This window comes from Saccopteryx bilineata, chromosome 2 (genome assembly GCF_036850765.1).
Source record: "Saccopteryx bilineata isolate mSacBil1 chromosome 2, mSacBil1_pri_phased_curated, whole genome shotgun sequence".
NCBI classification, from domain to species: Eukaryota; Metazoa; Chordata; class Mammalia; order Chiroptera; family Emballonuridae; genus Saccopteryx; species Saccopteryx bilineata.
The window spans coordinates 130,055,546-130,278,807 of record NC_089491.1 but is presented as its reverse complement, the minus strand read 5'-3'; the positions used below and the strand labels follow the sequence as shown (position 1 = coordinate 130,278,807).

At 37.2% G+C, this 223,262-nt stretch overlaps 2 protein-coding genes and 1 non-coding gene across 3 annotated transcripts; 1 reads left to right on the top strand and 2 right to left on the bottom strand.

Moving 5' to 3' along the window:
* Positions 1-27,280: 27,280 nt before the first annotated feature.
* GLIPR1L1 (GLIPR1 like 1) lies at positions 27,281-58,839 on the bottom strand. The gene is made up of 3 exons (XM_066254383.1): positions 58,663-58,839; positions 30,913-31,158; positions 27,281-27,385 (listed from the first exon to the last, which is right to left on the bottom strand). The coding sequence occupies exons 1-3, from the start codon at positions 58,837-58,839 to the stop codon at positions 27,281-27,283; spliced, it is 528 nt and encodes a 175-aa protein (XP_066110480.1).
* A 7,160-nt stretch (positions 58,840-65,999) lies between these two features.
* Positions 66,000-180,023, top strand: LOC136324644 (calcyphosin-2-like). Its single transcript, XM_066257806.1, has 18 exons — positions 66,000-66,055; positions 69,384-69,493; positions 82,051-82,103; positions 83,649-83,694; positions 83,779-83,904; positions 96,506-96,682; positions 99,648-99,770; positions 103,940-104,007; positions 105,733-105,852; positions 158,089-158,163; positions 159,021-159,116; positions 159,208-159,301; positions 164,461-164,579; positions 165,605-165,681; positions 168,060-168,214; positions 172,072-172,191; positions 173,766-173,862; positions 179,138-180,023. The coding sequence occupies exons 2-18, from the start codon at positions 69,413-69,415 to the stop codon at positions 179,311-179,313; spliced, it is 1,803 nt and encodes a 600-aa protein (XP_066113903.1). The 5' UTR covers positions 66,000-66,055; positions 69,384-69,412; the 3' UTR covers positions 179,314-180,023.
* Positions 111,857-111,932, bottom strand: TRNAG-ACC (transfer RNA glycine (anticodon ACC)). Its single transcript has one exon. It is a non-coding gene; the product is annotated as a tRNA-Gly (tRNA).
* Positions 180,024-223,262: the final 43,239 nt, after the last annotated feature.

Genomic DNA, 223,262 nt, shown 5'->3' with positions numbered 1-223,262 from the left:
GAGTTATCCAGAGTTGACTTCTGATTCTAAATGATGTGCCATCGTTTATTGATTGGCATCGTTATTAATTGCTTAATAATGAACATGTGTGAGGAACCTTCTAATCATGCGAAGGTAAATGGTCACTCTTCTGTGATATTGACAGAAGAATTAATTAAAATTAATTAAATTAATTTTTTGTTTTCCACCCTTACCTGTCGAATTGGGAATTTAAGGCAGGAAGCACCCTTTATTTTCATCAGGGACAGAAAAATACCCTTTTAAAGTGGACTTCCTTGAGATTTTTCTCTCTGTGTTTTAATGAGCTTTTGTGGGTGATCACAAAATAAATGGAAGATTGGAAAGCTCAACATTTAGGGATTAAACTAAAGCTCATCAAATTCTCATAAGCCTGAAATATTTCCATATTTTCTGTCACCAGAACTTTATAGACAGCCTGGAATATCAGGAATAATCTTCTATGACGAATTGTCCAGTTCACAGTACATAAGAACTTATTTTTTGTTTTCATTCCTTCTTTCAGACAAAAATGACTAATGTCCTAGCAGATTTTGGCCTGTGCTTTTTACCTCCAAACATTTTGCTCTAGAACTTTTTTTGAAGAATCTAAGTTCTAGGAACAAAATAAAAGCAAATATTTGTTTGGGGATCCATTTGCACATAACATGTTGTGCTTGATAGTGTTAAGGAGATATTCAAAATCATTGACACTGGGCCCTGGCCTGTAACGCAATTGGTTAGAACATTGTCCCCATACGCCAAGGCTGTGGGTTCCATCCGCAGTCCTGGCACATAGGTGAGTCAACCAATGAATGTGTAGTAAGTGGAACAACAAATTGATGTTTCTCTTTCTCCCCCTTCCTCTCTCTCTAAAATCAATCAATAAATAAAAGGAAAACAAACAACAAAAATTATTGACACTGGCACAGAATTTTGCCACAAAGAAAACATTGTGACTGGTTGGCCAAAATATCTAAAAAGAAATGTGCTTTAAAAAATAGTTGAATGCACAATATATATGATTTTCATTTAAAAATCAATGCAAAATATCATTGATGAAGACAATATCAATTTAAACAACAGGATTCTTGGGTTTAAATTAGGGAGAGGCAAGTGAGGCACTCTCAGCATGGTGAAAGTGAAAAGTCAGATCTTGTTTTTATTTTAAAATTTGATTTTTTTTTACCATGGATGTTTTGACATTAATTTTGCCTTTAAAAAATATTACTTACCTTGTTTATTGACTTTTTTGGTATCCACCTTAAATTTTGCTCACCTCACAGCCCAACCCTGATTTTGCATTCCCTTAAATGTTTCTTCTTGCTTCTTTCCCACCCTCCCTCCCCATTTCTATTTTAACTTCTCATCAACTAGTCCCTTGTTGCCACAGAGTTTTCCTGATTGATTGTCATTAAAAATGACTGCAAAAATATATTGAAATAACTATTCTCTTATCAGGCAATTAGGAGCTTCCAGTTTACATCATGAATTATATTGCCAGGACTATCTCCCTGGACCTGAGTCTCTTCTTCCTTCTGGATTGGTTCCTTAGGACAAATTACAAAAATGGCATAAATAAAGGATGTGATATTTTAAATTTCTATGACCCATACCAATTGCTCTTCTAAGGGGTTGTGCCAAATTAAGCAAATACCAGCAGTGTATATATGTTCCCTTTTCACCACATTAGCCCTGGCGTGGATGTTTTTAATCACTTGATAAACTGGTAAATTATAAAATGGTACTTCATTTTAATGTTAATTTTTTTAAATAAATTTTTATTAATGGTAATGGGATGACATTAATAAATCAGGGTACATATATTCAAAGAAAACATGTCTAGGTTATTTTGTCATTAAATTATGTTGCGTACCCCTCGCCCAAAGTCAGATTGTCCTCCGCCACCCTCTATCTAGTTCTCTGTGCCCCTCCCCCTCCCCCTAACTCTCTCCCTCCCTCCCTCCCAAGTCCTCCCTCCCCCCACCCCTGGTAACCACCACACTCTTGTCCATGTCTCTTAGTCTCATTTTTATGTTCCACCAATGTATGGAATCATGTAGTTCTTGTTTTTTTCTGATTTACTTATTTCACTCCTTATAATGTTATCAAGATCCCACCATTTTGCTGTAAATGATCTGATGTCATCATTTCTTATGGCTGAGTAGTATTCCATAGTGTATATGTGCCACATCTTCTTTATCCAGTCTTCTATTGAAGGGCTTTTTGGTTGTTTCCATGTCTTGGCCACTGTGAACAGTGCTGCAATGAACATGGGGCTACATGTGTCTTCACGTATCAATGTTTCTGAGGTTTTGGGGTATATACCCAGTAGAGGGATTGCTGGGTCATAAGGTAGTTCTATTTGCAGTTTTTTGAGGAACCACCATACTTTCCTCCATAATGGTTGTACTACTTTACATTCCCACCAACAGTGAATGAGGGTTCCTTTTTCTCCACAGCCTCTCCAACATTTGCTATTACCCGTCTTGTTGATAATAGCTAATCTAACAGGGGTGAGGTGGTATCTCATTGTAGTTTTGATTTGCATTTCTCTAATAACTAATGAAGCTGAGCATCTTTTCATATATCTGTTGGCCATTTGTATCTCTTCCTGGGAGAAGTGTCTGTTCATGTCCTCTTCCCATTTTTTTATGGGATTGTTTGTTTGTTTGTTGTTGAGTTTTATGAGTTCTCTGTAAATTTTGGATATTAGGCCCTTATCTGAGCTGTTGTTTGAAAATATCATTTCCCATTTAGTTGGCTGTCTGTTTATTTTTATATCAGTTTATCTTGCTGAGCAAAAACTTTTTATTCTGATGTAGTCCCATTCATTTATCTTTGCCTTCACTTCTCTTGTCATTGGAGTCAAGTTCATAAAATGTTCTTTAAAACCCAGGTCCATGATTTTAGTACCTATGTCTTCTTCTATGTACTTTATTGTTTCAGGTCTTATATTTAGGTCTTTGATCCATTTTGAATTAATTTTAGTACACGGGGACAGGCTGTAGTCGAGTTTCATTCTTTTGCATGTGGCTTTCCAGTTTTCCCAACACCATTTGTTGAAGAGGCTCTTTTCTCCATTGTATGTTGTTGGCCCCTTTATCAAAGATTATTTGACCATATATATGTGGTTTTATTTCTGGGCTTTCTATTCTGTTCCATTGGTCTGAGTGTCTATTTTTCTGCCAATACCATGCTGTTTTGATTATCGTGGCCCTATAATATAGTTTAAAGTCAGGTATTGTAATGCCCCCAGCTTCATTCTTTTTCCTTAGGATTGTTTTGGTTATTCGGGGCTTTTTATAGTTCCATATAAATCTGATGATTTTTTGTTCCATTTCTTTAAAAAATCTCATAGGGATTTTGATGGGAATTGCATTAAATTTGTATATTGCTTTGGGTAATATGGCCATTTTGATTATATTTATTCTTCCTATCCAAGAACAAGTAATATTTTTCCATCTCATTGTATCTTTTTCGATTTCCCTTAACAATGCTTTGTAATTTTCATTATATAGGTCCTTTACATTCTTTGTTATGTTTATTCCTAGGTATTTTATTTTTTTTGTTGCAATCGTGAAGGAAATTATTTTTTTGAGTTCGTTTTCTAATATTTCATTGTTGGCATATAGAAAGGCTATGGACTTTTGTATGTTAATTTTGTATCCTGTGACCTTACTGTATTGGTTTATTGTTTCTAATAATCTTTTTGTGGAGTCCTTCGGGTTTTCGATGTATAGGATCATATCATCAGCAAAAAGTGATACCTTTACTTCTTCTTTTCCGATATGGATGCCTTTTATTTCTTTGTCTTGTCTGATTGCTCTGGCCAGAACTTCTAGCACCACGTTAAATAAGAGTGGAGAGAGTGGACAACCCTGTCTTGTTCCTGATTTAAGGTAGAAAGTCCTCAGTTTTATGCCGTTTAATAGGATGTTGGCTGATGGTTTATCATATATGGCCTTTATCATGTAGAGATATTTTCCTTCTATACCCATTTTGTTGAGAGTCTTAAACATAAAATTGTGTTGTATTTTATCAAAAGCCTTTTCTGCATCTATTGATAAGATTATGTGGTTTTTGTTCTTTGTTTTGTTGATATGGTGTATTACGTTAACCGTTTTGTGTATGTTGAACCATCCTTGAGATTCTGGGATGAATCCCACTTGATCATGATGTATTATTTTTTTAATATGTTGTTGTATTCGGTTTGCCAGTATTTTGTTTAGTATTTTAGCATCTGTATTCATTAGAGATATTGGTCTGTAGTTTTCTTTCTTTGTGCCATCCTTGCCAGGTTTTGGTATGAGGGTTATGTTGGCCTCATAAAATGTGTTTGGAAGTATTGCTTCTTCTTCAATTTTTTGGAAGACTTTGAGTAGAATAGGAACCAAGTCTTCTTTGAATGTTTGATAGAATTCACTAGTATAACCGTCTGGGCCTGGACTTTTATTTTTGGGGAGGTTTTTAATAGTTTTTTCTATTTCTTCTCTACTAATAGGTCTGTTTAGGCTTTCTGCTTCTTCATGACTCAGTCTAGGAAGGTTGTATTGTTCTAGGAATTTATCCATTTCTTCTAGATTGTTGTATTTGGTGGCATATAATTTTTCATAGTATTCTACAATAATTCTTTGTATATATATGATGTCTGTGGTGATCTCTCCTCTTTCATTTTGGATTTTATTTATTTGAGTCCTGTGCCTTTTTTCCTTGGTGAGTCTTGCCAAGGGTTTGTCAATTTTGTTGATCTTTTCAAAGAACAAGCTCCTTGTTTTATTGATTTTTTCTATAGTTTTTCTGTTCTCTATTTCATTTATTTCTGCTCTGATTTTTATTATCTCCTTTCTTCTGCTGGTTTTGGGTTGTCTTTGTTCTTCTTTTTCTAGTTCCTTAAGGTGTGAAGTTAAGTGGTTTACTTCGGCTCTCTCTTGTTTGTTCATATAGGCCTGAAGTGATATGAACTTTCCTCTTATTACTGCTTTTGCTGCATCCCAGAGATTCTGATATGTCGTATTTTCATTTTCATTTGTCTGTATATATCTTTTGATCTCTGCGCTTATTTCTTCTTTGACCCATTCATTTTTTAGAAGTATGTTGTTTAGTTTCCACATTTTTGTGGGTTTTCCCCCCTCTTTTTTGCAGTTGAATTCTAGTTTCAAGGCTTTATGATCAGAAAATATGCTTGGTACAATTTCAATTTTTCTAAATTTGCTGATATTGTCTTTGTGGCCCAACATATGGTCAATTCTTGAGAATGTTCCATGTACACTAGAGAAAAATGTATACTCTGTCGCTTTGGGATGAAGTGTCCTGTAGATGTCTATCATATCTAGGTGTTCTAGTATTTCGTTTAAGGCCACTATATCTTTATTGATTCTCTGTTTGGATGACAGATCTAGAGCCGTCAGCGGTGTATTGAGGTCTCCAAGTATGATTGTATTTTTGTTAGTTTTTGTTTTAAGGTCAATAAGTAGCTGTTTTATATATTTTGGTGCTCCTTGGTTTGGTGCATATATATTAAGGATTGTTATGTCTTCTTGATTCAACTTCCCCTTAATCATTATGAAATGACCATTTTTGTCTCTGAGTACTTTTTCTGTCTTGTAGTCAGCATTATTAGATATGAGTATTGCTACACCTGCTTTTTTTGGGGTGTTGTTTGCTTGGAGTATTGTTTTCCAGCCTTTCACCTTGAATTTGTTTTTATCCTTGTTGCTTAGATGTGTTTCTTGTAGGCAGCATATAGTTGGATTTTCTTTTTTAATCCATTCTGCTACTCTGTGTCTTTTTATTGGTAAGTTTAATCCATTTACATTTAGTGTAATTATTGACACTTGTGGGTTCCCTACTGCCATTTTATAAATTGCTTTCTGTTAGTTTTGTATCTAGTTTGATTCTTCTCTTTTGTTTTTCTATCATTTGTTTTTGTTTGTTTGTGTTCCATACTTCTTTCCTCTGTTGCTACCTTTTTTAAGTCAAGTGTTTTTGTGGTGGTTTTTTCAAGGGTGGTTACCATTAAGTAATGAAAAGGGTACCTACCATATTCATTGTAGTACCCTATCTTATAAGTATTTCTGCACTTCATCGTCCTTTGCTACTGTTAATCTCCATCCTCTCCCCCCTTTTTTTCCTTTGTTGTCACAGTTTAAGTTTGGTTTTATTGTGTTCTTGGTGGAGCTGTTACTTGTGGTGTTGTTTTCTTTTGTTCTTTGAATCTGGTTGGAAAACCCCCTTTAGTATTTCCTGGAGTGGGGGCTTTCTGTTGATAAATTCTCTCATCTTTTCTGTATTTGTGAATGTTTTTATATCTCCTTCATACTTGAAGGATAGCTTTGATGGGTATAGTATTCTTGGCTGAAAGTTCCTCTCTTTCAGAGCTTTAAATATTGGGGTCCACTCTCTTCTAGCTTGTAGAGTTTCTGCTGAGAAATCTGATGATAATCTAATAGGCCTTCCTTTATATGTTGTACTCTTCTTTTCCCTGGCTGCCTTGAGAATTTTTTCTTTGTCATTGGTTTGTGTCATCTTTATTATGATGTGCCTTGGAGTGGGTTTGTTGGGGTTAAGAAAACTTGGTGTTCTGTTTGCTTCTTGAATTTGAGGCTTTAGTTCCTTCCACAGGCTTGGGAAGTTCTCGTCTATTATTTGTTTGAGTATATTCTCCATTCCATTTTCTTTCTCTTCTCCCTCTGATATACCTATTATTCTTATGTTATTCTTTCTGATGGAGTCAGACAATTCCTGTAGGGCTTTTTCGTTTTTTATTATTTTTGAGTCTCTTTCTTCTTCTCTCTGTTGTGCCTCAAGTTGTTTGTCTTCTATTTCACTAATCCTATCCTCAATCTGGGCTGTTATGTTAGCTAAGCTTGTTACCTCATTTTTCAGCTCGTGAATTGAGTTTTTCATTTCTGTTTGATTTGTTTTAATAGTTTCAATTTCCTTGGTAATATATTCTTTGTGTTCATTGAGTTGTTTTCTGATCTCCCTATATTGCCTTTCTGTGTTTTCTTGTATATCTCTGAGTATTTTTAAGATTTCTATTTTAAATTCTCTGTCATTTAGCTCCAAGGCTTCCAATATGTTAAGTCTTTTCTCCATAGATTTTTCCACATCTATTTGTGTTATCTCTCTTTCTTTTGTACCCATAATATTTGATTTCCTCTTTCTTATTCACATCTGAGGGTGGTCTTGTTGATAGCACTAATTAGAATTAATAAAGAGTAAAAAGTAAAAAAAAAAAAAAAAAAAGGTAAAACACCCCACAAAAAAAAAAAAAACAGTAATAATTTATTATTTCCCCCTTTTTTTCTTTCTTCTCTTTCCCTCCTCTCCCCTCCTCAGGGAAATATCGTGCCTATAATGGAGGGCCTGATTTGGGGTGAAGAGTTCAAGAGGCAAAAAAAGGGAGTAGGGACCTACTAAATGCAAAAAAAATAAAATAAAATAAAAAGGAAGAAAATTTTAGACAAGCATAAGATGATTTGCTTGTAAGTGATGGTCAACTAAGAGATATAATGAGAGGGATAAGAGGGAACCAGAAAAAAGGACCAAAAAAAGAAAAATAGAGAAGAAAAAAATAAAAATAATAAGTAAAAATCTGTTGTATTAAGTGGAGCGAAGACTAAATACAATGGAGACCTTGGGTTGGGAGAACCCAAAATGCCACAAAAATAAACAAACAAGAAAAAAACAACAACAAAAGCAAAAAAGAAAAATAAAGCCAAAAAAAGCCTTGAGTCCCAAATTAACTGATTTATTCGTGATTGAGGATTAAATTGGAGGAAAGTAAAACGAGAAGAGAAAAAATGAATAGAAAGGAAAAAATAAGAAAAAGAGAAAAACGAAGGAAGAAATAAAAAAGGAAGAGAAAAAAACAAAATAAAGCAAATAAAAAAAAAAAACAAAAGAGGAGAGAGTGAGAGTTAAGTGTTTTGGAGTATAACCTTAAAGGAGGGTGAGGATGAAGAAGAGAAATAAAATGTAACACTTATGGGTAGTGTAGTTCAAGAAAAGGGAAGCATAAGATGGGCAGAGAATAGAAGGACCGAGGTGGAGGAAATAAAGGCAATAAGATAGAAGAAACAAACAACAACAACAAAAAAATTAGTGGAACAAGTTGTAAAGTCTGTGGATTTTTCTTGATTTTGAGAGGTTAACTTCTTCCTTTTTCTTTTCTCTCCCTCTTCCTGGTCGGTGACTCTGTACCCCAGGCTCTGCCCCTGTGTCACACTTAGGTAGGGATTTGCAGTTGATGGGATTCTATGGCAATGTCATATAATTGGCTTTAGTCTTGCTGGTAGTCAAGGCTTGTTGGCGTTTGCAGGGTCCAATTATGAGAGAGTTTGCTTTCCTGGAGTCTCTCTCCTAGTCCCCCCTTCCTGAATTAGCAGCCTGGTGATCCAGCTATAAGGCTGCAACTGCTTCTGCCTGGGGAGTAAGAGGCTCAAAGAGCTGGGAAATCCCCACTCTATCCCCACTCAGTGCAAGGCTTTGGGAAAGGCTCTAGCAGTCAGGGCCTCCAGTGTAATCAGGCGGGGGTGGGAGTCAATTGTTGTCAAGGTGACTGTTCAGCGCCTAGCATTCAGTTGGACCTCTGAACCCAGGCTTTCCACACTTTGTAGCCTGTTTTGGCTGGGAAGAAGAGGCACTAGTCTCTGCTTGCGACTAGTGTAGTATAGATCTTATTATCTGCCAAGTCCCTCTTGTTAGCGTTTATCCCTGAATATGAAGGCTCTATCAATCAGAAGTTGCCCCCGCCCCTTTAGCGAGAGGCACTAAAAAATATCACGCCTCTTGTCTTGGGTCGCTGAACTGAGAGAGATCTTATCAATTAGAACCGAGGGTGCGCAGATTTCATGGGTTAAGCTAATTTCAGTGATTGGGTCGCAGCTGTGCTCCCGAAGGTATTTTAGGCTGCCTGCGTGCGCCCCTCCCCCAACGCTTGATTGTTAGCTTGAATGGCTGGGTGAGGTGCCCCGCCCACGCAGAGAATCTCCCAAGTAGAAGACCACCCTGGTGTCTCTCCCGCTCGCCCTGCCGCTGGCGGCTGGATTGCACCAGGCGCAGGATAATGGGGCACCCTGGGTGTGCGGGCCAGTAGGGCGCTCTGGGCATGTGGAATGCCCAGGGCACGCGCGCGTATGGGGTGCTCCGGGCACCGGTGGCTGGCGACTCTCACTCGCAGTGCGCGGGCCGCTGGGAATATTAGCAGTGCTTGCTCTGCAACCGGACCGGGTGCGCGCCGGTGGCTGCTCGCTGCTCCCGAGTGTGGGCGGTGCTCGCTCTGCAACCGGACCGGGCACGCACCCGCGGCTGCTCATGGCTCCCGAGTGTGGGCTGACTCACCACAGGCGCACTCCCTCGCAGCTTGAATGAACGTCACTGCGGTAGCTTCCTCCACACCCTCGTCTCTCAGATTCAAGTGATAACAGTCCTTTCGCTTTCAGTTTGTGTGGAACTCCGGAATGCTCCGAGGATAAATTTTTCTGTTTCTAGTTGATAAATTTGTTGTGATTTAGGGGAGATCTGTCGGACGCGCTGCTCACAGCGCCATTTCCGTGACGTCCGACAACCTAATGTTAATTTTTAAATGCTGTTTTGATTGGCCATCTTTTAGTTCTTCCTTGTTCATTTTCTCTACTTTTATTATTGTAGGTGTTTCCTCTTCTGTTTATGTATTGTCTTACAGAAATATACTAGCTTTTAGTATGTTGCTGAAGGTAGTTATTTCCAAGCCAATTCCTAGGTTTTGAATTTAATCATAGAATTTGGGGATATTTGAGAATCTTATCTATAAACCCCCCCCCTTTATGATTAATTCTGGGATTTTTTTTCAAGATTGAAGATCAGTCTTCCTTCTGATAATTAATAAACATACAATAGACCTGGCCAATGAGTGGCACAGTAGATAGATAGAGCATCATCCCAGAGTACCAAGGTCACTGATTCCAGCCCCAGTCAGGGCATGTATTAGAAGCAATCAATGGGTGCACAAATAAGTGGAACAAGGAGTTGGTGCTTCTCTCTGTCTCTCCCTCCCTGCCTCTCAAAAAGAAGAATATTTTTTCTATAATGTATATATGTATAATCTATAAAATTAACTGAGAAAACCCTAAAGAAATCTTAATATTAGTTTCAGAAACTTTTTCAGATATACTACAACATATGTACTTAGCATTTTGGTTTTACAACTGTTTTGTTGATTTTCTTGTGTGTGTTGTTTTTGTTCTTAACTAAACAATGGACTTAATGAGGCTCTAAAAAATGACAAAATTAGTTATTTGTGGATATTTCCACATAGCTGTCCAGGGAGCAGTATCTTGTGTTATTTTCTCACATTTCTGGGAATATCATAAAACTTTATATGGGCCTCTTTACATTTACCAACTACCATCACTATGTGTTAAAATTGTATGTATGTGTGTGTGTGTGTGTGTGTGTGTGTGTGTATTGAATATATATATAATATTCCAGGTTGTTATCTTAAGAGTAAGCAACTAGATGACAAAATTTATGCCTGACTTCATATTTTAGTCTTCACAACACAATATTTTGCATACAATCAGTGCTCAATAAATAGTTTTTAGATGAATATTTTATATTATTGTATTACTATGAATAAAAGGCATGAGGTATCCTGACCTGTGGTGGTGCAGTGGATAAAGCATCAACATGCAACGCTGAGGTTGCCGGTTTGAAACCCTGGGCTTCCCTGGTCAAGGCACATATGGGAGTTGATGCGTCCTGCTCCTCCCTCTTCTCTCTCTTTCTCTCTCTTTTTCTCCTAATTAAAAATGAATAAAGTTTTAGAAAAAAATGGTTTCAAATTTCTAAGAAAGGGCACAGCACCATTAGAGAAATGAATAGAGGTGAAGAGGGACAAAACAACCCAAAAAACAAAGGTGGTCTCAAACTAACCAACAGTTTGCCTCTATCCCAATGTCAAAACCATTAATTTGAGAATAAATCTGGGAATATTTATATAAAATTTTGATTTCTTAATTTACATTACTTTTATATTCTTGAGATCAATATTTATTTAGTATGGTAATATGTATGCAACAAGTCCTAGAAATGGTCTCTAAAAGGAAAGCATTCTCCCAGACTATTTTAATAACTTTCAAATAATATGTAAATCTGAGTGCAGTTTAGGAAAATATGTTTAAATCTGGTAATTTGGCCTGATCTGTGGTGGCACAGTGGATAAAGCGTCGACCTGGAAATGCTGAGGTTGCCGGTTCGAAACCCTGGGCTTGCCTGGTCAAGGCACATATGGGAGTTGATGCTTCCAGCTCCTCCCCCCTTCTCTCTCTCTCTCTGTTTCTCTCTCCTCTCTCTCCCTCTCTGTCTCTCTCTCTCCTCTCTAAAAAAGTAAATAAATAAAATTTAAAAAAAATTTAAATCTGGTAATTCAATAATTAAGAATTTATAGCATTTACTTCAGAATTATTGAAAGGATCATGTCATTATATGTGAAGCACTTAGTGGTTGGTACATTGAAAACATTGCTGAGTGTAAGGTATTATTAAATTATACTATTAATAAATAACACCTCATTTTCATTTATATTGACTAAAACTGAAATCAATTTTTAACACTGAGCACTTTTCCAGACATATTTGCATTCTTAGTACAAAGTTAATGAATTATTTTTATGATAGTCCTTGTGTCCCACTGGCTACAAGCCATATTTCCAATGTGTGCAACCCCAGCTGAGTTCTTCCTGGTGGTTTTGAGTAGGAGGCACATAGCTTTCCTGAGGGAGAATGGGAGTTCCACTGGGAATGATGATTATGGGATTTGTTTGTTTCATTTGCAGAGTGTGTGAGTCTAGGTAGATTTAATTGCAGATTATATTACCTAGTTTTAACTAAGCCAAGCATCAAAAAATGATCATATGTCTTGAAAATTAGCTGAAAAAATATGGCAGATTATAGTTGTAAAGATACAAGTACAAGTAAACAATATCAATATTTTTTTTCAAGAGAGGAAGAGAGAGAGAGAGAGAGAAGCATCAACCTGTTATTCCACTTAGTTGTGCCATCAATTGCTTCTTCTCATAGGTGCTCTGATTAGAGCTGGAACTGGCACCCTTGGGTTTCAGCCAGCATGCTGGAGGGAAGTGGGAAGGTATAACGCCGGTGGCTGAGGCCAGGCAGGTTCACACTGGATTCAGACAGATGGTAGAAAAACTGCAGAGTTGAGCCATTCTGTTTAATAAAGTCTCACAATGGAGTACAAGCACACAGGCAGGGGAAACTGCCTCTCAGGCAAACAAACAGCCAAGTGGCCCTCACAGTGGCAGGCAGGCAATCTGCTATCTGCAATTCTCTGAGCGCAAGCACCCATAGCCTTATATAGGCCATACACACGTGGCTCTGCTAGATGCTTAAGCACTAATCAGGCAAAGAACTTGCAGCCAGTAAACTAGAGAGCAAGCCTAACACAGCTGCCCCACAGAAGAGTCCAGACAGGGACCCTAAGCTCAGCTAGTGACCTCAGCCCTTCAGGATGGCGCCACCTGCCAGAGACTATCAATCATTTGATTATTGTTTTCCTGACATAAACATCTCTTTCACACTTATTTTTAAATTCATTTTATGTTACCTTTTTTAGTTTTAATTTTTGTGTATTTTGAAATAGATATAATTCTATTATAAAAATATAATTACATTAAATTAATACTACATATATACTTTTGGTTCAAGTTTAGGATTACCAACTCCTGGTTTGTCAGTGAATGCCTTGGGCATATTGTGTTTTCCTATGTTCTGGGAAACTCCTCGGTCTCATACAAATCAGGACTTTTGGTCACTCTGCAATATTTTTTACTGACAGGGATGCATAATAAAAAAATATTACAGGGACTATAGTAAATCATCTCTTTCTCATCTTTTCCAAGTGTTAAGAATGGGATAAACCTGGCTCAGGTAAGCCTAACAAGTCTGATTACTTAACCTGCAAGCAAGTAGGCAATTTGTGGGAATTTCAAACATAGTCTCTAGGACAAAATGATCCCTAGAAAATTGCACTGCTCAAACCCTGAGTTAACTGTCCTCATTAATTTGAAAAGATCAAGCCTGGAGCAGTTTGTCTAGTAAATCCAAAGTGAGTGAAATAGTAGAGTTACTTATAGTACCTATTAAGAATAATATCTATTCAGAGTAAAAGAATTGCAAGTGATTCCAGGCCTCCCAAGATAACCTGTCAAGAGCCTGTTGTTATAATCACAAGGAATAGAAAAAACATATTCTTGGTCCAGAATTTTCTCTTCTTGCGCATGAAGGGAAACTTGCTAGTTAGGTGTAGTCCCTCTACCTGCCCAGCCTCTGCTCACAGATAAGCGTAGATATAGCACACTCAGCAAACAGACCCTATTTTCTGAGTGTATTGCTGCTGGTTGAGGCCAGGCAGGTTCGCATTGAATTCGGGCGGACCCCAGAGGAACTGCGGAACCAGAAAGCATCGGGCCATTACCCTTTTACTGGAGGCCTGCAAGGACAGGCAAGTGACTAAATAAAGGAAATCTTACCTTTTGTGACAGCATGAATAGACTTGTAGATTATTATTGTAAGTGAAATAAGCCAGGCAGAGAAAGACAAAAACCATATGATTTCACTTATATGTGGGATCTAATGAACACAATAGATAGATGAACAAAATAGAAACAGAGGCATGGACACATGAAACAGGTGGTCAGCTGTTAGAAGAAGAGAGGTGAAAGGACTTATTGAAAGAAAATAGAGGGATTAACCAAAAATTTATATACATAACACAGAGACACAGACAACAGTGTGACAACAAGCAGAGGGAAAGGGAGGGTGGACGTAGGGGAGGAGGGCAAAGGGGGGGAGGGTAAAGGAGGATGAAGAGAGACTTGACTTGGAGCAGAGGGTACATGATGCTGTGTGTAGACGGTGTTATTTTAAGTTGTACTTGAAACCTGTATGATTTGGCAAACCATGTCATCCCAATAAATTAAAAGTAAACATTTCTTAAAAGAGTGATTTTAATTCTCAGAACATACCTTTACTTTACTTATGAAACTCTAAAAATGTTATGATTTCCCTTTTTGTTTATCTATTCCCATCACATTTTCTCCCCTATTTATCTATCTCCCCAATTTATTCTATCAGTAATCTGCAGTTTGTTAGGAATTCATTTATTATTTTTTATTTATTCATTTTTTGAGTGCCTGTTGTATAGTGAGTGTTTCACAAATATGACAAAATATAACACAACATGCTGACACTTACCTCAATAATATTTTCTTTCTGAATAATGTTAATGGTATTATTAAAGGAAGGTACTGTCATATAAGAAAAACATCTACTATTTGCAAAGTTTAGTTCTTTAGTTCTACTATAACTAAAATGACAATTTGGAATATTAGAGACTGGGACTCTTGATCCATGTAATAAAAATTACAATAAAAAACCTTGCAAGATTATATTTCTTTACTGCTATTTTTTTCTATACCACAATACATCTTTTGAATGAAAACCAGAAATTAAATTTAGATAACAGACAAAAGTATAGAAGATTTAATAATTAAACTGATGAGGCTTACAGTTAGCCATAAACTATTTCTTTATTGTCATGTCTGAAAATTTTTCTTGTACATAAACAAAAAGTCAAAACATTCTCAGAAGAACATAAACCAGGCACAGTAGGTTAAGTGTCATCTGCTGAGGTGCTTTCCCCTTTGGTTTCCAATTTGGATATTCTGTCAATAAAATGCAATAGTTATGAGCTAAATTTAATTTCAAGGGAATGAAGTAATTAAATCAAAACTCAAATATTTTGATACATACTTTGATGTTTATCACGTTTTTTATTTCCTGAAATAGAAAAAAAAAGATTAAAAGCATTCACTTGCCTTTCTGGCTTTTAGAATATGGTAATCAATTTAGGAAACAAAATTTGGCTTTTTAACTTTAGAAAATGAAGGCTTCCTCTACAAATTCCATTGTACTTAAAAATCTGTATAATGTTCCCTACCAACAGTGTCATGGCCACAAATATTTCTAGAATTCCTTTTGCATTGAAAGCAAAAAAGCCAAATGTAGACAAAACTATATAACTTTTTTATTTGGCACTCTGCTAGCCTTCTTAAAATCCTTGAAAATGATAGTTCTTCATGTTGAATTTTGGGTATCCAGAGCCTTCCAGCAAATATCTCACTCATCTCTGTAGTGGCCCTTGCTCCAGATTTTGCTCTATGTCTTTCCTCTGTCAAAATTTTCTCCCCTATTTACCATTCTATCAGTAATCTGCAATTTGTTAGGAATTCATTTATTATTTTTTATTTATTCATTTTTTGAGTGCCTGTTGTATAGTGAGTGTTTCACAAATATGACAAAATATAACACAACATGCTGACACTTACCTCAATAATATTTTCTTTCTGAATAATGTTAATGGTATTATTAAAGGAAGGTACTGTCATATAAGAAAAACATCTACTATTTGCAAAGTTTAGTTCTTTAGTTCTACTATAACTAAAATGACAATTTGGAATATTAGAGACTGGGACTCTTGATCCATGTAATAAAAATTACAATAAAAAACCTTGCAAGATTATATTTCTTTACTGCTATTTTTTTCTATACCACAATACATCTTTTGAATGAAAACCAGAAATTAAATTTAGATAACAGACAAAAGTATAGAAGATTTAATAATTAAACTGATGAGGCTTACAGTTAGCCATAAACTATTTCTTTATTGTCATGTCTGAAAATTTTTCTTGTACATAAACAAAAAGTCAAAACATTCTCAGAAGAACATAAACCAGGCACAGTAGGTTAAGTGTCATCTGCTGAGGTGCTTTCCCCTTTGGTTTCCAATTTGGATATTCTGTCAATAAAATGCAATAGTTATGAGCTAAATTTAATTTCAAGGGAATGAAGTAATTAAATCAAAACTCAAATATTTTGATACATACTTTGATGTTTATCACGTTTTTTATATCCTGAAATAGAAAAAAAAAGATTAAAAGCATTCACTTGCCTTTCTGGCTTTTAGAATATGGTAATCAATTTAGGAAACAAAATTTGGCTTTTTAACTTTAGAAAATGAAGGCTTCCTCTACAAATTCCATTGTACTTAAAAATCTGTATAATGTTCCCTACCAACAGTGTCATGGCCACAAATATTTCTAGAATTCCTTTTGCATTGAAAGCAAAAAAGCCAAATGTAGACAAAACTATATAACTTTTTTATTTGGCACTCTGCTAGCCTTCTTAAAATCCTTGAAAATGATAGTTCTTCATGTTGAATTTTGGGTATCCAGAGCCTTCCAGCAAATATCTCACTCATCTCTGTAGTGGCCCTTGCTCCAGATTTTGCTCTATGTCTTTCCTCTGTCAAAATTTTCTCCCCTATTTACCATTCTATCAGTAATCTGCAATTTGTTAGGAATTCATTTATTATTTTTTATTTATTCATTTTTTGAATGCCTGTTGTATAGTGAGTGTTTCACAAATATGACAAAATATAACACAACATGCTGACACTTACCTCAATAATATTTTCTTTCTGAATAATGTTAATGGTATTATTAAAGGAAGGTACTGTCATATAAGAAAAACATCTACTATTTGCAAAGTTTAGTTCTTTAGTTCTACTATAACTAAAATGACAATTTGGAATATTAGAGACTGGGACTCTTGATCCATGTAATAAAAATTACAATAAAAAACCTTGCAAGATTATATTTCTTTACTGCTATTTTTTTCTATACCACAATACATCTTTTGAATGAAAACCAGAAATTAAATTTAGATAACAGACAAAAGTATAGAAGATTTAATAATTAAACTGATGAGGCTTACAGTTAGCCATAAACTATTTCTTTATTGTCATGTCTGAAAATTTTTCTTGTACATAAACAAAAAGTCAAAACATTCTCAGAAGAACATAAACCAGGCACAGTAGGTTAAGTGTCATCTGCTGAGGTGCTTTCCCCTTTGGTTTCCAATTTGGATATTCTGTCAATAAAATGCAATAGTTATGAGCTAAATTTAATTTCAAGGGAATGAAGTAATTAAATCAAAACTCAAATATTTTGATACATACTTCGATGTTTATCACGTTTTTTATTTCCTGAAATAGAAAAAAAAAGATTAAAAGCATTCACTTGCCTTTCTGGCTTTTAGAATATGGTAATCAATTTAGGAAACAAAATTTGGCTTTTTAACTTTAGAAAATGAAGGCTTCCTCTACAAATTCCATTGTACTTAAAAATCTGTATAATGTTCCCTACCAACAGTGTCATGGCCACAAATATTTCTAGAATTCCTTTTGCATTGAAAGCAAAAAAGCCAAATGTAGACAAAACTATATAACTTTTTTTATTTGGCACTCTGCTAGCCTTCTTAAAATCCTTGAAAATGATAGTTCTTCATGTTGAATTTTGGGTATCCAGAGCCTTCCAGCAAATATCTCACTCATCTCTGTAGTGGCCCTTGCTCCAGATTTTGCTCTATGTCTTTCCTCTGTCAAAATTTTCTCCCCTATTTACCATTCTATCAGTAATCTGCAATTTGTTAGGAATTCATTTTTTATTTTTTCATTTATTCATTTTTTTGAGTGCCTATTGTATAGTGAGCAGAGTGAGTGACCCTGTGCTCAAACCAGCGACCTTGGGCTTCAAGCCAGCAACCTTAGGCTTAACCCAGTGACCTTGGGCTTCAAGTCAGTGATAATGGGGTCATGTCTATGATCCCACACTCAAGCCAGCAATCCTGCACTCAAGCTGGTAAGCCCATGTTCAAGGCAATGACCTCTGGTCTTTGAAGCTGGGTCTTTAGCGTCCCAGGCCAACGCTCTATCCAATGTGCCACCACCTGGTCAGGCAATTAAAAACAATCTAAAACAAATATGCTAATGGTGAAATGTTGTCCTTAAAGTCAGGAATAAGGGTGTTCACTATTATAGCTTATGTCCAACATTGCACTGGAAGATTAACTGACTATTGATATTAGTAAAATAAATAACTGATATAAAGGTTAGGTGACAGAACAAACTTGCATTTTTTTATATGTAACATTAAGAAAATCCAAAAGTATTTACAAACTATTAATAAGAGAGTTATGTAAGATTCTTGGATGGTAGACTAATATGAAAATGATTGATATTTCTATAAATCAGCAAAAATAAAATAAAATTTAAAAATGTCATTTTAATAACAACAAATCCATGTTACTAAGGAATTTAATTTTACGCACAAGACCTTTACTGAGAAAATTTCATACTTAACTGAAAGATGTTTAAAAGCCCAAATAAACAATCTTTTTAATATAGTCAATGACATAAAGATGTTAATTCTTCTTAATCGAACATATAAATTCAGTGCAATGCCAATCAAAGTTACATCTTCTCTGGAATTGATAAGCTTATCATAACATTAAATTGCAAGAGTAAAGAGCCAAGACTAGCCAAATAATTTCTGAATAATGTGGAAAAGAAAGAAGTCGGGAGAACACCTCCTGCTAGGCCTCAAAGTTTATTGTAACCTTTGCAGCTTGGGCGACGCTGTCTTGGAGACCCTTGTCAATACCTGCTTATGTCTCAGGAATGGAGTCTACAGTTCTGTGACAGACAAAAGCTGTCATCAAGCACAGCTATAAAATACAAATAAAAGACAATAAAATGTTTAAGAGCATCGAGATTTAAAGCAACAAAGACTGGAGAAGATTTCAGAGCAGAAGAATATCCATGGAGAGATGAACTGATGTTATAAATGTTGCTTTTTCTTTAATTAAAAAAAAATTTTTTTAAAAAATTCTGGGCCCAAGTCTAGGGCTGAAAATATGGGCTTTGCTCTGGTAGAGACCCATTTTGGGGAAAAAGAGAAACCAGCAGAACTTTTGTTGGCTTTGCAAGGCTAGGGAGAGAAAATTAGGGAATTGAGAAGGTCAAGCTTCAGGCGAGCAGTAGAGGAGGAGGACATGGGCCCAGTGGATATCCATTTTGTACTCAGGCTATTTTAATTCGGGTGCCGTGAGGGGCAGGAAGCTAAAAACTTAGGCTGAAAATCTTCGGAAATGAAAGCAGTATTTTAAATAATTGTAGCACGCTAAAGCAATAAGAGACAGAAATTCAGAACACACCAAGAAAAGGCAACAGTGAACACACTAGTTTCTCAGGGAAAAGCCCTAGAAGTCTACACCTTTGGAACAAGGTAAACAGAGGTAGAACAAGATTTACATAAATTCTAACCCAACTTTGACTAAGTTATTTGTTTGGATTAAACTGAACAACCTCAAGTTCATCTGTTCAGCAGAGGACTACCTTTCTATAGTTTTGTTTTATATATTAGGTGTTTAAAAAACTTATTAGTCCTGCTCAGTGTTTCTGCAATGTACTATTAAACAGACCTCCAAAACATAATGGATTAAAATAATAACAATTTCTTATTTCTCACAGTTATTTGGATTGGCTGTCTGGCTCTACTATGCAATTTCTCTGCTATATGTTTGTTATCAGGATTCAAGGACAAGGCTGCATTTCACTGAAGTTCAGTTGGGGTTAAAACAGAGAGATGATATCTCCTTTTCTAGAGCCTTTCTCTAAGTGACCTCTCCATCAGGAGAGCATGGATTTCTCAGTATGCTGGGGAGCTTCCAAGAGAGCAAAAGCCAGAGCTGCCAGGTCTTTTAAAGGCTGGTTCCAAAACTGGCACAATACCAGGTCCCTTATTCAAAGAGAAACAAGCTCCACTCTTTGATAGGAGTAGACGGATGCATGTAGCGGAGGGGAAGAATTGTTAGTGGCTATCTCTAAAAGTAATGTACCACACCAAGAAAGACTTATTACCAAAATTAAGAGAAAACAAAACAATCTTGAAAGTAGAAACAGCCACAAGTGATTGGGATGCTGGAGTCTTTAGAAAGAGGCTGGAGTATTAAAGGTGGTGGAAATGGAGCTTGGTGTGTCGAACTGAAAATAACAAAGAATATGGTAGGAGAGAGAGGCAGCAGTCAGCTCATGCTTGGGCCTGGCAGCTTTGTGGTATAGAGTCAGATTTCTCTTCAGTAAGAAGCAACTGACGAATTTGAAGAAAAGGAATTTAATTTGATTTTCTTTGTGTAAAACATTTTGGAGTAGACTACAAACATAAGTGGGAGACTGTAGTACTTCAGGAGAGAAATGACAGTGGTTTGGATACTAGGGAGGAAGGAGAGGTGGAAAAAAAGAATGTATTGTTATCTTTATATGCCTTTGATTAGGAAACATAGTTGCCAAGTGGGACATAATGCTATACATGTATTTTTTAAATTGCATTAATGAAATCTGAAAGAAGAGGGACTATGTTATAATTCATTTTTTAATTGAAGTATATAACATGGATATACTTCATGTTATACTTCAATTAACAATTATACCTATCTCATGGAAAATTTGATGAATCATCATAAAGAGAATATTTCTAGATAACCTTTTGGAATCCTCTTGTAATTACTAACTCCTCTTTCCCCTGTAAAGGTAACCGCTAATCTGACTCTAAATGTAGATTAGTTTTGCCTAATTTTGGACTTCATGTAAATGGAATCTGTTAATACATTCTTTTTTTGTTGTGTCTGTGTCTTATTTTGTAGCATGACCCTTTTTAAAAATATTTATTTATTTATTTATTTTTACAGAGAGAGCAAATCAGAGAGAGGGATAGACAGGGACAGACAGACAGGAACAGAGAGATGAGAAGCATCTATCCTTAGTTTTTTGTTGCGCATTGCAACACCGTAGTTGTTTATTGATTGCTTTCTCATATGTGCCTTGACCACGGACTTTCAACAGACCGAGTAACCCCTTGCTTGAGCCAGTGACCTTGGGTCCAAGCTCGAGCTTTGCTCAAACCAGAGGAGCCGTGCTCAAGCTGGCGACCTCCAGGTCTCAAACCTGGGTCCTTTTGTTGTGCGTCTCAAACCTGGGTCCTCCGCATCCCAGTCCGACGCTCTATCCCCTGTGCCGCTGCCTGGTCAGGCTTTTTTTTTTTTTTTAAATTTCTAAATCATCTACCACTCTCACCCATTTCACTCTATCCTCAATCAGATAATTTATACACTTAGCCTGTAAAAGTATCTTTCTTTGTTTTAAGAACCAAAAGGCTGATGATGGAAGAAAAACATTAGTTTTAAATCACAATTAATTTGGACATTGATTAATGTATTACTTTTGAGTGAGTCACTATTTTAATAATAACTAATAAAAAGAGGAGGATGGAGGCAAATGGAAATAAACATTTTTACTATTAGTTCTTTGTAGTGCAGCAAATATATACCGTGTAGCAGCACACGGATCACAGTTATACCTCACTACTTTCTGTCCCTTAGCCTGAGAGGGAAAATAATCAGTGAAGAAAGGAGGGATCACCCGAGTTTAAATACACTGCTCACAAACATTAAGGGATATTTCAAAATGAATATGAAGCAATGAAATACGCCCTAATTTTTGTGAGTAGTATATGACATGACTTATATCATCATATAGTAGCGATCAAATCTTGTTCATAAATTATCTAAAAACTTTTAGAGAACTAAATTTGAAAATATAATGAATTTATGCACTTTGTTCTGTAGAATGTTGTGCTACAATTTTCTTTTTTTCATGCTTACGGCAGAGCTTGTTTTCACAAGTGTCTTCGTCTTCACACATAGAGCAGGGTGTTCCTGCAGTGTAAGGGGGCGACCCCAGATAATTTCCTCTGTAAAAAAGAGAAATATTGAGTAGCCAAATGGCTATTTGTTTCTTTAATTTTGTGCATTCATTTGTGTAAAATTTTTTGGTTGCTCATTTAGTCATGAATGTTGAAAGGAAAATAACTTTGTTTCAATTTTTAAAGATTTTATTTTATTGATTTTAGAGAGAGGAGAGAAAGGAAGAAAGAGAGAGAAATGGGGGAGGAGTGGGAAGCATCAACTCGTAGTTGTTGCTTCTCGTATATGTCTTTGACCAGGCAAGCTCAGGGTTTCAAGCCAGCAACCTCAGCATTCCAGGTTGACGCTTTTTCCACTGCACCACCACAGATAAGGCTTTAGTTTCAATTCTATGCTCATTTCTTTTGTGAAAAGAAACTTTAAAACTGTTATCTACAGAGTGGTCATAATTTATCACAGTTATATTCTTGAATATTCTATAAAACATAAATTAGATGTGAACCCAGTATAATTACGTATGTGACAGTCACAAAATTTTTTTGTTGTAAAACACTAAGATTATCTCTTTATTGTATAAATATAATAATCAAATTTTAAATTGCAAATAGAAATATAATCTTTATGGTTTAATTTAAAAATATGATAGATAACCATGGTTCTTATCTAGTTATGCTTGTTGATGTGCCAAAAAAAGGTACCATTTGGTCAACCATTAAGCAGATATTATACTTGCTTTTCTATAATATAAGCTGACACATCCTAACAAACCTGTTTTTCCCCCATCTCTGTGTCTGTGGAAGTCTTTAACACTTTAAAGTGTTACTTAGCATACACAACAAAAACACTAATAACAGTAACAGTATTTCGTTAAAGAATATGCCAGAATTCATTTATGTATTATATTTGGGTTGTTTCCATTTTAGATTATTACATAAAAGTTACTGTACACAAGTATCTTTTTATGGAATACATTTCCTTGAATCTAGGAGGGGAATAAATAGTTCATATGGTCAGTGCATATTTAACTTTTTAAGGAACTGTTACACTGTTTTTACAAAAAGAGTTTGGACATTTTATATTCTCACCAGCTGTGGTTGAAAATTCTAGTTCCTTCACATCTTCCTCTGGGTTTGAAATGGCTAGTCCTTGGCTATTCAAATTGTTATGTAGGAGTATTCATTGTGGTTTTAATTTGTATTTCCCTAATGATTAATGACATTGAGGTTTTTATTATTACTTATTTTTCACTTGCATATTCCCTTTATTAACCTTTTATCCATTTTTATTGTTTTAAGTATTCTTGGTATTGAATTGTGATGGTTCTTCCTATATTCTTGGTTTAAGTCCTATATTTGATATGTTTTGCAAAAACTTTCTTTTTATTTTATTTTATTTTATTTTTTGTATTTTTCTGAAGAGGGAAGCCAGGAGGCAGAGAGACGGGCCCTTGTATATGCCTGACTGGGATCCACCTGGCATGCCCACTAGGGGGTGATGTTCTGCCTATCTGGGGCATTGCTCTGTTGCAACCAGAGCCATTCTAGAGCCTGATGTGGAAGCCACAGAGCTATTCTCAGTGCCCAGGCCAACTTTGCTCCAATGGAGTCTTGGCTGTGTGAGGGGAAGAGAGAGACACAGAGAGAAGGAGATAAGCGCTTTGCCTGTGTGCCCTGACAGGGAATCGAACCTGAGACTTCCACATGCCGGGCCAACACTGTACCACTGAGCCAACCAGCCAGTATCTCTAGCTTATCTTTTCATTCTCTTACTAGTGTTTTGAATAGTTGTAATTTTTAATTTTAATGCAATACAACTTGACAATTTGTATTTTTATGGACCATGCTTTTTGGTGTGGTAGGTAAAAATTTTTGGCTATAGTTAAGGTCACAAAGCTTTCATCCATGTTTTCTTTTACAAGTTTTATATTTAGGTTTTATATATAGGACTAAGATCTGATTTTAGTTATTTTGTGGGCTGTATTTTGTGTTGATTCAAGTTTACTTTTGTAATTTGAAATGTCATATGGATTACATATTGTTTCAACATTTTTTGAAAAATCTCTTTTCCACTGTATTGCCTTTGTGCATCTATGAAAAATCAGTGGTCAACCATATGTGGGTTTACTTCTGGACTCCTTGTTCTGTTCCACTGATCTATTTGTCTAAATTTATGTCAAGATCACGATGTTGTGATTATTCTAGCTGTCATAATTCTTGAAAACAACGGTGTCAGTTCTTAAAATTTGTTCTTTTTCTTAGTTATTTTGGCTATTCTAAGTTCTTTGCCTTTCCATATGAATTTTAGAATCTCAGTTTGTCAGTTTTTTAAAAGATTTTTATTAACTGATTTGAGAGGGAGAGAGAGAAGTTGGGGAGGAGTGAGAAGCAGTTGCTTCTGTGTGCTTTGATCAGGCAAGCTCCAGGTCTTGAACCAGTGACCTCAGCATTCCAGGTTCATGTTTTATCCACTGTGCCACCACAGGTCAGGCCAGGTTTGTCAATTTTTACTATAAATGCCTGCCAGGGTATTTATTGGGATTGCACTGAATCTATAGATCGATTTAGTGAAAAGTTACATCTTAACAATATTGAGTCTTTTATTCTAATAACAAGATATGTCTCTATTTATTTGTGTATATGTTAATTTCTCTCATGATTATTATGCAATTTGCAGTGTATAGATCCTTTATAGCTTCTGCCAAATTTATCCCTAGATAATTGATGCTATTATAAATGGTACTGTCATTTTATTTCAACTTATGATTGTTTATTGCTAGTATATAGGCATGAAATTGAGTTTTGTATCTTGATCTTATATCCTGAAAAATTTCTAAACTTACTTATAGTTCTAGAAGACTTTTCATAGAGTCCATTAGATTTTCTGTATAGAGCTACAAACCAACAGGCAGCAAAGTATGGCCCATAGGCCAGATCTTGCCTATGGTTTGTCTTTGTGTAATTTGTGAGTGAAGATTTTTTTTTTTTGACAGACAGAGAGAGACAGAGGAGGGACAGATAAGGACAGACAGACAAGAAGGGAAAGAGATGAGAAGCATCCTTTCTTAGTTGTTCATTGATTGTTTTCTCATATGTGCCTTGACCGGGGGGCTATAGAAGATTGAGTGACCCCTAGCTCAAGCCATAGACCTTGGGCTCAAGCTGGTGAGCCTTGTTCAAACCAGATGAGACTGCACGTAAGCCGGCAACCTTGGGGTTTCAAACCTGGGTCCTCCACGTTCCAGTCTGACACTCTATCCACTGCACCACCAACAGGTCAGGCAAGAATCATTTTTAAAAAAAAAATATTTTTAAGGGGTTATTTACAACAATACCAAAACACAAAGATGAATATGTAATAGATGCATGTGTTTTGCAAAGCCTAACATTTTTACCACCTGTACTTTACAGAAAAGGTACTGTCTGGTACTTTACAGAAAAATTTTTACTGTTAGGCATAACATTACATGCAGGTTTTATTAGGTTTAAGAAATTTCCTTCTATTTGTAGTTGACAGAGAACTTTTTATCAGGAATAAATGTCCTTTTCTCAGTGTAGGGAGATGATTATTTGATCTTTATTTCTAGGTTGACTGATATAGTTAATTACAGGGACTGATTTTAGAATGTTAAACCAGGCCTATGTTCTTGGAATAAATTCCATTTGGACAAAGCATATTACACTTATACTATATTACTGGATTCAATTGCTAACTTTTGTTTAGAATATTTGTACCTGTGTTTGTAAGAGATACTATAGTGCTCTATAGTTATCTTTCCATTTTATTTCTCCTTTGTAATTTGTGTCTTTTGAGGAATTTGTTCACTTCATCCAAGTTGCTTCTTGATTAACCCCATTACTATTTTTATTTCTTTTTCTTTTTCTTTCTCCACAGAGATAGAGAGTCAAAGAGAGGGATAAATAGGGACAGACAGACAGGAATGCAGAGAGATAAGAAGCATCAATCATCAGTTTTTTGTTGCAACACCGTAGTTGTTCATTGATTGCTTTCTCATATGTGCCTTGACTGCAGGTTTTCAGCAGACTGAGTAACCCCTTGCTTGAGCCAGTGACCTTGGGCTCAAGCTGATGAGCTTTGCTCAAGCCAGATGAGCCTGCACTCAAGCTGGCGACCTCAGGGTCTCGAACCTGGGTCCTCCGCATCCCAGTCTGACACTCTATCCACTGTGCCACCTCCTGGTCAGGCCCCATTACTATTTTTAATGGTCTTCTTTATCTCTGGCAACATTCTTTGCTCTGAAATTCATATGATCTGCTATTAATATAGACACTGCAGCTTTATTTTGACTAATGTTAGAATAGTGTTTTCATCCTTTTACTTCTAATGTAGTTGTGTCTTTAAAGTATGATTTTTGTAGGCAGCATATAATTGGTTCTTGATTTTTTAAATCCAATTTCAATATCTATGCCCATTGAGTCTGTTGTTTCTGGTGGTGGTTGGGTGGATGGTGATGCTTTAACATGGTCTGAAGTTGTTCATTGTATGCTCTGGCTCTGGGGCCTCCTAGGAGGTACAGGTGAAGATCAGCCACTACCTGTGTGCTGCCTGGGGCCACTTGGCATGAGTTACAGAGTGATCTTCAGATGGATGCTACTTGTGCTGAGCTTAGAGGTGCCCAAGTGAGGCCAAACTGTATCCTAAGGCCAGCAGCTGCTAGTGCTGGGGATGGGACCACTTAGTAAGAGGTACGGGGCACACTGAGGCCAGATGCTACTTGTTTGAGAGATTTGGGGGAGATATGAAGCAATGGCCAAGATAGGCTATTTATATTAAAAAGCCACTGGAAACAGCTTGGTAGGCCTGAAAGTTGGGTGGGGCAGGGTCTCACCAGAGCAGGGCAAGCAGTGTGAGCCAAGTTCATGGCGTCTCCGATATGGTATCTACCTGCCAGCTCTTTGTTGCCTTTCAAGCTGCTGCCCTAGTGCTGGGGCTCAGAGGGAGTGAGTGTAAGTTCCTGCATCGGCCCTTTGAGAGGAACTGCCTGGGACTCCAGCAGCCCTCTTGTCACTCTCACCCTCAATCTCCGCTGGTTTTGTACAGCCGGAAGTTATGGGGACTTCTCTTCCTGGCATTGGAACCCTGGGATGGGGGGCCTGGTGTGGGGCTGGAATTTCTGGCTCCTCAAGTGGGACCTTTGCAGCCAAGAAATCCCTCCCAATTTTTATCTGCCACACCTGAGTGTGGAACCAATCAGTTCTGTGTCTCTGCCTCTCCTATCAGTCTCTATATGGCTTCTTTATAAATTTTCTAGTTGTAGCATTTCCATTTAGCTTGATTTCAGACAGCTCTGAATGATAGTTGTTTCTAATTTTAGTTGTAATTTTAATGTGGTTGTGGGAGGAATCAAGTACCATGTTTACCTATGACCCCATTTTGCACAGAAGTCCCACTTTCTATTTTTATCTGTTTCTTTTAATTAGCTTATAGAGGGAGACTTTATTTATTAAATGTATACCTGTCTTTTTAATATAAAACTATTGTTGTAAATAAGTCTTAATATTTATTTCAATATAAAATATTTATTTTTATATTAAAATATATTTAATATGTATTTTATATGTATATATTTTATATTGCAATACATAAAACAGCAAAATAACTTACGCAGGTCCATAGTCACATACAAATATTGAAGTTTCACGTCCGCCAAGGTCAGGACAAATTTTAATTGCACAACCAACTTTATATGTATCAGCCCAAACTACCTATAAGGAAAGGAATTTTTAAATAAAATATGCAAAATAACTCTATGCTACAGTGCACTATGGGAATAGCTATAATCTTAGACATTTAAGATGAATGAATATACATAAATTCTTATTGGCTATTTTTTCTTAATTTCTATTATTTCACTTAAAACAATTTTTTAAAAGGTTGTTTTCATGAAAGCTACTTAACTAGTTTTATTTCACTCATAGTTCTCATAAGTCAAAAGAATATATATACTATATAGCCAAAAGTAATAATTTTTTTCTAGCTTATTTATGAAATATTTTTATTTTTTCCATGGGTACATAATACAGACACTATTAAAATCACACTGTAATTGAAAATGATTATTTACATTTTAATGCTTTTTCTCTGAAAAATTTTACTAATTTATGATCACATTTAAAATTTTGTGGTCTTAACCACATTCTTACCTCTGTGAAATCACAAGAGACATAAGGATAGAGACTAAGAACATACTGAGTTTATTGCAAAAAATATGCCTGCCATATTGGTGCTGAATATTTTTGTTTCACTGTGAAGAACAGTAGTTACTCAAAACAATAAGATTTCTATGGAAAACTAGCCATGGCAGGTGTGTGGGGAAGATAAGAAGTAAAAAGGTTAGTACTTTGTGACAATGATGAAATGAAAATTTACTCTATTTCTCAAACTAACGAAGGGAAAATACTTTTTTACTCCATTTGAAAAACAAAATAACCAAGGAAAATTGATATAGATTTTGATAATACAAATGAATTTTCTGAACCCATTTATTTTATAATTCAGTTAACAACATGCATTGACATATTTTATATATTGACGTATTAGTCACTCTTTCCCAAGGCCTAGGATGAGCTGTAATCAACACTTTTGTTCTGAGCAGCAACAAAGTGCAATAAAAGCACACCGAACCGAAAAGAGTGGATTTTGCTTCAAGTCATATATATGTGTGGCTCTGGAGAGTGACACATCAATTCTGAACTAGTTTTTCATTTAATAAAATGAGATTAAGCTAAATCCTTAAATGACCCATTCCTTTGAATGTTTCTGGAAGTTAAACTATACAAATACACGTATCTATTTTTTCAAGAAATTCATGTTTAATGTTTTCATTAGTGAATAACTAAATTCATGAATTTTTATTTTAATATATCTAAACTGTGATTCTTTTTTTGCTTTTAGAATGGTAAAATTAAGTATTGACTATGTGTAGGTTTAAAATGTTTTGTTTTCATCAAAGGAACTAGATGTGACATTAATATAAACATTGGTTGTAAGTTACTTATGAATATCTTTAGATGGTAATTGTAAGAAATTTATAGCTTATTTTCTTTAGAACACTAAGGAAAATTAGACCGTTGAACCGATAAGAAAAATATACTTATTTCTAATTATGTAAACATATGTGTCAATTCACCAATGAGGAGTGAGCTCCCAGTTTAGCTGCAGTAATGCTAAGGGACAAAGGATATTTAAAAACATGTTATTTTTACCTTACAGTAAAAGAGGAGACAAAAGATTATATAAAGGCTGTGACTCAGCCTTGATGCCGTATTAGAAATATTGTATTCTGCTTGTTATTAGGACACCTGACATTTGATCCAATTTTCTCAATTTTTCTAGCAGTAGCCAAACCATAATCTTTGTATACATCTATTATGAGAAAGATTTCCAAATTTACAGCACCTGTTGTTGGACAAAGATTAAATACAACAAGAGCATAAAAATGCTAATTTCCTTGTTTAGTGTACCTCTGATAAAAGTGACATGATTTTAGATATTGTATGTTAATTCAATTTATACAGCACAGTAAGTTTGGAGAAGATAGCTCTTTCTTTTGCTTAAATGGGTCATCCTAGGAGTTCAGTGCCATGTCTACGGTTAGTTTGGCTAAAATTTCTCACCAAAAATTCTCACCTGAAACAACCAAAAGAATTGGAAAATTATAGGAAATAAAGTTTTTCATGATGCTGGACATATGACAACAAAGAATAATGCCCCCTGAAAGTTGGGGTGGGAGAAAGCTGTGAATTGTCTTAGCTTGTTGCTTTGAGAGTTCTAGGCCATGGCTGGTGGGATAGGGGTGGTGGGGAAACCAAGAAAAGCTTGTTGGATTCATATAGTTGAGAGACAAAGCTGAGAGTCTGAGGAGACCAAAGAGGCAGTATTTTAGGTAGTATACTACCTCAGTGGTGAGTATCTAATAGTGATGCCAGTATGGAGATCTGCAGGGGGTTCCTATCATCAATTCAGCAGAGTACTAATCAGAGCATGCATTTGAAGAAACAACCCTAGAACTGGGAAAAACCACCTATAAAACTACAGAAAAGAATACTGGGGCTTATACTGGGCCAAGATTAGGGCCTTTTCCATTAGCTGTACTGGCAAGTTTCATCATTTCTGGGCACTGGGTAGAGTATGCAGAAGACTTTTACCTTATTGGTAAGAGATAATTAGCCCAGGCTTAACATTGCTTTCGTTACATCTAAAATATTTTAAAAGCAGGAACCAAAAGAATTAAACAAATTCCAGGTAACTTATCTGTATCCCAGAGGAAAGTTCAAGAATATTTTAGGTATATAAATAAATCAAGCATGCAACAAGGCTAAATTTACAAATGTGGAAATATAATAAAACATACCCAATGTGATAAGAAGCAGAAATATTTGGCCCATAATGGAGAGGGAAAATCAATCTGTTGAAACTACCCCAGAACTAACATAGATGCTAGTATTAACAGAGAAAACATTAAAATAATTATTGTAACTATCTCATACGGTTAAAAAGCTAGATAGAAGATCAATATAGTTACTGATGATATAAAAAAGATAAAAGTAAACTTTTAGAGATGTAAACTTTAATATTTAAGATGAAAAATAAACTCTTTAATAGTAGATTATACATTAGAGAAGAAAAGATTAATGAATTAAAAGATAAAGCAATAAGACTATCTGAAATTAATCACAGAATGAAAAATAATTAAGAAAAACGAGAAGAGAGCGACAATCAACCACAGGAAAACTCAGATGGCCTTCTACATTGGTGATTGGACTCTGGGAAGAGAGAAGTGAGAGGTAGTGACAAAAATATTTAAAAAAAAATGTCAACATTTTTTAAAATTTGGTTTAAATTATAGACCAACAGTTCTAAGAAGCTCAGTAAACTGCAACACAAAATGTGAGGAAAACTTCTGTACATTCTGAAATTGCTTAAAACTTAGCATAAAACAAAAATATTCAAAGCCAAACAGAGAAAAAGGACATATTATGTACACAGGAATAAATGAAAGGTTGACAGTAGATATTTTATCAGAATTAATGCATTAAGATAATAGTGGAGTAACTTTTAGAGTTCAAAAATCAAAAGCTTCACAGAATTTTATGTCCAATAAAACTGTCTTCCAAATGAAGATGATTTTCCAGGATACACAAAAGAAACTTGGAAGAAAATGCTAAAAATCATATCTTGTGATTGAAATATGCATAAATAAGAACTAATCAATAAAATGTCAAATATTTACCTGTGTATAATGGCCACAAATTTTGGAACAATGTAGAGTACTATAATTATAATATTTAACTTCACTATACCAAAGACTAACTGCAGCTCTTGGTGTAAATATGCGTATTCCACCTTTCCAGATATTTTCTCCAACAAATTTATAAGTTGGATGACATCTATGTGGTCGTTTTATACAGCTGTTGTGGTCATATATGCACTTGTCTGCCCATGCTTTTGCAACCATCGCTAAACCTAAATCCCAACTCTGAAAGACAAAAAATAATTTAAATTGAATTGTGCATATTTGTTTGCATTAAAGTTATTCTAATGATTGTACTCAATTACATTTTGTTAAAATTTTTAATTTTAATATAGTTTGTCTTTGGCATTTATTATGTTTACTATTAGTCATGCTTCAGAAATACTCTCTAACCCACTTTCTAACCGTTCATTTTTGTATTTTTATACCCACCAGATGGCCTAGTAAAATAGAAACAGTCAACAAATATTTGAATGTGATTTAAATAAGTCAAAGTTCACAGTCTAGTAATTGAGAAGGTCATGCAAACATATCCTAAGTAAAGAATGAGTACCCATTTATAATTAAAAAGGGAAAATCTTCCCAACATACTAGAAATAGAATTTCCTTAGTTTGATTAAGAGTATTTATATATATACACATAATCCCACCCTACAGCAAGCATCAATACAAAATGGTGAGGCCCTGGCCAGTTGGCTCAGTGGTAAAGTGCTGGCTTGGCATGTAGATGGCCCGGGTTTGATTCCTGGTCAAGGCACATAGGAGAAGCAATTATCTCCTTCTCCATCCCACTCGTCTCTCTTCTCTCTCTCTCTGTCTGTTTCTATCTCTCTCTTCCCCTCTTGCAGCCATGGCTTAATTGGTTTGATCACATCAACCTGGGTACTGAGGATGGCTCTGCAGAGCCTTGTCTTTAGGTGCTAAAAATAGCTTGGTTGTGAGCATGGCCCCAGATGGGCAGAGCATCAGCCCCAGACAGAGGTTGCTGGGTGGATCCCCGTTGGGGCGCATACAGGAGTCTGTTTTACTATCTCCCCTCACCTCACTTGGAAAAAAAATACAAAATGGTGAAATATTAAAAGTTTTCACCCAAGATTGAGAATGAAACAAGATGTCACATTATTTCTACTTAAAATTGTATGAGAAGTGTGGTAGTATGAAATATGTGTGCTATGAATATATAAGACAAAAGATATACAATGTTTAATGATTGATTGGAATTTACTATTATTCAAAGATGACACCAATACATACTTAGAAAAGTCAAATGAGTGTACAAAGAAGTCTATAGGAACTTAGAGAAATTACCAAAGTTTCCAGATACCAGGAAAATATACAAAACTGTATTTCCACATATACTCTAGAAACAAATAGTATCAAAAATATGAAATACTTATAAATACAAAAAGCAGATGATATAAAAAAGAGCTCTTGCCTGACTGGTAGTGGCGCAGTGGATAGAGCATCAACCTGGGACACTGAGATTCCAGGTTCAAAACCCAGAGGTCACCAGTGAGCACAGGATCATCCATCCAACTTGAGTGCGAGCTCACCAGCCTGAACCTGGGGTTGCCAGCTTGAGCGTGGAATCATCGACATGATCATATGGTCGCTGCCTTGAGCAAGGGGTCACTGGCTCTGCCTGAGCCACCCCGTGCTTTTGCCAAGGGATCTATGAGAAGCAATCAGTGAGCAACTAAAGTGATGCAACTACAAGTTGATACTTCTCATCTCTCTTCCTTCCTGTCTCTCCCTCTCCCCTCACCAAAAAATATAAATAAATAAATCTCTAGACTGAAAAGTACAAAACATCACTAAGAGAAAATGTAAAATCTTAAATAAATGGAAAGATATATAATGTTCATGCACTGGAAGATTCAATATTGCAAAGAATATTTTTCTTACTACTTAATTTGCTTTTAATAAAAATCCAAGTAAAGTTTTTTTAATTGATTATAAAATTTATATGGTAATTCAAAGGACCAACAATAGCTAAAAAATGTTTAAAAAGTAAAGCAAAATGAGAAGACTTACTCTACCAGATATCAAGACATTATAAAGCTATGTAATAAGAATTATGGTATTAACACAAGGGCAGACAGCCCAATAGAACAGTGTGGAGTCCAGAAACAATTTTTGTCAGAAGGGACAATGTCTTAATGTAGCTATTATTGGCAAAATGATTTTTAAAAATATTTTCATTTTAAACTAATTGTAGATTTATAAGAGGTTACAAAAAATAGTAGACAGATCTTGTGTAAATGTCATGTAGTTTCTCTTTTTTTTTTTTTTTTTTTTAGCAATAGAGAGAGACAGAAAGAGGGACAGATAGGGACTGACAGACAAGAAGGAGAGAGATGAGAAGCATCAATTCTTTGTCATGGCACCTTAGTTGTTCATTGATTGCTTTCTCATATGTGCCCTGATGGGGGTGGGGGGTGGGGGGAGCTCCAGCTGGGCCCCTTGCTCAAGCCAGCAACTTTGGGCCTTAAGCCAGTGACCTTTGGGCTCAAGTCAGCAACCATGGGGTCATGTTTATGATCTCATGCTCAAGCCGGTGACCTCGCACTCCAGCCAGATGATCCTGCGCTCAAGCCAGTGGCCTCAGGGTTTTGAACTAGGGTCCTCTGCATCCCAGGCCTACACTCTAACAGCTCTACCACCTGGTCAGGCCCCAATTGGTTTTCATGTAAATGTAATACAGCATTAAAATGTCATTGGTACACTCAACAGACTATAAGATTTCAATAATATTACATGCATATATTTGAGTGTGGTTTTAATACATGTGTAAATTAAAATCTATGTAACTCTTCTATCACCACAATGATCCCCATGCTAACTTTTTTTTTTTTTTTTTTTTAAGCAAGAGAGAGAGAGAGACAGGGACAGACCGACAGGAAAAGAAAGAGATAAGAAACATCAACTCATAGCTTCAGCGCCTTAGTTGTTCATTGATTGCTTTCTCATATGTGCCTTGACTGGGGGTAGGGGGCTCCAGCTGAGCTAGTGACCATGATTTTATGTCTGTGATCCCATTCTTAAGCTGGTGACTCTGCACTCAAGCTGGTGAGCTTGCACTCAAGCCGGCAACCTTGGGCTTTCGAACTGGGGTCCTCAGCGTCCTAGGCTTAAGCTCTATCCACTGCATCACTGCCTGGTCAGGTTTCCCATGCTAACTCTTAAAAGTCATACTTATTCTGCCACCCTAGTCTTAACCCCTGGCACTCACTAATTTGTTCTTCATCTCTATAATTTTGTTACTTTATGAATTTTATATAAGTAGAATCCCACAATATGTAACTATTTTGGTACTGGCTTTTTGTTCATTCAGCATAATTCCCTTGAGACCCATCCACATTTTCATGTGTCATTAGTTTATTCCCCTTTATTGCTGAGGGAATGCAAGGGTATAGAAGTACTACTGTTTATTTAACATTCATCTATTGATGGGAATTTGGATGTTTACAAGTTTGGGCTAGTACAAATAAATTGCAGTGAACATGTGTGATCAGGTTTTTGTGCAGGATTTTCTTTTTGTAGGTAGGAAGAAATGGAAAAGGAAAAAGTGCCACAGAATGTGGTTGCTGGGTCTATGGTAAATGTACATTTAAGTTTTTTTTAGAACAAAGGTGTCAAACTATATTCTAGAATGATTGTACAGTTTTATATTCCTGCCAGCCAAGTATTACAAATATGGTTTCTCCACAGCCTTTCCAGTATTTGGTGTTGGTACTACCTTTTAATTTAGCTTTTTTAACTGGTATGTAGTTATATCACATTTTGTTGTTTTCTGTTATGGCTAAGGACAGTAAACCCATTTTCATGTGCTTATTTTTTATCTGTATATCCTGGTGATGAGATGCTCATTCAATCTTTTATTCAATTTATAATTGACTTTTTGTTTTACTGTTGAGTTTTTAGAATTCTTTATATATTCTAGATAGGGGTTCTTTCTGAGATAAGTAGTTTATAACTATATATTTGCCTAGTCTGTAGCTTGTCTTTTCATCTCTTAACAAGGTATTAAAGAACAAAAGTTTTTAATTTTGATGAGGTTCAATGTGCTTTTTCCTTTATAGCTTGTGGTTTTGGTGTCATGTCTAATTAAGGTTATTGACCTGTGGGTCCTAAGGCTTTTTCTCCACTTTTTCTTCTAAAAATTTTGTGGGTTTATGTTTTTTATTTAAATATGTGATTTTTTTTGTGTGTTACTTGTTGTTTAAGGATAAAGATTAAGTCAAAATTTACTTTTTTGTTTTTGTTTTTTGCTTATGGATGTCAAGTGTGTGTAGAATTGTTCATAGTATATACCTGCAGGGTCTTTAATGGTATCCCTGATTTATTCCTGATATTAGTAATTTGTGTCATTGTCTATTTTATTGGCCTTTTAAAATAATCAGCTTTTTATTCCATTTATTTTGTTCCAGCCTTTTTCTGTTTACAACTTCATTGATTTCTTCTCTTATTTATTATTTTCTTTCTTCTTCGTCTACTTTCCCTCTTTTTTTTTAAGGTAGAATTTAGATTATCCATTTAAGAGCTTTCCACTTTTCTAATGTAACTACTTAGTGCTTCACATTTGCCTCTCATCACTGCCTTACCTGCACTGTACATGTTTTAGTATGTTGTGTCATATGTGTGTGTGTATGTGTGTGTGTATATATATATATATGTATATATATAAAATTTAATTCTTCTTGAGACTTTCTCTCTGACAGATGTGTTTAATTTCAAAGTATTTAAAAGGTTTTTTGTTATTTTTCTTTAGATAACTTTTAATTGTGATCTGAGAACATACTTTCTATAATTTTAATTTTCTTAAATTAGTTGTGTTTTTATTTCTTAAATCAGAATATGGTCAATCTTAGATATTATTTCATAGGCACTTGATAAGATTATGTATTCTCTAATTGTTACGTGGAGTGTTCTATAAAAGTCAGATCCTAGTTGGTTGGTAATATTAAGTTCTTCTATATCATTGCTGATTTTCTGTCTGATTGTTGAGAGACGAGTGTTGAAATTTTGAAATGTGGTTGAAGATTTTTCTATTTCTTCTTTTTGATATATTAGCTTTCTTATATTTTAAAGGACTGTTGTATGGGGCATACAAAATGTTATTATAATTTCTTTTTGATGTATTTTACAAATTATTCTTTTAATACTTTTTATTTATTCGTTTTAGAAAGGAGAGAGAGAGGAAAATGAGAGAAATGAAGGGAGGAGCAGGAAGCATCAACTCCCATATATGCCTTGACCAGGCAAACCCAGGGTTTCGGGCCGGTGACCTCAGCGTTTCCAGGTCGACACTTTATCCTCTGCACCACCACAGGTCAGGCTTTTTGATGTATTTTAATTTATCATTATGCAATGCCATTCTGGGTCTTTAGTAATTTTCTTTATTCTGAATTCTATTTATCTGATATTAATAAAGCCACTCCGGCTTTATTTTGATTAATGTTTGCATGACATGTCTTTCTTCATTATTTTACTTTTAACATACCATGTTATTATATTTAAAGTGAGTTTTTAGGTTATAGTATTTTGTTGGCTAATGTTTATTTGTTTGTTTAACTTTTTGATAAGTTAGAGTATGAATCTACCATTTTATTTAATCTGTCTCTTTTATTCCTGTTTCACTTTACTGCCTTCCTGTGAGTTACTTGACCATTATTTAGAATTCCACTTTGATTCATCCATAGTATTTTTAGATATATATTTTTATATAGGTGTTTTAGTGCTGGCTATAAGTATTCATACTACTTGATATGTAACTAATCACAAACTACTAGTATCAGCATTTTACCAGTTTAAATAAAGTGTAGAAATATTGCAGGAGAACCCCTTATCTGTGGTTTTGCTTTCACTATTTCAGTTTCTTATGGTCAAATGCGGTCCAAAAGTATTAAATGAAAAATTCCAGAAATAAATAATTTGTAAGTTTTAAATTACATGGTGTCTGAATAGCTTCATGGAATCTTATGTCATCCCAACATGCAAATCATTTCTTTGTTCAGCATATCCTTACTGTGTATGCTACCTGCCCATAACTCAGTCACCATCTTGGTTATCAGACCTGCTGTTGCAGCATTGGAGTGCTTGTATTCAAGTAATTTACTTAATGGCCCCAAGTGCCAGTGTAGTCATGCTAGCAATTGACTATGCCAAAGAGATGTCATAAAATGCTCCCTTTAAGTTAAAAGAGATTGTGTGCTGAGATTGCTAAAACCTGTGAGAAGAATGAGTCTTCTATTTATGAAGTTATGAAGAAGGAATTATGACATTTTTGCTAATTTTTCTGCTGTATCTCAAATTGCAAAAATCATGGGCACACTATGTGATGAGTGCTTAGTTAGGGCATCACATTTTTGGGTGGAAGACATGAACAGAAAACTTGCGTGTGTGTGTGTCATGGTCAATACTATTCACAGATTCAAAACATAGAGTTTAGTATTATCCCTGGTTTTAGATGCCCCTGGAGGTCTTAAAATGTATCTCCCACAGATAAGGTGGGACCACTGTACTTCCATTTCCATTTAGATCCTTTTAACACTCATTCCACCAAAAATATAATTGTCTTAAATACATGTCTTAAAAAAATCTATGCTACCCAAAGGTATATCTAGATTTAATATAATATTATTAAAATACCAATGCCCTTTTTTCACAGAACTAAAAAAAATAATTCTAAAACTTATATGGAACCACAAAAGACCCAGAATAGCCACAGGTAATTTTGAGAAAGAATAATAAAATTGGAGGGTTGTGTTACCTGTTATCAAACTATACTACAAGGCTATAGTAGTCAAAAGAGCATGCCACGGGCATAAAAACAGACACATATATCAATGAAACAAAGTAGAGAGCCAATAAATAAACCCATGCATATGTGGTCAATTGATCTATGACAAAGGAGGCAATTTTACTGATTGCAAAATCAGTAAAATTTTACAGTCCAAAATTGGACTGATGAAACCAAAAGAATAAAAACAGACCACCTTCTTTAACCATATATAAGAATACATTCAAAATTGATGAAAGACTTAAATGTAAACTTTTTTTGTGAGAAAGAGAGAGAGAGAGAGAGAGAGAGAGAGAGAGAGAGAGACAGGAAGGCAGAGAGATGAGAAACATCAACTCATAATTGTGACACTTTCGTGGTTCATGGATAGCTTGTCATAGGTGCCTTGACCGGGGTATTCAGGCCAAGCCAGTGACCCCTTGCTCAAGCCAGTGAACTTTGGGCTCAAGCCAGCGACCATGAGATTACATTAATGAGCCTGCTCTCAAGCCAGCAACCTTGAAGTTTCAAACAAGGGACCTCAGTGTCCCAGGTCACTGCTCTATCCACTGTGGACAGGCTAAATGTAAAACCTGAAACCATAAAACTTAAAAAAGAAATTATGGGTAGTAAAGTCTCTAACATTTCTCTTACTAACAATTTTTTTCTGATATATTTCCTTGGATATGAAAAACAAAAGAAAAAAATAAACAAATGGAACCACATCGAACTAAAAAGTTTTTGCACAGCAAAGGGCACCATCAATAAAATAAAAAGATAACCTTTCCTACTGAATGGAAGAAGACATTCAACAATGATACTTCTGATAAGGGATTACTATAAAAAATTATAAAAATCCATACCACCTAACACCAAAAATAATCTAATTTAATAATTGGCAGAGGACCCGAATAGACACTTCTCCAAAGAGGAAATACAGCTAGTCAATAGACATATGAAAAGATACTCAACATCATTAATCATCAGAGAAATGCAAATTAAAACCACAATAAGCCTGAACAGGCGGTGGTGCAGTGGATAGAATGTTGGACTGGGATGCGGAGGATTCAGGTTTGAAACCCCGAGGTCACAGACTCAATCATGGGCTCACCTAGTTTGAGCATGGGCTCACCAGCTTGAGCATGGAATCATAGACATGATCCCATGGGTCGCTGGCTTGAAGCCCAAGGTCTCTGACTTGGGACCAAGGTTGCTGGCTTGAGCAAGGGGTCACTCACTCTGCTGTGGCACCCCGGGTCAAGGCACATATGAGAAAGCAATCAATGAACAACTAAGGTGCTGTGACAAAGAATTGATGCTTCTTATTTCTCTCCCTTCTTGTCTGTCTGTTCCTATCTGTCCTTCTCCCTGACTTTCTCTCTGTCTCTGTCAAAACAAAACAAAACAAAAAAACACCATAAGATACCACCTCACATCTGTCAGAATGGCTGTCATTAATAAACCTATAAACAAGTGTTGGTGAGGATGTGGAGAAAGGGAACCTTCAGGTATTGGTAGGAATGCAGACTGGCACAGCCACTATGAAAAACGGTATAGAGGTTCCTCAAAAAGTATAAAATACAACTACTTTATGACCCAGCATTTCCATTTCTGGGTATTTATCCAAAGAAATTAAAAACACTAATTAAAAAATATATGTGCACCCCCATCATAACTGCAGCATTATTTAGAATACCTAACCTGTGGAAGCAACCAAAATGTCCTTCAATGGACAACTGGATAAAGAAGAGGTTGTACATAAATACAATGTAATATTAGTTGGCCATTGAAAAGAATCAAGTTATACCATTTGCAGCTCATGAATGAACTTAGAGACTATCATACTAAATGAAATAAATCAGACAAAGACAAATACCATATGATTGCACTTATATATGAAATCTAAAGAACAACATAAATGAACAAACAAATCAGAGAAAATATATCTCAAATATATACATTTGTAAGAATCATGTCAATGTTATAATTTTTGCTTCAAATGTCAAACATGATTTGGAAAACATATGAGAATAGTTTATTATATTTACCCATATTTTTACTCTTTGCCTTTTTGTTTCTTCATTCCTGATGTTGCAGGAGTCCTTGTTTTATCATTATCTTACTGTTTGAAGATCTTTTCTTAGCTATTCTTTTAGAGTAAGTATGCTTATGACAAATTATCTTCATTCCTGAATATGAGTATGTCTTAACTTCACTTTCATTCCTGAAGTATAGTTTCTCTGGGTAGAATTCTTGGATGAATCTTTTTTTTTTTTTGAAACTGACATTGAAATTAAAATGGAAAATGTTTGCCACTTTCTTCTAGCACCCATTTGGATGAGAAATTTGATGACATGGAAATTGTTGTTCTCCTATTTAATTCATTGTTTCTCTACAGGTGCTTTTAAGATTTTTTTTCTTAAGTTTTATGAAGTTTGATTATGATGTATCTTGGCATGATTTTTTTTTATTTTTATTTTGTAGTGTGAGAGAGTCAGAGAGGGACACAGGGACAGAGAAAGAAGAGAGAGAGATGAGAAGCATCACTTGTAGTTGTGTCACCTTAGTTGTTCATTGATTGCTTTCTCATATGTGCCTTCACTGGGGGCTCCAGCTGAGGTAGTGACTCCTTGCTCAAACTAGTGATCTTGGGCCTAAGCCAGCAACCATGAGGTCATGTCTATGATGACATGCTCAAGCCAGTGACCCTGTGCTCACAAGCTGTTGAGCCTGCGCTCAAGCTGGAAACCTCAGGGTTTCAAACCTGGGTCCTTAGCATTTCAGGCTCTATCCACTGGTCAGGCATGAATTTCTGGTTTTCATTAAGATTTATTGTTCATATCTTTACCCAAAGTTTGGAAGTTTTCATTCACTATTTCTTAAAATATTTTTTCTGCCCATCTCCATCTTTCTCCATTACCTCTGGAACTCCAGTGACATGAATGTTAGATATTTTGTTATTATCTCATAGATCCTTGATGTTTGTTCACTTTTTCTTCAGCCCATTTTTCTGTTATTCAATTTAATAATTTCTATTTTTCTATTTTCAAGTTCACTTATTTTCCCCCCTTTGTCATATTTCTCTGTTGTTGAGCCCATCCATTGAGTTGTAAATTTTTATTAATTTTTTCAGTTGAAAAATTTTCATTTGAATTTTCTTTATAGCTTTCATTTCCTTGGTGAGACTTTCTATTTTTTTCATTTGTTTTTTTTTTTTTTTTTTTTTTACATGCGATTTCTTTTTTTTTTTTTTTTTTTTATAAATAAATTTTTATTTTAATGGGGTGACATCAATAAATCAGGGTACATACATTCAAAGAAAACATTTCCAGGTTATCTTGTTATTTAGTTCTGTTGCATACCCATCATCCGAAGAGAGATCGTCCTCTGCCACCCTCCATCCAGTTCTCTCTGTACCCCTCCCCCTTCCCTCTCCCTCCTTCCCTCCCCCCACCCCCCATAGCCAGCACACTCCTGTTCATGCCTCTTAGTCTCACTTTTATGTCCCACCAATGTAGGGAATCCTGCAGTTCCTGTTTTTTTCTGATTCACCCATTTCACCCCGCACAATGCTACCAAGACTCCACCATTCCGCTATAAGTGATCCGATGTCACCCTTTCTCCTAGCTGAATAATATACCATGGTGTATATGTGCCCCGTCTTCTTTATCCAGTCCTCTATTTTTTTTTACAGTGATTAACAGCCTTTAAGCAAACTCTTGGCCAATACAGCAAGAATCCATGAATGAGTAGTGTCCTTAACATGTTCCCCAAGTCCAAGTTGGCCCTATTACCATGCCAAATCCCCGAAAAATGCAACCCAACCACAGTTCAGTCTGTTAGGAGCCGCCACAGGGAGCAGGAGTCCAGGAAAGTTCCCCACAGGAAAAGTCCGCATGGCACTGGAATTGTTGTCACCATTCTATACTTTGCAGCTCATGTCCAAGTCCCAATGACCGCTGCTTCTAGCTGGTAATGATTCAGGCAGACTGGAAAAAACCATTTGCAGCATGCGTGGATATGGAGCTTCTGTTCTCCTCTGCCTGGAGAGTTGAGACCAGGTTGCTTTTCCCTGGAGCTCTGTGACTGTGGCCTGGTAAAGAGAACCTTGGGATACACTAAGCTGGGTGGCAAAGGTAAATTCATAATACAAGTTGGCATAAGGAGGAAAGAGAGCTCTAAATTAAGAGTAGGTCTCAGCCTGAAATATGAGTGGGGCATTGAGGTAGGAGGGATAAAGGAAACACTATATATTAAGCAAAGCAGCAGAAAATAGGACTATCAACACCCACAACAGAGATCTTTGAGGGAAGAATAAAAAACCTGACTATTCAGGCAAAACATAGTTAAGTGGCCCTTGTGCAAATGAGATCAGTTTACCTGCTTCTTGGAAGAAATACTCTAGGCTCGTCCACAGTGTCGTAGATGGGGCCGACAGCCCTGGGCACCTTCAGCCTTCAGTGACAAACCCCAGCTTTCTGGGCAAGGTTAGGTCATAGGTGGTTGGAGCAGGGCTGGAAGAGACTGAACCCTCCCTTAGAGGAGCGAGGGTGAAGCCCACCTTCCAGTGTCCCTGTTTCCTCACAGCAGAGGCGTGTAAGCCTGGCAGGCTTTAGCTCAATGACCTTCCTTTCCACTATTGAAGCAGGACCCAGATGGCATCCTATGAGACCCTTTTGGGTGTTGGAGCCTTTAAGGGTGTATCCTAAAAGCTGGTAGTTCCCCTGATCTCTATTGGGCTTTTTCTGCCTCTAGGTATCTTAAAAGCCATTCTCAGAAGATCTCGCTGAGGGGTTTGAGGATCCCCTTCCGCCTATATAAATCTTTTCCATATATCTGGAGCTATTTGGAAAAAAGACAAAACAGTGTTATTAGCTAGATCTAATAAAGAAGGTAGTAGTTTGCAGGCGAAAAAGATTTGGTGTCTCCTGTTCATCAGCATTCAAAAGAAATGTAAATTTTTTTTTTTTTTAAGTAAAAAGCATGATATGGTAGAACCGTCGGAGTCATTGGCCTGGTGTGCAGGATTCCCGGGTTCGATTCCCGGCCAGAGCACACAGGAGAAGCGCCCATCTACCTCTCCATTCCTCCCCCTCTCCTTCCGCCCGCAACCAAGGTTCCACTGGAGCAAATCCACCCTGGACCCTAAGGATGGCCCCATGGCCTCTGCCCCAGTCACCAGAATGGCTCCGGTTGCAACAGAGCAACATCCCAGATGGGCAGAGCATTCCCCCCGGTAGGCATGCCAGGTGGATCCCAGTCAGGCACATGCAGGAGTCTGTCTGACTGCCTCCCCATCCCCATCCTCAGAAATATACAAAAAATAAATAAATAAAAGAAAAATACTAAAAAAAAAAGGGGGGGGCATACCCTTGTGCTAAAGCACCAGGGAGCATGGAGTGAGCTTGAGTATATCCTATGAAACATGGAGATCTATGTTTCTATATAAGTCTTTGAAGAAGGAGGAACTGCTGAAATAGTTTATCAGCATTTGTCCCTAAGACAGCAGTCTTTATAGTGGGAACACCATACGTAAATATTTGCTGTCAGTCTATAGATTAAGGGGGGAATATGACAAATGCTGAAAAGCCATGATCTTTGTGCCCCTCCCCTCCCCAACCCCCTCCCTCTCCTCCCCCCACCCTATAACCCCCACACTGTTGTTTATGTCTCTGAGTCTCATCTTTATGTCCCACCTATGTGTGGAAACATATAGTTCTTAGTTTTTTCTGATTTACTTCTTTCACTCAGTATAATGTTATCAAGGCCCATCCATGTTGTTGTAAAAGATCCGATGTCATCATTTCTTGTGGCTGAGTAGTATTCCATAGTATATATATACCAAAGCTTTTTAATCCACTCGTCCTCTGATGGACACTTGGGCTGTTTCCAAATCTTTGCTATTGTGAAAAATGCTGCCATAAACATGGGGGTGCATTTCTTCTTTTCAAACAGTGCTATGGTGTTCTTGGGGTATATTCCTAACAGTGGTTTAGCTGGGTCAAAAGGCAGTTCGATTTTTAATTTCTTGAGGAATCTCCATATTGTTTTCCACAGTGGCTGCACCAGTCTGCATTCCCACCAGCAGTGCAGGAGGGTTCCCTTTTCTCCACATCCTCGCCAGCACTTATTCTGTGTTGTTTTATTGATGAGCGCCATTCTGACTGGTGTGAGGTGATATCTCATTGTGGTTTTAATTTGCATTTCTCTAATCATTAGTGATGTTGAACATTTTTTCATATGCCTATTGGCCATCTGTGTGTCCTCTTTGGAGAAGTGTCTATTCATTTCTTTTGCCCATTTTTGGATTGGATTGTTTGTTTTCCTGGTATTAAGTTTTACAAGTTCTTTATAAATTTTGGTTATTAACCCCTTATCAGACGCTATGTCAAATATATTCTCCCATTGTGTACTTTGTCTTTTTATTCTGTTCTTATTGTCTTTAGCTGTGCAGAAGCTTTTTAGTTTGATAAAGTCCCATTTGTTTATCCTGTCTTTTATTTCACTTGCCTGTGGAGACAAATCAGCAAATATATTGCTGCGACAGATGTCAGAGAGCTTACTGCCTATGTTTTCTTCTAAGATGATTATGGTTTCATGGCTTATATTCAAGTCTTTTATCCATTTTGAGTTTATTTTTGTGAGTGGTGTAAGTTGGTGGTCTAGCTTCATTTTTTTGCAGGTAGCTGTCCAGTTTTCCCAACACCATTTGTTGAAGAGTCTGTCTTTACTCCATTGTATTGTCTTACCCCCTTTGTCAAATACCAGTTGTCCATAGAGCTGTGGGTTTATTTCTGAGTTCTCTGTTCTGTTCCATTGATCTATGTGCCTGTTCTTATGCCAGTACCATGCTGTTTTGAGTACAATGGCCTTATAATATAACTTGATATCTGGAAGTGTGATACCTCCCGCTTTTTTCTTCCTTTTCAGGATTGCTGAAGCTATTCGTGTTCTTTTTTGGTTCCATATAAATTTTTGGAATATGTGTTCTATGTCTTTGAAGTAAGTCATTGGTATTTTCATTGGTATTGCATTGAATTTATAAATTGCTTTGGGTAATATAGACATTTTAATGATGTTTATTCTTCCTAACCATGAGCACGGAATATACCTCCACTTATTCGTATCTTCCCTGATTTCTTTTATCAATGTTTTATAATTTTCCGAGTACAAGTCTTTAATCTCCTTGGTTAGATTTATTCCTAGGTACTTTATTTTTTTGGTTGCAATGGTAAAGGGGATTGATTCCCTGATTTCTCTTTCTGAGAGTTCATTATTAGTGTATAAAAATGCCTCTGATTTCTGAGTATTGATTTTATATCCTGCCACCTTGCCAAATTCTTTTATCAGTTCTAGTAGTTTTTTGACTGAGACTTTAGGGTTTTCTATATACAATATCATGTCATCTGCAAATAATGATAGTTTTACTTCTTCTTTTCCAATTTGGATGCCTTTTATTTCTTTTTCTTGTCTGATTGCTGTGGCTAGGACTTCCAGAACTATGTTGAATAAGAGTGGTGAAAGGGGGCACCCCTGCCTTGTTCCTGATCTTAAGGGGATTGCTTTTAATTTTTGCCCATTGAGTATGATGTTGGCTGTGGGTTTGTCATAGATGGCCTTTATCATGTTGAGGTATGTTCCCTGTATTCCCACTTTGCTGAGAGTTTTGATCATGAATGGGTGCTAGACTTTATCAAATGCTTTTTCTGCATCTATTGAAATTATCATGTGGTTTTTCTCCTTTCTTTTGTTTATGTGATGAATCACATTGATTGATTTGCGAATATTGTACCAGCCTTGCCTCCCAAGAATAAATCCTACTTGATCATGGTGTATGATTTTTTCCATATATTGCTGGATCCGGTTTGCTAATATTTTGTTGAGGATTTTTGCATCTAAGTTCATCAGGGATATTGGCATATAATTTTCTTTTTTTGTGTTGTCTTTGCCTGGTTTTGGAATCAGAATTATGCTTGCCTCATAAAAGGAGTTTGGAAGTCTTCCTTCCTCTTGAATTTTTTGAAATAGCTTGAGAAGGATAGGAGTTAGTTCTTCTTTGAATATTTGGTAGAATTCACTTGTGAAGCCATCAGGCCCAGGACTTTTCTTTTTGGGAGTTTTTTGATAGCTGTTTCAATCTCATTTGTTGCAATTGGTCTGTTTAGGTTTTCTGATTCTTCCAGATTGATTTTTGGAAGATTATATGATTCAAGGAAATTGTCCATTTCTTCTAGGTTGTCTAGTTTTTTGGCGTACAGTTCTTCATAGTATTTTCTTACAATATTTTGTATTTCTGTTGTGTCAGTTGTTATTTCTCCACTCTCGTTTCTAATTTTATTTATTTGAGTCCTCTCTCTTTTTTTCTTGGTGAGTCTTGTTAAAGGTTCATCGATCTTGTTTACCTTTTCAAAGAACCAGCTCCTGGTTTCATTGATCCTCTGTATTGTTTCTTTAGCCTCTATGTCATTTATTTCTGCTCTGATCTTTATTATTTCCTTCCTTCTACTAGCTCTGGGCTTTACTTGCTGTTCTTTTTCTAATTCTTTTAGATGCAGGGTTAAGTTGTTTATTTGAGCTTTTTCTAGCTTCTTGAGGTATACCTGTAATGCTATAAACTTCCCTCTCAGGATTGCTTTTGCTGTGTCCCATAAATTTTGAGTTGATGTATGCTCATTATCGTTTGTTTCTAGGAATTTTTTAATTTCTTCTTTGATCTCAATGTTAACCCATTCATTGTTTAATAACGTGCTATTTAGTTTCCAAGTGTTTGAATGTTTTTCAATTTTTCTATTGTGGTTGATTTCTAGTTTAATGCCATTGTGATCAGAGAAAGTGCTCGATATGATTTCAATCTTCTTAAATTTGTTGAGCCCGCTTTTGTGCCCTAACATGTGGTCTATTCTAGAGAATGTACCATGAGCGCTTGAAACGAATGTATATTCTGCTGTTTTAGGGTGAAAGGTTCTGAAGATATCTATTAAATCGAGTTGATCTAATATGTCCTTTAAGTCTGCTGTTTCTTTGTTAATTTTCTTTCTTGAGGATCTGTCTAATGATGTTAATGGGGTATTGAAATCTCCTACTATTATAGTGTTGCTGTTGATCTCGCCCTTTAAGTCTATCAAAGTCTGCTTTATATATTTAGGTGCTCCTATATTAGGTGCGTAGATATTTATAATGGTTATATCTTCCTTTTGTATTGCTCCCTTTATCATTTTGTAGTGACCTTCTTTATCTCTAACTATGGTCTTTGTTTCAAAGTCCATTTTGTCTGATATAAGTATTGCTACCCCAGCTTTTTTTTCATTTCCATTTGCGTGAAATATTTTTTTCCATCCTTTTATCTTCAGTCTGTGTGCATCTTTTGATTTAACGTGTGTCTCTTGTAGACAGCATATGTATGGGTCCTGTTTTCTTATCCACGCAGCTACCCTATGTCTCTTGATCGGATCATTTAATCCATTAACATTTAAGGTTATTACTGATATGTAATTGTTTGTTGCCATTTTTTTTCTTTAAAACTGTTTTTCTCTTTTGCTATATTCTTTTTTTTCCTTTGATCTGTTTACAAGAGGTCCCTTAGCATTTCTTGCAGCCTTGGTTTGGTTGCAGTGAAATCCTTGAGTTTTTTTTGTCTGTAAAGCTTTTTATTTCTCCTTCTATTTTAAATGATAGCCTTGCTGGATAAAGTAGTCTTGGTTGTAGGTTCTTGTTCTGCATTACTTTGAATATTTCTTGCCATTCCCTTCTGGCCTCAAGTGTTTCTGTTGAGAAGTCAGAAGTCATCCTTATGGGGGCTCCTTTGTAGGTGATAGTCTTTTTTTCTCTAGCAGCTTTTAATATTTTCTCTTTATCATTTAGCTTTGGTAATTTAATTATGATGTGTCGTGGTGTTGGTTTCTTTGGGTTTCTCCTTAATGGAGTTCTCTGTGCTTCCTGAACATGTGAAATGTTTTCCTGCCTTAATTGGGGGAAGTTTTCTGCTATAATATGTTTGAACAAAGTCTCTATCCCTTGTTCTTTCTCTTCTTCTTCAGGAACCCCTATGATGCGGATGTTATTTCTCTTCATGTTGTCACAGAGCTCTCTTAGAGTTTCCTCCGACTTTTTGAGTCTCTTTTCTTTTTTCTGCTCTGCTTCCGTGCCTTTATTTATTGTGTCCTCTAACTCACTGATTCGATTCTCTGCTTCATCCATCCTGCTTTTAATTCCTTCCATTGTATTCTTTATTTCAGATATTGTATTTGTCATTTCTGTCTGATTCTTTTTTATTATTTCAATGTCCTTTTTTATATTTGTTATCTCTTTATTTAGGTTTTCGTAATGGCCATCTATGGTGGTTCTAATATCTTTGAGCATCCTAACAATCGTTATTTTAAACTCTGCATCTGGTAATTTGGTTATATCTGATTCACTTAGGTCCTTTTCTGGGGATTTCTCTTGGTTTATTTGTGTTGTATTTCTCTGCCTCCGCATTTTATCTTCTCGAGAGTGGCTGTGATCACGTGCTCGGGTGCACAAGGGTTGGTGGCCTTGGCCTTTGCGCCGCCCCTGTGTGTGATGTTATGCTCTGTCCTGAGGGCACTGGCAAGCACCTTTGCTCTGCTGCAGGTCTCCACCTGTTTCCGAGCTTTCGCCCTGCCTTTGCAGGATGATCCCACTCAAGGAACAGCTGCTAGCCTTGGCTCTACTGCCAGGCAGGGCTGCATGCTCAAGCTCAGCTTCGTAGTGGAACTCCGCCTCTTCTGGGCTTTTGGCTCCACCCTTGCGGGAGGAGCAGGCTACCAAGTCAGACCGCAAGCCTGGGTTGCATGGGTGGGGCAGGGATGTGCTCCTCTGCCCTTGCTCCGGGCTGGTTTCTACCCTTTCTGGGTTTCCCGCCCTTCTCCCGGAGGCTGGATTACAGGCTGCCGGCAGCTGAGCTTGGCCGCTTTTGCACGCCCCCTTCTCCCTAGCTGGGCAAGATTGAGCTCACACCTGAGCCCACTGGTGGCCAGCCGGCTTCTGCCCCTGCCAGCAGAACTGCGCTTTTGTCGCCCGCTGCCGCCCGCCCGCCCTCCGGGGAGCCCTCAGCCGCGTGGGTGGGTGCGTTGCAGCTCGAACCCTAAGACTCACTACTGTAGACCCGAAAGCTCCCTCCTTCTATGCGACTCTGCTCTGAATGCTGCGGGGGAGCTTGTTTGGCTGCTCTCCTGCTTCCCTTTGCTGGTATTGCGGTTTCCGGGGGAAATATTCACTTCAGCTTTGGGGAGTGACTCGTCCCAGGGGTTAGGGTGGCTATCTCCCAAAATGTTTTTCCCTATGCCTCCTAGATTGCACTCTCTTCCTGTTACTGTGGTTCTCTCCCCTCTCCCTCCATCTCCAGGAGCCCCGGGTGAGTGTTTGTGAGAGAGATGTTCTGCGTGGTCCCTTTAAGAAGGATCCTGGGTCTGAGAAATCAGACTCTCTCACAAACAGTATCCTGACTTGTTTCCAGCTAAATACTGTCCTTACGCTTCTTCTGGGCTCTGGGGCTGCAGGCTGGGGCTTTGTTCCTGGGGCTCAGGACCCTTCCCCCTCTGCTAAACTCACTTCCCGCCACGCGAGTCTCTCCCTGCTGCCGTTCGCTCCGAGAAGCTGGGCAGCCCTCTCCGCGTCTCCGCTTTTCCTACCAGTCTCTGTGTGGCTTCTTCAGCGTTCCTTGGTTGAAGAGTCCTTTTAGTTTAGTCCAAAGTTGGTTTTTCCAGCTGATAGTTCATAAAATTAGTTTGTAATCCACATTGGTTCTGGGAGGTAGATGCTGGTACGTCCGCCTACTCCAGCGCCATCTTGTCTCTTTTTTCATTTGTTTTAAGGATTCTTTATGATTGCTCTTTGAAGCATTTTTATGATGACTACTTTAAAATTCTTGTCAGATACTTCTAACATCAGTGTTATTTGGGTGTTGGTATCTGTTGTGTTTTTTTGTTTGTTTGTTTGTTCACATTGATATTTTTCTGGTTATTGGTATGAGTGATTTCTTCTTTTCCAAGAGAGAGGAGGGCAGATAGAGAGACAGACTCCCACATGTGCCCTGACCAGGATCCACCTGGCAACCCCCATCTGGGGCAGATGCTCTGCCATCTGGGGCCATGCTCACAACTCAGCTATCTTTGGCATTTGAGATGGAGGCTCCACAGAGCCATTTTCAGCACCCAGGGCCAGTGTGTTAGAACCAGTGGAACCATGGCTGCAGGAGGCAGGGGGAGGGAGGAGGGGAGAGTGAAAGAGAAAAGGGGGAGAAGGGGAGGAAGGGTGGAACAGCAGATGGTAGCTTCTCCTGTGTGCGCTGACTGGGAATCAAACCCAGGACATCCATACACCAGGCCAACACTCTACCACTGAACCAACTGGCCAGGGTTATGAGTCATTTTTAAATTATTAAATGTTATTTAATTGTTATTAAATGTTATTCTTAACATTTTGAGGTTTATGTTGACTCTATGTTTTAGTAGTGGTTCACTGACGTTGTTCCAATAGGGGGAAGTCCTGTTTCACTGGTTGGTGGGTGAAAGTCCAGCCTCCCCACTCTCTTATTAATTCTGCTGTGGTGAGATCCTTCTCACCACTGGAAGGAGATGGGTGTCCAGGCTCCCTCTTTGCATCTACCGACTTTATCTCACAGGAAGCTAAAATACCATGTTATCCCAGGTGGGGGTGAAAACCTATGCTCTTTACTCGGCCTCTGTTAACATTATATGTCACATGAGAAGATGGGGTACCCCATTACTTTGACATGGGGACAAATGTACTGACATGTCCTCCACTGATACCTTATTGGGGGTTGTAGTGAGGGCTATCTCATTACTACTGGGTGGTATGCTGAAATCCCGACTCTATGCTTGCATTCCTCTGGACCGTTTTAGCTGGAAGGAATGGGCAACTTATTACTTCCTGATGGAGTGCTAGAAATCTCTTCACTTGGCCTCTTCTCACAGCACTGTTCGAGTGGAGGTCAGAAGGTGTTTTATCACTGTCCTGCAAAGCTGCTTATCTAAGCTTTTCCCTTGGCCTGTGCTGTAAAGTTTGGGAAGTTTAATGTTTTTTCCTGTGCTGTTTGTCCAGAGTTAGGGTGGTTATTGTAAAAAAAAAAATGTTTTGCCTTACTGCCTTTTTCCTGGCTCTCTGGCAAGAGAGTACAGGATTTTCTTGAAGCTTTTATTTTCTGCATTTATTAAAATTTCTGGGTTTCAGGCATCTTTAATACTCCGTTTAGGATGCATAAGAGTCAAAGGGCAAATTCAGAGAATTCCCCTTGTGCCATTCCTTGAGTCTTAGAGTCTCTAATTAATGTCTGCTTTCTTCTTTCTCACTTTAAAAGTGTTCTTATAATTGCACTTTACTTAAATATAATACACAAGGTTTTTAGCTGTACTTAAAAGAAAAGATAAGGAAAACAGATTTACTCCATGTTCTTGAGAATATGATCCTTTAAGAGTTTTACTCATTGCATTTCTCATTCCTATTTCCAGAATACCAAAGAAGGCATTTCCATCATGTTGATGTACTCCCTGTAATTTTTTTAAAATTTTACAGAGAGAGAGAGACAGAGAGAAGGACAGATAGGAACAGATAGACAGGAAGGGAGAGAGATGAGAAGCATCAATTCTTCATGGCGGCACCTTAGTTGTTCACTGATTGCTTTCTCATATGTGCCTTGACCCAGGGGCTACAGCATACTGACCCCTTGCTCAAGCCAGTAACCTTGGGCTCAAGTTGCATTGTTTCCATATCTTGGTTGTTGTAAACAATGCTGCAGTGTACATGGGAATGCAGATATCTCTTCAAGATCCTGATTTAAATTTTTTGGATATATACTTAGAAGTAGGATTTTTGGGTTGTATGGTAGTTATGTTTTTAATATCTTGTGTAATCTCCATACTGTTTTTCATAGCTGCAGCATAATTTTACAGTCCCACCAACAGTGTACAATGGTTTTAATTTTTCTGTAAATTTGACAATATTTACTTTAAATTTTATTTTTTTTATTATTTACCTCCAGCATGCCATTTTCAATTAAGATCAACAATCTGAATATAAAAATCATATTAATTCAACAAAAATTTGAGAATAAGAAGACAGTAAAAGGATGCTGAAACCCTTATTTTAGAACAGCAAGAAAATCAGTAGTACCTTCTTATTCTTCACATTGGTAAGTATATTAGCCATTAAATCAGGGGTCAGGAACCTATGGCTTGCGAGCCAGATGTGGCTCTTTTGATGGCTGCATCTGGCTCACAGACAAATCTTTAATAAAAAACATAACATTAAAATTATAAAACATTTTCACGTATTACGATCCATTCATTTCCTACCGCTCATGTTCATGGTTGCGGGTGGCTGGAGCCAATCACAGCTGTCCTCTGGGACAACACCAAATTTTTATTGGATAATGTGTAACATACACAGGTCATTGTGAGGTCAGGAAGTAAACTTCTCTCCTTTTAATCAAGTAGTCAGCTAGCTAATTGCAGAAACCCTTTTGACGAAGAAGATGGTTAAAAGAAAAAAAGATGAGGAGTACCATACTTTTCAGCAGGAATGGACAGAGGAATTCACCTTTGTGGAGAGAGCAGGTTCTGCAGTGTGTCTAATATGCAATGATGAAATTGCATCAATGAAATGGTCAAATATAAAGCAGCACCTTGACACACACCATAATACATTTGCATTGAAATATCCAGCGGGGGACAGCAGGAAGAAAGCATGTCAAGAGCTACTGTGCAGAGTGCAAACTAGTCAACAGCAACTCCGTATTTGGACCCAACAAGGTGACTGGAATTTGGCTAGCTTTGCTGGTACTTCAGCAATTGTAAGAAATGGAAAGCCATTCATAGATGGGGAGTATGCCAAGATATTCATGCTTGATGTTGCCAATGAACTTTTGACGACTTTTCGGATAAAGACAAGATAATCAAACAAATAAAAGACATGCCTCTGTCAGCAAAAACTGTTCACAATCGTACCATCATGATGATGGCAAATCAAATCGAGGTAACACAAGTGAAGGACATAAATGCAGCACCATTCTTTTCTCTTACTTTGGATGAGTCAACAGACAAAAGCCATTTATCCCAGTTCAGTGTGATTGCAAGGTATGCTGTTGGTGACACACTACGTGAGAAAAGTCTTGCTGTTTTGCCTATGAAAGAGACAACAAGCAGGGAGGATTCATTCAAGTCTTTTACTGAGTTCACTAAAGAAAAAAAATCTACCGATGGATAAACTTATTTTGGTGTGTACTGATGGTGCTCTGTGCATGGTAGGGAAAAACAGAGGATTCGTAGCGCTTCTTCGTGAACATGAAGAGAGACCCATCCTAAGTTTTCACTGCATCTTACATCAGGAGGCACTTTGTGCTCAGATGTGTGGTGAGCAGCTTGGTGAGGTGATGTTGCTGGTCATTCGGGGGGTCAACTTTATTGTTGCCCGAGCTTTAAATGATCACCAGTTTAAAACACTGCTGGATGAAGTTGAGAATAATTATCCTGGTCTGCTTCTGCACAGCAATGTGTGTTGGTTGTCAAGAGGAAAGGTGCTCAGCCATTTTGCGGCTTGTCTGAGCGAAGTCCGGACTTTTCTTGAAATGAAAAACGTTGAGCATCCTGATTTAGCTAACACTAAGTGGCTCCTGAAGTTCTACTATCTCGTGGACATGACTGAACATCTGAACCAGCTCAATGTGAAAATGCAAGGCATTGGAAATACAGTCTTATCCATTCAACAGGCAGTGTTTGCATTTGAAAACAAGCTGGAACTCTTCATCACCAACAATGAAACAGGTTGTTTATTACACTTTGAAAAACTGGGAGAGTTTAAAGATGCATGCACAGCAAGTGACCCTGCTTAACATCTTGGTCTCCAGCAGCTAGTGAGTTTCACATCTAATCTCCTGCAGTCATTCAAAGCACGCTTTGGAGAATTTTGTGAGCACACTTGTCTTTTTAAGTTCATCACCCATCCTCACGAGTGTGCAGTGGACAGCGCTGACCTGAGTTACATCCCCAGTGTCTCTGTCAGAGATTTTGAGCTACAAGCTGCTGACCTAAAGGCCTTAGATATGTGGGTGAATAAGTTCAGGTCACTGAATGAAGATTTGCAAAGACTTGCATGACAGCAAGCAGAGTTGGCGAGCAAACACAATTGGGGAGAAATGAAAAGCTCCAACCTGTGGACCAGTTGATTTTCAAAATTTGGAATGCACTTCCCGTCACATACCACACACTGCAGCGTGTGAGTATTGCTGTACTGACAATGTTTGGCTCTACATATGCATGTGAGCAGTCTTTGTCACATCTAAAGAATGTTAAGACTAACCTATGATCACGTTTAATGGATGGAAGTCTCAACGCCTTCAGGAAGCTTAACCTCACCACGTATCAATCAGACTACAAAGCCATCAGCAAAACAATGGAGCACCAGAAGTCGCACTAATGGTAAGAAGTACTTTATTCATCATTGGTTAGCAACAGCATAACAACGTTATTAAAAAGAATTCAGCGAGTTATTGTACTTTAAAAATGTTGGTCTTACATAAAATGCACACATTTACTTGTATTTAGTGTTAAACATATTGTATGGCTCTCATGGAATTACATTTTAAAATATGTGGCGTTCATGGCTCTCTCAGCCAAAAAGGTTCCCTACCCCTGCATTAAATATTATTTGAATATCTCGTTATACTGCTTGTTCATAAACTAGTTGGGGTTGGGAAATCTCCCTTGTTTTAACAAGAAAGCTAAATTCTCTCTTTCTCTCTCTTTTTTTTTACAGAGACAGAGAGAGAGTCAGAGACAGGGACAGACAGGAGAGACAGGCAGAAACGGAGAGAGATGAGAAGCATCAATCATTAGTTTTTCGTTGCGCATTGTGACACCTTCGTTGTTCATTGATTGCTTTCTCATATGTACCTTGACCGCGGGCCTTCAGCAGACTGAGTAACCCCTAGCTCAAGCCAGTGTCCTTGGGTCCAAGATGGTGAGGTTTGCTCAAACCAGATGAGCCAGCGCTCAAACTGGTGACCTCGGGGTCTCGAACCTCGTTCCTCTGCATCCCAGTTCAACGCTCTATCCACTGCACCACCGCCCGGTCAGGCAAGAAACCTAAATTTTAATTTACCTTATCACAAACTTTGCAAATAAGAAAATTTATTTATTTAAATCTCTAATGGAGATATCAAGTCTTATTTCATACCAAAGACTAGCTTAGCCTGTTATGAAACAAATTGCTGGTAATAGAGTGCAGTCATGATAAAAAATCTAAACTCATATTACCTTGAGACCTAGGTATGGAAGATCTCTGCTCTGGGTATTGACTTTATAGGCCATTACATATGACACACACATTCACACAAATGCACACACACTAACATAGTGCATTATAAAACAAAAAATTCTCCTCATTCTAATCTTAGCATGGGTTCAGTGTGACCCATTGTATGCATCGTTTGTCACATGGTTTAAAAACAAAATGCATTTATAAATGGCAAATAAGTATGTGATAATTGTTGCTGATGACACTAAAGGCAGTGCTTTAGAGTATAAGAAAGATTTGAATTATGGAAGTTCTTAGGTAAGACAGAATATGATTTGACTTTGGGTGATGTGTACATAATGCAATCAACAGTTCAAATGTTATAGAGATGTTTCCCTGAAACCTATGTATTGTTATTGAAAGTGTTACACCATTAAATTGAATTTTTAAATTAAAAAAAAAAGAGAAAGGATTCACTTGTGAAATTGTTTTTTCTTTTTCATCAGAAAAGCAGTATTCTTGTATTATATACTATTGTTATCAGCACTACTGGTCTGCGTCCTCACTTGTCCATTTTGGTGTGAAGGGTGGCATTTTGCAATAGTCACAATTTCCATTACTAATAAGTAGGGAGCAATGCAGAGCTGATTGCCACCTAAGTGTAACATGGTCATCGGTTCTTTATGTTGGCTACTAGATGGGCACGAACACTGCAATGGCCACTAATTTTATCTTACAAAAATATATAAGAAGATATAATTAGACTTTCTAAAATTAAAAAAATATATTTAAAGTACCTAAATTGATATTCATCCATTGTAACTTTGTCTTTTAATTTAATAGACAGTTTTTATTATTTCTGAAAAATAAAAATTTAGTTAGTAATAACATCAATGAAAATGAGGTGAATTATTTTGATCAAATCCACAACTGAACAGGTTTGATGAAACCCCTGAAACTGCATATTCTTTACTCAATAGATATTTTTAAATAATATTTTTGGAAATTTTATTAATTTATTTTTAGAGAGAGAGGAGTGAGAGACAGAGGAATGAGCTGAAAGCATCAACTCCTGTATATCCCTTGACCAGGTAAGCCCAGGATTTCGATTTGGTGACCTCAGCATTCCAGGTTGATGCTTTTATCCACTGTGCCACCACAGGTTAGGCACAATAAAAATTTAATTCCTGAGCAAGGAATGAAACAGTATGTGGGCTTCCATGTTTATTCTTTTTCCAGTCTACAAATGATAATGGCAAGCCTGAATGAACCATGTGTTTAACAGTTAGCTGGAAAGCAGCAAGGAAATTTATGTCAAAGGCTGGTATGATGGCAATCCAAGTTGTTCAGGGCCAAATATTTAAAAAATATATGATCAATAATTAGAAGGCAGACCATGAGTCCATTGAACTTCAAAGTCAAAACAGAGATATAAAAACATTAATAGTGTTTGTCAGTGGTTCTGTAGGTTCAACAAGAGTTTATCTAAGAGTAGAAAATTGGCCAATTTGGAAGCACAAATAAGAGAGAATTAAGACATGTGGGCCTTTTGAGATATGGAAAAGAAACTGCCTTCTCTATAGCATGTATTTACACACATTTTGAAAGGGCTTTGAGAGACAAATGTCATAAAACTTTCATATAATTAAAAAAGCCTTAGGGCAAAGAGGAGATGAAATATGTGACACTAAGCAAATCCTCTTAATTGATTAAAAAGTGCCTCAGCAAATGGAACAGGTTAAAGATAAACCCACTTATCCCCAAACTCATGTTTCAAGGTAACTGGAATTAACTTGGGGGGACAAAAGCATCATGGTGAGAAAGCAAAGAAATATAGAGTTGAAAAATCTTCCCCAAATGTACTTTAGGTGTGGGTATTGGTATTTGGAACTGATAGAAGCATATAGCTGAAAGACCATTAGAGTTTTTGAGAGGGATGTAGTCTAAAGATATTGTAAAGCTGTTGTAAAAAAGCCTTTGAAAGCTACATACTTTAAATGACCTTTGGATTTTAACCTTCTGTGAGCAAAAAGCAGTCTGAGAAGGCAATGTAGCCCTTAATGATGGCCTATTTTTTACTGCCCAACTTAAATAAGGATAAGGAAGAACATTTTAGAGGGAGAAGATAGAGAGCACAGAACAATGAACAATGTTCAAAGAAATTCCTCCCATCTCTAGTAAAAGAAATTTTCTGACCTCCAGGTTAGCAGATCCTCATAATATCTACCTTAAAAATTTCAAAATTGCTTTGAACCACTGATTGCTATGTGGCTCTCATCCTTCTGCTTTCTGAAGAGAAATATTTGTTGTGGTTGTCTTGTCTTTGTGCTTGCATTGAGTATTGTTTATGTGGAGGACACACAAAGTCCCATGACCTTGAGTATCCATAACCAACCCTGTTAGAGATATTGTTAAATACCATGCAGTGATACTGGGCTCTGATTCAGAAACTGGACAGGATATTGGGTTTTATCCTTTGAAGGAGGCTTTGAATTAGTTCTATATATGGAAGGAAAGGAGTAAAACAATGCTTGATGACCACAAAAGCAGTCTGTGGTAGAAATATTTAAGGTGAGCATTCTAAGGTCATCAGATTAATTCTGGCCAGAGAAATGTAGGTGGGACTGACATATTTCACTACTAGATCTGATCATAAAATTTCTGTGCAGCTTTCTAGCTTTCTCAGTGAGGACTTTGAAGAACAGATCTTGACATGATGGAACCAAGATGTAAACAGTCTAAAGGCACTATATGGAGCACAGGTGATGTGGAGAGTCATGTAAATGTGATGTTAAACCTATGTTGTTTGAAGAATTATGCTAAGTGAAATAAGTCAGACAGTGAAAGACAAATACTGTATGATCTTACTTATATGTGGAAAATTGAAAAAACAAACTCATGATACAGAAAACAGATTGGTATTTGTCAGAGTCTGAGTGTTGGGGATAGGTGAAATGGTGAAGGTGGTCAAAATGTACAAATTTTTGGTTACAAGATGAACAAGTTTATGGCTGTAGAGTACAGCATTGTGAGTATAGTTAACTGTATTGTGTATTTAAAAGTCGCTAAGGGATTAGATCTTAAAAGTTCTTATCACAAGAAAAAAATGTAACTATGTGAGGTATTAGACTTTAACTAAACTTATTGTAATCATTTTGCAATTTACACAGATATCAAAACATGTTTTAACATATTTTAAACTAATACAATGTTATATATTAATAAAAGTAAAGCGAAATTAAAGCTTGTATGATTTTAGGTTTATGATTTGTTAATGCTTCATGGTCTATCTTTTCTGACATTTATAGAAATTTATTTGAGAAATCTAGTCTATTCTCAAGATATCAGTAAGACTATTTATATATAGACTATTTATATATATTTAAATATTTGAGTTTCTACTATATACCAAGCATTGTTCTTGGTGCTTGTAACTACAACTATCAAGAACAAAACAAAGCGATCTGCCTTTCTGGAATGAAGTCTAGGCAAAGAACAACAAGATTTCCTTTCTATCAGCACCCCGCAGGAGACAGTTCACCCTTATTAAAAAGTGTGACTTTTAAATGCATGCAGAAAGCTCAGAATGAATTCATGCAAATACATTAATAAAATTAATTGCCAAGATACCTTAGGATGAACCTGAGAAATAAGATCACAGCCCGGTTCTTTCTCACCATGTGTTTCATGTTGGCCGCGGGGGGGTCGACTTCCCTACGCAGTTCATTGTGAGCATCGACACATTTGTCTATGAAATTATGGTCTGTGATAGTGGGGACTTTGTAAGGCAATGTACTGGCTACCAGACAGAAACCTAAAGTCCATAAGCACCTTAATTTATTTATCAGAATCATGGCAGGATGTAAAAGATTCCCGAACTGCACGGACCAGTAACGGCTAGGCTAGGCTAGTCAGCCTTCCTGGTGCCTGGGGACCGTGCTCTCGAGCCCAGCGCAGGGATGCGCTGCACGCTGGGCCCCAACGGGCGGGGCCAGAATGGAGACGGAACTGGTTGCAGCAGTAGCCAGCCAGAAATCCCTGGTCCTCAGGAATCACTGCAAAGGGCACCTGGATTGTAATCTAGATTGTAATATGCAGGCAGCACCGTGTATGTAAAAGGGTGATATGTGTTAGATGCTGACAGTGGACCAGGCTTGTGCAAAATTCTCTGTTAGTTTCGTGGTTTCAGCTTCTTGTGTATAGCTTTTTATTATTTTAAATAAACTGTAACATTGTACTGCTGGTTTCCTCAGAGACTGGAAATAAAGCAAACATATGCTTGATGACATGGTGTGATTTAAATTATTTTGTCAAAAATTTAGTAATTCAATAATTTGCTTGTTTTCTTACCTGAAGAGAATGGCTGCCCAGAAAGATAAAAATAGACACATGGAAAAATGTAGCAAAGTACTTTCTCTGGACAAAATCTCTTCGTCGTCTTCTTTTTTTTTTTCCTTTTCCAAGTGAGAGGAGGGGTGACAGAGAGAAACTCCTGAATAGGCCCTGACAGGGACCCACTACCCAGCAAGCCCACTAGGGGGTGATGCTCTGCCCAACTGGGGTCATTGCTCCATTGCCAGACAATGGAGTCATATTTTTTAGCGCCTGAGGCAGAGGTCAGGAACCATCCTCAGTGCCCCCAGGCCAACTTGCTGGAACCAATGGAGCCATGACTGTGAGAGAGAAAGAGAAAAGGAGGAAGGGTAGAGAAGCAGATGATCGCTTCTCCTGAGTGCCCTGACTAGGAATCAAACCTGGGACAGCCATACTGCTCACTGTATTTGAAATCACAATTTTAACTCCTACCTCCACACACACCTAGTGTTCCCAAATTCCTTATGCCGCATTTACTTTTATCCATAGATATTTTCACCTTTTTAAAAATCATGCTACAGAATTTATTTATTATATTAATCCAGTGGTTCTCAAAGTGTGCGCCAGGATGCACTGGTATGCCCTAGAAGATTTCCAGGTGTGCGCTATGGCAGTGGTCCCCAGCTCCCGGACCGCGGACCTGTACTGATCCGTGGGCCATTTGGTACCAGTCTGCAGAGAAAGAATAAATAACTTACATTATTTCCATTTTATTTATATTTAAGTCTGAATGATGTTTTACTTTTAAAAAATGACCAGATTCCCTCTGTTACATCCGTCTAAGACTCACTCTTTTTTTTTTTTTTTTAATTTTTATTAATTTTAATGAGGTGACATCAATAAATCAGGATACAGCCTGACCAGGCGGTGGTGCAGTGGATTTAGCGTTGGACTGAGATGCCGAGGACCCAGGTTTGAGACCCTGAGGTCGCCAGCTTGAGTGCGGGCTCATCTGGCTTGAGCAAAATAAAAAATGCTCACCAGCTTGGACCCAAGGTTGCTGGCTCAAGCAAGGGGTTACTCGGTCTGCTGAAGGCCCACGGTCAAGGCATGTATGAGAAACAATCAATGAACAACTAAAGTGTCGCAACGAAAAACTGATGATTGATGCTTCTCATCTCTCTTCGTTCCTGTCGGTCTGTCCCTATCTATCCCTCTCTCTGACTCTCTCTCTGTCCCTGTAAAGAGATAATTACTTAGCCTTATGGGATTTTAATATTTTCCTTTTTTTTTACACCAACATAAATTCCAGATTAAGACTTAAATATGCAAAATAAAAAAGAATACAGAAAAAGAAGAATATTTCTAGGATATTATACTATTGCGTCCATTATCCTTATCTTCGTATTCCAATATTTAAATACTATTCTCAACAAAAAATCCAGAGTTATCCTGTAAATGTAAATCAGATCATATCACTCCTTTGCTCAAAATCTTCCAATTGCTGGCTTCCCAGGGCACTGAAAACAGAATCTCAAATATTCACAATAGCCTTCAAGGTCCCAAACAACAGGGCCTAACTCTGATCTCATCTTCCATTTCTCTCCCCTTCTTTTTCAGACATTCTGGCCCCATTTATGTTCATTGAAAAAATCCAGTTCTCCTGTCTCAGGGCATTAGCTATTGTTTCTTTTGGTTACAACTATTTTTTATAACCTCATTTATAATCTTTTTTAAATATTTGCTCAGATTATATCTTTTTAAAATACATGACAGTGGTATTTTATATTACCCATCATACACCTATCACTTTCTGTTGACCTTTTTTTTTTTTTTTTTTTCATTTTTCCAAAGCTGGAAACGGAGAGGCAGTCAGACAGACTCCCGCATGCGCCCGACCGGGATCCACCCGGCATGCCCACCAGGGGGCGATGCTCTGCCCCTCTGGGGCGTTGCTCTGTTGCATCCAGAGCCACTCTAGCGCCTGAGGCAGAGGCCACAGAGCCATCCCCAGCGCCCGGGCCATCTTTGCTCCAATGGAGCCTTGGCTGCGGGAGGGGAAGAGAGAGACAGACAGGAAGGCGAGGGGAGGGGTGGAGAGCCAAATGGGCGACTCTCCTGTGTGCCCTGGCCGGAATCGAACCCGGGACTTCTGCACGCCAGGCCGACGCTCTACCGCTGAGCCAACCAGCCAGGGCTCTGTTGACCTTTTAATACTTTGTATTTCTCCATAACCCTCCTTAAATTTTATAAGATAATTTACTTATTTATGTCATTATTCACTTTCCCTCAACTGAATGTAAGCCCTAGGAGGCAGGGATTGTTTATTATTATTATTATTTTTTTAATACTATATCCCCAGCATCTCAATAGAAGAATTTAATATTTGATGAACAGATTAATAAATGAATCTTTTGACATTTTAAACAAATGTTAACTCTTTTTTGAAATCCTCCAATTAGAACGACTCTCCTGTCATTATAGAACTTCATGTTACAATATCTAAACTTTGTTTTCCCCCTCTATTAGTCAGGGTTATCCAGAGAAACAGAAACAATGAAACATCTATCCATACACCCCCTTTACACGCACCCCGTCCCGACACACACACACACTCACACACACACCCCCTACACACACACACACACACACACACACACACACACACACACACACTGATTTTGAAAAAATTGGTTCGACCCCGGCCGGTTGGCTCAGCGGTAGAGCGTCGGCCTGGCGTGCGGGAGACCCGGGTTCCATTCCCGGCCAGGGCACGTAGAAGCGCCCATTTGCTTTTCCACCCCCCCTCCTTCCTCTCTGTCTCTCTCTTCCCCTCCCGCAGCCAAGGCTCCATTGGAGCAAAGATGGCCTGGGCGCTGGGGATGGCTCCTTGGCCTCTGCCCCAGGTGCTAGAGTGGCTCTGGTCTCGGCAGAGCGACGCCCCGGAGGGGCAGAGCATCGCCCCCTGGTGGGCAGAGCTTAGCCCCTGGTGGGCGTGCCCGGTGGATCCCTGTGGGGCGCATGCGGAGTCTATCTGTCTCTCCCCATTTCCAGCTTCAGAAAAATACAAAAAAATAAATAAAAAATTGGTTCACACAATTGTGGCAAGCCCAAAATCTATAAAGTAAGCTGACATGCTGAAGATTCATGTAAGAGTTGATGTTTCAGACTTGAGTCTGTAGCTAGAAAATTAGGCAGAATTTCTGCATTGCACTTTGGAGGTAGGATTCTGTTTTTGGAAAACTTCAGTTTTTGCTCCTAAGGTCGTTAACTGACTGGATGGTGACTACTCACACTGTGGAGAGTAATTTGATATATCAAAATCTATTGGTTTAAATTATAATCACATTAAAATTTTTCTGCATGAAACATCTAGACTTGTGTTTAAATAATTGCTCACCATTGTCTTACTAAGTTGACACATAAAATTAACTATCATGCCATCTTCCTCCTCTAAACACTTCATGTGCCAAAATATTTTATTCCTTTTTCTTTTCCCTTCAAACATTATACTCTATCAATGTATAAATCCTGTTAGCTCTGCTTTTAAAATATATCATGTGTCTAAATACTGCTTCCCATTCTTGGGACGGCCAGCAACATAATTAGAGTGATCATCCTCTCTTGGTAGAACAAAAACAGTAGTATCTTTCTACTCGGTTTCTCTGTACCTATTCTTGCTTCATTACAGTTTTTTTTCCATAGAAGAGCCAGGTTATTCCTTTTAAAACATAAGCCTCTATTTTTTCAAAACCTTCTAATGACTTCCTATCATATTATAAATCCACAGTCCTAGGTATGGCCTGCAAGGTACTAACAAACCTGGCTGTGGCTCATTTCTGGTTCCTGTCCTACATCCTTTCCTGGCTCACTCTGCTTCAGCCACATCCATCAGCTTGACAAGGATGCTCTCTCCTTAAGCCTTTTGCTCTTGCAGTTCCCTTTGCCTTCAGAATTTCCCCCAATAAAGCCATACCTGATCAAACCACGTTTCCTACCTGTCAGTGTCTATCCCGTAAACCGGTTGCTATCTGACATCCCATTATTTATTTATTTAATATTTGTCACCTCTGTTAGAGTGTTACCTTCACTGAAACACGGCTTAGTTTGTTTCCCCACTACATCAATAGCATTTAGATCAGCTACTGAACTCTTATGCCCTCAATAAAATTTGTTGAACGAGTCACGGAAGAAATGAGCAAGCACTCTTTGACTTTCAAATAATGTTGTATACAAAGCTTCTTTAGAAACTATCTTATTTTTTATATACACACTAGTGGCTCAGTAAATATTTTAGACTCAATTTAAAAGACAATACTAAATAGGCTTATATATTTTTACTTTTTATGGCATTGGCTATATACTTCCAGATAGTAGGTGTTCAATGGATATTTGTTGAGCTTCAAATGAAAATTACTTTGATACTAAAAATAATATGTAAACATATGGTTTATTTAATTTTATTTTGTAGATAGAGAAATTAATTGGCTGCAATAACAACAGGATTTGTATTTTATTTTATTTTTTAGCATGAGAAAGAGAGAAAGAGAGAGAGAGGGACAGAGAGGGGTATATGGATGGGAAGGGAGAGAGATGAGAAGCTTCAATTCTTTGTTGCAGCACCTTAGTTGTTCATTGATTGCTTTCCCATATGTGCCTCGCCTGGGGGGCTCCAGCTGAGCCAGTGACCCCTTGCTCAAGCCAGCAACATTGGGCTCAAGCCAGTAACTGTGGGGTCATGTCTCTGGTCCTACACTCAAGCCACCAACCCCATGCTCAAGCTGGTGAGTCTGAGCTCAAGTTGGCGACCTTGGGGTTTTGAACTTGGGTCCTCTGCCTCCCTGACTGACTCTCTATCCACTGCACTGTTGCCTGGTCAAGCCAGGACTTTTTTAAAGTAATGAATTGTATTGAAGATTGGCAAAAAAGTAAAATATATAATCAACACATAATTCAAGATTATTGCTTTTTATATAGATGTTTTAACACATATCTGAATTAGATAGATTTGTTTTATTTAGACCATGTTCCTAAGGGCTTAGCAAACTCTATTCAGATACTATTCTGAAGCAATTTAGGTGTACTAAGTCCAAGTGACTAGAATAGACGAGGATATTTTCTTTTCTTGAATAGCTGTGGCATGGGCAACATTAGTTGGGCACTAAAAATTTTAAGGTCTTTGATAAATTTTTAAAAGTTGAAGTTTAGTTTTTGTTTTATTATTTTTTCAGTATATTTTTGCTTTTTTTTCTGTGTGAGAAGAGTGGGTAGATAAATTTTATGTAGTACAAAGATGACACAAGAGTGATTATCTTATACCCATTGACTTCACTATTTTTTTTTCTTTTAATTGACAGCAGGGAGGTGGAAAGACAGACTTCTGGATGTGCCCGACTGTGATCTACCCAGCAAGCCCATTAGGAGGGAGTGCTCTGCCCATCTGGGGTGCTGCTCTGTCGCTCAGCAACTGAGCTATTTTAGCACCTGAGAGGAGGCCATGGTGCCATCCTCAGCACCAACTTGCTCAAATGAGCTATGGCTAGGGGAGGGGGAGAGTTAGGGAAAAAGAGAAGGGAAAGAGGTAGAGAAGCAGGTGGTTGCTTCTCTTATGTGCCCTGATCATAAATTGAACCCAAGACTTCCACATGCTGGATGGATGCTCCACCACTGAGCCAACCTGCCAGGGCCGACTTTACTATTTTTATGCTTTAAAAATGTATTTGTCTTTTTATTCCAAAACTGACTTCAACTGGAAATTTAAATACATATATTCTGAGGGGAGCTAATTTTGAAAAAGAAACTGCAGAGTAGAAAACAACTCGATTTTGTGGTTAAAGAATTGGATTAAGCTTGAAAAGATCTTAGTTCTAGTTTGAATATCTGACACTTGCCTGTGCAGTTTAGGAAAGATAGGCATCTTCAAATGGAATGAAACCTTAGAAATACCTCAAATCACACCATTCATTAAAAAAAATTTACTTAGAAATTATATTTAATGGGATGATATTGATCAACCCATTTCAGGTGAACATCTCTATGGCATTTAAACTGTTGATTGTGTGTGTGTCCATCACCCAAAGTCAAATCATTTTCCTTCATAGTATATTTGTCCCTCTTTACTCTCCTCCCCCCTGTAACCACTTCACTTTTTTCTATGTCTATGAGTCTCAGTTTTATATATAAAGATATATATTTGTCCCTCTTTACTCTCTTTCCCCCAACTCCCTCCCTACTTTATTTTTTTTATTGTGAGGAGTTGACAACCAAAAGGTTGTGTGCAGAGCAAAGGATAAAATGGAGGTTTCCTGATTCCTTGGCTGTTCTTATTATATCAATATTTTAATTTGTAATCATAGATATTATACAATATGTGTTCATGCATACTTGTGTATGTGTGCACACATATTTCAATTAGTATTTATTTCTGTCTATATATAATAAATACTATACTGCAATCTTGTCTTTTTAAATAATTGCAAGCTCCTCAAGAGCTTATTATTAAAATATTTTTCCTATCAAAACATCATTCTGGGAGATGACACCTGGTAGATGCTTTATAAAATATGTTGAATAGAATTCACTTAAAGGAAGAACTATGCAACCGCCATAAATCCGGGCCGGGTTTTGGCCCTCTCCCCACGCAGGAGAAGCACAGAGGAGTGAATCCACTCCAGCTCCTGCCCGGGGTTTAGAGGCGTCGCGGAGCTGGGCTAAGGCTGAGGTTTCAGTGGCTGCTAGTAGGAGTTTGATTTTACCGTGAGTGAGGGATTGACGGGGTCGCTTGCACTTTGCATCAGGACGGAAGAGAAATGGCCCACACAGCTTGGGAGCGGGAGGTAGCGTGGATGCAGATAAGGACTTGGGTTTCAGACCTTTTTTAATCCTGAAAGTGAGAGAAGGGTTGGAGCCCTAGGTGGAGGTGTCTGTTGCCAGGCAACCTGCAGACACAGGCCTGAGTTGCTGAAATCTTTGCTGGGAACTGCTCTTTTTCCAGCTTGTCCTTTCTGAAACTGTCTCAGGGGTTCTTGGTGGAATCGCTCCAGTTTATACCTTTACCGGCCCTCCCACTTTGAATCTGGTCTTTACCTAGCTTGTTGGATCAAGGCAGGTTAGGCGTTCCTTGTGTCCCACGGGTCCATTAATCCCAGATGGGAAGAAGGTGGAGCATTTGTTCTGGTACATTGCAAGTGCCATTGCTTTGAAGTATAGTCTCAATTTGGGGAGGGGGGGAGATGTAGGGGAATTACTCTGCCTTGTTGGAAATTAACAATGACCCAGGTTCAATTAAGATACCTGGGTCTGTTATCACGTGGGCCCCAAGGTAGGCCTACTGGGTCTCTGCCTGCATGGAACTTAAAATACTAGATATTATTTTCAAATCTCATTCTTCTCTCCTTGATTATGGGCTGCATTCAATCAGTTTATTCTTTGCTTTCCAATATGTTCTGATTTAGTATAAGCAATATTTTAGCCACTAATATCACTAACCAAGATAGGTGATGATAATTAGATTGGAAATAAACATCCTTAAAAAATAAGAAAAGTGGGAAGTGAGTTTAATTCATTTTGGTAGCGCTAAAGATAATATGTTGAGACTTACTGCATGCTAGCAATAACTTCTCATGAGTTATAGCAGTTTGGGTGAAGACAGAAGCCATTGAGGTAGACCTGGATATTTGAGGATATAAATTTTGTTGTTTTTATTATTGGCAAGTGAATTATAGTGATTTAAAGTGACCTATAGTTATTTCAAGTGGCTAGAGTAGTTACTAACGTATAAATAATTGTGTGACTGATGTGTTAAGAAAATCACTTAGCTGATTGTTCAACACCCTTGTTTCAACTTGGGTTTGCTGGCCACAACTCATCATGACAAATACTTATAGCTCTTGTGATGTGATCAAATGGAAACAACGCTTCCCCTCCACCTACCAAACCAGTAACAGCTTTAAAAAGCTGCTTTTTTGTGAAAATTATCTGTGAAAAACAAGCTATCTGCTAGTGCTATAGGAGTATTTTGAAATGTAATGATTTGTTATGTTTTCAGAATATGTCTATTGTTGGTTGGTAAGTTTACTTGACTTTACTCTGCTAGTATAATTCCAGGCTTAGGGCATGCAGCTTTTAGGAGAGGGGGCTATGGCAATGGAGTGAAGGGAATCATATAGATGCATTAATAAAGAACTGTTATATATTTCAGGTAAGAGGATTTCACTGGACATGAAATAAAACTATATTTTAATAACAATAATAATGTCTACCATGTATTGAATGTTAACCATGTTCCACATAATACTGGAGGGTGATAGGTGCTGAGATTAAACTCACTTTACATTTTAGGCTAAGGAAAATTAAGTTCTCACTCAAGCTTATGTTATGGGAAATTGTTAAAAATGAGGATTTTAATTCCTGGGTGGATAGCTCAGTTGGTTAGAGCAGTGGTCCCCAACCCCCAGGCTGTGGACCAGTACTGGTCCGTGGGCCATTTGGTACCAGTCCGCAGAGAAAGAATAAATAACTTACATTATTTCCATTTTATTTATATTTAAGTCTGAACGATGTTTTACTTTTAAAAAATGACCAGATTCCCTCTGTTACATCTGTCTAAGACTCACTCTTGACGCTTGTCTCGGTCACGTGATACATTTATCCGTCCCACCCTAAAGGCCAGTCCGTGAAAATATTTTCTGACATTAAACCGGTCCGTGGCCCAAAAAAGGTTGGGGACCGCTGGGTTAGAGTATCGTTCTGAAGTGCAGAAGTTGCTAGTTCGATTCCTGGTCAGGGCACATAGGGGATAGATCGATGTTCCTATTTCTCTCTCTCCCTTCCTGTCTTGCTGAAATCAATAAATAAATATTTTTTAAAAATAAAGATTTTAGTGTCAGTCTATCTGACTCCAAGCACTATGCCTTGCTATCTTTCCTTAAAAAATATATATAGTATATGCATATTTTATATAGTATATACCTATATACATAAATATTATATACCTATATGTACCAAATATGTCTATATCTATATTTATATATCTATATCCTATTAAACCCAAGTCTAACAGAGAAAGAAAGTATGAATGAACCATTAAACAAAAATGTATCCTTGTAACATAAAGCTGAAGTATAAAATAAAACATTTAGAATTTGGATGACTGAGGTATTCATATGATTTTTATTTTGTACATATTTGCAAGTTGATTATTTTCACATTCTTTTGTAAGCATTTTTACCTATCACCTCATAATTACTAGTTGAACCGTTCACTCCATTTTATTCTTTGTATTAGATAATATTGCTTGCTAAACAATATTTTCATCAGCCCACTGTGGCAAAATTAAAACTCATAAAGGTTTAGGAAAAGAGGAAAGAAAATAAGCCATCATTTTGTAGTAGAGAAGAGGTATATGCATTAGTTTTCTACTGCTACTGTAAAAAATTACCACAAACATAGTGGTTTAAGACAGTATAAATTCACTATTTTCCAGTTCTGGAGGCCAGAAGTACAAAATGAATTCTATGGGACTAGAATCAAGATGTCAGCAAGGCTGCTTTCTTCTGGAGGCTCTAAGGGAGAATCCAGTCCTTGTCTCTTTTAGCTTCCAGAGACTCTTGGTGTCCTCTGCCTCCATTTTCAAAGCCTGCAATAAGCACCTTTGCTCTATGACCTGTGCTTTCATTCTTACATCTTCCCTTTCCCACTCTGATCATCCTGTCTCCCTTTTATAGGACCCTGGTGATTTCACTGGAACAACCAATTAAACCAGGATAATCTCTACATCTCAAAATCTTTAACTTAATCACATCTGCAAAGTCCTTTTTTGTCATGTAAGGTAACATATTTGTGGGGTCTGATGATTAGGATATAGACACCTTTGGGGGCCCATTATTCACATTAGTATTTTCTTCATAAATGTTGCCTCAGTTGATGTAATTGCTCCACAAATAGTTAATTTTACTGAAAGAGTAAAAGTGATTGGCCACCTGACTTCATTGCTTGTCATATAATTATGTAGTTTGTATGATTTATTTAAAATTAGAGTAAGAATTATAATTATATATATATACGTATTTTATCTTTTTCAAAGTGTACTGCACAATCAGTACGTGAACTTGAATGGATTTAGAGGTTAAAGGAGTTTCCGCTTCTCCTAGAAGTCAAACTCAGCCATTCTCTGGAAGAAAGATGCCACTACACGTATGTGTGCTGTGTAATTACCGTCGTGTAATGTGAGTCAGTAAATGATTTTCTGACTCCTTTTTTCAGGTTTAATGTCTACTTATACTCACAAATATTTAGGATCAGTATTTCTCTGATTTAAAGAATTGAACCACTAAAGTTGAAGATAATCATTATTTGAAAACTGATCACTGCTTGAATATGTTTTATTTTAAAATATTAAGCTTATCATTACTATTTTCTCATTATTTTAAAAATTGTGGGAGGATGACATCAAAGTAATGGCGGGGTAGGAAGCGATACCGATAAATCTCCCCCAAAACTCAACAAGATCTTCAACCAGAAACAGAAAAACCTATACTTGGAGCCTCCAGATGCTTCGCAATACACCCAAAGGTATGGTTGAGTGAAAAATTGGCTAAATATATAACCAAACCCTAAAGGAAATAGGGAGTAAGAAATGCTCCGCCTTCCTCACTAACCTAAACAGGGCGGCTTTCTCTGGTAACTGTGAATATAGAAACTGAGGCGGGCAAAGGGGGTGAATAGATCCAGGCTGCGGCACAAACGGCCGAACCAGGCTGTGGCACGGAGATCCAAGCCGAGGAAAAACTGATCCTGGGGCAACCCGGGCAATACAAGCTAACACTCGCGCCAAACCCAAACAAAGAAAGACAAGCGGAGCGGCCATTTTACCCGGTCTCCTGGTCAGCGTGCGCGCAGTTAGTGGGCGAGAGATTTCTTCCTAGGCCCCGGGAGTGGGTGCCCGTGTTGCCCCACGGAGAGGCAGGGTCAGAGGCCTTTCTGTGGGCCGAGGGCAGAGTCTCTGGGCAGCCCCAGCACCCTGGGAAAGCCACGCACGGGAGGGAATGAGAACTAATTCCAATGGTGGAGATTTTCTGTGCTGGTGAGGGTTTCACTCAGAGGGAAATGCGGCCGGCCTCATATCCTGGTGTGCGCGCGCAGATAGGGAGTGAGCGATTCCTCCGAGTGCCTCGGCAGTGCGCGCCCGTGTTATCGCACAGAGGGGCAGAGTCAGGGGCCTTTGTGTGGGCCAAAGCGGAATCTTGGGCCGCCCCAGCGCCTTGCAAAAGCCGCACACGGGGACAGAGCGAGACTCAATTCCAACGCTGCAACTTTTCCCTGCGGTTGGGGGTTTCACTCAGAGCGTGAGACTGCTGGCCGGATATCCTGGTCGCAGACAGTGAGTGAGAGTTTCTTCCAAGCACCCCAGAAGTGGGCGCCCGCCTGTGTTACCGGACAGAGTGGCAGAGCCAGAGGTCTTTGAGTGGGTGGAAAGCCCGCCTGATTATGCTAGCAGCTCTGACTGACTGAGCCTTACCCAGAGCCCTGTGCTGAGTGGAAATAGAGTGGGGAGTTGCCAGCTCTTTGAGCCTCTTACTATCCAGGCAGAGGCAGCAGCAACCTCAGAGCTGGATTATCAGGCTACTAATTGAGGAAGGAAAGACTAGGAGAAAGGCCCCAGGAACACAGACTCTTTCACTGTCGGAGCCTATAAATGCTAATGAGCCTCGACTGCCAACGAGACTAAAGCACAATACATGACATTGCCATAGAGACTTATCAACTGCAAACCTCTACCTGAGAGTGCCAAAGGGGCAGAACCCGGGGTACAGAGTCACCGACCAGGAAGAGGGAGAGAAAAGAAAAAGCAAGAAGATAACCTCTCAAAATCAAGAATAATCTGCAGACTTTATAACCTATCCCATTTTATTATATTTGTTTGTATGTTTCTCTTATCTTCATTCTTGATACTTTTTTTCCTCCTCCAATTTGGCCGACTAACTCTCTGCTGGTCTTACTCTCTCCTCTCCTTGAACTACACTACCCATAAGTGTTACATCTCCCATTATCTTTTCTCTCCTCTTCCTTTCTCTCTATGAGGGTTGCACTCCAAAACCCTTAACTCTCTCTCTCTCTCTCCTTTCTTTTTTCTTCTTTTAGTGGTTCGCTCTTTTTTTCTCTCTCTCTCTTTCTTTTCTCCCTCTATATTAGTTTTTTCCTTTCTCCTTTACATCTCCCCTCATTCAAACCTCAATAACAAACAAATTATCTTATCTGGGACTCAAACTTATGTTTGTGGCATTTTGGGGGGTTTTTACTTCACCTTTTTAACTCACTAGCAGTGCTCCCATCCCTGGCTCTCCATATTATCTAGTTCTTGTTCCACTAAATACAATAGTAATTTTTTAATTTGTCCCCCCATTTTTCCGTTTTCCTCTTATTCCTCTCATCATAACTCTTAGACAACCAACACCTAAAAGCAAATCATTTTATTCTTGACCCAAATTTTTTCCTTATTTGTTTTTTGTGGGTCCATACGCTCTTTTTTTTTCTTTTTTCTTTTTTTTTTTTTTTTTGCCCCTTTATTACTTTTCCCCAATTCAGGCCCTCCATCACAGGCATTGTTTGTTATAATTCACAGTTCACCACAAGGTTTTCTCAAGAAAGAGGGGAGAGGAGAGGAGAGGAAAAAAGGAGGGGGGGAATAATTTCCTTTTTTAAAAATTTTTATTTTATTTTATTTTTCTTTATTTCATTATTAATTTTTTTTAAAAAAAACAACTCTTTTTTATTTTTTATTTTTTTATTATTTTTTTATTATTTTTTAACTTTTTATTCTTTATTAAATCTCATTAATACTATCAACAAAACCACCCTCAGATGCCATTAAGGAAGAGAAAATCTAATATGGATACAAAAGAAAGAGAGGTAACACAGCTAGAAGAGGAAAAATCTATGGAGAAAAAATTTATTATATTGGAAACCTTGGAGCTAAATGACAGAGAATTCAAGATAGAAATCCTAAAAATCCTCCGAGATACACAAGAAAACACAGAAAGGCAATTTAGGGAGCTCAGAAAACAACTCAATGACACAAAGAATATATGTCCAAGGAAATTGAAACTATAAAAACAAATCAAACAGAGATGAAAAACTCAATTCACGAGCTGAAAAACGAAGTAACAAGCTTAGCTAATAGAACAGGTCAGATAGAAGAGAGGATTATTGAAATAGAAGACAAGCAACTTGAGGCACAACAGAGAGAAGAAGAAAGAGACTCAAAAATTAAAAAAAATGAGATAGCCCTACAAGAATTATCTGACTCCATCAAAAAGAATTACATAAGAATAATAGGTATATCAGAGGGAGAAGAGAGAGAAAATGGAATGGAGAACATACTCAAACAAATAATAGATGAGAACTTCCCAAGCCTGTGGAAAGAACTAAAGCCTCAAGTTCAAGAAGCAAACAGAACTCCGAGTTTTCTTAACCCCAACAAACCTACTCCAAGGCATATCATAATGAAATTGACACAAACCAACAGCAAAGAAAAAATTCTCAAGGCAGCCAGGGAAAAGAAGAATACAACATATAAAGGAAGGCCCATTAGATTATCATCAGATTTCTCAGCAGAAACTCTACAAGCTAGAAGAGAGTGGACCCCAATATTTAAAGTCCTGAAAGAGAGGAACTTTCAGCCACGAATACTATACCCATCAAAGCTATCCTTCAAATATGAAGGAGAAATAAAAACATTCACAGATACAGAAAAGATGAGGGAATTTATCATCAGAAAACCCCCACTCCAGGAATTATTAAAGGGGGTTCTTCAATCAGATACAAAGAACAAAAAAAAAAACAGAGCCACAAGTAAAAGCTCCAAGAAGAACACAATAAAACCAAATTTAAACTGTGACAACAACAAAAAGAAAGAGGGGGAGAAGATGGAGATTAACAGTAGCAAAGGACGATGGAGTGCAAAAGTACTCACAAAATAGTTCGCTACAATGAACAGGGTAGGGACCCTTTTCATTACTCAAAGGTAACCACCATTGAAAAAACCACCACAGAAGCACATGAGATAAAAAAGATAGCAACAGAGGAAAGATGTATGGAATACAACCAAATAAGAAAAAAAGATAGAAAAACGAAAGAGAAGGATCAAACAAGACACAAAACTAACAGAAAGCAAGATATAAAATGGCAATAGGGAACTCACAAGTATCAATAATTACACTAAATGTAAATGGATTAAACTCACCAATAAAAAGACACAGAGTAGCAGAATGGATTAAAAAAGAAAATCCAACGGTATGCTGCCTACAGGAAACTCATCTAAGTAACAAGGATAAAAACAAATTCAAAGTGAAAGGCTGGAAAACAATACTCCAAGCAAATAACATCCAAAAAAAAGGAGGTGTAGCAATACTCATATCGGATAATGCTGACTACAAGACAGGAAAAGTACTCAGAGACAAAAATGGCCATTTCATAATGGCTAAGGGGACACTGAATCAAGAAGACATAACAATTCTTAATATATATGCACCAAACCAAGGAGCACCAAGATATATAAGACAGCTACTTATTGAACTTAAAACAAAAACTGACAAAAATACAATCATACTTGGAGACCTCAATACATTGCTGATGGCTCTAGATCGGTCATCCAAACAGAGAATCAATAAAGACATAGTGGCCTTAAACAAAACACTAGAGCACCTGGATATGATAGACATCTACAGGACATTTTATCCCAAAGTGACTGAGTATACATTTTTCTCCAGTGTACATGGATCATTCTCAAGAATTGACCATATGTTGGGTCACAAAAACAACATCAGAAAATTCAGAAAAATTGAAGTTGTACCAAGCATATTTTCTGATCATAAAGCCTTGAAACTAGAATTCAACTGCAAAAAAGAGAAAAAAAATCCCACAAAAATGTGGAAACTAAACAACATACTTTTAAAAAATGAATGGGTCAAAGAAGAAATAAGTGCAGAGATCAAAAGATATATACAGACTAATGAAAATGACAATACGACATATCAGAATCTATGGGATGCAGCAAAAGCAGTGATAAGAGGGAAGTTCATATCACTTCAGGCATATATGAACAAACAAGAGAGAGCCCAAGTGAACCACTTAACTTCCCACCTTAAGGAACTAGAAGAAGAAGAACAAAGACAACCCAAAAACAGCCGAAGAAAGGAGATAATAAAAATCAGAGCAGAAATAAATGAATTAGAGAACAGAAAAACTATAGAAAAAATTAATGGAACAAGGAGCTGGTTCTTTGAAAAGATCAACAAAATTGACAAACCCTTGGCAAGACTTACCATGGAAAAAAGAGAAAGAACTCATATAAACAAAATCCAAAATGAAAAAGGAGAAATCACCACGGACACCGTAGATATACAAAGAATTATTGTAGAATACTATGAAAAACTTTATGCCACTAAATTCAACAACCTAGAAGAAATGGATAAATTCCTAGAGAAATACAACCTTCCTAGACTGAGTCAAGAAGAAGCAGAAAGCCTAAACAGACCTATCAGTAGAGAAGAAATAGAAAAAACCATTAAAAACCTCCCCAAAAATAAAAGTCCAGGCCCTGACGGCTTTATCAGCAAATTTTATCAAACATTCAAAGAAGACTTGGTTCCTATTCTACTCAAAGTCTTCCAAAAAATTGAAGAAGAAGCAATACTTCTAAACACATTTTATGAGGCCAACATAACCCTCATACCAAAACCAGGCAAGGATGGCACAAAAAAAGAAAACTACAGACCAATATCTCTAATGAATACAGATGCTAAAATACTAAACAAAATACTAGCAAATCAAATACAACAACATATTAAAAAAATAATACATCATGATCAAGTGGGATTCATCCCAGAATCTCAAGGATGGTTCAACATACGTAAAACAGTTAACGTAATACACCATATCAACAAAACAAAGAACAAAAACCACATGATCTTATCAATAGACGCAGAAAAGGCTTTTGATAAAATAAAACACAATTTTATGTTTAAGACACTCAACAAAATGGGTATAGAAGGAAAATATTTCAACATGATAAAGGCCATATATGATAAACCATCAGCTAACATCATATTAAATGGCACTAAACTGAAGGCTTTCCCCCTTAAATCAGGAACAAGACAGGGTTGTCCACTCTCTCCACTCTTATTTAATGTGGTACTAGAGGTTCTAGCCAGAGCAATCAGACAAGACAAAGAAATAAAAGGCACCCATATCGGAAAAGAAGAAGTAAAGGTATCACTTTTTGCAGATGATATGATCCTATACATCGAAAACCCCAAAGAATCCACAAAAACACTACTAGAAACAATCAGCCAATACAGTAAGGTCGCAGGATACAAAATTAACATACAGAAGTCAATAGCCTTTCTATATGCCAACAATGAAACAACTGAGAACGAACTCAAAAGAATAATCCCGTTCACGATTGCAACAAAAAAAATAAAATACTTAGGAATAAACATAACGAAGAATGTAAAGGACTTATATAATGAAAAGTATAAACCATTGTTAAGGGAAATCGAAAAAGATATAATGAGATGGAAGAATATACCTTGTTCTTGGCTAGGAAGAGTAAATATAATCAAGATGGCTATATTACCCAAAGCAATATACAAATTTAATGCAATTCCCATCAAACTTCCAATGACGTTTTTTAAAGAAATAGAGCAAAAAATCATCAGATTTATATGGAACTATAAAAAACCCCGAATAGCCAAAGCAATCCTAAAGAAAAAGAATGAAGCTGGGGGCATTACAATACCTGACTTCAAACTATATTATAGGGCCATGACAATCAAAACAGCATGGTATTGGCAGAAAAATAGACACTCAGACCAATGGAACAGAATAGAAAGTCCAGAAATAAAACCACATATATATAGTCAAATAATTTTTGATAAAGGGGCCAACAACACACAATGGAGAAAAGAAAGCCTCTTCAATAAATGGTGCTGGGAAAACTGGAAAGCCACATGCAAAAGAATCAAACTTGACTACAGTCTCTCCCCCTGTACAAAAATTAACTCAAAATGGATCAAAGATCTAAACATAAGACCTGAAACAATTAAGTACATAGAAGAAGACATAGGTACTCAACTCATGGACCTGGGTTTTAAAGAGCATTTTATGAATTTGACTCCACAGGCAAGAGAAGTAAAGGCAAAAATTAATGAATGGGACTACATCAGACTAAGAAGTTTTTGCTCAGCAAGAGAAACTGATAACAAAATAAACAGAAAGCTAACTAAATGGGAAATGATATTTTCAAACAACAGCTCAGATAAGGGCCTAATATCCAAAATATACAAAGAACTCATAAAACTCAACAACAAACAAACAAACAATCCGATAAAAACATGGGAAGAGGATATGAATAGACACTTCTCCCAGGAAGAAATACAAATGGCCAACAGATATATGAAAAGATGCTCATCTTCTTTAGCTATTAGAGAAATGCAAATCAAAACGGCAATGAGATACCACCTCACACCTGTTCGATTAGCTGTTATTAGCAAGACAGGTAATAGCAAATGTTGGAGAGGCTGTGGAGAAAAAGGAACCCTCATCCACTGTTGGTGGGAATGTAAAGTAGTACAACCATTATGGAAGAAAGTATGGTGGTTCCTCAAAAAACTGAAAATAGAACTACCTTATGACCCAGCAATCCCTCTACTGGGTATATATCCCAAAAACTCAGAAACATTGATACGTAAAGACACATGCAGCCCCATGTTTATTGCAGCATTGTTCACAGTGGCCAGGACATGGAAACAACCAAAAAGCCCATCAATAGATGACTGGATAAAGAAGATGTGGCACATATACACTATGGAATACTACTCAGCCATAAGAAATGATGACATCGGAACATTTACAGCAAAATGGTGGGATCTTGATAACATGATACGAAGCGAAATAAGTAAAGCAGAAAAAACCACGAACTGTATTATTCCATACGTAGGTGGGACATAATAGTGAAACTAAGAGACATTGATAAGAGTGTGGTGGTTATGGGGGGGGAGGGGGGAATGGGAGAGGGAAAGGGGGTGGGGAGGGGCACAAAGAAAACAAGATAGAAGGTCACAGAGGACAATCTGACTTTGGGTGGTGGGTATGCAACATAATTGAACGACAAGATAACCTGGACTTGTTATCTTTGAATATATGTATCCTGATTTATTGATGTCACCCCATTAAAAAAATAAAATTATTGTAAAAAAAATTGTGCATATCTGTAGAAAATATAAAAAATAAAAATAGAAAAAACAAGAATACTGTATATCAATATACATTTTGTGTTAACTAGGTAAAAAGAGAATCTGGGCTTTTATTTTTAGGACTTTTATTCTTCTCAACTTTGATAATATTACTGTTGTGTATATCATTGATTAGGTAAGTACAAGTTTAAAGCTACTTTCCTCCTGTATACACCACATAATTGAGTATATATAAAGTTTAGTTTAGAAATACATAAAAGTGATGTAGATTTCCTTGCCATTCTTATTTCAATTCTTGAATACCTAGTTGTAGGGCTGGTAGTTGTGGCCACCATCACAGCTGCGGCCAGGCCCATGCAGGTTCACATTAGATTCGGATAGATCGTAGAGAAATAATGGAGCCAGGAAATGGTGGGCCATTTTCTTTATTTCTAGCCTTGCCCTCGGCCCGCAAGTAAAAACAAACACACGGGCACCAAAACCCCTTCACACATTCTCCGGTACCACAACCAGGAGAATCTTTTCTGAGTTTTCCTAGATCAACGGCCCCACCAGTCTCACTCAGTGCCCTCTGCATGCCTTCATCTTGGCGGCCTCTTCCTCTGCAACCACGTGATCTCTCTCCCTGCAACAACGTGGTCTCCTCCATAATGGCCTCCTAGCTCCTCCTTTAAAACTTTTGGCATGAAAGCCCCTCCTCCAGCACACATTAGCATAACCAAACCCCTTCCCAAGCAGAAAGGCAATTAATGGTATCACCTGGGCAACAGCCATTGATGTGGGTAGCACCATTTTTAACAATAAAAGTGAGCAAAACTAGAAAATACAGATTTTACAAACTTAATGCCCAACACTAGTGCTTATCAGTGATCATGATAAATGATACCACTTAATTCCTACAATAAATGTTGGAGGTAGGATTTATTTTTACCTGCTTTTAAATATAAAAGAACATGCCCGCAGAGATAAGTAACTTGTCAGGATTTTGAACTCTAGTTCTGACTTCAAGGTCTGTGTTCTCTACTGTGTTCAGCCATTTCTCTTATTATAAGGTGGTGTTTGGGAGTCAAATAGTTCACAATATTGTGTTAAATAAAGTATTAACATAAATGAAGTATTTGGAAATTTGAAACAAAGCAGTCCTCGTTAGTCAAAATATCATGTAAAGTATTACAGTCTTTCCCACTGATTATTTGCTTATCATATTAAGCATATCATATTATCAACTTTTATCTAGTTGCTAGAAAAAGCTCAATGTTTAAGTTCTTTGGAAAAAAAAGATTTCTAAAATTACCTATTTTTTTCCCCCAATAATATCTTCCTTTAATCTTAATGCCTTGATCTCTCTACTAGAAAGGCCTAGTTCTGGTGATGAATTTAGGGGACCAGGTCATGCTTATCTCAGAACTCTTGTTCTTTAGGAAAAAAATAATCCCAGATATCCAGGTTATTGTTTCTTAGAGTTTATCAGCAAAGTATTGCTATTGTAGTTTTCAGCTACCATTGCTGGAGTGTTCTAAAGTTAGAATTAAAAGTGAGAAATAATGCATAAGCTTTTTTCAAAGAAGTGATACTTATAATGCTTTAAGTATCCTTACAAAAATTAACTGATAAATTTATTAGAATATAAAATATGTTGTTCATCCTCACTAATAATCAAGGGAATGAAAATGAACATAAGGGTATACCTTTGTGCCTCTATTAAATTAGGAAGCAAATGTAATATTGAGAGTACTCAGAACTAAAGTTAGTACACCGTAAGTTGGAACCACATTTTTGAAAATGTGATTGGCAGTGTATAATAAACTATAGTAGCATTTGAAAAATATTAGATAAAGTGTGACCCAACTTTTAGATAGAATATTATATAGGCATAAAAATAATTTTAAGTAATAACAGAAATAGCTTACAATTAAAGGTGAAAAAGATAGTATATATACTATTATAAATTTGTCAAAACCTATGTAAAATGTACAACACAAAGAGTGAAATCTAATGTAATCTATGAACTTTTGGTGATAATGATATGTTGGTGCAGTTTCCTCAACTGTAACAAATGTACTGCTCTGGTGGTGGAGGCTATGCAACGTATGGTGTCAGCAGGTAAATGGGGAATCTCTGTAACTTACACTCAATTTTCCTGTGAACCTAAAGCTGTTCTGAAAATAAATTGTATTAAAAGAAAAAGACAGGACACAAAATAGCCCAATTTTTAAAATAAAGGACTAGGTACTAAATATTTTTGGCTTTAAGGGCTGTGGAGTTGCAGCTATTCAACTCTGCAGTTGTATTGGGAACACAGACAATTTGTAAATAAATGAACATTGCTGTATTCTCATAAAACTTTGTTTACAAAAACAGAGCTGGGCCATAGTTTGCTGACTCCTGGCCTTAGGTATTTATGAGTTATAATTTACCTTTAATCTGGATTGGCTGGCACAATTTTGTATTCTGAATTGGTTTAAGAATTTATAAAGCATAATTTATCTTATTCTGCACTGGCCAGCACCAATATGTTTTGTACAAAAGAAATATAACTTCCATTTTAAAAATATTTATGTCCTAATTGGTGGTGACATAGTGAATAGAGTATCAACTTGGGATGCTGATGTCCCAGGTTCAAAACCCAAGGTCACTGGCTTGAGCACAGTGGGAGTGGGATCACCGACATGATCCCATGATTACTGGCTTAAGCCCAAAAGTCACTGGCTTAAAGCGCAAAGTTGCTGGCTTGAGCCCAAGGTTGCTGGCTTGAGCAAGGGGTCACTGGCTTGGCTGGAATGCCCTGGGTCAAGGCCCATAGTGAAGCAATCAATGAACAACTAAAGTGTGGCAACTATGAGTTGATGCTTCTTATCTCTCTCCCTTCCTGTCTGTCTGGCTCTCGCTCTCTCTCTCTCTCTCTCTCTAAAAAAAAAAAAAAAAAAGACATATATATGTTTGTCCTTATGGCTTCAGAAAACTGTCTACATGTCCATTAAAGAACTTTCTGGGGAATAATGATGATCATGACTATGATAACAACAGCTATATTCTATTTAGATATTTTTACTAAAGTTAGATGATGTCATGATTTTTCCTAAGTACAATCAAGAAAATCTTTGGCCTGACCAGGCAGTGTCGCAGTGGATAGAGCATCAACCTGGGATGCTGGGGACCCCCAGGTTTGAAACCTGGAGGTCTCCAACTTGAGCTCAGGCTCATCAGGCTTGAGCGTGGGCTCACCATCTTGAGTGTGGTGTTCCTGGCTCAAGCATAGGATCATAGACATGATCCCATGGTCTCTGGCTTGAGCCCAGGGTTGCTGGCTGGAGCAAGGGGTCACTGGCTCAGCTGGAGCCCTCCAGTCAAGGCACATACAAGAAAGCAATCAATGAACAACTAACATGCTACAACTATGAGTTCATGCTTCTCATCTGTCTCCCTTTCTGCCTGTCTATCCCTCTCTCTCTGTCTGTCACTTGCTAAAAAAAATCTTTGATGTGTAATAAAAATGTGCTATTTTAAGCTGATATATTTAATTTTAACATATTAAAATTAATTAAATATAATTAAAATATATATTTCATTTTGTTGTATTATATATTAAACATATTTCCATTTAAATAATCATCTTGTGATTTATATTTCTCCATATGTAACTATTTATTAGGATAGTACTTAAAACGATGGCATATTGAAGTTGATACAGAGCCAAATTTGTTTTATGGGCAGAATGATGAAGCTCAGTCTTGTATATAATCTCTGTTCTTGCTATCAGAATCACAAAAATGACCAATTAGGTGACATTTCAGAATAAGCTGTGCTGATGGGTGAATTATTTCCCGTTTTTATTAACTTGAACTTTCCCTAAGACTCGTACACAATTCTTACTCCATAGTGGCTAAGCTCACTGTACTTTTCTGGGCTTTACACAAATTTTTGGCAATAGGTAGAACATTTACAAACATACACATGCATATATTTGTCTCTTCTTGCTTAAATTCTTCATTATTTCCCCATTACCTCTAGGACAAGCTCCAACTTCCTTCACTTTTATGTTTATAATGTAACAGGTCTGGCCATTACCTCCTCACACTGGATTTCAACCCTGTCCAGCTGCTAGCTCTTGCCATTGTTCCTCTTGGCTGAAGCAGTTTTCTCGCTTCTCTCTTCATTTGGCTAAGTCCTACTCACCCCTCAGAGCTCCATTTAGACTAGGTTGGCTACACACACTGTGTGTAGCTGCTCAGTCATAGCATTTATTTTTCACATTACTGTTTGAGTGAATGTCTTCCCCAGCAGCCGGAGCACTGTATCGGTAGGAATGATTTATGTTGCTTATCATCCTATCTCTGTGTCTCAAACACAGTTGGGAGGAGCTTAATAAATGTTCCTTGTATAAAATTTACTGAGAAAAGTTATAACTGGCATTATTTCATTGACTAATTGCTTATATTTTAAAGTATAATTGAAGGGTATATACAAACTGACTTTATTATTATTTTTTCATTAAAGCAAGGATGGACTTCTAAATCATGGGCAATCCAGAATGCTCCTTGCCTTCCTGTGTAAGTCACGTTTTTTCACATTTGAACTGTTTATGGGCAAATATTTATTAAGAAAAAAAAAGAAGGCAAAATGATCTATATAGCTATGATTCTGAACCACAGAAAAATTTGTATGCATGTGGATGGCCTAAACTTACCATGCCAAAATTTAAGTAGCTCTTGTATAGGATGGTAGGACTAAGGGTAATAGTTCTTTTGTTTTTTATTCTATTTAATATTGTTCTTATATTCCTGAAATAGTTTAAATATTGCTTTATTTAGAAAATTCAGCTAAGTACATTTAAAAAGAATATATAAAATCTTGCATTTTATAACTAGGATAGTCAAAATGAATTTGATGGGAACACTATCTGTACTTTTATTTTGAAGACTATGACAATTTTATCAATCTTATTAAAATTTTATTTTGAACTGGAATACATTAACTTGTTTTACACTTTATATTTTTTCCTTTTAAAATCTGGAAGTATATCTTTTTATATTTTTTCAAGTATTTTACACTACAAGGCTTCTTGGAAAATAGAAATTTAAAACTTAATTATTAGGCTGAACCACATAAAATTAGCAAGTATCAGAATTTGTAACAGCAGTCAGTGGTGTGCTGGTAAATGTTTTTAGCAACTGGTTTTTCGAAACTGTACTATAAGTTTAGTATAAATTTTAATTGTTAATTATAAATAATCTTAAGTATATTTTAAGTTGATTATAAATTTTACTGATATGTAGCAATTTACAAATAAAATATATAAACTCTTTATTGTAAATTTCATATAGCCAATTGACTGTCACAGAAAGATATCTTCTTTGTTTTTTGCTGAATTTTTATATCTGTAACCAACTTGTGGTTGTAATTGATGAACCAGTATAGTTCCAACATGAATGTTGGTTGATAGTTTCATTTTTCATAGGGTGATGTGAATGTTGTTGTTTTTTTACTGAATCAAGTGATGTTTAGAATAGTGGGACAATATTTCTGGTTTTTGTTATTCACAGTGTGATAGTTAAGACACAATACACTTTTAACTTTAATCTGCATTATCAGCATTTTCTCCGCCACTTTTTAAAGTCTTGGAAGTCAACAAAGTAATAAATCAGGTCCTGATTCATAGCATTTGCCAATTTCTGTGTAAATAATCCTACTGTGGTTGATTTCAAGCCATCTATGTAATACCACTAGACACAGAGTTGGAAAGAGATGTATACCATTATATATATTATGACACAGATAGATATAAATCTCTAAGACAAAATAATAGTGAAGTATAGTAAAATCATTAAGAAGTAATGACTTTTGAGTATTTATTACCTTTGTTTTGTTTTTTAATATAGCTTATTTGTAAGTTTATATAATTTTATTTTTAATAATGTGTTAACAAGCTCAAGAATTATTGAATATTTAACAAAAACTAGCACAGCTTGATAGGCATCAGTACACCACTGGCTTCAGCATATCTTTTTATATAAGATGCAGTATACAATATATGATTTGCAACTATTTAATTCTTATTTTTAAAAGTTATAAGCAACCTAGATTATTTCTTTCAGGGTCCCTCCACTTGACTTGGGAAGCCTTGTTGACTCTGATGATGAGGTAATTTTTACTTAGTATTTAATATAACATTTGAACACAATATTACAAAATGCATATATTAAGTATCATTTAATTTTATTTTAGGATGATGTTTCATATGTTCCAATTAGTGTATCACCTATTCGTTTTGACCCACCAAATTCATCTTCTGCTCTTGATTTGGTCATACCATGTCAAATACCATATATTCAACATCATCTAAATGAATTGGTTAGTATTTATTTCTTATTACCAACACTCTGTTATAGTATGCATTTTAGCATTGTATTTAATCCAGAAATTTTGTTTAATTTGGTTTAAGTATTTTACATATTAACATCTCAAACAATAATGTTAGTGAAATAATCTTTCTTTCTTTTACTTTTGTTTTTCACATAGGAAAGGTATTATTAAAGTGCCTTATAAAATTTGTAAAGTAGCCTGACCAGTGGTTGTGTAGTGGACAGAGCATCAGTCTGGGATGCTGAAGTGCCAGGTTTGAAACTCTGAGGTCACTGGCTTGAGTACAGGCTCACCAGCTTGAGTGTGGGGTCGCTGGCTTGAGCTTGAGCGTGGGATCACTGACATCTCTCTCCCTTCCTGTCTCTGTCTCTCTCACTCTAAAATAAAGAAATTAAAAAAATGGTAAAGTATAAGTTTATTCTAAAAGGGAATCCAGGACTTTAAAAATAATGGCAGAATATTAGATCAGATCTTGCTAGTGTAACTACGTAAAATTTGTTTCTTAAAAGTTGACTTACTTTTTAGGTTACTAGTATATTAGGGAATAAATAAGTGTACTAATTCCAAGGTATCTTCTTGGGACATATTTATACTTCACACAATATTTTGTGTTTTAGTTCACATTATGAACACAAGTTCTGACCAGTGTTCTCTGAGTAGGGCTTGCTTTTCTGTCTTTGTTAGTCATTCTCATGGAACTGGCTCTATTCATGTTCTCCTCAGTCTCATTTTGGATAAATTGTACCAATAATACCCTAGTCTGTATCATGTTATAGTTTTTATCCTGAATCTTTTCCTTCTCCTCCTTTGGATTAGACTTGGATATTATCAACAGTTTTCAAGAGTTGTACTGGCTTTATACTCCTTTTGAAATGGCTATCTTTGTCTTGGACAATCTATCTGCCATAGTGTTTGCTTAACACTTCTTTTTTTTTTTTTAACTTGGTCTTTTATAATTTTTAAATTAATTTTTAGAATTGCTTATGTTAACATGGATTCAAGTGTCCCACTCAATATAACACCCTCACTGCCCAACAGCATGCCCCCATTTATACCCCTTTTGCCCCCCACCCCCTGACTTCCTCCCTGCCTTCCCTCTGAGATTTGCTGTTCTGTTATCTGTATCTCTGTGTTATGTATATATAATTTCACTAATCGCTTCACCATCTCTGATCCCATCCCCTCATCCTCCTTCCCTCTGTCAGCTGTCTATCTGCTTCCCATGACCCTGCCTCTGCCTCTATTCCATTCCTCAGTTCATCGTGTTCATTAGATTCTACATATAAGTGAGATCATATGATATTTGTCTTTCTCTTCCTGGCTTGTTTCACGTAGCAGGCCCATCCATGCCATCACAAGAGGTAAGATTTCCTTCTTTTTCTTGGCCATGTATTCCATTGTGTATATGTACCAGAGCTTTTTTATCCATTCATCCACTGATGGACACTTGAGCTGTTTCCAGATCTTGGCTATTGTAAACAATGCTTTAGTAAACATGGAGGTGCTTATCTTCTTTTGAATTGATCTTTTGAGATTCTTAGGATATATTCCTAAAAGTAGGATAGCTGGGTCAAAAGGCAGTTCCATTTTTAATTTCTGAGGAAATGCCATACTGTTTTCCAGAGTGGCTGCACCAGTCTGCATTCCCACCAGCAGCTCAAGAGAGTTTCTTTTTCTCCACACCCTCACCAGCACTTATTGTTTGTTGAGTTGTTAATGAGAGCCATTCTGACAGGTGTGAGGTGGTATCTCATTGTGGTTTTAATTTGCATTTCTCTGATGATTAGTGACATTGAACATTTTTTCATATGCCTATTGGCCATCTGTTTGTCCTCTTTGGAGAAGTGTCTATTCAGGTCCTTTGCCCATTTTTAAAATTGGATTGTTTACCTTCCTGGTGTTGAGTTTTAGAAGTTCTTTATAAATTTTGGCTATTAACCCCTTATCAGATGTATCGGCAAATGTGTTCTCCCATTGTATTGTGTTGTCTTTTTATTTTGTTAATGATGTCTTTTGCTGTGCAAAGCATTTTAGTTTGATATAATCCCATTTGTTTATTTTGTCCTTTATTTCACTTGCCTGTGGAGATATATGAACAAAAATATTGCTATGAGAGATATCAGAAAGTTTACTGTCTACGTTTTCTTCCAAGAGTTTTATGGTTTTGTGACTTACATTTAAGTCTTTTATCCATTTTGAGTTTATTTTTGTGAATGGTGTAAGTTGGTGGTCTAGTTTCATTTTTTTGCATGTACCTCTCCAATTTTCCCAACACCATTTATTAAAGGGATTGTCTTTATGCCATTGTATGCTCTTGCTTCCTTTGTCAAGTATCAATTAACCATAAAGGCATAGGTTTATTTCTGGCTTCTCTGTTCAGTTCCATTGATCTATATGCCTGTTCTTATGGCAGTACCAAGCTGTTTTGATTACAATGGCCTTGTAGTATAACTTGATATCAGGAAGTGTGATACCTCCCACTTTGCTCCTCATTTTCAAGATTGCTGAGTCTATTCAGGTTATTTTTTGGTTCCATGTAAATTTTTGGAACATTTTTTCTAGATCTGTGAAGCATGCCATTGGTATTTTAATAGGAATTGCACTGAATCTATAGATTGCTTTGGGTAGTTTAGACATTTTAATGATGTTTATTCTTCTTACCTATGAACATGGTATATGCTTCCACTTGTTTGTATCTTCTTTGATTTATTTTTTCAATGTCTTATAATTTTATGAGTATAAGTCTTTTACCTCCTTGGTTAAATTTACTCCTAGGTACAATAGTTTGTTGTTGTTTATTTTGTTGCAATAGTGAGTGAGGAGGATTGTTTCCCTAATTTCTCTTTCTGACAGTTTACTGTTGGTATATAAAAATGCCACTGATTTCTGAATATTGATTTTATATTCTGCCACCTTGCCGAATTCATTTATCAGGTCTAGAAGTTTTTTGACTGAGATTTTAGGGTTTTCTATATACAGTATTATGTCATCAGCAAATAATGTCAGTTTTACTTCTTCTTTTTCCAATTTGGATACCCTTTATTTCTTCCTGCTTAACACTTCTTTTAGATTTCTCTTATCCACTGGCTCTACTATCTCTCTCTCAGTGAAGTGAGGCACGGAACCAAATAGTACCAGAAGAAAGACTATCTTAAAACTCTAGATATGGCAATCTGTGCTTCTCAGTATTAGTGATCTGTAATTCTTATGATTATTCTAAAAGAAATGATTGACATGGAGTTTTTTTTTCTGGGGCAAGAAGATAAGGTCTACCTAAAACTCCTAAAACAAGAGAAAAGTTCATTGTCATCTCAAGTTATTTTAGAATCAGGGCTGATTTTCTTCTTTTTTTTTTTATTCTAAACACCTTTATTGGAGAGTTATAACACAGACTTAGCATATTAAAGGCCTGAGAGTCCTTTGATTTTTTTAAAAAAGAAAAGAAATTCTTTAACTTTCTTGAATGGTTAAATTCTCACAGGGAAAACCTTTTCTTTTCTTTTTTCTTTAGTACCACTGTTAATATCTTCCTCAATAGTTTTCTTATAATATCAGTTCAAAAAGTACTGCCTAAATTATTTTTTTTTCATTTAGAAAATCCTTTTTTAAAATTTTATTTAGACAGTTAATTTTAATGGGTGACATTGATCAATTAGAATACATAGATTCAGAGAAAACATCTCCAGATCATTTTGACATTTGATTATGTTGTATACCCATCACCCAAAGTCAGATTGCTCTCCGTCACCTTTTATTTGGTTTTCTTTATGCCCCTCCCCCTGGTAACCACTGCACTCTTATCTATGTCTATGAGTCTCAATTTTGTGTCCTACCTTTGTATGGAATCATACAGTTCTTAGTTTTTTCTGATTTACTTATTTCACTCAGTATAATGTTATCAAGGTTCATCCATGTTGTTGTAAATGATCCGATGTCATCATTTCTTATTGCTGAGTAGTATTCCATAGTATATATGTGCCACATCTTCTTTATCCAGTCCTCTATTGAAGGGCTTTTTGGTTGTTTCCATGTCCTGGCCACTGTGAACAATGCTGCAATGAACATGGGGCTGCATGTGTCTTTACGTACCAATGTCTCTGAGTTTAGGGAGTATATACCCAATAGAGAAATTACTGGGTCATATGGTAATTCTTTTCTAAATTTTTTGATTAACCACCTTACTCTCTTTCATAATGGTTGTACTACTTTACATTCCCACCAACAGTGAATGAGGGTTCCTTTTTCTCCACAGCCTCTCCAACACCTGTTGTCACCTATCCTGTTGATAATAGCTAATCTAACAGGTGTGAGGTGGTATCTCATTGTAGTTTTGATGTGCATTTCTCTAATAGTTAGTAAAGATGAGCATCTTTTCATAAAACTATTGGCCATTTGTATTTCTTCCTGAGAGAAGTGTCTGTTCATGTCCTCTTCCCATATTTTTATTAGATTGTTTACTTGTTTGTTGTTGAGTTTTGTGAGTTATTTGTATATTTTGGATATTAGGCCCTTATCTGAGCTGTTGTTTGAAAATATCATCTCCCATTTAGTTGTATGTCTGTTTGTTTTGTTGTCAGTTTCTTTTGCTGTGCAAAGCTTCTTAGTCTGATGTAGTCCCATTCATTTACCTTTGCCTTCATTTCCCTTGCCTTTGGAGTCAAATTCATAAAATGTTCTTTATGGCCAAGGTCAATGAATTTAGTACCTATGTTTTCCTCTATGTAATTTATTGTCTCACATCTTTTTTTTTTTTTTTTTTTGTATTTTTCCGAAGCTGGAAACAGGGAGGCAGTCAGACAGACTCCCACATATGCCCGACTGGGATCCATCCGGCATGCCCACCAGGGGGCGATGCTCTGCCCATCTTGTGGTGCCGCTCTGCCACAGTCAGAGCCATTCTAGCGCCTGAGGCAGAGGCCACAGAGCCATCCTCAGCGCCCGGGCAAACTTTGCTCCAGTGGAGCCTTGGCTGCGGGAGGGGAATAGAGAGACAGAGAGGAAGGAGAGGGGAAGGGGTAGAGAAGCAGATGGGTGCCTCTCCTGTGTGCCCTGGCCAGGAATCAAACCTGGGACTCCTGCACGCCAGGCCGACACTCTACCACTGAGCCAACCGGCCCGGGCCTTGTTTCTCATCTTATATTTAGGTCTTTGATCCATTTTGAATTAATTTTAGTACAAGGGGACAAACTGTAGTCGAGTTTCATTCTTTTGCATGTGGATCTCCAGTTTTCAATAAAAGCACCATTTATTGAAGAGGCTTTCTTTTCTCCATTGTGTGTTTTTGGCTCCTTTATCAAAGATGATTTGACCATATATATGTGGTTTTATTTCTGGGCTCTCAATTCTGTTTCATTGGTCTGAGTGTCTATTTTTCTGCCAATACCATGCTGTTTTGATTATTGTGATTCTATAATATAATTTGAAGTCAGGTATTGTAATGCCCCCAGCTTTGTTCTTTTTCATTAGGATTACTTTGGTTCTTCGGGGCTTTTTAGAGTTTCATATAAACCTGATGATTTTTTGTTCCCTTTCTTTAAAAAATGACATTGGATCTTGATAGAAATTGCTTTGAAATTGTATATTCTTTTGGGTAATATGGTCATTTTAACTATATTTATTCTTCCTATCCAAGAACAAGAAATATTTTTCCATTTCATTGTATCTTTTTTCGATTTTCCTTAACAATGCTTTGTAGTTTTCATTATATAGGTCCTTTACATTCTTTGTTATATTTATTCCTAGGTATTTTGTTTTTGTTGCAACTGAAAAGGGATTTTTTTTAAAGATCATTTTCTGAAGTTTCATTGTTGGCATATAAAAAGGCAATAGACTTCTGTATATTAATTTTGTATCCTGCGACCTTTCTGTATTTATTTGTTGTTTCTAATAGTCTTTTTGTGGAGTCTTTGCGGTTTTTGATGTACAGGATTCTATCATCTGCAAAAAGTGAATATGGGAGTGGGGAGATGCATTCGGGAGATACTAGAATCTTTGCAAACACAATAAATTTAAAAAAAAGTGAAATTTTATTTCTTCTTTCCCAATATGAATACCTTTTATTTCTTTCTCTTGTCTGATTGCTCTGGCTAGAACTTCCAGCACTACATTGAATAAGAGTGGAGAGAGTGGGCAGCCTTGTCTTCTTCCTGATTTTAGAGGAAAAGTTTTCAGTTTTTTGCCATTTAATATGATGTTAGCTGATGGTTTGTCATAAATGGCCTTTGTTATGTTGAGATATTTTCCTTCTATACCCATTTTGTTGAGTGTTTTAAACATAAAATGATGTATTTTATCTAATGCCTTTTCTGCATCTATTGATAGGATCATATGGTTTTTGTTCTTTGTTTTGTTGACATGGTGTATTATGTTAACTGTTTTACTTACGTTGAACCATCCTTGTGATTCTGAGATGAATCCCACTTGATCATGATGAATTATTTTTTAAATGTGTTGTATTTTATTTGCTAGTATTTTGTTTAGGATTTTAGCATCTGTATTCATTAGAGATGTTGGTCTGTAGTTTTCTTTTTTTGTGTTGTCCTTGCCAAGTTTCAGTATGAGGGTTATATTGGCCTCATAAAATGTGTTTAGAAGTATTGCTTCTTCTTCAATATTTTGGAAGACTTTGAGTAGAATAGGAACCAAATCTTCTTTGAATGCTTGATAAAATTCACTAGTATAACCGTCTGGCCCTGGACTTTTATTTTTTGGGAGGTTTTTGTTAGTTGTTTCTGTTTTCTCCCTTCTAATGGGTCTGTTTAGGCTATCTACTTCTTTGTGACTCAGTTTAGAAATATTGTATTGTTCTAGGAATTTATCCATTTCTTCTAAATTGTTAAATTAGGTGGCATATAGTTTTTCATAGTATTCTATGATAATTCTTTGTATAACTATGATATCTGTAGTGATTTCTCCTCTTTCATTTTGGATTTTGTTTATATGAGTCCTTTCTCTTTTTTCCTTAGTGAGTCTTGCCAAGGGTCTGTCAATTTTGTTGCTCTTTTTAAAGAACCAGCTCCTTGTTTTATTGATTTTTCTATGTTTTCCTGTTTGCTATTTCACTTATTTCTACTCTGATTTTTATTATTTCTTTTCTTCTTCTGGTTTTGGGTTGCATTTGTTTTTCTTTTTCTAGTTCCCTAAGATGTGATGTTAAGTTGTTTACTTGGGCTCTCTCTTGTTTATTCATATAAGCCTGTAGTGATATGAACTTCCCTCTTATTACTGCTTTTGCTGTATCCCAGAGGTTCTGATATGTTGTGTTGTCATTTTCATTTGTCTGTATATATCTTCTGATCTCTGCTTTTATTTCTTCTTTGACTCACTCATTTTTTGGAAGTATATTGTTAAATTTCCACATTTTTGTGTGTTTGTTTACTTTTTTACAGTTGAATTCTAGTTTCAAAGCTTTGTGGTCAGAGAATATACTTGGTATTATTTCAATCTTTCTGAATTTGTTGATGATAGTTTTGTGGCCCAACATATGGTCAATTCTTGAGAATGTTCCACACTGGAGAGAAATGTATACTCTGGCATTTGTCCTGTAGATGTGTATCATATCCAATTGTTCTCGTGTTTCATTTAAGGCCATATTTCTTTATTGATTTTCTGTTTTCATGAACGATCTAGTGCCATCAGCAGTGTATTGAGGTCTCCAAGTATGATTGTATTTTTGTCAGTTTTTATTTTTAGATCAGTTAGTAGATGTCTTATATACTTTGGTGCTCCTTGGTTTGGTGCATATATATTAAGAAATGTTATATCTTCTTGATTCAATGTCCCCTTTATCATTATGAAATTACCATCTTTGTCTCTAATTACCTTTGTTGTCTTGTAGTCAGCTATGGTAATATGAGTGTAGCTACACCTGCTTTTCTTTGGATATTATTTTCTTGGAGAATTGTTTTCCAATCTTTCACTTTGAATCTGTTTTTATCCTTGTAGCTTAGATGTGTTTCTAGAAGGCAGCATACTCTTGGATTTTTCTTTATCCACTTTGCTACTCTGTGTTTTTTTATTGGTGAGTTTAATCCATTTACACTTAATGTAATTACTGACACTTGAGGGTGTCCTATTGCCATTTTATATATTGAGTTCTGATAGCTCTGTATCTTTTTTGGTTCTTCTTTTTTGTTTTTCTGTCATTTGTTTTTGTTTGGTTCTATTCCATACTTCTTTTCTCTGTTTCTTGATTTTGTAAGCCATGTGTTTATGTAGTGGTTTTTTCAGGGGTGGTTACCATTAGGTAATAAAAAGGATATCTTTATTATATGTGGCTTAAGTGTCTGTTGCCTATAGCTTATTGGTTTCTTGCGTAACTGTACTAGCATATGGGGTGAAGTTGCCATGGCGGAACGCTAATTGAGCGGGTCAGGGGGAAGGTGAACATTTGTTTGCATTGGCAATCATCTGTTTTACATAAAAACTACGTCTTAACATAATTTCTTTTAAGAATGCCTCCTAGAAAATACAGCACTGAATAGGAGAGAAAAAGAGCTAAAGCTGCAAAAAAATGGCTTTCTTGACAAAAAGAAACCACTGAGTTAAAAATTCTGATGTAGACAAACTAAATGATGATGTCTTAAATATCATAGAAGGGAATGACACGACATATTTAAGTGTTGATTCCATTGTAGCTGATAATAAAGCGAGTGCCAACAACTTTCCAACGGAATTTTTAAATAGTCTGTCGCCTTCTGGCATGACACCTCACAAATTGAGGTTAAAGATTGGAGCAATTATTATGCTGTTAACAAATCTTAACACCAGAAGGGGTCTTTGCAATGGTACAAGATTAGAAGTTCTCCAATTGCAAAATAATGTCATAATAGCTAAGTCTTTGGCTCCTCTAAAGGTGAAATACATGTCATTCCAAGAATTGATTTGGCTCCATCTCAAACAGGGTTGCCGTTTCAATTGAGACGTAGACAATTTCCTGTAAAACATGCCTTTGCTATGACCATCAACATGTCTCAGGGCCAAACGCTTAAGCATGTTGGCATTTTTTTACCTGAGCCTGCATTTGCACAAGGTCAACTTTATGTTGCCTGTTCAAGAGTTCGTGAAAGAACGGACGTAAAATTAAAAATAAATGATGGTCCTCTGCAAGGCGAGATTAAAAATGATGGAAAGATCTACACAAGAAATGTTGTGTACAAAGAGATCTTTGACATGTGAATTAACATTTTATTATTTTAAATCACCTTTATTTATTGAGCTAGCAGTGGCTCTTAAGAAATGTACTGCCAGTGGTTTCCTGCACTGCACTCTACTTTAAGCAATTAAGCAAGTAGAAGGGGGAAACCCCGTGGGGCACTAAGCAAAGAGGCGTCCTCGCCGCCTGCCCTGGGTAATTCAGTTTGAATTAGCAGACACCTTTGCACAAATCATTTTAATTACAATTTATAATATCTAGAACAGCGGTCATTTTGTATGACCGCCGGGCTTTCTAGTATATCATATTCATTGTAGTACATTATCTCATGTGTGCTTCTGCACTCCATCATCCTTTGCTACTGTTAATATTTGTCCTCTTCCCTTTTTTGTTTTTGTTGTCACAGATTAATCTTGTTTTTATTGTGAGCTTCTTGGAGTTTTTACTTGTGATTTTGTTTTGTTCTATTCTTTGTATCTGGTTGGATAACCCCTTTATTATTTCCAGAATTGAGGGTTTTCTGGTGATAAATTCCCTTATCTTTTCTATATCTGTGAATGTTTTTATTTCCCCTTCATATTGAAGGATAGCTTTGATAGATATAGAATTCTTGGCTGGAAGTTCCTCTCTTTCATTCTTTAAATATTGGGATCCACTCTTTTCTGGCTTATAGAGTTTCTGCTTAGAAATCTGATGATAGTCTAATGGGCCTTCCTTTATATGTTGTATTCTTCTTTCCCCTTGCTGCCTTGAGGATTTTATTTTTTTCATTGCTTTGTGATAATTTTATTATGATATGCCTTGGAGTAGGTCTGTTTGGGTTAAGGTAACTTGTTTTTCTGTTTGCTTCTTGGATTCGAGGCGCTAATTCCTAAGTTCCCATCGATTATTTGTTTGAGTATGTTCTCCATTCCATTTTCTCTCTCTTCTCTTTCCAATATACCTATTATTCTTATGTTGCTCTTTCTGATGGAGTCAGACAATTCCTGTAGGGCTTTCTCATTTTTTTAAAAAAAATTTTGAGTCTCTCTCTTCTTCTCTCTGTAGTATCTCTAGTTCCCTGTCTTCTATGTCACTAATTCTCTCCTCTGTCTGGCCTGTTCTATTAGCTAAGCTTGTTACCTCATTTTTTAATTTGTGTATTGAGTTTTTCATCTCTGTTTAGTTCCTTTTTATAGTTTCAATTTCCTTGGTAAAGTATTCTTTTTGTTCATTGAATTTTTTTTTGAGCTCTCTAAATTGCTTTTCCGTGCTTTCTTGTATTTCTCTGAGTATTTTTAGGACTTCAATTTGTAATTCTCTGTCATTTAACTCCAAGGTTTCTGAGCAATTGAAATTTTTTTCTAGAGATTTTTCATCATCTATCTGAGCTACATCTCTGTCTTTTGTATCCATGATATTTGATTTCTTTTTTGTTAATGGCATTTGAGAGTGATATTATTAATAACGCTAATAAGAGATAATTAAAAAATAAAATAAAAATTGAAAAGATACAGTGAAAAAACGAAAATTCTATAGTGATAAGTAGAATCAAAATTGCAGAGAACAAGGAGCAGGAACTGAGGAAGATGACAAAAGAGATAAAAGATGAAATAAAAAACATGCAAAATGCCACAAAGGAAAATATGAATCCAAAATATAACAATTTGTTGATAAATGAGGATCAAGTGAGAAAAAGAAAAAGAAAAAAAATGATAAAGGTTTTTGAAATGAAACTCTTAAAATAACAAGAGTTAAAAATGTAACAACTATGGATAATGAAGTTCAAAAGGAAAAAGAAAGAATAAAAAGGAAAGAAGATACAAGATACAATTACTAAAATAAAAAAAACAAAAAAGTTATAAAAATGTAATTTTTTTTCTAGTTTTGAGAAGTAGCTTCTTTCTTTCTTTCAGCAGGTGGTGCTGTACTACAGGTTTTGCCCCTGTGGGGCTCTTTGGCATAGGTTTGCTGTTGTCTCGCTTGGAGGCTCTGACAATGGGAGACTCAGTTTTCCCAGTGCCTCTCCCCACCTATCTCCCACCTGAGATAGCAGCCTGGGGACTTAGCTATGAGGTTCACCCCAGCCACTGCTTGAAGAGCAAGAGGCTCTAAGAGCAACCAGGACCTTCCTCCAGTATCGCTCAAAGCACTGTTCTGGGTAAGGCTGTGCTAAACAGAGCCGCCAGCATGAGCAGGCAGGGCTGGGAGCTGATTGCTGATTTAGCGCCTTTCTAAGGGTCGGCAGACAGGTCTAGACCGTCTCAGCGTGTGCTGTGGGCTGGGAGCAGATTGCAGATCAAGTGCTTTTCTAAGGGCCCCGGGTTTGTCTAGTACACCTCAGCGCTCTGTGGTTCTAATCTCCACAGGCTTCTCCCTTGTGCACTGTTTGGTAACCTGCAGCAAACCATGTGCACGCCCAGCCCCCAGAACTTCAGCAGTGTACACAGAGGCTTGCACTGGCCCACTTAGGCGGACAGGGCCTGTGATCTCTGTCAGAGGGAGGAATGCAGGCCCATAGAGGTGCCCTGCCTGGACAGTCCAGGGATCTTGCCTTTGTGCACGTCCCATGCTGGTGGTGGATCTTGGAATGCACAAAGACACCGGCAACAGTCCACTAAGATGCCTATCGCTGGTAATCTCGGGCTAAGCCCTCAAGCCTGCATGGACATGCTTGTGCACACCCACACCCACGCCAGTGGCACCAGGTGGAACCACTCCCACACTGCCCGTGATCGTGGAGCCGGGTGTGCACAAAGCTGCTGGTGCCAGCTCCAGTTGCCATGAGCATCCTATACTGGAAACCTTTGTCAGTGCCTGCCGCCTGTGTGTATCCCTCGACCGTGGTCTTAGGCAGAGCTAGTGTGGTCTTTCTTCTGCTTGATTGTCCACCCTAACCCAGCTTCTTCCCTCTGCCTCAGACCCTCTGCTTCACTGGGCTTCAGATGAAAGCGCTCCTTCCTCAGATCAGTGAGGAAAGTGAAAAACCCTGTTCTCAGTCTTATTTCCTTCAGAGTGGATTACATATTCAGCCACCTTTTCACCCAGTCATACCTTTGTCTGGTGTGTATGTGTTTCAGGTGCTCCTGAGATTTTTTTCTTTGTCTTTAGTTGTTGAATTTGTTGAAATTTCAAGGAGCAATATCCGGAGCACCCCTCACGGTGCTATTTCTCTGACGTTACTCCTCAGGGTTGATTTTTCACTGGGAAACAAGGTACAGGCTTACTGGCATAGAAGGCCAGCGCCCATTTGAGCAGTTCTGTCTGCTCCGATTGCTCAGCGATGCTGTACAGCTAAATGTCTTAACTAACACTTCTGTTTGGAACACAGATATAACTGTTTGCTTCTTAGGGATAAATGCTAAGGTAAATGATAAACCTGTTAATGTTAATAAGAGAAATTAATAATAATTTTGTTTTTCCTCATGTATAGCATATGTTTTCTTTGTGTTTTAGGAGCAGGACATTATACCTGAAGATTTACCAGAACCAACGGACAAATATAAACTAAAATATCAGCAATACAAAACTGAAATGAAAGAGGGATATAAACAGTATAGTCAGAGAAATGCAGAGAAGACCAAATCAAATCTCATGCATCAACTGTCTCCAAAAAATGAGATAGATGACAAGGTAGTATATGAGGCTTTATGAAATTATAATGAAATTTTAAAAAGGAATATATGTATTATCAAAACATCTTTTTGTCTGATATGTCTTGCTGTTAATGATAATAAGTGTGCCCAGGACCATTTTAAGTATTTTACTTAGTTAATTAGTTTATTCCTCACAATAACCCTAAAGGGTTGGAAAGAAGACAATATCATACAGTATGGCTGTTTCTGATGTCACTCTCAAACTCTGTTTGTCTTCCAGTCTAAATATTAAGGTATAAAAGTGGTTTCAAACTTTATAGTGACCTTGTTTTATTCTAAAACTATCATTACTCCATGATTGTCTTCTTCATTTTAGGAGATTTTTTTTTTTTTTTTTGTATTTTTCTGAAGCTGGAAATGGGGAGAGACAGTCAGACAGACTCCCGCATGCACCCGACCGGGATCCACCCGGCACCTCCACCAGGGGCGACGCTCTGCCCACCAAGGGGCCATGCTCTGCCCCTCCGGGGCGTTGCTCTGCCGCGACCAGAGCCACTCTAGCGCCTGGGGCAGAGGCCAAGGAGCCATCCCCAGCGCCCGGGCCATCTTTGCTCCAGTGGAGCCTTGGCTGTGGGAGGGGAAGAGAGAAACAGAGAGGAAGGAGGGGATGTGGGTGGAGAAGCAAATGAGCGCTTCTCCTATGTGCCCTGTACGGAAATCAAACCCGGGTCCCCCGCACGCCAGGCCGACGCTCTACCTCTGAGCCAACCGGCCAGGGCCGGAAATTTTTTTAACATCATGAATTGCTGAAATTGTTATGTTTTCATTTAATATTAATTAGGTGTAAATTCAATAAGCGCAAAGTAAACATAACACATTTAATGGCTTTCCAGAAGCATACAAATGAGGTTAATGTTGAATTTTGGAGAGAAATGTTTGGAAACACAGTTTATGATACAACTAGCCATAAAGAGAACAGTTGTATACAAATTCTTAATTCACTTAACTTTTTGTAAGAAAATGTATTTTCAGGGAAGTTTGATGTTTGTAGTTGCTTAGCATTTTTCTATAGTTAATGTTTCAAAGGAGAAATGCAACCCCATGTTTATGGTAGCATTTTCACAATGGCGAAGATCTGGAAACAGCCCAAGTGTCCGTCAATGGATGAGTGGATAAAAAAGCCCTGGTACATATATACAATGGAATACCATGGGGCCATGAAAAAGAAGGAAATCTTACCTTTTGCGACAGCATGGATGGACATGGAAACTATTATGTTAAGTGAAATAAGCCAGGCAGAAAATGAAAAATATCATATGACCTCAATCATTTGAAAAATCCAATGAACAATGTGAACTGAGGAACGGAATTGAGGCAGAGGAGAGATCAAAGGGACCAGAGGAAAAGAGGACAGAGGGAAAGGGGATGACAGGATGGGATACACCTGAAGGGGAGGGGGAGGGCCCTATGGGAAGGGGAACAGGGGAGATGTTGAGGGGAATATGGGGGAGGGACGATGCATTCGGGGCAACACTGGAATCTATATAAACAAAATAAATTAAAATCAATGAAAAGAATAATACTTACAAAAAATTAATTTATAAGTATATGTGGCATATCAACTAATTTCTCTAATCCATGTAGGAATTAGCTAGTACTAAATCACAGTGTTTAGCTGGAAGCATAATGAACAAGAGTTATGGGATTTTTAGGTCTCCTCATCTTAAAACAAAATTCCCAGATCCAAACAATGCACACAAATATAATAATCTAGTGTCTAAGTAGGCAGGGAAATTTCACAGATTTTTCCCATCTAATGAAAAGCCAGATTCTGGGTAGATTTTGAAAGTAAGTCTGAGAATATTTGCTAATGGATTAGTTGTAGCCTTGAGAGAAAGGGAAGGGGAAGAACGATGCTAAGGCTTTTGGCTTGAGTGATTAAAAGGGTGGAAGACCACAGGGAAGGCAGGTTTGAGGAGGTTAAATTTGAGATACCAAGTGGAAATGTCACTGTTTTTCTTTTGTAAAGTTTGAAAACAACCAGAAACAAAACAAAATGCTATTTTTATGTTTGAAAGAAAATCTGACAAACATATTAGCAGATAAATAAATAAAAGTATATAATATCCTCATAAATTAATTTCCAACAGTTACTACTTCAACAAGATTCATTATTGGTTCATTGAATAAATGTTCATCGGGTGCTCACTGTGTGTGGTCCTGCTCTGGCACCAGGGATAGTGCGAGGTTCCTGCCCTCATGGAACTTATAGCAGGAGGGGCAGGCAACAAGTCATAAGTAAATATATAATAAAATTTCATGTAGCAATCCAAGGTCCTGAAGACAGAATAGGGTATGAAGATAGACTTTTCAGGAAAGATCTAAAGTAGGAACAAACTCTAAGGGAAACTCTTGAACTCTATTAAATTTTTGTCAGTTGCTATCCTACTGGAACACTTTTGTTGTTGTTAAGCACATCTTATATTCAGAGAAAAATTTAGTGTTCATCTTTTTAGGACCCCAAAGGATTTTTACCTCAACAGATGCACCCCATGTTTTAGTATTTTACCTTTAAATTTAATTTTATAAAGGAGTGGGCATGCCCACATTTATTAACTTTACAAAAACTTAAATGGACGATAATCGTTATAATAGTTACTACTGTTTATTTAATACTCACTGGATGTCAGGTACTTTTTCAAGTGTTGGACATGTGTTATCTCATTTAATCTTCTGTGTGTGTTTGTGAAGTAGTTGCTATTATTAATTACCATTTTAATTCTAATCTCCATGAGTAAACCAAGGCATGCACAGAAATGTCATATACCTAGAAAGTGGAAGAGCTGGGTTCAGACAGATGATCTGATCGTCAGAGCCTGTACTGGTAACTCCTACACATGTAACCAATGACACAATCGGGAGTTCTTTAATCCTTATTTTTGTTAGAAACAAATTTTATTAAGAGTATGTGCATGAGAGTAATTTATTGCTTTCATGTACAGTGTGTACGAGAGGAAGAAACAATCACGGATTACCTTACAACTCTGGATAGGAAAGCCCTCTTACAGCAGTGTTATGCAGACAATCCTTACCATGCGCAACACAGTACAAGAAAATCTAACGCTGTAAGTTATCAGTATGTTTACTTATTTGATAAACCAGTAAGATAATTTTCCCTGCAAGATTTAACAGACTTACGTTTCAACAAATAATTTCAACAATTTAATCTGGACTGAGATAAACATTTATTAATGTACAAACTGAGTCCTCATTTTTATAAATGATTGATGTTTCGTATATTTACTGTAGAGAAATTGTCCTGAATCTTTGAAAGTTTGTAAAAAAGATTTTTTTATAGTGTTCTAAATGTTAATTGGCTGCTATTTATGTCAGTGGGCTTATTTGGCATTGACACCTTGCCCAAAGGAGTCTGGTTATTTTTTTTTTTCAAAGTCAAAAGCTAAGAAAACTAGAGAAATTCAGAGCAGTTAAAGAAAAAGACAGGAATAAAATAAATGCTCTTTGGGAAAAAGGGAACAAAATTTTAGACTTCCAATATTAATTACATTATATTTTCTACAACATCAATAATACCCTGGCCTGTTGGTTCAGTGGTAGAGTGTTGGCCTGGCATGTGGATGTCTCGGGTTCTATTCCTGGTAAGGGCACACAGGAGAAGTGACTATCTGCTACTTCACCCTTCCTACTCCCCCTTACTCTCTCTCTCTCTCTCTTCCCCTCTTGCAGCCATGGCTCAATTGATTTGAGCGCATTGGCCCCCTGGGTGCTAAAGATGGATGGTTCCATGTTGTCTCTGCTCAGGTGCTAAATATAGCTTGGTTATAAGAATGGCCCCAGATGGGTAGAGCATTGGCCCCAGACAGGGGTAGCTGAGTGGGATCCTGGTCGGGGCACATGTAGGACTCTGTCTCTGTATCTTCTCTTTTTTCACTTGGAAAAGAAGAAAAAAATCAATTATATTTTTTGATGAATGTTACTTAGACTAGTTCTGGTACAAATAGATAATTACACCATTTCTTTTTTTTTAGCGTTAAAATAAAAATTTATTTTTTCTTCAATAGAAGTACTTTATTTAATATTATGTTTATTTTAAAATTAAATTTATTGTGGTAATATTGTTAATAAAATTATATAGATTTCAAGTGTGCAAGTTTATGATATAGCATCTGTATATTGCATTGTGTGCCCACTACTCATCAGACCAAACTGCTTGAAGTTGGAGTATACTGGCAACCCCAGATACTCTCAGTGATTAAATTTTAGGCACATCTGCAATGGATTGAGGGACTACCAGTGTGCATTAGATCAAAAATTGGGAAAACTCTTTAGATTAAATAATAATAAAGCAATATGGATTTAGCCAGTAATATTTTCATTATCTCTGAAGGAATATTTAATGTATAGCTTATTTTGGTCACATCCATTCACAATTATTATCTTCTGAATTGACAGCAAAATGTGTAATCAATCTTGACTGGTGGACTAATTTTCTGTGGATGTCCTAAGTTACTAACTTATTATAGTTCTTTTAGTAAAACCTCAAGCACTTTATTTTTCTATGCCTATTATTTAGATATGTATGTTTAATAGAATAAAGAGTATGAGTAGGACCATTCTAAAAACAAAGAAGCTACTTTATAAGGTAAAACTGTCTCAGATAAGGTTTTTTGATATATGTTTAAAGTTATACTTGAAATTCATGTCACCGCTATTTAAGGTCCACCAGGTATTGTTCTTTGTATATTCAAAACTATCTAGGTGTTAGTGGATTTGTTTTCCTTACAATTACTTTATTAGTGGCAATGTATCTAAATTCACTATCAAGAACATTCCACTTGATTGTGGTAGCTCTTTATTTATCTGTATTTTTCAAGGAAATGTTTATGTAGGTAGACTTTGCATCAAAAATTAATATTTATTTTTAAAACGTAGGTGACATTCTTTTTTATTTTCTTTTTCTTTCTTTTTTTTAGAGAGAGAGAGAGAGGGATAAACAGATACAGACAGACAGGAAGGGAGAGAAATGAGAAGTATCAACTCATAGTTGTGGCACCTCAGTTGTTCATTGATTGCTTCCTCCTATGTGCCTTGACCAGGGGGCTCCAGCTGAGCCAGTGACCCCTTGGTAAAGCTAGTGATATTAGGCTTGAAGCCAGTCAGTCATGTCTCTGATCCCACGCTCAAGCCATTGACCCCGTTCTCAAGCTGATGAGCCCACACTCAAGCCAGCAACCTCAGGATTTCGAACTTGGGTCCTCAGTGTTCCAGGCCGATGCTCTATCCATTGCATCACTGCCTGGTCAGGCATAGCTGGCAATTTTTAAATTTGATGTTAACTATCTACCTGGATAACAGAAGCAGTGAGTTTGTAGTTTTTATGTTTATATCTTCTAGTTTGCTTGTCATTTTTCATGTTGTCAGCTTCTTTGCACCCCTGTGACTTTTGTTTCTAATCTGCTTTATGTTTACACAGACTTCTAAATCAATGTGCCTGAGGGTGGTTCTAACCTTTGCTACAAACTCTTACCCACCATAAATGTCAGCAGTTAAGGTGTGCTTTCTGTATTGACTCTGTATTTATTAATCTCACCTCTTTTGCCTGCTTCTGGGTTTTACATCTATATTCTGGCTGATCCTTTTTGTATAAAATTTCATGTTTCAGTCAGTGTACTTTCTGAGCCAGCCTTTGATATAAAATGTACCTTTCTTTACCTATAAATTCCAGAGATTTTTTTTTAAGTTCCTAAAAATTTATCAAACATCATTATTTTTAATAATTTTATTTTTTTAATGGGGCGACATCAATAAATCAGGATACATATATTCAAAGATAACAAGTCCAGGTTATCTTGTCGTTCAATTATGTTGCATACCCATCACCCAAAGTCAGATTGTCCTCTGTCACCTTCTATCTAGTTTTCTTTGTGCCCCTCCCCCTCCCCCTTTCCCTCTCCCTTTCTCCCCTCCCCCTGTAACCACCACACTCTTATCAATGTCTCTTAGTTTCACTTTTATGTCCCACCTATGTATGGAATAATGCAGTTCCTGGTTTTTTCTGATTTACTTATTTCACTTCGTATCATGTCAAACATCATTTTTAAAGTGTCACAAGCTTAAGAACACAAGATGCAGTTATATATTAAATAATATGAAGTCTATATGGGACATATTTGCATGTGTAAAATATACATCTTAAATTTCTACCTACCAAAAATCTAAATTCAATTATAGACTAACATTCAAATGATGGTACCCATCTTTACTAGATTTCTTAGGAGTTTCCACTTTTTGTTTTTATAGTATGCCTTTTGTTATTCTTATTTGAATTTTATGTCAGTTTCAAATAAAGTAGTGTTTCTAAAGTTACAAAGCCTCATCTTAAGCAAGATTACCTTACTTGACTTCATTTATTGGAATGATCAATGGGGATGGATGACAGTAATTTACATTTTAAAAATAGAACACGCTTTATTTGGCTTCTTAATTTTTTAACCTCTTATTTACCCCTCAAAAGAAACATTTTAGTGACTATAGTTATGCAAAAATCTAATTGGAATTGATTGATTTTAAATCAGCTTGATGTGACCTAAAATGCAGTAAAAATACTATTGGAAAAGGAAAAAGTTTGAAGATAGTTTAGTTAAAACACTAATTGAGAAAACTTGATTAAGGATTATTAATGGATTACAAGTATAGAAAATATTTTTATAATTTTTTTTATTATTATTAAGTGAGAGGCAGGGAGGCAGAGACAGACTACCATATGCACCTTGACTAGGATCTACCCGGCAAGCCCCAACTAGGTGATGTTCTGCCTGGCTGGGCCGCAGCTTCATTGCTCAGTAACTGAGGTATTTTAGCACCAAAGGCCGAGGTCTTGGAGCCATCCTCAGTGCCTGGGGCCAACTTTACTCGAACCATATGAGCCATGGCTGCAGGAGAGAAAGAGAGAGAGATGGGAGTGGGGGTGGGAAAGGGTAGAGAAGCAGATGGTCACTTCTCCTGTGTGCACTGACTGAAGTTGAACCTGGGACTTCCACATGCTGGGCCAACACTCTACCGCTAAGCCAACTGGCCAGGGCATATTGTTACCATTTTAATGATGGGAGGCTTTTGGTTTTTTGTTTTATGAATTTCTGATACAGGGTTGAATGATTCTAATTTAGTTTCAGCTTTATGTACTGTGAGTGGTTTATGTTTTAGGACTCTTGGGTTAACTATACTATTATTCTGCTTTATGGACAGTGACATTTTCTTTATTTTCTCTTCTCAGGAAACTGTGGCTGCTGAGAAGAAGAAACAGACTGTCACAGAGCAAGTGATGATAGACCACCTGTCTAGGTGAGAGTTAGTCACTGCTAATAGAAATCCATTTAGAAAGTTTTCGTTAAATTTCTTTATTCCTGATGACCCATATCCTTCATCAATCAACAAGTTGCTAACTCAGACATTCCCAGACTTTCTCTGCTCAATGAAATGCACTCATTGTGTTTTAGTACTTTTTCACAGTACTCCTAGTCCAGTAGAAATACCCATCAGTTCCATTTATTAAATATTTATGTCTAAACAACTTAATGAGTATTTATATCCTAACAATTTAATGGCTTTTTGAAAAGAAAAAAACCACACATAAATGAAAAAAAAATTTTTTTATGGAGTACTATGTGGCCATAAAAAAGAAGGAAATCTTATCTTTTGTGACAGCATGGATAGACTTGGAGATTATTATGCTAAGTGAAATAAGCCAGTCAGAGAAAGACAAATACCATATGATCTCACTTATTTATAGAATCTAATAAACACAATAAACTGATAAACAAAATAGAAGCAGAGGCATGGACACATGAAACAGATGGACAGGTGTCTGAGGGGTGAAGGGTGAGGGGATTGGATGAGAGAAGTGAAGGGATTAGCTAATATATACATACTAAAATATATGTTAAAATAAAAGATATGTTATTTATATGTGTTATATATACATATTGGAATGACATGGTTTACATATACATATAAACACATGACACATATATATATATATGACACATAGATACAGACAACAGGGTGGCAACAGCAAAGGGGAAAAAATGATGGGGGAGAGATAAGGGGAGGAAGGAAAATGGGATGGGGGAGACTTTGCTTGCAGTGGAGTGTACATGATGCTGTGTGTAGATGGTGTTATATTGAGTTGTACACTTGAAACCTCTATGGTTTGGTAAACCATGTAATTCCAATAAATTAAAAATAAATTAAAAATAACCATAGTTACTTACTAATGGGATGCATACACCATTTTGGGCATTGCACAGTCTTTGAAACCTTAGAACTGTTAAAGACTCTCACGTTTTGGTTTTTATCACAGGATTGTAGAGAGCCCAGCTTTGCAAAGATGAGATATCATTGAAGAAATGTATCTTACTGAAACAATGAATTACTTTGAGTCAGTAGTTCATGTTGTGTCCAATAAATATCAAATACTGTGTTTTCCTAAAAAATTAAAAATATTCTTCAGTGTCCCTGGGAGTTCTGTGGGCATCCTAAAGTGACTTGGTGTGCAATTTGGGAACTATGGGACTAACCATAGAAATTGTAAAATGTAATCTAAATTTAATAATTCTTAGAAAACTATGGAAAGTTTTAGCACCCTCTGTGCTAAATTGCATGACAAGATGTAACTATTGCAAGATTTCAGAAGAGCCTGGACTATTCTAAGATGTCTTTCTGGAAGAAGTGAGACAAGTTTAGCTTTGAATTGTTTCATTAGGTGTTGGAGAGAAAGAATGATGTTCTATGTGCATGTTTTTCAGTAAATTATTTGAAATAATTAATTATACTTAAACACTTCAATGTATCTCCTTCCATTATCTTATGAAGTCACCTTATTAATGTTTCTACCCCCACCATGCTGCCACAAGTTGATTATTCATCTACTATCTGACAACTATATAATTCTGATAGCAGTGTAAATTTTCATTCACATATGGGCTTTTTCAACTGCTCACAAATAAGTGAATGCTAGCACAATGGACGATCCCATTGACTTGTCAAACTTTGTGTTTTGCTGTATAGGGCTGTAATCAGTGATCCAGAACAAAATTCAACCACTGAGAAACAAGAAAGTTCTTGTATCTGTCCAGATTCAAACACAGAGCCTTTTCGATTTAGGAAACGAACACTGCATGAAACAAAGTAAGAAGAGTTTACTTGTATAAAAAGAGGATGTAGTATTTATATATGTACTTTTAAAAATGTTATTTTGTGTCCAACTGAAAAGAATTGGCTTTTTTCTATTTTAAAGAAAATGGATTTTTGGACTTTAGATTCTAGTCCTTCCACTTTAAGTTATTGGACTCAAGTTGATCCTCCAGGTTTTCTATTTGTAATGTAAGGATGACAGCCACAACCTTGGGAAATAATATTTTTCTCCTCCTGTATAAAATATATGATACTGTAACTGAGACATTGGAATGAACACAATATAAATTGGATGAATTTCATTGATATATAATACATTCAAAGTTAGTGTTATTTAAAAGTTATTATTTTAGCCTTGGGCAGTTGGCTCAATGGTAGGGCATTGGCCCAGCATGTGGAAGTCCCAGGTTCAATTCCAGGTCAGAGCTCACAGGAAAAGCGACCATCTGCTTCTCCAATCCTTCCCCCATCTCTCTTTCTCTTTTTCCTCCCTTCTCATCCTTCACTCTTGGATTGAATGGTCAGAGCAATTTGGCCTGAGGTACTGAGGATGGGCCATGGCTTCACCTCAGGCACTGAAATGGCTCAGTTCTGAGCAATAGAGCAACATCCCAGATGGGCAGAGCATTGCCCCCTAGTGGGCTTGCTGGGTCATTCTCGGTCGGAGCACATGCAGGAGTCTGTCTCTCTGCCTTCCTGCCTCTCACTTAATAAAATAAAAAAAATAAATAAAAATTATTATTTCATTTTGTGGCTTATATAATCTTTAGATTGGTATAGACTTCCACAGTCCTCTGGTGTATTTCACTTAAATTTTTCAAAAACATCACTGACTATTGATATCTAGCCTCTGCTGTCATAGACATAGAAAATTTACCAGTTCCTTCAGTAATTCCTTTATATTTTTACACAGCTGTAATTGTTGGGCTGTTACTGTCTTAAACTTTTATCTTTTTGTTTTATTCTTATTTTCTGGAAGCTTTAGTTTTCATAATTTTAAATATTTGAATGTATCATGTATTAATTTCCTATTGCTGCTGTAACAAATGACCACAAACGGTATTTTAAAGCAACACCAGTTTATTCTCTTATACTGTAGTTCTAGAGGTCAGAAATGTAAGATCAGGATCTTGACAAGATGCATTTCTTCTGGGGCTTCAGGGGAAAACCTGTGTCCAGTGCCTTTTTTATCTTTAAGGGCTGCCTTAGAGGCTCGTGGCCTCTTCTTTAATCTTCCACGCCAGCAATGGCTGGTCAAGTCTTCCTCATGTTATCTCACCCTGACACTCTTGTCTTACATATACCTCTACTTTTCTCTTATAATGACCTGTGTGATTCATGTGTATGTGCAAATAATTTTTGACAAAGGACCCAGAAACATTCAATGGAGAAAAAAAGCCTCTTTAATAAATGGTGCTGGGAAAATTGTAAAGCCACATGCAAAAAGATTAAACTCGACTACAGTTTGTTCCCATGTACACAAATTAATTCAGAATGGATCCAAGACCTAAATATAAGATCTGAAACAATAAATTGTGTAGAAGAAAACATAAATACTGAACTTATGGATCTTGGTTTTTGGGAAGAGGTTATCAATTAGATGCCAAAGGCCAGGGAAGTAAAGGCAAAAATAAATGAACGGGACACTATTAAACTAAAAAGCTTTTGTATAACAATGAAACAGACAACAAAATGAAAAGAGAAGCAACCAAATAGAAGATGTTTGCAAATAACAGTTCCAATAATAAGTTAATATCCAAAGTATATAAAGGACTCATACAACGCAACACCAAACAAACAAACTATCCAATTAAAAAATGGGAAGAGGACATGAACAGACACTTCTCCCAAGAAGACATACCAAATGGCCAACAGATGTATGAAAAGATGCTCAACTTCACTAGCTGTTAGGGAAACGGAAATCAAAACTACAATGAGAGACCACCTCACACCTATTAGAATGGCTATTATCAACATGACAAGTACCAGTACCCCAAACTCCACCCTTTGTGGTATCTCCCAGTTACTATCTACTTTCTCTGCCACAGGGCTTGGTCTCTCTCTTCTGATATCATGGATTTTAATTGCCTGGTGATGGATGCACTTAGATGAAATCACAAAATTTAGACTCTGTATCCGGCTTCTTTTGTTCAACATTATGTTGATGCATTTTATCCATGTTATTTTATGTACAATAGTTATCCTTTATTTTCATTGGTGTACAGTATTTCATTGTATAAATATACCACATTTTATTTATAAACAGATGGTAGTGGACATTTGGCTCTTTATGAGTAATGCTGCCATGAAATTTTATGCTTGCTTTTTGATGAACATCTGTACTCACTTCTGCTCAGTTCATATTTAGAAGTGGAATTGCTGGACTATTTAGTATGCATATGTTCAGCTTTAAAACATATCGCAAGTAGTTTTCCAAAGTGGTCATTTTAATTAGCACTGTCATCAGTAGCAGGAGAGGGTGCTACTTGAACCATATATTTGCCCATGCTTGGTATTGTCTATATTTTTTATTTTAGTTCTTATGGGGATGTATTTGTAATTTTAATTTACATTTCACTGGATATTAATGGAATCTAGCACTTTTACATATATATATTGGTCATCTAAATATATTCTTATGTGAACTTCCCTGCGAGTCTTTTCGGTCACCATTTTCATATTGATTGTAGAACTTGTTTATAATTCTAGTTATAATTCTCTTTTAGTTATACCATATTCCCCATGTACAGGACACACCCTTTTTTGAAAAATTTGGGGTCTATAAACTGGGTGCATCTTATACAGTGGTTGTAGATATTTTTACTTGCATTTCTCTCTTTTTCACACGATTAGAAGTTGTATGAATTTTATGATGAATAAAACTTGAGTTCAATAACTTTATGTAATATCATATTAAGGTGACCAATCATCCTCCTTTAGGGAGGACAGTCCTTCTTTTGTAAGTTCCATCCTCCCTCGAAAAGTGTCCTCCTACATGTCCTCCTTTTTGGTATTGGAAGACTAATCTGTAAATGTCCGTATTTGATTGATGCAGAGTCAATCCATCGTGTGTGATGTGACATATTTGTATCTAAATGAGTACTTTTTTCTTACAATTATTTCTAAAAATTAATAAGCATGTAAACATAATTACAATATAAAATATTACAAATGTTTTTATTATGCATTTATCATATTATAGTATATTATTATTGCAATGAATAAAATGTTTCTGTTATTTACGATATTGTTTTCTTCCATTTATTTTTGTCCTCCTTTTCATTGTAAAAAGTTAGTCACCTTAGTAATATATTTTTTTTTCAAATTTCAGGCCCCAAAATTAAGGTGCATCTTATACATGGGGAAATACAGTATTTGTTGTACATACATTTTCCTACTCTGTGGTGACCCTTACTTTCTTTTGGTCAGAGCACTTAATTTCAGTGTAGACCAGTTTGCCATTCTTTCCATTTGTTGTTAGTTTCCTTTTTATCTTCTTTAAGAAATCTCCTACCACAAACTCATTATCTCTCCAATTTATGCCCTTTATGTCATATATCAAGTTGTTAAAAATGCATGGTAGTTTTCTAGGCCTTTTCGTTAGTCTCATATGTCTGTAACATATTCTTGCACCTATAGTATTCTATCTGAATTAATATTGCTTTATATTAAATACTTGTAGCTTGTTTAGCTTCAACAAGGTCTTTAATAGAAATTTTTGATTTAGCTATCTAGTTCTATGAAAAATTCTACAGAAATATTGATTAAAATTATTGAATTTATGGATTTCATCCCCTCTCTCCCTTACTCATTATTCCCAGAGAAGGAGGAAAAAATTCTACCCTTACAGTATAGTGCAATCCTTCCTCTTGTCTTTCCCTTAGGGGTCAGCTGTTTGCAGAAGTACACATTCTCTCCAATGCATTAAGCTTTTCAACTTCTTCCCCAGTGGAAATGAGTGGGTTAGTCTGTATAATTCTAGTGTCAAGGACTTAGCTTTTTGTTGCTGCATTCCTAAGCCATGGATGCCAAAGGCTTTATCAATAATAAATTTCATATTTTGGTCTTGATTTGCTTAATTCTTATTTCTCTATTGATCAAAAACTGGGTAGATTATTGGTGCTGTTCATCAGGTACCTAAATCCAAAACATGGAACTTTCCATTTATGATATAAATACCTATTTACTTTTATATTTTCAAAGAGACTCTAGACTCCTTGAAGCATTATTTCAACCTATTGCTGTTAAACTGAATTCTGTTCACCTTTGAGAAGCAGTATAATGGAATGGTTATGAGCAAGATGATTTTTTCTAGCTTTGCCGTGTACTAATTGTATGACTGTGTAAAATTTATTTGTGAAATGGGGATAATAATACTTCATGAAGTTATAGCAAGCATTAAATGAACTGATACACATTAAAGGGATTTTAATAACTAGTGTTATTAGTAACTATTATTAGTGCTGTTATTTTCTCAGCATTTAGAGTTGTGTATGGCAGATAATGGGCATTTGATAATCACATTAATACTAATGGATTACATTGAACTGAGACAACCGAGCTTTTATGGCTCTATTCGATGTTCACAAACTCATTTGGTTCACTCACTCATGTTGGCTGTATCTTGTTTACCTTTCATAGAGACCTAGATTTTACAGAGGTATAACATTTCAAGATACCATTCCCCCATGCACTTACTTACTATTTACATTATTGCAATGTTATTGAACCTGCAGGGAATACCATAAGGCTATTTAGAAAGGTGGGCAAAGATATATCACTGCATCTTCAGATTTCTTAGCATAAAGGAGATTGTAGTGGTAAAGTGCCATGATTTGTGCATTTGGGTTATGCTTCTTATTATTAAATAGAAATTTAAGAATAGCAGCCTTTGTGAGATCATTCAGTGTTGTCTGAAGGTCATATAAATTAAGTAACTGATCTGAGTTCTCATAACTGGACCAATTTCAAGCTAAAACCTCATCCAACACTCTTTTCCACTCTTCTGTTATTTTGGTAAGGAATGTTTTGAGCTACTCCTAACTGAAAACCAAACTGATAGTAGCTTAAACAAGTCAAGATTTATTTTCCATATACAGCTAGCTGCTTGCAGGTTGTTGTTGGTTTTAGTTCAGTGGCTCAGAGATGGCACAGCTCTGGGCTGGCTTCCTTGAGATTTTATTGGCCTTTCTGACATGGTTGCTTGATGGCTGTAGAAGCTGCTAGCATCATAGGCTTGCCTTGTACACAGGTGGGATTTTGCCATGTCACTTTGTTATCAGGACAAATGAAAGTCTTTCTTGGAAGTTTATTGACAGAATTGAGTCTCTCAGTCACCTAAAAAGTCCAAAAAACCAAATTCTATGGTGGAAGGGAAGCAAGGAGAGTAAGGCTAGAAATGCTTGTGAGGTTAGCACTGTAGCAATGCCAGTCACAAATGTGCTATCTTTGTTTGGTATTGACTTTTATAAGCACTGTGATACTATACATTCTATCATAAGAGTTATTTATGTTTTGCATTCTCTATTTTAGGGTTATTTTATATGCATCTGCTACAATTAGCATTCTGGAAAAAAAGAGGTTTATAATTTCATTTTAATGCACTCTGTGCATTTCAAAATACTAAGAACTTTTTTGTACTTTTATTGTTTATGTCAAATGAATATAACTTTAAAAATTGTCAACAAATGTGTTTTTTTTTTTTTTTTTCTTGCATTTTTCTGAAGCTGGAAACAGGGAGAGACAGTCAGATAGACTCCCGCATGTGCCTGACCGGGATCCACCCGGCACGCCCACCAGGGGGCGATGCTCTGTTCATCCTGCGCATTGCCATGTTGCGACCAGAGCCACTCTAGCGCCTGAGGCAGAGGCCAAGGAGCCATCCCCAGCGCCCGGGCCATTTTTCCTCCAGTGGAGCCTTGGCTGCGGGAGGAGAAGAGAGAAACAGAGAGGAAGGCGCGGCGGAGGGGTGGAGAAGCAAATGGGTGTTTCTTCTGTGTGCCCTGGCCGGGAATCCAACCCGGGTCCTCCGCACGGTAGGCCGACGCTCTACCGCTGAGCCAACCGGCCAGTGCCACAAATGTATTTCTTAACAGGATAAGAACGCATTCTACATTCACTGAAAATATGCTTTCTCATAAAGTGCAGTTTGATGGTAGGATCATATCAAAGTAGTTATGATTTGTTTTAACTTTTTAATCTTTTGATTATAAATTGTACTCTATTTTCAAATAGAAATAACAGTAATGACATTAAACTTGTCAGAAACAAGTGAAAATGTAAATTTAGAAGAAACATTTTTACGTAATGTATATCAGTTAATTTGTTACAAAAATTTTAAGAAGTATGAACTTAAAAGTATTTTAATTAGAAGTTATTTAAAATATGACCTTAAAATGACTTTCAAAAATAAATGTAGAAGTGAGTTTTAAAAAGGTATACATTACTACTAGAAGATTCTAAAACACGTAAAACTTAACTGTTATGTAAGCTGCTTTATATAATTTCATGGTAATTAATGGCTTAAGCTAACAGTAGATTATTGATAGATACAAGATAACCAAGTAAATTATACTAAAATCTTTTTTCTGTTCTATAAACTTCCAATAAAACATAATGCTATTTGATATTTTTTCTGTATACTAATGGTAAAGTGTTTTTTTTTAAACTGTCACGTTTGTTTAATGATTTGAATCTATCTTGGACAAAGGACAATAACTGTACATCCTTGAGAGTGCTTTCTTGCAAGCTCAACATATTTTAAATATCTTTCAGTTTATCTTAAAAGTCTATATCAAATTAGTAATCTATGTATTCACACTCATAGCAGTGTATGATAAGTTTCCCCGAACATATCTGACTTAAATCGACACGTTAGCAAGCTGGGGCATGCTTTCCCTGTGGCTTCCCATAATGCTTGCTCATTGTCAAACATTCAAGGGAGTTCATATTATTCCTCTGATTTGATGATTTTAGCTTATTATTTTAATTAAAAACTATCCTATATAAAAATCTTTGATATTATTCTCTTTATCTAGAAATGGACATGATGCTTGCAGAGAACTGCTTGGGTTCTTTTTTATTCATGACCAGTCGCTTACAATTTATGAATATCGGCAATTTGGGAAAAATAGGTATGCCTGCCATAAAACACTGTTACAACTCTCAGGATGATTACTTCTGAGAGAAGGGAATAATTTTAAATTTTTGTCATTTAACTTCTAGAACAAATGTACTTCTTTTTATTCAAAAAAACATTTATACTCATCAACGTGGATGAATAAAAGGAAAACGATACCAACTTGGTGATTTTTATATTGTAAGTTAAGTGTGTGCAGACAAATATTTTCGTTCCAGATGTCAGATTTTGTGGGATCCTGTAGGGCTGGAGGAGAATGGTTTCTCATCGTCAGTTGATTTTCTCTCTTTCCTGGGCAGGTGCATTTATTATTTGTATGAATGGCTAATAGCTAATGTTTCCCTGGATGCTCTGCTTCTCACGTTCAGACCCTGGGGGTTTGAATCTAAGTCTAACATTTATTTCCTGTAATACCATCTTCTGCCCCTAATCAAATTTACAATATAAGCCCAGGAGGGATTGTCTGTTGTTATTTTAAAAGGCTTTACAGGGCTGTGGTCTTCTGTTAGGCACTACTTCAATACAACTAGGGGTAATGCTCCACCTAAAATAGTCTCTTATCTTCTAAGGATGCATGGCTTTTTTTTACACAGAAGGATAGTTGACTTCTGGAGCTGTAATATATTTGATAGGTAGCTTATCCTTGTGATTTTCCCACCTGATGCAACTCCAAGCATATGGTGTGACAAAAGATTTTTCTAGAATGGGTTGATCATAGATACTGTTACAATTTGTATTGTGCTCTTACATTTTAAATCATTATATTCGCATGTTATTTCATGATTAAAGTGCAGCACTATCCACAGTGATCCTTCATGTAAAAAAATATATGCATATTCATAGGCTAAGCATTGGAGAGAGAACCATTACCTGCTATTGTTGAGTTTAGTCTGATTGGAAACATTGTCAAATAGGAAGGGAAATGATTCAGCTTTGTGGGATCAAAGTAGCTTCCTGAAGAAAGTGCCATCTAAACTTCACCTACATTCCCACCAGCAGTGCAGGAAGGTTCCCTTTTCTTCACATCCTTGCCATCACTTATTCTGTGTTGTTTTGTTGATGAGTACCATTCTGACTGGTGTGAGGTGATATCTAATTGTGATTTTAATTTGCATTTCTCTAATGATTAGTGATGTTGAGGATTTTTTCATATGCCAATTGGCCATCTGTATATCCTTTATGGAGAAGTGTCTATTCATTTCTTTATCCCATTTTTGATTGGATTGTTTGTCTTCCTGGTGTTGAGTTTTACATGTTCTTTTGGTTTTTTTTTCTTTTTTTATATAAATAAATTTTTATTTTAATGGGGTGATATCAATAAATCAGGGTACATATATTCAAAGAAAACATTTCCAGGTTATCTTGTCATTTAGTTCTGTTGCATACCCATCACCCAAAGAGAGATCGTCCTCCTTCACCCTCTATCCAGTTTTCTTTTTACCCCTGCCCCTCCCCTTCCCCCTCTTCTCCCTTCCCTCCCCCCACCCCCCGTAACCACCACACTCCTGTCCATGTCTCTTAGTCTTGCTTTTATGTCCCACCAATGTATGGACTCCTGCAGTTCTTGTTTTTTTCTGATTCGCTTATGTCACTCCGCATAATGTTATCAAGGTTCCACCATTCTACTGTAAGTTATCCGATGTCATCGTTTCTTCTAGCTGAATAGTATACCATGGTGTATATGTGCCCCATCTTCTTTAACAGTCGTCTATTTTTTTTTTACAGTGATTAAAAGCCTTTAAGCAAACTCTTGGCCAATACAGCAAGAATCCATAAAAGAGTAGTGTCCTTAACATGTTCACCAAGTCCAAATTGGCCCCATCACCATGCCAAATCCCTGAAAAATGCAACCCAACCCCAGTTCAGTCTGTTAGGAACTGTCACAGGGAGCAGGAGTCCAGGAAAAGTCCACACAGGAAAAGTCCGCATGGCACTGGAGTTGTTGTCACCATTCTATACTTTGCAGCTCATGTCCAAGTCCCAATGACTGATGCTTCTAGCTGGTAATGATTCAGGTAGACTGGAAAAGCCATTTGCAGCATGCGTGGATATGGAGCTTCGAGTTTTACAAGTTCTTTATAAATTTTGGTTATTAAACCCTTATCAGACGTGTTGTCAAATATATTCTCCCATTTTGTAGTTTGTTCTTTTATTCTGTTCTTATTGTCTTGAGCTGAGCAAAAGCTCTTTAGTTTGATAGTCCCATTTTTTTTATCCTGTCTATTATTTCAGTTGTCCATAGAGATAAATCGGCAAATATATTGCTACAAGAGATGTCAGAGAGCTTACTGCCTATGTTTTCTTCTAAGATGCTTATGGTTTTAGAACTTACATTTAAGTCTTTTATCGATTTTGAGTTTATTTTTGTAACTGGTGTATTTTGGTGGTCTAGTTTCATTTGTTTTGCAGGTAGATGTCTAATTTTCCCAACACCATTTATTAAAGAGGCTGACTTTATTCCATTGTCGCTCTTACCTCCTTTGTCAAATATCAGTTGTCCATAAAGCTGTCGGTTTATTTCTGGGTTCTGGATATCAGGAAGTGTGATCCTCCTACTTTATTCTTTCTTATCAAGATTGCTGAAGGTGTTTGTGTTCTTTTTTGGTTCCATATATATTTTTGGAATATGTGCTTCATATCTTTGAAGTATGTCATTGGTATTTTAATTGGTATTGCATTGAATTTATAAATTGCTTTGGGTAATATAGTCATTTTAATGATGTTTATTCTTCCTAACCATGAGCACAGAAGATGCTTCCACTTTTGTGTATCTTTCTTGATCTTTTATCAATATTTTATAATTTTCCAAGTCCAAGTCCTTAATCTCCTTGGTTAAATTTTCTCCTACGTACTTCATTTTTTTGGTTGCAATAGTGAAAGGGATCATTTCCTTAATTTCTCTGACAGTTCATTGTTGGTGTATAAAAATGCCTCTGATTTCTGAGTATTAATTTTATACCTTGCCACCTTGCTGAGTTCATTTATCAAGTCCAGTAGTTTTTTGACTGAGATGTTAGTGTTTTCTATATACAATATCATATCATCTGCAAATAATGATAGTTTTATTTCTTCTTTTTCAACTTGAATGTCTTTTATTTCTTCTTCTTGTTTGATTGCTGTGGCTAGGACTTCCAGAATTATGTTGAATAAGAGAGGTGAAAGGGGGCACCCCTGCCTTGTTCCTGATCTTAAGCAGATTGCTTTTAAAATTTGCCCATTGAGTATGATAGATGGCCTTTATTATGTTAAGGTATGTTCCCTGTATTCCCACTTTGCTGAGAGTTTTGATTATGAATGGGTGCTGGATTTTAAATGCTTTTTCTGCACCTATTGAAATTATCAAGTGGTTTTTCTCCTTCTTTTTGTTTATGGGATGAATCACATTGATTGATTTGTGAATATTGTACCAGCCTCCCCAGGATGAATCCCACTTGATCATGGTGTATGATTTTTTTCATATATTGCTGGATCCAGTTTGCTAATATTTTGTTAAGGATTTTAGCATCTATATTCATCAAAGATATTGGCCTATAATTTTTTGTGTGTGTGTATTGTCTTTGCCTGGTTTTGGAATCAGAATTATGCTCACCTCAAAAAAGGAGCTTGGGGCCCTGGCCGGTTGGCTCAGCGGTAGATCGTCGGCCTGGCGTGCAGGGGACCTGGTATTGATTCCCGGCCAGGGCACATAGGAGAAGCGCCCATTTGCTTCTCAACCCCCCCCCCCCCTCCTTCCTCCCTGTCTCTCTCTTCCCCTTCCGCAGCCAAGGCTCCATTGGAGCAAAGATGGCCCGGGTGCTGGGGATGGCTCCTTGGCCTCTGCCCCAGGTGCTAGAGTTGCTCTGGTCGCAGCAGAGCGACGCCCTGGAGGGGCAGAGCATCGCCCCCTGGTGGCCAGAGCGTCAACCCTGGTGGGCATGTCGGGTGGATCCCGTGCGGGCGCATATGGGAGTCTGTCTGACTGTCTCTCCCCGTTTCGAGCTTCGAAAAAATACAAAAAAAACCCAAACAAACAAAAACAAAACAAAAACAAAAACAAACAAAAAAGGAGCTTGGAAGTCTTCCTTCCTCTTGAATTTTTTGAAATAGCTTGAGAAGGATAGGAGTTAGTTCTTCTTTGAATATTTGGTAGAATTCACTTGTGAAGTCATCATCCCAGTACTTTTCTTTCTCATCCCAGTCTGATACTCTGTCCACTGTGCCACTGCCTGGTCAGGCCCAGTACTTTTCTTTGTTGGGAGTTTTTAGATAACTGTTTCTATCTAATTTTTGTAATTGGTTTGTTTAGATTTTTTGATTCTTCCAGATTGATTTTTGGAAGATTGTATGTTTCAAAGAATTTGTCCATTTCTAGATTTGTCCAACTAGGTTGTCTAGTTTTTTAGCATACAGTTCTTCATAGTATTTTTTTTTTACAAAATTTTGTATTTCTGTTGTGTCAGTTGTTATTTCTCCACTCTCATTTCTAATTTTATTTATTTGAGTCCTCTTTCTTTTATTTTTGGTGATTCTAGTTAAAGGTTCATCAATCTTTTTTACCTTTTCAAAGAACCAGCTTCTGGTTTCATTGATCCTCTGTATTGTTTCCTCAGCCTCTATGTCATTTACTTCTGCTCTGATCTTTATTATTTCCTTCCTTCTACTACATCTGGGCTTTACTTGCTGTCCTTTTCTAGTTCTTTTAGATGCAGGGTTAAGTTGTTTATTTGAGCTTTTTCTAGCTTCTGAAAGTATGCCGGTAATGCTATGAACTTTTCTCTCAGGACTGCTTTTGCTGTGTCCCATAAATTTTGAGTTGTTGTATGCTCATTATCATTCGTTACTAGGAATTTTTTTATTTCTTCTTTGATCTCATTGTTAATCCATTCATTATTTAACACCCTGCTATTTAGTTTCCATGTGTTTGAGAGTTTTTCTGTTGTGGTTGATTACCAGTTTCATGCTATTGTGATCAGAGAACATGGTTGATATGATTTCATCTTGTTAAATTTGTGAGACCGCTTATGTGCCCTAACATGTGGTCTATCCTAGAGAATGTACCATGAGCATTTGAAAAGAATGTATGTTCTGCTGCTTTAGGGTGAAAGGTTCTGAAGATACCTATTAAATCCAATTAGTCTAGTGAAGCGGTTGGGAACATATGTCTCGCAAGCCAGATGTGGCACTTTTGATGGCTGCATATGGCTTGCATACATCTCTTCAATAAAAACAAAATAACGTTAAAAATAAAAACATTCTCAAGTATTACAATCCATTCATTTCCTACCGCTCATGTTCATGGTTGCCGGTGGCTGGAGCCAATCACAGTTGTCTTTCAGGACAACACCCCATTTTTATTGGATAATGTGTAACATATTCAGGTCATTGTGAGGGCAGGAAGTAAACTTTCCTCCTTTTAATCAAGTAGTTAGCTAGCTAATTGCAGAAACCTTTGACAAAGAAGATGGCTAAATGAAAAAATGATGAGGAGTATCGTACTTTCAAGCAGGAATGGACAGAGGAATTTGCCTTTGTGGAGAGAGCAGGTTTTGTAGTGTGTCTAATATGCAATGATAAAATTGCATCGATGAATGTCAAATACAAAGTGTTTGCATTAGAAAACAAGCTGGAACTCTTTTTTTTTTTTTTTTCTGAAGCTGGAAACAGGGAGAGACAGTCAGACAGACTCCCGCATGCGCCCGACCGGGATCCACCCGGCACGCCCACCATGGGGCGACCTCTGCCCACCAGGGGGCGATGTTCTGCCCATCCTGGGTGTCGCCATGTTGCGACCAGAGCCACTCCAAGCTGAAACTCTTCATCGCTAACATTGAAACAGGTCATTTACTACATGCTGAAAACTGGGAGAGTTTAAAGATCCATGCACAGCATGTGACCCTGCTCAACATCTTGATCTCCAGCAGCTAGGGTGCTTCACATCTAATCTCCTGCAGTCATTCAAAGCATGCTTTTGTGAATTTGGTGAGCACACTGGTCTTTTAAAGTTCATCACTCATCCATACGAGTGTGCAGTGTATAGTGCCAAACTGAGTTACATTCCCAGTGTCTCCATCTGAAATTTTGAGCTACAAGTGGCTGACCTGAAGGCCTCAGACATGTGGGTGAATAGTTCAAGTCACTGAATGAAGATTTGGAAAGACTTGTATGACAGCAAGCAGAGTTGGCGAGCAAACACAAGTGCGGAGAAATGAAAAAATTTCAACCCGCAGACCAACTGATTGTCAAAACTTGGAATGCACTTCCTGTCACAAACCACACTGCAGCATGTGAGTATTGCTGTACTGACAATGTTTGGCTCTCCATATACACGTCAGCAAACTTTCTCAGCTCTAAAAGTTAAGACCAACCTACGATCACGTTTAACAAATGGAAGTTACAACACCTGCATGAAGCTTAACCTCACCACATATTAACCAGACTACAAATTCATCAACAAAACCATGCAGCACAAGAAGTTGCATTAATGGTAAGAAGTACTTTATCCGCCCTGGCTTGTTGGCACAGCAGTAGAGCGTCGGCCTGGCATGCAAGAGTCCCTGGTTCGATTCCCAGCCAGGGCACACAGGAGAGGCGCCCATCTGCTTCTCCACCCCTCCCCCTCTCCTTCCTCTCTGTCTCTCTCTTCCCCTCCCACAGCCGAGGCTCCATTGGAGCAAAGATAGCCCGGGCGCTGGGGATAGCTCTGTGGCCTCTGCCTCAGGTGCTAGAATGGCTCTGGATGCAACAGAGCGACGCCCCAGAGGGGCAGAACATCGCTCCCTAGTGGACATGCCGGGTTGATCCCGGTAGGGCGCATGCGGGAGTCTGTCTGACTGCCTCCCCATTTCCAGCTTTGGAAATAGGAAAAAAAAAAAAAAAAAAAAAAAAAAGAAAAGTACTTTATTTATCATTGGTTAGCAACAGCATAACGTTATTAAAAAGAATTCAGAGACTTACTGTACTTTATAAGGGTTAGTCTTACGCCCTGGCCGGTTGGCTCAGCGGTAGAGCGTCGGCCTAGCGTGCGGAGGACCCGGGTTCGATTCCCGGCCAGGGCACACAGGAGAAGCGCCCATTTGCTTCTCCACCCCTCCGCCGCGCTTTACTCTCTGTCTCTCTCTTCCCCTCCCGCAGCCAAGGCACCATTGGAGCAAAGATGGCCCGGGCGCTGGGCATGGCTCTGTGGCCTCTGCCTCAGGCGCTAGAGTGGCTCTGGTCGCCAACATGGCGACGCCCAGGATGGGCAGAGCATCGCCCCCTGGTGGGCAGAGCATCGCCCCATGGTGGGCGTGCCGGGTGGATCCCGGTCGGGCGCATGCGGGAGTCTGTCTGACTGTCTCTCCCTGTTTCCAGCTTCAGAAAAATGAAAAAAAAAAAAAGGGTTAGTCTTACATAAAATGGACACATTTACTTGTATTTAGTGTTAAACATATTGTATGGCCCTCACAGAATTACAATTTAAAATATGCGGTGTTCATAGCTCTCTCAGCCAAAAAGGTTTCTGACACATGATCTAGTGTGTCCTTTAACTCTGCTGTTACTTTGATGATTTTCTTTCTTGAGGATCTATGTAGTGATGTAAGTGTCTGATTGAAATTTTCTACTATTATAGTATTGCTGTTGATCGCGCCCTTTATATCCATCAAAGTCTGCTTTATATATTTAGGTGCTCCTATATTAGGTACATAGATATTTATAATGCTTATATCTTCTTGTTGGAGTGCTCCCTTTATCATTATGTAGTGGCCTTCTTTATCTCTTACTATACCTTTGTTTTAAAGTCCATTTTGTCTGATACAAGTATTGATATCCAGCTTTTTTTTCATTTCAATTTGCATGAAATATATTTTTCATGCTTTTACCTTCAGTCTATGTGCATATTTTGTTTAAGGTTTGTCTCTTTAGACAGCTTATGTATGGGTCCTGTTTTCTTATCCATGCAGCTTCCCTATGTCTTTTGATTGGATCATTTAATCCATTTACATTTCAGGTTATTATTGATATGTGGTTGATTATTGCCATTTTATTCTTTAAAGCTGTATTCCTTTTTTGCTATATTCTTTTCCCACTTTGATCTTTTTACAACAGGCCACTTAATATTTCCTGCAGCATTGGTTTCATTGTAATGAATTCCTTGAGGTTTTTTTTTCTGGGAATCTTTATTTTCTCCTTCAATATTAAACAATAGCTTTGCTAGATAAAGTAGTCTTGGTTGTAGGATCTTGTTCTGCATTACTTTGAATATTTCTTTGCATTCCTTTCTGGCCAAAAGTGTTTCTGTTGAGAAGTCAGATGTCATCCTTATGGGGGCTCATTTGGAGGTGATAGCCTTTCTTTCTCTAGCAGCTTTTAATAATTTCTCTTTATCACTTAGCTTTGGTATTTTAATTATGATGTGTCTTGGTGTAGATTTCTATGGGTTTCTCTTTAATAGAGTTTTCTGTGCTTCTTGAACTTGTGCGACTTTTTCCTGTATTAATTTAGGGAAGTTTTCAGCTATAATATAATTGAACAAAGCCTCTATCCCTTGTTCTTTCTCTTCTTCTTGAGGAACCTCTATGATGCAGATATTATTTCTCTTTATGTTGTCACAGAGCTCTCTTAGAGTTTCCTCAGAATTTTTGAGTCTCTTTCCTTTTTTCTGCTCTGCTTCCATGAATTTGTTCAATTTGTCCTCCAACTCACTGATTCGATCCTCAGCTTCATCTATCCTGTTTTTAATTCCTTTCATTGTGGTCTTCATATCTTATATTGTATTTGTCATCTCTGACTGATTCCTCTTTAATATTTCAATGTCCTTTTATACTTGTTATTTCTTTATTTAGGTATTCCTAATGACCATCCATTGTTGTTCTAAGATCCTTAAGCATCCTAACACTCATTATTTTAAACTCTGCATCTGGAAGTTTGGTTATTTCCATATCACTCAGTTCATTTCTTGGAGGTTTCTTTTGTGGTTTAATTTGTATTGCACTTCTTTATCTTCTCATTATGTTTGTGTGTTTGGGTGTGTTTGCAGAGCTGGTTGAGTCTAGGCTTGGTGTTGTCTGCCTCCAATTTTCAGTTATGTTATTTCTAAGTCTTCTTGGGTTGGTATCAGCTGTTATTTGTAATCCACTGATGGATATGGCTTTTCTAGTAGAACCGTTTTTGAAGTCTTGATTTGTTTGTTTTCTTCTCAGTTTTCTTAACATGGTGGTAGTCTTGTTTACTGATCTCAGCAGGGGGCTCATTTGAAACTGTATCAGGGAATGTGGTGGGTGTAACCTGAGACTTTGAAGGTCTGACCTTCCAGTTACTCTTTCCGGGTGTGGGGTGTTTTCTCAGCTTCAGTAGGGGGAAGTGTATCTCAGATCTCCATGAAGACCTGAGTTACTGCTCCTTCTCCCCACTTCTTGTTTTTAGTTGTGTCTTATTGCACTGACTGTGGCTGGAGAGATGTCTGGAGATGGGTCACCCAGAACCACATTAGACTTGTAATGTGTGGAAGGATCAACCCCTTCCCCAGCTATGGCCACATACAGCACTGAATGAATCAGCTTTTCAGGTCATCCAATGCATTCCTCTATGGCTCACCATGTGTCTCCTTCTGCCCTCTTTGTTTTTGAAAGACTAGCCACCCTTCAACACACCTTATACCCAGGTCCCCAGGCAAGTGGCTGTGAGCGATATTTTCTGCTCTTTTCCTTGGATTGAGAGCCCTTCTGGGCACTCAGCCTAACCCCACCACCATATTAATGTAAGCAGGGGATACCCACCACTGCTCAGAGCTTTCTACCAGGCTTGGTGTGGCTTCCTGTTTTCTCCTTGGTTTTGGAGAGCTGTTCTTATAGTCCAGAGTTAGTTTTTCATGCCTATTGTTCCTAAATTAATTTGTAATCCAGTTTGGTGGTGTGAGCTGAGAGTCTGTGCATCTGCCTACTCCACTGCCATCTTCTGGTCTCCATTATTGGTTGGTTTTAAAAAGCATCAGTTGTCCATATAGAGATAACACTTTAGGATTCTTACCTGTAAGTTATAATATTATGTGGTCACTGGTTGTAAGCTAGGCTGAAGTTATAAAAGCAAATGGATAAGATTGACTGCAGAAATATAAATATCTGAGCAATTCACCTCAGCATGGGGTGGTCTGGTAGAAATCTAGGTGCCCTCTTTAAGGACCCGTGCATAATATCTTGTTCACCAACACATATCTGAAGCTCCACAGAAAGGACAGCAGTCCAGAATAGACTGGAGTTATATACAGTGAAGGCCAGAGGGACAACTGCCAAGGACCCTGTGCTGTCTCCATTTCCCACACTGCCCTAAGAGACCATAATTCCTGGTGCAAACACTCCCCTCCATCCATATGACATCAGCCTGGGAACTGCACTAGGCCCACCCTCCTGTTCCTATAGCCCAGGGGTCTCCAAACTTTTACACAGGGGGCCAGTTTACTATCTCTCAGGCCATTGGAGGGCTGCCACATACAGTACTCTTCACACTGACCACCCATGAAAGAGGTGCCACTTCTGGAAGTGTGGTGGGGGCTGGATAAATGGCCTCAAGTGGCCGCATGCAGCCCATGGACCGTAGTTTGGGGACACCTGCTTTAGACCACCATGCCATGCTCTAGCCCTGGGGAGTAGTCTGTCACGAGTATCCATCTTATGCCTGTGGTGCAGAGATTCTTAAAGGGTTCCTTGAATTAGTTTGGAAAAATTAAGGGGGTGTCAGAAATGCACAGAGAGAGACTGAGTTGTTGTCTCCAGGCCCGGGACAGGTTCCCCTTACATGCCTGACACCCCCATTCCTGTGCACAGCCCTCCCTTCACATGAGCAAACCTTAATCTATTGTAACCTGAGTACTCCACTTGCCTCACTGTCATTATTCCATGAGAACCTCTCCACCAAAAAGTTCAGCGGGCCCCAAGAAGCTAGCAATTGGCAGCGGGACTTAGTGTACCTTGAGACCTTTGCTGAGTGTCCTCAGTCCCAGCACTTGTGCGGAGTTTAAACCTGTGCACACCACTGGTGAATAGCCCTCACCTTTACCTGGTACCTTACTGAGAACCTACTCATGCAACTCAGGTACCACCACAGGCTCTTTTAGGGACTGAAACAAAATGTCAGTTGGCTAACAGAGGCTGAATTCATGGTGCCTTGAACCTTTGGCTGAGTTGCTGCCAGTGTCAGTATTTTTGAAAGCTAAACTCGGAATGCAGCCTGGCCTTTTCACATGTGTACAGGTCTAGCAGAGGCAGCCAGAAATGTTGATTGCTTCGTAGCTTCAAATGGGTAGCCGGGGATTAGTCTTTGGAGACAATAGCTGACATTGCCCTATGCCAGAGTTTCTCCCAAGAGACCCCAGAACTTCCTATTGGCAGTCTTCAGACCATATCTGAACATGACTCAATTAGGTCCACAAGAAGCATACCCAAAGGAACATCTTGGCAGGCACCAGACTCTGTTGGGCCTCATTTGTGAGGTCAACCCGAGAACAAAAGCTCAAATGTCTTGATTGGGATCAATCCTCATAGTCAACTTGCCAGGGGGGTCGATCCCACCCATTATTGTGTGAACAGAAATCAAGACTTAACTACAATATTAAGGATCACATTACACAGTCACAGAGCACCCTGTTCTCTACTCTGAGATGATGTGCACACTTGCTAAATGGCATTATTTTTTTTTCTTGTCTGGTCTCTATTCTACTTGGGATTTTCCCTTCAAAAGACAAAATTGGTAATTCAGATAAAATTATTTTTTAAATGTATGAGAGTATATCCAAAAAGGAACCTATTAGTATAATATTTCTTTGGTAAGAAGCATCCAGAATAGGTAAAGGAGCAGAGACAGAAAGCACATGAGAGGTGCCAGGGGCAGGAGTGGGACTGAGTATTTTTGGTGCAGAGTTTCCATCCTGGGTGATGGAATATTCTGCAATGAGATAGTGCTGTGTTTGCACAGATTGGTGAAGGTATTTCACACTCAGGAATGGCCCAACTTAAAATCTAAATGGTCACTTTTATTTTTTACTTAGAGGGAATCACACTATGGAAAAAAAAGGAAAAGACAAAGAACAAAACAAATAAAACCAGAACAATTCAGGAGAAAATTAATAAAATGAAAAAATAAATGACGCAAAGGAGAAAATAAAAAAAGAACAATAAAAGAAGACTTTCAAAGGGCAGTGGGGAAATAAATTCTTCTGATGTGTCAGAGACAGCTGATTGGAAAACAACTGGCTCCTGAGCTGTCCCTGAGGTGTTGTTCAGGGGCAGCACCCATTGTGTGGGGGAGCCGGGACAGGTTTAATGGAGGCTTCTTCACGCAGCGGTCTTCCTGCCTCAGTGTGGTCAGGAGGCACAGCGGAGGCTGGTCTCAGCTCCATCGCTGCTTCTGTAGGGGCGGCAGAAAGTAGCTCAGCCTCTGAATTTGGGTGCCTGGCCAGGCCTGGGTCGGCCTCCAGAGCAAGGTCAGCCTCTAGAGCAAGGTTGGCCTCCAGAGCTGGGTCGGGCTCCAGGGCTGGGTCGGCCTCCAGAGCAACGTCGGCCTCCAGAGCAGGGTCGCCCTCCAAAACAGGGTTGGCCTCCAGGGCTGGATCGGCCTCCATGGTGGGTCTGCTTCCTGCACTGGGTCGGCCTCCAGAGCAAGGTCGGCCTCCACAACAGGGTTGGCCTCCTGGGCTGAGTCAGCCTCCTGCGCTGGGTCGGCCTCTTGGTCTCGGTCGGCCTCCACAACTGGGTCGGCCTCCAGGGCTGATTCGGCCTCTAGGTCTCGGTCGGCCTCCAGGGTTGGGTCGGCCTCCTGGGCTGGCTCGGCCTCCAGGACTCGATCTGCCTCTAGGGCTGGGGCGGCCTCCAGGGCAGAGTCGGCCTCCGGGTCTGCCTGTGTAGCTGGCTCCTCCAGATGTCCTTCAGGTGGAGCAGGAGCCGGCTCTGCCTCCTGGGCTGGTGCTGGATCTGTTAGAGGAGAAAAGATCCGTGTGCTGGCATTTCCATGTTTTTTCCTAAGACAGAATACAGCCACAGGCCAAAACCCACCACAGGATATCCTCCCCGCAGGCTGCCCAGCACCAAAATTACGCCTCCAGGCCCTCTAGCCATGACCACTAACCCAGCCCTGTGCTAGCCTCCAGCCCACATTCCTAGCGTCTTCAGGTTTCGTGGGTGTGGAAGGATGAGTCTGCTCAACGTGGTAAGAGAAAAGGAGAGTCCTGTCAGGTCAGTTGGAGTTTATTGTGTCTGAGGGTGCCAGATGAGGCCATGGTCAACGACATTTCCCATATCCGGTCAGAAATGGACAGCCAAGCAGAGGTATCAGTCATTGAGGTGGGGACTCACCAGGCTCTCCCTGCATAAAAGACAAGCCCATGATGATGGGTGAAACAGGAGAGAGAACAGTGGAGAACTCTCTGTGGATGCCAGTTTTCTATCCAGTTTTAATATAAGCCACCGACTTAAAGATGGTATTTTCACATATCTGATAAAGAACTGGTTTACAAATATATAATAAAAAACTCTTAATGCTCAACAGTAAGGAAACAAACAACTGAATTCAAATATGGGCATCAGGTTTGAACAGATACTTGGCCACAGTAGTCACAGAGAGGGGAGCAGATGCAAGATGGAAGTGGGGTTGGTGGAACTTACACTCAATCATTTCTAGGTCATAAACCAGAACTTTTCCCTCCTTTCCTTAATAAATTTTATTTTGATAATTTGAAAATTAATATCAAGGTCAAAACTAAAGGCAATGTAAAAATTTTAAATATATTCTTCTTATAAAGTAGGGATTATAATCTCTAGAACTTCCCTTGGGAATGGAAGCCCAAAGGACAAAGGAGAATGCAACACCGTCATCACGCTACTCAGTCAATCAGAAGAGATGTTTCTAGAGGTAAATGGGGCATGAAGAAAGGGCGAGAGAACAATCACCCTGAATAATCAATGGACGACTGGCTGATCAAAGGTCTTATAAACCAGGTTACAAAAGAAGCCACATCTAGACTGGTAGGTAGGAGAAGATTTGAAAAGCCCTGGCCTCACTATCTCCCTCACACGGTCATAAAGAATCCACAGAAATCTCTTGGCTGAAGGTACCCCCAGAGAAGTGAGGGGTCTTGATCTAATGCCGGGCTCTTCATCATGTGGCACCAGAGGCGAGAAGAGGCATACACTTACCAGTGGCTATAAAAGTTAGGGAGGGATTTTGTCTGCCAAGGAGAGATGTTTTGAAAATGCCATAGTCGCCCTGGCTGGTTGGCTCAGCGGTAGAGCGTCGGCCTAGCGTGCGGAGGACCCGGGTTCGATTCCTGGCCAGGGCACACAGGAGAAGCGCCCATTTGCTTCTCCACCACTCTGCCTCGCTTTCCTCCCTGTCTCTCTCTTCCCCTCCCGCAGCCAAGGCTCCATTGGAGCAAAGATGGCCCGGCGCTGGGGATGGCTCTGTGGCCTCTGCCTCAGGTGCTAGAGTGGCTCTGGTCGCAACATGGCGACGCCCAGGATGGGCAGAGCATCGCCCCCTGGTGGGCAGAGCGTCGCCCCTGGTGGGCGTGCCGGGTGGATCCCGGTCGGGCGCATGCGGGAGTCTGTCTGACTGTCTCTCCCTGTTTCCAGCTTCAGAAAAATGAAAAAAAAAAAAAAAAAAAGTAAATGCCATAGTGGCAGATTCATAATATGCTCTAGGAGCCAAGCATAAAATGATCCATGTTTATCCAACTCTAATTACAGTATTTAAGAGAGAGAAAAATGCTAGGATGCTTGATTCCTAAAATTTAAAAAACATATTGCACCATAAAACTGTCTTTAAAATCTCAGAAAGAAAAAAATATTCATTGAAAAGCAAATCAGATAAGAAGTCTGGTTTTATGCTCAGTTGAGTGACACCAGTTGCTTTGCCAGTTTGCTAAATCTTAATATGTTGTCAAGCTTTGGTCCATATATTTTTTCTTTTTTCTGGTTCTGTTTCCCTCTGCCACTTTGTGCTTCTGTTTTTCTGTGTGTGTCTAGCTATCATAAATGAACATAACTTTGCTATTTCTTAAATGTGTAAATGGAGAGCATAAAGTCTTTGTTGGATGTCACACTTGAGCTGCTTTCCACTATTTACAGAATATGGGGCTGATTTTCATATGAAGCCATGGAAATTGAGCGAGTTAGACTGCACAATGTAATGTCCATGTAGGCTACTCCTTCATGGAAAGCCATTGACAAATTTTATGGCCTCAGATCCAGAAATAAACACCATTCGGTGTCTGTATAGCCAGGTCATTAAGTGCTATGATTTGTATTTCTTCAAGAGATTCCTTAAAGTCAGTGCCTTGTGTTGGCAGCAGCCTAGAAGAAGTTTTTTTTTTTCTACTTTTTTAAAAAATTCTTCAGTTCATTGGCCAATAAAGTGTGTGCAAGGCACAATACCTTTCAATAGGTATAAAAGACAAGAGTGGGACCTTAGGTCTTCACCAAGTCACTGGGAGATGCTATGTATGTAAAGCACACTAACATCAATTTATTAATAAGGTTTGTTGAAACAACTTTCTTCCTTGATGAGGTTGCTTATCTGTGCTCTGGATCTCTGAGCTAAAATAATCTATGTAGTTTTAAAACTCTAACAGTTTTTAAGAAGGTTCTTTAAAGTAGAACCTTATAAAGATAACAAAAAATATATAATGATAATGATTCAATCACCATTCTGAAATATGGATTTTAGCTGTTTTACCAAGGATTTCCCCTAAGCAAGCAAACACATTTATAAGAAAATATATTTACAAAAATTACATTCAGTGGAGAGACTAGAAGTCGCTGGAGTAGGCGGACGTACCAACATCTACCTCCCAGAACCGAAGTGGATTACAAACTAATTTTAAGAACTATCATCTGGAAAATCCAAGTTTGGACTAAACTAAGAGGACTCTTCAACCAAGGAACACTGAAGAAGCCACACCGAGATTGATAGGAAAAGCGAAAACGTGGAGAGGGCTGCCCAGCTCCCCAGAGCAAACGGCAGCAGGGAGAGACTCACATGGCGGGAAGTGAGTTTAGCAGAGGGGGAAGGGTCCTGAGCTCCAGGAACAAAGCCCCAGCCTGCAGCCCCAGAGCCCAGAAGAGGCGTAAGTACAGTATTTAGCTGGAAACAAGTCAGGATAGTGTTTGTGAGAAAGAGTCTTATTTCTCAGACCGAGGATCCTTCTTAAAGGGACCGCACAGAACATCTCTCTCACAACCACTCACCTGGGGCTCCGCAGGACAAGGAGAGAGGAGAGGACCAGAGTAACAGGAAGAGGATGTAATCTAGGAGGCACAGGGAGAAACATTTTGGGAGATAGCCACCCTAACCCCTGGGACGAGTCATTCCCCAAAGCTGAAGTGAATATTTCCCCCGGAAACAGGAATACCAGCAAAGGGAAGCAGGAGAGCAGCCAAACAAGCTCCCCCGTGGCACTCAGAGCAGAGTCGCATAGAAGGAGGGAGCTTTTGGGTCTACAGTAGTGAGTCTTAGGGTTCGAGCTGCAAGGCACCCACCCACTCGGCTGAGGGTTCGATGGAGGGTGGGCGGCAGCAGGAGACAAAAGCGCGGTTCTGCTGGCAGTGGCGGAAGCCAGCTGGCCATCACTGGGCTCAGGTGTGACCTCAATCTTGCCCGGCTGGGTATAAGGGGGCATGCAAAAGCGGTCAAGCTCAGCTTCCGGCAGCCTGTAATCTAGCCTGCGGCAGAAGGGTGGGATCCCCGAAAGGGTGAAGACCAGCCCCTGAGCAAGGGCACAGGAGCACAGCCTTGCCCCGCCCATGCAACGCAGGCTTGTGGTCTGACTTGGTACCCGGCTCCTCCCTCGGGGGTGGATCCAAAAGCCCAGAAGAGGTGGAGTTCCGTTACTGAGCTGAGCTTGGACACGCAGTCCTGCCTGGCGGTAGAGCCAAGGCTAGCAGCCGTTCCTCAAGCAGGCTCCTCCTACAAGGCCAGGGTGAAAGCCCAGAAACTGGCAGAGACCCACAGCTGAGCAAAGGTGCTCGCCAGTGCCCTCTGGACCGAGCATAACATCACATATGGGGGCAGGGCTAAGGCCAAGGCCACCAACGCGTGTGCACCTGAGCGCGTGATCAAGCCACTCCTGTGAAGAGAAAATGCGGAGGCAGAGAAATACAACACAAATAAACCGAGAGAAATCCCCAGAAAAGGACCTAAGTGAATCAGATATAACCAAATTACCAGATGCAGAGTTTAAAATAACGACTGTTAGAATGCTCAAAGACATTAGAACAACCATAGATGGCCATTACAAAAACCTAAATAAAAAGATAACAAATATAAAAAAGGACATTGAAATAATAAAAAAGAATCAGTCAGAAATGACAAATACAATATCTGAAATAAAGAATACAATGGAAGGAATTAAAAGCAGGATGGATGAAGCAGAGAATCGAATCAGTGAGTTAGAGGACACGATAAATAAAGGCATGGAAGCAGAGCAGAAAAAAGAAAAGAGACTCAAAAAGTCTGAGGAAACTCTAAGAGAGCTCTGTGACAACATGAAGAAAATAACATCCGCATCATATGGGTTCCTGAAGAAGAAGAGAAAGAACAAGGGATAGAGACTTTGTTCAAACATATCATAGCCGAAAACTTCCCCCAATTAAGGCAGAAAAACATTTTACATGTTTAGGAAGCACAGAGAACTCCATTAAGGAGAAACCCAAAGAAACCAACACCAAGACACACCATAATTAAAATACCAAAGCTAAATGATAAAGAGAAAATATTAAAAGCTGCGAGAGAAAAAAAGACTATCACCTACAAAGGAGCCCCCATAAGGATGACTTCTGACTTCTCAACAGAAACACATGAGGCCAGAAGGGAATGGCAAGAAATATTCAAAGTAATGCAGAACAAGCACCTACAAACAAGACTACTTTATCCAGCAAGGCTATCATTTAAAATTGAAGGAGAAATAAAAAGCTTTACAGACAAAAAAAAACTCAAGGAATTCACTGCAACCAAACAAAGGCTGCAAGAAATGCTAAGGGACCTGTTGTAAACAGATCAAAGGAAAAAAAGAATATAGCAGAAGAGGAATACAGTTTTAAAGGAAAAAATGGCAATAAACAATTACATATCAGTAATAACCTTAAATGTTAATGGATTAAATGATCCAATCAAGAGACATAGGGTAGCTGCGTGGATAAGAAAACAGGACCCATACATATGCTGTCTACAAGAGACACACATTAAATCAAAAGATGCACACAGACTGAAGATAAAAGGATGGAAAAAAATATTTCACGCAAATGGAAATGAAAAAAAAAAGCTGGGGTAGCAATACTTATATCAGACAAAATGGACTTTAAAACAAAGATCATAGTTAGAGATAAAGAAGGTCACTACATAATGATAAAGGGAGTAATACAAAAGGAAGATATAACCATTATAAATATCTACGCACCTAATATAGGAGCACCTAAATATATAAAGCAGACTTTGATGGACTTAAAGGGTGAGATCAACAGCAATACTATAATAGTAGGGGATTTCAATACCCCATTAACATCATTAGATAGATCCTCAAGAAAGAAAATTGCCTGACCTGTGGTGCCGCAGTGGATAAAGCTTCGACCTGGAAATGCTGAGGTCGCCAGTTCGAAACCCTGGGCTTGCCTAGTCAAGGCACGTATGGGAGTTGATGCTTCCAGCTCCTCCCCCCGTCTCTCACTCTGTCTCTCTCTTTCCTCTCTAAAATGAATAAATAAAATAAAATTAAAAAAAATAAATAAATACATTTTTAAAAAAAAGAGAAAGAAAATTAACAAAGAAACAGCACACTTAAAGGACATATTAGATCAACTTGATTTAATAGATATCTTCAGAACCTTTCACCCTAAAACAGCAGAATATACATTCTTTTCAAGCGCTCATGGTACATTCTCTAGAATAGACCACATGTTAGGGCACAAAAGCGGGCTCAACAAATTTAAGAAGATTGAAATCATATCGAGCACTTTCTCTGATCACAATGGCATTAAACTAGAAATCAACCACAATAGAAAAATCGAAAAACACTCAAACACTTGGAAACTAAATAGCATGTTATTAAATAACGAATGAGTTAACATTGAGATCAAAGAAGAAATTTAAAAATTCCTAGAAACAAACGATAATGAGCATACATCAACTCAAAATTTATGGGACACAGCAAAAGCAGTCCTGAGAGGGAAGTTTGTAGCTTTAGAGGCATACCTCAAGAAACTAGAAAAAGCTCAAATAAACAACTTAACCCTGCATCTAAAAAACTAGAAAAAGAACAGCAAGTAAAGCCCAGAGCTAGTAGAAGAATGGAAATAATAAAGATCAGAGCAGAAATAAATGACATAGAGGCTAAAGAAACAATACAGAGGATCAATGAAACCAGGAGCTGGTTCTTTGAAAAGGTAAACAACATCGATGAATCTTTAATGAGATTCACCAAGAAAAAAAGAGAGGACTCAAATAAATAAAATTAGAAATGAGAGTGGAGAAATAACAACTGACACAACAGAAATACAAAATATTGTAAGAAAATACTATGAAGAACTGTACACCAAAAAACTAGACAACCTAGATGAAATGGACAAATTCCTTGAATCATATAATCTTCCAAAAATCAATCTGGAAGAATCAGAAAACCTAAATAGACCAATTAGAACAAACGAGATTGAAACAGCTATCAAAAAACTCCCAAAAAAGAAAAGTCCTGGGCCTGATGGCTTCACAAGTGAATTCTACCAAATATTCAAAGAAGAACTAACTCCTATCCTTCTCAAGCTATTTCAAAAAATTCAAGAGGAAGGAAGAATTCCAAACTCCTTTTATGAGGCGAGCATAATTCTGATTACAAAACCAGGCAAAGACAACACACAAAAAAAGAAAATTATAGGCCAATATCCCTGATGAATTTAGCTGCAAAAATCCTCAACAAAATATTAGCAAACCGGATCCAGCAATATATGAAAAAAATCATACACCATGATCAAGTGGGATTTATTCTGGGGAGGCAAGGCTGGTACAGTATTTGCAAATGAATCAATGTGATTCATCACATACACAAAAGAAAGGAGAAAAACCACATGATAATTTCAATAGATGCAGAAAAAGCATTTGATAAAGTCCAGCACCCATTCATGATCAAAACTCTCAGCAAAGTGGGAATACAGGGAACATACCTCAACATGATAAAGGCCATCTATGAGAAAACCACAGCCAACATCATACTCAATGGGCAAAAATTAAAAGCAATCCCCTTAAGAACAGGAACAAGGCAGGGGTGCCCCCTTTCACCACTTTTATTCAACATAGTTCTGGAAGTCCTAGCCACAGCAATCAGACAAGAAAAAGAAATAAAAGGCATCCAAATTGGAAAAGAAGAAGTAAAACTACCATTATTTGCAGATGATATGATATTGTATATAGAAAACCCTAAAGTCTCAGTCAAAAAACTACTAGACCTGATAAATGAATTCGGCAAGGTGGCAGGATATAAAATCAATAGTCAGAAATCAGAGGCATTTTTATACACTAATAATGAACTGTCAGAAAATCAAGGAATCAATCCCCTTTACCATGCAACCAAAAAAATAAAGTACCTGGGAATAAATCTAACCAAGGAGCTTAAAGACTTGTACTCAGAAAATTATAAAACATTGATAAAAGAAATTAGGGAAGATACGAATAAGTAGAAGCATATACCATGCTCATGGTTAGGAAGAATAAACATCATTAAAATGTCTATATTACCCAAAGCAATTTATAAATTCAATGCAATACCGATTAAAATACCAATGACTGACTTCAAAGATATAGAACACATATTCCAAAAATTTATATGGAACAAAAAGAGAACACGAATAGCCTCAGCAATCTTGAAAAGGAAGAATAAAGCGGGAGGTATCACACTTCCGGATATCAAGTTATATTATAAGGCCATTGTACTCAAAACAGCATGGTACTGGCATAAGAACAGGCACATAGATCAATGGAACAGAACAGAGAACCCAGAAATAAACCCCCAGCTCTATGGACAACTGATATTTGACAAAGGAGGTAAGGAAATACAATGGAGTAAAGATAGCCTCTTCAACAAATGGTGTTGGGAAAATTGGACAGCTACCTGCAAAAAAATGAAACTAGACCACCAACTTACACCACTCACAAAAATAAACTCAAAATGGATAAAAGACTTAAATGTAAGCCGTGAAACCATAAGCATCTTAGAAGAAAACATAGGCAGTAAGCTCTCTGACATCTATCGTAGCAATATATTTGCTGATTTATCTCCAGAGGCAAGTGAAATAAAAGACAGGATAAACAAATGGGACTTTATCAAACTAAAAAGCTTCTGCACAGCTAAAGACAATAAGAACAGAATAAAAAGACAAACTACACAATGGGAGAATATACTTGACATCGCATCTTATAAGGGGTTAATAACTAAAATTTATAAAGAACTTGTAAAACTTAATACCAGGAAGACAAACAATCCAATCCAAAAATGGGCAAAAGAAATGAATAGACACTTCTCCAAAGATACACAGATGGCCAATAGGCATATGAAAAAATGGGCAACATCACTAATGATTAGAGAAATACAAATTAAAACCACAATGAGATATCACCTCACACCAGTCAGAATGGCGCTCATCTATAAAACAACACAGAATAAGTGCTGGTGAGCATGTGAAGAAAAGGGAACCCTCCTGCACTGCTGGTGGGAATGCAGACTGGTGCAGCCACTGTGGAAAACAGTATGGAGATTCCTCAAGAAATTAAAAATCGAACTGCCTTTTGACCCAGCTATACCACTGTTAGGAATATACCCCAAGAACACCATAGTACTGTTTGAAAAGAAGAAATGCACCCCACACGTTTATGGCAGCATTGTTCACAATAGCAAAGATCTGGAAACAGCGCAAGTGTCCATCAGAGGACGAGTGGATTAAAAAGCTTTGGTATATATATATACTATGGAATACTACTCAGCCATAAGAAATGATGACATAGGATCTTTTACAACAACATGGATGGGCCTTGATAACATTATACTGAGCGAAGAAGTAAATCAGAAAAAACTAAGAACTCTATGATTTCATACATAGGTGAGACATAAAGATGAGACTCAGAGACATGGACAACAGTGTTGGGGTTACAGGGTGAGGGGAGGAGAGGGAGGGGGTTGGGGGAGGGGAGGGGCACAAATATCATGGCTTTTCAGCATTTGCCATATTCCCCCCTTAATGTATAGACAGACAGCAAATATTTACTTATGGTGTTTCCACTATAAAGACTGCTGTCTTAGGGACAAATGCTTATGAACTATTTCAGCAGTTCCTCCTTCTTCAAAGACTTAAATGTCAACATAGAGCTCCATGTTTCATAGGACATACTCAAGCTCACTCCATGCTCCCTGGAGCTTTATCACAAGGGATTGCCCCCCCCCCTTTTCTTTTCTATTCTTTTTTTTTTCTGTTTTCCTTATTCTGTTGTATTTTTCCTTTTATTTATTTATTTTTTCTATTTTTCTGAAGATGGAATGGGGAGGCAGTCAGACAGACTCCTGCACGCGCCTGACCAGGATCCACCTGGCATGCCTACCAGGGGGGAATGCTTTGCCCATCTAGGGTGTTGCTCTGTTGCAACCAGAGCCATTCTAGCGACTGAGGCAGAGGCCATGGGGCCATCCTTAGTGCCCGAGGTGGCTTTGCTCTGGTGGAGCCTTGGCTTCGGGAGGGGAAGAGAGAGACAGAGAGGAAGGAGAGGGGGAGGGGTGGAGAAGTAGATGGACGCTTCTTCTGTGTGCTCTGACTGGGAATCGAACCTGGGAATCCTGCACACCAGGACAATGCTCTACCACTGAGGCAACCGGCCAGGGTCTAGCAATGCCCTTGTTGATCAAACTACCCAAAAGAAAATTATATGGAGCAACCATGACAGACCGAGCAAGTCAGTCTCATACTATTCATCACCAGAACACTGCAGCCCGGTGTAAACAGTTTCAACTTTCTCGGGAAGCAGCAGGGCAGATTTGGAAATCCTGTCCAAGGGGTCCTATACTGCCCCTTCATTTGGAGTTAACCCTCAAGGACCCCTACCAGGACAACTTTGGCAGATGGATGTTACTCATATACCTTCATTTGGCAAACAGTCGTATGTCCACATTACAGTGGATACATATTCTGGATCTATAGTAACCTCTGTCAGAACAGGAGAGGCTGCTAAGCATGTTATAGCTCATTGTCTGTATGCATTGTTCTATTACTGGATTTCCTAAACTGGCTAAACTGAAAATGCTCCTGCATATGGAGCAAAAGCATTTACTGAATTTTGTCATGCTTAGAATCTTTAAAGTTAAGGTATTATTAAAGTGTACTCAGCACACATTTTAAGGTCAATTAAAAAATTTTTTTAAAGGGGTAGTCATATCCTGGAACTCCTACAGGTCTACCATATCATGCTTTTTACTTAAAAAAAAAATTTACATTTCTTTTGAATGCTGATGAACAGGAGACACCAAATCTTTTTCGCCTGCATACTACTACCCTCTTTATTAGATCCAGCTAATAACACTGTTTTGTCTTTTTCCAAATAGCTCCAGATATATGGAAAAGATTTATATAGGCGGATGGGGATCCTCAAACCCCTCAGCGAGATCTTCTGAGCATGGCTTTTAAGATACCTAGAGGCAGAAAAAGCCCAATAGAGATCAGGGGAACTACCAGCTTTTAGGATACACACTTAAAGGCTCCAATGCCCCAGAGGGGTCTCATAGGATGCCATCTGGGTCCTGCTTCAATAGTGGAAAGGAAGTTCATTGAGCTAAAGCCTGCCAGGCTTACATGCCTCTGCTGTGAGGAAACAGGGACACTGGAAGGTAGGCTTCCCCCTTGCTCCTCTAAGGGATGGTTCAGTCTCTTCCAGCCCTGCTCCAGCCACCTATGACCTAACCTTGCCCAGAATGCTGGAGTTTGCCACTGAAGGCTGAAGGTGCCCAGGGCCATCGGCCCCATCTACGACACTGTGGACGAGCCTAGGGTATTTCTTCCAGGAAGCAGGTAAACTGATCTCATTTGCACAAGGGCCACTTAACTATGTCTTGCCTGAATAGTCAGGTTTTTTATTCTTCCCTCAAAGATCTCTGTTGTGGGTGTTGATAGTCCTATTTTCTGCTGCTTTGTTTAATATATAGTGTTTCCTTTATTCCTCCTACCTCAATGCCCCACTCATATTTCAGGCTGGGATCTACTCCTAAATTAGACCTCTCTTCCCCCCTTTTGCCAACTTCTATTATGAATCTACCTTTGCCACCCAGCTTAGTGTATCCCAAGGTTCTCTTTACCATGCCACAGTCGCAGAGCTCCAGGGAAAAGCAACCTGGTCTCATCTCTCCAGGCAGAGGAGAACAGAAGCTCCATATCCACACATGCTGCAAATGGCTTTTCCAGTCTACCTGAATCATTACCAGCTAGAAGCAGCAGTCATTGGGACATGGACATGAGCTGCAAAGTATAGAATGGTGACAACAACTCCAGTGCCATGCGGACATTTCCTGGATGTGGACTTTTCCTGCACTCCTGCTCCCTGTGACAGTTCCTAACAGACTGAACTGTGGTTGGGTTGCATTTTTCAGGGATTTGGCATGGTGATGGGGCCAACTTGGACTTGGTGAACATATTAAGGACACTACTCCTTTATGGATTCTTGCTGTATTGGCCAAGAGTTTGCTTAAAGGCTTTTAATCACTATAAAAAAAATATAGAAGACTGGATAAAGAAGATGGGGCACATATACACCATGGTATACTATTCAGCTAGAAGAAATGATGCCATCGGATCACTTACAGCAGAATGGTGGAACCTTAATAACATTATGCAGAGTGAAATAAGTGAATCAGAAAAAAACAAGAACTGCAGGATTCCATACATTGGTGGGACATAAAAGCGAGATTAAGAGACATAGACAGGAGTGTGGTGGTTACAGGGGGTGGGGGAAGGGAGGGAGGGAGAAGGGTAGGAGGAGGGGGAGAGTTACAAAGAAAACAAGATAGAGGGTGACGGAGGTAGATCTCTCTTTGGGTGATGGCTATGCAACAGAACTAAATGACAAGATAACCTGGAAATGTTTTCTTTGAATATATGTACCCTGATTTATTCATGTCACCTCATTAAAATAAAAAATTATTTTTAAAAAATTACATTCAGTGAGGTAAGCCCCAGCTAAATATTGGTTAAACCCATCTTCAGTTAAATATGGGCCCTCCTTCACCTCGTTGAGTCTATCATTGTTTCAGCTGGCTTTATTCCAGAGCTGATCCTTAGATTGGTTCTGGAAATCTTAACTGATGCATTTGGGCTTCCTTTAAATACACTTGCCTGTAATGTGTAGCACTTAAATATTAGCACCTCAGGAGAGTAGATCACACATAGTTTATTTAAAAGCCCTTCAGCTCTCTTGTGGCAATAACCAAACACAGGCTGCTACATTGTTGCGTGTGTCTGTTGTTTGCTACAAATCATAATATCAAATAGCATTATTCACACCAAGGAGCACCCTAAAAGCAATTTACTCTGATGAACCTTAACTATTAACAAAAGCAGCTCTGGCTCTGGCTGTTGTGCTAAAACATAGCCTGGGCTAGGAATAAGAGAATCATAGAACTAGAGGAGCTCAAACTCTAATGGTGTTTCTGGGGTATAATTATAGCAGGTAAGCATGTATAAGTCATCTTTAACATTTTCAGGACAATCAATATTTGTACTTCTCAAGAACCCTTAAAAATGAATACAATAGAGATTCTAGTAATTGCAATAGCCACAGAAATGACAAGTCTGCATAAATGCTTAACACAGCAATAATATCAGGGAAGGTAAATTTCTGGACTCCTTGAAATTATAATATTGAACTGAAAGTGAGATGATTTTAACAAAATGACAACTAAAGACACAAATACCAGAAAAACTAGACATGTGGCTGTTACTATGAAAGTGCAAAAAAGCAACAGAATTATAGGCTCCCTCCCCCTTCCCTGCCTCTACACTTTAAATAAAAGATGAAAGTCAAAATTGCACATTGTTTGTATGGCAACACAATTGATCAGAGAAATTCCTAATTGTCAGTTTCTCTATGTTTGTTTTACAATCAGATATCCCAACGCCTACAGCCAAAAGACTAAAAGAAGAGGTCTGAAAGTATGCTCAGTAGGTGAAGTGGCATCAGGGTCTGAGGTTATAGAGCTTTGAAATCAGTATCAGTCAATTGTGAAACAAGAATCTTGTCATGTATGACATGGTAGGTAAGATATCATACCTTTTTAAACTGAGTTGTGATATCACAGTAGAAGCCTCCACCTATGTCATTTTATAAAAGATATCAAATTCTAAGTTGCGAAAGAAAATGTGGTTTTTTGGTTTTTTTTGTTTTGTTTTGTTTTTGTATTTTTCCGAAGTTGGAAACAGGGAGGCAGTCAGAGAGACTCCCGTAATGTGCCCGACCGGGATCCACCCGGCATGCCCACCAAGGGGCGATGCTCTGCCCATCTGGGGCGTCGCTTTGTTGCAACCAGAGCCATTCTAGAGCCTGAGGCAGAGGCCATAGAGCCATCCTCAGCGCCCCGGCCATCTTTACTCCAATGGAGCCTTGGCTGTGGGAGGGGAAGAGACAGAGAGGAAGGAGAGGGGGTGGGGTGGAGAAGCACAAGGGTGCTTCTCCTGTGTGCCCTGGCCGGGAATTGAACCCAGAACTCCTGCATGCCAGGCCGATGGTCTACCACTGAGCCAACCAGCCAGGGCTTGAAAACATTTTATTTTTTATTTAATTAATTGTGCTTACATAGATTCTAGGGTCACCCCGAATACCTCCCCTCTCCCTCCTATTTCCCTCAACATCTCTCTTGCCCCCCTTCCTACAGTGCCCTCCCCCTTCCCTTCAGGTTTATCCCATCCTACCATCCCCTTTCACTTTGTTCTCTTTTGCTCTGGTCCCTTTGATCCCTCCTCTGTCTCAATTCCATTCCTCAGTTCTCATTATTTCTTGGATTCCTCAAATGAGTAAGGTCATATGATATTTTCCTTTCTCTTCCTGGCTTATTTCACTCAACATAATAGTTTCCAGGTCCCTCCATATTGTAGCAAAAGTTAATATTTCCTTCTATTTCATAGCTCCATAGTATTCCATTGTATATATGTACCAATGCTTTTTAATCCACTCGCCATGTGACAGACACTTGGGCTGTTTCTAGATCTTCGCTATTGTGAACAATGCTGCCATAAACATAGGGGTGCATTTTTTTTTTCAGTTGATGATATGGTGTCCTTGGGATATATTCCTATAAGTGGGATGGCTGGGTCAAAGGACAGTTCCATTTCAAGTTTTTTGAGGAATCTCCATACTGTTTTCCACAGTGGCTGCACGAGTCTGCATTCCCACCAGCAGTGCAGGAGGATTCCCCTTACTCCACATTCTCGCCAGCACTTATTTTGGGTTGTTTTGTTGATGAGCGCCATTCTGACTGGTTTGAAGTGGTATCTCCTTGTGATTTTAATTTGCATATCTCTAATGATTAATAAATTTTAACATTTTTTAATTTGTCTATTATCCATCTGTATGTCTTCTTTGGAGAAGTGTCTATTCATTTCTTGTGCCCATTTTTGATTGGATTGTTTGTCTTCCTGGTGTTAAGTTTTACAAGTTCTTTATAAATTTTGCTTATTAATCTTTTATCAGATGTATTGTTGAATGTGTTCTCCCATTGTGTGGTTTGTCTTTTTATTCTGTTCATATTGTCCTTAGCTGTGCAAAAGCTTTTTAGTTTGATATAGTCCCATTAGTTTATCCTGTCTTTTCTTTCATTTGCCTATGAAGATAATTCAGCAAAGATATTGCTGTGATAGATGTCAATGAGCTTACTGCCTAAGTTTTCTTCTACGATACTTATGGTTTCATGATTTACATTTAAGTCCTTTATCCATTTTGAGTTTATTTTTGTGCATAGTGTAAGTTGGTGGTCTAGTTTCATTTTTTTGCAGGTAGCTGTTCAGTTTTCTCAACACCGTTTGTTAAAGAGACTGTCTTTACTCCACTGTATGCTCTTACCTCCTTTTTCAAATATCAGTTGTCCATAAAGATGTGGGTTTATTTCTGGGTTCTCTGTTCTGTTCCATTGATCTGTATGTCTGTTCTTATGCCAATACCAAGCTGTTTTGAGTACAATGACCTTGTAGTATAACTTGATATCAGGATGTGTAATACCTTCCACTCTATTCTTCTTTTTCAGGATTGCTGAGGCTATCTATTTGTGTTCTTCTTTGGTTCCATATACATTTTTGTAATATGTATTCTATATCTTTGAAGTATGTCATTGGTATTTTAATTGGTATTGCATTGAATTTATAAATTGCTTTGGGTAATATAGATATTTTAATTATGTTTATTCTTCCTAACCATGAGCATGCTATATGCCTCCACTTGTTTGTGTCTTCCTTGATTTCTTTTGTCAATGTTTTATAATTTTCTGAGTACAAGTCTTTAACCTCCTTGGTTAAATTTAATCCTAGGTACTATATTTTTTCTGGTTGCAATAATGAAGGTGATTTTTTCCTTAATTTCTCTTTCTGACAGCTTATTGTTGGTGTATGAAAATGCCTCTGATTTCTGAGTATTAATTTCATATCCTGTCACCTTGCTGAATTCATTTATCAGGTTCAGTAGTTTTTTGACTGAGACTTTAGGGTTTTCTATATACAATATCATATCATCTGCAAATAATGATAGTTTTACTTCTTCTTTTCCATTTAGAAGCCTTTTATTTCTTCTTGTCTGATTGCTGTGGCTGAGACTTCCAGAACTATGCTGAATAAGTGTGGTGAAAGGGGACACCCCTGCCTTGTTCCTGATCTTAAGCAGATTGCTTTTCATTTTTGCCCATTGAGTATGATGTTGGCTGCGAGTTTGTCATAGATGGCCTTTATCATGTTGAGGTATGTTCCCTGTATTCCCACTTTGCTGAGTTTTGATAATGAATGGGTGCTGGATTTTATCAAATGATTTTTCTGCATCTATTGAAATTATCATGTGGGTTTTCCTCATTCTTTTTGTTTATGTGATGAATCACATCGATTGACTTGCAAATATTGTACCAGCCTGGCCTCCCCAGAATAAATCCCACTTGATCATAGTGTATGGTTTTTTTTCATATATCGCAGGATCCGGTTTGCTAATATTTTGTTGAGGATTTTAGCATCTAAATTTATCAGGCATATTAGCCTATAATTTTCTTTCTTTGTGTTGTCTTTGCCTGGTTTTGGAATAAGAATTTTACTTGTCTCATAAAAGGAACTTGGAAGTGTTCCTTCCTCCTGAATTTTTTGAAATAGCTTGAGAAGGATAGGAGTTAGTTCTTCTTTGAATGTTTGGTAGAATTCACCAGTGAAGCCATGAGGCCAAGGGGATTTGATTTTTGGGAGCTTTTTGATAACTGTTTTTGATCTCTTTTGTTGTAATCGGTCTGCTTAGGTTTTCTGATTCTTCCAAATTGATTTTTGGAAGATAATATGTTCCAAGGAATTTGTCCATTTCACCTAGGTTGTTTAATTTTTTGGCATACAGTTCTTCATAGTATTTTCTGACAATATTTTGTATTTCTATTGTGTCAGTTGTTATTTCTCCATTCTCATTTCTAATTTTATTTATTTGAATCCTCCTCTTCTTTCTTGGTTTGTCTTGTTAAAGGTTTATCAATCTTGTTTACTCTTTCAAAGAACTAGCTCTTGGTTTCATTGATTCTCTGTATTGTTCTTTTTCTAGTTTTTTTAGATGAAGGGTTAGGTTGTTTATTTGAGCTTTTTCAAGCTTTTTAAGAAATGCCTGTAGTGCTATGAACTTCCCTCTCAGGACTGCTTTTGCTGTGTCCCATAAATTTTGAGTTGTTGTGTGCTCGTTGTCATTTGTTTCTAGGAATTTTTTGATTTCTTCTTTGATGTCATTGTTAACCCATTCGTAATTTAATAACATGCGATTTAGTTTCCATGTGTTTGAGTAGTTTTCAGTTTTTCTTTTGTGGTTGATTTCTAGTTTCACACCATTGTGATCAGAGAAAATGCTTGATATAATTTTAATCTTCTTAAATTTGTTGAGACTGCTTTTGTATCCTAACTGTGGTCTATCTTAGAGAATGTACCATGAACACTGAAAAGAATGTATATTCTGCTGCCTTAGGGTGAAAGATTCAAAAGATATTTATTAAATCAAGTTGATCTAGTGTGTCTGTTAAGTCTTCTGTTTCTTTGTTAATTTTCTTTCTTGAGGATCTATCTAGTGATGTTAGTGGGATATTGAAATCTCCTACTATTATAGTATTGCTTTTGATATCACACTTTATATCCATCAAAGTCTGCTTTATATATTTAGGTGCTCCTATACTAGGTACGTAGATATGTATGATGGCTATATCTTCTGTTGGATTGCTCCCTTTATTATTATGTAGTGACCTTCTTTATCTCTTACTATAGTCTTTGTTTTAAAGTCCATTTTCTCTGATATAAGTATTGATATCCCAGCACTTTTTAAATTCATTTGCATGAAATATTTTTTTCCATCCTTTTACCTTCAATCTATGTGTGTCTTTTGTTTTAAGGTGTGTCTCTTGTAGTCAGCATATGTAGGGGTCCTGTTTTCTAATCGAAGCAGCTACCCTATGTGTTTTGATTGGATCATTTAATCCATTTACATTTAAGGTTTTATTGATATGTAGTTGATTATTACCATTTTATTTTATTTCATTTTATTTTATTTTAATAATTTTATTTTTTTAATGGGGTGACATCAATAAATCAGGATACGTATATTCAAATATAACATGTCCAAGTTATCTTGTCGTTCAATTATGTTGCATACCCATCACCCAAAGTCAGATTGTCCTCTGTCACCTTCTATCTAGTTTTCTTTGTGCCCCTCCCCCTCCCCCTTTCCCTCTCCCTCTCCCACCTCCCCCTGTAACCACCACACTCTTATCAATGTCTCTTAGTCTCACTTTTATGTCCCACCTATGTATGGAATAATGCAGTTCCTGGTTTTTTCTGATTTACTTATTTCACTTCGTATAATTTATCAAGATCCCACCATTTTGCTGTAAATGATCTGATGTCATCATTTCTTATGGCTGAGTAGTATTCCATAGTGTATATGTGCCACAGGTTCTTTATCCAGCCATCTATTGATGGGCTTTTTGGTTGTTTCCATGTCCTGGCCACTGTGAACAATGCTGCAATGAAGATGGGGCTGCATGTGTCTTTACGTATCAATGTTTCTGAGTTTTTGGGGTATATACCCAGTAGAGGGATTGCTGGGTCATACGGTAGTTCTATTTTCAGTTTTTTGAGGAACCACCATACTTTCTTCCATAATGGTTGTACTACTTTACATTCCCACCAACAGTGTATGAGGATTCCTTTTTCTCCACAGCCTCTCCAACATTTGCTATTACCTGTTTTGTTAATAATAGCTAATCGAACAGGTGTGAGGTGGTATCTCATTGCCGTTTTGATTTGCATTTCTCTAATAACTAAAGAAGATGAGCATCTTTTCATATATCTGTTGGCCATTTGTATTTCTTCCTGGGAGAAGTGTCTGTTCATGTCCTCTTCCCATTTTTTTTATTGGATTGTTTGTTTGTTTGTTGTTGATTTTTATGAGTTCTTTGTATATTTTGGATATTAGGCCCTTATCTGAGCTGTTGTTTGAAAATATCATTTCCCATTTAGTTGGCTGTCTATTTTGTTATCAGTTTCTCTTGCTGAGCAAAAACTTTTTAGTCTGATATAGTCCCATTCATTAATTTTTGCCTTCACTTCTCTTGCGTTTGGAGTCAAATTCATTAAATGCTCTTTAAAACCCAGGTCCATGAGTTGAGTACCTATGTCTTCTTCTATGTACTTAATTGTTTCAGGTCTTATGTTTAGATCTTTGATCCATTTTGAGTTAATTTTAGTACAGGGGGACAAACGGTAGTCGAGTTTCATTCTTTATTTATTGATTTTTTTAGAGAGAGAGGAGTGAGAGAGACAGAGAGAGAGAGAAGGGGGCGGGGCAGGAAGCTTCGACTCCCATATGTGCCTTTACTGGGCAAGCCCAAGGTTGAGTTTCATTCTTTTGCATCTGGCTCTCCAGTTTTCCCAGCACCATTTATTGAAGAGGCTTTCTTTTCTCCATTGTGTGTTGTTGGCCCCTTTATCAAAAATTATTTGACTATATATATGTGGTTTTATTTCTGGGTTTTCTATTCTGTTCCATTGGTCTGAGTGTCTATTTTTCTGCCAATACCATGCTGTTTTGATTGTTGTGGCCCTATAATAGAGTTTGAAGTCAGGTATTGTAATGCCCCCAGCTTCATTCTTTTTCTTTAGGATTGCTTTGGCTATTTGGGGTTTTTTATAGTTCCATATAAATCTGATGATTTTTTGCTCCATTTCTTTAAAAAATGTCATTGGAATTTTGATGGGAATTGCATTAAATTTGTATATTGCTTTAGGTAATATGGCCATCTTTGTTATATTTATTCTTCCTAACAAGAACAAGGAATATTCTTCCATTTCATTATATCTTTTTCGATTTCCCTTAACAATGGTTTATAGTTTTCATTATATAAGTCCTTTACATTCTTTGTTATGTTTATTCCAAGGTATTTTATTTTTTTTGTTGCAATTGTGAAGGGGATTATTCTTTTGAGTTTGTTCTCAAATGTTTCATTGTTGGCATATAGAAAGGCTATGGACTTTTGTATGTTAATTTTGTATCCTGCGACCTTACTGTATTGGCTGATTGTTTCTAGTAGTCTTTTTGTGGATTCTTTGGGGTTTTCAATGTATAGGATCATATCATCTGCAAAAAGTGATACCTTTACTTCTTCTTTTCTGATATGGGTGCCTTTTATTTCTTTGTCTTGTCTGATTGCTCTGGCTAGAACTTCTAGTAGCACATTAAATAAATAAGAGTGGAGAGAGTGGACAACCCTGTCTTGTTCCTGATTTAAGGGGGAAAGCCTTCAATTTTGTGCCATTTAATATGATGTTAGCTGATGGTTTATCATACATGGCCCTTATCATGTTGAGATATTCTCCTTCTATACCCTTTGTTGAGAATCTTAAACATAAAATTTTGTTGTATTTTATCAAAAGCCTTTTCTGCCTCTATTGATAAGATCATGTGGTTTTTGTTCTTTGTTTTGTTGATATGGTGTATTATGTTAACTGTTTTACGTATGTTGAACCATCTTTGAGATTCTGGGATGAATCCCACTTGATCATGATGTATTATTTTTTTAATATGTTGTTGTATTTGATTTGCTAGTATTTTGTTTAGTATTTTAGCATCTGTATTCATTAGAGATATCGTTCTGTAGTTTTCTTTTATTGTGCCATCCTTGCCTGGTTTTGGTATGAGGGTTATGTTGGCCTCATAAAATGTGTTTGGAAGTATTGCTTCTTCTTCAATTTTTTGGAAGACTTTGAGTAGAATAGGAACCAAGTCTTCTTTGAATGTTTGATAAAATTCACTGGTATAGCCGTCTGGGCCTGGACTTTTGTTTTTGGGGAGGTTTTTAATGGTTTTTTCTATTTCTTCTCTACTAATACGTCTGTTTAGGCTTTCTGCTTCTTCTTGACTCAGTGTAGGAAGGTTGTATTGTTCTAGGAATTTATCCATTTCTTCTAGGTTGTTGAATTTAGTGGCATGAAGTTGTTCATAGTATTCTACAATAATTCTTTGTATATCTACAGTGTCTGTGGTGATTTCTCCTCTTTCATTTTAGATTTTGTTATATGAGTTCTTTCTCTCTTTTCCTTGGTAAGTCTTGCCAAGGGTTTGTCAATTTTGTTTATCTTTTCAAAGAACCAGCTCCTTGTTGTATTAATTTTTTCTATAGTTTTTCTGTTCTCTATTTCATTTATTTCTGCTCTAATTTTTATTATCTCCTTTCTTCGGCTGGTTTTGTGTTGTCTTTGTTCTTCTTTTTCTAGCTCCTTAAGGTGTGAAGTTAAGTGGTTCACTTGGGCTGTCTCTTGTTTGTTCATATATGCCTGAAGTGATATGAACTTCCCTCTTATCACTGCATTTGCTGCATCCCATAGTTTCTGATATGTCGTATTAGAAGGAAGCGGAAAGAAAAGATTATGGGAGATGTAACACTAATGGGTAGTGTAGTTCAAGGAGAGGAGAGAGTAAGACTGGCAGAGAGTTAAACGACCAAATTGGAGGAGGAAAAAAAAATCAAAATGAAGATAAGAGAAACAAACAAACAAATATAATAAAATAGGATAGGTTATAAAGTCTGCAGATTTTTCTTGATTTTGAGAGGTGATCTTCTTGCTTTTTCTTTTCTCGCCCTCTTCCTGGTCTGTGTCTCTCTACCCCGGGTTCTGCCCCTTTGGCACGCTCAGGTAGAGGTTTGCAGTTGATAAGTCTCTATGGCCATGCCATGTATTGTGTTTCAGTCTCGTTGGCAGTCGAGGCTCATTAGCATTTATAGGCTCTGACAGTGAGAGAGTCCGTGTTCGTGGAGCCTCTCTCCTAGTCTTTCCTTCCTCAATTAGTAGCCTGATAATCCAGCTATTGGATTGCTGCTGCCTCTGCCTGGATAGTAAGAGGCTCAATTAGCTGGAAACTCCCCACTCTATTCGCACTCAGCACAGGGCTCTGGGTAAGGCTCAGTCAGTCAGAGCTGCTAGCATAATCAGGCGGGGCTTCCACCCACTCAAAGACCTCTGGCTCTGCCACTCTGTCCAGTAACATGGGTGGGCGCCCACTCCTGGGGTGCTTTGAGGAAACTCTCGCTCACTATCTGCGCGCGCAGACCAGGATATCAGGCCGGAAGTCTCACACTCTGAGTGAAACCCTGCCTGCATGGAAAAGTTCCAGCGTTGGAATTGGCTCTCACTCCCTCCCTGTTTGTGGCTTTTTCAGAGCGCTGGGGTGGCCTGGAGATTCTGCTTTTGGCCCACAAAAAGGCCCTTGATTCTGTCCCTCTGTGGGATAACACGGACTCCCACTACCAAGGTGGTGGGAGGAATCTCTTGCCCACCCTCCGTGCACACCGACCAGGATATCAGGCTGGCCACATTACCCTCTGAGTGAAACCCCCACCTGCACAGAAAAGTTGCAGCATTGGAATTGGATCTCCCTCCCTCCCCGTGCACGGCTTTTCAGGGCGCTGGAGCAGCCTGGAGATTTCTATTTCGGCCCACACAAAGGCCCCTGACTCTGCCTCTCAGTAGGGTAACACGAGCACCCACTGCTGAGGCACTCAGAGGAATCTCTCTTCCACTATCTGCGTGCGCCGACCAGGAGATCGGGAAAATGGCTGCCCCACTTGCCTTTCTTTGTCTGCGTTTGGCGCGAGTGTTAGCTTGTATTGACTGGGTTGCCACAGGCACAGTTTTTCCTCAGCTTGGATCTCTGTGCCACAGCCTGGTTCGGCCGTTTGTGCCACGCCTGGATCTATTCACCCCCTTTGCCACCTCAGTTTCTATATTCTCAGTTCCCAGTGAAAGCAGCCCTATTTAGGTTAGTGAGGAAAGCGGAGCATTTCTTACTCCCTCTTTCCTTCGGGGTTTGATAGTATATTTAGCCAATTTTTTGCTCGACCATACCTTCTGGAGGCTCCAAGGATAGGAATTTTTGTTTCTGGTTGAAGATCTTGTTGAGTTTTGGGGGAGATCTATCGGTATCACTTCCTACCGCGCCATTACACTGACGTCATGATTATTACCATTTTATTCTTTAAAGCTGTATTCCTCTTTTGGTATATTCTTTCCCCACTTTGAACTGTTTATAACAGGTCGCTTAACATTTCCTGCAGCACTTATTTGGTTGTAATGAATTTCTTGAGTTTCTTTTTGTTTGGAAAGCTTTTTATTTCTCCTTCAATTTTAAATGATAGCCTTGCTGGATAAAGTAGTCTTGGTTGTAGGGTCTTGTTCTGCATTACTTTGAATATTTATTGTCATTCCCTTCTGGCCACATGTTTTTCTGTTGAGAAGTCAGATGTCATCCTTATGGGGACTCCTTTGTAGGTGATAACCTTTTATTTTTCTAGCAGCTTTTAATATTTTCTCTTTATAGCTTAGCTTTGGTATTTTAATTATGATGTTTCTTGGTGTAGGTCTTTTTGGGTTTCTCTTTAGTGGAGTTCTGTGTGCTTCTTGAACTTGTGAGGCCCTTTCTTGCATTAGTTTTGGGAAATTTTCAGCTATGTTTTGATTGACTAAAGTTTCTATCCCTTGTTCTTTCTCTTCTTGTTCAGGAACCTCTATGATGCAAATGTTATTCCTCTTCATGTTGTCACAGAGTTCTCTCAGAGTTTCCTTAGACTTTTTGATTCTCTTTTTTTTCTGTTCTGCTTTTGTGCCTTTGTTCATCTTTTCTCCAACTTGCTGATCGATCCTCAGCTTCATCCATTCTGTTTTTAATTTATTCCATTGTGGTCTTCATTTCTGATATTGTATTTGTCACCTCCAACTGATTCTTTTCTAATATTTCAATGTCCTTTTTTATACATGCTATCTCTTTATTTAGGTGTTTGTAATGACCATCCATTGTTGTTTAAGATCCCTAAGCATCTTAACAATCATTATTCTAAACTCTGCATCTAGCAGTTTGGTTATTTCCATATCACTCAGTTCCTTTTACGGAGATTTCTCTGTGATTTCATTTGGATTGCACCTCTCTGTCTTCTCATTATGTCTGTGTGTTTGGGTGTGTTGTTTGTAGGGCTGGTTGAGTCTAGGTTTGGTGTTATCTGCCTCCAATTTTCAGTTGTGTTATTCAAGGTCGCAAAAGAGAACTTACTATTGAAAGTGAGAATGCAGTGTACCAGCAGGGCCACGGAAAGAAAAGAGGGAATGGTCACAAGGGATAATATGCAGATATAGTTTTCAGGAAGCTGAATAGAGTTCTGCACCTGGAGCCCACTTAAACAAAATTCTTCATTCAGATATACTGCAAAAATCTATAACCCAGGAGTATTTAACATTTTACAATTAAAAATACTATTGAGAAGTAAGTGCTGCAACATGCTGAAAATTTGAGATTTCTAAATTGTTTCTTAAGAAAGAAGATGATATATTTCCAAGCTTGATCTTTCAATAGCTGTACTGAAGAAAATTTGAGACTTAAATCACAAGTTTCTTTCCTTTCTCTTTAAGTACGAACAGGTTTTCAGCCAGGAATTTAGGACACATCCTAATCTTGACATAGAGGATTATAAACTTTGTTGAGGTTGTCTGCAGCATGAGCCAGGATTATGATTTGGTTCACATGGGTTTTTCTTTATGTCATAAAAAGACATCAAAATTTGTGATAGCTTTTCTCTCACTTTTCTTTCTTTTTTTCTCCCTTCCTCCCTCCCTGTCTTCCTCCCTCTCTTCATTCCTTATTCCCTTCCTTCCTTTGTTCCACTTTGCCTTTCTCCCTTTCTCTCTCCCTCTTTTCCTTTCTTTCCTTTCTTCTTTTTCCTCTTATTTTTTGTATGTGTGTGTGAGTCTGTTTATTTTTCTAAAATGAACAGCAGGACTGCAGATACAGACTCCCACATGCACCCTATCAGGATCCACCTGGCATTCACACCATGGGGTGATGCTTGGCCCCTCTGGAGTATTGCTCCATTGTGACTGAAACCATTCTAGCACCTGAGTTGGAGGCCATGGTCCTGTGCTCAGTGCCTGGACCACTGTGCTCCAGTGGAGCCTTGGCTCTGGGAGGGGAAGAGAGAGGCAGAGAGAAAGGAGAAGAGGAATGGTGGAGAAGCAAATGGGCTCTTCTCCTGTGTGCCCTGCCTGGGAATTGAACCTGGGAGTTTTACATGCTGGGCCAATGTTCTATCACCTAGCCAACCAGCCAGGACCTCCTTTTCTCTCTTTTTTTTTTTTTTTTTACATAACACATGACAAAATAAATTCTCAAGTTCCTACAATATATGATCATCCCTTAGTAGAATGTGAAATGTTTCAGGGAACATACGAACTTTCCTCCCACACATTTTTATTGAGCACCTATTTATATTTGTTCCCAAGATATACAGAAGGCAGGGCTGCCACCCCACTAGACCCAGTGGACAGAGCAAGGAGCCAAAGAGGATTACTCTACAAGTTTATAATCTAATGAAATTTCCTTTGCTCTGTTTTGGACTTGCTCAAGATCTGTGACCATTTTCTTCATTCTGATTATTTCTTTTAAAATGGCGATGTCTATTCTGTGATTATTTCACTACTGCCTTTTGGAAGCACATAATCCATCTTGTTTCATAGGTTCATGGTTGAAGAATTTTGCCTTATGATGAATCATAACTCATCTCACCCATGTCTCATTTAGATGATATTTAGATGAGACTGTGGACTAAGAATTTATGCTGGAATGAGTTAAGATTTTTGGGACTGTTAGGAAAGGAGTGAATCTGTCTCATTTAGATGATATTTAGATGAGACTGTGGACTAAGAATTTATGCTGGAATGAGTTAAGATTTTTGGGACTGTTAGGAAAGGAGTGAATCTATTTTCCATGTGAGAAGAAAATAAATTTGAGGGATAAGAAGGTAGAACATTGTAGACTGAATTACACCCTCCAAATTCATATGTTGAATTCCTACCTCGCAAAGGTCTTCAGCTTGAGGATAGAGATTTTAAAGAGGTAATTAAGATTAAATGAGATATTACAAGGGTGGGGTCTTAAACCAGTGTGACTGGTATCCGTATAAGACAGGGGTCGGAAACCTTTTTGGCTGAGAGAGCCATGAACGCCACACATTTTATTTTTATTTTTTATTTATTCATTTTTTTTTTTTTAGAGAGGAGAGAGAGAGAGAGACAGAGGAGAGAGAGAGAGAAGGGGGGAGGAGCTGGAAGCATCAACTCCCATATGTGCCTTGACCAGGCAAGCCCAGGGTTTCGAACCGGCAACCTCAGCATTTCCAGGTTAACACTTTATCCACTGCGCCACCACAGGTCAGGCCGAACGCCACACATTTTAAAATGTAATTCCATGAGAGCCATACAATATGCTTAACACTAAATACAACTAAATATGTGCATTTTATGTAAGCCCAACAGTTTTAAAGTATAATGAGTCCCTGAATTATTTTTTTTAATTATTTTATTTATTTATTCATTTTTAGAGAAGAGAGAGAGAGAGAGACAGAGAGTGATAGAGAGGAGAGAGAGACAGAGAGAGAGAGAGAAGGGGGGAGGAGCTGAAAGCATCAACTCCCATATGTGCCTTGACCAGGCAAGCCCAGGGTTTCGAACCGGTGACCTCAGCATTTCCAGGTTGACGCTTTATCCACTGCGCCACCACAGGTCAGGCGTCTGAATTCTTTTTAATAAAGTTGTTATGCTGTTGCTAACCAATGATGAATAAAGTACTTCTTACCATTATTGTGACTTCTGGTGCTGCATGGTTTTGCTGATGGCTTTGTAGTCTGGTTGATATATGGTGAGGTTAAGCTTCATGCAGGCATTAAGACTTCTATCTGTTAAATGTGATCGTAGCTAGGTCTTAACGTTCCTTAGATGAGAGAAAGACTGCACACATGCTCACGTACAGCCAAACATTGTCAGTACAGCAATACTCACACGCTGCAGAGTGTGGTAATGTGACAGGAAACATGTTCCAAGTTTTGACAATCAGCTGGTCCAAGGATTGAAGATTTTTCATTTCTCCCCACTTGTGTTTGCTCGCCAAGTAAAAAAATTAAAAATTATTATTTTACTTTGTGGCTTATATAATCTTTAGATTGGTATAGACTTTCATAGTCCTCTGGTATATTTCACTTAAATTTTTCAAAAACATCACTGACTATTGATATCTAGCCTCTGGTGTAATAGACAGAAAATTTACCAGTTCCTTCAGTAATTCCTTTATATTTTTAGACAGCTGTAATTGTTGGGCTGTTACTGTCTTAAACTTTTATCTTTTTGTTTTATTCTTATTTTCTGGAAGCTTTAGTTTTCATAATTTTAAATATTTGAATGTATCATGTATTAATTTCCTATTGCTGCTGTAACAAATGACCACAAACGGTATTTTAAAGCAACACCAGTTTATTCTCTTATACTGTAGTTCTAGAGGTCAGAAATGTAAGATCAGGATCTTGACAAGATGCGTTTCTTCCGGGGCTTCAGGGAAAAACCTGTGTCCAGTGCCTCTTTTATCTTTAAGGGCTGCCTTAGAGGCTCGTGGCCTCTTCTTTAATCTCCACGCCAGCAATGGCTGGTCAAGTTTTCCTCATGTTATCTCACTCTGACGCTCTTGTCTTACATATACCTCTACTTTTCTCTTATAAAGACCTGTGTGATTCATGTGTATGTGCAAATAATTTTTGACAAAGGACCCAGAAACATTCAATGGAGAAAAAAAGCCTCTTTAATAAATGGTACTGGGAATATTGTAAAGCCACATGCAAAAAGATGAAACTTGACTACAGTTTGTTCCCATGTACATAAATTAATTCAGAATGGATCCAAGACCTAAATATAAGATCTGAAACAATAAATTGTGTAGAAGAAAACATAAATACTGAACTTATGGATCTTGGTTTTAGGGAAGAGGTTATCAATTAGATGCCAAAGACCAGGGAAGTAAAGGCAAAAATAAATGAACGGGACACTATTAAACTAAAAAGCTTTTGTATAACAATGAAACAGACAACAAAATGAAAACACAAGCAACCAAATGGAAGATGTTTGCAAATAACAGTTCCAATAATAAGTTAATATCCAAAGTATATAAAGAACTCATACAATGCAACACCAAACAAACAAACTATCCAATTAAAAAATGGGAAGAGGACATGAACAGACACTTCTCCCAAGAAGACATACCAAATGGCCAACAGGTGTATGAAAAGATGTTCAACTTCACTAGCTATTAGGGAAACGGAAATCAAAACTACAATGAGAGACCACCTCACACCTGTTAGAATGGCTATTATCAACATGACAAGTACCAGTACCCCAACCTCCACCCTTTGTGGTATCTCCCAGTTACTATCTACTTTCTCTGCCACAGGGGCTTGGTCTCTCTCTTCTGATATCATGGATTTTAATTGCCTGGTGATGGATGCACTTAGATGAAATCACAAAATTTAGACTCTGTATCTGGCTTCTTTTGTTCAACATTATGTTGATGCATTTTATCCATGCTATTATATGTAGTTATCCTTTATTTTCATTGGTGTACAGTATTTCATTGTATAAATATACCACATTTTATTTATAAACAGATGGTAGTGGACATTTGGCTCTTTATGAGTAATGCTGCCATGAAATTTTGTGCTTGCTTTTTGATGAACATCTGTACTCACTTCTGCTCAGTTCATATTTAGGAGTGGAATTGCTGGACTATTTAGTATGCATATGTTCAGCTTTAAAACATATCGCAGGTAGTTTTCCAAAGTGGTCATTTTAATTAGCACTGTCAACAGTAGCAGGAGAGGTTGCTACTTGAACCATATATTTGCCCATGCTTGGTATTGTCTATATTTTTTATTTTAGTTCTTATGGGGATGTATTTGTAATTTTAATTTACATTTCACTGGATATTAATGGAATCTAGCACTTTTACATTTGTATATTGGTCATCTAAATATATTCTTATGTGAACTTTCCTGCGAGTCTTTTCGGTCACCATTTTCATATTGATTGTAGAACTTGTTTATAATTCTAGTTATAATTCTCTTTTAGTTATACCATATTCCCCATGTACAGGACACACCCTTTTTCAAAAAATTTGGGGTCTATAAATAGGGTGTGTCTTATACAGTGGTTGTAGATGTTTTTACTTGCATTTCTCTCTTTTTCACACGGATTAGAAGTTGTATGAATATTGTGATGAATAAAACTTGAGTTCAATAACTTTATGTAATATCATATTGAGGTGACCAATTATCCTCCTTTAGGGAGGACAGTCCTTCTTTTGTAAGTTCCATCCTCCCTCGAAAAGTGTCCTCCTACATGTCCTCCTTTTTGGTATTGGAAGACTAATCTGTAAATGTCTGTATTTGATCGATGCAGAGTCAATCCATCGTGTGTGATGTGACATATTTGTATCTAAATGAGTACTTTTTTCTTACAATTATTGTTAAAAATTAATAGGCATGTAAACATAATTATAATATAAAATATTACAAATGTTTTTATTATGCATTTATCATATTATAGTATATTATTGTTGCAATGAATAAAATTTTTCTATTATTTACAATATCATTTTCTTCCATTTATTTTTGTCCTCCTTTTCATTGTAAAAAGTTAGTCACCTTAGTAATATATTTTTTTCAAATTTCAGGCCCCCAAATTAAGGTGCATCTTATACATGGGGAAATATGGTATTTGTTGTACATACATTTTCCTACTCTGTGGTGAGCCTTACTTTCTTTTGGTCAGAGCACTTAATTTCAGTGTAGACCAGTTTGCTATTCTTTCCATTTGTTGTTAGTTTCCTTTTTATCTTCTTTAAGAAATCTCCTACCGGCCCTGGCCGGTTGGCTCAGTGGTAGATCGTCAGCCTGGCGTGTGGGGGACCCGGGTTCGATTCCTGGTCAGGGCACATAGGAGAAGTGCCCATTTGCTTCTCCAACCCCGCCCCTCCTTCCTCCCTGTCTCTCTCTTCCCCACCCGCAGCCAAGGCTCCATTGGAGCAAAGATGGCCCGGGCGCTGGGGATGGCTCCTTGGACTCTGCCCCAGGCGCTAGAGTGGCTCTGGTCACGGCAGAGCGATGCCCAGGAGGGGCAGAGAGCATCGCCCCCTGGTGGGCAGAGCGTAGCCCCTGGTGGGTGTGCCAGGTGGATCCCGGTCGGGCGCATGCGGGAGTCTGTATGACTGTCTCCCCGTTTTGAGCTTCAGAAGGTTACAAAAAAAAAAAAAAAAAATCTCCTACCACAAACTCATTATCTCTCCAATTTATGCCCTTTATGTCATATAGCAAGGTGTTAAAAATGCATGGTAGGTTTCTCGGCCTTTTCGTTAGTCTCATATGTCTGTAACATATTCTTGCACCAATAGTATTGTATCTGAATTAGTATTGCTTTATATTAAATACTTGTAGCTTGTTTAGTTTCAACAAGGTCTTTAATAGAAATTTTTGATTTAGCTAGTCTAGTTCTATGAAAAATTCTACAGGAACATTGATTAAAATTGTTGAATTTATGGATTTCATCCCCTCTCTCCCTTACTCATTATTCCCAGAGAAAGAGGGAAAAAACCTACCTGTACAGTATAGTGCAACCCTTCCTCTTGTCTTTCCCTTAGGGGTCAGCTGTTTGCAGAAGTACACATTCTCTCCAATGCATTAAGCTTTTCAACTTCTTCCCCAGTGGAAATGAGTGGGTTAGTCTGTATAATTCTAGTGTCAAGGACTTAGCTTTTTGTTGCTGCATTCCTAAGCCATGAATGCCAAAGGCTTTATCAATAATAAATTTCATATTTTGGTCTTGATTTGCTTAATTCTTATTTCTCTATTAGTCAAAAACTGGGTAGATTATTGGTGCTGCTCATCAGATACCTAAATCCAAAACATGGAACTTTCCACTTATGATATAAATGCCTATTTACTTTTATATTTTCAAAGAGACTCTAGACTCCTTGAAGCATTACTTCAACCTATTGCTGTTAAACTGAATTCTGTTCACCTTTGAGAAGCAGTATAATGGAATGGTTATGAGCAAGATGATTTTTTCTAGCTTTGCCGTGTACTAATTGTATGACTGTGTAAAATTTATTTGTGAAATGGGGATAATAATACTTCATGAAGTTATAGCAAGCATTAAATGAACTGATACATATTAAAGGGATTTTAATAACTAGTGTTATTAGTAACTCTTATTAGTGCTGTTATTTTCTCAGCATTTAGAGTTGTGTATGGCAGATAATGGGCATTTGATTCACATTAATACTAATGGATTACATTGAACTGAGACAACCGAGCTTTTATGGCTCTATTCGATGTTCACAAACTCATTTGGTTCACTCACTCATGTTGGCTGTATCTTGTTTACCTTTCATAGAGACCTAGATTTCACAGAGGTATATCATTTCAAGATACTATTCCCCCATGCACTTACTTACTATTTACATTATTGCAATGTTATTGAACCTGCAGGGAATACCATAAGGCTATTTAGAAAGGTGGGCAAAGATATATCACTGAGTCTTCAGATTTCTTAGCATAAAGGAGATTGTAGTGGTAAAGTGCCATGATTTGTGCATTTGGGTTATGCTTCTTATTATTAAATAGAAATTTAAGAATAGCAGCCTTTGTGAGATCATTCAGTGTTGTCTGAATGTCATATAAATTAAGTAACTGATCTGAGTTCTTATAACTGGACCAATTTCAAGCTAAAACTCATCCAACACTCTTTTCCACTCTTCTGTTATTTTGATAAGGAATGTTTTGAGCTACTCCTAACTGAAAACCAAACTGATAGTAGCTTAAGCAAGTCAAGATTTATTTTCCATATACAGCTAGCTGCTTGCAGGTTGTTGTTGGTTTTAGTTCAGTGGCTCAGAGATGGCACAGCTCTGGGCTGGCTTCCTCAAGATTTCATTGGCCTTTCTGACATGGTTGCTTGATGGCTATAGAAGCTTCTAGCATCATAGCCTTGCCTTGTACACAGGTGGGATTTTGCCATGTCACTTTGTTATCAGGACAAATCAAAGTCTTTCTTGGAAGTTTATTGACAGAACTGAGTCTCTCAGTCACCTAAGAAGGCCAAAAAACCAAATTCTATGGTGGAAGGGAAGCAAGGAGAGTAAGGCTAGAAATGCTTGTGGGGTTAGCACTATAGCAGTGCCAGTCACAAATGTGCTATCTTTGTTCGGTATTGACTTTTATAAGCACTATTATACTATACATTCTATCATAAGAGTTATTTAAGTTTTGCATACTATATTTTAGGGTTATTTTGTATGCATCTGCTACAATTAGCAGTCTGAAAAAAAGAGGTTTATAATTTCAGTTTAATGCACTTTAATGCACTCTGTGCATTGCAAAGTATTAAGAACTTTTTTATACTTTTATTGTTTATGTCAAATGAATATAACTTTAAAAAATTGTCAACAAATGTGTTTCTTAACAGGATAAGAACGCATTCTACATTCACTGAAAATATGCTTTCTCATAAAGTGCAGTTTGATGGTAGGATCATATCAAGGTAGTTATGATTTGTTTTAACTTTTTAATCTTATGATTATAAAATGTAGTCTATTTTCAAATAGAAATAACAGTAACGAGATTAGTTAAATTTGTCAGAAACAAGTGAAAAAATAAATTTAGAAGAAACATTTTTAGGTAATGTATATCAGTTAATTTGTTACAAAAATTTTAAGGAATATGAATTTAATTTAATTAGAAGTTATTTAAAATATGACTTTAAAATGACTTTCAAAAAAATGTAGAAGTGAGTTTTAAAAATGTATATATTACTACTAGAAGATTCTAAAACTCTTAAAACTTAACTGTTATGTAAGCTGCTTTATATAATTTCATGGTAATAGCTTAAACTAACAGTAGATTATTGATAGATACAAGATGACAAAGTAAATGATACTACAATCTATTTTCTGTTTTATAAACTTCCAATAAAACATAATGCTATTTGATATTTTTTCTGTACACTAATGGTAAAGTTTTTTTTTAAACTGTCACGTTTGTTTAATGATTTGAATCTATCTTGGACAAAGGATAATAACTGTACGTCCTTGAGAGTGCTTTCTTGCAAGCTCAACATATTTTAAATATCTTTCACTTTATCTTAAAAGTCTATATCAAATTAGTATTCTATGTAGTCACACTCATAGCGGTGTATGATAAGTTTCCCCGTACAAATCTGACTTAAATAGACACGTTAGCAAGCAGGGGCATGCTTTCCCTGTGGCTTCCCATAACGCTTGCTCATTGTCAAACACTCAAGGGAGTTCATATTATTCCTCTGATTTGATGATTTTAGCTTATTATTTTAATTAAAAACTATCCTATATAAAAATCTTTGATATTATTCTCTTTATCTAGAAATGGACATGATGCTTGCAGAGAACTGCTTGGGTTCTTTTTTATTCATGACCAGTCGCTTACAATTTATGAATATCGGCAATTTGGGAAAAATAGGTATGCCTGCCATAAAACACTGTTACAACTCTCAGGATGATTACTTCTGAGAGAAGGGAATAATTTTAAATTTTTGTCATTTAACTTCTAGAACAAATGTGCTTCCTTTTATTCAAAAAGACATTTATACTCATCAGCGTGGACGAAGAAAAGGAAAACGATACCAACTTGGTGATTTTTATATTGTAAGTTAAGTGTGTGCAGACAAATGTTTTCATTCCAGATGTCAGATTTTGTGGGATCCTGTAGGGCTGGAGGAGAATGGTTTCTCATCTTCAGTTGATTTTCTCTCTTTTCTGGGCAGGTGCATTTATTTGTATGAATGACTTATTAATGTTTCCCTGGATGCTCTGCCTTTCACTTTCAGACCCTAGGGGTTTGAATCTAAGTCTAACATTTATTTCCTGTATTACCATCTTCTTCCCCTAATCAAATTTACAATATAAGCCCAGGAGGGATTGTCTGTTGTTATTTTTAAAGGCGTTACAGGGCTGTGGTCTTCTGTAAGGCGCTACTTCAATACAACTAGGGGTAATGCTCCACCTAAAATAGTTTCTTATCTTCTGAGGATGCATGGCTTTTTTTACACAGAATGATAGTTGACTTCTGGAGCTGTAATATATTTGATAGGTAACTTATCCTTGTGATTTTCCCACCTGATGCAACCACAAGCATATGGTGTGACAAAAAATTTTTCTAGAATGGTTGATCATAGATAATGTTACAATTTGTATCGTTCTTTTACATTTTAAATCATTATATTCACATGTTATTTCATGATTAAAGTGCAGCACTATCCACAGTGATCATTCATGTAAAAAATATATGCATATTCATAGGCTAAGCATTGGAGTGAGAACCATTGCCTGCTATTGTTGAGTTCAGTCTGATTGGAAACATTGTCAAATAGGAAGGGAAATGTTTCAGCTTTGTGGGATCAAAGTACCTTCCTGAAGAAAGTGCCATCTAAACTTCACCTACATTCCCACCAGCAGTGCAGGAGGGTTCCCTTTTCTCCACATGGCAAGCATTTAATCTGTGTTGTTTTGTTGATGAGCGCCATTCTGACTGGTGTGAGGTGATATGGCATTGTGGTTTTAATTTGCATTTCTCTAATGATTAGTGATGTTGAGGATTTTTTCATATGCCTATTGGCCATCTGTATGTCCTCTTTGGAGAAGCGTCTATTCATTTTTTTTGCCCATTTTTTGATTGGATTATTTGTCTTCCTGGTGTTGAGTTTTACAAGTTCTTTATAAATTTTGATTATTAACCCCTTATCAGACATATTATCAAATATATTCTCCCATTGTGTATTTTGTCTTTTTATTCTGTTCTTATTGTCTTTAGCTGCACAAAAACTTTTTAGTTTGATATAGTCCCATTTGTTTATCCTATCTTTTATTCCAGTTGTCTGTAGAGATAAATCGGCAATTATATTGCTGCAAGAGATGTCAGAGAGCTTACTGCCTATGTTTTCTTCTAAGATGCTTATGGTTTTACGGCTTACATTTAAGTCTTTTATCCATTTTGAGTTTATTTTTTGTGAATGGTATAAATTGGTGGTCTAGTTTCCTTATTTTGCAGGTAGCTGTCCAATTTTCCCAACACCATTTGTTGAAGAGGCTGTCTTTACTCCATTGTATGCTTTTACCTCCTTCGTCAAATATCAGTTGTCCATAAAGGTGTAAGTTTATTTCTGGGTCCTCTGTTCTGTTCCATTGATATATATGCCTGTTCTTATGCCAGTACCAGGCTGTTTTGAGTACCATGGCCTTGTAGTATAACTTGATATCCAGAAGTGTGATACCTCCCACTTTATTCTTCGTTTTCAAGATTGCTGAGGCTATTCGTGTTCTCTTTTAGTTCCATATAAATTTTTGGAATATGTGTTCTATATCTTTGAAGTATGTCTGGTGGAAATGCAGAATGGTGCAACCACTGTGGAAAACAGTATGGAGAGTCCTCAAAAAATTAAAAATCAAACTGCCTTTTGACCCAGCTATCCCACTTTTAGGAATATACCCCAAGAACACCATAGCACTGTTTCAAAAGGAGAAATGCACTCCCATGTTTATGGCAGCATTGTTCACAATAGCAAAGATCTGGAAACAACCCAAGTGTCCATCAGTGGATGAGTGGACTAAAAAGCTTTGGTACATATATACTATGGAATACTACTCAGCCATAAGAAATTATGACATCAGATCATTTGCAACAACATAGATGGACCTTGATAACATTATACTGAGCGAAATAAGTAAATTTGAAAAAACTAAGAACTATATGATTCCATACATAAGTGGGACATAAAAATGAGACTCAGAGACATGAACAAGAGTGTGGTGGTTACGGGTGGGGGGATAGAGGGAGGTGGTTGGGGGATAGGAGGGGCACAAAGAAAACCAGTTAGAAGGTGATGGAAGACAATTGGACTTTGGGTGATGGGAATGCAGCATAATCAGATGTCAAAATAACCTAGAGATTTTTCTCTGAACATATGTACCCTGATTTATCAATGTCACCCCATTAAAATTAATAATAAAAATAAATAAATAAATAAACTTCACCTAGAGGGGTTAGTTAGGTGAGTTAGAGGATAAGAAAGGGTAGGGAAAGTCTCTCTGAAGTATAAAGTTCATGGTTGGTGTTGTCAAGAATGAGTCAGGGCTTATTAAGAGCAGCCTCTGTTAAAGAGTTACCTAAATTGTGTTGGGGAGTCATTGAAAGATAAGGTGTGGATGGAATGGAGAGAGGTGACATTGGGTTTGTGATTTAGATAGATTTCCTGGTTACAATATGGAAAATATATTAAAGACTGTGTATGAAGAACCAGATTGAATTGAAGCATATAAATTTAAGAAGGAGGCAATTTCAATTAGGCAAAGAGGCTGTGTCTGTGAAGCTACTTAGAAATGTAAAATAATCTTCAGGAGGTAGAGTCAATGAGATGTAGTTACTATTAAGTGAGAAATTGGGGTGAGGACAAACTTTACATCTTAAAATTAGGTTAAATAAAATATAGATATATCACTCAAGTCTGCCTATTGTGATCTGGAGAAAAAGAACTTTTTCTCCCATTTCACCACCTGCAGAAAGGATACACAGTGCTTATCTCACACTGAAATTACCTCCAGCTCTGAGTGCTGTCTCCAATAATTTAGTATAGTTTGTGGCTTATTCTTACTTTTCCTGTTCCATGTCACCTGAAGCAGATGTGGAACTCAGCTCCCTGTTATGATTTTCATGAAAGAAAGAAACAAAGAAAAGAAGGAGGGGGGATGGTGGGAATCTGTATGCAAACCATGTATATAATGCTCTGTGTGTGTGGCAGACATTTTGAAAGGGACATGGAGGAAGATTACAGCAGTGCCAGCAACTTACAATTTATTATTAGACATTTTTATTCTTAGAAATATGGTCCTTGATTATGTCCCATGGTAAAGGCCCACCTCTTCATTTTTTTACTCCTTCCATCATGTCCTCTTCTCTACAATATTCCATTTCTTTATGCAGAAATATTCTATCTTCTCTTTTTTTTAGGTGTATGTGTTTCTTCTGCTTTCCAGATATTACTCTGGAACTTATCTTTTCTATATTATCCAATAATATTTTTTCTAAACACTTCCTGTAAGAAATTTTAGTGCCAACTATTAAGATAATACTCAAACAAACGTGTACACATGGCCATAGACACACACGCATAAGTGTACCTACATATGTTCATTCATGTGCATGGACATACAGCTTTGGATGCACCGCCACAGACTGCACAGATGTACCTTTATGTACTCATGTGTATACAGGGGTCCTCAGGTTATGACCATCTTGACATACGATGTTTTGAGTTTACAATGCTCACTCCCATAACAACTTTAAAAAATTGAGATGTGAGTGTTTTGGCTTATATGTTTAGTGTTGACTTATACGTGGGTGAACTACAATAATGTTTGTGTATATGGAAGAATATGCAGTAACGCAGCATAGAGTGAGGGAGTTGGTGTCCCCACTACACTTACCTATGCCATTTTGGGCTGTTAAAAGTGCAAGTGTTCTGTTTGTGTTGCTTTGGCGACTTTTTTGGCCTTTATCATATAGCTCCTACACTGTGTTAGGGTAGGTAAGTGACTTAGGCTAGGGTGTGTTTCAACTTACACCAAAATTTGGGTTACATCACTGTGTTAGGAAAGGAACCTGAGGACTCCCTGTATACACACATTTATTTTATGTACATTCTTACATGTGAAACCCTGCTACACAATTCACAGTCTCTTCAATTACTTACCATTATAATTTGAAAAGAATTTGTGTATGTTTCAAATAAAGGAGAAAGCACTTATAGTTACAAGTTTTCTTAAGTAAATATTTCAAAAAAAAAGGAGAGGAGAGAAATCTCTCCTATTATTTTCAAGCAAGAAAATTAAACTTCTTATTTTAAATTTGTGACTGTTCTCATTTGAGCATATTTATTTGAGTGACTCAGAAGTTAAAATAATAAAAATTTTCTAAGTAGATTAAAGATTTTTGATAGGAATATTTTTATTGAAGCCTTTATGCTCTAATTAGTTTAAAACTAAGTTGTTTTTTTCTTCTACAGAGACACAGAGAGAGAGAGAGAGGAATAGATAGGAACAGACAGACAGGAATGGAGAGAAATGAGAAGCATCAATCATCAGTTTCTCGTTGTGGCATTTTAGTTGTTCATTGATTGCTTTCTGACATGTGCCTTGACCATGGAGCTACAGCAGACCCAGTAACCCCTTGCCCAAGCCAGCGACCTTGGGTCCAAGCTGGTGAGCTTTTTGCTCAAACCAGATGAGCCTGTGCTCAAGCTTACGACCTTGGGGTCTCGAACCTGGGTCCTCTGCATCCGTCTGATGTTCTATCCACTGCACCACCACCTGGTCAGGCAAAACTAAGTTTTATGTTTATGTACTATTATCAAAAAAACAGGTGAAAGATTGTGATTGATCTATCATAGTTCATGAATTTGAATGCATATTTCTGTGGATCAATAGCTTAATTTAGAAATGTTATTTTGATTTTAATAATTTATCTAAGATTCTTATGAAAATAGAGTTCTTATATTAATTTTTTACATGGATTATTAAATAGAAGATTATTCTAATTCAGAGGTTGATTGGGAGATTAGTTCCCTTATTTTTCCATATTGTTAGCTGAAGCCTGTGTGCTTTCTGGATGGTCTCTAAAATGCTTTTTAAAAATCATTAGAAAAGTATACCATGCCACATAATCCAATTGAATTTTTAAAATTAGTATTAGTTGTATTTTATTTCTTATAGACTTTCTAAGCTTTAAATAGTTCATCTGTTGATTTTTTTAGGGTGCAAACTTGACATTTTCAAGTTCTGATCATCCCAGACTTCCAGAAAGCATAAAAGAAAATACATTATTTATACTTCGGATCACAAATATTGATCAGAGAGCTTTGGATTCTCTCAGGTAAGTCAAACTTACATTTGTCATTTCGAAGATAAAGTGAAAACATTTTATCATTTATGAAAACATTTTTATCTTAAAATTATTCCATCCCAAAGCATTTTGACTTTATTTAGGTTTATATATTTTAAAACAAGGCATAGCTATATTTGTCTCTTTTATGTGCTGTCTTACATTTCATATGTGGGAACAGTTATAATCAAGTAAAGAATTAAAGTGTCCCATTTTATGTTAAAGCTAACTTTATTACTTTTGCCTCTGCTATAACATTTTTATTTTATAAAATATTAACAGCAATAAAATTTAAAAAATTAGATATAGTACAATAGTAATAATTTTCCCCACATTTTAGTATGGGCTTTTTAGCATTAAAAAAATGTTTTAGGTCTTATATGTTAATATGCATAATGAGAAAATAATGCTATGAATTTAAAATACTTTTAAGTGAATTTGAGTTTTACCATAATTATATTTTATATATTCTATTATTCTTGTTGAGTATATCTTAGTGGGAAATATATGCTATGCTTACAAGTGTTTCTTGGTGATAAATATAATTCAGAATGATATTAATTGGTGTACTATATGTGCATTACAGGCCATATCCTTCAAACTGGCTATAAGAAGTTAGTTTTACTATGTCATTTTACTATATTGCTCAAAGTGAATGCATTTTTTTTTTTTTGCTTTCTAAAATAACATTTTTACATTTTATACTTTGTAAGGTAAAACTGCTTTTAAATTTAGTAGTTTTAATTATTTTAAAAGAACATGACATAGCTACAAAAATGAATGTAATGCTTAAAGGTGGTTCTTAGAAGGTTTTAAGGATGTTAGCCCTTGATTTAGCATATTTAATCCTCCTGGGATTAAATCAGCAGGCAGAAAGTGGGACTTGATTAATTTTTAGGCATTCTTCCAACTGCTGAGAGTTTCATTGGGTCTACAGCAGGAAAGAGCTTAGAGTTTGCATATTCTGGGTTACAAAGCAGAATAAATTTTTATCACTGTGAGCATGTCAGTTGCAGATCTGATCCTATAGAACATGAGGGTGATATAACCAGTCAAGAAGCCAATGATAGGCTGGTCTTCAAAGCCATTCAAGGTAGGTATCATTTTACTATACTCTCAATTATTTTAAATATTTAACAATTTTCTTTGTAAGTAGTAAAGCAGTATTTTTCAAATATTTTGCAGTCTTATGCCACTTTTTTATATTTATTTGCTTATCTTTTATAAGTTAATTGTATACATAGAAGTATTTATTTGTTTAAAAATATTTTTACAATTCTCTTTATGATCCTGTCTAATTGAATAACTAGTGTAGTATGGGTTTTATTCATGAACAGAATTAAATGTAACTGATTTTCTAATATAATACTTGTTTTATGCTTAAGATGATATCTAAAAAGATTTATAGTAGCCTAGCATATACATATAAAGATACAAGGCTGGGAGCCAGATCCATTTGATTCTGTCATTCAATGAACATATGAGCTTGTAAATCTCTTAATCACTAAAATGGGGAAAAGAGTTTTTAAATTAATTTCTCATAGTGGTTATGTATGTAGGCTCTGGACACTAAAATGTTACAAATTTTGTTTTTAGTCTAATCTTCTAACTACTGGGTATATTACGCTCAGACAAATCTTTCATTGAATTTAATAGTCTAGAAGTAATAGACAAAAATCAACATATGATTTATTTACTTTGATAAATTCTGATTTATCATTTAAAGATGATTAAGGAGTAAGAGGAATAAAAACATTTAAAAGTTGTCTGTGATTGGTTTTAGAAGTCTCAAATATTCTTTGTTTTTTTGTTTTTTTTTTGTATTTTTCCAAAGTTAGAAGCAGGGAGGCAGTCAGACAGACTCCCACATGCACCTGGCTCCACCTGGCATGGCCACCAGGGGGCGATGCTCTGCTGATCTGGGTGTTGTTCTGTTGCCACTGGAGTCATTCTAGTGCTTGAGGCAGAGGCCATGCAGCCATCCTCAGTGCCTCGGGACCAACTTTGCTCCAATGGAGCCCTGGCTGAGGGAGGGGAAGAGAGAGGCAGAGAGTAAGGAAAGGGGGAAGGGTGGAGAAGCAGATGGGAGTTTCTCCTGTGTGCCCTGACAGGGAATCAAACCCAGGACTTCCACATGCCCGACCGACACTCGACTGCTGAGCCAATCGTCCAGGGCTCAAATATTTTTTATGCAGTGGTGGAATTCAAATAATTTAACAACCAGTTCTTGTCCCTAATGACCATTTTAAGTGTAAAAAAAATGATATACCAAAAGGTAGTTTATTATTTCATACATTTAATACTTAAATGAGAACAATAAAAGAGGTCCAAAAAACCTATAACATATTATATTATGTTATAAGAAAGAGTTTTAGATATTAATGAGACAATATTAACTAATACTTGACAAAAACCCCACCAAACTTATTTAAGATATATATTTCCATGTTGCTTCTTGATTGGCACCCTCACCTGCAATTTTTTTCTCCTAAAAATGGAATGAACATTACTATGGGTGCTTAGAATACACTTTTGCGCAGATGAACTTTAAAAAAGAGTAAGGAATGTAAATTTGTGATTTCCACATTGGGCAGCTGTCCCGGTGCCCACCTTAGAGAGAACCCTGATTACAAGTGCCATATTAACAACCAGTTTGCCCAACTCAACAAAAATTAGGTATTGGTTCTGCTGAACTGGTGAGAAGGGGCTGAATCCCACCACTGTCTTAATGCCATTGTTAGTAAATTGCTTATTCTATCATGATCTAAACAATCTTTGTCATTATTGTATCTAGTGACATTTACTTTCTCTAATGTATTGTATTTAGTAAATATTTTAATAAAGTTCCTTACATGTTCTTAAGATGGCACAAACTACAGTAAGTGAAATTACTGACCTACAAAGAGAATGCTAGAGGCTCAAGAACATAATCTCTTATGAATTCCTGGAAGAAAGGGAGATTTCAAATATATCAGTATAGCATAACACTCCAAAACCTTGATGTTATTTCACATATAAGTTATAATTTGGAAATTGCAAACTATTTTAGACATTTTGAACTGATGATTTTTGAGTGGGTTGCCTGGTTCAATTTTTAAAATTCATTTGGTAACAGCAAAGAAAGACAAAAGAGATGAAAAATGCAGGATTGTTAGATGAAGAGGATGCCTAGAAAATAAAATGTTATTTGTAACATTTAGGTTATTTTTTGCTGATAAAGAGTAACATTACTTTGCTATATTTAAAATACAACACTTTTACCGCACAGTGGTGCTATAGTTCTGGTATAACCTTCTTTATTAAAAGGATTCCATTTTCCAAAGTTTTTTTTTTAATCAGTTATACATATATTTGTTTGACATTTTTTAAATCAGTTACATCAACTTTAATTTTCTTACATGAGAGACAATTGTAATTTGATGCATTTGTGAATAAGAACTATTAGTTTCTATCTCTCCTCTTCCTAAACAGATGAGCTAAAAGAACAGCTACATAAAAGAGGTGTTCGTATTTTGACAGGATTGAGAAAATATTTTCAACAAGTAGACAAGGAAGGAAATGGACTTTTAGACAAAGCAGATTTTAAGCAAGCTCTGAAAGTGTTTCACTTAGAAGTGTCTGAAAAGGTATGTACCACAGCTCCTTCACTGCAGTGAATGGTTTATTATTCTTAGGTGATAGTCTTCACTTCTCTACTGAAATGCTGAGTAGTTCATTTGTCTCCTTTTTTATGTCCTGTTGTTAGTATTAAGCCATCACCTATTGTTTAAAATATTTTTTTAATTTTATTTTTAGAAAGAGAGAGAGACAGACAGGAACAAACAGGAAGGGAGAGAGATGAGAAGTATCAACTTGTTGTGGTACTTCAGTTTTTCATTGATTGCTTTCTCATATGTGCCTTGACCGGGGGGGGGGGGGGGGGCTACAGCACAGCCAGTGACCCCTTGCTTAAGCCAGCGATCTTTGGGCTCAAGCCAGCGACCAAGGGGTCATGTCTATGATCCTATGCTCAAGTCTGTGACCCCGCACTCAAGCTGGTGAGCCTGTGCTCAAGCCGGATTAGCTGCACCCACGCCAGCCATGTTGGGGTTTAGAACATGAGTCCTCAGCATTCCAGGCCAATATTCATTCACTGCACCACCACCTGGTTAGGCAGTCCTGGTGAATTATAAAATTTTAACATTCATTTCTTTAACATAAATATTAAGAGTATATTAACCAGTCATTGTCCTAAGCTCTGAGAAGATATACTCTATACTCTAAGGCAGTGGTCCCCAACCTTTTTTGGGCCACGGACCGGTTTAATGTCAGAAAATATTTTCACAGACCGGCCTTTAGGGTGGGACCGATAAATGTATCACATGACCGAGACAAGCGTCCAGAGTGAGTCTTAGACAATTGTAACAGAGGGAATCTGGTCATTTTTTAAAAATAAAACATTGTTCAAACTTAAATATAAAAAAATGGAAATAATGTAAGTTATTTATTCTTTCTCTGCGGACCGGTACCAAATGGCCCACAGACCGGTACTGGTCTGCAGACAGGGGTTGGAGACCACTGCTCTAAGGTCTTCATAGTAAAATGATGCAAAGATATAAGTGATTACAAAAAAATGATATGTGTTAATCAGAGAATGCTTTTAGAATGTATGGGATAAACTTAAACCAGGGAAGGAGAGGGAGGATCACAGAAGGATTCCTAGAGGCCGATATACCAAGTTGAATTTTAAAGATGAGGAATTAGACATGAGGGGAGGAGTGTAGGTCAGACAATAGATCGTTCACAGAAAGGAGAAGCACATGTGATGGCATGGAGGGGAGGGGGAGTGTGGTGTGTCCAGGAATTCTTTCCTTCACTCCCTTCCTCCAGAGCCTTCACACATACTATTCTCTCTATTGTGAGTAAATTTCCTCTAAATGGCTGGATTTTTTCCCCATTAAGGCCTCAGCTTTCTCTACTGAGATTACTGCCTTGAAACTTCTGTCTATAGGAGCACTCCATCTGATTTCTGGTCCTCTCTCTACCATTTTATTTTCTTTATGCCACCTTGTAAGTATTGTCTGGCTGTGCTTGCGAGTAGACTGTAAACTCCATCAGGGCAAGGATGAGGGTCCTTCTAGTTTCTTGTTCTACTTCTAACACTTTCAGTAGAACCTGGCATATGGCAAGTGCTGGGTAAATACACAATGCATTAGTTTAAATGGATAGATACTTGGAAGGAAGAAAAGAGAAGAATAAAGAGAATTAAGCTTAGGAGGGACTATTACATTAAGACTTGCATGCCATGCTAAGAAGTTTGGGTTTCTTTCTAAAAGTATATGAATTTGAAACAAATATACCCCAAGAGTTTCAGATAAAAAAATCCCCTTCATTGTTCTCTTTTGCTTCAAATGATCTTGTCAGAAGGTATATTGTATTTTGTGGAGGGAACATGGGAAATTGAATTGATGAGATATACGTCAAGCCGTAGCCTTACCACTTGAACTGTGTCATCTAGAGTAGATCTTTTCACATTTTGAATCGACAGGTTCTGCCTGGGAAGTCTAGAAATAATACCTATAGTCAGAGTGTTTGAGCTTTGAAGTTCAAGTGAGAAAATTACATGGGAGTATTCCTTATTGACTATAACATTTGTACCAATATGATAATGTATATTATTGTTGTGGTGAACCTGTCTTTTGTTGTTTTTGCAACATTTAATCTATGGCCCTGCTTGATGACACAGGCTGTGGATTATCTAACTTGACCTCTTCTTTTAGTAAAACAAAACAAACAAACAAACAAACAAGAGACAGAACAGCAATAGAAAATTAGAAAGCCTCAGTGTCTTTATCCACAATTACACAGGTAATCAATAACTAAGATAAAACTATAACCCAGATAACCTAGGCTGATCTAGTACTCTTCCTGCCATCACCACAATACTTCCCTTTTTGGTTGATTTGCTAAATTTTTATAATTATACTCAGGAATAAAAGCAAAAAAATTATATAAGGCCTCTAACATGAAAACATATTATGAAAATATTCGTAAGCTTCCTTTTGTGTGTGTGTGTATACTATATATATATAAATATACTATATTTATTAAAGCACAATATATATATTATTAATAATATATATATTATTTTTTAAAATAACATATCTTGTTTTCCCCCCTGATGCCACTGGAGACAGAGCGTATAATGATAAGCAAAATTAAGTGGCTATAAAATAGGAATGTAGGAATCACTAACTTGGATCTAATTGTGGAAATACTTTATAGTAAGGCACAGTTGTTCTCCCTGATAGGAAATTAAAAAAAAAATTGGTATGCATTCTAAATAGTTTAATTTCTCTAGAGATACTATCATTGAATTAAACTCAGTGTTTTTTCAACTAATTATCATTTTTCATTCTGTACCATATCTTTAAAAGTGTTATATAAATTTGTTGCCACTTTTTGGTAAACTATTCAATCCTTGAAAATTATTTCTTTTAAGCCTCAATCATTGTCTTTTAATTCTAGTATTCCATGAGTTGGATAAACAAATTCATCTTTTCCTGTCCAAATTACTTATGATTTTAAAGGTCAAGCTCATTTTCACACTCAAAAGCTCATTTTACAGGCACTTAAAGTCTGTCTCATGTATAGGTTATTAAGACAGACCTAAAATGTATGGGTTGTTGAGAACTCGGGAGTGGGAGGAAGCAGAGCATCTTAAGGTTTAGTTTTTCTTGCTAAAGCTTTCTTTGAAAAGTTCTGAGGAAGTAGAAGAGAATATTTTTGAGTACATATTATTCGTCAATCACCTTGTCAGATGTTTTATTTTAGAGTCTCATTTCAAGCTAACAACTCTACTCAAACATTAAGAATATAGTTACTTGAGTGTAAGAAAATCTCATGCTGTATTTTTTTTTTTTAGGAACTCTCGAAATAGAACATTCTATTAAATAGTGCATTTATTAAAGCAGTAAGTGCCAATGGTAAAATGAACAAACTGCCATAGGAGATTTCCTCAAAATAATACCTTTTGGTGAAATTCTGAGGTAATATTAGAGCCACTCGAATACTATGCTTCATTCTTTCAAGCATGAAGACTAACAGAAATTTAGTTAGTGGTCCTAATGCTATTGGAGGCATTCCAGAACCTGAAGTGAGTTTTTAATTGTCACAGATAATAAGTAAAAATTATTAAATGTTCAAATCCAATTAACTGGTAAGCAGTTTTTATTTTTGTATAGAAAGGAACTGGGTTTAAAAAATAATTTGTGTCTATTGAGACCTCTAAACAGTTATTATCTTTATAGAACTGAACACCACAGAGTTTCCTTAAATAGCATTCTGAGTGCCTTTGATTGGATTTATATATAATTTTTTTTTGTATTTCCTTAAGTCCTCTACCTTGTTTAGGACTACAAAAGATATAACAAAATACTATTATCTTATAGTCATATACAACTTAAAGATGTAAGAGTGGTTGGTCTCTGTGTGTTATTTCTAGCATTTTGAGTCTTCATGGCTAATTCTGAATGACAGTGGCAATGGCACGGTTGATTATGGAGAATTCACACGTGCCATGATTGGTGAAATGAATGAATATAGGAAATCATTTGTTCGAAAGGTAACTTTATTATTTTTTAAATAATTACTTTTAATAGATTGTTAAGTTCCTTATTGTAAAACTTAATGTATTACTATTGAAAATGTTTTAAATCCCTTTACCTGTAATATATTTTGGTTTTTAGTAAAACACAAGCAACACATACATACAAATACAGGTTTCCCAGGATAAAGCTAAATAATTAATGCACATGTTTTAGGAAAATATCACAGAAAGAAAATAAAATCTGAATCAAATTTTGGTTCAAAAATTACTAGTTCCATAAATTGCTAGCTCCATAAATAACTAGCTATGTGACTATATGTGTTTTTAAATATCTCAAACCTCAATTCCTTATCTCACAGAGTTGATGTAAGGTTTGAATAAGATAATACATATAAAATTCTTCATGTTGTGGCTCTCCATAGGCAAGGTTCAATACATGTTACCTTAGGTTGACTAAGATGGTTCTCTGGATTTTATAATTTGCATGATAAATGTTAAAATAAAGATTGAAATAATCATGTTAAATTTTAATTAAGAACAGAAGCCCCGAATTTATGGGAAACTAAATATTACTCCAGTTCTCCAGTTTTGGTAGCCAGTTTTAGAACATACTTTTGAGCAATGTAGTTTTCTCTCTCTTTTGTTCATGTACCTAATATAAAATGTTTATGTATGTATTACTGAAACAAAGCTATTGTGTATAAAGTAGCATAGACAATTGCATCAAGTATCAATCTCAGATAGAAAAAATATCAAAATCTCTACTGGCTAAAGACACAATAAAAACCTTACGCCAAACAAATTATAAAGGGATTCCTGGAACTGTTTCTCAACCTATAGCACTGAGATTTTCCCCATGTAGAGCTGTGTAGTGATAACCTCATTAGAGTCTTACTGACTAATCAGAGTGGCTCCATTCTGACCAATCAAGAGAGTGCTTTTTGGACCAATTGAACTTGAGGATTAGGAGCTGTCATTTGCATGAGGATGAACCAAGTAGGATCCAGGGTCACAGATTTCTTTCTTTATAAGTCAGCTTTCATCTGGTTTAGGGAGTCCACTTTCCCTTTCCCTTGAAGACTGAAGACTGTGTTTCCCCAGTTGGAGCTGAAACACTGAAGACATGTCCTCAGACCAGAATAGAGCAAAGCAGGCAGACTGGACTAGAGCAAAGCAGAGCAGACCAGAGAGGAACAGAGCTTTGTGAGAGGGGCCTCATTGGAGGGCTGCTTCACCCAAGAACCACCTTGTAGCCATGCTGTTGCACAGCCTGCTGTTTCATAACTGAACTGTAACATTACTGAACTATTTCATAGCAATACTGTATCATGGCTGAGCTGTTCACACTAGGTAATTTTCTTCTTCAGTGTACCCCAAATTTGGGATTCCTATTGGCATTGAGTCGGTGCCAACGACCATTGCTTGACACCTAATATTTTGTTCCAATACTTTTCATGATGCTTCCTTCATATACTTAGTATTTTTAAACTGTCTTGTTTAGAGCTTATAAATAACTACTGCAGAATAAAAAAATCAAGTTTGCATATCTAACGATTTTATAGGAAAAATGACATTTTTTCATTATTTAGGCCTTTATGAAACTGGATTTCAACAAAACTGGCAGTGTGTCTATTATAGACATAAGAAAATGTTATTGTGCAAAGAAGCATCCTCAAGTAATTTCAGGTAATTATTATGAGTTGAAATGCATTACATTTCTAAAATGTTAGTTAATAAAATATCTTCAAAAATTTTTAATTTATAATGTAGACCTGAGGCAATTAAGGGAGGAATAAACATATATTTTTTAAACTAAAAAAGTGAGAACTATTCGAGTTTTATTTAAAAATTCTTAGATCTATTGTCTATACTTTTCTTTCCTATTGAGATAGTGAGGAATTGAAGTTAAAAAAAACAGAATAGAGGTAGAGAACAGGTAATAACATGTGCAAGTTCTCTAGGTTATTGAATGTGCTTAAATTTGAGGATTTAAGGCAGAATTAGAGAATGTCTTTCTCTAGGGGTAGTGTTATACATATAATGAACATACATATGTCTATGAAAATTTGAGGATATAGAAAACGTCTCAGAATAATTCTAGAGAGTCGTTACCTACTACAGTTCTTCTGACTTAAATTTTTTACACAATTGATTTTTCAATGTTTTTATTATATTGAAAACATTCGGCTATAGTAACTTCCCTCTTTACATTACAGTTCCCTCTATAGAGGTAGCAATTACTATTACTTAATATGTATATATATTTCAGTTCTTAATGGATTTTCATAGCTGTTTATGTACTATAAATAGCTAACAATTTTCAAAGTTCTTTTATGAACAGTTCATTAAACCTACTACTATGCAGTTTTTAAACTCAACAGTATCTTTTAGAGCTCTTTTTGTGTTAATTCACATAAAGCTACTTATTTTTATCTACTGCATATTCTTTTTTATTTGTATTTTTCCGAAGTGAGAAGTGGGGTGGAGTGGGGGCAGACAGACAGACTGCCACATGCACCTGACCCGGATCCACCTGTCATGCCCACCAGGGGGCAATGCTTGGCCCCTCTGGGGTGTTGCTCTGCTGCAATCGGAGCCATTCTAGCACCTGAGGCAGAGGCCATGGAGCCATCCTCAGCGCCCAGGCCAACCTTGCTCCAGTGGAGCCTTGGCTGCGGGAGGGGAAGAGAGAGATAGAAAGGAGAGAGGGAGGGGTGGAGAAGCAGACGGGTGCTTCTCCTGTGTGTACTGGCCGGGTATCAAACCCGAGATATCCACATGCTGGACCAATGCTCTACCACTGAGCCAACCGGCCAGGGCTTGCATATTATTCTTTTTAAAAGTAAATATACTACCGCTGATCATGCACTGGTGCAGTGTATAGAGCATCAACCTGGGACGCAAAGGGCCAAGGTTCAAAACTCCAAGATCAGTAGCTTGAGTATGGGCTCATCTGGCTTTAGCACTGGGTCACTGGTTTGATCATGAGATCATAGATATGACCCCATGGTAGCTGCCTTGAGCTCAAAGGACACTGGCTTGAAGCCCAAAATCCATGGCTTGAGCAAGGGGTCACTGACTCAGCTGGAATCCCCACCTCCAACCCCATCAAGGCGTATATCAGAAAGCAATTAATGAACAACTAAGATGGTGCAATGAAGAATTGATTCTTCTCATCTCTCTCTCTCTCTGTCTGTCTGTCCTTCTCTCTTGCTAATATATATTATACACAGTATATATCTACACATACTACAATTTATATGACTAGTCTCCTATTGGAAGACTTTTAATTTTTATTTATTGATATGCTACCAATAAAAGAATGATTATGCTTATCTGTCATTCCTTTGGCCTATTTTCTTAAGGTAACAAGACTTAGGATATCTGCATTTTAAGTTTTAATTGATATTTCAAAATTACTTTGTAAGATGGCTATACCAGATTATACTGTCATTATTTGGAAAACTCATTTTACTTCAGATTTTGGCCAATCTAATAGGCTAAAAATTTGCATTTCCCTGGTTACTAGGGAGGTTAAACATATTTTTGTGTATTTATTGACCATTTGTAATTATATTTAATGAATAATTTTTAATTCATAATTTTGATTATATACTGCTAAATACTATAGAATATTATTCTAGAATTTTCCTTTTTTAATATTAAAAATATACATTGTAATTATTTTGTTTATTATGTTATTAACCCTTATAAATAGTTTATTATTTTTAATTGTGAAGTGAAGAAAAAACAGAAAATGTTCTGAAGATTAAAGCTAATAATCACCACTGGCTTCCCAATATTTAGTAATATATTTCAGGTCATAATAACCTAATTTGTTTATCAGTGACTTTAAATAAACTACAGTTGCCATAAGAGAATTTCTTTTCTTTCTTTTTTCTTTTTTTATTCTGTGAGAGGAGAGGAGGCAGAGACAGACTCCTGCATACTCCCCAACCGAGATGCATCTGGCAAGCCCATGATGGTGTGATACTCTGCCCATCTGGGACATTGCTCAGTTTCGCATCAACTGAGCTCCTCTTAGTGCCTGAGGCAGGGGACATGGAGCCATCACACCTGGGGCCACTTTGCTCCAATTGAGCCATGGCTGCAAGAGAGAGAGAGAGAGAGAGAGAAAGAGGAGGAAGAGTAGAGAAACAGATGGACTCTTCTCCTGTGTGCCCTGTCGAACCTGGGAATCCACACATTGGGCCAACACTATACCATTGAGCCAACCGGCCAGAGCCCATAGAGAATTTCTATTATTAGTTAGTTAGTTATATATAGTATATCTTTCCCTTAAAACCCATCTCATTCTCTGCTTTTTTTCCTTTAATTAGTCATAAGAAAGATAAGAACAAGATAGTTTATTTATTTCAAAATTAGGTGATTTCAACATCCTGTATTTTTTCTTTGTGTTGTCTCCTCTAATAACCTTAATGAAGTTGCTTAAGTAGCTTTAGTTTTGTAATGTGTCATTGAATTGTTGGTGAGGGTTTTGTTTTATTGTTGGGCAAACTTGTTAGAAATTACATACCTTGTCTTTTCATTCACATTAAAGAAGATAAGCTAGCAAACTAAACAATCTTTAAAAGGGGAAAGTCTGTTACTGTTTTTGTCTTTTTTAGTCCACCCTTTTTAAAATCTATCATTATAGCCTGACCAGGCAGTGGCACTGTAGATAAAGCAACAGACTGGGATGCAGAGGACCCAGGTTTGAAACCCTGAAGTAGCCATCTTGAGCGCAGGCTGACTGGCTTGAGCATGGGGTGGCTGGCTTGAGCATGGGATCCTAGATATGACCTCATAGTCACTGGCTTGAGCCCAAAGGTAGCTGGCTGGAAGCCCAAAGTCGCTGGCTTGAGCCCAAGGTTGCTGGCTTGAGCAATGGGTCACTTGCTCTGCTGTACCCCTCCAGTCAGGCCACATATGAGAAAGCAGTAAATGAATAAATAAGGTACTGTAATGAAGAATTGATGCTTCTCATCTCTCTCCCTTCCTGTCTGTCTGTCCCTATCTGTCCCTCTCTCCATCACTGTCACACACAAAAAAAAATAAATAAAATCTATCATTACAAGTTGTAATTTTTAGGATATAGATTATTTACCATTTAAATTAATTTAAAATTAAGGCTTTTAGATCAGGTATAATTTAACTAACAAAATATTTTCTTTTTACTTTGTTTAAATAAATATTTTTAAAAAGTATTTTCAGCTTTAATAGAAATTTTACGCTTTTAGTTTAATAGATTTGGAATTTATCAAGTGTTTTTCTGTGTAATAGTATTAGAAATCTAATATTTTTATTAACAAGAAAGGTCAGTTACAAATGATAGAAAGTTGACATTACCTGGGTGGGGGATGCAAAGGAGTTATGAAATTCTTGAATATTTGAAACAAATTTAAATTAAAAATGTTGTTTTTTAGAAAAGATAGTGTGAAAAGTTATCTATTCAAAAATATGGATGGTAAGCAGAGAGGGAAAAGTCTCTGCCAACAGGTACATATTTTTACATGGATTAGATCTTGATTAATTTTTATCCTTGATTAACAATCACAAATTCACTTTATTGTTTTATATTGCCATCTCTATAGAGCATAATGTTTAGTCCTTATTTATTTAACCTTTCTTTTAAAAGTCACTGTTTTCTACTTCGCACATGTTTTTAAAAGACAGCAAGTATTTTGCTCTTCAGCAGATTTTATTCTTTTAGTCTGAAAGCCACTTTCGAATAAATTGTTAAGACCATTAGAGAACCTCTGGTATTTGAAAAAGAGCCAACTCTTACCATAATATTGTGTATACTGTTAGACAAACAATTAAGGTGGTATTCCAATTTAAGTTTGTTATTTTAAAATGCAATATGACTTTAAAATGATTTATGCCAACTGTCCTTAAATATAAAAGATAAAATGATTTATAGTCACATAGATTTTTCTAACTCTTTTTCTGTCTTTGTATATGGGCCTCTGTTTATTTTCTTGGAGTATTATCTGACCATCTTTGGCTTCCTTTCATCTCTTAATTCCTCTTTTCTTATTAAAAAATTAATGAATGTCTCTTTTCCTGTTCTATTTTAAGATCCTAAAAGTGGATCAGTGCAAGGAGGGTCAGGAGTGAAGGGTGTGGCAAATTAGTAAGAAAAGGTCTATGATGAAGTATCTACATTCTGGTGGTCAGTGAAAGCTTCCCAAGAAAATAGTATTTAAATTGAGATGGATCTTTCTCTTTAACTGACCAAAATATGATCAAGTTACTTATTTGAAAAGTTTATTATTCTCTTTCTGGATTAAAAATTCAAATGAATTTTAAAAAGGATGAATCGGAGATTTTATGTTGTGTCTTTAAATAACAAACTAAAGAATTATCATTTTGTTTACATATGTGATTCTCAATAGCATATTCCTATAGGATAAAGTCAATTTTATTTATAATAACCCAATCGAAATAGCCTACTTAATGTCAGAGATTAAAACAATGATCTAATCAAGTGTAAGGTCTCCCAGCAAACATTTCATAGGCCTCTAATCTTGTATTTCCAGTAATATTTTCTAGCTGCAGTTATGAGTAACTGATTCATAGAATAACTAATGTCGATATGTCTTTCATGTATTGCATCACTATATTAACAGACTGGAAATCTTTTAAATTCTTTGCTTTTTTCTTTCCTTATTTCTAATAGGAATGAAACTGAATCCTTTAAAACATTAAGAAATATAAGAATAACTATTATTTTTCTATACATATAATATGCACCCTACCAGAAGTTTAAAAGATGTCTTAAATGTGAGTTAATCTCATTACCATTAAATTCTAGTTCATGCAAGTTTCAATAGATTGGAGGGTAGTTTGACATAAGATTTCAAATTGTTGATCAGGTCTTACAAGGTGATGAAACATTGCTTTACTATCATCAGTCATTTTTTTGTACTTTTATAACCCATTTTTCTGTATTTTTCAGGCCATTCCACAGAGGAAGAAATCAAATTATATTTTCTAGAAACATTAAAAGAAGTCTGCAGCAAGTCTGATGAAGTGTCATATGGTGAATTTGAAGATTACTATGAAGGCCTAAGTATAGAAATAGTAGAGGATGAAGATTTTGTGGCTATCTTACGTACACCATGGGGGATTTAGTTTTCTAAAATTGACCGTAGGCATTTTTTAGGAGAGATGTGGTCAATGAATGTAAAGTATTATTAAACACTGGAATATATATTTTCTAGCACTCTATTCCGGTTTTTTTTTTTCCTCAGAAAAGTTGAGTCTGAAAAGAAAAATATTCAGAAAGACAAATGTAAGGATAAGTGTATGTTTACCTGCAGGTATGAGTGTTCACCTGTCTATAAAGTTTGAAAAGATGGGTTTTTGATTTATTACTTATCTTGAATATATGCCAGAGGAATTTTTTTATCAGCCTTCATAGGAAAGTAACATCTGTATTAAACTATCTGAGGTCATCTGTTGTAGTAACCAAGTTTTTTGTCCATTGTTTTATTTTGTTTGTTTGTTTCTGTGTTTTTTGGGTTTTTTTTTTTTTTTTTTTTGCTATATTTGTTAAAATAAAATTGCTACCATTCTCAATATGATAAATTGGAATTGGGCTCAAAGCTTATTAGACTTAAATAGTTTAACTTGTTTTAAACATATAAAAATGTTAAAGGAGTTAAAAGATTTGCAAGAGAAATTTTCAGTGCAGTGTGATTATGAATGTTTTCTGTAACAAATATTTTGAATGATGGAGACCTATCCCTAAAATGCTTATTTAACACAGACTTGTGAATTCTTGTCTTCTAAAGTATATGTTGTTGTTTGTTCAATAAAGTACAATGTAATTATGCCAGTGATCAGTTCTATTTGTCTTTTTTTTTTATTTTAAACTATTTTAAACTAGGAGAGAACCTGAAGATGGCAGCGGAGTAGGCAGATGCACAGACTCCCAGCTCACACCACCGAACTGGATTATAAACTATTTTAAACTACAATCCTTATTACCTGCACAGAATCATTATTTAGTTAGAAATAGTACAAAATGGGAGACACAAGGTATTTTCTTAGAATATTAAATAAGTATCTTAAAAAGTGCATTATCACATATATGGACTAAAGAATAATTTAATAATTCTTAACCAAAATGTAAAAAGATATTTTGTGTCCTAAGATGAATGTAAGTTATTTTAAACATCTTTATTTTGTATATAAACAACTGAAACATTTTCTTCTAAATAGATATTATCTAATGATTAGACATAGTGAATAATTGTTTTCTAAATTCTTCATTTCTGTTTAGAAATACAAAGAGAAAACATATAGAATTTTGTAAGTTCATAACATTAATTTTTATATTAATATAAATTAGAAAAAATAATGTTGAACAAAATAAGTGGTTAAAAATGAAAATATATACTTTGCAGAATATAACTTTTGACATATAACTTGATTCATCCGTACCTTGGCAGCATTATAAAAAATGTGATGTATGTGAACTAAATAAATTTAAAGTAGTACCTATTCAGAATTTGAGGAGGTACCAAAACTCATTACTAAATATTAGAAAGAAAATATGTATAATCATTTTAGTGCTGTTTTCACTAGCTAAATTTTTTATTCCTTGAATTTTTTTTCAGTTACGTTATTGTAATTAAAACCATGTGCTGAAAGAAATTTTGGCAGGTATAAATCCTTAACACTGTTTCAGTCACATTCTTTTACTTGGAAACACTTATCTGACTAGAGTCATCTCAAACCCTATAAATTGCTGTCATGTTAAAATGATTAATAATACTTTGGGTACATAGTATTCATGTAGTATTTTTTATTTGATAAAGTTGTATTCAGTTCTCCTTAACAAATATATTCTTACTATTGTTTTATCATATTTCTTGTGAATATAATAAAAGAATGTACAGGCCAGCATATTATAAAAAAAGGGGGATTATTCTGGGATTGATATATTTATACGAGAGCACACTTTTAAATAAGTGTTCACCCTCTTGTTATAAATAGTCATATGTGATTATCTGTACAAAGTTAATTTCTTATTTTACACAGTGATTTCCAAGTAGAGTTAGAAAATACATATTCAATGTTATTTGAGTTATTTTGTTAAACTATAATTGATGGCACAATAACTCATTCTGCCTTTGCCTCACTGTCTGTATTCTTATTTGACTTTTTATAGTAAAATCTATTACTTAGTATTCAGTTCAATAAAAGTATCTAATAGATGTTATATCTTTCAAACGTCCAAAACATAATGGACTTTTGAAATTCTATTCTTCTTTTTATAAATTTTTATTAATGTTAAATGGGTGACATCAATAAATCAGGGTACATATATTCAAAGAAAACATGTTCATATTATCTTGTCAATTATGTTGCATACCCATCACCCAAAGTCAGATCGTCCTCCCTCACCTTTTATCTAGTTTTCTTTGTGCCCCTCCCCCTACCCCTCCCCATCTCCTCCTTCCCTCCCACGCCCCCCCTCCCCCCAACCCCCGGTAACCACCACACTCTTGTCCATGTCTCTTAGTCTTCTTTTTATGTCCCACCAATGTACGGAATCATGTAGTTCTTGGTTTTTTCTGATTTACTAATTTCACTCCATATAGTGTTATCAAGATCCCACCATTTTGTTGTAAATGATCCGATGTCATCATTTCTTATGGCTGAGTAATATCCCATAGTGTATATGTGCCACATCTTCTTTATCCGGTCTTCTATTGAAGGGCTTTTTGGTTGTTTCCATGTCTTGGCCACTGTGAACAATGCTGCAATGAACATGGAGCTACATGTGTCTTTACATACCAATGTTTTTGAGTTATGGGGGTATATACCCAGTAGAGGGATTGCTGGGTCATAAGGTAGTTCTATTCTTAATTTTTTGAGGAACCACCATACTTTCTTCCATAATGGTTGCACTACTTTACAATCCCACCAACAGTGAATGAGGGTTCCTTTTTCTCCACAGCCTCTCCAGCATTTGCTATTACCTGTCTTGTTGATAATAGCTAATCTAACAGGGGTGAGGTGGTATCGCATTGTAGTTTTGATTTGCATTTCTCTAATAACTAATGAAGATGAGCATCTCTTCATATATCTGTTGGCCATTTGTATTTCTTTCTGGGAGAAGTGTCTGTTCATGTCCTCTTCCCATTTTTATTGGATTGCTTGTTTGTTTGTTTGTTTGTTGTTGAGTTTTATAAGTTCTTTGTAAATTTTGGATATTAGGCCCTTATCTGAGCTGTTGTTTGAAAATATCATTTCCCATTTAGTTGGCTTTCTGTTTATTATCAGTTTCTCTTGCTGAGCAAAAACTTTTTAGTCTGATGTAGTCCCATTCATTTATCTTTGCCTTCACTTCTCTTGCCTGTGGAGTCAAATTCATGAAATGCTCTTTAAAACCCAGGTCCATGAGTTTAGTACCTATGTCTTCTTCTATGTACTTTATTGTTTCAGGTCTTATATTTAGGTCTTTGATCCATTTTGAATTAATTTTCATACAAGGGGACAAGCTGAAGTGGAGTTTCATTCTTTTGCATGTGGCTTTCCAGTTTTCCCAGCATCATTTATTGAAGAGACTTTCGTTTCTCCATTGTGTGTAGTTGGCCCTTTTCTCAAAAATTATTTGACCATATATATGTGGTTTTATTTCTGGACTTTCTATTCTGTTCCATTGGTCTGAGTGTCTATTTTTCTGCCAATACCATGCTGTTTTGATTGTTGTGGCCCTATAATATAGTTTGAAGTCAGGTATTGTAATGCCCCCAGCCTCATTCTTTTTCCTTAGGATTGCTTTGGCTAATCGGGGTTTTTTTAGAGTTCCATATAAACCTGATGATTTTTTGTTCCATTTCTTTAAAGAATGTCATAGGAATTTTGATGGGAATTGCATTAAATTTATATATTGCATTGGGTAATATGGCCATTTTTATTATATTTATTCTTCCTATCCACGAAAAAGGAATATTTTTCCGTCTCATTATACCTTTTTTGATTTCCCTTAACAATGCTTTGTAGTTTTCGTTATATAGGTCCTTTATATTCTTTGTTATGTTTATTTCAAGGTATTTTATTTTTTTTGTTGCAATCGTGAAGGGGATTATTTTTTTGAGTTCTTTCTCTAATATTTCATTGTTGGCATATAGAAAGGCTATGGACTTTTGTATGTTAATTTTGTATCCTGCAACCTTACTGTATTGGTTTATTGTTTCTAGTAATCTTTTTGTGGAGTCTTTGGGGTTTTCGAAGTATAGGATCATATCATCTGCAAAAAGTAATACCTTTACTTCTTCTTTTCCGATATGGATGCCTTTTATTTCTTTCTCTTGTCTGATTGCGCTGGCCAGAACTTCTAGCACTATGTTAAATAAGAGTGGAGAGACTGGACAACCCTGTCTTGTTCATGATTTAAGGTGGAAAGTCCTCAGTTTTATGCCATTTAATATGATGTTGGCTGATGGTTTATCATATATGGCCTTTATCATGTTGTGATATTTTCCTTCTATACCCATTTTGTTCAGTGTCTTAAACATAAAGTTGTGTTGTATTTTACTGAATGCCTTTTCTGCATCTATTGATAAGATCATGTGGTTTTTGTTCTTTGTTTTTTTGATATGGTGTATTACGTTAACTGTTTTACGTATGTTGAACCATCCTTGAGATTGTGGGATGAATCCCACTTGATCATGATGTATTATTTTTTTAATATATTGTTGTATTCTATTTGCCAGTATTTTGTTTAGTATTTTAGCATCTGTATTCATTAGAGATATTGGTCTGTAGTTTTCTTTTTTTGTGCCGTCTTTGCCAGGTTTCATTATGAGGGTTATGTTGGCCTCATAAAATGTGTTTGGACGTATTGCTTCTTCTTCAATTTTTTGGAAGACTTTCTGTAGAATAGGAACCAAGGCTTCTTTGAATGTTTGATAGAATTCACTAGTATAGCCGTCTGGGCCTGGACTTTTATTTTTGGGGAGGTTTTTAATGGTTTTTTCTATTTCTTCTCTACTGATAGGTCTGTTTAGGCTTTCTGCTTCTTCTTGACTCAGTCTAGGAAGGTTGTATTGTTCTAGGAATTTATCCATTTCTTCTAGGTTGTTGAATTTAGTGGCATAAAGTTTTTCATAGTATTCTACAATAATTCTTTGTATATCTACGATGTCCGTGGTGATTTCTCCTCTTTCATTTTGGATTTTGTTTATGTGAGTTCTTTCTCTTTTTTCCTTGGTAAGTCTTGCCAAGGGTTTGTCAATTTTGTTGATCTTTTCAAAGAACCAGCTCCTTGTTCTATTAACTTTTTTCTATAGTTTTTCTGTTCTCTATTTCATTTATTTCTGCTTTTATTATCTCCTTTCTTTGGCTGGTTTTGGGTTGTTTTTGTTCTTCTCTTTCCAGTTCCTTAAGGTGTGAAGTTAAGTGGTTCACTTGGGCTCTCTCTTGTTTGTTCATATAGGCCTGAAATGATATGAACTTTCCCCTTATCACTGCTGTTGCTGTATCCCAGAGATTCTGATATGTCGTATTGTCATTTTCATTAGTCTGTATATATCTTTTGATCTCTGCACTTATTTCTTCTTTGACCCATTCATTTTTTTAAGAATATGTTGTTTAGTTTCCACATTTTTGTGGGGTTTTTTTCCTCTTTTTTGCAGTTGAATTCTAGTTTCAAGGCTTTATGATCAGAAAATATGCTAGGTACAATTTCAATTTTTCTGAATTTGCTGATGTTATTTTTATGGCCCAACATATGGTCAATTCTTGGGAATGTTCCATGTATACTAGAGAATAATGTATACTCTTTCACTTTGGGATGAAGTGTCCTGTAGATGTGTATCATATCCAGGTTCTCTAGTGCTTTTGTTTAAGGGCACTATATCTTTATTGATTTTCTGTTTGGATGACTGATCTAGAGCCATCAGCGGTGTATTGAGGTCTCCAAGTATGATTGTATTTTTGTCAGTTTTTGTTTTAAGGTCAATAAGTAGCTGTCTTATACATTTTGGTGCTCCTTGGTTTGGTGCATATATATTAAGCATTATTATGTCTTCTTGATTCAGTGTCCTTTTAATCATTATGAAATGACATTTTTGTCTCTGAGTACTTATGTTGTCTTATAGTCAACATTATTAGATATGAGTATTGCTACGCCTGCTTTTTTTTAATGTTATTTGCTTGGAGTATTGTTTTTCAGCCTTTCACTTTGAATTTGTTTTTATCCTTGTTGCTTAGATGTGTTTCTTGTAGGCAGCATATAGTTGGATTTTCTTTTTTAATCCATTCTGCTACTCTGTCTCTTTTTATTGGTGAGTTTAATCCATTTACGTTTAGTGTAATTATTGACACTTGTGGATTCCCTATTGCCATTTTATAAATTGCTTTCTGTTAGTTTTGTATCTTGCTTGATTCTTCTCTTTTGTTTTTCTATCATTTGTTTTTGTTTGTTTGTATTCCATACTTCTTTCCTCTGTTGCTACCTTTTTTAAGTCATGTGCTTCTGTGTTGGTTTTTTCAAGGGTGGTTACCATTAAGTAATGAAAAGGGTACCTACCATATTCATTGTAGTACCATATCTTGTGAGTGTTTCTGCACTTCATCGTCTTTTGCTACTGTTAATATCTGTCCTCTCCCCCCCCTTTTTTTGCTTTTGTTGTCATAGTTTAAATTTGGTTTTATTTTTTTCTTGGTGGAGTTTTTACTTGTGCTTTTGTTTTGTTCTTTGGATCTAGTTGGAAAACCCCCTTTAGTATTTCCTGGAGTGGGGGTTTTCTGATGATACATTCCCTCATATTTTCTGTATTTGTGAATGTTTTTATTTCTCCTTCGTACTTGAAGGATAACTTTGATGGGTATAGTATTCTTGGCTGAAAGTTTCTCTCATTCAGGACTTTAAATATTGGCGTCCACTCTCTTCTAGCTTGTAGAGTTTCTGCTGAGAAATCTGATGATAATCTAATGGGCCTTCCTTTATATGTTGTATTCTTCTTTTCCCTGGCTGCCTTGAGAATTTTTTCTTTGTCGTTGGTTTGTGCCATTTTCATTATGATGTGCCTTGGAGTAGGTTTGTTGTAGTTAAGAAAAATCAGTGTTCTGTTTGCTTCTTGAATTTGAGGCTTTAGTTCTTTCCACTATCTTGGGAAGTTCTCGTCTATTATTTGTTTGAATAAATTCTCCATTCCATTTTCTCTCTCTTCTCCCTCTGATATACCTATTATTCTTATGTTATTCTTTAAGATGGAGTCAGACAGTTCTTGTAGGACTTTCTCATTTTTTAAAATTTTTTAGTCTCTCTCTTCTCTCTGTTGTGCCTCAAGTTGCTTGTCTTCTATGTCACTAATCCTACCTTCTATCTGGCCTGTTTTATTAGCTAAGCTTGTTACCTCATTTTTCAGTTCATGAATTGAGTTTTTCATCTCTGTTTGATTTGTTTTTACAGTTTCAATTTCCTTGGTAATATATTCTTTGTGTTCATTGAGTTGTTTTCTGAGCTCCCTATATTGCCTTTCTGTGTTTTCTTGTATATCTCTGAGTATTTTTAGGATTTCTATTTAAATTCTCTGTCAGCTCCAAGGTTTCCAATATATTAAATTTTTTCTCCATAGATTTTTCCACATCTATCTGTGTTACTTCTCTTTCTTTTGTATCCATGATATTTGATTTCCTTTTTCTTAATGGCATCTGAGTGTGGTCTTGTTGATAGCACTTCGCCTTCAGGGTGTGAAACTCTCGGATGCTCCAAGGATAGATTTTTCTGTCTCTGGTTGTTGAAATTGTTGAAATTTTGGGGAGATTTTTCAGTCCGTGTCCTCACAGCGCCATTTCTATGACATCACTCTGAAATTCTATTCTTAATCACCTTCAACTAAAACATTTATTGATTAACTTTAAAATATTAAGTTAAATGTTGTAATGATGTTACAAGAATTTTATAGTTAAATGTTGTATAGTTCTCTAGATCTTTAAAGGCAGTTACTTGTTTTGGTATAGAATTGCTTTCTCAGTTACCAATACTGTTTATTGAATTCAATATACTGATTTGTTTGATTCTTTCTATTCTTATTAATAAAGGTGTATATAATTTTTAAGAAACATTTACATTTTATCAGAAAACAAGGAATATTCTTAGTAAATTTTACTTATATTTAATTAGGAAAAATATAACTTTGCATGATGGAGAAACTATAGTATAGATAAAAGTATATGTTCCTGTTTTAAAGTTTATAGTATATAAACTTTACTTAGTGAAGTGACTGCACATGGAAAATCACTTAAAATAATTCATAATTTTGATACAAATATGAAACACATTTTATTAGTTACTTTGAATTTCTAGTCAGTCTAATATTTTGTCAGTTACTGCAAGAAAAAAGTTGTACAAAATAAGCTATGCTTACTGCAGAAGTAACATGCATTTGTGGGGTTATAATTATAGTCCTTGCATGAATAACATGTACTGTGAAAAAGTATAATCACTATTAGGTTGACCAGTGAGGGCATAATGAATTCATCTATAGTGCATGTGCTTAAAGAAGTGGAAGGAACTGAGCCTATATAACTCAAGCCAAGCAAGAGGAAAGAGAAACCAGTGGGTTGACAGGGATGTATTATTATCTGAGAGTGAGAAGAAACTCCTGTCATAGCCTTCCATTTTTATTTTATGGTGATATGAACTTCTAAGAAAATTTTAATTGTTGGATGGTTTCTTATATAAAGAAAAATGCTCCATATTAGAGCCACTGTTCGTTTGATTATTCATTCATTTTCAGTCATTTATACTTATTGTGTCACACTGCCCATACAATTGCCTAAGGCTATGAGATATTCTAGAACTTTTTCATACATATAGCCCAATCATGCTCAAATCCTGACTTATTTCCTTTGAATCTATCCCCTTTGCTGTTCTCAATGCTTATGCCTTTGCTTAAGCTCTTACCACTTCTCATGTGTGTTAACCTCTCATCAACTCTGCCTCCTCCCAATCCTACTTCAGTCTGCCCTACACACTGCTATCGGAGTGATCTTTCTACAGTGTACATTATTTCCATGATTACAATTCTCCCATGGTTTCTTCTGTCTTTCAGAAAAGTTCAAACTGCTTACCTGAGCACATAAAACCTAAATGATTTCATTTCCCTAAGTTTGTCTTCCTGTACTCTGCTCTGCTAGCCTTTCACGCACAGGGGTGGTTGGAACTCCCAAAGACAAACTGCTGGGATATCACTGAGCTTACCGAACAGGTTGTATAATCTCTGCGTGCCTCCTTGCTAAGACACACTTGTTTAATAAACATCTGCATGTTTGGGAGAGTTTGATCTGAAATGTATTTCCTTATAACTGAGTAGTGAGTTTAGGAGAAGCCGTTACCACAAAGATTTGAGTGTGGATCAGTTAACTACCATATAGAGCCTAGTACTTATGCACATAATTACTCCTAATTTAGTTGTCAGTTCACAGCTGCAGTTCTCTGTCAGACACTGCAGTGGTCCTCACAGACCCCAAAATGGTGTGGTACAGTGCCTAAAGTAGAATATTCAAACTCCCCTCGTACACAATTAGTATAACACACATGTAGATTAGGCACAGAGGAACATGGAAGGACTGTTCGTATCATCTCAGAGAAGTAATAATTCACCACTCTGAAAACATATGCTTTATAAAGTATTATTGAGATGGAAAAGCATTCTACATAAAGACTGAAATGGCAAAGATTTTGAAGATTAAATTGTATAGATTGTGCATATGTATTAATCGAAACACATTTTCAGATTTCTCTCTTTAATAACACACATATCAGCTGATTTGTATCATTTTTGGATAGCCAGCAAGGTAAAGTTATTTGGAAGGATTTGAGTTATAAAATTACCTATCTGGTGACAAATTTTATTCAGTGAGAAACCAAGGTCCTTGTTGTGTTAAGTATTCTTTATATTAAGTTAGAATGGAATTTCTGAGCCGTGGCTGGATGAGTGTAGATATAAATGAAAAGGTTCTCACCTCTGCAGCTGTGCGATCAGTTTCCTGAGATTTTCAGATGCAGATGATGAGAAAGCCAGTATGAAATAAAGACTGCAATTCAATTATGTGTCATTTACGAAAGCTGCATACTTATCTAGTAGTTGAAGAGGCTCTTACTGAGGAAATTTTAAGAAAATACAGGTTGTCAAGGAAAAGTAATTTTGAGAAAGTATTCAGATGACCACTCCATCAAGAAAAAGGATGTACTTGTAGTAATATTTTAATATGGGTGATGTTGTAGAAAGAGCATAAGCTTTAAAGTCACTGAATGCTGATTTCAAACTTGTGCTCGGCTACAAATTAGCTCTGTGACCTTGGGAAGCTGCTTAGTGTCATCGAGTCTCTACTTCTTTATCTGAAGGTTGATATGAGGATTGAATATGGAATGGATATACCAAGATTTAGATGTACATAGATATATATCTAGGTATGTAGTACTTACCATGTGTAGCAGACAAATGTAATTCAGTATGCATTTATCTCTTTTGTTTTAATGAAAAGTTTTAAAAAACTTAATTAAAAATTAATGAAAATTTTTCCTTAATTTTTTCTTGATTAATCTCAAATGGCAATCACAAGAGCCATTCTTTTAAAGAGACATAATTTAATGAGTAGGAATAATTTGTATGTCACTATTTCCTCCTGAATCTAATTAACTTATTATCAATTCTCTTCCTTCATTAGAGCCCGTGAAGGAAACTCAAAGTCTTGTATTAAGGATAGAAACTCTATTCCTTCAAGTATGTAGCAAAGTGACAGGTTAAAAAGGTGGTTAGTAACAAAATTTATTGTTACTGAAATTAATTGGAAGATGATACACGTGGAAGACTAATTTTATATCTGTACAGATTTTGGACAACATTGCTAATATTTTTTGGTGTACAAACCAAAACAATGGATGGCCCTAAATCCTGTGTGATATTGTTTTCCAAACATGGCTGCAACAGTATCTCTCTTGCCATATAGTGCTCTTACATAGGGAACTTGACTTCACATGGAGAGGTGGGGCCCCTCTGCTTGAATCTGGGTGACTTGTTACTTGTCTGTAACAATAGATTGTGGCTGTAGTGATGCCATGTTATATCTCAGACTAGTTTGTTGGAATTATTGAACCGCCAAATAAGAAGTCAGACTCTGTGGGGCTGCCAAACTGGAGAGGCTTCGTGCAATGCACTGCTTAATAGCAAACATGAACTGCAAGCGGGCAGCTAGTACCAGTTATCTACCATGTGAATGTGTCATCTTGGGTTGATCACAGCCCCAGCCATCACTATAGTCATATAACAGAACCCAAGTGAGAAGCACCCAGCTAACTGCTTTCATACTCTTTTTTGCTTTTAATTTTTTTATTTATTCATTTTAGAGAGGCGAGAGAGTGAGAGAGTGAGACAGAGAGAGAGAGAGAGAAAGTGGGGAGGAGCACAGAACATCAACTCCCATATGTGCCTTGACAGAAAAGTGCAGGGTTCTGAAACGGCGATCTCAGCATTCGAGGTCGACGCTTTATCCACTGCGTCACCACAGGTCAGGCCTCTTTTTTGCTTTTAAATTTCCGATTTACTAAGGTGTAATTGACCCACAAATTTGTATTGACCATTCATTCTTTTTTATAGTATATATGTGTTACTAGACTAGAGCGAATAGTTTGTTCACAAGCCATTTGGAGATTTCATTTTGGGTTTTCCTGTAATCCTTTAGTTCAGGGGTCAGGAACCTATGGCTCGCAAGCCAGATGTGGCTTTTTTGATGGCTGCATCTGGCTCATAGACAAATCTTTAATTAAAAAAATAATAACGTTAAAAATATAAAACATTCTCATGTATTACAGTCCATTCATTTCCTACCACTCATGTTCATGGTTGTGGGTGGCTAGAGCCAATCACTGCTGTCCTCCAGGACAACACTAAATTTTTATAAGATAATACGTAACATACACGAGATGTTGTCAGGTCAGGAAGTAAACTTCTCTCCTTTTAATCAAGTAGTCAGCTAGCTAATTGCAGAAACCCTTTTGACGAAGAAAATGGCTAAAAGAAAAAGAGATGAGGAGTATTGTACTTTTCAGCAGGAATGGACAGAGGAATTTGCCTTTGTGGAGAGAGCAGGTTCTGCAGTGTGTCTAATATGCAATGATAAAATTGCATCGATGAAATGGACAAATATAAAATGGCAGTTCGACACATGTCACACTACATTTGCATCGAAATATCCAGCAGGAGACAGCAGGAAGAAAGCATGTCAAGAGCTACTGTGCACAGTGCAAGCTAGTCAGCAGCAACTCCGTGTTTGGACCCAACAAGGTGACTGGAATTCAGCTAGCTTTGCTGGTATTTTAGCAATTGTGAGAAATGGAAAGCCATTCATAGATAGGGAGTATGCCAAAATATTCATGCTTGATGTTGCCAATGAACTTTTTGATGACTTTTAGGATAAAAACAAGATAATCAAATGAATAAAAGACATGCCTCTGTCGGCAAGAACTGTTTACAATCATACCATCATGATGGCAAATCAAATTGAGGCAACACAAGTGAAGGACAGAAATGCAGCACCATTCTTTGCTCTCGCTTTGGATGAGTCAACAGATGTAAGCCATTTATGCCAATTCAGTGTGATTGCAAGGTGTGCTGTTGGTGACACACTACGTGAGGAAAGTCTTACTGTTTTGCCTATGAAAGAGACAACAAGAGGGGAGGATTTATTCAAGTCTTTCACTGAGTTCACCAAAGAAAAAAATCTACGGATGGATAAACTTATTTCGGTGTGTACTTATGGTGCTCCGTGCATGGTGGGGAAAAACAGAGGATTTGTAGCGCTTCTTCGTGAACATGAAAAGAGACCCATCCTAAGTTTTCACTGCATCCTACATCAGGAGGCGCTTTGTGCTCAGATGTGTGGTGAGCAGCTTGGTGAGGTAATGTCGCTGGTCATTTGGGTGGTCAACTTTATTGTTGCCCGAGCTTTAAATGATCTCCAGTTTAAAACACTACTGGATGAAGTTGGAAATAATTATCCTGGTTTGCTTCTGCACAGCAATGTGCATTGGTTGTCAAGAGGGAAGGTGCTCAGCTGTTTCGCAGCTTGTCTGAGCAAAATCCGGACTTTTCTTGAAATGAAAAACATCGAGCATCCTGAGTTAGCTAACACTGAGTGGCTCCTGAAGTTCTACTATCTTTTTTTTTTTTTTTTTTTTTTTTTTGTATTTTTCTGAAGCTGGAAACAGGGAGAGACAGTCAGACAAACTCCAGCATGCGCCCGACTGGGAACCACCCGGCATGTACACCAGGGGGCGGTGCTCTGCCCACCAGGGGGCGATGCTCTGCCGCTCCGGGGCATCGCTCTGTTGTGACCAGAGCTACTCTAGCGCCTGGGGCAGAGGCCAAGGAGCCATCCCCAGCGCCCGGGCCATCTTTGCTCCAATAGAGTCTCAGCTATGGTAGGGGAAGAGAGAGACAGAGAAGAAGGAGAAGGGGAGGGGTGGAGAAGCAGATGGGCGCTTCTCCTGTGTGCCCTGGCAGGGAATCGAACCTGGGACTCCTGCACATCAGGCCGATGCTCTACCACTGAGCCAACCGGCCAGGGCCTGAAATTGTACTATCTTGTGGACATAACTGAACAGCTAAACCAGCTCAATGTGAAAATGCAAGGCATTGGAAATACAGTGTTTGCATTTGAAAACAAGCTGGAACTCTTCATCACCAACATTGAAACAGGTCGTTTACTACACTTTGAAAAACTGGGAGAGTTTAAAAATGCATGCACAGCAAGTGACCCTGCTCAATACCTTGATCTCCAGCAGCTAGCGGGTTTCACATCTAATCTCCTGCAGTTATTCAAAGCGCATTTTGGAGAATTTAGTGAGCGCACTTGTCTTTTTAAGTTCATCACCCATCCACATGAGTGTGCAGTGGACAGCGCCTACCTGAGTTACATCCCCGGTGTCTCCATCAGAAATTTTGAGCTAGAAGCTGCTGACCTGAAGGCCTCAGACATGTGGATGAATAAGTTCAAGTCACTGAATGTAGATTTGCAAAGACTTGCACGACAGCAAGCAGAGTTGGCGAGCAAGCACAAGTGAGGAGAAATGAAAAAACTTCAACCCACTATTGTCAAAACTTGGAATGCGTGACTGACCAGGCGGTGGTGCAGTGGATAGAGCATCGGACTGGGATGCAGAGGACCCAGGTTTGAGATCCTGAGGTCGCCAGCTTGAGCGCAGGTTTATCTGGTTTGAGTAAAAGCTCACCAGCTTGGATCCAAGGTCGCTGGGTTGAGCAAGGGGTTACTCTGCTGAAGGCCCACAGTCAAGGCACATATGAGAAAGCAATCAGTGAACAACTAAGGTGCCACAACAAAGAATTGATGCTTCTCATCTTTGTCCCTCCTGTCTGTCTCTATCTATCCCTCTCTCTGACATTCCTCTCTGTCTTTGTAAAAACAAAACAAAACGAAACAAATCAAAAAACTTGGAACGCACTTCCTGTCACGTACCACACACTGCAGCATTTGAGTATTGCTGTACTGACAATGTTTGGCTCTACACATGCATGTGAGCAGTCTTTCTCACATCTAAAGGATGTTAAGACCAACCTACAATCACATTTAAAGGATGGAAGTCTCAACGCCTGCATGAAACTTAACCTCACCACATATCAACCAGACTACAAAGCCATCAGCAAAAGCATGCAGCACCAGAAGTAGCATTAATGGTAAGAAGTACTTTATTCATCATTGGTTAGCAACAGCATAACAACATTATTAAAAAGAGACTTATTGTACTTTAAAAGTGTTAGTCTTACATAAAATGCACACATTTACTTGTATTTAGTGTTAAACATATTGTATGGCTCTCACGGAATTACATTTTAAAATATGTGGCGTTCATGGCTCTGTCAGCCAAAAAGGTTCCCGACCTCTGAGTTAGTTATTGGTTTTCTAAGTCAATACTCTGCTGTTCTCTGAAGAAATATACATTAGTATACAAGATGTTGGGAGTTGGCCTACCTTAGAATGTCCTGTGGCCTGCATGCCGTGAGGTCCACTTGGGAGCAGAGCAGTGTTCAGTCACCTGCTTTCTCTTTAAGAAACACTTTTGAGGATGTTCTCCACTCTCCTTGGCAGTCTGAAGCTCTCTGAAATTTGGTTTCCTGATAGTAATTTGTTTACTTTCCTCCTACTTTTGAAGTTTCCAGATTCTTTATTTTTTCTTGAACTTTACAGCTGTTATTATGACATATCACAGTACTGACTTTTGCTAATCAGACATTTTCTATCTTCTCTGTTTCTCACCTTTATTACTTTTAATTTCATAATTTATTATAATGTTGATTATCAATTTTCCTCATTAATTAGATTTTTATATGAATATATTTTCATATTTTATTTTAATGTTATAATAGTCATATCTATATCCTCATATAAAATTTTGCTTTTCATGTTTTACTTGAATCTCTCTATCTTCTATTTTATCAATATAAATGGCATGTTTATATATCATTATATTCTTTTATTATATTAAAGATCTTTTTCACTGAGGTCAGATTACTGTTTCCTTATTTTTCTCTTTTACTTGCAAACTCTCCTCTCTCAACCTCAACTTAGGACCTAACAATTGTTTCTCTTGAGCCAGCTTTTCCTTAGAATTCAATTAGAAGAAGTTTTCTTTCAGAATATGTGTGTATGTTCACACACACACACACACACACACACAACAGAAACATCTGCTTTGTACACTTTCTGTTTCAGTATTGTTTTCCAAGGAAATTATTAACTTTAATTTTTTCATTAAGAGTCTCAGTAGTAATCCTTATGGTTGGACAATTCTGAAGCAGTAGATAAACACTAATCTTAATTGAAAGTTTTTAGCTTAATTATTTTATACTCTTAAGCTCATGGTTCTTTTTCTTTGTTCTTTCCCTCAACAAATATATACTGAGAATTTACTAAATGTCAGGCATAGTGCTAAGCACTGATATTATACAAATGAACCACAGAGTCCTTACCCTCATGTGAACAACTGTCTAATGTGGGAAAAAAACTATCTTATAAAATTATAAGCCAAAGTATAAAATATAAAGACCTATTAAAGCCCCAGCAATGTGATAATGGTGGTTTATCAGTGAAAAATGCTTATAAGAATTGAAGCCAGAGGTGTTTCTTAAAGGATGAGGAGGACTTAGCTAGTGAATAATAGGCATGGAGATGGGAGAAGTGTGGAGGAGAAAAGTGTTCTAGAGGGGCCCCACTGGGCAAATGCACAGTGTGTGTGTTGTATGGGTGGGCGCACACGTGTGTGTACATACATGCTCATGTAGAGTTCAGTTTTTGCTGAATGCTGACTCATCTGTCAAGGAGTGGAAGAAGCCAAGAAGGTCCTGGTTGGAGTAGGTTGTGGAAAGCCTTTGTATGTCATGTAAAGAAATCTGAATTTTGTGCTGAAGGTGAGTGGTTTTTAATTTTTTTACTATGTACCACTTTGACAGCACTGGAACCTCTCCAGAATGACAGAGAGAGGTTTGAACATGTTCTTAGATTAAAAGGCTTCCAACTGGTTATAAATTCAAGTTAATATCCTTTGCTCCAAATGCTAGAAAATGACAAAGCAGTAATTAAATTAACTACTGACCATAAAATATTTTTGTGTGTGTGTATTTAAATAAAGAATAAAATGAAAATTTTAACAATGACATTGTGTGGAAAAAGATTGTGAAAGACGGTGTGTAGCCCTGGCTGGTTGGCTAAGTAGTAGAGAATCAGCCTGGTGTGTGGATATCTTGGGCTCGATTCCAGTCAAGGCACATAGAAGAAGTACCCATCTGCTTTTCCACCCTACTCATCTCGTTTCTTTCTCTTTCTCTCTTCCCCTCTTGTAGCCATAGCTCGATTGGAGCAAGTTGGCTCCATGCGGTGAGGATGGCTCCATGGTCTTCACCTCAGGTGCTAAGAAGAGCTCCATTGGTGAGCAACAGAGCAATGCCCCAGATTGGCAGAGCATCACCTCCTAGTTGACTTGCCAGGTGGATTCCAATCAGGTGTATAAGAGAGTCTGTCTCTATCTTCCCTCCTCTCACTAAATAAACAAAAACAAAAGCCCCCCCCCAAAAAAATAGAAAAATGCTGTAACATAGAATTACAAATACTGTTAAATTTTCTTAAAAAATATAGTTAAGTGTTCATGTCCAAATTTTAGTGGAAATCACCAAAAATAAAAATATAGTGTGCAGCTTTGAAATCATCATAGAGAAAGCAAACATAACAATATCAAGCAAAAGATAAGTAAGGAAAGAATCTAAGAAAATCTTTGATTAAATAGGAACCAAAAAATAGAATTGTAGTAAAATCCTAATATATCATAATCATAATAAATTCAGTTTAGCTAATTTCACCAGGCAGATTTTATCACATTGGATAAGAAGAATACAAATTTTATTTTATTCTATTTTATATATTTTTTATCATATTTTATTTTTAAAGTGAGTGGAGGGACAATAGAGAGGCAGACTCCTGCATGAGCCTCAGTCAGGACCCATCCAGTAACCCTTGTCTGGAGACAATGCTTGAATCAACTGAGCTATCCTCAGCACCTGGGGCCAATGCTTAAATCAACAGAGCCACTGGCCGTGGAAGGGCAAGAGCAACAGAAAGGGGAGAGGGAAGAGGAAAGAAGCAGATGGTTGCTTCTCATGTGTGCTCTGACCAGGGACCAAAACTGGGACATTCGTACTCTAAGCTGACAGGATGCAGGCTTCCCCAAACTATGGCCTGTGGGCCGCATGTGGCCCCCTGAGGCCATTTATCCGGCCCCCGCCGCACTTCCGGAAGGGGCACCTCTTTCATTGGTGGTCAGTGAGAGGAGCACTGTATGTGGCCACCCTCCAACGGTCTGAGGGACAGTGAACTGGCCCCCTGTGTAAAAAGTTTGGGGACCCCTGCCTATCCACTGAGCCAACTAACCAGGGCCAAGAATACAAATTTTAGACACATGTTACTTATAACAAACATCTAAATTAAATAATTACCTAAATTAAACTACACAGAAATTAATGAAATATAAACCATTTAAAATAGGACTAAAAGAAAAGTTGATCTAGCTAAATTAATACCAGACAATACAGAATGTAAGGCAAAAAAAAGACTTATGAAGATATAACAAGGGTACTACTTAAGAAAAATAAGAATAAAAAAATAAAAGGGAAGGCAATTAAAAATAGAAAAAATATTTTAAAATTAGGAGGTTCTGACCAAGTGGGAGATAGCTAGGTAGGTAGGACAAGTTGTGGTACATATAGATGAACTTTAAAATTCTTAGACAAAGAGTGAGGGTGTTTGAGAATGGATGTAACCCACTTGTTGGTCAGTGTCTCCAGCTATGGTTGGAGACATAGGGTTAGAAAGTAGGAAGGGGCGTTTTTCACTTATGTCCAGTTGTTGTTAGTCACCCATATATTCAAAAAACTTTAATCTCACTTTGAAGCTATCTCACGTTATTCTGGTAGTCCTGAAACTGGTACCTCACATGCTCGTAGAACCCATTTTACCGGCTGCATCAGCTGTGCTGTGTTTGCGTGTTAAGGAAAAAGGTTCTAATCTTAGTACTGGGTCAGCTACCTACATTTCGGACAATGTGGTTCACACTTTTCTTTGTGGGTTTGTTGAGAGCAAAACTAGGAACTTCAACTACACAATAAGCAGTAGGAGGCTGATTACTCTGAAAGATTACTGCAGTTACTTAGACAAAACTATAAAATAATCAGCCAAGATGACTTCCTCTAGTGTGGCTCTTGAGGCTTTCCTCATTTGTATTCTATACTCCAGGGTTCCCCAAACTATGGCCCGTGGGCCGCATGCAGCCCCCTGAGGCCATTTATCCAGCCCCCACCACACTTCCAGAAGGGGCACCTCTTTCATTGTGGTCTGTTGCCGGAGTCCAGCCCCGGGGGGAATCCAGGGGTCCCACAGGAAGAGATGGTGTCGGCACGAATCGAGTGAGAGAGCCGAATTCTTTTCTTTCTCTTTATTCTCTTGTTAGCATTTACTGCCAGGCATCTCTCTCAATTGCTCATCTAGCTTTCCTTTTATGCACACACACTAAGTGACAATCACATGGTATTCAGAATACATTGATTAATCATTGTTTTTGTTTCACTATGGTTACATTTTCTAGGTAACAGTTAATTCATTTCTATAAACTATAAATCAGGTGGTAAGTCATTCAAAGTACAATTATACAATAACTTGAACAGCAATAACAATATTGATACAAACTTCCAAAAGGTCAATACTGATTAATAACTCTACCTTGTCTAGGATACTATTGTCTAGTCAAATTTTATTTATTTACCATATTCATACACTAATTAAGTTCTAACTTTGCCTGACCAGGTGGTGGCGCAGTGGATAGAGCGTCGGACTGGGATGCAGAAGGACCCAGGTTCGAGAACCCGAGGTCGCCAGCTTGAGCGCGGGCTCATCTGGCTTGAGCAAAGAGCTCACCAGCTTGGACCCAAGGTCGCTGGCTCCAGCAGGGGGTTACTCGGTCTGCTGAAGGCCCATGGTCAAGGCACATGTGAGAAAGCAATCAACGAACAACTAAGAAGTCGCAACACGCAACGAGAAACTGATGATTGATGCTTCTCATCTCTCTCCGTTCCTGTCTGTCTGTCTTTATCTATCCCTTTCTCTGACTCTCTCTCCGTCTCTGTAAAAAAAAAAAAAAAAAAAAAAAAAAGAAGAGTAAGTTCTAACTTTACTTTTCTCAGAGTGTTCCACCACCTGCAGGTCAGGTATGCAAGAAGAATGGAAAGTTTCTTTATTCTTTACTCTACCACATGAAAAGGCTAGGGAGGTAAAGTGATGAATTAAGTGAAGGCTGAAAGGTGCTCTGTGTATAGTTACTGTTTCCTACCTAGTCATAAGTCACAATCTATTCTTTCTAACATAATTAATAAGAAGAAATTCTCCTACAAACTTAACCCTTTACGAGGGATATCATAGCCAGCCTCTTATGTCTATGAGCCCAGTTCAAGGGGCTTACAGGCTTTTCTGTGGAACTCACACCCTTTGTCTCATTTCCAAAGAAATTACTACGAATCTACAGGGAAAGCACGGTACTATTATCCCTGTGCCATAAATGATAGCACACACCCAGAAAAGGGGGGATATAAGGCCAGATTAATTCAGAAAGGTCAAAAGGCAGAAGTATCATTGTGCCTTTCCTTTGCGGTGACTTTGTCAACCCGCAGCTGTTAGTCTTCACTGCGGTGACTTTATTAACCAGCAGTCATTGGTCTTATTCTGCTATGACTTTGTCAACCAGCAGTTGCGGATCTTCTTCTGTTGTGACCTTGTTAGCCAGCACTAGTGGATCGGCTCCCGACAGTCGGTGAGAGGAACACAAGATGTGCCGGCGCCGCAAAGCATGGTGGCGGCACTTATGTACAGTACTACTTCCAGTGACGCGGGACGCACACGTCACGGCTCCGGAAGCGCGTCATATCACTTGCTACAGCTAGCAGTGACAAATATGGAACCGGATATTGACCATCTCATTAGCCGAAAGCAGGCCCATAGTTCCCATTGAAATACTGGTTAGTTTGTTGATTTAAATTTACTTGTTCTTTATTTTAAATATTGTATTTGTTCCCGTTTTGTTTTTTTAATTTAAAATAAGATATGCACACTGCACACAGGGATTTGTTCATGGGTTTTTTTTTATAGTCCAGCCCTCTGACGGTCTGAGGGACAGTGAACTGGCCCCCTGTGTAAAAAGTTTGGGGACCCCTGCTATACTCCCTTCTCTTTGTCATAGAACACTGGGTTGTCAGCGGCATAGACTCCTTCTACTGAAGGCAGACATGGGAGGAAGTTATAAGGCTGGGGAGCACATCTGAAGGTGGAAAATGAATGTTAGATCAAATTTAAATCTGGGGAAAGATGAAAAAAATCTATCACTTTCAATGACATCCAGGCATTTGCTCACTAAATGGTACAAGCATGAGATAGGACCTCTCCTCCAAATGCCTAGGGTGGGGTTGAAGTCAAGCTGCTGGGCAGATTTCAGGAATGAGGGTAAATCCAGGTCAGTGTCAGTCATTTGCTACATTTGTTTCAATTCAGGTGACAGATTGTAGTGTCCTAGTCTAAGGTGGTTTCACTGGGTTAGAATGATAGTTACTAGGTGATTTAAATTGTGTTTATACATTGAAGATTGAAAAATAAAGATATTCTAATACTACAAATGATACATGGCTTTACATATTGCTCTGACTATATGTACACTTATGATGTTGTTCAATGTTTTACAAATGTCAACAGCTAACTACTGAGTCCTTCTAGTTAAACTTGACAGTTTGTCCTTATCCATCAGCTTTTCCTCCAAAAACTTTATTAAAATATCAGTGAGGAATGAAAAAGCTATTCTCCACGAGAACAAAGAGAACTTGAGACATAGTGGATGAATGATTTCAAAAAATGTTTACACAACAAACTGATGGAGATTTACTAGACTTAGCAGACTAGAAGAAACAGGAATCCAGCGCTTGCGGGAGCCGGGGTATTTATAAGAATTGATCTAATTTGCCTTCCAGACTGTCCACAACATGGAGTGAGGTGTGATTGGCAACATGATTCGTTGAAAATCCATATACCAATTGGTTAAACGTCTCAGGTCTCTGGCATTTCCCTGAGTATTTGAAAAACTACCCTCCTGATATCTATCTAGATAGCAACAGACTCAGTCTGGAGAAACTGAGCCAAGGAGCCCTGGGATTCAGAAATAAAAGATTCAGGATAAAGTAAGGGTGAGTATAGGAGCTAAGAATGGTAGAATTGTGTAAAAAATCTACATATTGAGATGCAGGACCAGCACGCAGGCTGATTTTCTTGCCTTGATCCCAGAATCCCAGACAGCCAGGCTCATAACCTCCCCACTAACACACACCAATGCACTTCTTCCAGTAAGCTTCAGATCTGAACATATTAAGAGACGGCCAGCAATCGCTAGACATTTAAAAAAAGATAACCTGGGAGACTTAGACAAACGCAAACAGGAACAAATAAAACCAACCAATGAAATTGAAGAAACAAAAAAGTGAGTATCATCAAAAATAAAAATAAAAAATGCTTATGAAACAAAAATGTGCTCCTGTGAAAAAATAAAAATCCAAGAACCATGTTTAATTTTGGAAATTAAAATTATGATGAGCAAAAAGAAGTTTGCTTCAGCCTCTGCTGCTGGCATGGCCTGGCCCCAAAGTCTGCTGGGAAACCAGAGGTCTGCAAGACAGGTGCTGCGGGCAGAAGGGGTGGAGGGGTGGGCATGGGCAGTGGCATGGAGCCGGGCTCTGAGGCTCAGGAGGAGTTGGCAGGGGCAGTGGCAGGTCTGATGCCCACTGGGGACACTGCTGACCAGGTGGGCGCCTGAACCATGAAGGAGTCTGTCCTATTCCTCTGTGCTCAGCTCTCACTAGGCCAGCTGCTGGATCCCCACCTAGGGAGGCATCTGGGTGCACAGGTCTCGGCAGTTCAGAGTGAGTGCAGAGACCTGAGTTGTTGAAACTGGACTCTGAATACAAACACAAATTCTAACCCCAAGAACAAAAGGGCTCAGCTTGATGAAGGCTATCTTTGAGATCAAGAACATTTGTGTTGAGACAAAGGAATGTCAAAATCTAAGGAATGTAAACAATTTCTTTTTTGGGGGGAGAGGGGGTCTTGCACATGAACTTATATCCTGACTACCAACATTTTGGACAGATCCTTGGTTTTTATGAAAGTGAACCCTACATTTTTCTTTTCTCTTTTTCTTTTTTTTCTTTTTGCATCGGAGTCTGTTATTTTTGATGGCCTCCAGAAGAGCTGAGGCAGGATGGGATGTCTCCTGCACGCACTCCCGTGGTAGGGCAGTCCACATTGGCCAGTGTACATGCACTGCTTCTGACGGGAAACGAAAGGAAACATTCGTCCAGAAAAAAATCTGAACAATGACATGAAACAAGCTGCTATCTTATACATTTGTTTTTGCTTAGATAACACATTATATTTTATATTTAATAAGAAAGAGAAGCAGAAGAAGTCTTCGGTGGGAAAAAAGGCTGCAGCTTACAAGAAACCAGCAGCTGAGAAGAAGCCCGCAGGGGGAAAAAAGTCCCTGAAATTTGTTTATTCCATAAAGGTCAAATCACACTGGACAGCTAATTTTGAATAAAAAGCTTATCAAGGGCAGAAAAAAACAAAAACAAAAAGCCCAGTGAGAAAGATTGAGCCCGTATAAACAGAAGCTCAGCGGAAGGCACAAAATTTTCTACTAGTCTTTTCAAAAGCAAAGCCATCTGCATTAGCTTTGTGCCTTCTCTGTCGGGAAGTAGAAACGTAATTCATTAACCTTTTGGAAATTCTCCTGCTTGTTATAAAGAGTTCAAAGACTTATAACCCTGAGTTCCACAGGAGGGAGGTAGTTTCTAAATGACTGGCTGAAGTTTTCTCTTGAATGTTGCAAAAAGTTGATTTGAATTGTTTCTACCTGCAGAAACCCAGACCCCTCCCTCAAGACAGCAACTATAGTGTTCCAGAGTTGTCAATAATACCAGCCGGTAGCTGTCGTGATGAAAGTGAGGACTCTGAAGATGTGAGTTGTAGAGAATGAAGTCTTAGCAGCTCTCTCTCCGACACAGTGATCAAAGATGTTCTTTTTAACTTGAGGGTGGCACAGTCTCTGTGCTGTTTTAGAAATGTAATAGTATTGTGTCAGAATTTAAAATGTGTGTACGTTTATAAACAAAAAAGGAGGAAATAGGTAGTATTTTTCTCTAGTTCCCATTTAGGCAGAATACATAGACTGGAACGCCTGTTGTTTATAATTATTCAGACCAGATTGGGTCTGTTCCTATATTCGAAGTTATCCAATGAGGTAGGGACTCTGAAATTACTGGAAATAGTCTAAATGTTGGCACTCTCTTTTTCTCTGAGTAAAAATGATCTTTAGCTATTTGTTCATATAGATAATAGATTTTGTGGGATGTAGGAAATTGCAGGTGAGAGCCTTTGTTTTGTTGATGAATGTAAAATAGGAGATGGAAATTTGCTGAGAATAAGACTAGAGTCTGAGTGGAGAGTTAGGGGTGTGATGCAGGATTTGGATGGGCTTTGAGGAAAATGTTGGAGGAAACTAGTCAAGGACAAGTAAGGATACTGATCTGAGGTCCTAGCCAAGGTTGGAAGCCATAAACTTAGAGTAGTGTAAAATCAAATAATTAGGGAATTTTATACAACATTCATAATTACCAAAATGTAGAAACAAGGTCAGAGAAGGCATGGGTAATGTGAAAGATCTAGGGAGTTTGAAAGTAAGATGTGAGCTTTTGTCTACATGAACACTGAAATCTCTTAGAATTGTGGCAGAAAAAGTCTGTGAGCCAAGTCTGAAAGTCTACATCAAATGAAGTAAATTTAACAAGGATGAGACAAGATAAAGAGCCTTCAAAAGAGGATGGAGTTGATAGGCAGATGGAAGAGTGAAGGTCTGAAAGCAGAACTGGAGGAATAATGGAATGTCACCTCTACTCTCTCTCAAGGAACACACTTTCTTGAGGACATGGGAAAAGAACAGCTTCCAGTAGAGAGGCGAACGGGAGTGCTGAAAGCCACAATTACTCAAGGTGCAGCTTCCTCTAGTATCCATTTCTCTGCATGCTGAACAATTTCATATATCTTAGATGAACACATACTCAGATATATTTTGAAATAGGATGAAAATTTTATGTACTGTTTTGCCACTGTTCTCTTGGTGGAAATACTTTATAGTTACCTAAGAGGTAAGGGGAGGTGAAGAGATACTGAAAGAAAGGTGGGATACAGGTCAGATCATTACCCACAGAGAAGGGTCTTGCCTGGTGATAGATAGAGGAGTCACGGTGGTTGGGTTGCTCAATAGAGAGAAAGGTCAAGAAGAGGAGTCTGAAGCAGTCATGGTGCAGGAGCCCTGAAAAAGAAAAGAGGAGAGAGTTGAGGATGTTGACATTTTTCAGTGATTAAGAAAAATACGAATGAGGATTATTCACAGGTGTGACCCCTGAAAAAAGAAGACACCTATTAAGAAGGGCTCCTGGGGCTAACTGGGCTCAAATTAAAAACAAAACACAGACCCAGCAGTCATTTCTGTACAGGGAGCTCTCATGCAAACTACACTTCAGGCATGAGACCGTGCTGAACTCCCTGTCTTCACAGTGGACCTCTGAGCCAGCCCTTCTAAAGGAGTCGCTGGAACCCTATCTCCACCAGTAGGACTGAGGCTTTTCCATTCAGTTGAAACTGCACAGCTCCAACCAACCAGAATGAGTGGCTCTATTCTTCATTGTTAAAATTTAATTTTGTTTATGATTTATTCTGTTTTGGGAGGACTTTAGTTGGTATAAAAAGTATCTGTTCGTTTTTCCTTTGGCTTTAGTTTTATTTGGAAAATATTATTACCAATATTATAATTTCTTGTACTACTTAGGCAGTATTACTTAACCTGGAATTTGCACACACACACACACACACACACACACATCCATTTTATTTTTTTTAAATGTAAACCCATTTGTTCAAACTCTACTAACTGAATAGTCCTTATTTTCATTTTTTTTTTCTTGCAATGCTCTTTTCACCATAAATTAAGTTAAAATATACACAGCCATAGTTTGCCTGCAATTCTGAAAGTCTAGGGTCTCAGCAGGAGTCATTCCCATCAGCACCATCAGAGATCCTTAAAGGGTCTTATCTTCAACTCTAGACCCCTCCCAGTCACAATTCATGTGCAGGCCTGCTGGCAATGAACATTTCAGGAGATTGATAATTTGCCTGACAAAAATTTAAAATAATCATCTTAAAGAAATGCAAGAGAACATAGATAAATAAAAAAAAATGAGGAAAATATTGCAGGAACAAAATGAGTGATTTAATAATGAAATAGAAAGAATAAAAAAGAACCAAACAGAAATCCTAAGGTGGGATATACAATGATAGAACAGAGAAATTCGGAGAGCTTCGATTACAGACTTGATTATGCAGACGAACCAGTGAACTCTTATGCAGATCATTTGGAATTAGTCCATTAAAGGAACAGAAAGCAAAAGGAATGGAAAAGAAAGAAAATTTATACTAATTAAGTCAATAAACATATGCATCATGGAAGTCTCAACAGGAAACAGAGAGAAAAGAAACTGAAGATTATTGGAATGACTAATAGCTAAAAACTCCCCAAATTTAGGGAAGACCTAGACATCCAGGTACAGAAAGTTTAAAGAACCTCAAGCAAGATCAACCCAAAGAAGATCACTCTGAGACATAATCAAAATGTTAAAGCCAAAGACAAGGAGAGAATTTTGACAATAGCAAAAGAAAAACAACTCATTAAACACAAGGAACCCCCAGAAAGGTATGTGATTTCCTGTACGAATATGCTATGAAAACATACCGAGTTCGGATGACAATTAGAGACAGTGAGATGCCCAGGGGTGAAAGCCCTGAGTGGAAGAGAGTCCAGGAGCCTCTCTGACCCTGCTGGAAAAGTGCATGCTGGAAACAGCTACACAGCACGATAAGACTCAATAACAGAAAATGTTTAGGCTCTCAGAACAGAAATTAGGAGTCAGCATATTCCTTGTCCTGTATTTCACCACCTGAAAACTTCTTCCATCTGTTTTCTTGAGTTATTTGTACTGGCTAATAAATATCTGAGTAAGGCTGGGGACGGGGCTTCAGTCCTTTGTTCTGCTGACCAGGGCTGTTTCTCCCCTTGGCCCCTCAGAGCATTTCATCTGGTCTCTGAGTAGTTCATTGTTGCAACGACAATTTCTCGGCAGAAACATTTCAGGCAAGGACACTGAGAGACCTCATAATGTGAAGTGAGATCATATATATATGAGTTAGTATTGCAAGTATGATATTATATACACATGTTATATAATTATGTCAGCTGAGGGATCCCAGAAGCAATTATAACCAAGTAACATTGAGCATACCCAGATCATGGTTTCAAATACCATTCTCAAATAAACTCCTCCCTCCCCCCCCAAAAAAACCCCCGGTCTGTTGGGGGAAATGATTCATTTTAGGAGTAGAGCATAAAATTCTTCAGATAGCCTGGAGCATCTTGTAGAACCAGAAAATACCACAGAAAGTAAGGACTTAAGCAGTGCTTAAAAACAAAACAAAACAATCCTCACAATAAGGTAACTCCTAATGGCCAGAAAAAGTCAAGGAACAAAATAAATAAATATTAGATTATAACTCAAACCATAAAATAAACATCCATGAGTCCTACAGATATAAATAAATGACTGACTAAATACATAAAAGGGGAGAATAAGCCAATCTTTCAAGCAGAATATTCCAAGTAACTTGTGTAGATATTCTGTCCTCAAATAGCTGGGACATAATTCCCCACTTCTTAAAAGTGAGCTGCATATGGTGACTTCCAAAGAATGCAGTATGAAAATGGAAGAGAAAGAATAATTTTACTGTGCAAAAATCTAAGAAATACTGCCTCAGCCCAGTGATTAAGGTTAATATCAACAGCAATAAACTATTCTAAACTAAAACATTTATTTTAAAAATCTGTTGTAGAAGTAAATTTGTTTGTTCTTCCCCCATGGTAAAATGTTTTATTTGATCTCTAATTCTGTTCTGCATGCCATTTAGATAGTAGCCTAAAATAGAAAGTCACCAAAATGAACTCTTACTAATGTAGTTTGTAACTGAATAGCTCGAGAGCAAAAGATCAATGGGGGAAAGAGTGTCCTTGTAATATTACAGTCAGAGACCCTGCAGAAAACCACAAAATTCTTGGAATGAGGCCCTGAGTTTACTTTTTTGGTGAGCACAAAACTGATTTTATTCACATGAAAGATAATGAATCACTACTTTATCATGTGATGTGGCGTTGGACACATAATAAACACATATTATCTCTAGACTGTCCTTAATCTCTATTCCTCTTATATAGTCATTTAATTTAAGGCTGCCATACAGTCTAACTGAACCATGACCAGCTAATAGTTCTCAATCTTTTCTTAGAGGTTCCTTTAAAAGACCTTGCCTATAACCATGAACTAAATTTCCCTGACCTGGACGCTTGAAATACTGAGATGAATAACACATAGGTGCTTCTCATCCTGATAGAGGTTACAGTACTGTGAGAAAGACAAATATTAAACAAGTAATTATATGGACAACTAATCAATTATAAGGGTGATAAGTGCTATGAAAGAACTAACGATATAACAAGGGAATCTGTGTGGAGGAAGGTGTGTCAGGAAGGGATCCATAATGAAATACTGTTGAGTCTGAGGCATGAGGATGAATTGAGTTAGCTAGATTAAAGCTGCAGTGTTTAAGAAAGTGTCACAGGAAAGTGAGAGTTTTACAGGCAGAGAGAAGAGCATTGAAAATGTTTTGTGTGGGAAAACCCAGTGAAGGATATCATATTGGATGAACTGAAAATTGAGGATTGAGTCATTCGTTTAACACAAATGAATTAAGTTTCCTGTGCTAGATTTTTGGAAGAGAGGGAGTCCTCTGTGGTTGGAACATGGAGAGCAATGAGAAGGAAAAATATGTTGCTAGGAAATCACTTGTCATTAGTAAATTACTATTTCCTAATAAGTACAACTTCAATAAATTCCAATATAACCAGTTCTAAAACTGTTATTCAGATAAAACAGTCTTCAGGATTTTTCACTTTGCTCTTTTCTTTTTTGAAAATTAGAGACATTAGACTCTCTTTAGGCTTCAGTATCCTGTATCCCCCAGAACTTCTCACAAAGATTAATGCCCATCGTACATCCTCCAGCCAACTCCTTTGCAAATTATTTTATTACTCTTGGGAATGTTACTGTCTCCTTAAGTATTGCATGTTTTTGTTTTTTTTTTTGTTTTTTGTTTGTTTGCTTGTTTGAGAGAGAGAGAGAGAGAGAGAGAGAGAGAGAGAGAAAGAGATGAGAAGCATCAACTCGTAGTTGTGGCATCTTAGTTGTTTCTTGATTGCTTCTAATAAGTGTCTTGATCGGGGGGCTGCAGCTGAGCCAATGAACCCTTGCCAAGCCAGTGACCTTAGGCTTTAAGCCAGCAACCTATGGGCTGAAGCCAGTTGTCTATGATCTCACGCTCAAGCTGGTGACCTTAAGCCAGGTGAGGTGAAGCTAAAGCCTGCGACCTCCAGGTTTTGAACCTGGGTCCTTAGCTTCCCTTGTCAGTGCTCTATCCACTGTTCCACCACCTGGTCAGATTTTATGTTCTGGGTTTTACACGGTTTCCTTTGTGTTGTGTTTATTCTATTCTTTGAATATAGACATCCATCTTGCAGAATACAAATGCAAAATATAGTTGTTTTATTTTCTTCAATATTTCCTAAAGCTGCCCTTTCCAAAAAGAGATTAGAAAAAAGTTTTACTTATCTTTAATGTTTTTGCAATTTTGAATGCACTGCGAACAAAACTTCCTGAAAATCTTCTTAAGTGCTAGTATTTTATCACTGTCAATACTTATGCTTTTTAAATTGAGTGTATCAGAAAGCTTTCTTTAGGCCCTGGCGAGTTGGCTCAGTGCTAGAATATTGGCCTGGTGTGTGCATATCCTGGGTTCAATTCCTGGTCAAGGCACATAGGAGAAGCACCCATCTGCTCTCCAACCCTCCCCCTCTCACTTCTCTCTCCTCTCTCTCTCTCTCTCTCTCTCTCTCTCTTCACCTCCCCTCTTGTAGCCATGGCTTGATTAGAGCAAGATGGCCCCAGGTGCTGAGGATAGGTCCATGGCCTATGCCTCAGGTGCTAAAAAATGGCTCCAATTGCAATGGAGCAGGGGTCCCAGATGGGCAGAGCATCACCTCCTGGTGGGCTTGCTGGGTGGATCCTGGTTAGGGCATATGCAGGAGTCTGTCTCTGCTTCTTTTTCTCTCACTAAAAAAATAAAATAAAATAAAATAAAAAAATAAATTAATTAATTAAAAAAAGAAAGCTTTCTTTATGAAAATATCAGTCTTATTGTTTTTGCCCCCCATTTTTTTCTCCTCACTCTCTTTTCCATAATCATGTAAGAATTTTGAGGACTATTTTGTGGTTTCCCTCTCAGGTTCCTGTGGCCTGAGTCCATTTCCACTATGTTTTTAAACAAACTAATAAATGTTCCCTTCAAAAACTTTAAGAATGTTGTCTGAATGGGCGCCAAATTTTCTTCTGTTGTTATTTTAAAATCTTAAGGTAACATTGTTTTCTATCTCTAAGGTTCTTGTCACTTTTATATTACCAACCTATTTTTCCTTTTGGTCATGAATAAGTAGTAGTTGCTTCACTAATTTCTAAGAGGTAGAAATGTCAGTAGAAACAATCTAGTTACTGATTTGACAGCCCAGGGAACTCTTACAAGTTCAGTGTCTTGAAAGCATTTTTTGTATTAGAAACATTATGGGTACAATGGGGAGAATTATTATGACAGTTCACTTAGCTATCATATAGCACCATAACTCATATTGCATTCTATTTTTAAAAAGTTATAGGACAAAGGTGAGCTGTTCTTACTATAAGCCACAGAGTTCTACGTGATCCAGATGTTGTGTTTCTCTCCAACTTCAATTCATACTAATCTGCTCACATATCTTGGCCATGATCTGCTAACGCAATAAGCTTTTTCCTTCCTTGAGTCATTTGTGTATTTACTCCCTCTGCTTCTTTGCTTGGACACTTTTCCCAACACTTTGCAAAGGCAGTTCTTTCTTAATTTTTAAATTTCAGCTTAACATGTACTTTTTATTTTTTCAGAGACAGAGGGAGAGTCAGAGAGAGGGATAGACAAGGACAGACAGACAGGAATGGAGAGAGACGAGAAGCATCAGCCAGTTTTTCATTGTGACACCTTAGTCGTTCATTGATTGCTTTCTCATATGTGCCTTGACCATGGGCCTTCATCAGACTGAGTAACCCCTTGCTCGAGCCAGCGACCTTGGGTCCAAGCTGGTGAACTTTGCATAAACCAGATGAGCCCCGCGCTCAAGCTGGCGACTTGGGGTCTTGAACCTGGTTCCTCCGCATCCCAGTTCGATGTTCTATCCACTGTGCCACCACCCGGTCAGGCTTAACATGTACTTTTTGAGAACAACCTGCTCTTTATTCCCATCAAACCACTTATTATAATCTGAATTTGTTATACTTATTTATGTGTTTGCTTATTATATTACACGAATGAGAAAGTAAATGTAGTAGAAAATTTGTTTTTTCATTATTGGATAATAAATCCTCAATAAATAATATTTAAATAGGCAAATAAAAGTCACCATGAAATATATTCTTTAAAAAAATCTGAGTAATTAAGATTGTTGATCAGTTCTTTGTTGTACATAATTAATAAATCAGAATAGCCAATTTATACTTTTATTGAGTAACTTTTAGGACTCTGGAAATAGCAGGCAAAAAAATGCGGGCCATCTAGAACATTATATGAACAAAATATGAAAATAAAATTGCTTAAAGGCATAAGAAATTAACAGGTTAGTGAAGAATTATGAGGCAAATATTCAGGAATAGAGAGAAGCTCAGAGAGGAGATCCTGACTCTTGGGGCAGCACTTCACTTGGGGGCATCTGCCACTTCTGAGAAAGGGGTGTCTGTGGATGTGAGGTGAGCAGAGCATTAAACATCCTTAAAGGACAGTAGGGAAAAATTGGTATCCAGATTTTATCAAGAATAAATAGTATTGGCAAATCTTCTAACTTTAGGTTAAATTATGAAAGACTACCCTAGAAAGAAATTGAAGTGTAAGTAGAAAAACCCTTTAGGAACTTGAATGTTTATCTAGGAAAGAAAATTCTATTAAAATGTATGTATATATATATATATAAGAAACCACCCTGGCATGTGAATGTTCCCTTATACTGTCAATCTCATAATTTTATAATTTTCATAATTTCTGGACTGTAGTAGTACTTCAGGTAAAAGACAAGCATTTAAAATATAGACCTTATAGCTGTTGTGGGTCAGGGCTGGATGAAGGGAGTGGAAGAATTGAGCAAAAAAAAAAAAAAAAAAAAAGACCAAATAAATAAACATTATTAGTAATAAATATTTATTGGTATCTTGGTTTACAACCTTGAGAAACTGAGTCTTTACTCCCACTCCCTACCCCTCTCCTTCATGCGCATGAAGGGCAAAAAGAGATAATAGAAAGGTAGGACACTTCAGGTAGTTAGGTGGCAGGTTTTCCAAGCAAGAGAATATGGATATGAAGCTTGTCTTGGGCAGCAGACACAAGAGAAGAGATCTCTGCACGCTCCAACCCAACAGAACCTTAAAAGTTTATTATAGAGACTGTCACTGGGTTCAGACACATACACAGTGCAGGTGGCCTCAACAATGCATTGTTTTCTCAAGGCTTTGAACTTAAAAAAAGGTTCCTACTCTAAGAATGGATTGGTAAAATATACATTTTATGGACAAGGAAGGAGGTGAGAAGCCGTCCATTGTCTGGGTCAACCAAATATGCTGTTAATGACCTCTTCCCACACTGTAACAATCTCTATGCCCATCTTTTATTTCTGTTAATTATTTTAAAAAATGTTTTTCCATTTTTAGTTCTATTAATGTTTAGTTAAAAATCACTTTATTATTATTTAGTGGTTTCTTAGGAGATTCAATATACAACTTTGAATTATATATAAATTAGTACATTTTTACCATATGTGAAACGTCCAAAAGAGAGTAGAACATATAAATTCTATATGTTCCCCATATTTTATGTTTTTTTAATTCAATATACATTTTAGATAACACATAATATTATTATTATTAGTTTATAAAATCAACATTCCTTTGGGTTTAGTAACATAACTTATTCTTCTCATAGCCCAATATTTATTCTTCTCTTCCCATGTTTTCATCTGGTACCAGTTTATTATGCCCAAATAACATTTTTTGTTATAGCTTTCAGGTGGATCTGCTATTGACAAATTCTCTCAAGCTTATGTGTACAGGTGTGTAAAAACATATTTCTTCCACCTTTATTTTTGGAGGATATTTTTGTTATATGCATAGTTCTGGGTTGGCAGTCTTATTTTTTTTTCAATACTTGGCAATTGTTCTATTTTATTTTTATAGCATCCATTACTTCTGTTTGTAATTCATCTGTTAGTATTATTATGAGTCATTTGACGGGACTCTGTCATTTTTTGGCTACATTTAAATATTTTCTTTACTTTTGTTCTTTAGCAATTAAAATTTATGCTAATGTGCCAAGGTATACTCATTATTTTATTAATCCTTGAGATATAGGAGTACTTCTTGACTTCCTGGCTTAGAATCTTTTTTTTCTTTTCTTTTTTTTAGTTTTGGATTATTGTCAAACAGTATATATTCACATATTGCTTCTGTGGAATTATTTTTTTCTTCAGTGATTTTTGACATTCATATTAGACCATGTATAGTGTCCCATAGATCTCTCATATTCTTCATTTTTTCTGTATGTGTTTTAGTCTTGTTATTTTCTAGTAATTGGCTGAACTTCTACTTCACTAATTATTTACCATCTGTATCTATTGTTCCATTACTCTAATGTAGTAATTTTTTAATTTCAGTTGCTATATATTTCATTTCTAGAATTTCATTATTGTATTAGTTGCTGTAACAACTAATACAATAATTAATTCAGACAAAGATTATCAATGGAATCTTGGGGAAAAGAATTTTCATGTGATCTTAAAGAATCAGTTTACAGATTACATATTAATTATAATAGTCAAAATATATCTTTACATGAACAGATTTGGTGGTCACTTAATTACCAAATGACCAATTTAGTGTCATCAATAGTAGTAGAACTGCCTATGCATGCCTGCAAATGGGATGTGATACAAAGTATACTATATTATCTTTGTAGTATTCTTTCCAAAAATGTTTAATTTAATCTAATAGTGAGGGAACAAGCAGATAAATTCAGAACGTGGGACACCCTGAAAGACCAATGGCTTGGGCTTTCGTAAAAATGTAGAAAACAGGCCCAGGCCGGTTGGCTCAGCGGTAGAGCGTCGGCCTGGCTTGCGGGGGACCCGGGTTCGATTCCCGGACAGGGCAAATAAGAGAAGCGCCCATTTGCTTCTCCACTACCCCCCCTCCTTCCTGTCTGTCTCTCTCTTCCCCTCCCGCAGCCAAGGCTCCATTGGAGCAAAGATGGCCCAGGTGCTAGGAATGGCTCCTTGGCCTCTGCCCCAGGCGCTAGAGTGGCTCTGGTCGCAGCAGAGCGATGCCCCGGAGGGGCAGAGCATCGCCCCACCGCCCCCTGGTGCGCAGAGCGTTGCCCCTGGTGGGCGTGCCAGGTGGATCCTGGTCGGGCGCATGTGGGCGTCTGACTGTCTCTCCCCGTTTCCAGTTTCAGAAAAATACAAAAAAAAAAAAAAGTAAAAAACAAACAAACAAACAATGGAAGAACAACACATTCAAGATGAAAAGAGATAAAAAGAGACATCATGAACACATGCAAATATGTGAATAGTAATTAGATATTAGTTGGGAAAAATTCAGTATAAAATATTTATTAAAAATTATCGAAGGCTCCGACTGGTTGGCTCAGTGTTAGAGTGTTAGCCTGGCTTGTGGATGTCCCAGGTTTGATTCCAGGTTAGGGCAAACAGGAGAAGCACCCATCTAGTTCTCTACCCTTTTCCTTTTCAATTTTCTCTCTCTCTCTCCTCTCTTGATTGGAGTGACTTGGCCCCGGATACTGAGGATATCTCCATGGCCTCTGTCTCAGCTGCTAAGAAGACCTCCATTGCTGAGCAACAGAGCAAAGCCCAGATGGGCAGAGCATAGCCCCTAGTGGGCTTGCCAGGTGGATCTTGGTAGGGCCACATGCTGGAGAATGTCTCTCTGCCTCCCTTCTTCTCACTAAAAATAGGTATTATAACTATATAAGAGAATTCCTTGACCCTGGCTATTTGGTTCAGTGGTAGAGCATTGGCCTGGTGTGTGGAAGTCCCGGGTTCGATTCCCAATCAGGGCATATAAGAGAAGTGCCCATCTGCTTCTCCATCCTTCCCCTTCTCCTTCCTCTTTATCCATCTCTTCCCCTCCTGCAGCCAAGGCTCCATTGGAGCGAAGTTGGCTCGGGCACTGAGGGCGGCCCTATGGCCTCAGTATCAGGCACTAGAAAGGCTCTGGTTGCAATGAAGCAACACCCAGATGGGCAGAGCATCGCCCCCTGGGGGGCATGCTGGATGGATCTGGGTTGGGAGTATGCAGGATTCTGTCTCACTGCTTCTCTGCATTTAACTTTGAAAAATGAAAATAAGAGAAAGCCTTCATTCATAGAAAATATCACTAAAATATTCAGAGATGAAGTGTCAGGTCTTCTACAGCTTATTTTAAATTGATTCAACAGGCCTGACCTGTGGTGGCGCAGTGGATAAAGCGTCAACCTGGAATGTTGAGGTTGCCGGTTCAATGCTGGGCTTGCCTGATCAAAGCACATATGGGAGTTGATATTTCCTGCTCCTCCCTTTTCTCTCTCTCTTTCTCTTTTCTAAAATAAATAAAGTCTTTAAAATATTTTAAAAAATTAAATTGATTCAACAATGTACACAAATATATAATACTTACATATATATACACCCACATATATATACACATACATGTATATGCATGTATGTATATAATATATATGCATATAAATTTAATTAAATATGTGTATATTTAATGATGTGAGTTAAGTTCACCAATATTCAAATGAATGTAATCAAGCAATGATAAAACATTTTCCTTCTATCTCAATAAAGAAGATAATTTTCTTCTTACCCACTGTTTGCTACAGCAGAAAATGTGAAATACATTCTAGATATTGTTTCTCAAAATATTGATAAGTAAATGTTTGAAATCTAAAGAAATACATATCTTGAAAATGTGAACCAGAACTTTTACTAGCTATCCTAGATATTAGAAAGAAAAATGTGAGATTTTTATATGTTAACTGAGAGCTGCGACTTTTTTCCTGGAAGTAAAATGTCCACCATGTAGAGTATATTTTCTCTTCCAGAGTGGCATATGTGTAGTGGACATGTTATATCATCATTTAGAATATTATATTTCCAGCTGACCTTCATGGCCATAATTCTTTTATTCTGTTGTTATTGCAAATATTTTTGTTTCAACAAAGTAATTTTGTCATTATAAGGAGATATTCAAGACTTTTATTTTGCTAGCCTGAGAATGGAAATTTCAGGTAATCTTTCTTGATAGATTGTGCAGTTACCAGCCTTGCCTGTGTTTTTTTAGTTCAGCAATAGTACAACTGTATTTCTGTATTGCTTTTCTTTTCACTGTGTAATACATTCCAGTATGATTTCATGAGTTAGAATCTGTGGAAATATTTTCCTTCCAAAGGAAAAAAAAAGAGAGCATGTGAAATTTACCTGCTTCTCAATCTTGGCGGAAGTGATGAAACTTGATGTTTAATGATGCTCCCTCGTGATTTTAAGCACACACTTGTAAGACTGGGACAAGACTACCATTAAATTTCTAGTTTCACTTATTGTCCAGAGGGAGAGTTCATCGAAGCCAATCCAGGTATTGCTTTCTGATCATTTCTTCTGTATCTTCCGTGACAACACAACACATTTCATTCTCTTATAACCACTGAAGTCAGAACTTTCTCCCTATGTCTAACACAGATTCCTAAACTTGTGATTTCATTTTGGTGTTCTAGAGTTCAGATGAGAAATAATGAGAGTTAAAGAGATATTTTTGAGGGAATAAAAATACATAAGCATTTGATTTGTACTGAACATTTTCTTTGTTCTCTATTTATTGTTGGTGTTGCTCAGAATTTGGGAATAAAACATAAGGAAGATGGTGATCAAAACAGTTGATGGAAACAAAGTTAAGGAGTTTCAGGGTTGAAGATTCACTCTGTGGTCCCCAATTTTTTAGCCTGGATTCACACTTATTTTCTTCTTATAATTACACCTTCCCCAAACTTATAGGTAAAGGACTAGAAAAAAAAGAGGTATTTGATTCAATTGTGTATAACTTTGCTTTTTATAAAACAATAAGATTCAAGGACAGAAAAAGTATCAAGTTATGCGTTTTTTGCAGTATCTCACCCTCTGAAAAAGAGGGTTCTCTCTTTTTTTGACCTCTCTATGATACACTTCCTTCTCCTTAAGAAAAGTGATATGCTTTCCAAAATTCTGGGTGACTGATGCAAGAAGTAACTATGTCAAGACAATTACTCTGAAATGATGAATTTGAGCAGAGACTTGAATGCTGTAAAGAGAAATCCAGGACAAATCCATAAGAATAGGAATTTAAGCAAAATCAACAGTAAATGAAATGGTCCTAAGGTAGGAACTAGCTTAATACATTAGTGACTAGAAATAAAACCACAGGGACTAGAGATTAAGGTTAGATTTGCAACACCATAAAAATCTTTGAAGTTTCCACTACGATCTATTGGATCTATTCCTTTTGAAGCCCTGAGATTCAATGTAAAGTCTCTGACTCTCTTGGTATCACTTGGGCTGCCATACTAGAGAAATTCTATAGAGACATTCCATAGGAAGATCCTGAGACGATGTAGATGGCAAATACTCAGACTCAGCTCATCCAGCCCATAACCATTTCAGTTTTGCCTTATGAGGCCACAGATAGAAGAGAGAAATAACCCAGAGATATATAGTAGATTAAAGAACTTGGATTTATCTTAAGTACAAGAGATAGCTATAGGTAGGTAATAGAAAGATCAGGGGCACCTTGAGTATCTTTATTTTCTTAAAGTCTGCATTGACAGTAGTGTGCAGAGTGGATTTTTTGTGTCAGTATTGAAGTCAGAGAACTCTGTTAGAGAATTGTGTATATCATGCTGGTAAAAGATATTGACTTCCTGGACAGTTAAGAATCAAAAGATGTGAACAGATTTAAAAGATACTTAGAAGAAAGAATTTCCTGTACTTGGTTAACAGAGTTGATCTTGGATGTAAAATAGAAAAAGGATTGAGTCATGAAAATTTTCCAAGTTTTCAGTATATTGATGACACCCCTAGATTCAGAAGGTTATTGGAAAGGCTGAATTGAGGATTAAAGATAATGGACAATGAGTTTAGTTCTAGGTGTTCTGTTTTCTATGCCTTTGGGACAATTTATTTCTTTTCGCTATAGTCCTCAGTTATGCCTTCTAACTTGGTTCTACTGCCCTATACTTTATTTTATGGTCATTGACTAAATGGAAACAAAATAATCGCAATGATTAATATTAAAAACAGGCCGTATTGTTTTTAGGATTAGGGGAGAAGTGTGTATTGGTTTATATTTCATTATTATGGTGTGTCACTCATCACAGTAATGAAATAAAATCAATGAATCATGCTCTTAAACCTGTTTAACTAAATGTAAAAATTTAATTAAGGCAATAAAAAAGATTCAGGGCATTCAGAGAATACTGAACTTTTTAAGATTATATATCTAAATATTGAATTCAAATTGATGTTTCCTTTCCTGCCAGACATCCAAAAAGTGTTTTATATATCTTGGAAACAATCAACTGTGTGTTTTGGCATGTGGCTTAAAATTTCCACTGAGAGGTTTAAAAAATATTTTTTTATAAAAACTGATTTTAGAGAGAGAGGAAAGGAGAAAGAGAAACATTTATTTGTTGTTCCACTTATTTATGCATTCACTGGTTGACTCTTGTATGTACTTTAACAAGGCAACGACCCACAACTGTGTTGCATCCAGACAATGGTTTAGACAGCTGAGTTACCTGAACAGGGTGAGAAGTTGTTTCGTCATGCTAATTCATTCTGAAGTTTTAAATTATTTTTCTTTCTGTTCCAAAAATTTCATAATAGTTTAAGCTATCCCATAATTTTATTTCTTTAAAAAAATAAATTAAAAAGTAGGTTTTCAGCCCTGGCTGGTTGGCTCAGTGGTAGAGCATCAGCCCAGTGTGTGGAAGTCCCAGGTTCAATTCCCGGCCACGGCACACAGGAGAAGCACCCATCTGCTTCTCCACCCCTCCCCCTCTCCTATCTCTCTCTCTCTTTCTCTCTCTCTTTTCCTCCTGCAGCCAAGGCTCCATTGGAGCAAAGTTGGCCCGGGCACTGAGGATGGCTCCGTGGCCTCGACCTCTGGTACTAGAATGGCTCCAGTTGCAAAGGAGCAAAGCCCCAGATGGGCAGATTGTTGCCCTCTGGTGGGCATGCCGGGTGGATCCCAGTTGGGTGCATGCAGGAGTCTGTTTCTCTGCCTCCTAACTTCTCACTTCAAAAAAGAAAGGAAGAAAGAAAGAAAGAAAGAAAGAAAGAAAGAAAGAAAGAAAGAAAGAAAGAAAAGAAGGAAGGAAGGAAGGAAAGAAAGAAAGTATTTTATGGTCTGGTTAAAGGAGAAGAATTTCAATAATGTTTGCTCTGTCTGGTTCCTCTTTAGAACTGCTCCTTTGCCCTGATATTATTTTCACTTCCCTCAATTCTGTTTGAAACCTGCACATAGTAGCTTTTCAGAAGCCTGCTTTTTCATCTGTCTAAACGTCTTTCTAAATGATGGAGCTAAACTGATGTTTATATCTGCTTTAGTTTTATTACAAGCCTCTTTCAACTTTCTTATTCTTTGTGCTCTTACTTTTATTTCCTGGGGAAACCAGCCTGAACATTTTCAACCTTTTGCTGAACAATATTTGTGACTCATGGTTTCCATTTTTTTTCTTCTGTATTAAAGAAACCTAAACATGGTCCTTTAAAAATCTGCTTTACTTTTCTATTTTGATTAGTGCTTTTATTATCTGCTGATTTTTAAACAGAAGGAGGAGACATAGCTCTGAGCTATTTTGATAATTGGTTTTGAATTCGCTTAACAATTGGATACTTCAAGTTTGGTATTTAATTTTTGTCATGTCTATTATCTTCTATTTTCTGTTGAGATATATTAGTCTATATATATTCAAATTATGGATTTACTATTTACTCTCTGATGGGGACACTGCATTGGAATTAAACACCTGTCAGCGTGAATGTTACCAGCAGTCCCTTACTAGTTGTGTGATAGTGGGAAAATTACTCTAAAATTTCAATCTCAGTGTCATCAGTAAAATTTAGGGGAAATCATAGGTTGAACATCAAATCAGTTAAATCTAAACCTCTTGCTATTTTATTTTGTACTTAAGTACTCTACTTAAAAAAGTTTTGACTAATGTAATTACTAGTATTTTTTTCCTTAATCACTCTGAGAATTCATTGCCTAATATAAAGAAAATGAATATCTCAATACTTGCATGTTATACTGCTTATAATGAGCAATAAAATAATATATGTAAATATGAGGGCTGTAGTTTGTCCTTAATAAATGTTAATTCACTTCCTGTTCCACTCATCTGTTAATATATTCTGCAGATGCACAGTTCAGCTAATTTCTTATCATAATTTTATAAACATTCACTTCAATATAATTTATTATGGATGTTTATAACTGTGGGAAGATTTTTAAAAATACGAATTTCAAATTGCTGAAATTGGTGCAGATGAAATCAACTGAATCAGAAACACAGGGTAGAACTTTTGTATTTTAAAAAAAACTTCACAAGGAGTTCCAATTCCCTTCAAAGCATAGAACTCTACTATGGCTAAGTCATCATAAACACAATGTAAATAGAAGGAATGTATAAACATACATAATGTAGTAGAGTAAGTCATACACATATGAAATCATTAGCGGTAGAAGGTAGGAAAGTACTAAAAATACAGATTATAAAATTTTCATGAAATGTCTTGTCTAGCATCCATGATCTATTACAGAACAAAAGCAATAGAAAGTAAAGTACACTTTATTGATATCCGTCAATAATTTACTCTTAGAGGTAGAGCAGTCACCTCAGGAAGAACTCGTGCACACTTCCTACTTTGTAAGTTATAATGACTTCAAGTAATGTGATAGATAACTATTTACTAAGGTTATCTCTCTATTGTCTATCTAACTTTCTATTTATCTATATATTTACCTATCTATGCATCTAGCTATCATCATCATCTATTTAAATGAATGAGTCAGGTACAGAGAGCTATGACCCAGTATTTTTCATAATGAGAAGGGTATTTTCAACTCTGGCTTTTAATGCTCATCAGTCAACATCATCTTATATCCATCGAGAGGTTTCCTCTTCCTCCAACCTAAAAAGCCTTTTTTCATTACTATTGAACATTAATTTTCTAAGTATACAGTAAGCACAAATTGGCTAAGTGCCTGTGTTATTATGCTAGGTCCTTATGCAAAAGCCCTGGCTCTTGACAGCCAATACAAAATATGTATTTCATACAAATGACCAATCTGTAAAATTAATAATCCATAAATTTTTTGACTTCTATACAAAGCAGTATGGAATGACAGGTAAGTGTCAGGATTGCCATCAGAGGATATGGGTTACGGTCATACTTCCGCTTATTATTATCTGTGACTTTGGGGTAAGAGTTTTTCTTCAATGACAATACAAATTACTATTAGTAGATGCTGAAAATGTGCCATTATGTCCTTAAGTGTTCTATTGGCTGATGTCAATTAATCCTCACAATAAGTATACTGTCATTATCCCCATTCTACAGATGAGGAAATTGAGGATCAAAGAGTTGTGTGTTTTTCACAGGTCAGACATCTCATGAATAATACTTAGAAAATGAACTTCATTATAAAGATATTTATCTGAAATCTATGTAGTCTTAGTGATCAATGTCACCCCATTAAATTTAATTTCTAAATAAAATCAAAAAAAGAAAGTGAACTTCATTTTATCAGCCTGTGGAATTTGGAATTAACCACTATAAAATACTCCCTCTCAAAAATTTAGGAGATGAGAAAATATATATCATATGTCACTTTTCTTTTTGGATTCATAATACATGTTGTAAATATTAGTTTTTCTAGGAAGGAAGGTAAATACGCTTATAGTTTTTACTTTTTAGATTAAGAAAACATTGAGAATGAATCAGTTTGGATAACAAACAATTCCAAAGCATCACAGCCTGAATATGGTTTTTTATTTAGCTCATGATTCTGTGGCTCAGTGCATCTGGACTAGGTTCAACTGGACCGTTCTTCTGGGTCATGTGTGACAACAAGACGATTTTACTTTTGGCGATTAGCTGGCTATCAAAGAGATGAAAAGTTTTAGCTGTTGAGAAGCACTTACTTTCTTTTTTAAAGTCCTTGTTCTATTGTGTCCTCTGACCTGTTGACTAATGTTATTTTTTTTTGTACCAAAGAGGTATATGTGTGTGTGTGTGTGTGTGTGTGTGAGAGAGAGAGAGAGAGAGAGAGAGTGAATATCTCATCACCAAGCAAGCCAGCCAAAACCTTGTTCTCAGCACCAGAGCAGCATTCCCAGAAAGAGAGAGCATAGAAACCTGCAGGATCTTTTAAAGCTGAGGCTTTGAACTGGTACAACATCACTTCCTTTCGTTCTATTGGCCAAAGCAAATCATCCAGCCAGTGCACATTCAAGCGCTGAAGAAACAGACTTGATGGGAGAAGATGCAAAATCACATAATAAAGGGTCATACCTACAGGGAGGGATGGAAAATTGTGGCCATTTTTCAGTCTACCACAAGAGACTTTTGTCTATAAATAGTAGTTTGCTTTTTGAAGACGAAAACTATTTTTAAAATCCTTATACTGGACTTTAAAAGAGTTCATTTGTTCAAATGTTAAACTTACAAGTATGTCATTCTGACCTTCACAGTATGCCCTCATGAGATCAAGCTACATTTCTGATGGTGATGTAGTGTGAGGTCTATGACTCAAGGATATAAGAAAAGCAGCATTTCAGTTACTTCTCTTCAAGAAGCAATGTCTATATGGCCTTTTAAATCCTTGCTCCAAACAGACCAACAAAGGAAACCCCAACTGTCTGTTTTTCCTTCTCAGCTTTCCGTTATCATTTTTCAAAGATTTGCTGTCTTTTCACTTTTGTTTTTTACAGCAGGATGAGTGGAGTTAGTTGGAGGGTTTTCTGTTCTCTCCTGTCTTATATGATATAATGAAGCCTGGATATTTGTCTTAGGATCTTCTCTTGTTATAGTGACCAGAAGAAAAGTACAAAGATTATTTCATTCATTGCTTTATTAAGTCTCTAGTGAAATGCATCCTTTTATTTCTCACATTTTTTTCTGACAGAGACAAAGAGACAGAGAGAGGGACACACAAGGACAGACAGATAGAAAGAGAGATGAGAACCATCAATTCTTCATTGCAGCTCCTTAGTCGTTCATTGATTGCTTTCTCATATGTGCCTTGACTTTGTGGCTACAGCAGACGGAGTGACCCCTTGCTCGAGCCAGCAACCTTGGGCTCAAGCTGGCGAACCTTGCTCAAATCAGATAAGCCCGCACTCAAGCCAGCGACCTCATGGTTTCGAACCTGGGTACTCTGCATCCCAGTCAGACGCTCTATCCACTGAACTACTGATTTGTCATGCTATTGCTCACATTCTTACTTTCACATTTACCTGACATATGTTGTGATTTTACATCTAATACTTTATGAATTACAAGAAAAGTCTGACTTCTTCTAAAAGATGATCCCCTTGTCAATATGATTATATCTTTCTTTTTTTTAATTTTATTTTTCTGAGGTGAGAGGCGGGGAGGCAGAGAGACAGATTCCCACATGCACTCAACCAGGATCCACCCAGCAAGTCCGCTAGGGGGCGATTCTCTGCCCATTTAGGGGGTTACTTTATTGCAACCGGAGCCATACTAGCGCCTGAGGTGGAGGTCATGGAGCCAGCCTCAGTGCCCTGACCAATTTTGTTCCAAAGGATCCTTGGCTGCAGGAGGGGAAGAGATAGATTGAGAGGAAGGAGAGGAGAAAGAGTGAAGAAGTAAATGGGTGCTTCTCCTGTGTGCCCTGGCCAGGAATCGAATCCTGGACTTCCACATGCAGGGCTGCTGCCCCATCTACCACTGAGCTAACTGGCCAGGGCCTCTTTCTTTCTTTCTTTTCTTTTTTTTAATTCAGCGAGTGGAGGGGAGGCAGAGACAGACTCCTGCATGTGCCCAGACCAGTATCCACCTGGCAAGCTCA

What these genes read in the sequence shown, in the direction of transcription:
- GLIPR1L1 (XM_066254383.1), bottom strand. Translation starts at nt 58,839, where the DNA reads ATGATTCTGATAAATAAATTAAGGTGCTTATGGACTTTAGGTTTCTGT. An exon ending in CGGCCAACATGAAACACATG is followed by an intron (nt 31,159 to 58,662) that starts GTGAGAAAGAAC and finishes TTTGTCTTTCAG; the next exon opens with AGTTGGGATTTAGGTTTAGC. An exon ending in TTTGTGGCCATTATACACAG is followed by an intron (nt 27,386 to 30,912) that starts GTAAATATTTGA and finishes CTTTCCTTATAG; the next exon opens with GTAGTTTGGGCTGATACATA.
- LOC136324644 (XM_066257806.1), top strand. Translation starts at nt 69,413, where the DNA reads ATGGATTTAGAGGTTAAAGGAGTTTCCGCTTCTCCTAGAAGTCAAACT. An exon ending in ATGATAGACCACCTGTCTAG is followed by an intron (nt 104,008 to 105,732) that starts GTGAGAGTTAGT and finishes TTTGCTGTATAG; the next exon opens with GGCTGTAATCAGTGATCCAG. An exon ending in GGTCTTCAAAGCCATTCAAG is followed by an intron (nt 165,682 to 168,059) that starts GTAGGTATCATT and finishes CTTCCTAAACAG; the next exon opens with ATGAGCTAAAAGAACAGCTA.